This window comes from Miniopterus natalensis, chromosome 19 (assembly GCF_054644295.1).
Source record: "Miniopterus natalensis isolate mMinNat1 chromosome 19, mMinNat1.hap1, whole genome shotgun sequence".
NCBI lineage: Eukaryota > Metazoa > Chordata > Mammalia > Chiroptera > Miniopteridae > Miniopterus > Miniopterus natalensis.
The window spans coordinates 27,048,372-27,322,635 of record NC_142099.1 but is presented as its reverse complement, the minus strand read 5'-3'; the positions used below and the strand labels follow the sequence as shown (position 1 = coordinate 27,322,635).

Here is a 274,264-nt window from a genome sequence, read left to right as displayed (position 1 = left end):
CTCTATATAATTAAATGCCAAATAAATGAAGACAAATTATATAAGGATCTCAAAAATTTAATTAGTAAGAAGAAAAAATGAAGGCTTAGTTTCAGTCGGCATAAGGAACATATATCAAAAGGAAAACCTTCCAAACAATACTTTTTTAAAAAATTTATCATTATTGTTCAAAGTATTACAGATGTCCCTCTTTTTCCCCCATTGACCCCCTCCAAGCCCCGCCCCACCCCAGGTAAAAATCTAGGTTTTTCCCTATTTCTTGGTCATAGGCTAGCTTATATTTCTCAGCCCCCCCTTGAAGTTAGGTGTGGCCTTGTGACCGAGTTCTAGCCAGTGGAATCTGAGCAGATGTGACATGCATCAGTTTCAAAGAGGCTTTTTAAGAAACAAATACGCCTCCTCCAGGCCTCCTCTCACTTTCCACCGCAGGATACGGAGGAAAACTGAAGCCGAGGGAGTGGCAGAGCCACAGGCTGGAAAGGTCCTGGGTCTCTGGGTCACGGAGTCACCTCATAGGAAGAAACCACCGGGTATGATCTGCCCTGGAATGTTAACATAAATGAGAAGAAAAGCTTCTCTTTTAGCCATTACACATTTGAGACCCCATTGGTTACTGCAGACGGAACTAAGACCAGGGCTGGGCCCTTGCGCTGGGGCCCTGGGAGGAGGGGAGCCCACAGCGCGGTGCACGGGTTCGGGGGCTGAGAAACGAGCCCATGCGACGCGAAACATTTGATAGGATGGTGTCTGTCACACTTGAAAGGCCGTCACTGTGACCGCTGAGTCCTAGTTCAGGGGAAATGGATGGAAGGAGGCGGCAACAGTGTATTTGATACTTTTTTTGCTGAAAGATATTATAAGAAAGCAGTAAGCTCGGTCAAGAAGTAAATGATTCTCCAGCAGAAACTCCAGGGGATGGAGAGAGCCCAGAGACTCGGTGCCTCGGGGTTGAAGAGTTGACTGCTTCTGAAACTGTGCACCTGAAACCTGTGTGATTTTATTAACCAATGTCACCCCAATACATTCAATAAAAAATTTTTCAGAAAACTTAAAAAGAAAGAAAAGCCTCTGCTTCCGAACCCCAAATAGTAAGATTGAAGGCCAAAAAGGGTTTTGAGTCAGAAAGGCTGCTCAGACTAAACAGAGGGACAGCACCGTGTGGCAAAGCCCAGGACCCCTTGTGTTGCCTTGTTTCAGAGGCACTCCAGGTCCCCTTGATTCTTATGAAGCGCCCTGTGAATGTCATGTAGCCCCAAGAAGGAAATGTCTCAGCAGAGTGCAAATGAAAATGTGCAATACAATGGAAAAGGACTCCCCCCCAGTTAGAGCGGGGTGCCACTGAGAATAATAGACGAGGGAGTTGGTTCCTCTTAGAGGAAAGATCCGGAGTAAATCAAAACCAGCTCTACCCAGAGAGGTTGGGGTTCTCGCTGCTGTAAATAAACTGAGGCCTGCTGGAAGCTTCCCATTCTTCCCCTTTTCAAACGGGCGCAGCTCCCCCCTTCCTGCCCTACATTGTATATTTGGCGGGAGGTGGGGGGCAGGTGACCTGCCCTTAAATTCCCAGGCCAACCCCTGACGGGAAGGAGAGTGCAGCACTGGAGACGCGGGACTTTGAAAAGACTGCCGAAATTGGGTGGCACTTGAGGTGGCCTTTCTTAGGGAGACTGCCTAAGGGAGTTATTTAACGAGAACTTGGCTTTCCTCTCCCAGCCCCTCTCGCAAAGCTTGGTGGCCAGGGGCCCGCGTTCCAGCCAGCTGGCACGAGAGTGGAAGTGGTGAATGTCATTTCTGAGGCCATCCTTTGGTTTTGTTGGCTTCCTCTATTGATTTCCCATTTTTAAGTTTATTGATTTCAGTTTCATTTCTATTATTTCTTTTCTTCTGCTTGCTTCAGGCTTACGTTGGTCTTTTTTCTCTGGTTTCCCAATGTGGAAACATAAGTGACTGGTTTCAGATCTTCTTTGTTTTCTAATACATGCATTTAAAGCTGTAAATTTGCCTCCAAGCACTGCTTTTTCCGTATCCCACAAATTTGATAAGTTGTATTTTTCATTTTCATTTAGTTTAAATATTTTGAAATTCCTCTCTAGATGTCTCCTTTGGCCCATGTGTTATTTAGGAAGCATGTTGTTTAATTTCCAAATCCAGAAAACTAGTTGATTTTCGGTCTGTTCGGCCCATCCTTGCTTTAAGGATGAGAGGCAGAGGCCAAGCCCTGCATGTCGGGGTGGAACCAGAAGTCCTTCAGGAGCCCTTCAGTCACTTGGCTTATTCCCCCATCTGGAGATACGACTAACTCAGCACAGGGTTGTGAGTTTCAAGTGGCTTGACTGGGGCTTAGTTATCTTGTACTTACTTAACGAGTGTTTATGTAATTTTATTTATTTTCATCTCCAGCTTAATGAAAGGAAACTCATTGGCCTTAGCGTAGTAACTTCATGTGAGGGACGTTACTAAATCATCCATCTTTATTTTGAATGATACCAATAACTTCAGTAAATCCTATTTCCAGTCTTTCCATCATCCTCTAGTCCTTTTGAACTATCTTAACATCCTCTTAATCTGTGAAATCTGAGCCTCTAACCAATTGTCTGTCGAGCGGCAGAACCTAAGGGCTTACTTTATGTCTCTACATTTTATATCACTTATCTTTTCCTTTTATTTTTGAATCACAAAGTGACTGTGAGGATTCAATGTTCATTATTGACAGGCTTTTATGCAAAACATTTATTTAAACAAAACAAAAATTTTGAGAATCATTTTTTACCACTTGGCAGTATTTTGCTACTTAACCTATACAGTGCAGATGCTCACCCAAATTAGCTTCACATTTTGTTAACTGGAAGTTTCCATGTACTGCATACCACACATGCATATAGCTACCCAGAGTTTCAAAGCAACAGAAAATGTTAAACTTCAGTGGAGATACTTCTAAATGGATCAGAAACAGTACCCTGGAATATTTATTATGAATACCAGATTTACAAGTGATGGGATTTCAGACTAGATGTGAGAGTATGAAAGTGTGTGTGTAAAATTTTTTGTGTGGAAATCTTTATACTTTAGAGAAATTAACCATTTATAATCTGGATCTATACTATTTTGTGATACCAGTTTTTCTTATCTGCCCCTTTTATAAAAGTAAAGTATCAAAGAAAACCTTTTTTTTTTTTAATATATCTTTATTGATTTCAGAGAGAGGAAAGGAGAGGGAGAGAGAGACAGACAGAAACATCAATGATGAGAGAGTCATTGGGTATCAAGCCCACAACCCGGGCATGTGCCCTGACTGGGAATCGAACCCCGATCTCCTGGATCCTAGGTCGATGCTCAACCTCTGAGCCACGCCCGGCCGGGCAAGCCTTCTATTTGGGCTTTGATTTACTTACCAAGTACTTATCAAACACCTACTGTGTGTTAGGGCCTGTATTTAACTAAAGGGTAAAAACACAAATAAGATACATGTGGTCTGGTGGAGGGAGACAGACCTGAAAACAAAACAAGATGAAACATTGTTGAAAGTGCAATGATGGGAGCCTGTCACTGGTACCAAGGGCCCACACATGCCACCGTGGGTGGTGGTTCTTTGGGACGGGGGCACCTCAGAAAGAATTTACAAGGATCTGATCCATGAGTACAGTCTAGAAAGAGGAGTATATATTTTCCAGGGAGTTCGGAAGAGGGAGGTGGCAGATTGAACACAGGCATGAAGATAGGCCGCATGCTGCTTTAGGAGTGCCATGAGGCGCCCATCATGGCTGGGGCATGACGTGAGGACCGTAGGATGAAGGATAATGCTGGACAGAGAGGCAAGGAACGGCTCGTAGAGAGCTTTGTTAGCCTTGCTGTGAGTTTCCCATGTATCGGCAGGCGGTGAAGAATCCCTGAGGAGTTTCAAACTAGAGAGTACCACTGAGATTTTCATTTTATTAAGACCATTCTTGCAGCAGTTTGGAGGATGGGTTCAAAGCAAAGGGGGAGACGGGAAGCGGACCCCCCCCCCATACATAGGCCATTCCTGAAGTCTGGGTGAGAAATGCTGGGGGCTTGGGCTAAGGTGGTGGCAGAGGGAATACAGAAAAAGAGTGGAAATGCTCAAGAAGGCAGGCCTTGGCTGACTAGGTGTGCAGGGTTAGAGAGAGAAGTCTGGGAAGATCCTCAGTTTCAGGGTTGGGCGGTTGGGTAGAGGATGTTGCTGTCCACGAAGGGGGGGAGAACAGGGTGAGCCTCTCAGAAGAGCTCCCGAGCAAAGCTGTTTCTGATGCCCGTGGGGACATCCCAGAGCAGGTTTCCAGTAGGTGCTGCTTATGAAGATCTGAAGTTCAGATCTTTAGAGCTAAAGACATGGATTTGTGGTTCATTAAATTTAAGTAATTTGGAGTCTGGATTATGGGCTTTGTTATACACCCATAGTGTATATGGGTAAGTGGGGTTTGTTATATACCCATAGTATATAGTATAACCTCTGTGTGTTATGTAGGTGAACATTAAAGATCATTTAAGCAAACTAAACCCAATGGGAAGGTGGTGTAGTCGATAGCCAACACTCCTACCAGTCATTAAAAAGGACTATTATGAAATAATTACATGATATTTCAAATAAACGAAGCGGCACCTAAGAAGTTCTCTCTAGAATGTAAAGAGCTACCATGACTAATGTTACGCTCGCTTAAAGTTACTATTGTCCCTCTGCCAAATAGATCATTATTAGGAATTAGTTCTTTTGCTTTCTGTCTTTTTTGTTTTGTTTGTATTTTTAATTTTGTTTGGAATTAGTTTCTACCACTAATGTTCTATAAATGTTGGATGGGTGAACAATAACCACTAAATAAACAATGAAAGTTCTGTGAGCTGCTGAAAGTAAAAGATTGATGAACACTGGACTTGGATGGTCTTAAAATGTGGTCTGCTTCTCCTCTATCTAAGCAATACTGCCTTATTCTGGTATGATTTTCAGAGATCCTGTGTCAGCCGTATAAGAAAAACACTTTCATTGCTTTATAGCCAAGCCTCGTTTCTGACAAAAATCAGCACTGTTCTTTCTCTTTTTTTTTTAAACTTTTTTATTATGGGAAACTTAAAGCATATACTGAGTAATCAGACTAGAAAAATGAACTTTAATGTACTGCTCACCCAGATTTAATAGTTACCAACATTTTGTCATTCTTATATCACCTGTATCTTCACATACTCCCTACTTCCACTTAATTTTCATTTATTATTTTTTAGTTTATTATTTATTAAATTTTACATACATTGAAATGCACAAATGTTAGCTATACAATTCTGACACATAGATGTACCTTTGTAACCCACACCTCTATTATGACATAGACCATTTTCATTTACCAAGAATTTTTCCTAGTGTCCCTTCTTAGTCACACCCCAAAGCAGCCACTTACTATTCAGTGTATTTCTCATATATTAATTTGCCTGTTCTGGAATTTCAAATAAATGGGCTCTTAAAGTACGCACTCTTTATGTCCAGCTTCTTTAGCTCAGCATAAGATCTCTGAGATTCATTCATGTCGTTGCATGTATCAGCACATCATTTTTTTTTATGACTGGATAATAATCCATTGTATGGATATACCACAACTTGTTCAACCATTATTTGTTCAACTCATCCCAGTTTTCTCTTGGTCCATAACACATCATTCCAAATTAAGTGGCTGAAAAAAAACTGACGACAATTTATTCATGAACCTGCACTTTGTGCATGGCATGGGGGGGGGCAGCCTCTCATTGTTCTTTATGGCATCAACTGGGTGGCTCAAAAGTTGGAGGTCACTTGATGGCCAGTGGCCAGAATCATCTGAAGCCTCACTCATGCGCCTGATGGTTGATACTAGCTGTCAGCTGGGCCCTCAGCTGGGGCCTTGGCTTCCTCACAGCCTGGCAGCGGGGCTCCAAGAACAAGCGTCCCAAGAGAACAAAGCAGACCCGTGGTGCGTTTTTATGACCTGGCCTCAAGTCCCAGAGCATCACTTTCTTCATCCTGATTGGCCGTCACAGCCATAGGCTCTACCTAGGGTGAGAGGAACAGGCCACAGACTACGTGCCTGGGAAGGAGTTCCACTGCAAGAAATGTGGAATAGGACATGTTCTATGGACAATACTTTCCGCCACCGTCTCAATTCTGGCCGTAAGAGTTAAAATCCCTCCCACATACAAAATACAGTCAGCCCCTCTTCCAAGAGCCCTAAGTCTCCTACTGTTAATGACATTAACTTACAGCTCAAGATCTCATCATGTCAGTCAGGTCTGAGTGTGGATGAGGCTCCTGAGGAGCAGCTCCCCGAGCTCAGCGCCCTGGGTAGAGTTCTGAAGAACTAAACGGAGCAGACTAGTTACCTGCTCAGCATAACCCGTCGTGCGGGGCCGAGGGGGGGGGGGGTAACCGCTGGGAGCTCTGCCCTCTGGGTAGTCCTTCCTTTGTGTGAAGTGTAGCCCATGTTTGCAGCTGAGTGGTTTTATCAGACTTTCTGCCCATAGACGTTTAGGGGTCCAACGGCTCCTTTTCATCTTGTATTGTCTCTGTTTAAGGATAATTTTAGAGAAAAACTGACAGAAGATTTTCCTCTGTTTTACATTATGTGAGCCGTCCCTAAGAGGGTAACTACAGCCCCTCAGCTCTGTCTCCTGGCTTTAAACATAAACCTGTTTTTAAAGTTACAAGGTCTCTCTCCATTGATTCTTCAGTTGACTCAATTTGGTGATTGAATTTTCTAGATAATAAACCTTTAACACTGTATAGATTATAAGTATGTTATAGGAAACGTGAAAACTAATGTGTTATTCATATTATTCAGGGTTTTTTAGTCGTTATTTCTTGAAAACCACTAGTGATGGTCGTCATTACCTACTCATTGCCACTACAAATGCAGTCACTTTGCTCCCAATAAAGTTATTTCTGATTCTCTCTTGATTTTAATGGTTCTCTCTTTGACAGCCACAGAGTGAAATGTCTTGAAGGGGAAATTGCTTCATAAATAGTTTTGAAGTAAAATGTCTGCCAAAATGGATTGATTGGGGCTCTGAAAGCAGCAACGTTAATATTAAGAGAAGAAGACATCTTCCATGAAAGCCTTTGGGTGAAATAAAATACATGAGTCACAGGGATATGTTTCAAGGTGTCTAATGGGCACTCACAGTTTGAAAATGAAATGCTAAGTAAAATAATGCCAAATGTACTAGAAACTACAGAAATGTGCCTGGAGCTTGAGGCTTAAAAGAGGAAGAAAAATCATTTGGGTTACCCAAGGCTTTTTATTGTTTGTTTCTTGAAAACCATTAGTGGCTGGTCATCATTACCTACTCATGGACACTACAGACATCATCACTTTGTTCCTAATAAAGTTATTTCTGATTTTTGTCTTGATTGTGATTTTATTATAGATGGGTTTCTCTTTGACAGCAACTATCTTGAAGGGTATTTGAAAGGTTAGCCGGTGGTGAGAGCAGAGGGAAAAAACCTCAGGTTTCTCAGTTCTTCTCAAGCTTTCGTGTGCTTAAGATTTATCTGGATCTGAAGACCTGCAAAAAAAAAAAAAAAAGATACAAGTTCTCTGCCTCCCCCACACACCCAATATCCGATGGTGACACGAGAGTGGGGAACTGCAGTAAACACTGCCATTCAAAAAAACGGGAGGACAGAAGGAAAGGCTCAGAGTGGTCACTGGCCCATAACATTCATGAAACCCATCTAGACCCATATCAAGAGTTCCTTTGCTGTGAAGCTATTTCTTAAATTGAGATTTTTTTTTGCTGAAAGAGACTGGAGATAAGAGTTTTATTTTTTAATTTTCAAACGCCAAAAGTCCTGACTCCTTAATATGTTCTCTAGATTCTCAAAACTTGAACATTCCATTTTTAATGTTTTCCTTCTCATATTCTGTAATAGGCAACTAGAAAAAGCCAAGTAGCCCTTTCAGCATTCTGCCTGGAAATTCATGTAGCCGGATCCCCAAGATCTTTCTCTTCCCCACATTACCGCAGTCAACAGCTTGACTAACGGTTCTGCCAGGCCAGACCTCGCATGCCCCTTCCTCCGACCCCCGATAACATTCTTGCCATCCTGCAAGGCCTTACCAGGAGTTTCAGGAGGCTCCTCCAGCTTTCACAGTCTCGCCAGGGCCCTTCCAGCTTCCACCTGTAACCCAGTCCCAACCCAGTGTCATAGGTTTGTGAAGGCGGCACCCCACCCATGGCATCAAAATACGCTCCCAGTTACCTAGGCTGTGTAACTACTCAAAACAGTAATCATTTGTTTTGCTAAAGAAATCTATGGTCTGGAATTCAGACATTGCACTGTGGGGATGGTTCTTCTCTACTCCATGGTGTCTGGGGCCTCAGCTGGCAGGAGTTGAGGGCCTGGAAGCTAGAACAGGGTAGGGACTGGCTGGGTATCCTCACAGCATGGTGGCTTCAAGGTAGTCAGACTTTTAAAACTGGTAACTCAGAGCTCCAGCTGAGTATACCAAGGCCCAGGCAGAAGCCGCAAGGCTGCTTACGTCCTAACCTCAGAAGTCCTAGAATGTCACCTCTGCCGCAGTCCATTTATCAGGCAAGTAACTATAGCCAGCCCCGATTCAAGGGGAGTGAAATTAGGCTCCATCTCTTAATAGGAGGAGTAACAGAGTTTGCAGCCATTAAAAAGATCCAACTTTTATAATATGATTTCATTACTTAGAACATGAACAATTTTCTATATGGCAACACCAAACAGTAGTACATAGTTTGGGAGCAAATGGAAAGTAAAATGGGTGATTGAATAGAATCAGAAAAACATTTAAATCTTTGGAATGGTGAAAATAGCCACACATTAGGTTTCATATTTGGATTTCTTTAGCTTTGCAAAACTTTTCTCAAATATATTTAGACACAAGGTGTCAGCACAACCTTGACCTCCACTAACTCTCATCAAAATACCCAGATAATTGGATAAGGGAGATTTGGTCTAAAGATGCAATGTAGCTTGGTTTTTCCTATTTCATGATAGTCATTCTGCTCAGTTAGTATTGATGCTTTTTAAATGCTGTAATATAAACTCAAAGGGGTGCTCGAAAATAATAGTAAGACAAAGCACAAAGCCATAGGAAAGCAATAAAATTTACCCAATGGGAGAGCATAATAAGTCATATGGATTTTACAGAAACAGTTTATATGGTAGTAAACCCCTAATATGACCGTGAACAATGTGTAAAGTTTACTGTTGTTTGTTTGCTGCCTAATTAGAAGCCATGCATCTCAGACGGTTAATAAAAAACTGTTTCTACAGATAAATGTTAATATATCACTAACATGTACCTGCTCAGGCTCAAACAGAATCCAAGCAACTGTTTTTAATAGTAAGTTAAAGAACACATTTTTAAAGATTTCCACTTCTTATAATAGAAATTAATTTATTTGTGTATTTCGGTTGACTGACAGGATAACTGACTCTGCCCCAGTGCTTAGGAATAAAGGAGGACATTACCTTTTGATAAAAGGGTCAATTCACCACAAAGGGCTAATAATCCTAAATGTGTATGCACCAGTAGCTGAATCTTTGCATTCACCCTGTTATTTTCTTAGGATAAATTTGCTGGATCCAAGTGAGTACATTTTTGAAACTTCTGCTAGATCATGCCACGTTGCCTTCCAGAAAGGTCTTACCGATTTTTACCCCTAGCTGGAAGAATATGAAAAATGCCTGCCTCTCTCTATTTTCACCAAAACCAGATGACCATTCCATGTAAAATAGATTTTAAATATGGTTTTATTACTTTTAATTTCTCCTAATAGCAGATACAAAAACAAAGGATTTTTTTAAAAGTATGGATTCTTGTATCTCCAATCAAAAACAGTGAGACTGATGTTATTTGTATGTAAACCTAGTGCTTCAAAAATGATTAAGCGTGGTTCAAAGTTTTCTTTAAAATTTGATATGGAATGGTCATTTCAAATGAACGTGTGTGTGTGTGTGAGTGCCAAGGTCAGTAAATTCTCTCCTAGCCTATGCACATTTCTGTCTCAAAATTGTCACATTATTTTATATTGATCAAGTTGTATGTTTTTCCTGATAGATTGTGACCCTGCTTGTGTGAAGGGATTTTTGTTTTATGCGTTTCTGAGTTGCTTTGCAATGGCAGAGTCTGGTGTAGTAACCATTCAATGAATGTTTGGCAAGAGAGGGCTGGAATAGAGGGAGAAACTTGGCCTTATCCCCAGTATCACAAATTTCAGTTAGCATGATCCTGTTGAAAGGGGCTAACTGTATTCCTTTTTAAAAATTAATTTGTTGGCTTCTAAATCAGTCAACTCTAGCAAAATCCACGTAGACTGCATGGCAGATGACTACCTAGAGCCCACTGGAAAGTTCTGCCTTGTCTAAATTTTTTTATAAACAATAGCTGATAATCTTCATTTCACAGTAGTGAAAGAGTCTGGGCTGGTTAACAGTTGTCAGAATGCTACATATGAACTTTCTCAATCCATATATAATGGATTTACATGCCTTTCATTCCTGGTTAATTGCAGAATTAGGTTTTGTTTTATTAAAAAGAGGGTAAAATTTTTATAACAATTAAAATGTTATATTTGTGTAAAACACTTTAAAAGCTAATTTAATGAGGATTCCATTTGTCTTGAAACGTCTATTTAGCCAGCACTTTGTTAGGCATCCATAATGATGACTCTAAAGCATGCCCTGTTTTGAAATGCATTCTGAATTACAGAGGATTTAATTATATTCAATATAGGTTTATACATCATGTTCAAATAATTTGAAAATTGATGTTGCATGCAGAATCAGCAATGATTTTAGCACTATAATTGATTTTAGAGATTATCAAATTCAACCACATCATTGTACAGACAAGAAAGGTAAGGCCCTGGCCGGGAAGCTCGGTTGATTTTTTGAGTGTCACCCTGATACACCAAGGTTAGAGGTTCAGTTTCAGGTCAGGGCACAAAAGAGAAGCAACCAGCGAATGCATAAATAAGTGTAACAACGAATCAATGTCTCTCTGTCTCTCCCCCATCCCTTCTTCCCTCTCTAAAATCAATCAATAAAAATAAAAATAGGTTGAGTCACTTGTCCAAAGTCACACAGCTAGTTAATGTCACAGTAGAGCTGAATCCCAAGTCTATTGAACCCGAGCTGATTACCATATCCATCGATAGGCCAGATTGACCAACCATTTCTTTCTTACCTAGAAGGTAGATTTTTCTGTAATAATATATGAAAGAATGTAGAGGCCAACCACATAAAAGAAACCGGAGCTCCATGATGAAGACAAATTAAGTTCATAGCCTAAGGTCTGAATAATTTGAAATGGACTCTGTCGGAATGAACCCTTCAGCCCAAGGTTCTCCTATCTTCCTATGGCTCCAGCTCTGGCACAACACTGAGCACCCGGTACCGACTTGCCAGCTAACAAGGGGGAATGGTAAGAATTAACAGGAAGCACCTCCACCCTCATTGTTAACTTCACCTTGATCAAGCTGAGCATCTTCATCGCGTTACTCTCTGACTGTACGATCCCTTGACACCTGAAAGGCTGGCAATTTATTTACAAGGATACGGTACCTGACTGGGAAGCTTCCTGCCAGCAGAGATTTTTCAAAGAGTTTTCTTTCTCTCGGAGTAAATATCATGTTTTTAATTATTCATAATGTTGCTCCTGTTTTACCACGAGCTTCCTCAGAGGACAGAGTGCATTAGGCTCTTCTGTTGCTGTAAGAGTGTGGAGCGTGAGTAGAATATATACACACACATATATTTTAGCATTTCATTGTCATTCTGGGCCAACAAAATTAAACATGACTTGCAGATGCTGCCGTCAGAAACAACAAAAGGTATAAAGTGATGCGACAGGATTCATATTGCACGCACACCAGAACACCTAAATGGAAAATGCTCATAGTTGAAAACGGGAAAGATTTCACATTCCTAACAGCTATATTAGGGGGTTAAAAAAAAATGGGAGCATGCCTATAAATATGACCAGAAGAGCTTTATTTAGATTTATGCTAAAGAGATACACTACAATTGGGAGCATCTTCTATCCAAGCTAAGTTTGGTAACCTTTCTTTTCTCATATGCATTACTTGCTAGTTAAAAAAGAGATGCTTCCTCCGTATCACAAGGCTACCTGGAATCATTAGGTTACTATCTTACAATGCTAAAGATGAAAGTAGTCCTATAGGCTGTTCATTCAGGTTCGTTAAGGAATAATTTGCATGCAGGAGAATTCATTTTTAGCCAGCAGAGTAGAGCCTATGAGTTCCAACAAGCACCACCACTGTCATCAATATACACAGCATCTCTCCCTCCCCAGAACCTCCCCCACAGTCTGTATTTGTCTTTCCCCGCTTTCAGCTCTCCTGGGCCACCATCCTGTCCCCTGTGGTCTTGCCTTTGAGAAGGTCCTGTGAGTGGAATCCTACATGTGTCACCTTGCCAGGCTGGCTTCTCCCGCTTAGCAGAATGCCTGTGAGGTTCTCCCCGGCCCTGTGTGTCCCGGCCTGTTCCTCCCTCTTGCCCAGCAGCGCCCCCTCCTGTGGCTGTGCCGCTCACCACCTAATGGCCGTTTGTTTTGTTCCCAGTTTGGGGCGATTATAAATACAACCGCTCTAAGCATTTGCATACACTTTGTGTGTGTGTGAACATAACTTTTTATTTCTCTGGGGTAGATGTCTCAGCATGGGATATTTGGATCATCTGGTAAGTGTATGTTAACTTTATTAAAAACTCCTAAACTGTTTCCCAAAGGGTCTGCAACATTTTGCATTCCCACCAACAACGTATGAAAGGCTGAGTTGCTTTGCATCCTTGCCTGCACTTGATATTGAAAAATGTTGTTGTGGTTTTTTGTGTTTTTTTTTTATGTTAGCCACTCTAATAGGTGTGTCGTGGTAACTCGTTATGATTTTAATTTGCATTTCCCTAATGACTAATAATGTTGAGCGTCCTTTACTGGGCTTATTTCCCATTTGTATATCTTCTTTGGTGTGGTGTATGTTCAATCTTTTGCTTATTTTCTTAATGGGTTATTCATTTCTCTAGTTCTGGGGTTGGTTTCTTTTTTTAAGTTCTTTGTATATGTAATATAGTTACCAAGTGCGTTAGGAGATATGCGTTTTTCAAATTTTTTCTCCGAGTCTGTGGCTTTCTTTTCATTTTCTTCACACCGTGTTATTTAGTTTTGTTTTTGTGGGGTTTTTTTGTTTTGTTTTGCCTATGGGTGTCCAATTTCTAGCTCCATTTCTTGAAAAGACTGTCTTTTCTCCATTGAGTAGCCTTTACACCTCTGTCAAAAATCTCTGGCCCACGTAAGAGGGTCCATTCCTGCACTCTATTCTGTTCCATTGACTTACATGGCTTTTCCTTCACCAGCTACCACGCTGTCCTGATTACTAGGGCTTGATGGTAACTCTTGAAATCAGGTAGTGTGAGTCCTCCAACACTTCATATTTAGTCAATAAGGAGTAATGAGAAATGTGGGTAAAGGGAGAAGGCATAGCAACCTATAAATATTCCAGTTTAACGTGTGAAACTTTGTGTAGGCCCATACATTCTCGGCGGCTGAATTCCATCTGTAACGTCGAGTTTGTCTAGAGGGGAGACCCTGCTGGATCTCCTGGAGAGCACGAGCCCTTGCAGGGCCTTCTGCAGCTCTCCCAGCAGCCAGGGCTTGGCCTCGGGGCCACTGACCAATTCTCCCCAAGCAGAAGGAACCGTGTGGCACAAGGAGCGCACAGCAGTCACCAGCAAGGGCCTCGGGCACTCCACGGATTATCCTTAAAGAATGAACTCAGAGTCCCCATTGCTACTGATGTTTGAGTGCCTTTAACTGAGGAAGAAGACATTACATTCACATTCAGAGGTGAGGCTTCAGAAAGGCTGCGGGTTCAGGTGGAAGGGGTGAGGGACTCGGGAGAGGCACCGCTGCAGAGGGATTAAGAGCTTGGACGGCTAGATCTTGGTTCCTATCCTGCCTCCAACACTGACTAACCTTCGAAAAGGTCTTTGTCTTCTTTAAATGTCTATTACCTCTCCATGAATTAATGTGCATTATAGGACTGCATACTGTGGAAAAACAATGAGAAGATCCCTGTGAAGTAATTAGCATAGTGCCCAGCCCATGAAAGGAGCTTTTAAAATGACCTGTTATCATTTACAATAGTTTACCCAAGGGGAACTCAGCTAAAGCTTCTTTGATGTCTTAGAAAACTTACCTATGTTACAGAAGATGGTGGAACGTTCCAACCCCAGGAGATGTGGTCATTCTTCGATGTTAGAAGGTACTTGAGAATAAAAATTAAGAACTTTTGGGTGAGGTTACTTTAAGGATGGATAGAGATTTGATTCATTTAGCTGCTGAATTATATACATGGTTACAGTGTCATCAGAGCTTGTCTGGCCTCCTTTCAAGAAGTATTTGCCCCTATAGCTCTTTGCAGGCATATTACCTTTCAATACAGTGTGTCAAATATACTGTATATTGAACATTTAATATGTGTGTTAGGGGCTGACTTGTGTACCCCAAGAATTCATGTGAAATCTTAACCCCCAGTATCTCAGAATGTGACTTTATTTGGAAATCGGGTCGTTGCAGATATAATCAGTTAAGATGAGGTCATTAGGGTGGACCCTAATCCAAGATGGTAGGTGTCCCTATAAAAAAAAGGAAAATTTCGACATAGAGACACACACAGGGAGAACGGCTTTGTAAAGGCCAAGACAGAGATGGGGGCGGTGCTTCTACCAGCCAAATAATACCAGAGTGCTAGCCACCCACCTGCAGCTAAGGGCTTGGTATGGAACAGACTCTCTCTCAGGGCCCTCAGAAGGAACCAACCCTATCAGCACCTAGATCTCAGACTTCTAGGCTCCACAACTGTGAGGAAATAATTTTCTGTTGCTTAAGCCACCCAGTTGGTGGTCCTTCCTTATGGCAGCCCTGGCAAACTGATATCGTGTATAACGTGCTTTCTCTATAAGTGATGAGCTGTTCCCCAGATGATTTTTTTGCTGCAAATCTTTCCCAGGGCGTCCATTTAGTTATGGTATATCTTCTAACATAATTGCATCATCAATTGAATTAAATTCCTCTTGAGTTACGTTTGTATAGTTGTATACAAAAGTTATGGGGGGGTGGATAGCAGAGAAAGAAAATGTAATTACTAATTTCTTTGGGCCGAGTGCATAAATTTACTTTTGTATCAGAGAGTGGAAGGGCTCAGAGTCACTAAGATTTTCCAGTCACATGCTTTTTTTATTTTCTAACTAACTCAAGTCCTTTCCATTTACATTTGGTTTGTAAGTTTTCTTGAAAAATGGATGCACATAGTTGTGTATAGATCGCATAGGATCTATACACTGTAAGGCAAGAGTTGGCCTGCCTTTCCATTTAAAATGTTCCCTACTGCAAACTGCTGAGGTTCTAACTGGACAACATTGTCTTAAGACATATGTATTACATAGAAGTTCGGGTGGTTTAGGGATCTGTGAATACAAGTGGAATTGGAAAATGTTTATTTAACACAGAAGAAATTTTCAGTCAATGCTATGTATGTGTCTAGACGCACACAGTAAACCACGGGTGTCCCTAGAACACATGGGCTACTTCAATGTGCACATCTGGAGTATCTTTAAAACAGGGGGCAGAAAATAATTCTATTCCTCTTAGTATTAAGAACCTCAATCCTGGCACTTGAACGTATACATTCAAGGTAGAGTTGAGAACTTTGATATAGCTATGCTGATAATCCAAGTTAAAAACACATTTTCTATTATTATCTGGATGTTGCAGGCAAATGTAGGGCCTATTAACATGAATTATTGCCCAGAGAATTGATTCAATTTTCTATTTCATTTTGCTCATGTAAGCATGGCCTAAATCATTGGGTGAGAAATATTCTTAGCAGTGAACTGCATTTAAAACCTTGGTAAAAAGTCATTTTTGTCTAACAGCCAAACATAGCAAATAATAACAGTGATTCCTTAAACTTATGTGGCTTTGAATTCACAGGCATTTCCTTATGTGCTTTCTGATTTGATCTGCTCAGATTTTTATTTTTATTTTTTAGATGGGCACTGGTGAGAAAAATGAGAAAAGTAGATGTCAAGGAATTTGACAGAGATTACACAATTTAGGATTCGTGACTCCTGGTTCAGTGTTCTTTCCACTGCATCAAGGGCTCTTAAGCTTTTTGTGCCATGAGCTCACTCTTTGGTAATCTGCAGAAGCCTTTGGACCCCTTCTCAGAAAAATGCTTACAATTGTATTTTTTTAAAGCACCATAGCAGTACAAAGGAAACCAATTATATGAAAACACAAATATCAAAATACTTAATGTTTGATGCAGTATACATATGCTTTTTTATTAATGCCATTAAATATTAAGACACAGTAGCAAATCTATTAACTGCCACAATCCCAAAGTAGTGATGAATGTAAGTGATATTTTGAAATATCTACAACTGTAATGTGATATGCAAATATCTGTGATTTCTGTTGGTTACCAAGTCACTGGCACTGCAACATATAAGACATTGGGAGTTCCCAATAAACAGAAATCCAAACAGAAGGTGGCATTAGAGCTTTGAATTAAAGTAATTGTTTGATCAGTTTCTGGAGTGATTCAGAGACTCTTGCTGGGTCCTGAAGAACCAGACTGACCTTGAGGGGTTGATATTGGGCTGAGGCGCAGGGTGCCCTCACTGAGAGGCCTGGAACCCAAGCCGAGACATCCTAGAGCGAGAAAGCTCCGTAAGTGAATTTTGAATAAATGGCATTTATTCATTCAATAAGGACCATCTGCTGAGAACAGGAACTGAGTGCACCCTTCCTCAGCAGTTTGATCCTGTCCTTAGATATTCAAAAAGAGGTCAGAAAAACCCAGAGATCAACGGAAAACAAAATTGCGTTATTCTAGAAAACACTATTCATCTTGATTATTGGATTAGGCCTTCAAGACAGGGACATATATTCTACTTCTAGTCATGCCACTGATTCTCTCAGTAATCTTGGTCAATTCATGTGTGTGTATGTAAGTATTTTATAGACTTTATTTTTGAGAACAGTTTTAGATTTACAGAAAAATTGAGACGATAATACAGAGAGTTCCCATATATGCTGCACTTAGTTTCCCCTGTTATTAACATCTGATATTAGTCTGGTATGTTTGTTACAATTAGTGAACCAATGCTGATACATTATAATTAGCTAAAGTCATACTTTAGTAGGTTTTCCTTAGTTTCCACTTAATGTCCTTTTTCTGTTCCAGGCTCCCATATTACAATTAGCCCACCCCTTGGGCTCCTCTTAACTGTGACAGTTTCTCAGACTTTGCTTGTGTTTTATGACCTTGACAGTTTTTAGGAGTCTGGTGAGGTGTTTTGTAGAATGTTCCTCAATTGGGATTTAGCTGATGTCTTCCTCATGACTAGACTGAAGTTGTGGGTTTGGGGGAGGAAGGCCTCAGAGGTCAAGTGCCATTTTCAATACATCTCATCAAGAGTATATGGCACCCATGTGACTCAGTACTGTTGGTGTTGACCTGGTTCACCAGGCTGAGGTAGTGTCTGCAGGGTTCCTTCACAATAGTCACTCTTTTTTTTCCTCCTGCCAATTCACCTTTTACATTGCTGTAATTAATTACTGAAGAGAAAAATCATTCCCAGAAAGCAGGGTAATCTACCCTTAATAGAAGTGTGGATCTAGGAGAGATGTGGGGAGGTTAGTCCAGTCTCTGGGCCCAAGCCATCCTGCACAGATGGGTTTCTGGCTGACTTTTAAAGAGAAAAAAAAGCAAGGACTCCACAGTGAAATAGTTCTGAACTCTTGACAACTGATATTCTACAGCTCAGTCAACAAATTAGTAGAATGTCCTAAATGCTTTGCTATGTGCAGAGCTCCAAGGCATTTACCCCATCCTAAATAATTTCTGGAACAAGATGTATCCGTAAATAAATATATGAGTGGAGAGACAAACGGCTGAACAAAATATAAGGTGATATAACATGGTGGGAGTCAATATGAAAAAGACGTAGTGGCTGTGAACACAGTTTGTGGACTGATATGGCCCAAGTTTATGTGCCAGGTCCACCCAATTGAGGCATCCAACGTTAGACCAGCCACTTAGGCTTTCTAAGCCTCAATTTCCTTAACTGTAAAATGGGAATAATCGTACCCACTATTAAAAGTCATACAAAGGAACACACAGAAAGCATCTGGCCTGGGTACACTAGGTATTGTTACTATACAGGGACCAATGACGTGACCTCACTGCAGAGTCACTCTCATGGAGTCTGTTTTTACATGGATTTTTCTCTGCTGAAACCAAATTTAGGGAACGCACGCTTCCACCTTCCCACTTTCCTTCACTCTTTTGTTTTGTTTTTAAATTTCCTTACCGCCTTTCTCTTCCCCCAGCCTGCCTGCGCCTTCATATCCTACTCCCCTGGTGTTTCTGAAGCAGCAGAACTTCTTAGTGATTGGCAAGGACCCCCCCTTAGAGAGCAGCAGAGAGCTGGAGAGAGGAGGGAAATGTTTCTGCATTTGTTTGTTTGGTTTTAAGTGGTTGCTTTGCTGATCTTATTACTGTAAAGGGTAATGATATTTGGGGATAAAAGTCTATGAATAAGTAATGATAATAGAAGAAAGAACCAGAACTGTGGGATATAAAATAAAGCTTGTGTTAAAAATAGTCTGTCATTTTCAACTCTGCCTACTAAGCCTTTTCCTAGACTGAGAGGCGCAGACAGAGCTCCGCGAGAGGCGCAGACGGCTTGGGAGCCGGGGGGAACCACGCTCCGCACGCAGCAGCGTCTCTGTTGTGGTCAAGTTCTATCCCCAGCACCGCTGCTGGGCTTCTCCAGGGCAGGCAACGAAACTCTTTTTTCAAAGCCAAGTAACCAGAGTAATAAATGTTCCATTCTTAAATCAATAATTATTTGATTTAAGAATGGAAACTTCAAAATGAGAACATTTGGGTCTGGTTGGAGAACTTTACGTTTCTTGAGCCACGTCTTCTTCCTCGGATCATCCACTGTGTGCGCTGCACCAGGCCCGCCGCCCAGGGACCCAATTAAGGCACAGACACGAGCAGGGCTGAACGGGGTGGAAATATGCGGAGGAGAGGCTGCAGCTCAGAGGAGAATTCGGACCCTGCGCCTGATGCACTGTGCATTTCATTACCTAGGAGACTGGTCCAAGTGAAGTCCTGAAACCTCAGCACAAATGGCTGCCAAACCCCTGTTCCAGGGAACTAAGAAGAAACAGACAACTATGCAGCAAGGAGTCTGCTCAAAACAGCCAGCCTCTGGGCCAGGAAGACCAGATCCCGGGACTGCGAGCCAACACATTACAAGCGATGGGAGCAGCCGCGTCGGTGCCAACCGCGGCCTCAGATTTATTGCTTTAATGGCTAAGGTCACAGGCTAAGGCGTTCTCCAGATTTTGCTGGTGAAGGCAGACACGGCCGCCCCCTGCCTCCCCCGGCGCGCCCGGAGTCTGTCAGGGAGAGCTGCACAAATGGGGAACACCCATCAACTGAGCAGGAATATTAACTTCACCGGGAAGCCTTTATATGCCATTACTTCAGAAAGGATTCCTTGTTAGTCCTACCATTAAACAATTAAATTGTCAGAGATGAATTCTGCGCGTGTGTGTGCAGAGCGTGTGTGTGTGTGTGTGTGTGTGTGTGTGTGCGCGGGCTGTGTAATTTCCCGCTCAGGTGATGTCTGCTGCAGGTCTCTCTCTCTCTTTCTCTCTCTCTCTTTCTTTCCTCCCTCCCCCCTCCTTCCTTCCCTCCCCCCCAATTATAAGCGTTTCCACTTCATTGTTGAAAATAAATACATCTTCCTGAAGGCATAAGCAATTTTTGTTATGAGCTTCGCTTTGCCTACACATTCTACACCCCTCAGAAGATAGTAATACACAATGAAACGCTCCAGGATGAACTTGTCTTCGGGTGTCCCCGTCAAGCATGATCCCGTGTCCCCTTTGCCGACACGAGTCACTAGGGCAGCCCGTGTACTCGCTGGCGTTCCATGCGTGGCCGGTACACGGCACAGCTCGGCGTCAAGGCCAGTGCCCAGCGATGGAGAGGATGACCGCGCTGTGGTTCCCTGTTTCCATCCGCATCAGAGCTCTAGGCCTTCACAGTACGCACGTGCTTTCTAGGCCTCTAGTGGAAAACGTTTGACCTATGAGCCCTGGCCGGGTGGCGTGGTTATTTGGAGTGTCAACCTGTACACCAAAGGTTGCGAGTTCAAGTCCAGTCAAGGTACACACTCAGGTTTCAGGTTTCATCCCAGGCCTGGTCGAATACATCGGAGGCAACCCATCAATGTTTCTCTCAGATCAGTGCCTCCTCCCCACCTCTGTCTCTCTCAAAATAACATATCCGCAGGTGAAGATTAAAAAAAATATTTGACCCATGAACATCAAACATGCTTGTGTAAAGTACACACATTTTACTTAAACTCAATACTGATAATTTTAGTACAGAGAGAGTCTACTACTTAAATTGAATAGTATTTAATAAATATAATTACAATTGCATTTAAATCTCTATAATTTTATATAGCTTAAAATTTTTACTGATTCAGATTATATTCTTGCCTTTGTCAGCTATTCAAACTCTTCTTTGAGGCTTTAATCTTTTAAACAATTCAAAAAACAAAAAATAGAATAGCTATCCACTGAGATGAAAAGACTTGCAGAAATTACATATATATAAGGCAAAGGTTGAGGCCAAGAAAATACTGCCGAAGCCTACAAATATTCCAGCTTCTGCAAGAACCAGGTTGAATTAATTCTCTGTGTGCCAGTGCAACTATTAGTCATTTACTGAATGCTTCTTGATATAATGACATTAAAATTATTTCAATAGAAATTTTTAATTTCAAAAATTAAAACCAAGTATGTTAGGAGAACATCTCTTTATAAATAATTGGTTTACTGTAAACAGTTCTTATTCACTAATATAGGTCCTCCAAAATAGTAACCTGAGCAAGGGACCATATAGGTTGTGTGGTTTCCATTCAGAAAGAATACATATTGACTTGTATTACATCTAAAATCATGTCATTAATTATTAATTTCTTTGATTAAAATTTTGTGGCATTTAGGAGACTCTTACTAAAATACAAATATCCCAGAGAGAGATAACACTCCAAGCTCATTATCAATGATTTACATCTTTGTGGGGATTACTTCAGGATTCTCTGATGAAATATCAAATCCCTTTCCACCTGTGGTGCTAAATCAGTAGATTAAGCCACACAAGGAAGCACAGCACATAACCACTTCTGTTTTGTGATGCAGGATAGTTAAGAGAGACTGCCCGCTACCCCAAACCCACCACCCCATCCCAAATTTCTGCTTTCAAATTTAAGCCAAAAAGGTCTTTGTACACCATTAAATAGAAATATCCCTGAAAGAGGTCAGACATTGAGCCAAAAAGTTATTTTCACCTCTCAATAAGTGGATTAATCAGATTCTTCAAGGCCCTGGCCTAAGCCCTTCACTTTTAAATTCTCAGTAATGTCTTCACCTATTTCATTAAGGCCTAAGACTTCAATCTCGATAGTTATTGAAATAATCCTAAATTTTTATAATTTTCTTTTAAATTTATATTCAGTGAGCCCAGACTTCAGCCGTCTATTGGACATCTCCATCTGTCTGTTGTATGAACATCTCACCCTCAGCACAACCCGAACCGACAGAGTATGTTCCCTTCAGACTTGCCTCTTCTCATTTGCTGTGGGTTCACTCAGCCACACAGGAACTCAGGCGGGAACCCAAGTGGCCACCACTCGGACCCAGGCCAGCATCTCCCTCCGCCTAGCCTGCCGACAGACCTTCCCAGCACCGCTCTCCATTGCTCATTACTCTTCCCAAAGCTCGGCTTTGCTCGTGCCATTCTCCAGCTCAGAAACCTCTAATGCTCCCCATTGCTTAAATGAAAATCAAGCTCACCTTGTTTTTAAATGTGGATCATCATATGGCCTCCCCTCCCTTCTTTCACATACCTTAATTTAGCAAAGCTGGAACACTCACTGTTCTCTAAAGATGCCCTTTGCTTCCCAACCTATGTGCCTCAAATGGTTTCCTCTACCTCAAATACTCTTCACCCCATTTTCACCCGCTGAAAGCCTACCTATCCTTCAACTCAGATTCCACTTTCTTAGGTCAACCTTTCTGGCTCCCTTCAGTTTAATGTGATCTGTCCCACCCCCGAACTCCCAGGGCATCTACTATGCCCCGAATTCCTAAGGGGCACCATTAGTTCTATGCTTGTCTTTTCATGCTATTGACAACTCCATAAATCTTGGAAGAGGGTCTTACTCATCTCTCCTTCCCCTGCAGCGCCTAGCTCTATGCTTGCACATAAAATCCACACAATTCTTAAAGTGTTATTGAGTGAGTTTTGAAGGATGAGGCGATAGACAGTGGGGGAGTTCCTGGCTTCTGAAAGGGTGGCTTTGCCCAGAAGTGACATTCCTGGGTCCTGAAAAGCAGCTTTACACACGCTGTAATTTTAAGGCTATAGCTTCGGACAAGCAAATTGGCAATCCATGGAAACCTGCCTTGGGGAAAAGGGGAGTTGGTCCAGAGCACCAGCATCCACCTGGATGGAATTGTGGACTCTCCGGCCGGAAGGCAGCATGAAACCATCGGGTACCTGAGGATCTTGGGAAAGTCTTCAGGTCCTAGAATACCCCAGGTCAGGTCAAGAGCACTGGGCCAGAGAATTCTAGAAGAAACAAATGAGTTGATGATGAAATGAACTGCCTGTTTTACTACTCTACATATGCTAGACTAGCTAGAGGAGCTCCAGTAGCCTGTTCATGTTTATGTACATATGGGAAACTAACTGTTGTGGTCAATTGCTCGATCAATCAACCCATATTTGTTGAGTGCTTTCAGTGTGCCAGACACTGTGCTAGGTGCTGGAAATGTAGGAGTGGATATAAAGGACAAAAATCTCTGCCCTTATGGACCTTACTTTGTCCATGAAGTGGGAGGAGACAGTAATAAATAGAATAAATATGTAAAATATAGAGTTTATGAGGTGATAAATCCTTTGGATAAAAATAAGATATGTAGAGGAAGTGTTAGAATGTTAGGCACAGTGGTCAGGCCTTGTTAAAAGGGCGAGCGAAGACTTGGAAGAGGTGAAGTATCGGTATGTGCAGCTTTCTGGGAAAAGCATTCCAGGCAAAAGGAACAGCCAGTACAAGTGCCCTGAGGTAAGTACATGCCTGACACATTGAAGCCAGAGTAGCTGGAGACAGAGACAGGTCAGAGAAGTAAACGGAGACTGCCTGCCTGTGTAATCCATTGTAAGGATTTGGCTTTTACACTGAGTGAAATGGGAGCCTTAGAAGAATCTTAGCAAAAATGGACATCATCGGCTGTTGAGACTGAACTGTAATAAGGGCCAAAGACTAAAGCGGGAAGGCCAGCTTGGAGGCTACCGCAAACATCCCAGGCAAGAGATGATGGTGGCTTGAACAGGGCGGTGGCAGTAGGGATAAGTGATCAGAGTCTAGAAAAATGTTAAAAGTAGAGACTGAAGGATTTGCCGATGTGTTTGATATAGGACATAAAGGAGGAAAAAAAGAGTCAGGGATTACTCCAAAATTCTTTTGCATGAGCAACTGAAAAAAATAGTGTGGTTCATTAACTGGAATGGAGAATATTAAGAGTGGCACAGTTGGGGGAGAGCGAAAATCAGGGGGTAGGTTTGGATCTGTAAAGCTTGTGACATCTAAGAAACATCTGAGTGGAATCTGGGGGTTGGGAGAGAGGTCTGGGCTGGAGATCTCAATTTGGGAGTCAGAATAAAGACGGTATTTGAGCCGTGAAACTGCGTGAGATCCACAAGAGAGTGGCTAAACGGAAGAGACAGGTTCAAGGACTGAGCTGGAGGCACTCAAACATTCCAAGGTCATAGAGAAGGCAAGGGACCAGCAAAGGAGACAGAGAAGAAAGAACCAGTAAGGTAGGGGGCAAACCAGGTGAGTATGTTTTCCTGGAAGTAGAATAAAAGATGTTTCAAGGAAAGGGGAGTTATCAACCTGATCATGTGCTGCTTACAGGTCAAGGAAAACGCGAGCCAAGAAAAGACTTCCAACTTAGCAATGTGAAGGTCATTGGTGACAGTGACAGTAACAGTTTCAGTGGAGGATGGGATGAGAAAGTCTTGAGAACGGGGGAAGAGTTGTTTGAGCAATTAAATATAGATGCCTCTTTTGTTGTAAATAGGTTGTACTTTATTTTAAAAGCCAGTAACTCAGACGTTTTACTAATTTAAATGAGCCTTGTATCCACAGCAATCTGAATTAGTCCAATTCTACTTGAGAGATTCCCCCCTTTCAAATGACAGAAACTTTTTGTGAAATAGGTTTCAGCAGTTTTGAGTCTGACACTCTCTTTGTTAACTGAAGAAAAACAATCACTGCCTTCACTGAATTTGCAGCTCAAGGTATTTTCAGTTTCATAATCTAATTTCTATCTTGGAACTTCACACACACACACACACACACACACACACACACACACACACACACACCCAAAGTGATGACTTCATAGTTCTTGGGTTGAATATTCCAACTCATTATAAATTACATTAGCTCATTCCAAATATTTCATGATTGATTTATCATTAGGTCTTTTCTTTTAAGTTTTTAAATAATGTTTTTCACTCCATGGACGTTTGTTTGCCTGCCTTTTCTACTTGTAGACATTGGTTCACGTTGTCCGACAACTGGGCACTGAATCTCAGAAAACATTAAGCTTGAAATTAAAGGTAAGGCAGGAAAAGCTGTCAGTAAAACATACTAACACAACGTGTCTGCCTAGGACAGGATCAAGTTCATACTTAGAACCACAAGGGGTGCTGTGAAGTACAGTGATTTCATACTTGTGTTGTGGTGTCATTTGGTTGTATCATTAAAGCCAAGCGCCCTCCCCTCCCAAGGGCAATGCCAATTTCCCAGAAGGCTCATTTCTCAGAGCCAAAGCTCCAAAGATGCCAATGCAACCCATGCTGATACTTCGTCTCACGTTATTTCTCAATTTTATGCTTAATTTACTCCTTTTGGTTTTATGTATTTTGACACAGCCAAGTGTATGTGGGGATTTCCCCACAGTCCTTTAAATGCTATAAAACTTTAATATAGGGAGATAAAAACAATAATAAGCCATGCCTCCAAGCCCTCACATCTAGTTCTTCATTTGAGTTAAGCACTAACCACTTTTTGATAGATTTAGATTTTCAAGTCCTTGCACTGCTCTAAATGCCCTTGTGCATTTCCCTGCCCTCCTCCCCCAAGTGAAAATTATATTCTACCCGTAATCTGGGCATGCAACACCCATTGATTGCACAAAATGGCATCTTTACAAGTCTTAAATTATCATTAGAATGCCCTATATCATGCCTGAGCCAATGCAATTTAATATGATTCAGAAAAAAGCCAAGATGAATGCCCTTTCCCAATTTTAGGCATGCAACCCTGAAATGTCTTTTGGAAAAAATTAAATACTGCTCCTGGAAGTCTGTTGAGTTGGTCTGTTTTCAGCATAATTGCCTTCTCTCAGCTTCCTAATACCCTTGAAACCTCTGAGAGACTTTAATGTACAAAGTTCAACAAAAATACCTTCAAAGCAGATTAGTTCTAATTATGGTTAATATTTGTTTGCTGCTTTATTGAATAAACTACATTTGCTTTAAAAAAAAAAAAAAGAAATAAATTCACTTAACTGTATGTCAGTCACCCAAATTTTAAGTGTACAAATGAAATGGAAAACATTTATTACACAAATTTAATTACAATTCTAAGAAATAAACATGCAAATTAGATAGAGTTCAATTTGCAGATGCTAATCCTCATGCTCGATCTTGCTCCTTTCCTCCCTGATTTTCAAGTCTGTGCCTCTCCTTGATTCCTAGGGAGCCAGGCAGCCAGGGGTTTGGTTTTTCACAGTCGGAGGATCACTGTTTTAAAGAAGTGTTATATTTAGCACATCTGGCATAGTAGCAGTAAACAAACATTATAGTCTTTGTAACACTTTTGTGCAGGTGCTTTCCCCCTGATTTTATTAGGTCTATGCCTTCCAAGCCTCTGCGTTCATTACACCTGAAATGACCCATCTCCACTCCGGAGGGGTCCCTAGACAGAAGTTATGAATTAATGTTTCAAAAAAAACAAACTCCAATTGAGCCCAATATAGGGGAAAATTACTATTTGCAAAATAATGTGATTCCGGGGTGGTTTAAATTACATTCTCTTGACCAAGGACAACCTCCTTTACTACTTTTTTATTTCCTGGAGCTTTTCCCTGGAGGCTCCCCAGCCAGAAAGTGTTGCCAATTGGAGTTGCAGCAAGACCAAGGTTGCTTTTTTATACACATGCAGCTCGGGAGGGGACCGGGCGGGGGCGGCCGGCGAGGGGGGAAGAGCTGCGCGGTCCTGCAAAGACATCTGTTTCTCATCTCCGTTTGCTGTGGCAAAGGAGAAGAAAGTCTTTTGCAAAGGGTGGGAAAGCACAGATTTTTTTTTTTTTTAATCACACGCATACACAACAACAAAACTAAACCAAATAAAAAAAAAAAGGGGGGGGGAGACATCTCAGAAGGTTGCCCAGTGAATACATTATTCAGCTGGAACCGAGCCCCCAGGGCTAGGGCGGGAGCCGGGAGCGCGTGGGGTCTGGGCTGCGGGCTGGAGCTGGGCCCGCGTGTCCCCGGGCACCGGGAGGGGAGGGGAGGGAGGGAGGGGAGGGAGGGGGAGAGAGGGCGGGAAGGAGGCAGGGGGCGGGCTGGGGTGGGGGTGAGGGGAAGGCGCCCCGTGTGCTGCCGGAGGAGCGGCGGCGGCGGGAGCGGAGGGAGGGAGGGAGAGCGGGCGCGCTTGTCATGTTCCCTCTCTCGCCCTGGGGGCATCCTGCACAACCTCTCCTCGGAAATCCACGGGGAAATGGCAAACAGGATTGACGGGTTTCACACGCTCCTCGCTAGACAGAGCCGCTCATTACCATAACCGTCTGCAGCGACGGCGGCGCGGCGTCCCAGTCGCGGCGGCGGGACCTGCCCGGACCCTCGCCCGCCGCTCACCAGCGGCCACCGCCGACCGGGCCGCCGGGCGGGACCCGCGCGACTGTGCACCGGCCGCCGGGCTGGCGCCGAGCCCCGAGCGGACGAGCAGCGGCTGGAGCGCTGCGGCCGCCGCCGCCCGGCTGACCCCGCGGTAAGCGCCGGGCTGGGCGTGGGCGGCAGGGCCAAGGCCGAGCGCCCGGGCGGCGGCTCCCAAGGACGGGCGCCCACGCGGCCTCCGCGCGCCCTCCCCGCGCCCGGGCTGCGCCGGGGTCCCCGAGTGGTTTCGCTCAGGCCCGAGCGGGACCGGGGCGCAGCGGGGCGCGGAGGCGGCACGGGCTGCTGGCGGGGCTGGAGCGCGCCTTTCCCCGGGCGTGAGCCGCCGCCTCCCGGGCTGCTCCCGGGGCCGCCCGCGCGCGCCGAGCCGCGACCAGGGGCAGGGGGAGGCCGCAGCTCTGGCGAGACCTCGGGGTCCTGGGTGGCCGCTTAGTACCCTGATCCTAGGGGACCGGTCAGTAGGGGGGATGCCCCCAGGTCTGGACGCCGCGGCGCCTGGCAGGTGGGGAGGGCAGGGATGGTGGATGCCAGGAGCGCGCGTTTGCAAGAAAAAGGAATAGCTGCAGGAGCTGACACCTTCTGTCCCCCGCCACCTCCGCCCCCGCACTCTCCTCCCCGGCAGCCGAGCCGAGCCGAGCGGCGCTGCGGGCGGCGGCGCCCTGTCCTCAGCTCACCTCCCCGGCGGGCTCGGCTGCTGCCCGCCCGGTCCACGCCTCCGCCCCTCTCCGCCTTCCTCCCCTCCCGCCTCCTCGGCCCTCGCAACTTTCCCGAGTGTCCGGCTGGGGCGGCAGAGGCGGCCGTGTCCCCGCAGCCCGGGCGCGCCGGCAGCCGCGGGCTCCGAGTGGGCTCGGCCGGGGGCCGGGGGCCGGGGGCCGGGGGCCGGGGGCCGGGGGCCGGGCTGGGGCGCCCACCGGGCCAGCCTCGCCGGGGCCCAGCCAGCCGTCCTGAGTCATTTCCTTGGAATCCTACCTTTGGTGTTTATTTCCCTTAGAAGGAAACTTGATTTTTTTTTTAAAAAAAAAAAAGGGGGGGAGAAGAAAAGAAAGAATAATAATAGCTTTTATTCTTCAGGACGGGCGCAGGACTCGGGCACCGTGGAAAGACAACTTGCCTTTGTTCCCAGACACTTGGGGCGGTGTTTACTTTCTCCCGCGGCCGGTGGCGGGCAGGGCTGCGTGCTCGCGGCCCCGCGGGGGGCACCGAGGCTTAGGCACCGACCCCGGGGCGGGGGGGGGGGGGTCCTGTTTGGGAGCCGGGGCTTGATGGCTGCTGCCAGCCTGCTGGGATGGCTCCGACCCCAGGCTTGGGCCTGGGATGGGAAGACCTGGCGCCTGGCTTGGACACCCGGGCACCCTCGCTGTCCCCACCTCCCACCCCACCCCCTTCCTCAGGCCCAGGACCCGCGTCCCCAGCACCGGGACCTGACCTGAAGCTCTGGCTCTGGGAGCTACAGCTGAGACGTGCACTTCGCAGGGCAGACAGGTGTACTGCGAGGACTGGCAGGAGAGCGGCGTCTGTTTATGTAGAAGGCTTTTATTCCCCCACCGCCACCAAGGGCTGGTGGAACTGTTGAGATTTATTAGGGACAATGCCGGGGTCTGGGCTTGGTTCCACCTGGGCAGGGCGTTTAAGACTGGCAGTGCCAGGGCTTTGAAAATATCAGCCCTTTAATACCCTGCTTCTCAGTATTGGAATCAGACCGCTAACTGCTCTTAATGTTCCTAATGAAACGTTCTCTAATTTCTAATGACAGATGGGAGAGGGGTGGCAAAGAATGACCTGAGGCCTCAGTTAGATTCAAGGTGCCACTGAATCTGTAGCTACCCTGTTCTGCGTGCCAGCCACTCCTATTAGCATCATAATGGCTCCGAGGTGGGGGGGGGGGGGAAAGCCCAACTCATCTGGAAAAACCAAACTGTATAGAGATGCCTGGTAACTTTACTGTGAGCATTTGCTGGAAAAGCTTGACATTTTAGCCCTCAGCCTTCTGGGGATGCTTGAGGGGTCATTCCCTGCATCCACTTGGCTCCCAAAACAGATGTTCAGGAGCCTGAGGATAAAAGGTTAGAGCCTTTTAATTTTTTTTTAAACCCATGTACAGACAAAACACACTTGAACACCCTTCTTTTGTTTTGTTTTTGTTTTTTGAACACCTTTTTTTTTAAATCCACTCACCTCTCATGTTAAGCAGATTTTGCCATTAATGTACATCTGGGTGGCTATCTTTAATATTAACGGCACATAAATTTGTGGATTTAGACTTCTGAATTCGGCAGTAGAATTATATGTAAATGTCATCACACAGAGAATAATGACAGTTTGGATCTGTACATATAACACGAGTAAAGAGTCACGTGAAACGTTGGTGCTTAGCGCTGCACACTCCAGTTCTTCATGAGCCTTAAACTTGCCTTCTTCATTGTTAACATCCTCGACTGTAAATTCTAGATAGACTAGAAAGACTCAGTTGCTGTGGAACTCAGCCTCTCCAGGTTAGGATTTTGTGTGTAAAAGTTTTCAATTCAGAAAAGAAAAACTTGCTGAAATTAGGTATCATAAAGGGAAAAAAACCTCAACAGCCAATATAAAAACAATTCTGCTGAGTTTCAAGTTCATGTTTCAAGTTCAAATGCATAATGATAGAATTTTATGTACTGGAAACAATACCAACAAATAGAAACACTGAAATCCTTAACAACCCAAAAAGCTACAACAATAAGTCCTTAAAATATAAACAAACTCTAACTGACATAAAACAGCACAGGGCCCACATAATATCCTATTAAACAAAGGTAATTGCTGCTCAGGGCCTGCAAATACTTTCCTTTCTTAAGGGACATGGGTTTGTCAACCTGCTTTGGTTTAGATGTAATCAAAGTTCTTCCTAAGCACGAAGCTTGGATTTTATTCCCAGAATCCAGCACAAAAGGGAGGGTAAATTTCAAACTGGAAAATATTGTTGCAGTCACTAAGAGAGGACTACTGCGTCAGAAAAAGCTATGTAATTCATATGTGCATGGCAATAGCACTTCCTGATGCAATGGTCTGAAAATAGGTTAAGAATTTCAGTTTGGGCCATTTCATGAGAGTCTTCCAGGGAATAAATTATCATGAGGTTTGATAACTTGTTTGGATGCCGAGTTTGAGGTGGTGACAGACAGAATGGTGTAGTTTGTTAAGTCAATGTAGTCTAGATTTTTTTCGTTGATGACTCAAAGAGCAAAATTAATGACATGTCCCACCATTTCTTTTTAGAGAATCCATTGAGCTTCTTTTTTTCCTTTTGTAATAAGATTTTCTAATAAGCCCTAGCTGCTGCCTCTTTGGAGGGCATTTGGAAAGAGATGAGGTAGGTGGTTTAGAAGCCCAAGTCAGATGGGTCTCATTCCAGTCCCTGACCTGGACACCTCCCTTGTCTGTCAGGAGGCTTTGCTTCCTTCAGTGAGGTTGGGATGGGATTTAGGATTTCAAAGAGAAACCTGGCTGAATGATGGAGTCACTGCTGCCAAGAGCTGCTCTGCTAGCCAGAGGGACATTGTCACTTTAATGAAGCTATTTTCCCTGCCCCTGGTGTCTTTTTACCTGGAAGTGGACCCTTGTTACAACATGTAGGTAATAATAGTCTCCCAGGAGACAATGGGAGATTCACCCTTTCCCCCAAACACTGTAAGATGTGTAATTTGGAGAAGAGAGCAAGAACTAGACCCTTCATGCATGTTTGAAAGACAGTCAATGTGCAGAAAGCAGGCCTGACATCACTCTTTGTGACAGTTCTTTAAACTGCAAAGTGAGATTGTGGAGGTGTGGCTCTCCTAAAGGAACTGGCACTCAGTAAGCCACCGAGGAGGCTGCATTGCTGTCACCACTGATCTGTGGCCCCTGGGTCTTTTTACTTCAGTATCAGACCCTTTTCTTCCTTGAACTCACTCTTGACCCTACCTTGAGCCCTACTTGGGACCAAGTGAAGACACTGAGCCCCCGTGGAAATGACCCCCCCAACACACACACACCTGAGTTATGGAGGAACCCAGGGCTCATCACAGAGCAAAGAGGCTCGCTGTCTCCCTGGAGGCCCTGGGGAAGGACGTGAACTGCAGAGAAGGGCAGTGGTGTGTTGCCTCTTGGAAAGTTCCTGCCTTGTGTCTGGGCTTTGCAGTGTAAGGAGTCGTCGGCTGCCTCTGGCCCCGAAGCCCTGGCTCCTGTTTAATATTCTGCCTGCTCCGTTGATGTTGTGCTTGGCTCCTGTGGGACTGCAACTCACGGCTTGAAACTGGAGCCAATTTTCTGTCTTCATCTCTCAGTGTTTTGACTGGAGGCAGATCCAGTTCAGGCCGATCAGGGCTGGTGGAAACAACTACCAAGTGTGTCTCTGTCTGCTTCGCTTTGGGAGAAGAAAGTGGAGGGAGCCCCAGAATGTTGTAGAGGAACTGGCCCTGCGGAAACGAGAGGAGGAGGGGGCAGCGGAACAGCCGAGCCTGAGACCATCAGTAGGGATTCCGGTGGAGCTTGCTGCCTCCCCTGCCCTTTTCTTTTGATTGATTAGCGGATTTCATCAAAGGAGACTCTCGGGGGATTGGCTGGAAAATTGATTTTGCCTTATTAATAGGAAGGAAGCGCAAGGGTTTTGGCCTTGCCTCCTAGCGGTACATTTTCTGCGGTGAGGTCAGAAGGAAAATGTGTTTAGGGAGGCAAAGCAGCTGTCTTGAAGAGGGCTGAGGGGAATCTGAGAACAATATGAAATGGGATTTTAAAGATCCGCCCATGTAATGCAGATTGCAGAACGCAGAGGCTGAGAGTTTGCTGAGGTTCTCTTTGAAAAAAACAATAAAATGTTTCAGGGTAAAGGAGAGGACCATGAAGTAGAAGTTTCCCAAGGCCAAGGGATGAAGATGCCAAGGCTATCGCCTGGCTTCCTCTTGCTTAGGGCTGTTTTCTGTTTTTACAGATCTGAGGCTGTCAGAGATGACTCTGGTTCTGTCCATGAATAGATTCTGCGAGCCCATTGTCTCGGAAGGAGCTGCTGAAATTGCAGGGTACCAGACACTATGGGAGGCTGACAGCTACGGAGGCCCGAGCCCCCCAGGGCCAGCACAGGCTCCTCTGCAGGGAGACCGGGGAGCCGGCCCCCCGCTGGCAGGTACTGCTCTTGACCTTCCCCTGCTGCCCTCTGAGGCCAGACTGGTGGGAGGAGGTGGTGTCTGCGGCGCTTCGCCTCTCTGAGCTGAGCCCAGCTCCAGGGACTTTCCAGGCGGCCTGTGCACCTCCCGTAAGTGAGCCCAGGCCTCCAGGGACAAGACCAGAGGTGATATTTAAATTGCATTCAAATCTGAGTCCAGACATGTGCTGCTGCTTCATGTATAAGCCATGTGTCTATTTTTTTTCTTTTTTAAGAGAACCAAACCAGATTTTGAAACTCAGTTTGGGTTTTGGTTTTCTATGCTGTAGAACTGCATGGCTCTCTGAGAGCTAGACAAGCCCCCGTGGGCTTGACAATGAAATCCCCATCCCATGAGACAAAAAGGAATCTGCACTTTGGGCCAGCAGCTCTGTCTCTTCTTTTTATTAAGCATGCAGTTGGCTTTGGTATTGTAGGGGAAAAAAGTCCAAGCTCAGAAAATAGAAATGTTTTCTTTCTTATTCTTTATTCTAATATTTTAAGGTAAGTTCCTTTGGATTTTTGTGCGGCACTAGCAATTGGAAAAAACCCCCTACAATGTAAAACAAGTGTCCCTGAAGTCTGTTTTGCTAAAAAGGATGAACAGCTGTGGTGTTTAAAAATTAGACCCTACTTGAATTCATGGTTCACATGTTACATTTTTGAGAGCAAAGAGGACTTTAGGTACCCAAAATTTTAATTTAAAATTTTATATTTTGAAAGAAGAAATATTGTGACTCCAATGTACAGGTAATCATTTCTTTCCTTACTCAGAGCCAATAATACTTTAAAGTTTAATTATTAGTGCTTACAACTTAGTATGTATATGCAGGGTGTCCCCTGAAAATGTATACACACACTTTGAATAATTATAAAAGTCAGTATTTATTAAAATACATTTCATTTTCAAAATTGAGCTATCAGCTGTTAAAGTGTGTATACGTTTTTGGGACACCCTGTATTTGAACAGTGGTGTTATGGCACCATGGATTTAATTAAGCAATTTGAATAAATAGTAACATTATTTCAGAGTTGCTACACTCCTTCCTTTTTGAGCTTGCCTGTGCAAAGAATCTGAGTATTTAGTAAATGCTGAAATGTGTCATTTTCCTCTATGGTTGTCTAGAAAGCTTTGCCTGGCCCGGGTCACAGGATTCTGTATGATAGCAACTATTAAGACAAGCGTTTGTTTTTAATCACCACATGTACAGACAGATACGTAGCCAAGTTATCTTCTAGAAGGAAAGGAAAGAAAAGTATTTTGTTTGGAGAACCTCTGGCGAACCGCATGTCATTTGTCCTATCTGATTTATTACCACAGGATCACATTACAGGGGAATTTCAAATCCTATAACAACATCCAAGATCACATATTTTAAGAGGAAGTATGTGGAAGAAGAGGATTTTCACCCACCACTCAGCAGCTGTAGCCATAAAGTATGTTTTTTTAATAGTCATTATTTTTATTAAGAGTTTAAGATACTGAGTAACGGTTGCTTGATCCATGTCCAAAAATTAAATTGTTCCACCCAAAAGCAATGAAAAGGAGCTACTTCTCATCAGCGCCGTATCGATCGTTGTCACTTTTTTGGGTCTTGCATTATTTCTCACAAGGAGTTGAAAAAAGAGCCAGTAGAAGCTCCTCTTCCCAGAAATAACAAAAGTATATAATCCAAGGAACATCTTCTTTACAAATGATTTCATTTTTCTCAGGTTGTGTTCAGGGTTATGGTTGGTCCTGGGGATCCCATGTGCTGAAGGTCCCTGCCCTTCCCTGATGTGCTCCCCTGATGAGCTCTAGCTCCTGTGGCCAGCGCCCCCCTGTGTGTGCCTCCCCCAGGCTTTGCCCAACCCCGTAGGGGTGGACTCACACTCCCTTGAATGTGTGCATGAAAGTAGAAACATGCACATATGTTTAGCTTGTTAGAATATATCATCCATTCCCAAGAAAACACCAAAGCTAACTTTTTTGCACGTATTATAAGAAAATAACAGGATCAGGAAAGTGCGGAGACGTATGAAACTGGCCAGACTGAGCTTTTCAAACACCGGCTTCTTTTCCTTATGGGGACCTTCCTTCAAAAAACAGCTGCTGGTTTAATCAACCCAGACCCTCATGTCTGAGATGCGGAGAGGATTTTTAGTTGTTTGGTTTCATCTTTCTCTCTGTCTCTTCTTACTCCCCGACCCCCCATCACCACCCCTGTCCTTTAGATGCCACTTTGACCCTGCTCGTGAAGACATCAGCACACATTGGCAGGTGCTGGGCTTTTCCCTGCATGCGCTGTCCCTGCCTTTGGTCAGTCGGGGCTGGTTCAGTTCCCAGCTCCTCGGGTTATGCTACCACTTGGCTTTTTTATGAGCTGGAATAGCTGGCCCCCAGGACACACACGGTTTATTTGCTCTTTAGCTTGTGTTGTGGTTGTAGCAGTTTTCCAGTTGCCGCTGGATTTGTACCAACCGTCACACGGTGATGGTATCACCCTGCTCAGGGGTGAGTCCTCCCATTCCTTCTCTGCATCCCTCCCCCTGCCTGGCCCTTCAGATCCTTTCAGGTTCTGAGCATCATTCCTTATCATTACCCTCTTCTGAGCACAGATAATTGCAAGTGTCACCCCCAGAGGATTGAAAAGAGGGACAGCACAGAGAGTCAGGTCTCATGCCCCTTGATGGCTCTGCCAGGCTTTGAAGTGTACTCGTTATGAGTTGCATGCTGGCATCTTTTTAAAACCATGTATTGACATACAATATATGAGTATGTGTGTTTATGTGCATGTGTATCACACACATAAAAGCACAAGTACCATAAAAGTACAGCTTGAGGAATTTCACACAGTGAATGTACCTATGTCACCAGCATTCAGATCAAGAAGCAACATAATCAGAACCCAGAACCCCTCCGTGTGCCCCCTTCTAGTCACTACCTCTCTGCCCTCCGGAAAACTACTCCCTTGACTTCTTACAGCGCAGTTAAGTGTCTTTTCTGTCCCCCTCACTGTGCCATTAAAGAGCCAACAATCTGGCCTGTCCCTGCTGAGCTCTGCATTGTGACTGGATTCCCTGGTGAGTCAGGAAGGGGACCGGGGGCAACACCTCTGAATGAACCTGGGGAAACAAGGGCCACAACATTCCCGGGTCCAGGAACTGCCAAAAAAGAAAGCTGTTGTGATGACCTATTCATTCAGTCCATTTCCTAAGCTTTCTCTCCCTGTTTTGCTTTTCAGACCATCTCGATTTTTGAGGAACGAGCCCACATCCTTTACATGTCCTTAGAAAAGCTCAAGTTCATCGACGACCCCGAAGTGTACCTCCGAAGATCTGTCCTTATAAACAATCTGATGAAAAGGATCCATGGAGAAATTATCATGCAGAATAACTGGTGCTTTCCCGCCTGCTCTTTCAATGGTGCCCCTGCCCAGGAGTGGTTCATGGCTCAGGACTGTCCCTACCGAAAACGCCCGCGGGTGGCCAAAGAGGAGTGTGAGAAGATTCACGCCTGCTGCTTCTACCAAGATTGCGGTGGCCACTACCTGAATTTACCCCTCTCTGTCAACGCCAGCGTCGGAAGTGCCTCTTCCTCCTCTGCGGCCTCGGCTTCCTCGCCTCTGCCTTTACCGAGTTGCTCCCACCAGGTGGATTTTGATGTTGGCGGCGCACCGGGTTATAAGGGCGACGGCCAGATACCTGCCAACGAAATCTTTGTTACTAATGTCAGGTCACTTGGCGGTCAGGAAAAGGCCAAGTTAAATGATGAGGAAGCAGGTGATGACACCAACAGGGCTGGTGGCCCCCTAAGCCATGAACCTGTGGGAAGTGACCTTGCTTTTGAGTGCAAAGGCCAATTTTATGATTATTTTGAGACCGGCTGTAATGAAAAAAACAGTGTAAGCGAGTCCTGGAAAAAGTCCTTAAGGAAAAAGGAGCCTTCACCGAGTAACAAACTGTGCTGCAGCAAAAGGAAGTAAAAACCCGAGCCACCTTTCCACCTCGACTCTGACGCATGCACAGCATGATCGGTTAGCACCGTACGTTTTATTCCGAATGGATTTTCTAGTTTTGTACAACTGATGCGATTATGCCATGAACATGCCGTGTCGTTTTAATGCCTGGAGAGCAGATTGCATAAAACATCTGTACAGTAGGGCATCCGCGAGCTACTTAGAAATGTGGTAATTTTACCAAGAAAGCAGTTGACTTAATGCTTACAAGTCTGTCTTAGTTTTCTCACAGAAAAGACCAGTAGATTAGAACTGGGGGATAGTAGTGTGCCCTTGTGATATTTCCATTCCCCCCCCCCCCCCAAGGAGCCTGTCACTAGCTAAGAAACTTCAACGTTTGCCAATTAATTCGGTAGTTATTAACACATCAACATAACCAGCAAAGGATGTCTGCTTCGTCTATATGATGATACAGTATTTTTTTCTGAGTGAGAGACTGAAGACAGGGAGCTAGGTGAAATGGCTTCATGGTGCTGTTAAGTATTTGTGACAGATGAAGACAGGACGGGACGTAAGTGAAACACACCTGTGTTGGGGCGGCGGCCAGCACTGCGTGCGGGGGGGCTCCCTGCAAGGGCCCGCCTGCCTGCGAGGGGTGGTGAGGCTTTTAGCGAAGTGCGATACAGGGCGATTTTCGGTGCCTTACTTTATCTTAATTTTTGCCAATGTGAAAATTAAGGATAAATCAGAGTTACAGCAGGGATTTAACAAACAGGAAAAAACACACAGGGTGGATCAATATTGTTTGGAAACCGTTAACTTCGAGCTGTTGCGTTCAACTTTTGATTCCACATCTCTGTTCCTTTGTTTTTGATGCCCAATTGTTTCGGAATTTGGCATTTTTTAGAAAGGGATGGAGGAAACAATAGAGAGAGCTGTTGGAAACCAGCGCTAGCTGCTTGGGCTTTTCTACGGCAACGGTCTGTTGCTGGGGTTTGGGTTTTTTGGGTTTTGGGTCGTTTGGTTCGGTTTGGTTTTCTTGTCCAATGAAGTTCATGAACCAGTGGCATGCATTATATTTTAATCTGTTTTGCATCATTTCACTCGTTTAGATTATAAAAGCATGTGGTTTTTTCTATATAACTTTTGCTGTTGATTAAGAAGCACAATGTTAATAAATGATGTGGTGATCAATAAGGTTTTATCTTAAAGAATGTAAAGATTTTCGGTTTGGGAAAGTTATTTTGGAGAAATGGGACTCAGTGGGCGATAGCTACTATGTATTTGGTCAACATTTCTCTCGGTAATTTCTTTAATTTGTACATTTGTAAGAGGGTTCAGAGTGGCCCTCTGACCCTCCTTCCCTCTACTCCAGCCAACTCCTCCTGCGAAGCTGTGTTCCAATTTCCAAGGTTACTACTTGACTTGGGCCTCCTTAAACAGCACTGCACAGGAACCAAATGCCAAACGGAGGAAATAAGGAAGTCCTCCCAGTTTCTCCAAGATAAAGCTTTTTTATTATTGCTATTAATATTAAATATAGGTCTCATTCATACAGTGTATGAGTAGGATCATCATTTGGACAATGTCCACAAGGACCAATTTTTAAAACATGTTCTTGTGTTATGGCTAAATAGTCTAGTAAGGTTTGTCCTTTATTTTCAATATTTGATAAACATTTGATGTTGAAAACTTAGATGATAGACGCTTGTATATGACTGTGTTGTAATAAAGTGAGGTTTTCTTGATATATATTTATTAAAATGATCAAAATTCATTAAGATGTTCCTATTTTAATGATTACCGGCCATGTTTCTCTTTTCCATTGCTCTTTCACCTTTAAAAAAACCCAACTCAAAACGTCTAGAAACTGTAGTGGGCAGTGGTCACACAGGAGTTTTTACTCGAAGAGGTCAATATGACAGGTGTTTTAGAGTGGTCCTAGTCTGTAGGTTTAGATTTCTGTGGATTAAGAGCGCAATGTTAATAAATGATGTGATTGGTCATCAATAAGGTTTTATTTTAAAGAACCTAAAGATTTTAGCTCTTGCCAAGTTTCTGAAAAACATCGCATAAGATGAATCTATAAATACTGACCCCTAGTTAATTCCTTTAGGAAATGTCAAGTTGTCAAAAACATGACCCATACGTAAATGGTTAAACCGGCTACAGATTATTGCTAATAGTATTCCATACAATTCCGTATTAATGTTATTCTAAGAGGCTAATATTTTATTTGAAGAAAGGGGAACACTAGTTGGGACCTAATTAATTTGTCAAATGTAGCATTCTTATGAGTATAATACATGATGGAGATTTAAATATCCTCTTGCTTTTTCAAAGCCCCGCACCACCAGATGTTTTTCTTGATGGCAGATCTGGAAATGGCAAGCTGATGGATTTCACAGCACTCACCTGAGCTGTGGGCTCAGCCCCTGCTCAGTAGAACCCGCCAGAACTCCTTTGCAGGCAAGTGGTGCCTTTGAGCCGAGCAGCATTAACATTTGTGGTTTTTAGTCATCAGATTTTAGTTTCTAGGACATTTCCAACATGCTAAAAGGAATACTTTTTCATCACCAAAAAAAGAATCCTGAATCATCTACCTAAATAACAAAAACGTTCCTGTTGTTGGTATGAGAACATCAGGGCCTCCTATGTGGCCATGTTGTCATCTCCACTCAGGAGACACTAAGCTGGGTCTTTCCGGAAGGGCCATGGCACCCCTTAAGTAGTAAGTTAAACCTATTACCTGGGTTCTATATTATATCCTCAGAGACTGGAAAAGCTAAGACACCCCCTTTCACCTCATACTGCTTGTCTCCCCACTTGGAAGTAGCTTTTCTCATTGCTGCTCCGCTTTAAGGAAAATCTGTTGTGGCAGAATCCAGACTTTGAAAAGTTAAATGAGGGGAAATCTTCACTTAAGAAAATGGCCCAGCTCCCCAAGAGTGCCTTTAATTGCTACTCCCCTAGGCATCTAGGTGCATGTCATTAACCAAATCATTAACCTCTGTCTCTGGCCCTTCCTCTCTAGAAGTGGGTGATTGTGGAAGATGGTCTATAAAGGCCTCTTTAAAAGGGCAAAGGTAATCCTGATCATATGCTTTCACTCTTAAAATCCTACCATTCCATACTTCACCTTGAAAGGGGTCCTGGGAACAAGACGGCAGGGACAGGGACCCTGGAGGAAGGGAGAAATTACTCGAAACCTTTGGAATTATATTTGACAACCAGTTAACCATTAGAGTAAAGCATCTTGGTGTAATCTTTTAAGACAATAGAAATTAAACCATTTTACATGCTCCTTTGTTAAACACTGAAGCAAGTGAATGAAGGGATCTGCTTTTAGAGCTCATAGATAACTCGGTCAAAGTGTGGCTACCCAGCCCTCCAATCATGAGCTTGTGCTACAGCTCCACTCGACAACTTCCTTTCCCTGTATCGAGAGGAGAGCCCGGAACACCTTGCAGAAGACATGGGTGTTGCTAAAGAGATGTCATCCTCACAACAAATGTCAGACGGACGTAAGGATTCTTAGGCGATACAGCTAGATTTCTATATCCCTCAAATTGTGAGCAGCAAATGTCTTCGAAAATAATTAGCTGATCAAATCCATTTTTATAACAGTCCCTTAAGTTCGAAGTCACTTCATTCATAGTTAAGGTGATCACATCCCTGCCAATTTCAAAAACGAGGCTTCGGCATGGCATTAGCAGTGATGGTTTAAACTAGAGGCCGACTTGTCCCAGGACAAGAATGAAATCACTATTTAGATAATAAAAGAGACGATGTATGGTTGCTGGTCACTTATGTTAAGATGGCTGTGTTCTGATTCTGTGGATTAAAAGAAATGCATTAAGGGTCTTTGAAGTTACTACTGGATGCCTCCATCGCTTTCTTAGAGTTACCATGGGTGAGCGAAGTACACTCTCTTCCCATGGCTCAAACATCTCCATTTTATGTGATGTAGCTACATGACCCGGGGTCAAACAGTTACAGGTTTAGAGATTGTTTCCAGCCCTGTGTACAAGCCATATTTTAGCTGGGAGAACTCACTTAGGAGAAGCACTTGCAAAAATGTAAGTTATGAACACTTGAGTCTCGCATCCTGCCATAAAGTGCATCAGCAAGTGAGTTTAATAAAACACGCTGTTTAAAATAGTCTGTAATTTCCTGTTTCTGCATTTCCCTTCAGTATCTGTGACAGGCTGAAGAACGATGACTACATGAAGGGAATTTACACAAGCCAGTCTGCTGCTGTTTGCAAACCACCACCACGAGCTTCATCTTCTTCGGTAAACAGTTCTCTGGTGGGCTCTCTATGGTTGGTTTTTTTTCCCCTCAGTGTAGGTCGAATTTGTTAATTTTGAAAAATGCAGGCTACTTACTCAGAGACTGGAAACACCTGCTTTTGACCACAGTGAAACTGATAGAATGTATGGGGATGAGCCAGTCATTTCTCATGAAATGTCCCATGTTTCTGAACCACATTTTTATGGCTGTTCCCTTGCTTTAAAATGATAAAGTCTTATAAAATGCCCTCTCTTCGGGGGAGGGGAGAACATGCATAGGGAAGAACTTGCAGAGACGTACGTTGTGGTCTTGCTTCCTGCTGAGATCCCAGGACAGTGGGCAAATAGCAGAACTCTGGGGAGGAGGGACATGGCCTTCAGCGGGCACTGCCTCCATCCAGGTAATTCCATGGCAGTGGCTCAGTCCAGGCGTCAGCCTGTGATCCTCGCTGCCCCTTCTGATGGGTCAGCTCACACATGAACCCAGCCTGGACACTTCTAGGCAGGATGCTCTTTCTGCAGATGCCTTCTGAGCAATTGCAATGAGCTAAGCTCAGATGTGACAACTCTTGTGTTATGCCAATCAAGAAGTGAGCAGACATCTCTGAAATGCACCTGGTACAGCACTCAGGCATCTATACCATCCTCAAAACTCATGAAACCCCTCAGTGCATGGTAAGGAAAAGACAGAGAGTGATAGGCTACAAGGCAAGGGGTTTCAGCAAAAGGCTGCGAGTTGATCTCTGATGGAGCAGAGTGGAAGAAGTCAGAGAAATGCAGTCTTCCATTTGCTTTGCAGACCAATTCACTGTCCATAAGGGAAAGTCTAAAGATTAACAAGGAAGGAAGACCATTTTGGGTTTTGTTTTTTTTTTTTTGGTCAGACCTCTTCATGAACACAGGGACAACCATTTCAGGGACTAAAGGATTTCCTTTACGTTTTTGCAGACAGACATGCCTTGCCTGCCCTTTCTGGGAGCTGGGCGAATATCTCACTGTTACTTTCCAGTCCTTAGGTGCTGTTCTTTTCAATGAGCCCACCAAAATATCTTAGTGATTATGCATAGGCATTAGGCCAAGGCACTTCTCTCTTGCTCAGGTCGGGCACAGTGATTGTGGGTTTCTCGTGGATGCAGCAGAGGGTTAAGAGTGCGGGGTTTGGAGTTACACCAGCTGGACACAAATCCCAGCTCTGCCACTGTAGCTGTACAGCCTTGGCCTTGGCCAGCAAGCCACATTACTTCCTAGGGCCTGGGTTTTCTAGGCTGAGAAATGGGGTGGCATACTGTGCCCACCTCATGAATTATCAAGATTAATTATTTTTACTTTTTAATCTTCACCCAAAGGTAATTTTCCCATTGTTTTTCAGACAGAGTGGAAGGGGGAGAGAAAGAGAGAGAGCACGCGAAAGAGAGATAGAAACATCGATGTGAGAAACACATTGATTGGCTGCCTCCTGCTCTCAAGCAGACCGGGGCCAGGGACTGAGCCTGCAACCGAGGTACATGCCCTTGGCTGGAATCAAACCCAGGGCCCTTCAGTCCTCAGGCCTACCCTGTAACCACTGAGCCAAACCAGCTAGGGCGTGAGTTATCCAGATTAAACACTGGGGAGGTGACTCAACCTTGCCTGGGTGCACATTATGGATGTGCAGTGACAATGGGTTACTAGGACTTCTCTGCTGCTGTCCCTGGACACCCTGAAGGCCAGACCTGACGGTGCAGACCCGCCTCTTTGTGGAGAGTATTAAGCCTCCCGGGTTCTGTACAGAAAGCTTGAAATGAAACAAGGGGATGGGGTCAAACCTGGGGATGCAGGACCTTTAGACAGCTATGAAAGTAGTCATTGATATTTTTAATATTTCACAAAGCTTACTGGAAATCATAACGTTTCCTGAAAGCGGTTGCCCAGGCGAACCCATGTCAGATTTCTTTACCTTTGGCTGGAATTAAATCAGCTCTGGGTTAACACGGTTAGCACAGACTGAGAGGAACTCCGAGGGTGAAAATGAAGACACTACCCTTAATAAATACAATTTACTCTATAGGTAGAATCTTTCATCAGAACATTGGCTATGTGATGGGAATAAGAGGTGTCCCTTACAAGTGAAAAGATGAAAACCACTTACCTCTGACTTATCCCCAGGATTTGCCAAAGTTCAAACTTATTTAATTACTGTACTGAAGGATTCTCTTAGACCTAGTTTTTACTCAGAAAAAGTACAGAACTGAGTAAATAAATTTAGAGCAAACATTATTCTTAGTGTTCCCATATCTGATAAAGGAGGCCAAAGCAGAAATTTCTATCGTTATAGCTGAGACCGTGGCCTGTCATAAAACGGTTACCATACAGTTTCCACCTATAAGACCCAAGTTTAAAAGCAGATTGACTAGGGTGTGGTTGTCCCTACTTCAAAAGCTCACACTTTTCTGTGTTTTCTTTAGCCTCAAAGTCCAACTGATGGCTTCCAAATAGGATTCCAGTAAAAAAAAAGTACATTTTCATCTCTTTCCATTTTTCAAGAGTGTATATTTTTTGCCCTGGCCAGGTGGCTCAGTTTGATTAGAGCATCGTCCCATACACCGAAAGGTTCTGGGTTCAATTCCCTGTCAGGGCACATACCTAGGTTATGGGTTCGATTACTGGTTGAGGTGAGTATGGAAGGCAACTGACTGACAGTTCTCTCTCACCATCGATGTTTCACTCTCTTTCTACCCCTTCCTCTCTCTAAAATCAAAGGTATCTTTGGGTGAGGTTTAAAAGTTAATTAAAAAGGGAAAAAAAGTGTATATTTTTGCATAACCTGAGGTGCTAGCTGATCAGTGGGTCTGAAATGAAAACAAAACTGAGCCATATGGTTTCAGAATGAGAAATAGGCACCAGAGTGTAATAAAAGAAAATGCAGTGTTATGCCATGATGGTTCCAGGACTTCTCTGGCGCTGATTTTTCTCCTACCTTACGGGGCTCTAGTATCGCATGACTGGCACCAACAGTTGCATTTGGACCACCTGAGAGGCGCTGGGAAGCCAGGACACCTCAGCTTGCCCAGGGAGATTCCTGCTAGCCATCTCTTGACCCCTGTCCTTTCTGTGTTTAGAAACTCAACAGCTGGAGTAGATTTTTTATTTTCTGGCGGGTAGGATTCTAACAAGTAAGGACAATCAATTAGAATTCTCAACCAGTCCAACCTTAACCTAGCTGGTTTTAGCCAAGATGACTTACTTAATATACAAGGGATGCGAGGGATGGAGGACATCTCTGTCTGAAAACAGCATTAGTCTCTGCATAGAATGGACCCATAAAGAAATCCTGGGGCTGTCTGTCCATTTGGGTGTTATAATGGATGAATAAATAGAGACAGGCTAGGGAGAACCTTGGGGTGGCATTTATAAGAATTGATTTCCAACTCATTCTCAATATAGAGCAGACAAGATTTAACTCAATCATTCTAAAATTTTCTAACTTTACTTATTTCCTTAGTTTATTGCATTGGTTTTCTGTCAAATGACTGCTGTTTCTTAACCACACAATCAAAACCAAGTTAATATTGAGAGCACTAGATTCAGAGTTAGGAGACAGGCTCTTGCTGAGCTCTACCACCCACTTGCTGTCTAACCACTGACAAGCCCCTTTACTTCTTTGAGTCTTAATTTCCTACCTGTCAAATGATGAGGCTGCACTCACAGGGCCTCCAGATTGGTCTCTTCTGGCTCTAACATTTGTGATTCTAACAATGCTCTTTCTGAAGATTTTCACTTGAATTTTCTATGCTTCATCCCTTCCTTTCTTTCTCCAGAAAGCCTCCCCTCCCCCAAAAAAACAGTTGCTTCTGGATATTTCTTAAAGAATAAATCTCTGACTTTTTCCTTCCAGAATGATCGTTTTTCTGCATATGACTGCAAACCTATTGTCTGAAATGCATTCCTCCAGATAGGCCATGCTCCCGGTGGTGCCTGGGTACAGTTACCCGCCCCCCATCAGCCCATTAGCTCCACACATCCAGAGCCAGCCAGGCACAGCGCTGCTCCCCCTGGCACAAGATTGTCCTCCCCTTCAAGCTACCAGCTTGCCTGCCCCACGCAGGCAGGAGATCCGAGAACCCTCCTCTCTCTCATTTATGAGTAATAAAATAGCGGACTTTCCCCCTCTTTTTATGAAGACAGTCCTTGCAGCTGTGACTATAACTGTTGGGTTTTTTTTTGTTTTTTTTCATACGAGCCAAGATTATGGTCTCATAACCCAATTAGTGTCATTTGGTGGTGGTCCAAGTGCTTCCCCTGCACGAGTTTTAATTTGGGGATCCCCGGAGGCTGCGCTCCACATCTGTAGCCGGCCTGTTCTTCCTCTCCCTTATTTGCTCGAGGTTTATAGGAGGATTAGCTGTGTGGTCTGGGAGGCGGCTGCCTCGCTTTCATCCGCACTGCTCTCCAGCCGCCGAGGAGCCTTTTACTTTTCATCAAGCGCTGGCACCTGGAGGGCGGGCAGCCGGGGCGACTGGAAGGAATCAGAGGATGCCCCGCAGACCCCGGGGGGCGCGGCCCTGCGAGCGTGGGGGAGGGGAGCGCCGGAGGGAGGCTGCTTATTGGAGGGCTCGCTGCCCCGCCAGGCTGGGCCAGGCTGGGATCCCGGGCACCCGGGGCAGAGCCCCCGCCTCCCCCTGCCCCTGCCCCCGGCGCCCCGCCCCCACTCCCTGGCTGGCGAGGGCTGGCGAGAGCTGGCGAGGGCTCCGGGCGCAAATTGTGCAGGCAGCTGGCACCAGCTGGGAAGGGAATTAGCATAACAAAGAGCGGGAGCGAGCCCGCGCGGCCCGGCGGGGGCTCTGCAGAGCGCCGGGAGCTCGCGGGAGCCGCGCTGCCACCCGCAGCAGCGCGACCCAGGCCGTGGGCCAGAGGCCCTGGGAGAGGCCGGGCCCGGGCGTCCGCGCCCCCCCGGGGTCTGCAGAGGTCCGGGCCTCCAGCCTCCCCCCGACAAAACAGCGGGTGTGGGTGTGAGCGCATGGTGCGTGTCTGGGTGAGCGGGGGTCCCTCTGGAGGCGCGCGCGTGTGTGCGGAGGCGTGCATGTGCCCGAGCGTGGTGTGCAGGGGCCACCTGCAGACGCAAGGGGACCCACCAAGGTCCTTTCCGTGCCTCCCGGACAAGGCCTCTTTGTTTATTCCCGCCCCCAAATGCGGGAAGGCAGCACCGGTTCTCAAGTCTGGCCGCCCCGCGGAACCCCCTGGGCAGCTTTCACCCAGCACCCATGCGCCAACCCCACCCAGGCTCGCGAGTACGCGGCCGCCCACCCCGGGGTGCAGGGCCTTGAGGACTGCCCTTCGCCATCCCTGGCTGAGGTCAAGGGCAGATCCTCGGACGCTAGCGCTGGGTGCAAGGGGCTGCCCGCGCAGCTTCGCTTCTGTGGGTGCATTTGATCCTTACACCGCCCCGGGGGCGGGGGCGGGCGGGAGACCGGGGCTAAGAGTCTCAAAAGGTCACAAAGCCAGGAATTCAGCCGGCAGAATTGGAGCCCAGGGCCGTGGGACTCAAAGCCCACGTTCTTAACACTGTAATATTTTAAAATTTAAAAGCACTGCTTTTGAAGGCGCTGCGAGACCTCCTACTGAGCGAGTCCCTGGAAGGACCCTGGGAGGACCCAGGGAAGGGAGGTGGCAGCGGGGCGGGGCCCGGGGCCTGAGATGGCACAGGCGGCGACCCTGGAAACCAATGCCCAGGCCTCTCCGGCCCCGACTCCTGCACCCCCTTCAATCTGGGGCGCCCTCTCCTCTCCCCCGCCGCGGGGATTGCTAAGAGGTCCCGGTCCAGGCCCCCTCCAACGCCGGCTCCCGGCCCCCCCTTACAAGAAGGGAAGATGACAGCGCAAGCCGGTCGCTGTCCCCCGGGAGCTGTGGGCAGCTGCGCACCCGAGGGCGCAGCGGGGAGGGCGCAGGAGGAAGAGCCAGCCCGGCCGGGGACCCGAGGCTGCACCCCGCGCCTCGGGCCTGGCGCCCGGGTCTCGCCTCGCTGTGCGCGCCGCCTCTTCTTGGGGAACCCGGCGTCTCTGGGGCTCCCCACGCGTTCCGCGCCGGGACCCCTCGCCCTGGCTGCGTGCGCAGCTCTCCCGGGGAGGGGGGAGGGAACCAAATGAGCTGCGGGGCTCTGCCAGCCCCAAGCTCCCTCGTTCACCAGAGGGGTTCACCAGAGGGGTGTGATCCCCGGCGTGCCGGCTCCATCGGGCCTCAGCGTCACCGAGCTCGAGGGGGCAGGTGTCCGCGGCCACCCAGGCCCACGCGCCCCTCTCACGGTCTGGGAGACAGGCCCAGGGGGATGAAGTGAGTCTGGGGGTTGCACAGCCCTCTGCCTGCCTGGCTGCTCAGCTTTACTCTGCCTGCACCCGGCTCTTTCATAGACAAACCCCAACGCTTACTTAGGAGGGGCCCTATTCTACAGGGGAAAGGAGCAGCCCTGGGAATGCAGGGAGCATCTGGCCCTGGAGGTGCCCTGGAGAGGGAGAGGGTTGCAACCCTGGGCCCCAGCCTGAGTGCCACCCCATCTGTGTTCAGGAATGGGTTAGGTGAACTGATGGCCCCACGGGGCTGGTGGTGGCTGCTGTTATTATTATTAAGAGTTCAGACTTCTCCTAGGTTCTAGCCAACTGTGTTCATTCTCAGCAAATGGTTTCTTAATAATCATTTTAATTAGCAAAAAGGCTGTCTTATTAAAGCTAATTAAAGGCAATTTGGGAACCTTATTTTCATACAATCATAAAATTAGAGAAATAAGAGGCTGGAGAAATGGGGAGCTCTCAGCCTTTCTACATCTGCAGAGGGGGCAGGGAAGAGCTGGGGAAGGGAGACCATAGCCCTAAGCTAGGCCCAAGCCAGGCCTGTGGGGTAGGAGTGCCTGGTGGGTGGACTGAAGTCCTCAGACTTGGGTGCAGCTTTATTCCATGCTGGGGGGGCAGCTGAAGGGAGGGGTCCTCTGTCCACACTCTCCAACTGGAGTCTCAGAGTCCCCCAAACTTCTCCTTCCGCTCCCACAATTGGTCAGTTCTCTCTAGATTTCTTGAAATTAAAAATGCACTGCCATTGGAGCCTTGACTTGCCCCAGACCTCACTCCTTCCCAGAAGCTCTCCATCAGTGCCCAGGCATTCCCTCCCCACCCATTCTGTAGCTGATTGTCCTAAAGCACCAGCCTAATGTGTGTGTGTGTGTGTGTGTGTGTGTGTGTGTGTGTGTGCGTGTGCGTGTGTGTTTACCTCCCCACCTGACTTTCAGTGCCTTGCAGACCTCAGCCCAGGCTCTTGCCCAAGCCCACCTTCTGACCCCTGTAAGGAAGCTTCTGCTCCAGCCAAGAGAGGACACCCTCTCAACATCCTCTCCTGAGGACCAGCTCCTTCCCATTTCCCAGCCTTCACCCTGCTTTTCCCTCAGCCTGGGATAATCTCTGCCTATCTCCACTTAAGCAACTACCGACTTCCTCTCAAGGTCAATTCAAGGCCCTCATTTTGTAGGAAGCCTTCCTGGCTACTCCATACTGGTTTTATGATATATAAAATGTAACATAGCCCTCTCTATAATGACTTTTCAACTAGAATCATATATATATATACATATATATATATTTTTTTGGTTTTAGGTTCTTTTTTTAGAAAGGCATTATAAAGTAGGGTAAACATGGGTTTTGAATCAGAGGGCTTAGTTCAAGCCCAGTTTCACATAATTTTGTGACTATGTGCACATACTATAAATGTCTCAGTTCTAGCAAATGACTTGACTTCCTTAAACTCTGGTTTCCTCATGAGTAAAGTGAGACTCATGATAATACCTGCATCACTGGGTTATTGAGATGTGTAAGTAGATGGTGCATGTAAATCATTTTTTTTAAAAATGTTTTTATTGATTTCAGAGAGAGGAAGGGAGAGGGAGAGAGGAGATAGAAACATCAATGATGAGAGAGTCATTGATCAGCTGCCTCCTGCACGCCCCCAATTGGGGATCGAGCCTGCAACCCGGGCATGTGCCCTGACTGAGAATCAAACCACGATCTCCTGGATCCTAGGTCGAGGCTCAATAGCTGAGCCACGCCGGCCGGGTGCATATAAGTCACTTTATACAGTGTTGGCACAGAATACTAATAGCTCTGTGATCGTTGCCCTTGTTGACGTAGGGACAATTCAGCATGCATGAGCAAGTGCACCGGGAAGAGAGAGCCCACAGTCAAAGAGATTGCCTGGTTGCTGGAACTCCTGCCAGCCTCATCCCTAGGGTTTCAGTGTCTCAGTGCTTGCCTTCCCTCCCTCCTTTCCAGAGTCCCTTTCAACCCCAGGACCGGGCTCTTCTCTGGAGTTCGTGAAACAGTGGTTTATGGGCCCATAGTTACCCATTCTGGCAGGAATCTAACAGTTTAAAAGAGCTCTCCAGTAAGGCCTACCATGACACCAAGAACTCTTGCTTGTCCTTGCAAACACAGGCTGGGCTGTATGTAGATTTTGCACAGCAGGCTTTGTGTCCTCCCTATCTGTGGCCAAGGCCATGCAACAGTGAGTGGTTATGAATCAGCAGCTCCCCTCACCTTTTGGTCCACCCCTGAGCATCCTCTGGGTTAAGCTTTAACCACTGCAGAACTGACCGCAGAGGAAAGAAATGAACAGATCTGTGACATTCTAGTGTTTTGCTGTCTACTCTCGAAGTAATTGTTTAAGTGGGAGCTTCTGCCTTGATAATGACTATCATCACAAGACCTTATGTTTATTGGAGTCTCTTTGCCAGAAGGAAATGTAAGCCTTTGACATTCTCATTTGATGAGCAGCACACTTTCAGGGGCTAGAATCAAAGCGGAAGTGGCACGCAAATTAAGCAGCAGTCCCCCACATATCAGACACAGCGTACATTTTTTCATCTCAGCCAAGAAAGGGACCTATTTCCCACCCCTGAGCATCAGCGGCTGTGATAGCCCCGCCACAGCTTCCAGTGGGGCTGGGACGACCCCGACGCCTATAATTAAAGCTCCTGGTGACACAGCAGAGGCTGTGTTTTCAAGGAGACAGAGGAAACCTCACAGGACCCCTGGGGCAGGACACAACACTGTTCCTCAGAAAATTCCCTTTAAAAAAGTTGCCATGGAATCCAATTAACCAGCTGGAAGGCCAGCGTGGGCAGCCCTCCTCGGGGTTAATAAATAATAGAACATGCCCTGTGTTGGAAGGGGCATCTCTCTTCTCTGAGCTCTGAAGCTGTGACAAGCCCTCCTGGCAGGGAGAAGCATGTATCACCCCCACCCTTTCACCTCCTGTCCCTGAAACCTCACTGGGTCCAGCAGGGAAGGTCCCCTAGACAGATGCCCTAGAGTCTGGGGGGCACCTTCTCCCTCCCCTCCACTGAGAGCCAGGCAATCCACAGCCCAGCCCTGAGAGTGAAGGCTTGTCTTAAGGGAATGGATCACTGGGATGGGATTCAGTTCCAGGCCTGGCTCACCCTCAGGTAAGCTCTTCAGAGGCTCCTGTTACAGCTGAAGTGCATGGTGAGGACTGCAAGGTGGGCAGAGCAGGCCCTCTCTCCCTGGCCCTCCCTCTGCAGCTGACTGCCCCGGGTGGGCTCTTCCGTTACTCTACAGTAGAAATATGATACAAACCCCACATGTGATTGTAAATTTTCTAGTAGCCACATTAAAAAAATAAATTCAAATAAACAGGTGACATTAATTTTAATAATACATTGTATTTAACCCAATATATACAAAACAGTTATCATTCAACATGTAATCAACATAAAATTACGAATGAGGTATTTTTATATTCTTTTTTGTTTTGAATTAAGTGGATTCTGGTGTGGATTTTATACTTACAACACATATCACTTAGGGCAAGACACATTTCAACTGCTCAGTAGCCACAGTGTGTCTAGTGGCTACCATATTGGACAGTGTAGTCCTGGACCTAAGCCTGGATGCCCGTGATTCCCTGTGCAGGGGGCCCTGCAAGTCCCACCTGGCTCACAGCCACATCCGTGCCTCTCTCTGCTGTGTAGGCATCCTGTTCTTGTTTCTTGGGGACCTTCAGGCCCAGTCCTCTAGTTCAAGGCCATTGGACCTCAAAAAGGTACTGGAAGCTGCTGCCATTCCCAGCGATTATTATCATCTTGGGGGACTTTGGTCCACTCCTTCCCTCCTCATACCATCCCCACTCCCTAGAAGGGGGTGCTAGAGTGAGCAGAGCCGGGACTGGACAGGCAGGCGGGGAGGGGCTGCAGACTGTGGTGTTCCCCGGGTGGCAGGGCCTTTGTTAAGAACAGAGCCGTCTTTAATCCTCTCTGCTACCAGAGCGGGAGGATGTGGTTGGCATGTAGAGTCTTGTCTGGAGAATCCTGGCAGGAAGGTGAGCCACATGCCCGAGTAACCGCGGACTCCACCACTCCCCTCCTTTGATGTAGTGCCTGGGTGCCATGCAGGCCAGGTCAGGCCTGTGACAGACACAGCCTTCCCCGGGCGAGTGTGACTGGGTGTGTGTGAGAGTGTGTGTCCTGGACCCTAACCAGGAGGCACATGCATCCCCCCAGTCTGGGAGTACCCCCAGGGGGAAGAGGCCCTGGGTTCATAGGTTCTGATCCCTGAATTGAGACATGAGGTCTGAGACTGTGAAGGAGATGACCACAAGGCTGGGAGAGATGTCCTCCCTCCCTGACCGCCACCTCTTGAAATAGAAGTGAATGAATGGCCACGTGACGCTTCCCAAAGGGGCAAGGTCTGAGAGGTGCCCCCAGGCAGCCAGGCAGCTTGGGCAGTGGAGGGACACTTAGAAGGAAGTGATATTCGCAGGCCTCGACTGTGGAACACGATGCCGTCTCGGTGTGGCCCCATGAGTGAGTAGAACGTCACCTGTTGGTAAGAGGCCATCGGTGGGGTCCAGTTCTCATGCCTGCCGAGAACTCTGTGAACTCTGACTTGATGTCACCACTGTCCCCTAGAAGTTAGAAAACGGAAAGGTAAGTTAGCTAAATGGATCTCTCCCATTTATGAAATGTTTTATAGCTCACAGAACCTCGTACCTGTATTACGATATAATTCTCCTAACAATCTTATAAGATCAGCAAGGGCAGGCATTGTTTTCTTTATTTTACAGATGAGAAAACTGTGGCTTCACAAGGTGGTAAACTCCAAGGGGGCGGAGCCAAGGCTGGCAGGCAGACTGGCGTCTCCAGCATAGAATTCTTCACTCTCCAAGTCGTCACTCATGGAGACCTGAGAGCAGGCTTTTTATAAGTCAGAGGTTTTAGATCTCCTTGGGAGTCTAATTAAAACTTCGAATCCCTTCACCAAAGAAATGGACTTTAAACTGTCCACAACCCCCTTGAAATTGTATAGAAAATATAATGTGTGCAATTTTGGGGAGTGGGGTCAGGGAGAAAGAGGATCTGATTTTTAACAGAGCCTATGACATCGAAAAGGTTAAGAATTAGTGAGCTGGTCCAACTTCTTCATTTAACAGATAAAGAAACGGAAACCCAAAGAGGGTCAGTGATTTTCCCAGGGTTACTGTGCTTCCGTGTAGACGGGCCCGAAACCAGAGTCAGACTCTTTTCACTGTGCACCAAGCTAATGAGTTCCCAAGACGCCTGGGCTGCTCACGGCTCCAGGGAGTGCGGCTTGGGGGGCACCAGGCTCCCGAAAGCAGAGGTGAAGATGAGGGAGGGATGTGTTTTCCCTCCTCTACCCTCACTGGCTGCACAGGCCCGGCCAAGACCCTGTCCTCTCCGGACCTCATTACTGTCCCGAATGATAGAGGGAAGCACCTCCTGACTCCTTGCTTTGGAGGAGCCGTGTGCGGATGCAAGGATGGGGGTCGTGGTGGAGCTGCAGAGCCAGGGCTCGGGGTGGGCGTGGGGTGGCGAAGGACCCAGGAAAGCCAGTGGGTTAGGCCCAGGCTGAAAGAGGGGCCGGGCACTGGATAAATGGGATGGTTTCCTTGGATAGTCCCATTTCATTTCATCCCCCGGAGCTACATTTGCCTCAGGATGAGCCCATCCCTACACCCTTAGTTAAACAAGGCTCCTCAAACTTTGCCCCTGAATCCTCTGAATTGATAAGTCCCTCTTTGTAAAACAAACAGGACAAAATAGCTGCAATCTTCTCCACCTGGTTTAAGCATAAAGAGATTTAGTAAGAATATTGGGAGGACTGAGAAAATAGACTCCAGGCTGAGCGTCTAGGACGACTCCAGAGCCACACGGCAGCTCCAGCTGCCAGGGCAGCCGCGTGTCCGGAGCAGGAAGCTGCAAGCCCCAACCCACCCTGCGCCTGGGCCGCGGAAGGGACGCCCCTGCCACACCCCTGTCCCCAGGTAAGTCTCTTCTGAGCCAAAAATGCATTTGACTGGTGGAACTTAAAGCACCTACCTGTCCCCCCATCCCTACTCCCCAAGACAGGTAGGAAAACTGGAAAATGTGGGCAGTTTAATTCTGTTTGACTTTTCCTTGAGAAGGTGGGATGTATACTCTGAAGAATTATTAAAATATCGAGAAGGTGTCTAAAAGATTTGGGCAACCGTGAAAAACATAAAACTATGCTAGCACCCCTTGGGATGTTGGGGACATAGTCCCAAGAAGATTGCTACAAAAACTAAGTTTGTTGAGGTCTTTTTTAATTTAAATACTTTTTGAAGATTCATGAGACTTCTGTATTGTATGTATATAGCTTTCTACCTATATAGACATTGACACATGTGTATAGATCTCTAGCTACCTATATAGACACGGATGCACATATGCTATTCTATAAGTACACATCACACATACACATGTTTTATTTAGCATAGTAATCACGTTTCTCCAAAAACCTGGGAGTAGAATTGAGGCACTGAGGAGGGTACTTGAGGCTAATCCTCTGGTTTCTTAAAACCTCAGCTGCATACACACCTAGGCCCTTAAAGATTTTAAGAAGGGAGGGTGGCAAAATATCTTGGTTTACTTGGAACAGACCTGACTTATGCCTGTGGGCCCAGCATAATTATTAACAACATCCCCTTCTCTCTCTGAAGTGTCCCCTTGCAGATGATAAATTACATGGTCATCTTATCCTTGGGGGACACCTGACAGGCCTCTGGCCTCTGGGTTGTGCTGACAGAGATGTCATTGCAGCCTGACCCATCAGTGCCAGTGGCTGGGTTTGAATTCCATGGGGAAAGCTCGGCAGCCAGTTTATTTGCCTTTATTCTCACTCTGTCCGATGTTGGACATCCAGGCCCTGGTTCACCACCCTCAACCAGTCGCACTTGGACCTCTGGGGACCTGGGCTCCTAAGTTCTGTTCCCAGGAGTTAAGAATATGTAATACACAGAGTCTCCCACTCAGGCTTGTCCTGCTGTCCTGGCCAAGCCACGGCCATCCTGCTGCTCAGAACTGGCCTCCCCCAGGAACCATTTCTCATCCCATCCCACTGTAACTATATGTCCTTTATATACCGTGTCCTCACTGGGCATGAAATTCACTGGAGCCTGTTTTCACGCTAATTTTGTATGAATCTGATATCTGTTTCTTTCCTTTTTTTAAAAAATAAAAATGTTTTTATTGATTTTTAGATAGAGAGGAAAGGAGAGGGAGAGAGCGATAGAAACATGAATGATGAGAGAAAAACATCGACAGGCTGCCTCCTGCACGGCCCAGTGAGGACTGGGGATCGAGCTGGCAACTTGGGCGTGTGCCCTGACTAGGAATCGAACCGATGACCTCTTGGTACATGGGACGCTCAACCAACTGAGCCACACCAGCCGGGCTGATATCTGTTTCTTTTCCTACCATCCTGCCTCCTTCGTCAGACTAGAGACCCCAGGGTCAGGGGCTGTCTATTGAGTGCAGGGATTAGGTCTCCCCCATCAAACTGGAGTTCCCTAAGGACAGGGAACTGTCTCCCCTGTCAGAGAGGGGCCCCCAAGGATAGGAATTGATCAGCAAGACAAAGATTTCCTCTCCTCCTTGCTATACTGCCTTTGTCTTGAGTCCAAAGTCACCTTCAAGGTTCAAGGGAAGTGATGAGGCCCATTCTTCTAGTTCCCCACCCACCTGGACTGGGTAAAAGGGTGATCCTTGTCCCTGCTACTCCCCTCTACCCAGAGCAGCTCTGATTTTTTCCAGTCTGCCTGGGCCTCCAGGCTGCAGAGCGGACTCCTGCTTAATGAAGCGCTTTCTCCATCTGTGGTCTGGCCCTCCTGGCAGCTCCAGCTGCCTGGGGCCTGGCTTTGGGGAAAGCAGTAAAGAAGTTCCCTCATCCCTGCCTGGCCCCAGACCCCCCTCCCCCCACACACCAGGGGATCCACTCCCCCACTGCCAGCCCTACCCCACCCATTTTAGGCTAATGAGATCCAGACTCCACACCAGAGCTGCTCCGACTGGGTTGACCCATTTAATTAAAACAGCAGCTTCCAAAAATGGAGGTTCTGCTCCGAGGCTCTGCCCCTGGCCACAAAGACAGACTCCGGCTGTCTCTGGCCAGCTTGGACTTTGGCATCCTTCTCAGTCCCTGACTTTCTTCTCTCCCTCCCTCTTTCCCTCTCCTCCTTTTTCCAACATCTGTGTCCAGAAAGGAAGAAAAACCCTGTTTGGACTGGCCTCCTTCCATCTGTCATTTTTTTTCCCCTTTCAAACGTCTTGTCTAAAGCAGAGTCAGTTACATAAACATTCCACCTCTTTCCATAAATTGGCCACAGTTTCTGAACAATAGAGTTACTGTGAAGGGGAAGAGGGAGCCCAAGGCCACACCCCACAAGCGCTGGTCCCCCAGCCAAACAGAACCAGAGACTTATTCTTTGAAAGAACCAAAGAGGAAATCCAAAATCTTCAGGCGAGACCTTTCTGTTGTGCTTGGAACAGTTTCTTCGCCAACCCCCCTCCGGCCTTGCCCCTCTCACCGCTGTCCTTCCATTTCTTTAGCTGCAAGCTGTTTGAGCTGATGCCCAATTTCTGTTTTTTTCCTTAACTGCCTGACAGTGTGTGTCAGTGTGCGTCCCGGTCCCTGGGGCAGAGTGTGTGCGTGATGGAGTTGGTGGTGGTGGTGGTGTGTGTGTGCGTGTGTGTGTCTTCTGGCAAGAGTTTTGGAGGCACGCCCTGAAGATTTTGTTGCCTTTTTCTTTAAATAGAAACAGCTGGACCTCACTAATTCAGACCAGTTGGAGAAAAGTCCAGAGGGGAAGGGAAAAAACCGTCTAACCTAACAGAATATGTTTAAACTTAGGCTTTCTCTTTCTCCCAAGTTCATCCAGTTACTGGAACTGGGCTAACCATATTGGCAGATACGGTCCCACCAGACCTGCTTCATGTATAGACGAAGATCATCATTAGCATCCTCTCGAATACCTAATTAAATGCGAGGGCTACACAGGGTGTGAAAACACATTTGTTCTTTTTAAAAAATATATCTTTGTTGATTTCAGAGAGAGGGAGAGATAGAGAGAGAAACATCAATGATGAGAGAGAGTCACTGATCGGCTGCCTCCTAGCACAGCCCCTGCTGGGGATCGAGCCCACAACCCGGGCATGTGCCCTGACCAGGAATCGAACTGTGACCTCCTGGATCCTAGGTCGATGCTCAACCGCTGGGCCATGCCAGCTGGGCGAAAACACATTTGTTCTTAATAGGTCAGAGATCTTCAACCTTAGTAAGCACTTCTCGTTAACTTAGTGAACTGTCTTCATAGCGAGATTGTGTGTTCTTTAAGAACAAGTTCCATATCTTAATTTGCTATCCAGGGCCTCTTGTAGCTCCTAGCCCATATAAGTGTGAAAAATATATGCTGAATAGTGGGTGGATGGGTGAATTAAAGGATGGACAGGCAGACAGACAGATGGATAAAGAGAGTGGGTAGATGAGTGAATAGGATGATGAATGGGTGGATGAATGGATAGGTGGATGGATGGATGGATAGATGGATGATGGATGGATGATTAGATGGATTATGGATGGATGATTAGATGGATGATGGATGGATGGATGGATGGATGGATGGATGGATGGATGGATGATGGATGGATGATGGATGGATGGATGATAGATGGATGGATGGAAGGATGGAGGAATGGAAGGATGGGTGGATGGAAGGAAAGATAGATGGATGGATGGTTAGATGATGGAATGAATGAGGCGGAAATGGAAGGGTGGGAAAGAGCCTTGGTAGGGGAGGTTTAAAGGAAACTTCTAGTAGCCTCATGCTGATGAGTGGGAGAAGTAGCCGAGATCTGTGTCAGAGCAGGAGCTTGACACTGAGAACATTCCCATCAGCTCCGACAACAACTGGAGGGAATGATGACAGCAGAGAGGGTTGGGGATGCGGTGGCAGCAGTGAGTGAGTGTGGAGAGTTCATGTAAAGCAGAGTTAAGGAAGGCTAGGATTGAAGGGGGTTGATGGGAAGGTGTAACCATGTGAGTGATCCTGTGAGCTTACACCAGTGGTTCTTGACTGGGGGTGATTTTATTCCCTAGGTGACATTTGGAGATGTTTGGAGATATGTTTGGTTGTCACAACTGGAATCGGGGGCTGCTACTGGCTTTTAGAGGGTAGAGGCCAGGGATGCTGTTAAACATCCTACAATGCAAAGGACAGCTGCCAACAACAAAGAATTATGTGGCCCAACATGTCAGTAGTGATTTGTTGAGAAATCCTGGCTTAACCCAAGGAACAATTTATTGCTCCATCTCAAAAGTCATTCTGGGATTATTTTATTTGCTCATTGAAGGGCTGTGCTCTCTCCATCAGTAGGCTTTGCCTTGGCCATTTATGGGGCATGTGTTCCCTCAGATCCACAAGAGACTACAATGACTCCAAGTATCACATCTTCACCCAAGAGCATTCACCTGTCCCTTTTAAAACTCGATTTCCCTTCCTGTCTCACTAGCCTTGTGTCCCATGCTTATTCTTAAGTCAGTTCTGGGCAAGAGAATTACCATGATAGGTTTAAACTAACTGAGGTCCCTCACCCTCACCTACCCTGGTGCTGGGGTCTAAAACCTGAAGGGCCCTGGCCCGTGTGGCCCAGTGGTTAGAACACTGGCCTGGACACTGAAGGGTCTCAGATTCAATTCCCTGTCAAGGGAACGTACTTTGTTTTCGGGTTCACGGGCCCCACCCCTGCCGCCTCCGTTGGGGCATGTGAGGGAGGCAACCAGTGGATGTATCTCTCTCACATTGATGTTTCTCTCTCTCTCCCACCCTTCCTTCTATTCTCTCTAAAAGCAATGGAAAAAACATCCTCAAGTGAGGATTAACAAAAAAACAAACAAAAACCTGAAGGTGATTTATATTCTGCTAGAAAGAAAATATGTCTTCAGGAAAGAGCAAAGGGTGCTGTGAAGTTCATGACAAAATCTCCCTGGCTTACGGGGCTCATAAAACAGAAATGTGCTCCTGGCTCTCAAGGCTGGAGCTTGTTGCTATTATCCACTTTGGATCCACTCCCTAAGCCATTCACTCCACAAACAACAGGTACTTTGGATATTTGCCTTCTCACTGTGCTGGGGGTGAAATGAAATGGTTGCTGCTTGCCTGGAGCTTTTGGTCTTGAAGGGGAGATATTAATCAGAGAATCTCATGGAAGATACGCAATTATAGACAGAGATATGCTGTGGTTAAAAAGTGCCTGGAGCTATGACAACACATAACAGAAGACCTTCCACGGGGTGTGGGCAGAGCCAGGAGAGGCTTCCTTGATTGAGCTAAGATCTGAAGGATGAATGAAAATGAACAAGGTGAAAGATAGGGAACAGAGGAGATTTTCCCGAGATGGTGACCACATGAGTACTTCCCTCTGCTGGGAGGAACACAGTTGAACCCAGGAATCGACAAAGGGCAATGTGGGGTAGAGCAGAGATCCAGGGAAGAATGGCTTAGATTTTTAGAGGTTAAGCAAGGGCCAGGTCTCCTAGGGCCTTGTAGCACATGCTAAAGATTCTGACCTTGATCTCAAGAGCATGGAAAGTGTTCTACACAGGATCGCTTTGATGGAAGTGGGAAGAACAAATTGGGTAGAAGCAAGTGAGATTTGGGAAGATGGGGAATGGCTGCAGGGGCGGGGCAGGTGAGCAGTGATGGTGGTTTAGACCAGGCTGGCAGTGAGGATGAACAGAGGCTGTCAGGTCAGAGAGACATTTAAGAGGTGAAATGGGCAAAATTTGTGGTGGGCAGGGAAGAGAAGAAAGCGTTAAGAATGAGGCTTATAATTCTGGGTTGTATAAATGGTAGGAAGGTGGAGCCAGTTACTGAGGAAGAAAACACTTGAAAAAGGAGCAGACTTGTGGGAAAATTAGAGTTTAGTTTTGGGCATGGTGAGATTTCAATTCTTTTGGGACTTCCCAGTGGAATTGATGAGCAAGCATTTGGAAATATGGATCTAGAGATCAAAGGAGAAGACTGGGGTGGGAATATAAATGTAGGACATATCAGCATTCAGATGGTATCTCGGTTGTCTCTCGCTTAGTAACAAATTACCTCAACACTTAATGACTTCAAACAACAACAATCATTTATTATCTCTTACGGTTTTGGTGTTTGGGGACTTTGGACAGGGCACAGAAGGGATGACTTAGCTCTGCAATGTCTGAGGTCTCAGCTGGAAGACTCAATGGCTGGGAACTGGAATTATCTCATATTGATGTTGGCTGTTGGCTGAGACCTTCGCTTCGCTGCTTAGCTGTTGGCTGCAACACCCACATGTGGCCTCTCCTGTGGCCTGGGCTTCCTCACAACAGGATGGATTGGTTCCAAAAGTAAAAATCCCAAGAGAGAGAGCCAGGTGGAAACTGTATCCTTTACATGACCTAACCTCAGCGTCACTTCCACCATGTTTCACTGGCCCACGGTGTCATAAGCTGCCACTCAGATTCAAGGCGAGGAAACTCAGACCCCACTTTTTGGTGGGAGAGTGTCAGTTAGGTTGTAAAGACATATATATGGGATGGAATAAAAATACAGAGGAGACCATCTGCCATGGATGGTAATTAAAGGTAATGGATAAGATAGCTCAAGGAAAGCAAATATAGGTGGAAAGAAAAAAGAGCCCAGGAGAGGTTTGGAGTGACCTCATGTGGCAGGATAAACAAGATGAGTTTACAAAGGAGACAGAGAAGGAGTGACAAGGAGGCAGGAGGAAAACGAGAGTATAGTGTCACAGAAGCCACTGGAAGAAACTTCACTCATTCATTTATCAAGCACCTTCTGTGCCAGACTTTTCTAGGTTCTGGGGATATGGCAGTGAATGCAAAACTCCTTGACTTCACGATGATTACATTCTAGGAGAGAAATCGCCAAATAGTTGAGGACCGAGAAATGTGTTGCGGATGTACGGACGTGAAGGTAATTGGTGACTGTGGTGAAAATGGCTTTATTTAGAGTGCTGGGGCAGAAGCCAGATTAGGGTGGATTGAGTAACAAATGGACCAGATTAGGGAGTAAAAGATAGCTCTGGGTTTCTGAAGATAAAGCTGGTTGCCACAGAACCCCAGCCAGGGAGTTTCACCTTCTCTGTGGCATGACCTATATTCAGCTGGGTATCTGCGTTGGCCCTTAATGCCCAGGGGTTCAGAAGTTGAAAGGGGCTCAAGCCCTACTGTAACTGGCAAGGTACCTAGAAGCTTTTTTTCCTGGGCTCCACTCAGTGTTGTTTGGAAGGAAACTGAAAAAATGCGCTGCCTTATGCAGCTCCAGCCTCCAAACCCAGCCCTACTGATCTCCTCACAGGCTGTGCTGGTTTCTACCTTCCTGATGCCTGGCCTCCCTCCCTCCCTCCCTCCCTCCCTCCCTCCCTCCCTCCCTCCCTCCCTCCCTCCCTCCCTCCCTCCCTCCCTCCCTCCTTCTCTCCCTCCCTGTCTTCCCTCCATCTATACCACTCACCATTTGAGGCCTGCTTCAAGAGTCCTCTCCATGACGAAGCACCCGTGCTAGCCCTCATGGATCCCCTTATCCACTGAAGTTCTGCCCAAAGCTTGGGGTTGATTTTTCAAGGATCTGCTTGAATAAGCAGCAGGAGAGGCCCTCTCTACACTCATCAATATGGGGATGGGGGAAGGAAGGTATGGTTCCCCATCCCCAGAAGCATCCCCAAATCAGGTCAGCGGAACACACCAACTCATAGCAACAGCCAAACAAGTCCACTGAGGTACAGTGAACAGATTTTGACTAAAGATCGACTGAGGCAGGGTGGTCCTCTCTGGCAGTATTTTTCCAAGTCATGTGGGAGAAACACAAAGCATCACTTGTGAGCTGTATCAGCTTGTACACATCACATAGCCAGCCTCTCCAAGCCTCAGTTTTCCAATCTTTAAAATGGAAATCATAGTTATGTACAATGGGATTGTTAGAAAAAGTGGCTGAGATGATGTACAGTCAGTCCTTATTTGCGAAGCTCTGTATTTGCGGCCACACCTACTCACTGAAATGGGCTTGTAAACCCCAAACCAATATTTGCGGTGCTTTCGGGATCATTCTTGGACACACACAAAGAGGCAGAAAATGTGAGTCACGCGATATGCGTCCTTCCAGCTGAGGCCGAAGGAGGCACACTCGGCCTTCTCATTTCAGCTGTCACACTGTGGACAAGTGTCCTTTCTGTGGTCCATTTAGTGCTATGTCTTTGTCACTTTTGCGCTTTTGGTTGACGATTTTACTGTTTAAAATGCCCCCAAGCGTAGTGTTGATGAGCACAGTTAGGCTGAGACATGCCTCACAGAGGAAACCCCTGTGTTAGAGAAGCTTGGGGCAGGCGTGAGTTACGGCGCTGTCGGGGGAGTTCAGTGCTGTCAGCCGGGGTTCAGTATATATGACGTAAACAGAAGCACACATAAGACAGGGTTTGTACTGATCCGTTGACCGAAATGTTGGACCAGGGGCTCCCAGGCGCCCGCCCCTGTATTTCCCCAGGAGCGATGGTCCGTGCTTGCTAACTCAGGATTCGCAGCCACCCCGCAGAGCACAGCTACCGTGAATACTGAGAATGGACTGTCTGTAGGAGCATCTATACAGCGCCTGATGGGGACAGGCGTCCAGAAGGCGTTGACTCCGAATCCCAGTGAGAAGGCAGGAGGCGCTCCAGGCAGTTTAGTGCCATAGTTGTTCATGCTTTGCCAGGAACTGGGCTCCCAAGAGTCAAAAAGGAATTTCCGCGCGTCCCCACGCCACCCTCTCCTGTCAGAGGCAGTGTGACAGCGGGGACTGTGACCACCCTCGGGCTCTGTCCAGACGCTGCTTTCCCCTTCCATCCTGCGGGTGCCCCGCGCTGCGCCCCAGGGAGCTCCAAGCAGGCCGCGCGTCCTCACAGCCCGGGGTGCCGAGGGGACTGGGTCTCTTCCTCTCTCTGTTTTCTGACTTCCTTCCCTCTCTGTCCCAACTCTCTTGTATTTGTTGCTTCCGCTTTTGTTCATCCCGGAGGAAGGAAGAAGGGACTAAAGCCTTGTGTAAGGTCCAGGCTCCCTGGTAGGGTAGCAGAGAGGGCGTCTCTAAGCTCCAGGCGTGGGCAGGACTCGGGAGAGGGCAAGAGGAACGCTGCTGGCCACCAGGTTTCCCCCCTAGGACAGGCCCTCCGGGGTCCGGCCACTCTCGTCTCCTCCCAGGTGGGGGTGGAAGCTTGGAGAAGAAGGGGAAGGGAGGGGAGCTTTCCCTACACCTGGGCCTGATTAGACTCCATTCCCGGGGCTCTCTGGGTTTCAACACTTTTCCCCAGGCAGCCAGTGGAGGAAATCTGCAGACCTGTGCTGAGGCCTGGCTTAGGGAGGCAGTCCCCGTGGAAAGGGAGGGCTGTGGGTACATGATCTTTATCTGAGCCCGCTCTGCCTCCCGGCCTCCTGCCAGCTCCCAGTAGCCCCCAGCCAGGATCCTCTAGGAATTCAGAGCCTGGGGATTGAATTACCTTCTGAATTCTATTAGCAGAGGCTGGCTGGGGTGGGGATGTAGGGCTAAGGGGGGGAGCCACCCAGCAGCCTCTGGTGCCAGCAGCTGCTTTGGGTTGCTGGTCTCTGCTTTTCCAGCTTTGACTCCCCCTCCACCCCCTCTCTCCTGCTCTCTGCAGGGAAGGATGTGGATTACTTATATAAAAACTAAAAAAGACACGGGTTTTCAGATGCTCATAGGAGAACAGATGTTAACAATGATAGTAAAAATAGCAAAACTATGGGCCAGGCACTGATCTTATTGCTTTGCATATTTTATTTTAGCACATTTAAGCCTTAAAATGTCCCCATTTTGCAGGTGAGGAAACTGAGGCATAACTGAATGACTTTCAGGACGTCGACATCATAACTATGTAGAGGAGTTAGACTAGATGAATCTAAAGTGCATTTCATTTCCAAATTTTGTGTTGTTGGTCTTTATAAAAAGGAGGAAAAGGAAAGAGAAAGAAGAATTTACAGAGTCCTTACTACACTGGGCTCTATAACAGAACTGATAAATTTTTGTAAAGAGCCAATTAATAAATGTTTTAGGCTTTGAGGTCCATACAGTCTTTGTTCTCTGTTGTCACAACTACTTAATTCTACTTTTTATATAACGAAAGTGGCCACAGACAGTCTGTAAACCAATGAGCAAAAATTAACTTCAGTAAAACTTTATTTAACCAAATAAGCAGAGGGCTGGATCGGGCCCTCGGGCCAGGTTTGCTCTACAAGAAATCTGATTACCCAGCTAGGGGTCCTGTCCCCAGAGCACACTCTGCTCCAGGTTTTATAATGAGATGCATGTATGTGACTGACATATTCCATTTGTTAACATGCAAAGCTTCATACATGTGCATGTGCCCGCGAGCGCGCACGCGCGCACACACACACACACACACACACACACACTCACACACACAGTGTTCCCAGCTTGTGTCCATTTACACAAGCCTAAGGTCTCTTTGGCAATGGCAGTTTGCATTTCCAGAGGGAGTAGTATTAAGCTCCCATTTACAGGGCATTCACTATGTCCCAGGCACTGTGCTCAGTGCTTTTCATACATTCTCTCAATTCATCCTTCCAATAATTCCATCAATAGGAATTAAGATCCTTTAATAATTTGTTAAGGCTGCCATAACAAAGTACCCCAGACTGGGTGGCTTAAACAAGAGAAATTTATTTTCTCACCACTTTGGAGGCTGGAAGTCCAAGGTCAAGGTATCTGCAGGCTTGGTTTCTTTTGAGACCCCTCTCCTTGGCTTGCAGATGGTCTTCTCTGTGCCTTCACATGGCTGCCGCTCAGGGTCTGTCTCTGCCCCAGTCTCCTCGTCTTATAAGGACCCATCCATAGGGCCTCATTTACCTCTTTAGTTACCTTAATTACCTCCTTAAAAACTATCTCTAAATAGTCATATTCTGTGGTGCCTGGGACCAAGACTTCAACACGTGAATTTGGCGAGGGGGAGGGGCAGTTATAGCTCAGCCCACCACAATCCCCATGTTGTAGATAACGAAGACTCTGAAGGACCAGGTAATCTCTCCAAGGCAGCACAGTAATCTGACTGCCTTACTCGAAAGCCCCACTTTTTAATCTCTTGAAAGTAGTTTGCTTATCACAGAAAAATCACAGCATTTTTGAAAATCAGAGATTATAGTCAGAGAGCATTATAATTGAAGGCCTCTCTATGGAGAACCCTTAAAGAAACAATCAAACACCTATTTGGGGCCAACGCTAGAAATGTGATCACTTTAAAAAAAATGAAGTGATCTCCTCCAGTGAGTTCCCCAGCCTTTAGGAATTGTCCTTTAGCCCACTGAGATAACTATAGGTCTGAGGTGGCCACAGGACAGAGTCAGGGCAGTTGTAGTCACTGAGGGAAGTAAACAAGGGGTTGTTTGGGTTGAACATATTTCTCAGATGGGAATCTCTCACAACTGCTTGACTTCATTACGTTCTCCAGATGATTCTTTGGAGCTCTCTACACCCAGCCCAATCTTCAGATTTAACATAAACGGATATAAGCCACACCATTTAAAAGATACAGACCACTTCCATCACCCTAGGACATTCTTTCATGCCCCTTCCTAGTCAACCCCCTTTCTCATCCCCAACCCCATCCCAAGGCAACCACTGCCCCAATTTCTTTCACCATTGATTAGTTTTGTCTGTTCTAGAACTTTATAGAAAAGGAGTAGAGAGTACATATTTATGTTTGTTTGGTTTCCTTCACTCAGCGTAATGTTTCTGAGATGTATCCATGTTCGTGCGTGTATCAGTATTTCATTTCTATTCTTGAGTAGTATTTCACTGAATGTATATAATACTGTTTTCCTATTTTCTCTGGATCCATGGCTTGCGTGTTTGCTTTCTTAGCTATATTCTTTTATTAACAAACGTTTTCGATAGAACTAGCCAAGCTGATTCTAAAATTTCTATGACAATGCCAAGGACCTAGAGAAGCCAAAATAATCTTGAAAAAGGAGAACGCTTCATTTCTTTTTTTTGTTTTGCTGGGTCCCATTTGCTAATACTGCATTAAGGATTTTTGCATCTAGGTTTATGAGAGATATTGCTCTAGGTTTCTTTCCTTGTAATGTCCTTTTCTTTGTCCAATTTGGGTATTAGGTCTAAAGTGGCCTATTAATATCAGTTGGGAAATATTTACCTAGCTCCTGTTCTGTTTGGTTGGTTTTTTTAATGTCTTCATTGATTTCAGAGGGAGGAAGGAGGAGAGAGAGAGAGAGAAACATCAATGATGAAAGAGTGATTGATCGGCTGCCTCCTGCACGCCCCCAACTAGGGATCGAGCCCACAACCCAGGCATGTGCCCTGACCGGGAATCGAACTGTGATCTCCTGGTTCATAGTTTGATGCTCAACCACTGAGCCACGCCAGCTGGGGGCTGTTTCTTCTTGTATCTACTTTTGTAATTTGGGTATTTCAATGAATTTGTCGGTTTCACCTAAATTGTTGCAGAACCCTCGTTTTAACGAACACAAATTTATTTTCTCTTTTCTTTGACTTTGAACTGGATACGATTTAGTAACTGCCCCTGGCTTTAATGCAGTAGTTGCTTACAAGATATGTTTTCTTTTGCTTTTTTTTCTGATTACAATAGCAATAGAAGCTTACTGAAGATAATTTTGAAAATACAGACATACAGACGAAACTAAAAATCACCACCAATCACACTGTCCAGAAACATTAATCGCTATTAATGCTTTGCTCTAATTTTGTTTTATGGTAATTTATGACAATAATGAAGAAGAACAAATAGTATTTAACGGCACATGTAGTAAAATTTACTGCATGTGGTTAGTCCTATGAGAGCATGAGAACCACAACAAGAGAAGTTCCAGAAGCGTCACTCTCCTGAGATGAGTTCTCTCTCTTTTTGTGGGACAGGGTTTCTAGAAGTACGGAAACAGCAGCATGCTCCTAGGGAAGTGGCCCAAGCACTTTGAGGGCAGTAATCAAATGTAGGCGAAGTGCAGTCCAAGGGCGGAGTCTGGTATGGGGTTTAAATAGATCAGGGATTTTTTTTGGTTCCACCCACAATGCAAATAATTAAAATCACCCTATTGTGACTGGCAGTTCATAGGGTCTCTCAAATCTTTGGGTGGAATTTGTTGATGGCCCTTCCTCTATCAGAGTCCATCATGATAGGCAGGGGGAGCACCTGGGTTCTTAAGACTTTTATTGGCTGAGTCTCTCTTTGAACTAGTAAAATGGATCCATTCAGATGTGGGGCCTCAGTGAAGGCAACCTGGGGATTCCTGAGGACACATGATAAGGTACGGTGCTAGTTAGTAAGGTTTGGTGAGATGCTGGACTGACAGCCTTGTCTGGTATCATCTTTTCTCTCCCAAGCTTGTCTGCGTGGGGAAGCACCCAAAGACCAATGCCAAGGTGATATCTGGCCTGTGTAGGTCCCTCAGTCCAGATCTCTGGCTGAGAAAGAATTACCCAAGGCATGCGATAGTGATTCTCTCCCTATCTTTTCTCCATCAGCCTGTCTCACCTTTGCCTCTCTTTGCCAAACAAAGAATTTTTTCAAAGGCCAGGAGCTTCTACTACTATGAAAATAGCCTTTCTCCACAGATATTTCAAGAGGGGAACTTGTATGTTTAACATGAAGTTTTTACTTTTGAACAGTGGATCCCAATATTGAATCTTTGTGCTCAATGCTGTAAGACAGAAAGTGGCCACTGAGCAGATCTGTGCCTATGGGGCCAAGCTGACCTGTAGTAAGGATGCCTGTGCATTTGAGCTTCCTAGCAACAGCCTTCAAATCTAGGCACCTTTGTCCCCAAAACACAAGTGACTATGTGTCTGAGAAAGAGCCACATGTTTTGTAACAACTTCACAGGAGGGACTGTGTTGTCAAACTCTCAGCTAAGGCAGCCTGAAGAGTTGGTGCTTGGGGGTGGTTTTAAGGGAGTTGACCATCTGGGCATGGGAGGCAACCAAGAGCATTCTTCATCTGGGGTCCACAGACATCCAAAGGGTTCTGTGAGTAGAGCTCTATCTCACTAAAGTTGGTTTCCTAGGTAAACCTATGTATTTATTTTACGTATTTGGAACCACAGACTTCACTATTTGGAAATAGGCTTCACTAGTCTGTCAAAGTGGTCTGTGGTCCCAAAAGATCAAAAGGTTAAGAACCTAGTGCTTCTCTTCCTCTCTCTTTCTTTCCTCTTCTCTCCTCTCTATCTCCTTTCTCAGTTTTCATAGCAGGGCAATTGCAAGACAAAAAAAGCCCTCTGGTTCTAATACTGATCCCTTTTCAGAAATAGCATACTTTTGATATGTTTGTTAAAAAAAAATGATACATCCCTATCGGGAGAGGAATGGGAAAAACAAAGGACCCTATTCTTTTCCAGTTGGGGAGATATTTGTCCTGGGGTTTATTTGTATCCCAGTTCCCTCCAGAAAGGACTTGGGACAAATAAAAACATTTCACCATATGCAATCCTCTGTTTTAGGCATTAGGAGCAGGATGGAAAACAGGGAGTGATCCTGGAGTGCTTGCACAGATCTTGCTCAGCTGTTGAAATCAGCATTAGCATTTGGCTCCACTCCAAAAGCTCCTCCATCACCTTCAGAGCATATCTCAGAATCTAATAATAATCTAAGTGAGCATTTTTGTCAAACTTAAAAAGCCTGGCATATTCTGTCCTTTAATAATCCTTGCTCAGAAAAGGTAAGCTGCTTAATAAATCTCAGTGGTAATGGATGGAACCAGTCAAGGGGAAGAAAGTTTATTTAATAGTCATTTGACTTAATTAGTCTTCAAAATATTTTCTTGAAGAGGATTCAGACAATTCAAGTCTTTTTCTGTCAACAATAATAAGAGAAGTGGCTTTAATATTCAGCCCCTTTAACAAATTCAGCCACCTAGCTCCTGATAGTAAATAATATTTCTGTTTAACATGGGTATAATTGTTTGTTTCCTCCAACTCGACTTTTTTGAAATACGGGGCTTTGAAAGAAAAAAAAGCTGAGAACAATGGGAAAAATTTTTAGTGTTTGCCCACGGAGAGGGGCAGTCAACACTCTTCTTGCTGAAATGCCTATAAAAAGCTAGAAAGGTATTTCTTTATGCCAATATTTATCCCCATTTGGACAGAGGATTTAGATTTAAAGCTTGCCCTAAGAAAGTTTTTCATTCAGCAAGCATTTATTTTGTGCCAGGGATTGTACAAGGCACTGGGGGCAAGTGAGGAATAGACCTTGCCCTCTGGGCACTTGGAGCAAACATCCAAAGTAAAAATAAAATAAAATAAAATAAATAAAATAAAATAAAATAAAACAAAATAAAGGTAACTTGGAAGAAGCATTTTAATCAACATTTGGGAATAAGACCAAGCTTAAATTGTGATTGATGACAGTTAAAATTAACCAATTCTGTACAGTTGTTCCCTCAAATCCTTTTTGGAACTGACAGGAATCAGTAGATAGATAGTCTTGCCTATGTGTTTTATCAAAAAGCTCGTTTCCTAAAAATCTTCTCCAAATGGAGTGCTTGGGTTCATATGCTTTAGCAAAGAATTATATTTTTCATTTTTAAAATGTCTGAACATTTTTTCATTCCAAACTAGATCTTAGGTACAATGCGGCACTATGGTTTGGGATGTGATATCACAGCATCTACTACCAGCTGGGCAGGGCCTTCCAGTGCTGGGGAAAATAGAGCATCCTGAGGGCTGAAGTTGTAAAACTAGAGTTTTAAAGGGACAGCAATAAAGTGCCACTGGCTAATGCTGTACCCACATACCCGTTGATTTGATAATATCAATGAATTGAACTGACTGCTTATTTTAACACGTACGAAACTAAACTCCATCCCCTTGAAATCTTCCCTCCCGATGCTGAACCTCCAGCATCTAAAATAGACCCTAGCACATAGCACGGCCAAATAAATATTTTAAAATTGTTGCATAAATGTTTTAACAGGATCCTTCTGGCTACTGGGTGAAGAACAGGCTGTGAAGGGGGCGAGATGGGAGGCGAGGTGGCCGCTGAGAGGGCTGCTCCGGTAATCCGGGTGAGAGGTGACAATGACTCGGGTGGCTGATAGAGGTGATAATACGTAATCTGATTTGGGATCGCTTTAGAATGTAAACCTGCCGGGACTTGCTGACGGATTGGCTGTGGAGTGTGAGAAAAGAAAGGAGGCATGATTGACTCTGAAACCCATGGCTGGAGCAATTAGATGAATCACGGTCCAGTTACAGGAACTCCAGGCCGAGGCAGGTACGTGCCTGGCCCGTTCAAGGCAGAGCAAGGAGGCCAGTGAGTGTGCAAAGGGGTGAACGTGGTGAGCTGAGGTCAGAGAGGCAGCAGCAACCTGGCCCTGGGAGCTTGTGAGCCAAGGTAAGGACTCTGAGTGCTGTTCTAAGCGATGGCAAGCTCTTGGAGGGTTTTGCACGTGTTGTAACAGGATCTTATTTACGTTTTAAAAGGATCACGCCGGCTGCAAGTGTGGAAAATTGACCTTAGAACACGAGAAACAGAAACCAGGAGGCCAGCTAGAGCTTATAGTAGTGGGCCAGGTGGGAGACAGCGGTGGCCATGGTGGGGGTGAGACGGATCAGATTGTGTGTCCACCCTGCTTGAAAACGTGTTCCTTCTGAAACTCCCTTCCACCTCCTGGCCTGCTTCCTCCGCCTGGATTGTGCGCCATTCACCATCTTAGTGCATTCAGGTCTCTGCCTAAATATCACCTCCTGGGGAGGCCTTCTCTCAACACCTTCATGACCTTGGTGCCAGATTCCCTCTTCTCTCTTGCTCCGTTTCTCTCTCCATGGTCATTCGTAGTGTGCACCACTCCCTGTTCTGTATTTTATTTTCTTGTTTTTATCATTGGCTCCTCCACTAGAAGGTAGGCCCCATGAGGGCTCCATCTGCTCACCGCTACATCACCGGCCTCCGGGAAACACAAATAAAGTGCTTGGGTGAGAGCTGGAAAAGTTTTCTTTATATGAGAAGAGGACTTCCTGCAGGGGAAATATTCAAATTATATTAGGAAACTTTCTATTTTATTTTGTTTTTATTTATTTGCTTATTTATTTTACTTCTCAAACAAAATAGACTTAATTAATTAATTATTAAAGTATAGTTGACACACAATATTAGTTTCAGGGCACTTTCTATTTTAAATACCCATTGATACACAGCCCACTTGTGATGGAAGCACCATTAGGTTGGTACTTATACGTATGTGAGCAATCTCTGGCATCTAAAGAGAGTCTAAATGAAATTTTTACTTATTTATTTTACATAACTTATAAATGATTCATTTTCTAAAAAGTAGCACATATCTACACATACATATCTTTACACAAATGTTTATGTTGAGCATATACAGACTTTAAAAAAATTATTTTAATGCAATCACCTTTTCCATTTTTTACCTACCTTCCTGCCTTTAATATAGAGTATATTTTTCCATATTTTTCTCTGTGCTCATATAATTCTATGTAGAATACACACACACACACACACACACACACACACACACACTGGGGGGAGTGCTGTTCATTGTTTTGCAAATGTGGGATCATTTATTCACTTTCCCCCTACCTCTTACTTTTCCCCCTCAATACCACTTCATAGAAATTCCCATAAGTTATGTGGCATAGCTCTGATTTTTCATGTTCCTTGGCTACATACTATTCCATGGTGTGGATATGTAGTAATTTACCCAGCTCTACCTTCTTGGGAGGCATTCCCCGTATTTCCTGGCTTTTGCTCCTTTGAACTCGGCCACAACACTCATCCTTGAAATGTACAGCTTCAGAGCAGGAGAGGAAGTTGGATGTTCTTCATTCAATCCCATAATTTTACAGTTGAAACAATGAGGATCAGAAAGGGAAAGGAATGTACTCAAGATCACATAGCTATTTACTGAGTATTTGTCAAACATTTGAAGAGCCATTATTTCCCATAATCCTCACAAACAGGGCAAGTATTATCATGTCAATCTTAAGTGTCCAGAAACTAAACAGAGACTAATTATCTTGATCTCATGGCCAGTGAGGGCTAAACCAGGGAGTGTAGCCAGGACTCTGACTCCTGATCCCCAGTAGCTTCTTCTACTATCAGTTTTATCGGTGCCATTAGCACAAACATCTACAGGGCAGCCTTTTGTTAATTTATCCTGGACATTAACTGCTCACCCTGCCTGAAAAAAAGTTTTGCTAAAAGAATGACACAACTTGGATTTACCCATAATTCAGGACACACATTCCTTACCCATCAGGGTAAATCATGGTTGGGGTTGTTAAACCAGTCTTTGGAATTAGACAGATTTAATTTTGAGTGCCGGCTCTATCACTAACTCTGTGACTTTCAGCAGATGACCCAGCACCCCTAAAACCCAGATTTCTCATCTGTAAACAAGGGGTATAGTTACACTCCACCTACCTTATAGGGCATTGTTAGGGTTAGATGACACAAGGTTCGTGAGCAGATAGGAAGCGCCTGGCACATCGTGAGCTCTCAATAAATATTCGCTATTATTTTGGATGTTGTGACTTGTTGGTCCCACCCAACTGAGCTGGTAGATAAGCTCCCTCCTTAACTGTTCTTTCCTTGGGTTGGAAAAGCCTTTCTCACCTACAGGTCCAGGACAGTTAGGATGTCCTTGCTGGTTGCGGTGTTATTTCTTCATAGATAGAAAGCAAGGGGGGTGGGGAAGACCCTGAGAGCTTTCTCTTTTTGCACTGTACAGTGGCACAAAGTGGAGGGGAATCTGTCACTTAAATGAATGGAGTAGGAACATGCTGACCCTCCTGAGTGTGCTTGCCTGTGTGAGACATGGAGAGTGCAGACATTTTCCAGCAACAGAGCATAACTGTCAATGCATGTGTTACAGCTATTTTAGTGCCTTCTCCCCTTCTGGAGAAAAGCCATTTTCAAGCCAGTTGCTTATAATGCATCAAGCGATGAAATGCAGATAACAAATTGTGCATTTGTTTGGCTTCATGCTTATTACACCCCCGGTTCTGGAAAGCATTGCATTGAGCCCCTTAATAATCTCTCTCCTGAGATCAATTACTAGGATTTATCTGGTTCCTTGAGCATAAAAGTGTTTTATTGTTTTTACTTTTGCTCCAAGTGAAGTGTGAGGGGGTAGGCCAGGTTTAAAGGGACTGTCCCAGGCAAGAGTGTGAAGCTGGGATCATTGGCCCTGCTTTCCTGTCTACTGAGTCCTCGCAAACAGGAAAGTAGGAAACATTTGGGACTGTCTCCCCTGAGGAGTGACCCGGTCCAGCTGTTCTCATCTCTGGTTATTTGCTCATAGGATGTAGGTCTGCAGGTGCCTGGGAAGGTGGGTGCTGCTTGAGGGGAGAGGCTGGAAAACAGGGCTAAGTTACCATTTCAGACCCAATCATTTTTCCTCTAAAGTTTCACTGTAATCCAAACCAGTTGAGCATTTGAGAAGAAGTAGGTACCATGAAAAGGGGTAATGGAATTAGCTTTCATGTTTTTCCAGGACTCTAAACCATATTTCCTGTCACAACTGTACATTATTAATACAAGGCATCTGTTAGCACAGAACTGCCCGAAAATGTGCACCCAAAACCTTACATCTGGTTTCGATAATTTATTTCTGACATTTGTAGTTGCTGGCGGTGGGGGGGGGGGGGGAGGATGGGAAAAAAGGGGGGAATTAAACCAAGATGTAGCCTTTAACCCATCAGAAGCTCCTAGCTGGAGCCAAAAGCCCGGAGTTCTTAACGTGGTTTTTGCATTAGGTAATATAATTATATTAATTTAGCAGCAAATGCCATGACTCCAGGCCTGGTGGGTGTGGGTCCACGCTGCTTTTATCCTGCCTTCTCTGGCTGCAGCAATTAGCTTCCTCTCGAGAAGGGGATTAGCAGGACCACCCCCCCGCGGGGGTTGCGGGGCGCCCCCAGCCGTCAGGTGTCGCCCCGCCCCGCCCCTGCAATTAGCTCCCGCTCCCGCCGGCCGCAGACAAAGCGCGGCCCGAGGTGTCCGACCTCCGCCCCCTCGCGGCCCGGCGGGGTCCCTCCAGCAGGAATCGCCCCCGGCGCTGGGAGCCCGAGCCGGCCGGCCCGAGACCCGCCCCAGACTTTCCACGATCAGATTTCAGCTCCACTAACGAGGGGGAAAGAAACAAAAAGAAAGAAAGGACGCGCGGCTCCCCCAGCCCGAGCCACGCGGGCGGGCGGGAGGGGACCCAGGATGCTCGGGCTGGGCCTGGGTCTGTCGCAGGTGATCTGCGCCAGGTATGTCCCCTGAAACCCCCTGCCAGTCCTCAGGTATCCCCTGGAACTGAGGGCAGTGCCCAGATTGTCCTCAATAGGACCTTCATCAGTGGCCTTTGGGACATTGGGGAGTGCCTTTTTTTAAAAAAGATTTTTTAAAATTGATTTTTTTTTAAGAGAGAAAGAAAGGGAGAGGGAGAGAGAGAGAGACAAACATCTATATCAATCATGTCCCCCACTGGTATTGGAGCCCCAAACCTGGGGGCTTATGCCCCTACCCACTGGGAACAGACCAGCAACCCTTTGGCACAAGAGCACTCAACCAACCGAGATGCCAGCCTGGGCTGGGGACTGTTCTTTTGGTAGCAACAGAGGTAGCTTTCTAGACTCAGACTCGTCGGCTTAGAAACACAGATTCTCTGTTTAATTATTAGAACCTTAAAGATCATCAAGTCCAACAGCCTTCTCCTTTCCCAGACGAGGGAACTAACAGAAAATCAGATAGGTTTTGCATGTTGCTCTAGGACACACAGCTCAAGTTTGTGGTGGTTTGTAGACTAGAGGGACCAAGTCTATTGGGCCTCAGCTCAGCTCAGTGCTTTCTGCAGCTACAATATGAAAAAAAGAAAAAAAGCTTGGCTCTGGGGGGAGTTGCGGGGAGACATCCAGGCCTGGACAGCCTGGAGTGAGACTTAGTCCGGGGTTCAGATTTTCCTGGAGCCAGTCCACCCGCGGTCGGGCCACATGTGAGTAATAAAGGATTGAGTGTTGTATACTTTAGGCTGATCCCCCTCTTCTTGGCCCCCTTCTCCGGTCTTAACTTCCTTTTGGAGTCCCTACTGACTTCTGGGTGTCCACCATAAGCCCTGTTGGAAAAATTTCAGCTCTATCTCAGAATAAAAGGAATGAAAACCTGGGGAAAGAAGCCAAGGAGGAAAGCCACAAATACGCATCTGGCCGCAGTAGACGGAGCCGCTCCAAGAGTCTGTGGAGATGCACCCTGACGGCTGTTTGCAGATGTTTAGCTGCCAGAGGCTCTGGTGCCCTCCCTGGTCCCATTTCTGAGAAATGAGAGCAAACAAGAGAAAAGGCACATCTTCCCCATCAAACTTTTCCTCCCTGCCACCCACCCAAGTCCTGCAAGTTTATACAGACCGTAGGGAAGAACAAAAGCTATGGGAGTCAGACAGACAGGAACTGGAATCCTAACTGCACAACTCATTAGCTGGGGCCTTGACCAAGTCTTTACCTCTCTGGGCCTCAGTTTCTTTACTAGTCACATGAGGTAACAATAAAACTGTCTCCAGGGCCACACTGTGACTTTCACGGGTCCTAGGCATCCATGTAGGAGGCAGCCGATTGATATTTGATGCTCTCACAACCAGGCTCTCTCTCCTGCTCCTTTCCTCTCTTTAAAAATCAATTAAAAAATCTTAAAAAAAATGTTTTTAATAAAAATATATTTTATGACTGCATTGGTATAAAGATTACTATACTAATATTATGTGTTAAAGCATTGCTTATCTAAAATTTCATTTTTCCTCTGTTCCTACAAAGAAAACATTTTCATGAGCCCCCAAAAGTTCTGTAGGCCTTCAGCATGGATCACCTTAATGGATGTTGGCCCTGGTGTACCTCCCAGCTTAGAGTCAGCTTTGGGGGTAGCCCAAACCAAGACATAGGGGCCTGCTTACTGTGTCTGAGGAACCCCAGCAAAGAAATTGTGGAACGGAGAAGGTAATGAGTGGGGGGGGGGGGAGAAGGAGAGTAATAGCATTCACAGACTCTGCCCCCCCATCCAGTCTCCACCCTGTGGGGTTGCTGTGCTTGACTCCCCTGCAGGATCCTTCAGATGGTGCTTCCTTCGCCTTAGGTGTGCTCTCTGCACCACCGCGCCTGCCTTCTTGTCCACTCTCTCTGCTCACATCCAGGCCAGTGGGGTGAGGCCCACCCACCCCTACAGCCCCCTCTTCTCAATCCCTCTTCACAGGCAGGCATCTGTTGGGCCCTATGCCTTCCCCAGGGACTCGGCAGCCAGGCTCCTTCATTGTCCCAGCCTCCCAAAGCCCACATCTGGCCTTGCCCTCTCCACCCCCTTTCCTGCCCTTGGGGGGCACCCTTCAGCTTCAGAGAGCCTCAGGAAGAGCGTGGACAGGAAAGAAAAAGCAGCTCTTGCAGGACATTAGCTTTGCTCCTGTCCAAAGCCACAGGGCGGGATCCTGCACTCTCCCCAAGGGGGTGGGTGGTGGTTGGGACCCTCCGGATTCTCTCCGAGCTACTGGGCATCTGGCAGGGACTAAAGAGCTTATGTTTCTAAAGAGGGGGCTGCCGGCGTTTATCAGAGACTGATGTGGGCTTGGAGGCCTCTCCAGACGTGGCTGAGGCCTGTCCCAAGCCTTGTGGAAGCAGGAAGCTCCCGCCGGGCTGGGCTGGGGCTATGGCTTGGCAGGAGCACCGGCAGGACTGGAGGACGCATTCCTCACAAATTTTTCCTTCCGAGGGAGCCGGATTCCTCAACAGCTAATTAGGGAGAAGTGGCTACTGTGATGGGGACTGACAGGGGCCTTCCTCCACCTCCTTGTAGGGGTCAAAGCCCCGGGGTGGGGGGGCAGCCGTGCTCTCCTATGGCCCTGTTTTCTCCATGTCATCTGTTTCTTCAGGGGCCATCTCTCCAGCGTAGGCATTTTCTCAGAAACAAGCTTTACCCTGACAAGTCTGCAGCTCCAAAGGAACCGGCTCCGCTTCACTGTTGAAACCAGGCGCATCTGGAAGCAGTAAACTTTTCAACAGGCTGAGAGGAAGAGAAGACATATTGTAGGGGATGGGTTCACCTCTGGGACTAATTATTCTTTATATTTCACCCGTCACATTTACAATCTTCGTCAGAGCAAAGAGACAATAAATGATCTCATTAAAACCCGGAGAGATGCTTCTCCCATCAAGAAGAACCTCCTCTCAACACCTCGCTCTCTGACAGGGGCCATGTCAGCGAGGCTGGCACTGGGGCCCACAGCTGGGACAGGACGGAGGGGTGGGGCGCTGCCGAGTGCTGTTCCTTGTTGGAACACAGCACCTATTTCTTCCATCACTGGAAATATCCTCCTGCGTCTGAAATCAAAGTCTTCTCTGGCCACATTTTCCCCAGAGGCGGGCTCCCGTGAGGGAGACAGGAATCGGGAGCTAGTGCTGGGTTGTGGTTTAAACAATTATCTTGGGGGAACCCTGAATCAGCTCTGCTTCTCTCTTCTTCCCCTTATCAAAAACTCATTCACGTAAAAAGATTCCAGAAGCTACTGAGTCAGATCCTTCCAGGGCTGGGAAGACCCCACAAAACCTCGACTGTGGCTTCAGGGTCTGAGCAGGGTTCCAACCATATAAAGGGGTGACTGGCAGGGCCATGGCACCCTATCACCCTCCCTGTCCATATTTCTTCCTGCTCCACTGGACATAGTGACCTTTGGGCAACTTAGAAAGGACCCTCTACTCCTACCCCACCCCTCAGTTGTGGGATGTGTGCAGGAGGAGAAATTCTCTCTCTGCAATATTGTCAGGTGTTGGCTTGAGGTGTCCTTGCAGGGCAGGAACCCCTTCTGCCAAAGGGAGCCAGGTCTTCCAGGTTGTTGCTACCTAAAGTCTGACCAGCAGCATTAATATCACTCAGGAGCTCCTTTAAAAACACAGACTCTCCTCACCCCTCCCGCCCAGACATACCAGGCATTTTAACAAGACCTGCAGGCGATCTGTATGAACACTATAGCTTGAGAGGTAATGCCATAGACCAGTGGTTCTCAATCTTGCTTGGCTTAGAGTCACCTGGAGGGCTCATTAAAAAACCCGGATGCAGGTCCTCACCCTCAGAGTTGCTGATTTAGGAGGTTAGAGTGGCTGAAACTTTGCATTTCTAATATGTTCCCAGGTGGTGCAGCTGCTGCTGGTCCAGGGGTCACACCTACCTGGTTCCCAAGCCTAATGGCACAATGAATGTTTAAGGAATCATGTCTAAAAATAGAGATTCCTGTCTGGCTGGTGTTGCTCAGTGGTTGCTTCTTGACCCATTAACTGGGAGGTCATGGTTCGATTCTTGGTCAGTGTACATGCCCGGGTTGCGGGTTTCAGGCTTGTTCCCCAGTAGGGGGTGTGCTGGAGGCAGCTGATCAATGATTCTCATCAATGATGTTTCTTTCTCTCCCTCTCCCTTCCTCTCTCTGAAATCAGTTTAAAAAATAAATTCAAAAAACCTTTAAAAATGCAGATTCCTGAGCTCCACTGGAAGAAATCCAAAGATCTTATAATCTAGTAACAGGTTGGTTAGAGCAAAATGCATTTGTCCAGCACTTTACAAAACACTTTCACAATCTTTCGCTTATTCTTTGCAGATGAAAAACTTCTTACAAAGGAGGAGTCAGCTCAGGCTCTGAGAGGTTATGTGATTTTACCTAATATTTTTTAGACAGCGAGTAAGCCAGGATTTGAACCCAGGAATTCCAAAGCCACAACCCATGCTTTCTTGCCTTATTGCAACCTGCATTACAAATCATTTTAAAGATTGCTGAGTCCATTTCAAGTATTTTTAGCTTCATGATCGTAACTGAGTCAACTGTTCGTAGGGTTTCCCAGAGGTGGTTCCCCTGTTCTCTGGAGCCGGCTAATGAACAGATAAGACGGTTTTGTACTGAGCAGCATCCATTTCCACCCTGGCAGTATCCTGCAGTACTTAGAGGCATGCCAAACAGACCGAGCGTGCCTCCTCTGATCTCGCCTAGCCTTTCAATTTCCCTTTTTAAACAGGGTTTTTAAAAAAGTAAAAAGGCCCAACCTTTTCTTCAAAGGTCAAAATGATCAGATTTAGATTTAGCTGCGTCCGAATGAATGAGTTCACTGTGTGTACACATCCCCCGTCCCCATCCCTGCCATAATGCCCAGCAAAGTTTTTCCAGTCAAAGAAAAGGCATCTGCTTGCATTGTGATGGTGACAAAAAATCATACAACCCCCCCAAAACACAGTGTATGCCTCAGGCCATATCAATTTGAAAAAAACACCTTCCCCTGAATCTGTCCTCAGATCCTTTTAAAAGCGCACGTTGAGACAAGGTTTTCTGAGCTGGCTGGAACCTAGAACAATGCCCCGTGGTTATGGGTGTGGGAGTGGGTGTGGCCTGTCATCCGGCAGCTTTTGAACAGGTGTCAAAAAAAGGCCATTTTGAAATAAATGCTCCTGTTGCCTAAAGAGAGCAGTGCCAGAGTCAGAAATGCCCAGAGGTCTCTTTGAAAGAGTATAAGGTGAGAAAACCAACTCTCCAGCTCCCCCGCCCCTGTCTGGGGAGCGGAGCCAGGATCCTCCCACTGGCTGAGCCCTCTCTCCCAGAGGTGTTTCTGGAAGCGTGGAGATCAAATTACTAAGCCATTTTCTGCCTCGCAATTGCGTAGTTGGGTTTTTACCTTGTAAAACTTTCTTCTTTCAAAGTCTAGCGCTATATTTATTTTCCCTTTCCCCCCTCCCTGACAGGGGTGGGAATCGAGGTGTCACTAACCATGGCAGAAAGCGAGCCAAGGGTGCCTGTGCATTAGACCGCATGCCATAACCAGAAAATATTTTTAGAAATTAAAAAAAAAAAAAAAAAAAATCTCCCGGGCACATGGCGTGGATCTTGTGCTGTTTGGGGAAAGTGGCTCATCAGAGTAAATGCCTCTTTCTCTGATGCCTTAAGTACCCTCCCTGCCTCCGATGAGCGGGTTATTAAGGTAATGCTACCCTTTATTGCTGAAAAGCAGTGTAAGTAGACACCCAGACTACAGACATTACCTGCTTTCAAACTGCAGAAATGAGACACTTTCTCTCACCATTTCCTTTTCCACCAAATAGCACACCCTGTTTACTTGAGGGAATAGTCACCTTCTTATAATGACCACACCCATTTGCTCAGACAGAAAATGCTGGCAAAGTAAGTGTAGCTATTATGTGGGCCAGTTTTTGAGTTTCTTACTCCTCGTGTGTGTTCGGCTCCGTGCTCACTGCCCTCTGTTCATTCGGACACAGAAAGTACTGCTTCTTCCCTCCTGAGCCCTCCCTGACAGGGGTCAGGAAGCTCCCAGTCCTGGCAGAGCACCATCCCAGGAGCCGCCGAGACGGAGGGAGGAGACAGCCCTCTGGCCTTGTCGAGCAATTAGCTGATGGAGAAGGCACAGCTTTGACAATGAGGAAACTTCTAGATATATATACCTATGCACTGATGCACATATATGTGCACATACATACGTATATATATTTCAACTAAGTATTATATATATATATTTTTAAATATATCTTTATTGATTTCCGAGAGAGGAAAGGAGAGGGAGAGAGAGAGATAGAAACATCAATGACGAGAGAGTCATTGATCGAGCCCACAACTCGGGCATGTGCCCTGACCGGGAATCGAACCCCGATGGCCTGGATCCTAGGTCGACGCTCAACCGCTGAGCCACTCTCGGCCGGGCTAAGTATTATATATTAATAAGTAATTTTTTTTTCTTAGAACACATCGAAAAATGGCATGGATGAATAGTGCTGGGACTTGGAACTAAGGGCATAACTAGCATTAGTTGACCTAAACGATGGAGCTAGTGCTGGGGAAAGAGGCCTGGAAGGAAGAGGGGTGGTGGTGATAGGCCTGAGCGCTTACTATTAGTCTAGGAAAGCAAGGCACAAACTCCTATTGCTTCTTCCCCACAGAAGTGCCTTCATAACCAAAGCACAATTGCTTTACCCAGCCCACTGTAACAGGATAAACAAGTCTGATGCAACTTCCAAATCTATTTTCTATTGTAAGTTCCGTTTATTGAATAAAATAGCAATTCAACATGTTTGCAAATCCTGGTGCTGTTAGATGCCAGCGCTGGCAGAGAGTCATGTGTTTACTGTGTGGCTCGCCCCGTTCGGCTCCGCTCTCTGCAGAGCATCAGCGTGGAATTCCAAGCAGCTGCAAGTAGTAAGTTGAAAGCGGTCTTGGCTAATCTTCCAGGGGGCTATGTGGCATGGTGGAAACTGGTTCCAGACAGCGAAAGGTACTTACTTTTAGACTCAGGACTTGGAGCAGCTTCTGGATTCTTGCTGTTTGGACCGATAAAAATTCAGAGCGAGACCGGGATGTGATTTTGCACATGTACATTTAATATCATCTAAACGTGAACCTGAATTTGTTTTACATTAGGAAACCCTTTCTTTTCAACATTTGTTGGGCCTGGTTCCCAGCCTCTGGGTGAAATGTACAAAAGCAAAGATGGGGTCCACTTGTGGAGGAAAATGGGAAGTCCAGCCCTGCCTCCTCCAGCTTTTGCCGAGAATTCAGACGGTCTTCAGAGGATGGGTGGTTAGCTACGTCGAATGCAGAGATCACCTGCATGCATTCAGCCAGAGAAGAGCAGATCTTGGTTTTTCAACAAAAGTACATTTTCAAGATGTAGATGCAGAATTGAAGGCTATGGTGGTGGTCTACCAGGAAGTACATGTAGTTTGTGAATTGCCCTGCCCAAGTTTGGCCTATCTCTGTAATGACCCCAGTCCCGTCCCACCCTGTCCTGCTACAGCCCATGGAAGCCCAGCCTACAGGCTGCATTCCTCTCCCATCGAGACAGGGATGGGAAGACCCTTTGATGCAGCCTTTTGCCTGTGGCTGTGAGCACAGCCTTGAAGATGGCTGTAAAATAGAAAAAAAATAGAAGCATCTGAGTAGCCAGGCTGTCTGCTTGGTCCCTTCTGCCCTGGTCTTTGGCATTGAGCTAGGCCGAGCCTGTGTTCCAGCAGCCTAGCTGCTTGCTGCCAGTTCAGTTTCCCAGGACTTGGGTCTAATCCCAGTCTCACGCCTCACATGGGGCTGGCTGATTCCCGTTAGCATTTCAGTCTACCCCTCACAGTGAGCATAGCTGCTGCCAAGAACTCATGAAACTGGATTCCCATTTGGCCCCTTCCGATCAGACCCTGCTGTATCACTTCACCTGTCTGGCAGCAGACAGTGGTTGTGCCACGTCTCTTGGGCTGGTCTATTGCTGCGCAGGGAAGGCTGCGTCTGGTCCATGTATTCTGATTCAAGTTACCCCGTCCCCCCCGGTTTGTGGTGCAATTGCCTCTAATCAGGAAATCTAGGTAATGCTAACCCGCCGTCCCCTTCAAAATAGTTCCTTATAGTCGTGACCTGTGCCAGGCAAAATAGAGATAGATAGCAGGTGAGGAGACTTTCAAAGAATTTTATCTACCTTTCCAAGTCTTCCTAGTAAAGTTCCCAAGAACATTCTAGAAGATCATGTGGTTATATTTGCTCAGTGGCTTAGTTCAAATCAGTGGTGATTTGATAGATTTATGATGGCCTTTTTCAAATGTGTTGATCTAGCTAGCTTTGATCCTCAAAAGAAGTACCCTGGAGCAGGCCCCTCTGGCCAGACACAGTTGCACAAATGGGTAGGGTCTTGCAAATGGTTCACCAACTTACCATACAGAAAAGCAATCAGCCAAGGCTCTCGTTGGTCCTCAAAGCGTACTGCTATTTCAAAACTATTTTCATTGAGACCTTTTGCCTGAAGAAAAATACTTGTTCAATCTGTTGTGAAGTGTTAGGCTAGTGACATTCAAAACCCTTAACAGTCAGACACTTTTAATTTATTAATAGAGTTTTAATCTTTTCAAACCCTTTTGAAAAAAATCAGAAATAATCTCTGATAATCAGCATGTACACAGGAGCACAATTTATGAGTTGCTCATTAGACTTTCCTGGTACAGAAAATTAGCCAACAACTGTTCAGCAGACCCACACAACCAGCAGTAACTTTGAAATATAGTTAATAACAAATGTATTCATGATTTTTCACTCTCTTGTTTATTTCCAGTGAGAAGAATCAATATAAATTTCTCACATTAAGATTTGTGCTTGCTCATTTCTGGTCTGTGCAAAAGAAATAAAACAGTGTTTCCAACACTTAATATTTAAATTGCTTTGTTCTCTTCAATGTATTTTAGAAATAAATCACTGGTTCTGGTCTCATCTATTAATAAAAAGTTATTATCACTTCAAATCCTGTTTTGGCTAGATTGTGCATACAAATAAATATAGAGTTCCATGAAAATCTACTGTGTACAAGTCACCAGGCTTAGTCAAGAGAACTCTAAAGCAGGGCTGTTCAAGACCTTTCTCTTAATGATGAGAACTTTTTTGTTACATTAACAGACCTTTCTCACCATAGGAAAGTAGATGAACTAGTGACTGTGTGGCTGAGTTGCTGGTGGAAGGCCCAGAACTTGCCATGGGCTACTCCCTCAATCTCAAGGTCTCTCCCAAGGGTCACCTCAGAACACTAAGGCTACTATGGAGCACAGGAGAACCATAACCTGATAGGCAAGGTGTAATGTACTTCAACCCTGGTTTTCCTGGGATATAAAGGGGGTCACCTTAACAGTAGTAACTTGAGTTTTACCGACTCTTCTTGCCATGTGCTCAAAGAGAAACTTCTACCTATTTCAACAAGGTCCTATTCAGACTCCATAGAGATATCTCACATATTCTAGTGAACCATGATCATGTTATTATAGTCAACACACAGATTCCCCATGGTGTTTCCCCCTTTCTCTGTCCCCAACCCCATCCAATGCTCTCTGTCCACAAAGCCTCTTAAAGGTACTTCTCCGGTGCTCCAACTTCTAGCCCCAACAGAATTCCAACACCCAAGCCAAGGCAACTAAATATAGGGGCCAAAGCTGCTGATCCATGAGGGCCAGAGTGGTGCTATGTTCTGACCCATCTGTCCAGGTGCTTGTGTCATGTTGGTCCTTTGAAGATGTAAGAATGCTACTCTTGCCTCAGGCCTCACAGAGTCCTTCATGAAGACAATTACTACAGCTTCAGCTCACAGATCCTTTCCTGTAGGGCTCAAACACCAAGCTAGAGTACCAGGTAGGGAACAAATCTCATGCTGGCCTTTCATTTTCACTCTCACCAGTGGTTCCTAAATTTCCTCCCTTCTCCATCAGCCCCATACAACAAACTTGAAAATGGACTATTCTTGTCTACGCAGCAGTTTAGGCGTATTCTCTGATATGCATGAACCTCATTTTGGGCTCAAGGTGGAATTCATCAGACCCTGCTATTTCTAACCAAGTTTTAATATCCGCTGTCTTGCTTTCTTCAGAATGACACCATGGGCTTGTTCAAGCCGTGGCTCTGAGCCCAGCCCTGGGGGTGCCGTGAGCTCAGATGGAGAGATGTGCTCAGGATATATAAGACAGTTTCAGGAAACACATTAATCCCTTTGGCCCTTAGAATGAATGTGCTACCCAGAGGGCAGCTACTGTCTTGATTATATTTCCCGGAAAACTACGAAGGAAAACAAACAAACTAACAAACCACAAGAGCTATTTCCTGGCTCCTCCAGCAACTCTAACTAGTTTCGAGTGGTTGTTTTTTATTATCTCCTCTTTGGGGAACAAATTAAAGTTGTGTGTTTATTTCTGCAACGTTGAGCAACACAAAGAGAAAGCCTCCCAGAGGATGGTCCTGTTTCCCATCCAGATATTTGCCAACAACCACATGAAAAGGAAAAATAAATTAGAAGGCATTGTATTGTGCAATAGATTTGCCCTATAATATATAACTGCATTTCTATTTTAAATTCACTCAAGGTATAACCCTCCTCACCTCCCCCAGAAGCCACTCCCCCCCACAAAAAAAAAGACCTCGGTGCTAAAGTGAACAATCAATCACTGTTTACCTGTTGTGTAGAAGTTCCCATTTTGGGGTTTCTCAAAGTGGAGGCACATCTGTATTTTTTTCCTGATGTTTATGTGATTCAATCCAAATCTTAGGGACTTTCTGTGATAACTTGTACTTGACCAATGTCAAGGTTCCCCCTGTCTCTCTGAGAGTATAGATGATACAGACTGAGCTGAGATATTAACACACACACTAGACTGTTAGGGATAATACCCTGGCCATGGCCTCCTTGCTGGGTCTAGCCTAGCCCTGGTCTTCATGCCCTGATACCCGGGCCATTTATACTTAGATTCAGTCTATGAGGGTCTCCTCCTCAGCCCTGCTCCTGAGGTCTGGAGCAGGATTGCGTGAGGGGTAAGAAACAACAAGCCTGGGCTATCAATACCACTGGTCCTGGAGTACTTCCCTGAGCTACCCAGTTGCAGGTTCTTGCCCTACTTTTCCTGGTTGGTGGCCCCTGGGATTTCCAGGGGATTGTCTATAACCCGGATGGTAACAGAAACCACAGCCCACATGTTTCCCCAGAAGGAATCCTGCCCCTGATCAGTGTGCACAGGCCAATCTCAGCGCACAGGATAAGGTCTCCATGGGATGAAAGGAGTTTCTAAAGAGAGCAGCAGTGGAGCTCTGAAGGCAGCAAGCCCCACTGGGCAGGAAGGACTTCAGTGTCAGTTTCCCAGGGTGGGAGGAAAGCTGGAATGACCTTGAAAGTGCTTTTCAGCTCTACGACTCTGGTTTTAAGTGCTCACATTTGCCTTGGGAGCAGACCTCAGAGAGCTGGAGAAGAAACACAACTGTTCCTGGTCCCAAGTGAGAAAATCAAGGACAGGACAGGGAGAGACACCAAGCACCTGGCTGTACATCTTTCAGTGTCTCTGCTGAAGGGTGAGGCTGCTTGACTCCTGGGCAACTCTTGTCCTTCCTCCCTAGCCCCCCAGGGTCACTGCCACTGACTGTTGTCCCTCGCTAGTATTTTCATGCTCATAGTTGACTTGAGGCATTTGCTCCAAGGACCAAAGTTCCTTCCTGTCCCCATTCTGCTCACCAGACTGGACAGGCTGCTCTGTTGTTTCTCTAGACAATAACTGCTAAGACTGGCTTTTAAGTTTCTGGCCCTAATGTGTATCTGTAGAAAAGTGCTGATGGTACGAATAGCGTATCTCTCATCTGTCTTGTTAGCTTGGGCTGCGATAACAAAAGACTGAGGGGATTGAACAACAGACATTCATTTCTCACATATCTGGAGACTGAGGTCTGAGGTCAAGCTGCCAGCATGGCCAAGTTCTGGTGAGAACCCGGTTTCTGACTTGCAAACAGCTGCTTCCCTGCTGGGTCCTTAATGACACAGAGAGTGTGTGCTCTCTGGTCTCTTCCTCTTCTTATAAGGACAGTAGTCCATCATGGAGGTCTACCCTCATGAGCTCACCTAAACCTAATTAGCTCCCTAAAGGCCCCAGCTCCCAATGCCATTACGTTGGCAGTTAGGGTTTTAACATATGAGTTTGGACGGGCACAAACACTGCTCCATAACACTGGTCCATAAGCCAAGCTCCACCACGGCAGGAGAGAGACACGGATACAGGACAATAGCAGAGAGAACACATTCTAATAAAAGCCTGTTGTGACCACACTCAGCACCTAGGATGGGGGAAACCTATTGTTTTCTTTTCCTGTTGGCTCTCCTTTGGGTCATACTGGGGACAGCTTTGGGGCATTCTTTTTGAGGGCTTTCAAAGACTGGTTTCAGTTCCTTAGTCCGACATTTCCAGATTCTTCAGCAATATTTCTTCTGCCATTAGCGTTATTGTGTCATTGTGTTAAAGGGGTCCTTTCCAAGGCGAGGAAGGGATAAGACAAAGGCAGTGAAGGGAAATGAGAGATACACATGTGTTTGTTTCTTACAGCTGCTGTAACAAATCCCAAACTTAGTGGCTTACAACAATAGAAGTTTCTTCTTTCACAGGTGTGGAGGTCAGAAGTCCAAAATCAAGATGTTAGCAAAGTTGACTCCTTCTGGAAGCTCTGCAGGAAAATCCACCCCATGCTTCTCTCCCAGCTTCTGGTGGCTGCTGGCAATCCTTGGCTTATAGATGCATCACTCCAATCTCTGCCTCTGTCTTCATAGTACCATCTTCTCTGTATGTCTTTTCCTCTAAGATGCCTATTAAGACACTTATCATTGGATTCAGGGAGCACCCTAATTAAGGATAATCTCATCTCAAGATCCTTAACTTAATTACATCTGCAAAGACCCTTTTGCTAAATAATGTCACATTCACTGGTTCCAAGTAGTTCTTCAGGCCACCATTTAACTAATACATGTAAAGGAAAATCAAGTAAATCCAAATAAGGAAGGCAACCAACATCCTCATAACATTTGTAGAACAGACATAATAGACTGGAGTTGTGAGCTAGGAGTCAAGATATTAGTCTTAATTCTGTCAATAATAGTAATTCTGTGAACTTGGACAAGATCCTCCCTTTTGTAGGCCCGATTTCTGCATCTCTAAATTGAGAAGATGGATTAAATTACCTCTTCAGCACTGCTCATCTGATTCAGTATGAGTAGCCTTTCCTCTAGCTAGCTCTCCCATGTGCTCATGTGCGCGGACACACGCATGCAAAGCATACCCCACCCTGGGCAGATCAAGCCAGACAACTCCCAGACCCAATCGTGATTTCCACGCTGAGCCTAGAATTTATTCTTTCTCATGTGGGGAGTCTGGAAGCTAGCTTCCATTGTGTCATGTTTGACTTGGCTGGAGAAATAAATTTGGCAGTGCTTGAAAATGCCACACCTTTATAATTCTGAGTTTTTCCACAACCTTCTTGGGATCCTGAATTTTGGAACACCTTTCTCTCTTATTTTCCAAATGAGTATTTCAGTCTTGGTCTTCACATGCCCACTGCTCTTTCTGCCCGAGGAGCGGTCCACATCTCAGATGGTGTGTCCGGGCCCTGGTAGATCACTTAAAAAGGAAATGATGGATAAGGAAGAGAGGCTTGGAAATTCCACAGCATCATTCCTTCATGGAACTCCTGAAGGTGTAACAGCCAAGTACTGGAAAGTATATTACAACTCTACTCCAGAAAACATGTGTGCATCTAATTTTGGTGGATTACCTGACTATCCCCACACTTCTACATGTGAGGGCTGGGCAGAGGAAGGGTTTAGTCATGGAATCATAGAATGGAAGAGCTGGAGGAATTGCATGTAATCTTTTCTGTGTGTGCATTTTGGGAAAATGTACGTTCTGCAAGAGTACAGGGGTCTTGTCAGTCTTGTTCAGGGCTGCATCCTCAGCACCTAGTTCAGGGTAGGGCCCGCGGTAGGCACTCGTTAAATTTCTGATTATGATGGAAAATGAATGTATGTATCAGATTCTTAGAGGAGCGCAGATCTCACGCAGCATCCTCATTTCTGGTTCATTTTCAGTAGGCAGAAATGTTAGTAGGCCCACATTCTGCTAAATAGCTGATGATCTAAAAACGATTAAAGGTATTAAGGGAATTCTGCTCCTATTAGCTCTGAGCTCCTCCATTAATAAGCATTAAGTAAAAGAACGCTCTAGTGACCTGTTTTGTAAAACTCCTCTCACGCACACACACACACACACACACACACACACACACACACACACACACAGAGCAGCCAGGGAAGGTGTGGTCTCTTTTTTGTCCCCAGCGCCTCGCCTACAGAAACAAAGGTCTTGTGCTGCCATCCAGTGGAGCCTCTTCATGCTCGCAGCTCCTTCGGAAGCTCTGAGGAGCTGCGGGGAAACCAGCTGCAGACTTGAGGTCCTCCAAGATCGCCCACCTCCTGAAGGCCCGTGAAGGCCGCCTTGGAAAGTGAGCCAGAGGACAGAGGAAGGTGACCTTGAGGGACTGCCCACCGCTGGTCACTGCCCCATTTCCGCCAGGATAGGCGGCCAGCGTCTAACCCGGGCCCTTCTGAAGGAAGTGATGTCGCGGCCTCCTACTCAGACATGCCTTTGGCAGGGAGGGCAGGGTGGGGAGAGAGGACCGAGAGCCAGGCTGAGACAGACGGGCCTTGTTTCCCGGGCAAAGTCAGGCTTTGAGAAACTTGTTTAGCAGAGATTCCTTGCCTCACTTTTGAACTCTCCCTTTGAGAGCTGCTTCAGAGAACAGTCCCTTAGGACTGAGAAACTGGAATGATTGCTGAACGATCAGCAGAGTGGTGGGCAGAGAACAGGGCCCAGCAGAACTCAGCAGCCGCTGAGCAGCGCAGTTTAATGTGGAGTCTGGGCCACAGCCTTGAACGAGGCTCCCAGGAGGAGGCTCTCTGGAACCTTCCCACAGCCCCGATCTTTCTAGATCCCTAAGTTCTGGGCCCCAGGAAGCGGGTGGCGCTGGGAGACAGAAGTAAAAGGTCAGCATTGGCCAGGCACACACATCTTTCCCCAGTTTTATACACCATCTTGCAGGTACCCCAATGAATGGTACCATTGTGTGGCATTACCTTTCCTTTGCCAATTTTATCAGTTTTCACCCGAATAAAAATGTATCCAGTGTGCACCACATTAGAAATTACCTTTACCCCGGCTCTGAACTTTGCCAGGATAGCTCTCTGCAAGCCCTTTTCGGGTTCCTACAAATTCTGCCTCTAAATTTCTTAGGTTTCTCCACTTAAAACAAACAGAACTTCCCCTCAGGCCTGCTGTTCCTGCTCCTCCATACCCACTCGCCCTGCCAGTGTCGCCAATGGGCAGTTTATTCTGACCACTCTGTCCTTACCCCACTCCCACCTGGCTTCTGGCTTTACCTTTCCATGGAAACTGCCCTTGTAGAGATTTCTCATTGCCAAATCCAAAGGCCTTAATAATAAAACGTCCAGCTTGATATTTTATACAGCCACAGCCTTTGGTGTTCAAAGATGTTACCTTATTTTTCCAGAATTGACCTTGGACCAGCAACTCAGCCTCCAATGTCTGCTTGGCAGCAGAAAATGTAGCCTTCCTAATTCAAGATAAACTCAGCCAATTCTATTTTAAAAGCGGATTAAAATATGGTCTCTTTTTGGTAGTTACTCAGGAACTTCCTTCCTTCTGCCCTCTGCTTCTTTCTGCCTCTGGGGCTGCATAGGACACGTGTCTGGAAAGTGCTTATGCATCATCCCGGTTTGGGAGGGAAAGCAGTGTCCACACCAGCTTCCACTGATGGCGACTCTTCCCATGTGGTCCCATTGTCCTGAGCCACCATCACCTCCCCTGGCCTGCATCCTCATGGTCTGGACTCCAGCTCCTCCAGGTCTGTTTGGCTGGCTCAGCACCTCTTACATATCTCTTTTGGGGGTCACAGTGACTTTTCAGATCTTCCTCCACTTAGCCACCAAGGTGCCTGGGGTTCTGTGAGGCCACCCTAGACCATGGCTGCTCTGTTCTCCCAACACCATCTGGATGTGACATTCTCCCAGGAGCTGTCCTTCTCCCTGGGACATTCTGAGAGGAGAGACACACGTGCTCTCTGCTGTGGTGTCCCTGGTGATGTACACATTTCATTGACTGTGACTACAATAGGAAACACATTTTACACCATGGCTGAGTAGATGTGATCAATGCCAATGAAACAACAGCATCATGAAACAGTATTTACCATCACTCCTTGCAATGCACTTGGGTATTTTCTATTCTGTTCTATTTAATTTCTTTTAATGTTCGTTTTAACCCCCTACCCAAATCAATTTTATGACCCAAGAGTAAATAGGTCTCAACCCACAGTTTGAAAATCTCTGCCCTGATAGTGAGTTTCTACTCTCCACTTCCCCTGGCCTTGGTTCATGGGTGGGTTCTGGGCTCCCTACCAAAAATCAGACAACAGTTCCACACTTGTCTTGTTCTTTCCCAAAATGGGCAGCTTTCAGAATAAAAGGAAGTCCCGCCTTCCAAGATGTTGTCTCTACTATGAGTTTAAAATAAATCCAGACATTCAACAGACTTTCATTCTCAGCTTCATCTATTTTTTTTTTTTTTTTTTTTGTCTCAGAACAATGCATATAGCGTATGACAGAATCGTAGAGGAAAGAGTAGTGGGTATAAAGCAGCACAAAGAAATAAAATCTCACGTAATATTTCCAAACATTGCACACCCTGTTGGTAATAGTAATAATAATAGCTAACAATGATCGAGTGCTTATTATGGGTCAGGCACTGCGCTTAACATTTTCCATTGATTATTTCAGTTAATCTGCGTAACATCTCCAGGAGAGGTACAAATATTACCTCCATTTTATAAAAAGGAAACAAAGGCTAATATAAACTTGACTCTGTCCCCTCCCTCCACATCTAAAGACCATTTCTCCTGCGCATTTCCAGCTCTATAAACTGAGGGGTGGGACCAGACTGTCTCTTGAGCTCAGCAACCTTGTCAAAGGCACAGCTGCTTTCTACTGAGTTTGAAAAGGAATGGTCTTATTGCAAGGCTGCAATTCGACCTGCACATGGTCCCTGCTGCTGCTCTCAGTGACTCCCCAGCCAGGCTCCCTGCGCCCTGGAAGGTCACCCACAATCTTTTCCTGGCCTAGAGGCATTGGGATCCTTCCTGGTTCTTAGCGACCTGCAGGCCTGTATGGAAAATGCCTCTAGTAACTTCCCTTTATCTTTTCTAAATCCCACCTCTATAAAAGGGGAAAAGGTGCCTTGATAATGCAAACAAGAGGTAATTACACGCTATTGATTTTCCCCTCCAATATGATTCCTTCATTTATCCAGCAAATATTTATTGAATCTGTACTAAGCACCATTCTGCATGCTACTGGTGATTTGGTGGCAAATCAGACAGATGAAAACTCTGGCCCTTCTGGAGCTTATGTCCTATAGGGGCTGGTTTCACGGGAGGGCAGACACTGCTGGGTGCTTTTCAACCTTCTTTTAATCACACCTCCCAGTAGGAAATGTTTTCTGCACAACACTGAAGGGCATTCTTTCTCCCCCTCTCCGGCCCCACACAACCAAACCAAAAGTTTTGTAGAGCAACACTTTTATTATGTATAAGAAAACTAAAACCACAAAGTTATTAACTTACTAATTTATTCTTCCTATTAATTATTCATCTTATTAATACTTGAATGAAGCACAGGAAAATTCCCAAATAAGCAACACAAAAGCAAGAGTCAGGCGAGATATTATTTGATGTACTAGGTGTGCTTGTCTCCCTGTCAGCTTATTAGGGCCCAGAATACACAAACAATACTTCATGCATCGGCTATGAGACTGTTTCTCTCCTTTGTTTTAATCCCTTTTAAAGGTTGAAAATCCTGGTTCATACAAATAGGTTATTGTGAATGGTAATAATATCAATGTATTCTTTTTACCGAGCAATGGAAATTCTTTGTGACTCTTACCCTAAAACGATGCTGAATTTTACCGTTTCATGATCATTTTTTAGTGCAGGTGAACTAAGCTACAATAATTCATTTGCCTCTTTCGGACACCAAGTTTAGGTGAGTTATTGATTCAGAGTTTCAAACAGAAAACGTTTTTGATTAATCTTAAAAATGTGCCTAATATTTATAATTTCTCTTCTGGAAAACAGTGGTTAGAAGTCTGAAACTGAGAATTGAAATGTAACACTACCCTATCTTTAGTTCAGTCCCTGTCCTCACTAATGTCCTCTTCAGTTTGTTGCAACAATATCGGGGACAGATAGGAGCTAGGGTGATTGCTGTTAAGTCTTCACTTGCCATAACAAGATGCTCTCGGGGATCCTGGATATGTTGGACTTGCTGAATTATATCATTGTGTTCTCCCCTAAGTTATAAATTTAAGATCATTAAAAATATCAATACCAGTTAAATATAATAATTTTAAATCCCAACCATCATCGTTGAAAATGAGATTGCTTGCCAGATGATATTGCTAAGAAAAATGTGACTGTCGTTCCTGAATTTATTCACCCTGCCCCATATTTCCCTTAGGTGCCCTTAGGACAATCCATGAACTTCACTATGTTCAGCAGGAGGGCTGGTTAGTTCCAATCTGCACAAAACACATCAGCATTTTGGCTACTCAACGAGCTCTCTTCGGTAAATGTAACAACCTTCACCACATTTTTTAAAACACTTCCATGAGATACAGCAGAATTATTTCTAGAGATGCCAAGTAAAATTCTTATTGATGCTGGTTTCTAAGCACGAGTGTTGTTAGTCTCTTTTGACAATATTTCAATAGCTTTGCTGTGTTTTCTAGCCATATCTGCTGGCTCCAGTACTCTTAATGCCTTTATTATTTTTCCAGTTTAATGTATATTCACCAATGAGGCATATTTCTAGTTTTGTAAATATATCTGATCAAGTGCGTGCAAAGTTAAACACACACACACACACACACCTTGTCATCCTGGGTAAGCTAAAATTGTTGAATAACTTACAGGACCCATGCTCTTTCTGGGATGGACCTCAGGCTTTCTACTGGATTTTAACCACATGAGAAGCATGACTTGGGCAGGTCCTGCAGTGGTGCAGATTTGACTAGAACTAGCTGTAAATTGGAATATATCAGCTGATTTAGCCTTAAAAACCATATGCATGACATCTTTTTATGTTAGAAAAGTAATTTTTCAATGTCCATGTGAGCCATTTTCTCTTTTGCTAGACCATATGCAATTCAATTTCATTCACATTCTGCAGAGCAACTAAGAAATTGTGCCAGTGATTTTTTTGTCCTTTGTTTTCATTTAAAATTGTTTGCTGACAAGTCCAGCATGCTGTGGTTCTAAGTGTCCTATTAGTTTTGATGGTGTCATTACAAATAATGTATTGGAGTTTGTCACTTTGGTTGGATTTTACACACATAAAATATATTTTAGATAACCTGCCTTATGAAGTCAGGCATTCTCTTTTCTTTTTAGAACGTGCTTCATTCTAAACGAAGTTGAAGCTTACTCTTAGAGTCAATATTTTTCTCAGCATTGTCTCTATTTCTAAATATATGGAGCTTGAACTTTGGCATTTCTCTAACTTTTACTTCATCATTTCTAATAGTAAGGAGAAATCTCATCAAAGGAAAGTTAATGCTAATGTAATTAGATGTATATTTGATACAAACCTGAAATATATCCCACTTGATAAGGTCCTTTTAGAAAAAAGCTTGCCTGGCCAGGCGTGCTCAGTGGTTGAGCAGTGACCTAGGATCCAGGAGATCGAAGTTCGATTCCCGGTCAGGGCACATGCCCAGGTTTCAGGCTCGATCCCCAGTCGGGGGCATGCAGGAGGCAGCCGATCAATGACTCTCTCATCATTGGTGTTTCTCTCTCTCTCTCCCTTCCTCTCTCTAAAATCAATAAAGATATATTTTTTAAAAAATAGAAGAAGGCTTTACAATAAAATCTGAATAATGTTACTACAAAATATAGACTCTCTACTGTCCTGTAACGGCGACGGTCATATTCACATCATACATCAGAAAATCAAAGGAGATGCTTGTTAGCAGAGGAGAGAAGGGCCTGCATTAGTCGACCGATATTTATCACAGTTTTCCATTAGCTCTCTTAATCCCATTTCCAGCAGCTGCTGGATGCAGTATTTCCGACAACATTCACAATTCTCACTAAGACTCCTGTGACGTGTTCTCATATCTTCTGTTCTATTCTATTCTGTTTCCTCTACTTTACTTTTGGTTTCAAAAAGTCTGGCTGTGAGTCATTAGCTTTCTTTTGTAATGTATTATGTCTTACAAGTAGATTGAATAATGCTGGCATATGTAATAAATACGCAAACAAACACGAGCAGTTCAGAGAGTGGTAGTGCGGTAGAAAAATGTAAATGAACAATGGCATGGAAGAAAGAAGTGGCAGGGCAGGGTTCATTTTGCCAGGGTGGTTAGGGAAGGTTCTTGGAGGAAGTGACATTGAGTTGTGCTCTGCATAGCTTAGGCTGCTGATACGAATCTGTTCTGTAGTATTTATGGGTAGTTTGAATTATATTATTTGAAATGTGCCTAAGATTCGCTAGTTGTTTTGTGTACGGTTGGTGAATCCCCAGCTAGACTGCAATTTCCTACAGGGAAAATCCTTTTTTAACTTGAAAAAATAATCTCCTCCAGCATTCTGTTTTATGCTATGTGTAAAGTGGGTGCTGGTCAAACGCTAGTTCAATGTTGACGGTTGTGAATCACCATAAACCAGGGCCTACACCCTCATAGGTGGAGCAGATGAGAGCCTAGGCCAGGTGCTGAGGGTTGGGAAGGCCCTTGAATCATTCCGAATAGCTCCCCGTTATTGCCTGTGCCTGAAATTTCATAATTGGAAATTCACTCCTTTGTCTTTAAGTCTTTATCAATTAAGTCTTAACAACCATTTGTGCCTCGGTTGAATGACGATAATTTCTATGACTGAGTCATGGTTGAATTTACAAAGAAGAGTTAGCCTAGTTAATCCCTCCTAAGCACCAGTCCTGCACCCTGGAGGGTGGCTACCAGGTGCTCAGGGCCGCCTGTCTGGACAGGAGGCCCTGCTGGGATATTTAGGCCCCACTAACTGAGAGGGCCAGAGAAAAAAACATGCCCAGGGCAGGCACCTGATTAATGACTTGGGATTAAAATAATGGTATAAAGAGTGACTGGCCATTAATTACCCACATTTACATACTAATTTTCATTTTTTGCTTTTAAAGAAATACAATACCAAGGCACAAATTGGTTTCCTCTTTTAAACCTCAATTATCATCAATTTTGCTTAATTTCCTCTAAGCTTGGTTTGCTTCTCAACTCCACAGAGGATTCTCTCTGGTTTTACTTATAGGGTCAGAACAGAAGCTTTCCAACGCAAGGCAGCTCTGGCTACATGTGGCCCCGGGTGGCGCTCTGGGTCCAAGTCAGAAAGTCCCAGAGGCCTGATTGGTCTGTTCTAAGACAGGCACAGGTCTTTGAAAGCCAGACATTTCTGCCTATGTGTGAAGCATTGAGGAGAGGGGGGAATCCTCCCACTTTTCCTCCACCAGAAGAAACCCCCAACTTTTCTCCTGGTATTTAGACTGTGGCATTGGTTTTCTCCAATTATCTTACCTCTCATTTCCAACAGCAACTGAGTCTCCCACCATCTATTCCTTCCACTCCAAACCCTGGCCTTTAAAAGATGTCTATGCTTTTCAACAAATGGTTTTGGTAAAACTGAACATCCACATGCAGAAGGAATGAATTTGGACCCTTACCTTACACCATATACAAAATTATCACAAAGTGTATCAAACACCTAAAACCATAAAGCTCTTAGAAGACAGTATAGGGGAAAAGCTTCATGAGATTGGAGTTGGCAGCGATTTCTTGGATATAACATCAAAATACAAGCAACCCCCCCCCAAAAAACAGATAAATTGGACTTCATCAAAATTAAAAATTTCTGTGCATCAAACGGCAAAATCAACAGAGTGAAAGAGCAACCAAGCAAGGGGAAAATATTTTCGAATCCTATATCTGATAAGGGGTTAATATCCAGAATGTATAAAGAACTCTTACAACTCAACAACAAAAAGACAAACAACCTGATTAAAAATGGGCAAAGGATTTGAATAGGCGTTTCTCCAAAGAAGACAGGTAAATGGTCAATAAGCACATAAGAAGATGGTCAACATCACTAATCATTAAAGAAATGCAAATCAAAACCACAATAAGGTATTATTCATACCTTGTAGGATAGCTTCTATAAAAAAATAAACAAAATCCCAAATAGCAACTTTGGTAAGGATGATAACAAAATGAAATCCTTGCGCACTGTTGGAGGTAATTTAAAATGGTGCAGCTGCTATGGAAAATAGTATGATGGTTCCTTAAAAAACATTTTTAAAAATAGAATTACTATATGATCCAGCAATTCCACCTCTTGGTATATACCCCAAAGAATTGGAAGCAGAGTCTCAAAGAGATATTTGTATACCCAGGTTCATAGCAGAATTATTCATACAGCCACAAGGTAGCTGCAACCTGAGTGTCCATCGATGGCTAAATGCATTAAAAATGTAGTATATAGTCAGCCTTCTGTATTCATAGGTTCCCCACCCTCAGATTCAATCAACAGCAGATGAAAAATATTTTAAAAAACAAATTATGTTGTTGTTGACGTGTACTATATAGTTAGGCCTATTCGTTGTTCATCTGAAATTCAATTTTACTTGGGCATCTGGTATTTTTATTTGCCAAATCTAGCACCCCTACTTGAGGCTAGTTTATTAACATCTGCTTTCTGAGCATCATATTGTACTAGGCGTTGGGGCTGGAAACTGGGAGCTGAAAGAAAACATAGTTCCAGTTCTCAGAGAGTTTCTAGTCTGGTTTCCCAGAGAAATCTGCAATCACAAAAAGGATCTCCTGGACTATTTCAATGAGTCTAATTTAAACTTCTCAGAGCACAGCCTGTTATTCCTGCTGCCCCAGGCAGTTATGACATTGACCTGTCTGAGGCAGGTCACTTGAGCCACCCATCCCCGGGGAGTCCGATTTCTTTGGTCTGAAGAGAGATCCAGATGCCTGTGGTTTTAACAAGAGCCTACGTGATTTTCCTGCTCAGGTGAGTCTATGGAATTCTGCAGGTGTGGCGCTGGAGGCCTCTGCCCCTTGGCATCAAGTCCCTTTGCCAGCTACATCCCATTGAGGCAGCTTGGGACCTCCAGTCCTGCAGAAGCCATTCGAAACCGCCGGCGCACGTTCCGCGGCGGCGATCAGCTTTCCAAGCTGTCTCCCAGTTCCTCCAGGGCGTGCCGTTTGCTTGTCGCTCTAATTCTCCAGGAAAGCAGGGGAGCTTATTTCTGCTGTACTGAGGACAGGGAGGCGCACGGGCTGAGCTCACAGGGCCAGCTCGGGAGCACCCAGGGCGGCAAAGCCCCCCTTCCTTCCACGCCACCAGGCTGCCTCCTTGTGCCTACAAAACGCAACGGGGACCACGAGGGTGGGATGTACAAGTCGCCTCGAGTTCCAGGTGACTTCCGCTCCCAACCCCCCAGGCCTGCAATTGACACGCGGGTGGGGGAGAGGCCCGCGCGCAGCTCTGCACAGGACCCGGAGCCCGGAGCCCGGAGCCCGGAGCCCGGAGCCCGGAGCCCGGAGCCCGGAGCCCGGAGCCCAGGCGCGAGCGCAGTCGGGGCCCCGCCGGCCGACGCGGGGCGCAGGCAGGGCGGCGAGGCGGGCCGCCCCCCCCGCGGTGCCCTCCCGGAGCGCGCCCGCTCGCCCCCGCGCCGCAGCGCCGCCCCCCGCCGGCCGCCCGCCGGGCCCAGGGCGCGCCGCCCGGGGGCGGGACGTGCTCCGAGCGCGCGCGCGGGGCTGCTCCGGCAACGGCCGCGCCGGGAAGAGGGCGGCCTCCGGGAGCCCCTCCGCCAACGCCGCCGCCGCCGCCGCCGGGACTCGGAAGTGCGGACACGGGTGTTGGGAACCCGGGGCGCGCGTGGCCGCCGCCGCCGCCCGGGACAGCCCGGAGGTGGGTAGCTGGCGACCGCAGCGGGCCCCGGGGACGTTTTAGGTGACTTTTTTTTTTTTTTTTGCTTCGGGGACTCGGTTGACACAAAAAAGAAATGCACCGGATACTTTCCGTTTCCTACCCCGGCTCCCGCGTGCGCGCCCGAGGGCACCGAGGAAGCGCCTGGTCCTGCGGTGGAGACAAAGGCGCCGGGACCGTGGCCGTGCGCCCGCCGGCGGGGTCCACGCGCGGCCCTGCCAGCGGCCCCTCGCCCGGGCTGCGTCCCGCGTTTTCCTCCCTGTTGCGGGGAATTGCGGACGCTGGTCCCCTGGGCAGTAAGAGAAGTGCCCCTGCCTGATGGCTGCGCCTCCAGTGACCCCCAAAGTTAGAGATGCCTTTTGCTTTCTACTCTGTGTCCCTCTCTTCTTCCAAATCCAGCCTTTAGATGGCACTGGTCTTGGTGTGGAAAGGGCCTCCTCCGCGCGATCCCGGCCACGGTGGGCGCGACGGGCCCGAGGGGGGCATTGAGTTAGGATATGTGCTGTGTTTTTGGTTCGTGGCTCTTGGGTCCGGGCAGTCAGACTAGTGGCTGGGCACCCTCGCCGGTCCGCATTGTAGGGGGAGAGACTCATTGTTTACTTTCTGTTGTGTGTCATTCGTGCATTCATTCACTCAGTCACTCAGTCACTCAGTCACTCACTCACTCATTCATTCACTCATTCACTCATTCATTCATTCATTCGCAGAGCTGGGCGTTCGCTTCTGTGTTGTAAGTGCTGTGGGAACACAGGAGCACAGAGGGCAGGCCTCACGGAGGAGGGGTTGCTTTTTATACTGGAATTTGAAGAATAAGTATGATTTTTTCCCCCTTCCCTCCCATTCTTTTTTTTTTTTTTAAATCCTCACCCGAGAATATTTTTTCCATTGATTTTTAGAGAGAGTGGAAGGGAGAGAGAGAGAGCCATGGACGTGAGAGAGACACATGGATTGGTTGCCTCCTGCACCAGGCCCGACTGGGGTCAGGGATGGAGCCAGCAACCGAAGTAGCTGACCTTGATCAGGAATCGAACCCACGACCCTTCAGTCTGCAGGCCAACACCCACTGAGCCAAACCAGCCAGGGCTCCCTTCCATTCTTTATGTTCCATCTTTCCTATACTTCGCCCCCTCCTTTCCCTGTGGCAGTCCCTAACTGTGATTACGTGTCGGGTAAGGGCAGTCTTGACCTGAAAGATTCAACTAATATTCACAGAGACAATGTACTTGTCAGATGCTTTACATTCTTTCTTTCTAAACCTCCTGGCAACTGGAAAGGATAGGTAGTGTTGTCCATTTTTACAGGAGAATAAAGAAAGGCTCAGAGGAGATGCCAAAGCCACAAACTGGTAAATGTTGGGAGTGTTCCTCTTTTTGGATTAAAGCCTGTGCTTTCCCTCCTGTTTACTTTACTCCCTCCTTGGAAAGCAGGTTATACCAACTAACAGGGTGAAGGCCAAGTCTCCGGAGAGAGCAGTCATTTTTGTGGGTGGTTAGATGTTGGTGGGAACTCTGCAGATAACATCAGGCACCAGCCAGGGTGGGCCTTACCTGTGTGTCTCCTGCTTCCAGCCAGGGCCTGGCTAACGGGAAGCACTCCTGAGGTGTTGCATTGGAATTCCCTGGCTTGGATGAAGTCCTTGATTTCTTGTAGGGGTTCTTTGTCTTTTTTGTGTGCCGTGGACCTCTTTGGAGTCTGGGGCAGCGTATTTTTAAAAGGCATTAAAAAATATTCATAGGGAAACTTGAATGACAATAAGCCAGAGTCATAAGCCAAAAGTTTTAGTTTGCACTTCCAAGAGGAGACACAAATAATTATCAGCATAACCGTGGTAAAGTAAATTGTACTTAGGCATCATATTTATCAAGTACAATTGAGATGCAGACTACCAGCTTTGTGGTGAATGGGTAGAAAGAACCCATCTAACTTGTGCTATATTCGTTGGCATGTCCAGTTGTATATAAATGCATCCTGGGTTCTGAAATAAATGGCCCTACTTGCTTCTCCATGCATAGGTCCCAATTCATTCTTCAGAGTGTATGTTTACATCTCAAATAAGACTGGTCTAACTCATTGTATAAATGAGGCCTACTTGGTAAAGTACATTTAAACGATCTTCTTGGAAAGTAATATTTTACAAGGACTCTGTGTAAAATATCATCTTTTAAATGTACCCCTCTTTTCCTGTCATATACTCTAGTCACCAAAAGAAACATTATTTAAATTGTTCTAAGTTTCCACATATACCTCAGCCAACCTATCACAATAAAGTGTAATGTAGTATTAAAAAATAGCCTGATCGGAGTGGCTCAGTTGGTTGAATGTCATCCTATGCTCTGAAAGGTTGCCAGTTCGATTCCACATCAGGGTACACGTCTGGGTTGTGGGTTCTGTCCGATCGATGTTTCTCACATTGGTGCCTTTCTCTCTCTCCCTCCTTCCCTCTTTCTAAGTATGTCCTCAGGTGAGAATTTAAAAATTATATATATTCAGAGAGTTAAAATTATATTGAAACTAAGTTTTCAAAATTGTGTGAAAAAACCAAATCTGTAATAGAGTATTTGATGTTTCTTTCTTAAGGCATTAAGTAACAAAATTCAGTACTGTTTGAAATAACTGTCATAATTTAAGAGTAGTGATGCCCACGTAAATGATATTTTGCAATATTTGCAACAGCAGCGCTGTGATATGAAAATATCTGTGACTCTTACTGGTGACAATGTCACCAAAGTTGCTCTTACTGGTGTGGTTTGTTGTCCACATTTAGAACCAAATGAAATCCTGAATTTCAGTTAGAGGTTTATGAAAATAAAAATGTATGAGAAAAACATTTTTAAGTCCATTCTCCCTATGGATACCTGGGAGGGTGTCCTAAGTTACACACCCCGCCTAGCGGTTGTTTTTCTTCTGAGTTCTCGCTGGCCACCCGAGGTCATTACTAATAGCTGTTTCCTTCTCTAGTTAGTGCTCAGGTTCACAGTTGTTTCTGGTGATAAAAACTGTTTAGAGGGAGTTGCTGGATTGTTTATGTTCTCTGCCTGCTCTACTCCTTCAGTGGAACATGTTCGTGTGACAGTGGAGGAGTGTCATATAGTGCATGACAGCCTGTTTGTTTTTTGTTTTTTTTTTTGAGAGAACCTAAATGGTGTACGGTAGTCCCAGTGTATGGAAGAAAAAAGAGTTATCACTACATTTCCCACAGACATTTAAAAAAATAAGATCTTAGGTTGTTATTCTGAACAATTTTATGGTAATACATTTGGGAATTTATGTAAAATAGACAAGCTTTTTGAATAAAATGCCTCACCTAAGACATAAGAACTAGAATATTTGAATAATTCTCTGTCTATTCAAGAAATTAAATTATAGTTAAAATCCTTTCCATAGCAAAATTTCCAGGCCCCGATGGCTTCACTTGTGAAATATTACAAACATTAAAAAAAAGAGAGAGATAGAAGGGAACATTCCCTGGCTGCTGTTAGAAGGCCGGCATAACCTTGTTTCCAAAGCTTGATAAGGACATCACACTCTCACAAAAATATGCAAAAGTCTTAAAATGATGTATTGGTAAATGAAATCTAACAATGTATAAAAAGGATATTAAACCATGACCAAGTTGGACTTATTCCAGGAATGCAAATTAACATTAGAAAAACCAATAAATGTACTTTAACCACATACACAGAATAAAGGAGAAAAGTTATTTGCTAAAATTCAGCATCCATTCATGATAAAAATTCCTTGCAAGCTAAAACATTGAGAGAATTGAAAGATATAAAATAATGGAGGGTATGTCATTGCTCCACAAATAAATCTATAGATTCAGTACAGTCCCAATCAAAATCCCAGCAGATTTTTTTTTTTTTTTTTCAAAAAGAAGCATTGATGAGCCAATTTGAAAATTTATTTGGAAATTCTAGACAATCTAAGAAAAAGACCAAAGATGAATGAGTTAAGCTACTAGATCAATATATAGTATGTAAGGATGGTATTGGCACCAAGCTACACAGACAATGGGACTGAGTAGAGAATCCATAAGCAGGCTCACACATATGATAGGTGACACTGCAGTGCAGAGGAGAAAGGACAGCCTTTTCAGTAAACGGTGCTGGGCCAATTGGATGTCCATATGGACAAAAATGAATCTTGACCCACCTCATTCCATGTACAGAAATTAATCTAGATACACCATACAGCGAAATGTGAGCGCTAGCTCAAGAAAGCTTCTGGAAGAACGCGAAGTGAAGTATCTTTATGACCCAGGGACAAAGGTTTATTGAATGGGCCACAAAAAGCACTAATTATAAAGGGAAATATTGGTAAGAACCTGTGCTCATCTAAAGATCCCATAAAGAGAGTGAGAAGGCGTGCTACAGAATGGGATACATGGATCCAATAAAGAACTCATACCCAGAATGTGGAAAGAACGTCTACATTATCAAAAAGATGGACAGTCAAATAGAAACATGGCAGGTCACTTCAGAAAAGAGCATCTCCACATTCCCAAGAAATGTGAAAAGGTGGCTAACCTCATTAGTCATCAGGGAAAGGCTAATTAAAACTACAATGAGATACCAGTATATGCTCAGCAGAGAGGCTAAAATGAAAGAGGCTGTCGACGCTCAGTGCTGGTTAGGATGTGACAGACTGGAGCGCTCATTGCTCATGGGCATGGAAATCAGTATAACTGTTTTGGGAATTGTGCTGTCACTTACTGAAGCTGTACATACACATCTATGACCCAGCTCCTCCATTCTCAGGTAAACGCCCAACAGGAAGGCCTCCGGGAGTCATGTAAAACTATGCAGAACAGTGTTATTCATAGTGGCCCCAAGGTGGAGCAGCCCATGTGTTCATCAGTAGTAGGGTGGATAGAAGCCTAAATAAATTGTTTACACAATGCAACACTCTACAGTAACAGACTACTGCCTCACACCCAACGTGGATGAACTTCACAAACCCAGAGCTAAGCAAAAAGACACAACGGAGGAAGTTCTATGTGATTCCACTTACGTGAAGTTCAAAAATGGGCAAAAGTAAATAAACCAGGGGGATAAATGTCCGGCGAGTGGTCAGGACTTAAAGGAAAGGACAGAAGGGGCTTCAGGCATTTAATTTTTAATCTGAGCGGTGATTACTGGAGTGAGTCCGCTTTTTGAAAACCTTACACTTTTTTCTTTAAAGTATATTTTAATACAAACTTTACTTAAAATATTGTCAACTATTTGGTTCATTCAGATGCTCCTAATCTGGGGAGTCTAAGGTGATGGGCATAATTCTTGGTGATGCAAGAGGTTTAAAACAGGCTGAGAATTTTCAGGGGAAAGAATACAGTATCACATCCGTGGCTCTTCTGAGTGAGGGATTTGTAAAACCGACTCCTTATCGCCGATCTTCAGCAGCACACATCTGGCTTAAGGGCGGTTCATATAAAAAGACTTAGAGTTATGTTTGATGTTAAGATTAATATCAGTGTGAGGGAGAAGCCAAAAAAAAAAAAGCTAAGGTGAGAACTGAATACAACGTTTTGTTTTCAGATTTAATTTTCTTGCAATTGAACTTTATAACAATTGGATTAAAATAGTCTGATGTTTTATATAGATCCTTTCAGTTAAGGAGTTTCCTCACATGAGGCAGGGACGGTGCATTAGTTCCCTGTTGCTTCCTAACAAATGACCACAGACTTAGTGGCTTAAGCCGGCACAAACGTATTTACAGCTCTGGAGGTCAGAGTCCAAGTGGGTGTGCAGGGTGCATTCCTTCTGGAGGCGGGGGGTGGGGGTGAGAGGTCTGTTCTGTCGATGCTTTCCGATGCCTTCTGCATTCCTTCGTTCCTGGAAGCCCATCACTCTAACCTCTGCTCCCATCATGACCTCTTCTCTGTCTCCGACCCTTCTTCCTCCCTCTGAAGGATCCTTGTGACTACATTGGGCCCACGTGGATAATCAGGGATAATGTCTCTATCTCAAGATCTTTAACTTCATCCCATCTGCAAAGTCCCCTTGCCGTGTATGGTCATCTATTTACAGGTTCCGGGGATTAGCCCATGGACATTTCTGGGGAGTCATATTTGGGGGAAGCTCACAGATAAAATTTTTATACTTTATCTCCACAAAGAGCAGTTCTTGATTTTCAGTAAGAGCTCATTAATATTTGTTGAAGAAATGAGCATAAGATTTTATTATTGGAAGTATAGTTTCTGAAAAAAGAGAAGTGAGATCTTACCTTCCTCTCACTCTGCCACATCTGGAGTTCTGGGTTCAGCTCTAGGTACCTGTATGGTAAAGGGACAGCTGACGGAATGGTAAAGGGCCTGGGAACCAAGTCATTGAAAAAATGGTTGAAGGCATTGTGGATGTTTGTCCTGGAAGAGGGCTTGGGATGGAGTGGGTGGCACTAATTATCTTTAAATATTTGAGGGAGTATTATTAAGCCTTTTTAGAGTAATATCGATAATATTTAAAACAATAAGAATACACATTTCATAGCTTACTATGCCCAACACACTATATTTTGTAAACTCATTAGTTCTCACAGCAACCCTCTGAGAGTTGCTATTTTCCCTGCGTTACAGATGAGGAAATTGTGGCACAGAGAGGTTATGCAACTTGACCTAGGGCACACAGCTAGGAAGTAGCAAATCTGGGATTCAAACTTTGGCAGTCTGACTCCAGTGTCATCCTCCAAACCATCACATTATCCTGCCTCATGCCTTTAGTTCCAGAAGGTGCAATAGGACTAGTGGCAGAAGGTTTTTTAGAAACAGAGGGCCAGACTTGGACTTAGTTTAAGGAAAAAAACCAGGGCAAGAATCAGAACTGCTTAGAAGCATAGTTTCCCTTCCTTTTGAAGTTCCTGGAAATCGCCCAGCAGGTTATTGTCAATGGAATTCCCAGATCCGTTGGAGATTAGACGAGATGACAATAAGGTCCCTACTGATTTTGAAACTCTGATTTGGGAGCACAATTATTTTTTCATTTTCTCTCTCTCCCTCCCTCCCTCTCTGCTCCCCTTTTGACATTTTATATAATAAAGGCCCATTGTGAAATGTAGTTTTTCCACTAACTTTCCAGATTTGATTTATCAGGAACTCTGACGTTCTGGTGTGGTAGGCCATGTCCCCGCCCCCCTTTTAAGGGGCCACTGCTGCTCCTCCCCTAAAGAGACGGAATCTCTTCTCTCCTCCCTCTTGAATCTGGCCTGGCCTTTTGATTTGCTTTGACCAGCAGAATGTCCTGTGAATTCTGAAGCCTGTACCTCAGCGACCTTGCACCTCTTGCTTTTGTTCTTTTGAAACCCTGAAGCCACCGTGCTGTGAAGGCGCTAGACTCCTGGAGGATGAGTGTCCACATGGAGGAGTGACGCAGGTGGCACCAAATGCCAGACGTGTGGGCGAGGTCATCTTGCTGCCCCTCCCCCCTCCCGTCCCCTTTGAGCCATGGTGTGACTTAGTCATAAGTGATGCCAGGTGAGATCAGCAGAAGTGCCTAGATTGCCATCCCACAGAATAAAGAGGAAGGACAGGCCTATGTTTTAGCCACTGTGTTGGGATGGCTTCCTATGCAGTGACATGTAATATGACATTTCGGTGCATATATTGAAGCAGCAGTATGCTAAAATATTCTGTAATTCCACTTTTTGCCCAGTTCAGCAGACCTCCTCCGATCTGTCCAATCATTCTTCTGGGTTTGGAGAAGTGTTGCCCCTTAGTATTATGTGAGTAGAAGAATGAGACTCTTTCTAAGACTCTTTAATAGGGTTTGGAGAAAACCGAGATGTTAGAAGACATGATGTGTCTAGATTTGGGTTTTCTGGCAAAAGTCATGTAATTCACATTCTGTAGAATAGGTTTCAGTTTCATTAAATTGGACCCTGGAAAAGAGCAAAAGTCTCAGCAGTTTTTTTGAATGTGCTAGAAGATTGCCCTGCCATTTCATTTTCTCCAAAACCGCCGTCATTTCAGTGGGCATGAGCTCCTTTGCTTTTATTGCTTCGTGGTTTCCAGAATGCTCATTTGTTCCTAAATTTAGAACTATTTCAGTTTTACTCAGCCCTTATCTCTATGTAACTGCTGACTTTCCCCTCTTATATCTGAGCTCAGTTGGTTTGGTTTAATTGATCTTGAGTAAATCTTTTAAGGAATGTACGAGTTAGGCATTTCATGTGTATTTTTATTACATCTAGTTAATTTTCAGTTTTTCTTTGCTTCTTAAGGGGGTATCTAAATTATACATAACAAATTCTTTTGCATTTATGTAGCTTATATTACCTTCTAACTTTCCTGATGGATTGATTTCATCATAGATGTTGGGAAAAAATGAACCTGATGCCCTCTGTAAGAAGAGGGAGGTGGCTGAGGGAAGGCTCTGGAGTTACACTTGGTGGGTATGAACCTCAGCTCAGATGCTTACTAGCTGTGTGATTTGGGGCAGGTTTCTTGACCTTTCTGGGCCTGGGTTTTTTCTTGTGTTAAATGAGGATACCAGAATGACTAACCTCAAAGAATTGTCATGAAGATTAAATGAGGTGATGCTTGTGAAGTGCTTTCTTGGCATAGGTAATCTGTAAATAGTACTTATTACAGTAGAGGCTGGAGATGATTTGTGCTTTGCTTTTGCTCAGGCTTTTGAAGCTATTTTTAATTCATGGAGCAATTTGTACTCCCTTCTTGCTAGATCACATGCCCTGTGCTAGGTGCTGGTGACTCAGAGACCATGGTCCCTGCTTCCTAAAGGTCCACTCCATGGGGACAGATAGGTGTGTCAGGCAGTGAGGACAGAACTGTCTGGTGTACACTATGATGGGAGGCAGATGGGGCTGCAGGAGCTCAGATGGAAAGAACGGCCCACCTGGACTGCTGGGTGCGTGTAAGGTAACTGGCAGGAGGTCGTATCTGTATCACCCTGAATAGTGACGGGTCCCTGGGAGAACTATTAAAGTGACTGGTGGTAATGTTCTGTGTTCTAGTGTCATGTCCATGGCTTAATGTTTTTATTTCTGTTTCTCTGTCTAGAAACTCTCAACTTGGGCATCAGGACCTTTTGCCACAAGAAGCAATGCTACCCCGATGGGAACTGTCTTTTTACGTGCTTGCTTCACTAGGCTTCCACTTCTATTCTTTCTATGAAGTTTACAAAACCTCCAGAGGTAAGTCCCCACTTTTCTGAACTTGTATCCAGAAATGAAGGTAGGAGGGAGTGCTCAGAGGTGGAAGATTCAGGAAGATGGTCTCATGCTCTTGGGATGAGTTGGGCCCCACTTTGCTTTCCCCTTTTCTTGGACAGTTTGACTCAATGGCCTGAGTCAGTGGCGTTTTCCACCCTAATCCTGAATCTCTTAGGTGATCCTGTGGCTAGTCTTTTGTAATAGGAGGGTTTGATTCAATGGCTATTGAAGGCCATGAGGAGATTTCCATTCATAATTCGCAGTAACCTCTGACATTTCTCTCTCACCATCACTCCTTGCAGACATCTGTAGGCACCTCATGGTGTTGGAGGCCCAGACCCCTTTCCTCTTCTTGCTCCTCTGTCTTTAGTACTCTTGTGTGTATTTTGAAGAGGAGACATCACCAAGTCTACATTCCAGCCCACTGGAAGAAGGTTGGGAACCCTCCTTTCCTTTAAGGGCAGCTTGACTAGGTACCCTTATGACTTCTCACATCCAGTTGGCCAGAACTGAGTTTTGTGGCCACAACCGGGAGGCTGGGAAATACTGTCTTTAGTTTGGTGGCCATATGCTACTTAAGGAAGAACAGGAGTCAGCCAGATGAGAAGGGCAGAGGATCTGTGGACAGAGATGAGTTTGCAGGCAAGTGGATAAGTGTGTGCAGTGCCACTGGGTGTGAGAAAACATAGCATGATCTGGTTACTACAAACCACTCACTAGGACTGGAGTATAGAGTGCAAAGGGAGAGTGGCAAGAATTGAGCTTAGATAAAAAAGTAGGGATAGAGCGTGAAAGATCTTATATATTCAGCTGAGGAGCTAAGGCTTTCTCTTAAGGCAGGGGAATCTGTAGTTGTGGTCACTTAAAATGGCAAACGTAGGGTTTGGAAAGCACAGCTGAGAGTGCTTGGCCCTCAGCCCCCACCTCCTTATGCATTGCCAGGATTAACTTTTCTCCCACTCTACATATGTCTCTCTCAAAGCCATGGGTGTGGGTGCCGAGACTGATCATCTAAAGTAGATGAGGAGTGTTGTTGGGTCAAGGCATCATTCCCCGTCTGGAGCCTCTGAGCTCCCAGGGCCCATGTGGAAAGAGCTAACCTACTCTGTGTCTAAGCATTTTATGTAATCTACTCTATATCTAGGCATTTTATGTCTCCTTCAATCTTTAGAACAGCCCATTGAGATGGTATATTATTTAGAAGACAGGCTAGGCTGCAGAAACAACCTCCAAAAGAACTGTGGTCCAGGGCTGGTAATGAATAAAGATGCTATAAACATCTATGTGCGGTATCCTGTGTGGACTTAAGTTTTCAGTTCTTTTGAGTAAGTACCGAGGAGCAATGGTTGAGTTGTATGGTGACAGTATTTTTAATTTTATAAGAAACTGCCAAACTGTCTTCCGAAGTGGCTGTGTCATTTTGCATTCCCACCAGCAATGAATGAGTTCCTGTTGCTCCACATCCTTGTCAGCACTTGGTGTTGTCAGTGTTCTGTATTTTGGCCATTCTAATAGGTGTGTAATGGTACCTGATTATTTTAATTTGCATTTCCTGGTGACATATGGTGTGGAACATCTTTTCATAGGCTCATTTCCCATTAATATATCTTCTTTGGTCAGGTGTTTGTCAAGTTTTTGGCCAGTTTGTAATTGGGTTGTTCATTTTGTTATCCTTGAATTTTAATAGTTTTTTGTTGTTGCATGTTTTGGATAACAGCCCTTTATCAGATAAGTCTTTTGCATATATTTTCTTCAGGCTGTGGCTTGTCTTCTCATTCTCTTGACAGTGTCATTTATAAAACAGAAATTTTAATTTTAATAAGTCCAGCTTATCAATTTTTCCTTTCATGGATTGTGCCTTTGGTGCTGTATCTAAGAAGTCGTGATAGCCAAGGTTATCTAGAGTCTTTTCTATGTTATCTTCTAGGAGTTCTATAGTGTTGCATTTTATATTAAGATCTATGATACTCATTTTTGAGTTAATTTTTGTGAAGGGTATATAGACCATGTCTGGATTCATTTTTTGGTATGTGAATGAACAGCCATGGAATGGTGTTCCAGCACCATTCGTTGAAAAGATTGTCTTTCTCCATTGTATTACCTTTGCTCCTTTGTCAAAGGTTAGTTGATTATATTTATGTGGGTCTATTTCTGGGATTTCTGTTCTGTTTCATGGATCTGTTTGTCAATTCTTTCACCAATACCACATGCTTTTGAGTATTGAGGCTTTATATTAAGTCTCAAAGTTGAGTGGTATTAGTTTGCTGACTTTGTTCTTCTCCTTCAATATTGTGTTGGCTAGTGTGGATCTTTTGCCTCTTCATATAAACTTTAAAATCAATTTGTCAATATCCATAAGATAGCTTGCAGGGATTTTGATTGAAATTGCACTGAATCTGTAGATCAAGTTTGGAATAACTGACATCTTAACAGTAGTTCTTCTTTGATTTCTTTTATCAGAGTTTTCTAGTTTTCCTCATATAACTTGTACATATTTGCTAGATTTATACTTAAGTATTTCATTTTGGGGACAGCTAATATAAATGATACTGTGTTTTTAATTTCAAATTCCACTCGTTCATTGCTGATGCATAAGAAAACAATTGACTTTTGTATATTAATTTTGTATCATACAGCCTTGCTCTAATTTGTTATTCCAGAGATTTTTGGGGGGTCAGTTATTTGGATTTCCTTCATAATAGTCATGTTATCTGCATACAAAGACAGTTTTATTTCTTCCTTTCCATTCTGTGTATGATTTATTTTGTTTTCTTGTCTTATTGCATTAGTCAGTACTTGCAGCATGATATTGAAAAAGCGTGGTGAGAGGGACATGCTATCCTTTTTCCTTAGCGAGAAAGCTTCTAATTTCTCATTATTAAGTATAATGTTAGCTGTAGATTTTTGTAGATGTTCTGTATCTAGTTGAAGAAGTTTCCCTCTATTTCTAATTTGCTGAGAGTTTTAATCATAAATGAGTGTTGGATTTTGTCAACTGGTTTTTGTGCATATATTGATATGATCATATAATTTCTCTTTCTTAACCTATTGATGTGATTGATTTCACTGATTGATTTTTGTGTTTGGTGAGACTTTGTTTTTAATAAACCTGGACTTGACTTAGCTGGGCTGTTCTTTTGTTTCATGTGTTGTTACCTGGGGCTGTCATATGGTGACTCCACTAGGCTGAGATATCCACGACAGTTCACTCACATGGCTGGCTGTCAGCCAAAAGTTCAGCTGGGGCCTGTCAACTGGAGTGCTGTGGTTCTTTCTAAGTAACTCTCCACATGGCTTACATTTCTCATAACAGGACAGCTGAGTTCCAAGAGGGAGTGTTGCAAGTACACAAAACTAGGGGCTTCAGATCTCTTAAAGCCCAACCTGGGAAGTTGTGTGGGTCCCGTCTGCCTCATTTATTGGTTAAAGTAAATCACAGGGCCAGTCAGATTTAAGGGAAGGAAAGACTATACCTCTTTATGGCTGGAGTAGAGCGTATGTACAGGGGATTGGTAGTGGCTATCTTTGGAGTCTCTCTACCACAGTTGGTGTTATACTTTACCCAGAGGAGGATACCGAGGCTGAAAATATAACTTGTCCAAGTTCACACATCAAATAAATAATAGAACTGGGTTTAAACTCTAGTTCCAATATTTCATTCTATTCTGCCACTCTTGTATTTATGGATAATTTAATTTCCTAAAGTACCTTGCTTTAAAGGTGAAGCCCTTTTGTCTATTCTACTATTAAACTTTAAAATTTGCCCAGCCATTGTTGCTGAGTGGTTGAGCATCAACCCATGAACCAAGAGATCTGGGTTCGATTCCCGGTCAGGGCACATACGTGAGTTGCAGGCTCAGTCCCCAGTAGGGAGCGTGCAGAAGGCAGCTGATCAATGACTCTCATCATTGATGTTTCTATCTCTCTCTTCTCTCTTTGAAATCAATAAAAAATATATTTTAAAAAAACGTTAAAACTTATCCCACTGGAATTAAATTTTTCCTTTCTGAGTCACAGTAGCTACAGGGATGGGGTGGGAGGAGATCCTTCTGTGGCTAGTACAACATTTTTCTGGTCCTCAACTGATTCAGAGGCTCTCATGCTGTTTGACTTATTACTCTTCTCTCCAGAGCCTAAAGCTTCTTTATCTTTTATGCTTTTTCTTTTAATGTCCGTGCCAAAGTGTTTGGCCACATCCCAAGAAATGTCTTATTTCTAATGCTTTTGCCAGTTCAGCTCATGGAAGCCGGTCTCCCTGCCTGGCCAAAGTGTATGTGTAGCTGGTAATGTTGAATTCTGGTTCCATGTCTTACTTTCTAATTCAGGAAAAAGTGCTATTTTCTCGCATTACAGATGTAGGTCACTGGGAAATTACTCTTCTGTCAACTTTTTGGGGACATTTGTATCTGGAGCAAATACAGGGCCTAGAACATACTAGAGGCTCAAAACTTATTTGTTAAGTGAACTGCTGCTGGTGGGCGTCTGCATAGCTGCATTCTCAGGGCGTGGAGCTTGTTCACTGCTCCCTCCCATCAGCAATGGCATGGTGGTCGTCGGGCCCTTAGGGACAGCACACTGAAGTTAAGAGCCTTAGTCAAATGGAACCTCTTGGTAAATCCACAGCAGGGACTGAACAGAACAGCCCTTGTTCCTCCCAACTCTACCAAGCACAGAGCATCTCAAAGGCACATGGAAATACTTGGGGCAGCGGTGCTGCTGTGCCTGCTGGCCTCTCCTTGTGTGCCCTGCTTGCAGTATTGTGGCTGGTCCAGACCTACTGCTTTAAGCTTGTGCTTTATGATTTAGCAGAGGTAGAAACACTTCTCTTTCTCCCTGCTTACACTTAACCTGAGGAGAGGTATGGTATGCCATGCGGTGACCCGGAAAGAATTAATGCCTCTGCCTACAGGAGGGCCTTGTATTCTTGTGTTTCCATCCATTTAGTGCAGTTCTTGGAATGAAAGCAGTTGAGTTCTCATCAGTGAAAACCCGGAGAAGCATCTGCAAGGGGAAGCCTTAGACTGCTGTTTCTATTTACTGTCTATTGGCTTATACTGAGATTTTCTATTTTTTGCAGGCCCACCAGTAACTCTGGAAGGAGGGGGTGCAGTTCAGGGTGGGGAGACAAAGGCTGCTGGTCCTGGCCTTGAGTAGGTGACCTTGGCCTTGGAACCAGGTGAGCTGGCTGACTGTGGGCTGGGCCACCTGGGGCCCTTCAGTTTACTGTCCTTTGTGGAAGGGCCCAGTGCACAGCCCCTGCGGGAGTCCAGGGCTGGACAGACTGTCTTGATGGCCAGATTAAGAGGAGGTGCTGGGGCACAGCTGAGGCTCTGAGCGAGGGTGTGCTGGTATAACTTCATGCTATGTCTGACCCTGTTTCTCTTGTTGCCTGTGACCAGGGTCATAGGAGACAGCAGTGTTATTTACAGTAGCCTTCCTCCTGGGTTTCCAAGTCTCGCACCCCACCCTTCCTTTCGGGCTCTCCCTGGCAGTTTCCTCCTATGTCCACATGGTGCTCAGGGGAGGGGAGTGTCGGCTTTCAGGGAGTCGGCTTTCTCAATGCTTTCAATAAACTCTCACAATGACCTGGGCCAGGGCCCGGGCTGCAGGGCACTGGGAGGCAGCCCTAGTGTTAGACTTCGGAGCTCCTCACTCCCTGCTCCCCCAGCCAGTGCTCCACGTTCCATCAAATACAGGGACCGTGCACAGGGCTATGGCTTCCTCTTTGCTTAGTTTCCATCTCAGTCGGGGGCATCTTCCTGCCCCGGGCGCCCTCAGGGCTCTCATGCTAATGGCACTCCTGGCCGGCTGCCTCGACAGACCCAGAATCCCTCAGGTGAGTCGCAGAAGAGCAGCCCTATTAGGGAGGCTTGAGACCATTTCTGTCCTTTATTGCCTGGCATCCTGTTTACATATATAGTTTCCTTTTACTTGGGGGATTTCTAAATCGCTTTTTCATTCCCCGAGTGGCAGTTGGGAGACAGGAGGAGGGAAGCAGCCCCCACATCTCAAGAACCAGCCCCTTATCCCTCCCCTATGTGGTATTTTATAGGAATATTTGAGAGTTGCTCACCATTCCATTTTCTCTTCTTTAGAAGCCTCTTTTTCTGCTCCCTTTCTCTACTCTCATTTACTACCACAGTCTTCTGTACCCACAGGCTTTCTAGAAAACTAAAGAACCAGTTGGAGCTGATTAGAAGTTTTCAAATGCATAGAAGCAGCAGGACGCTTAAGCCCCGGTTGGGTTGCTACTCCCGGGCGGAGACTTGTATCACAGGAGGCCATCTGAGTGTGTAACGTCCTCTCTCACCGATCACTGCCCCCCAATTACCCTACCCCACCCCAGAACTGATTTCCCATGAAAATGTTGCGGGCGAAAGGGGTAGGTTAGTTAGAGCTTTTAAGTAAATGGTTTACCACCAGAGCCCATTGGCAGCGATTAAAATGCAAATTCTCTCACTCAGTAGGTAGAATGGGGTTTTGATGGATCCTTTTGTTGGGGGGTAGTTGGAGAGAGAATCAACAGTTGATTCAGTAACGAAGGCTCAACTGCAGAACCTGTTTCATTTCTACGCTCTCAGGCACTTCTGTGCAGCACTGAGTTTTGGGAAAATGGAACCAGGGCGCCTACAGTGAGGCCTCTGTGGTGGGGAGAAAATATCTCAGGCAGAGAGGGCTCCCCTGTCTCCGCAGCATCCTCTTGCTTAAGTGTAATATGTGAGTTACAATGAAAACTGGTCTTCCAAAGAGCGAGAGCATGAAATCCCTACTTAGAAGGTATAATCAGGGAACTTCTGAGGGCCTGGGCTCTTTGGGGAAGGAGCTCCTGCTGCAAGTCTCACCTTCTGTTCTCCTGTGTCAACCGAATTCCGTAGCAATGCATTTTTTGGCCAACTCAAGACATTGATTTCCTAAAGGGTTGTGAATGGATTTATATTGCAATTTAACATGTACGTTGTATAGCATTTGTTTGTGTCGAGAAATCAGACAAGGGTGATTTGTAAAAATTCTCCAAAACCCGAGGGGGAATTTTGGTCTAGAGCTATACTGTCCACTGCTGTAGTCATTAGACATGTGGCTAATGAGAACTTGAAATGTGGCCACTTCAAGTTGAGATGTGCTGTTAGGATAACATGCTCATTGGACTTTGAAGAATTAATTAGTAAGAAAAAGGAATGTAAAGTAACATTCCTTTACATCCACAATTGTTTAATATGGATTCCATGTTGAAATAATGTTTTGGATATATTGAGATCAATAAAATATACTAAAATTAATTTCATTTTTCAAAAACTTTAAAAAAATGTGACTACTGGAAACTTTAAAATTATAAATGTGTGGGAGATAGTCTTTCAGCTGGACAGCGCCTCCTGCTGGACAGGATTGCGTCATAATTCCCCTGTCTGCACAGAATTTCTTTTTCCCACTAGAGGGAGGTGTGCTCCAGCTTGGGGAAGTCTGGCCTTAGCATGTGAACTTCACTGCTTATGAATGTACTCTTTTTAAAAAGGAGGAAGAAAGAACTCAAGTTTCTGCCTTGTTTCAGTTCTTTATAATTCTGTGACGTCTGGAGGTTGCTCTGTGTATGAAAGTGAAGCCAAAACCGCAAAGTCAAGAAGCGGAAAGGTTTTCCACCCAGTTTGCATTAATGAATCCAGAGGTTCCTGTTACTTCTTTGTTGGATCGTAGTAGCTTGCTGATTGCTTGCAAGCTGTTCCCTAGGCTTGAGGCTGTGCACGTGCACACACACACACACACACACACACACGCACACGATGTGGCGTGTGTGCAGCTGTAACAGAAAGGACCAGGGGCCTGCTGCAACCACACACACCTCCACACACCTCCTGGGTCACGTGGAATGCAATGTGAGTGTGTGGCAGAGCTGTGCCATGCGGCCCCCTGGCACAGTGCTCAGGACCCCTCCCTTTTCTGTCGCTCCTGGGGCAGTGTTGCCTTTGGCTTGAGGTTGGGCTGCTGTTTGCATCTAGTGTGTGTGAATCTGCCCCTTGGTTCTACTCTAGATCAGCATCATTTGATGATTGAGTTTTAGTAACCCATTCTTTCTGGTTTTCCTTTGATCTTTCCGGGTAGCTCCTTTTGGTCTTCTGTGGTTTTTGTACTTCTGTTGGTCCAATAGCAGTGGTTTTTCCTTGTTCTGAGCACTTTTATGTACACTCTGTGCCTTTTTGGGTGATGTCAACATTTCTGGAGGCTTCATCACTACCCTTATACTGAGGACTCCTGAGTATCTTCAACTTAGGGCACTCTTGAACACCATGCATACCCACCTATATATCACAGCTTCCTCCTATATATCACATGCACACCCCAAACTCACCCTCCATAGCTTCCTTATTTCTGTATCATTGGCACCATCAGCACTATTGGAATTTTTTTATTTTTCACTTGTCTCTCTTACCTAGTTAGTGCTCAGTAAGCCCCAGGAGGGCAAGAGACATGCCAATCTTGTTCTGTAGCGTTCCTAGTATCTCACACCATGCCTGGTTATTGTACACCCTCAAAAAGTATTTGAATGATAAAGGGACATTTGTAATATTTAAAAAAAAAGTATTTGAAGAGTTTTACTATATCTTGTTTTAAACCAATTGTGTTGTTTGCCTTATAAACATACTTATTACTATGATATGATTCCATTTTATAATCTTGTTAGCATCATATCCTATCTTGAGGCTATGATCAGCATCACTGTGTGGAATGGCCTGTTTAAAAATAGTTTTGCCCTGGCTGGTGTGGCTCAGTTGGTTGGAGTGTTGTCTCATGCACTGAAGGGTCATGTGCTCTACTCCTGGTCAGGGCATATACGCAGGTTGTGGGTTTGATTCCCAGCTGGGGTGCATGTGGGAGACAACTGAGCAACGTTTCTTTCTCACATAGATCTCTCTCTCCCTCTCTCTCTAAAATCAATAAAAACGTATCCTTGGGTGCCGATTGAAAAATATATATATAAAATTTTTTTTATTACCTATATAAGTGGGGCATTTGCACTAATCCCTCCTGTGGGCCCCTGTGCTGGAAGCTCTCTCTCCTTGGTGAGCCTTGTTACAAGCGGGAGGGCCGGTTCCAGCAGCCCCACAGTGTATTTTCAGGAACTTAGCTCACAGAAAATTGGAGAGGAAGAGCAAGGAGTGTGACATGTTTCCATGCCCGGAGCTCAGTCCCCAGGCGGCTTTTCCAGGACATATTCCAGTTTCTTTTAGCGCCTCTGCTATTAAACCACCCAGTTTATTTAGACCTGTGACTAATGGATACTGTTTTTCTTGTCAGAACATGAAGAACAATTGGACCAAGAATTTGACCTGGCGATTGGCACTTTGTTTGGAGGATTAAAGAAGGTACGAAGTGGATAAATGATAAACCTGTTTTCAAACCTAGTTTCAGTGTTCCTCATCGCTTTGCGCTGGCGTTGACCCAGGTACAGCAGTCATCAGCAGTGGGTAGCAGTGTCCTTCCTGCTGCACCAGGTGTGAACGCTGTGTTGAGTAAGGCATTCCCCACGGTCTTCATCCTACGGTCCCCTGTTCTCTTCTCGAGATACCAGAAATCTGATTATCTAACCTGATCAGGTGACACAAATTTCACTCTCGTAAAGTTCAGGAACTTTCTTCCTGACCTTGCCATATCTATTAGAATTAAATGTGGCCCCTGACATCCCTAAACCGACTGTTGCCAACTATAAGAAACTTTTCCTCCCTGCCCCCAGGTGCCCTGCTGTCCACACTGCTGCAGGGCATCCTGGGAACCCACTCTCCCTCTCCCCCCCTGGTTCTTCGGTAGCCTACCACATCTCAGATTCCACTATGACATGAAGCTTCCCAGATTTCCTCATCTCTGAAGTGGGCACAATACCACCTACCTCGCAAGTCCTACTACTAAGGGCTTATTTAAATAACAGTAATAATTAAAAAAACCACTCACACGTGATTCAGTGAATGAAAATTCAATCTACATGCAAAGCTTCGTGGAAATACCTGGTGGGTAGAGGAACAAAAGCCAGGAACCCTTCCTAGTCTGATGACAGTCCTCCAACATTTGATGATGTTAGAGTTTGGAGAATGGTAGCCCAAGTCAGGAATGCCTTTGAGCCTGGGTAAGTCCCTGTTACAGAGAAATCAGAAGCAACTGCAGGGAAGGGTGAGATCACGGGCCCCTGGGGGATGAGAAGGGTGGGTGCTCTCTGTGTGGGGACCTGCCTGAACCCCCTTCCAGCATGACAGTAGCTGCTAGGACACAGGTGCCTAGTAGTTATCGATCCTAATCTTACACCCCAGTTCCAGGAGAGCAAGCGTCAGGCCAAATCTTGTCATCTACGGAGACATCTGTCAGACCAACAGAAAGCAGTTCAGAATAACCTGCTCTATGCCCTCTGCGGGGTGCACCCACACCATGGGGTTGCCAGGATTACCTGGTTTTACTAAAACTACCCCAAAACGGTTTTAAACATCTTTCTTTGGTGACTTTAAGGCTAGCCCTGCCAAAGCAAGGCCTCAAAAAATTGAGTATAAACTCAGAATTGTTCCTCTCCACGGAAATCTTTAGTAAAAGGCGAAAGATTTATGCGATCTGAAGAGAAACCAGAGTATGCCTTGCCCCTGGCAAAGTCCCTTCTCCAGTAACTGCAACTCCTGAAGCACTGATGGTGGCTCTTTAGCCCTGAGAGGTGCCTCCTGCCTTAAGTTTTCACAAGAAATTCTGGAAGTAAGTTTCTTGTACTTTGTACTTAGGAATGTCAAGTTAAAAAAAAAAGTCTTTTAAGCTTGAAAGGATTGTACTGTGTACAGGGTATTATGGGTATGCAAATGAGCCTGAGTCACCACCTTTGAGGTTCTATAAATACCTAGTCTTCCCCTAGTTCCCCTAGAGCCACCCTTAGGGGGCAGAGCAGAGGTCAGGCTGACTGGGCTCTAAATCCAACTCTGGTTTTACCCCTTCTGGGCACTGGGACTCTGGGCAGGGCTCCTCTCCCTCCCTGTTCCCTAACCACCAGCACAATTCAGATGCAGAACCACAGGGAGTTCCCTCTCCTCGCTTCTTTCTGGTCATCCCCACCCTCCCCTCCTGAACCCAGACCTGTGGAAGCCACTGTTTTGTTTTCCATCTCTTAATTTTGTTAGTTTGAGAATTGTTATAGAAATGGGGTCACAGGGCGTGTAAACTGGGGAGGCCGGCCCCGCCCCCAGCGTAATGCCCTCGAGAGCCATCCAAGTTCATTCCTTTTCATTGGGTAGCTGACCCTTGCTGTGGATGGGCCTCGATTTACCATTCGACCACCCACGAAAGGACATTTTGGTGGTTTCCAACTTTTGGCTATCATGAATAAACCTCCTGTGAATATCTGTGTGCAGGTTTTTGTGCGGACATAAGTTTCTAATTTCTCCGGGAGAAATGCCCAGGAGTCTGTTGGATTGCATAAGTATGTGTTTATTTCCATAAAAAATTGCCAAACCGTTTTCCAGAGTGGCTCTACCATTTCGCATTCCCACCAGCGACTCTGAGATACTCAGTTTTCCTATATACCGGCTGGCGTCTGGTGTTATCACCATTTTTAATTTTAGCTGTTCTGATCGGTGTGCAGTGATATCTCATCACGGTTCTAATTTGCATCTCCCTGATAGTTAATGATGTAAACATCTTTTCATGTGCTTTTTTGTTATCTGTGTATCCTCTTTGGTGAAACTCCATTCATGCCTTTTGCTCACTTTCTACTTGGATTGTTGGTGTGTGGGGTTTTTTGTTTGTTTGTTTGGCTTAGTTTGGTTTTTTACTGTTGAGGTTAGAGAGTTTTTAAAATTAGTGTAGGTACTACTTCTTTATCAAATAGGTGGTTTGCAAATATTAGCTTGACTTTTCGTCTTCTTAGGAAGGTGTTTCACAGAAGTCTAATTATTGATCCCCCGCCTTTATAGATTGTGCTTTTGCTGTCACATCTAAGAACTCTTGGCCTAGTTGTATACCCAACGATTTTCTCCTATTCTTTTCCCCAAAAGTTTCAGTTTTGCATTTTACAGTTAAGCTTATGATCTATTTTGAGTTAATTTTTGTGTTAACTTAGGTAGAGGTTTCTTTATTTTATATTTTTTTTGCTTTTTGGATGGCCACTTGCTACAGCACCTTCTGTTGAAAAGACTGTTCCTCTTCCATTGAACTGTTCTTGCTCCTTTGTCAAAAATCAGTTGACCAGACACGTGTGGTTCTGTGTTTGGGTCCTCGTTGCTTTCTTTTGATTGATGTTTGTAGAGTCAATCTTTTTCCGTCCTTTTGCTCTCAGCCTACCTACATTGTTGTATTTGAAGTGAATTTCTTGCAGACAGCATGGAGCTCCCAGGATCATTTCTTAAAAATCTGTTCTGCCAATCTGTCTTTTTTTTAATATATATATATGTGTCTTTATTGATTTCACAGAGAAGAAGGGAGAGGGAGAGAGAGAGAGAGAAACATCAGTGATGAGAGAGTCATTGATCGGCTGCCTGCTGCATGCCCCCAGCTGGGGATCAAACCCTCAACCCGAGCATGTGCCCTGACCGGGAATCAAACTAAGATCTCCTGGACCCTAGCACCCAGCAGGGCGCCAATCTGTCTTTTAATTGGTATCTTTAAGTTGATTTGGGTTCATTCGGCTTCTTGAATCTGTAGGTTTATGCCTTTTGCCAAATTTGCAAAATTGTTAGCCGTTATTTCTTTGAATATTTTTTTCAGCCCCACATTTTTTTTCTCCTTGCCTTCTAGGATTTCACAAATGGCATGGGTGTTAGAGCTTTTGTAATTATACCACAGGTTTCTGAGGTTCTGTTTATGTTTTCAGCCTATTTTTTTGTTATTCAGATTGTGTGGTTCCATTGACCTATCTTTAGGTTCAATGCTTCTTTCCTGTGTCATTTACCTCTGCTATTAAGCTGATCCAGTGACTTATTTTATTTTCATTGTCATTCCTCAAGTACCGGGGTCCCTAACTTATTGACCAGCCTTATTAACTGTGGTTAGTGTTTTTCCAGTTTGAGGCTGTGGGGAAAATAATACAGTTTTTTGTGCCTAGAATTAAGCATTTCTTTTTAAAAAGGTGATTCATTCTTTGTTAGCTCTAGGAAGAAAGGGAGGAATATGGAGGAGGGAAGGCAGGGAGACAGAATCTATATACTTGCTTGACCAAGTACATGCATAAGCCTGGCATAATCTGGAGCGACTTCTAGGAAGTAAGTAGGTAGTGGTGTAGCCAGAGAAGTTACTGAGTTTAGGTTGGCAGTCAGGTTGAAGAGATTCAAAGAGCTTACCCACATCAATTAGGTTCTCTTGATTTAACTAAGTCCTCGAGAGGTTTTCTCTTTCCTTCTTCTACAAAACACCTCCCTGCCCCTATTATACCCTGGATTGGTTTTCCTGGTTTAGATCATGAGGGCCATTTAAGAGACTGGGGTGGTACCTGGTAGAGCAGTGCAGTAGTGCTAGCCCTGCTGGTGGCACTCCCACCCCGTGAGCATCTTCTTCACCTGTACAGGATGGTGAAGACATTTAAGCAGAGACTTTGTTATTTACAGAAAAAGTTTGGTTAATGAAAACATTTTGTCTTTGAGGAAACATTGGCTGGGGAAAAGAGTGTTTGTCTCTGAAAACTGCAAGCAGTAAAATAATTTATCTCAAATTATTTTAGAAATAGCAAAGTATCTGTTAAAAGAAAACTCTTGCAATAATTGGTAAATGAATCATTAGGCTGAGTTCATCCAGAGAGCAGCACTGCTTCTGTGCATAATTCCTATAAATACATCCCCTTTTTTCCTCTCCCCTTTGGAGATTTATAGGCCATTAAAGTGAGCTGGCTGCCTTTGGACGTGCAGGGAAACATTTCTGGGTTCAAGTATCTTACAAAGGTTTTCTCAGAACCTTATAAAGGTTCACAGATTATTTTTGTTCAGTGTGATTGGGAATTAGGTGTGATCTCAAAGTAAATAATATGTACATAATGCTATTTAGGAAATAACACAAAAATGTCTAGCGTTTCTATTTCATCTTTTGAAAAATTCAAAGATACAAGGGTAAGGAAAACAGTAAATATATTCAGCTCTCCATTTATATATATGAACAGTAAATATATATTCAAAAATATATATATTTTCTCTATCTGAGGAGAAAAGAGGTATGCTAGTGAAAAATACTGGTAGGAAGGTAGATCATTTCTCATCTGGTTTCGAAATACATAAACATTCACTGGTGAGTATGTTCTAATGTAAACACTCATTGCCTCCGCTTTCCAGTTCTCGAACATTCCTTCGACTGACCTCGCTGGTGTTTTCCTCCATTTCATTTTCCTCCACCGAACAGTCTTGCTTCAGAATAGTTTTCCACAAAGTGAATGATTTCCATAATGTTTCTAAAGCTGGATTGCAATCACAAGAAAAATTCTTTCCAAAGTATGCTGATCAGAACATACCAACAAACCCCAAAGTATGTTGACCAAGTTTCCCTGGGACAACAGAATCCCCTCCAGTCAGCTTAAACAGAAGGGAATGCGTCGTGGGAATTTAAGGAGGTCTCACAGCAGCGAGAAGGGCCGCAGGGCCAGGCAGCCCGTGAGCCCCCAGGAGCAGGTCCCACGGTCGCCCTGCGGCACAGCTCCTGGGGTGCGCACTCGTCGGCACTGCCCCGCCAGGAAGCCGCTGCGCCTCCGACTGCCTGGACCTCGGAGTCTCCACCGGGGCTCCTGGGGAGCACCCTAAGGGCCTCTGCCACCGTTCTTCCAGGAGAGTCCGAAAGGAGAGCCCATCCTTCTGCCACCTTGGGAGTCTTCCCGTGTGTTCGCCGGAAGCAAGGTCCCAGGCAGATGTGCCGGCTGCGGGGAGTTCTGGGAAATGTAGTTTCCTGCCTCCCAACCTTAGTCGTATGGGGAGTCACTGCTGCAGGAGGAGGGAGGGGTGTTGACTGAGTCAGCTGGTGGCATCTGCCGTATAAAACAGACATTTTATTACGAGGGGAAGGTTAAGATGGTTGTTCCCCGTGGAACTTCAGATGTGGCAGTTTTTCTGAAAGCTGATGTGAGCCCACGGTTTCTAGAACCTCTCTCCGTTCCTTTCTTTTGACTGTGTTTGGAGGATCTTGAGTAGCTCAGCTCTCTCAGGTTTTATTCGCCGTGAGCACCTCTATCTGCGGGAAAAGAGACGGCGAAGAACACCAGGCCAGACCCTTCCTTTTGCTAAGAACAGAAAAAGCATTGTTTCACAGGCAGCTGGAGCCACTGTTTAAGAGGCCCAGAACTATGGCTGTCTTTCTATCAAATTATCCTCTTGCCTATCTGCAGCAGCAAGAGGTAACACGACTTTAAAGCGATTTTACTAGTGTCCAGTCTGCATTTCTTGTGTTCACTGAAGGTGCCTAGGTGACTAACCTGAGATGACCTCAGTTCATTACACTGTCTGTGTGACCCCGGGTAACTGAATTGAATTCTTTAACCCCCTTGTCATTTTTTAGAAAATGAGGACAATAGTTTCTATCTCGCAGAGTGTCCTGGGGAATCAGCTTTAACAAAGACACTTATTTGGAGAACGGCAATGGGACCAGCCAGCCTGGAGGGGAGAGTGTGTGTGGGTTGGGGTTTGGTGGGGGAAAGGCTGGGAGCATTGTGTAAATCCCATTGTGTAGAGTTTGGACTCCCATTGGCCTTCTTTCCAGTTGGTTTATGAACTGCAGTTTGTGTTCTGCCTTGGAGTATACTGGAATCCTTCTGATAAACTCCCCTTTGGCCCATTTAGGACCAGACCGACTTTGAGTGGAGCTTCTGGATGGAGTGGGGGAAGCAGCGGCTGGTGTGGCTTCTCCTTGGCCACCTGGCTGTGTCTCAGATGGCCAACCAGATCGCGAGGAAGGTACGACCACGCGCAGCATTTCCTTTTAAGCTTCTTTCGCCTTGATTTTTTTGTGAAGAAAGGGCCCCGAGCTGAGTGAGAGTCAGACGTGGATATTAGCCTTGGAAACCTGTTTGTGATCGATCAGACATTTAAGATACAGGGGTAACACATTCTTATCCCCCACGTCCTTCCTCTAAGTGATTTTTCAAACCAATGAATGCAAAGGTTTTAAAGTAAAACTATAGTTACCAGCATGCATGAATTTCTGGATTACGACATTGAGCCAATCAGGTAAGTGGCAGTGGAATCTATCACGTATGACCCCGTGTATACAAAGCTTCGAAGTGTGCAAACTAAATTCATACTTGCAAATTTACAAAGAGAGATAATGAAAAACGAATATAAAACTCAGGGAAATTACTATAAAACGCGGCTGGTTGGGGAGGGGCATAGATGGAATCGGGGTGGGGTGTGGGGTGTGTGTGGGGGGTGGATGCCCAGGGCCCTTTACCGCACTGAGAGCCTGGTCTTTCTTAAGCTGCTGGTGGGTGTGCGGTGCTATTTCATTGTTCTTCGTACACCTTGCAAACTTTACAAATATTCCTCTCTCTGTGTTTGATATTTGATATATTTTTAATTGATCATGTGGAAGAAGTGAGTGGCGGGTAGAGGGAAAGGTGAGGCTGTGCTGGGCACACTGAATTTTTCATGTCCTGTCTGCCCCACGACCCTGCCACGTGCATCAGGACCCACATGCCCGTCTCCTTGGTCTCCTTTGCTTCCCTCTCACTCTTGCCCCTTGTTTGCCTCTCGCAGATCAGTGTTTCATTATTGCCCCCACCCCGGCCCCACCCTCGGAGGCTTTTTAGCTGTTTTTTCCTAATTGCCTCTTCTCTGTGAAATTTTGACCACAGATACACTGAATATCAGTTGATGCGCTATGGGCATGCCTATGTTTTATGCATTAGGGGTACCTTTTTCTTGTCTCCAAGAACCCCTTCCCCCTCTGATGGTGGAGCTATAACCCCCATCGAGGATGCAGAGTGTAGATGAACTCTGTGTTCTTGGCTGGATGCTCCTCCCTCTTTCCAAACTTCCTCAATTTTCAGCTCCTATTTTGTACTTACCATCATCAGAAACCAGCCTGGGTTAGGGCGTCGATGTCCCTCCATTTAATTTGCCCTCCGCTTTGCGTTAAGGCTCTTTCCACCTGGGGAGTCAGTGTCGGGCGTGGATAGGAGCTTGGATGACTCTCAGCGTTGCGGGGTTTAAGCTGCACCATCTTCAGCAAGCTGGTTAGTACCTCTCTGAGTTCATGTCCTCATTTGTGGGGCAGGGATGGCAGCCCTCGCTTCTTGGGGTCGTGCCGAGGCTCTGATGTTTTTTAAGGTTATGCTTGCATATGATAGAAGCCAAGTAAGTGGCGGTTGCTGCTGTCATCTGCTGGCGATTAGCGTGTGCTGAGACTGTGGTCTGCGTGTGCTCCTGGGAGCAGCCGCCCCGTGCTGTCCAAGACAGGAGGTGACTGTCTTGAGATTCCAAACCTCCAAGGGCAGAGGCTGTCTGCAGTCATTGCCAACACTCCTCTCATGACTGTCTTTCTCTGACCCTGTTTCAAGTGTATGCTGGGTCCTGGGGAAGGGATTGGGAGACACGGCCCCTTGCTTTGGAGAGGTGAGAAGTCACATAGGAAATGGAACACTGGTCTCAGTCCTGGACCTGATGTGGTGGTGGGTTGGGTGCCTGGGGGAAGGAATAGGCCACATCTGCCTTGGGGTGACAGGGAAGGCCTTCCAAGGATGTGGCTCTGAGCTGTGGCTGGAAGGAAGGAGAGCTGTTTGCCTCTTTTAGCTTTGTGTCTCATACCCAGGCGTGGTGGACAGTGGGCCTGTCTGTTTATCTGCAGAGCATGTCTTATCCTAAGTCAGTAGGAGGCAGCTTTGCATTTTTCTTGGAATGGAGCAGAGTTCAGAGTCATCTGCGTGTGTGTGTGTGTGTGTGTGTCCCGTCCCCCTGGTGGCCACGGGTTTGATCTGTGCGACAGATGGGGCACAGGGTTCTGGCTGGGGCTGGGGCACAGTGCTTTCTTTGTGCGAGTCTGCCTGACTCTTATGTAAGAATGAACCACAACTTTGGCCCCGTGAGCTCTGTGCTTTCACCACCTGGACTAAGTGTTCCAGACGGCCTTGGTTCGGGTGGGCGTTTGGTACTTACTCAGGGTGGAAGGTTTGGGCTGGAGTTTTTCTATTTCCCCATCCTTGGAGGCATCGTGAACTCTGGACAATGCTGTGCAGGGCCAGATGTTACCCACTCTTCATGTGACAGCCCGTAAACCCTGAAGGATGCTTCCCGTCGCCATCTAATGTCTCATCTCATCTCTTCCTTTGCAAGCCTTGCCTCCTTCCAGAGACAGGCAGGTTGTTTTCAAGAGCGTGATTTTCTTTTTCTTTCTTTTTTTGCCATGACAAGTAATAAAACTTTCCACTGAGCTCCTTGGCCGAGGCTAAATGCCTTTCCTCTGGGTATGGGTAGGGCTCTCTGGGTTTTGGTGAGCCTGCGTCAGGGCCCGGTACCCTGGGAGGGACGGCTGGATGACGGCTCTGGGCCCTGGCCCTGGGTTTGTTATGATTGGATTGTGTGTTGGGCGGGTCACACAGTTCCTCCTTTCTTCAACACCCGCGTGGCCTCAGCACCACCTGAGGCATTGTGTTCTCTGCCCCCAGAACTGAAAATAACCCGCATGAACGTTTTGAGAAGGCCGCCCATTTGGGGGCTGCGGGTGGGGCCGTTGCTAACCGCAGAGGAGTTTTCACTGCACCCCTGACGGGCAGAAACCACACCATTAGCATCTGGGCCGGCTGCTGAGCTCACCCGCCACAGGACTGAGAAGCATGTGGGCTGAGACGAGTAAACTAACCTCTGGAGGGCTACAGGGAGCAGGCGCTCCCTTCCAGCCTGTTACCAAAACCGCACACCTAATAGGAATCTCAGGCACTAATGGTTTTCCTGGAACCAGATTCTTCCACCTCCGTCCCTGCAGAGCTAGGGGGGATGAAGTCTGCTTCCTAGGGGTCCCCCAGCCTTGCTCCCAGGGAAAGCAGGCTGGGGTGGAGTTGCTGGGACTCTGGGCTGGTTTTGTTTTCTCCCTGTTTGTTTGCGGAGATATATAGATATATTTTTCAGCAGCAGCTCCCCTTGATTATGTAGTGTGTAATAAATTATACCATGTGTAAGGATTATTGATCGACTCCTTTTATTTATTTCTCAAACAGTGCCCCACCGAGTGGTTTTGGGCAGATGTGAGGGATTAGCACACAGCAAAGCCTGGTACAGATGCCAGCAGGAGTCTTCACTGAGGCTTTGCATTTTCATTCCTCCCGACAGAGGCAAGATAGTGAGGGAAACCACTCAGGCGCATCCTATTACCAGTCCTTGCCGCCCACGGCCCAGAAAGGCTAGAGCAGATGAGAGCAGAGATGGCGTGAGGGGGCAGGGCCCGCCACCTCTCCCTGTGCCCGTGTCCTGACCCCCTGTGAAGACCTGGAGACCTTAGACCCGCCACAGGAGGGAGGGCCAGGCCCCGGCCTTTTCTCAGGTGCTGGTTTCAGCCTTGGGGATGTGCCCGCTCAGCTGGTTCGTGCCAGGAAGACTTCACTGGGCCAGGGGCAGCAGTGCCATCACAGAGGCCTGCTTTCATAGGGGGTGTCTGTGTCCTACCAGGTGTGAACTGTTTGAGATCCCCCCCCCCCCCCCCCCGACGTAAAAGGCCCTGTGAGTGGGAAACAGGCAGTAGGCAGTGAGATGTGAAAAGGCTCCCGTTCCAGATGCACTGGCAAAACAGCCTTTGTTCATAAGGGGTTAAGTGGTACAAGTAGAGACTTTGGAAAACAGCAGTATTTCACATTAGTGGACCAAAAAGCCCCAAATTTTAATGCGAATTTCTTGTCGTGTCTTAGTCATAACTACGAGATTAAATCCGAAGACTTGGGGAAGCATATCCATCCATCCACCCATCCAATATTTATGAAACACTTGCTATATGCTAGGTACCCTGTTGGATTCTGGGCTTACATTGTTGTCATATGAACAAGACAGGATATTAGCCTTCTAAGGGAGGCTTGTTTCCCCTCCCCTCTTTGAGAAATGATTCTGTGTAAACACAGGGGACAGTGGGAGCAGAGGGACGGTCACCCACCTAATTCATCCCGGGCAGTAAGCACTGCCCCCTCAGAAGGGCCATGGTATTCTTAGTCTGGCTTTATCTCTACTGCCACAAAACTGAGTACAGTTTTTTTCTTAATGTTAGATTTTTTTTTTTTTTTAAGTGTCTCCTCTTTCCCTGCCTTCCTTTTTATTCCAGACTCTTTCATTTCTAATAAAGATAAAGAGTTCAAGGGGGTTGGGATAGTTCTGATGAACTTCGCATCCAGCAAAGTTCAACCTGTCTTATCCTCAAGCTTCAGGTTGCTCATTCGTGGTTGATACCCTTTAAAAGAGCAGTGAGATACCCCTGCACAAGTACCAGAATGACTCAGCTGTAACACCAAACGCTGGTGGGGATCCCGATAAACTGGGTCACTCACACACTGCCGGTGGGGAGGTAAGCTGGCCACCCTGGAAGACCGTTGGGAATTTCTTACAGAACTAAACACATAACTACCATGCAACCCAGCAAGTTCATTCACACTCGGGCATTTATTCCAGAGAAATGAGTACTTATTTTCACACTAAACCCGAGCACAGATGTTCGTATCAGTTTTATTTATGATAGCCCCAAACTGGAAATAGCCCAGATGTCCTTCAACAGATGAACAGTTAAACAGATGGTGGTACGCCCACATCATGGAATACTACACAGCAAGAAGGGAGCAAAGCTTCGGCACCTGCAGCAACGTGGATGAGCCTCCAGGGAATTGTGCTGGGGAAAGAAGCTAATCCCATAGGTTCCGTGCTGTGTAATTTTTGAAATGAGGCTTGGAAGACTACTCATGCTCATTAGGATTTTAGCGGAGCTTTGAGGATGGGATTCCCATTGCATTTTTATAGACAAAGTATGAAAACCAGTATTTCATAGGCGTTCTCCTGCATCGTGCGTATCTTTTCGTTTCCATCACCCGTTCGTGAGGAATGCATGGAGAGTTGCCTTTACCCGCTGGGGTGGACGGGTGGGCAGCACCCGGGTTTGCAGGGAACACGGTGTGAATGAGAGCATTTCCTCTGACGTCCTAGAGAGAAAGACATCACATGTCGTCTGCCTGGACTCTGGCTGGAGGAAGACAGTGGGAGGTGAGGCTGTGGGACAAGCTCCTGTGCCCCCAAGGTAGCCGTTGTGAGCACGGTTGAACTCATCAGAGAATCTCTCAAGCAGACGGGGTCTGCACAGGACTATGAAGTATTTCCTGAAGGTTCGTTCAGCTTTTCCAAGCTGAAGCAGCTTACGTCTGTGGTTAAATTCCCAAATGAATCCCAGAAAACAGGCTTTTAAAAAAATGGATCAAATAGCACTTAATAAAAATGTGGCTGTGTACATGTGTATGTCTGTAGCGTGAAAAAATTCCAGGTGCTAAATGCTGTAGGTCATGTTGAAAAAGGACCTTTTTTTTTTTTTTCCATTCGTTGTAACTACTTCTTAAAATAGTCTCTGGCGACTTTGTTCCTTATACTTGAACTCTGCCCAGAGGTGAGCGTTTGGGGGAAAGTTTGAAGCAAATTTATGTGGCTGTTTTCTGTGGGTAGTAGGATGGAAAAATAGTAAAAACAAGCTGCAGATTTCTCTGATTTTCTTGGAACTTAAAAGTGGCTGACGTAGCCGCTCAGTTACAGTGTTCTCTCTCCAGCCGGGGTATAGGTTTGGGAAAAATTGTACTTCAGCAATATTTTGGAAGAGCCAGCATCTGAGAATGGGATTTGCAATTTACAGCCCACATCTGCCTTCCCCTTAGAGAAGTCTTTTTGTTTTTACAAGAAGACATTCCTGGAAACCATATTTTAAAATGCACCCTGAGAAGACACATCATATTTCCCTGTAGGATAACAACTAGAATTTTCTACTGTACTTGCTGTGTCTGCAGACACTGTAGTAAGCATTTCACATGCATTTACTTACTACATCCTCACAGCCTTCTGAAGAAGATACCGACTTTATCCCAATTTTATATATGAAAAAAACTGAGAGGCACAGAGACATGAAGCAACTTGACTAGAGTCACACAGCTAGTTAAAGGGGACACTAGGATTTATTTAGGCAGTTGGACTTCAAAGCCTGAGTAATTAAACCACTATGATATGTCGCCTCTCAAACAATGTTAAAACATATTGTGTTTTTTCAGTAACCAGATATGATAAAGAGAATATCATAAAAGCAAAGGGATGTTAATTTATTTAGTTAAGCAATGTCAATCACTATAAAACTTGATAATTAAATAGAAAGATTTATCTATTAAAACATTTTCTCCTAAAATGAGACTAAATGTTTTCATCGGGTTGACTATGCCAAGGCCTCAATGTCACAGAAAGCAGGGAAGACACACTTTTCCTGTGACATAAACTTGCCTGTAAATAATATCCTAATAAAGCGAAAATGTAATTAGATATTTAATTTTAAATCTGTAGTTTAGACTTGAAAAGCCTTTCGTGGTTTGGACGGCCCAGGTTTCTCAATAAAACGCCTGAGAGATGTTCACCAACACTCTTTCACCTTCACTTTAGCAGGAGAGTGTGTACAGGAGGTCATGAAGCATTGGCCTCCCATATGTCGAACCTTCAGCGACAGTGCCCCTTAGCTCACCCTTCTGTCTTTCCTTCCTGCCCCGTCCCTCTTTGTCTCGCACCGGGCCCCCTGCCCACAGCACAGACCCTGGATCCTCGCCGCCTACGGGATGGGGGCCTGCTGGTGCGCACTGGGGGCCCCGGGAACAGCCATGGTCTTCCTCCACACCGTCGTCTCCTTCTGCGTAGCCCAGTTCCGCTCGCTGTTCCTGTCATGGCTCTGCTCCCTCCTCCTGCTCTCCACGCTGAGGCTGCAAGGCGTGGAGGAGATTAAGGTAGGTGCCTCCATTCACCCGTGGGAAGGCGAGTGTCCCTTTGATGGGGGCCCCCTCTGGTGGCTCCCTTAGTTTTCAGGCAGCAGCCAGTTGGGGAACTGTGGTGGGGCTCCTCCTGGTGGCCCGGTGGCTGTGTCTTAACCCTCTGAGGTTGCACAGGGCTAAGCTTTTCTCCCAGTTTGGGAAGGCACGGATGGTGACACATATCACAGGAACAGAGGGGCAGGAATACAGAGAAAAGAAAGCAACAGTTCCCTACCCGTTTAATAAAAAATCATCTGTAGAGTACGGTGCAATTTATAGGAAGCTCTCACATCCCTTATCTCATCTGGCGCCCACGATAGCCCCCGAGACAGACAAGGCAGGTATTTCTTTGCACAGAAAATGTATATTTTTTTCCTTGAGTCACTGTGGAATGGAACTCTTGCGGTGTCTTTATTTTTACTCATTCGTTCACTCATTCATTGATTCAAGGGATGGCACTTAGAGTTGATGTGCCCCGGGCTGGCAGTCATGGGAAAGAACGAGATGGGAAAGATGAACTAGTGGACAACCCGTGTGGCATTTGTAAGCCTCTCGTTGCCTTCAGATTTGCTGGAGGAGCTGTGGAGGTATCCGCTGGGCATGGCCAACCTCCAGGTTACCCACTGGATGTATCCGACGGGTGCCCGTGGGGAAAATCTTCATCGTGTTGCATCAGGCTCAATGCTGAGCCGATGCTTGATGACAGAGACTCTCTCCTGCCCGCTGCTCATTAACCGCTTGTTTAGACTTACCTGCCGTCCATTGGTTCTCAGCCCCCTTCGTGGTAGAAGAAACCTCCTTCCCCGGGGACTGGACAAGGCCCCTCCTCGCTGCTCACGGGCTGTTCTCTCCTGGTGGCTTTCAGAGAGGGTGGTACAGGACAGAACGCGAGTACTACCTGCTGCAGTTCACGCTGACCGTCCGCTGCTTGTCCTACACCAGCTTCAGCCTCGAGTTCTGCTGGCAGCAGCTGCCCTGCGGGCGCGCCGTCTACTCCTTGCCCTGGATGGTGGCCTACGTCTTCTATTACCCAGTCTTCCACAACGGGCCCGTCCTCAGCTTCCCGGAGTTCATCGGGCAGGTGGGTCCCTGGGGTTGGGTCGCTGTGCTGTGGATTAAGCCCCTGTCCTTGTCCCCATGCTCACGCACGTGACCCCTGAGTGTTTTCATTCAGGGGTGCCCATAAGTTTAAAACACATACTATTGTCTTGATTTTTTTTTTTTTTTTTTTTTTTTTACGCAAGAAATACTTCAGGAAAATCAGTCCTCAAAATAAAGCTCGGCTTGTCCCGATTCTCGGTGGACTGTGGCAACCAGGATTAATAACTGGGCGCAGCGAGGAACTCGAGGGGAACCCTGCAGGGCAGTCCCAGGGAAGGAAGAAATTGGATTTTCATGGCATTGCTTGAAAAGTAGAAAGAGAAACTGTGTAGGCTGTTGGATGGCAAGTAGTATGCTCGCTTTTATTTTTACAAACCGACATAGCCTGGGAATTGTTCAGGGCGATTGTGATGGGGAGATGGGGGGAGTCGAAGGGAGCTGGACAGCAGGATGTGTTTTCACGTCTGGTGCCTGTTTCTGCCCAGGACCCTGCCAGCCTGTCTGAAGCTCATGTCGAGCTACCTTCGATCATTCCCACCTCACTTTTCCTCCCACTTAGATTTTTTTTCTTGATGCCACAGCTAGCCTCATGGAACATGGTAATGCAATTAATCCACCTACAGTGTTAGTAACTGAAAATACCTAAAATGATGTTTCTCAGGGACAGTCCTACCTCCCACCAGCAAAGTAAAATCCTGATGGAGGTGAGAAAAATAACATGTATGCACACACACAGTATATATATGCACACATCGAACACGTGCACACAGTACATACTCGTGCGAGCTCACACACACATACTCTCACTTGCACACACACACACAGACACACACACACAGAGGTCTAGAAGTGCAGAGCCACTGTGGAGCATTTTTGGAGGACAACTTGAAATGAAATGTGCCCCTGGAAAAGTCAGAGGGTTCTTAGAAATCCCTTAATTCCGTCTTAAAAATTCCACTCAGTTGTGCATTGTACTCAAAAGTACAATTTCTGCATTCGAACAATAATGCCATGTTTTAAAATTGCGAGTTAAGTGACTTCATTTTCCCCCTCTGCAAATCTTCAAGTGACATTGGTGTTCTAGGCAGATGCGAGTTTAGCGTATGGTTTTGAGTGGCTCAGTTTGGGTTACAGAGGATCATTCTTTTGTCCTGAAGTAATTTTAAATCTGTGATTGAAAATTATGTTTAAAATTATCCTGTAAAAGTCAGAGGCGGATAGTGATGGCAGCTGATCTAACTGTGGTTCTCCAGGCGTGGTCCCTGGACCCGCGCATCTGGATCCCCCGGGGAACTCACTGGACTCGGATCCTCAGGCCCCACCCCAGACCTGCTGAATCAGCTCCGGGGTAGGGCCCAGACATCCTTTTCACAGGCCTCCAGGTGATTGTGGTGCATCTAGAGGTTAGAACCATGCTCCTGAGCTCCTCAGAAGGCAGGAAGGTGGGGTGTGGGCGCAGTGGAGGGTGGGCTCAGGCCCTCCGAGTTGTCTTTTTTACAATTTCCTCATCATGGTGAGCTTTCACTTCTTCCCAACATTGCAGCCAGTAACTTTTGGACTAACTCCCCTTCTCCCCCCCATCCCCCTCTCTGAAGCCAGATAGTAATTCTCAGGGAAACATGGACTAAATTCATGAAGAGGAAACATGATTCTCCTGACTGGCTCTTGCCCATTGAGGAGCTTTGCCCTGGGGATGCGCACTTTGTTATTATGAAGATCGTAATTCTTTTCCTTTCTTATCTCCTCCTCTGAAGTTGCCCCTGTAAGGTCTAGCAGGACCATGGGAGGCCACTGCGGGTCCTATGTCTGTAGGTGGAGGTGAGCTTTGAGATTACTGCTCACCTATACTCTCATCCAAGGGCGCCCATTCTCTTGAGTTTCAGTCTGGGGAAGAGAAGGGCTGGTGTCTTCCTGCAAGGACTCAGGTATGGAGCCTGGGTGGTATTTGTGTCCTAGCTGTTTCTTTTTTACCCCTTTCAAATTGGTAGTAATTTCTGAAAGCAGACAACTCAGAAAAACAAGTTTCGAAACCTTTATGGTCTAGGAAGATTCCTAGAAAAGTTGGTCTAGAAAAGGCAAAATGTTCAGTAAGCTACAGGGCACATGGAAACACAGAAAGCAGTTTCCGCAGTTGCCAAAGGTGACTGTGGGGCACCAACCTCCTATGAGAAAGGTGGGTCGAAGGAGGGCAGTTGAACTAGGAAGCTAATCTAGTGGTGGAAGGGGTCTTTCCGAGAGGCCGAGAAGGGGAAGGTGGGATGGTGAGGAAGGAAGCTAACTGGAAGGACTTGTAAGCAAGGTTTGCTCCGAACGAGTGCTTGAGTGGATGAATAAGTGCCTTCAGATAGAAGGACTCCTAATACTGAAATTCCCAGTTCTTAGATTCTCGGCTCAACGCTTACAAACTTCTGAGAGCAGGAGAATGAGGCTGTGCCACCAGGGGGCAGCAGAGCCTCACGTGGAAACCAACCCAGGACAGAAAAGGTGGCCAAGAGGACCCTGTTAGGCACGCCCCTGGGAGAATGTCTCCTTCCATCCATTTTTTCAGCCCGTAAATTTCCACAAACACAAGAAGAGGGAAGTAAAGAAGAGGTGTCGCCTGTAACGTAAGGCATGTGGAATCTGCACACATCGATCATGAGCAGGTAAAATGTGCCTGTTGAAAGGCCTCAGTGCCCTAACTTGAGTCATCTCTGATGGCATTTGGAGTTTCAGGAACATGGGGCCTGTTTATATTTCTCCCTTGGTCTGTGGACTTTAGATACTGAACTAGGGGTGTGGGGGGCCAGGGGCCGAGGAAAAGGCAGGAGATGCTGTTTGTGGAGCCTGGCCCACCGCATCTTACTCTGAGCAGGTGGATCCTTCTGTGGGGGCTGGTGTGGAGCAGGATGGTGGGCCCGAGGGTGGTAGGACCTGGGCCTTTTCCTGGCTGAGCTCGTGCTCCTAGTCCGAGAAGAGCCAGTGTGCAGATGGGGAACTAACTGCATGTGTTGAAGAGCAGAGACTCTGGAACCCAACCCTGTTAAAGGATTTGAATCCCTGCTCTGCTTTGGCTTGAGAGCATTTGGTGAGTTACTTACCTTATTTTTGACTCAGTTTCCTTATCAGTGAAATGGGAAGAATATTAATGTCTCTGTCACAGGACTGTTATGGGGATTAAATGAGTTTGTACAAGTAATGTGGCTTGACACCTGAACACTATGAGGTGTTAACCATTACTGTTGTTGCTGTTGTTAGCTAAAAGTGTGGCAATTCTGGGGTAAGTTTAGGCTGGAACATGGACCCTGGGTGTCCAGTCTGGTGGGTGGGTGCAGCAGCAGGGGATGCTGGGCAGTGGCCAATCTGGCCTCAGAAGAGGCCAGTGTGCTGGTTCCATCTCTGTGGAAGAGAGACCCAGGCAGTTGCTGCAGGTACAGGGGAAAGCCCGGCCCCCGAGTGGCCAGGGCTGGCAAGAGCTGGGTAGGCAGTCAGTGTCCCGGACAAACTGCTCAGGGTTTGGAATGGTCTCTGGTTCTAGCATCTACCTGGAATAATTCGAGTTCTAATAAATAACCTTAGATGAGCACTTGCTCCGAGCCAGGCTCTGCATGTTCTAACTCATGCCATCCTCGCAGCAGCCCTAGGAGAGAGAGATACTGTTGCTGTTACCACTTTACAGACGGTAACATGGAGGCAGAGAGAGGCTAATGGAATGCAGATCGGGGTGGAAGGAATAAAGAGGTGAGCCTGGTCATGCCCACTTGGCGAGTGCCCAGGAGTCAGAGAGAAGGTGCGGCGAGGCTTGTGGACATGCGGGTCTGGAGGCTCAGGCCGGCCAGACCAGTCCTAGTCCCGTGGGAGCAACACCCACTGCAGCCCCCCTCGCCGCTCTGGCAGGACCACTGCCTGCCCACCTGGGGAGGGGCAGTGAGGCGCTGATTAGGGACTGGCTTGTTGGGAGTAGGGGTGTGGCCTGTGACCACTGACTGGACGGAAGCTCGCCCACCACAAAGGGTTAAGCCACTGATTCCAGTGCCCTTGATCCAAACACAGAGGCTGGGGCCGAGGGGGCACAAGTGAGCGGTTGGCTCCGGGGAGGGCTTTCGTTTGTGCTCTCAAACATTATTATTATTACCGTGTGAAGGAAAAGAACTTTTCCTCTTTGAAAACTGTCATCTTTAATCATCGGAATATCTTTAAAAGCCTTTGATATTCCTTTTTATGCAATTTGCATGAAATGAGGCTTTAAAATATAATCTGCTTTCAAATGCACTTTGCAGATGAGTTATGTGTAATTTTTTAGTGGCGCCTTAAATTCCCACTGATGGCAGTTTCCAGTGGTCTGAAGGTTGGCGCTCCCCCCAGGTTGGAAATATCTCGAATGAACCGCTTTGCACGGAGACGGGACAGCATCCTGCTCCTTAGGTGAACTATGCAGGGCACCTCCTTTCTTCCTACTGGATGGACAGGGACCCCCATGCCTTGGTGTTACGGGAGAGTGGAGCTTAAGAGGTTCCTTGGGTCACCTTCCCCCAGGAACGGCCTTTCTCGGGGATGCGGTGTCTTGGGCCCTTGCTGCTGAGTGCTGAGCCCAGCCGGTTGCCTCCGCCGGTGGGTGTTTGCAGACCCGCTTCATCCCTCATGAATCCTCTCACCTGCTCGTCACAAGGCGGCCTTGAGTCACACGAAATCTTATCAGTGTCACACCCAGAAACGTCCACGCGCCCTCCTGCTTTTCTGCCCATCTAGTTCGGATTCGTAGCACCCTTATGCGTTTCCGAATCTCTGCGTTTTAAATTTTGGTGCATCCCTGAACAGCAGGCCGTGAGGTGAGACCACAGCACCAGGCTACCTGGGCAGGACTTGGATTTTTTTTGGTTTGTATTGTCCACAGGTATTGAGTCTATATCTATGAATAACGAAAACATCCCTGTCACTGTTGACACCTGGCTCTGAATCGCCTCCTAACTGTGCCCTGTGGCTAGTAGCCCCGGATGCCAGGAGGGTGAAGGTGCAGCGTGTGCGATACAAGGCACGAAATGATCGGACATTAACGATAATCGTCCGGCGCTTGTTATGTGCCAGGTGCTGTGCTTAGTACTTTGTTTATTATATTCAATCATCACAACAATCTTTTTTTCATTTTATGTGTGAGAAAACCAAGCCTCAGAGAGAGTAAGTAACTTGCTCAGCTCACACAGCTGTGTGGTTTGTGCTAGAAGCTGATCCCGTGTTCTTAACTGTGACACTGTGCCACCTGCTCAGCGGGAGACAGTGCCATGAGCTGCCCCCGTTTGTGTTCACTCTGCCTTGTTTCAAGACCAACTCAAGCTGAGATGACACACCGGCACCTAGCTGTTGCTGGTTCTCAGGCTCCGTCCCATTCTGCCTTTCTCTTACCAGTCCTGGGCCCCTTCTTGACTTGGGCCTACTTTTACCCGCCTTAGATGTGAGTGGGTGATGGATGGAGACAAGCAGGGCGACGCTGAACCCGAAGAGAGCCCAGAGCCCCAGGGTTTTGCAGGGTTGTTGCTGGCGTGAAGGTCCGCGGAGGCCGCCTTGGCTCCTGGCCCTAGGCTAGCTTGTCGACCCCACCCTGTTCTCACTCAGGGACAGCTTTCAGGCTCAGGCATGAATTTTTTTTTTACCCAAGAACATGGAGTGTTCCCAAAGCAAACTAAACCAACCCTCTTTTAGTAGATACAGCAATAATGTTTGTGGGCCGTTTATGAAAACCACTGTCCTGGGGACTGTTTGGCAGATTTGAAGGATGGATGCAATCTGATGGCTTCCTCTGTCTCCACCTTAGATGCAGCAGCAGGAGCAGTGCTCACCGCGGCCCCGCCTCTCCGTGCTGGCCCGGGCGCTGGGCCGCCTCTGCGGCTGCTGGTGCTTGGCCGAGCTGATGGTGCACCTCATGTACATGCATGCCTTCTACGGCAGCCCCCCCCTCCTGAGGGCCGTCTCCTGCTGGACCTTAGGTAACTGCGGAAACCAGACGGACGTCAAGAGCTAGCTTCGGAGGGAAGCTGGACTGGGGACTGGTGGGGGCGCAGTCGTCTCGAGCAAGCTCTCTCTTTTTTTAACCTAGTTTTTCTATGGCCAAGATGACACACGTGTGAGGTGCCTGGTGGAGGTGAGGGCCGAGCTTTGTGGTCTGGGGACGGAGGATGGTTACAATCCCCTTTCATGATAGAATCTGACTAAGTTTAATTGGGGCTACCCCCTTCCTGGTGTGGGGAGCACAGCACTTGGCAGGAGAGGCAAGAGACGCTGAGGGCAGCCCCTGAGTCCCTGCTAAGAGGCAGTGCTCCCAGGCTGAGCTGTTCTGCAATATAATATAAAGGAAAGGACATGAATGTGAGCTCTCGAGTCAGACAGCGTAGGCTGGCATCTCACCTACTGCCGGGGGCAGCCTTTGGCCTCTCTGCATCTCCATCTGCGCAGAGAACAAGGTTTGTGGGTTGGTTGAGGATCCGTTGAAGCCGTGCACGTGAAGGGCTTGCCTCCTCGAGTGGCCGGTAGGTAAAATAAATGGTGTGTGAGCGCGTGTAGGTCCTTGGCCTGGCCCCTTTTCCTTGCCACTCGTTTCTTTAGATCGGCAAGTAGGTGGGACGGAAGCCACTTCCTCAGCAGGATTCATTTTCCAGCCTAGGACTTGTCTTCGGAGAAGCCCCTGCTCTTTATTCCTCCGGCCAAAAAAGCGGTGGCTGTGCCCTATTCTGACCTAAATCCCCTCCTTTCCCTGCTTGCTCTCCTTTCGAGAACTCCCCGTGGTCACCGAATTCACCCTTGTGGTCTGACCTCCGGCCTGTCGCTCCGATGGGACACCCGTGATCTTCCGGCCAGATTAGGCGGCTCCCTGCCGAGGGCAAGAGTACAAGCCTCACTCCTTATCTGTTTGGTGATTTATAGGTGTTTTGTGTTTTGTTTTTGTTTTTTTAAAAACCAATCCTGATTGTCCTTGGAGTCACACGCGCTTAACCAGAGTGTTTTCAAGGAAGGGGCCTTTTCAGGTTGCAAAATTGCTGGGCTGTTTTGATTGTAGTCTTTCTTTTCAAACAAATATCGTAAGGTTTTAACCATTCGGTCAGACTGAACAGAGTGGGGGCAAATGATGATTTAGACCAAAGCGAACCCCAGTTATGCTGCGTTCAGATTAAGAGGCCATATCAGTTGGGGTGATTTGAACGGTGAGTAACGAAGACACAGCTCAAAGAGAGGCTGAGGCCATAAGGCAGAGCTGTCGCCTCAGCAGCCATCCCTTCTAACGTCAGCACAGGCGGCCTTCCGGGGACTCGGAGAGTCCTCAGTGACTCGTCGGAGCGTCTCGCGTTCAGATTAACAACCAACCAGAACCCTAGGAGCCCCTTGTTAGCACCTTAATCCCATCACCTCTCACCTCTCCTCAAACATATGTTTATGATTCCCTTTTTAAAACTTTTTTTTTTTAAATAAACTTACTTTTAGAGCAGTTCTAGGTTTATAGCAATATTAAGAAGCAGGCACAGAGATTTCCCATATATCCCCTGAACACCCAGCTTCTCCCACTCTCAACACCCCCCCCCCTCAGGGCGGTACATCTGTTACAGCTGATGAACCTCCACTGACACACCATTATCACTCACAGTCCCCAGTTTGTGTTAGGATGTACCCTAGTGTTGTACAGCCTGTTTGACAGACGTGTCATGACAAGTATCTGCTTTTATACGCAGAACAGTTTCACAGCCTCAAAAAATCTCCTGCTTTGCCTCTTCCTCCCCACAAACCCTTGTCCATCTCTGATCTTTCTTCCGTCTCCATCGCCTCACCTTTCCTAGAATGTCATGCAGTTGGAGTCATACGGTATGTAGCTTTTTCAGATTGAATTCTTTCATTTAGTCATATGCATTTAAAGTGTATCCATGTCTTTTAATGGCTTTGTAGCTCATTTCTTCTTAGTGCTGAGTAGTAATATTCCATGGTATGGGTGCACCACAGTTTATTTCTCCCCTCACCCACTGAAGGACGTTTTAGTTGATTCTGAGTTTTGCAGTTATGAGTAATGATGCCACAAGTATCTGTGTGCAGGTTTTTGGGTGGACATAAAGTTTTCAACTCCTTTGAGTAAATACCAAGGAGTGCGATTTCTGGATTGTACGGCGAGAGAATGTTTATTTTTGTAAGAAACTGACAAGTGCTTTTCCAAAGTGGCTGCACCATTTTGTGTTTCCACCGTTAATGAGCCCCTGTGGCTCCACGTCCTTGCCAACATTTGGTGTTGTCAATGTTTTGGACTTAGGCCATTCTAATAGATGCGTAGTAGTATCTTGTTTTAATTTGCAATTCCCTATTGATATATGATGTGGAACATCTTATACCTATTTTTAGTAGTTGCCCTAGAGTTCGCAGTATATTTACAACTAATCCAAGTCCACTTTTTAGATAGCACTATATACGACTTCAACGTAGCACAACTACCTTGAAATGATATATTCCCAAATTCTCCTTATAACAAAATATTCTTAATTCCTCCCTCGTCACTTGTATGATGGTTGTCATTCATTTCACTTATATATAAGCTAATCATCAATACATTGTTGCTTTTATTTTGAAAAGACTTATCGGTTAGATCAATTACAAATAAGTTTTTATTTTACCTCCACTTATTCCTTTCCCTATGCTCTTGGTAACCCTTTTTTTGTTTTTAAATGTTGATTTGAGTTTCTGATCTGTATTATTTTCCTTCTCTCTGAAAACCATTTGCCGTTTTCGTTTGTCTGAGGAAGTATTTCTCATTCACTTTTTTTTTTATTGTTGAAAGTATTAGATGCCCTGCCCCCACTGACTCACTTTTTAAAAAAAAAAAGTCTTTATTTCAGAGAGAGGAAGGGAGAGGGAGAGAGAGAAACAGTAATGATGAGAGTCACTGATCGGCTGCCTCGTGCACGCCCCCTGCTGGGCATCGAGCCCGCAACCCGGGCATGTGCCCTGACCGGGAATCGAACCTCAACCTCCTGGATCCCAGGTAGATGCTCAACCACTGACCCAGGCCGGGGGGCCACTCATTCACTTCTGAAGGATAACTTCATAGGGTACCGAATTAATTCTAGGTTAGTATTTTTTTTTCTTTAAACACTATAAATATTTCACTCTCTTCTTGCTTGCATGGTTTCTGAGGGAAAGTTCAGTGTCATTCTTCTTTATTTCTCTGTAGGTTAGGTGTTTTCCCCTTCTGGCTTCTTTTAGTATTTTTTTTTCATCTCTGATTTTCTGCTGTTTGAGTAGGATATGCATAGGGGTAGCTTGGGGAGCATTTATTCTGCTTGGTGTTCTCTGAGCTTCCTGGATCTTTGGTTTTGTGTCTTGACATTACTTTGGGAAAATTTTTAGTCATTATTGCTTTAAATATTGCTTCCCTTCCTTCCTTCCTTCCTTCCTTCCTTCCTTCCTTCCTTCCTTCCTTCCTTCCTTCCTTCCTTCCTCTCTCCCTCTCCCTCTCTCTCTCTCTCTCTCTCTCTCTCTCTCTCTCTCTCTCTCTCTCTCTCTTTCTAATGTCTGCATTACACATAGGTCCATTGTCAGGCTATGGCTGGGGGCCTTTTTCTTTGGATAGATGCTGTGGACAGCACCTGAGAATTTTCCCTCAGCAGCAAACACTTCTGTGCACGTATCTGTCAGATGTCGATGCCTCTGCAGCCAGGGCAAAATGCAAAGATTCGGGCACCTTGTTCTGTAAAAAGTTACTGTGCGGCCTGGAGGATAGGCAGGTAGAGCCACTCGAACCAACAGGCCCCTAACATCTGTGACCACGATCACTTCTAGCCTTTGCAGCCACACTTGCCTCTCTGACCGTCCCACCTCCCTTGCCGTTCTCTCCGGATTCTCGGTCACTCTCCCTCGGCAAGAGTCCTGTGTGGCTAAAGCCTGAACCTAGGCTCATGTCCACAAGGGAAAGTGACAAGTCAAGGGTTGTTAACGTTTCTCCTCCACTGCACTATTGATTTGTGGGAAGTGAGACCTCACTTTTGGATATTTCTGGGTAGTTCTAACTTCACTAAGAAAACCTGCTTGGCCTTGAGAAACGTGTGATGGATTATTTCCTTCCAGCGTCTCTCAGGAGCTCAGGCTCACCCTGTGTCATAACAAATAACAAGAAAAATCAAGGCGCAGGATCTGTTTATGCCAACAGATCTCTCTCCTTTTCTGTAGAGCTACAGACAAGCCCATCTGTGCCATTTGCTCTCTGCTCATTATTTTTGGTTCCGTCTCCAGCCACATTAGTGTAAGCTCTGTAGCAAATGCTATGGACCGTGGAATCTTAGGGACGGAAGCTAGAAACTTCATAGAGCACTCAGTCCAAGTCCTTGACTTTTCTTACATCATCCATGGATAGAGTTATAGCTCCAGGGCTGTTTGCCAGGAGCGTGGGCCAGAAGCATGGATTGGACTGATCGAGCCAGTGCCCCAACCTGTCGTCCAAGACAAGGGAGTAAAGGCTAGAGCTTGAAAGTCCAGTGAGATTTGAGGTGGATAACCGGGGCCGTGAGAGCTAGGAGACTGTTCTGAATTGCTGGAATAGAATTCTGCAGGCGAAGGTTAGGTTTAGAGGTAATACTAAGTCAGTTGATAAATGGAAAGTGAGGGTTACAAGGCAGATTAGAAGTTATCAGACTGAGACTACATAGAAATTATAAGCATGCGGACTTCCCCAGATTTCGGCCTGTAGGGGTTGGAGGGATTCCAGGGCTGATCAAGGAAAAAGACATGAGCGTGAGGTGGCACTTGCACACACAAGCTTTATATGGGTGATGCTCTGACGGGTGTGCGTTCGGGGAAAGTCCCTCACAATAGGAGTCCCTCCAGAGGCTACATTGTGGGGCCCCCACTCACAAGGAGAGGAGAGAAAAGGCACTCTGGGGGAAGTGAGATCAGAGGGGAGGGGGGACGCAGAGGTGACATCACTGGACAGCATGGTCGGGAGTCTCTGGGTCACAGAACTCCTAAGGGCAGCAGTGGCTTGGGAGGTTTGTCTTGTCCGTTTCTAGCAGATGTTGGGCAGTTTCACAGGATATGCAAAGGAGGCAGGCTCTAGGTGGCAAACAGTCCATTTATTTGGGCTATGTTCAAAACAATTGGATGTATAAAAGTTTGCGTTTGGCACTGGCAGGCTTTTGAACTAATGGGCCTCAGCCTGGAGTGAAGAAATAAATAACCTAGGAGCCAACGCGCAGAGGCCATCTTTGGTTCACTTGTAGAACACTGCCTCCTCTCAGCACAGTGCCTGTCAGTGCATTGGTTTTCTGGACAGATCCAGCTTGGGAGACGGACAGAAATCAGGTCACAGCCTTCCTTGGTTCAGAGAGTCTGGCTGGTCTAGTGGCAAAGTGGGAGGTCCAGACAGACAGCAGCAGTTAGGAACTATGCTCTACTCATTCGTGAGTGAACTGATTGATTTAAATAAACCGATTTGGTTTAGATGACAAGGATACATAGGTAAACAAGGCAGGTCCAGCCTCTGTTCTTGCAGAATGCATGATCTAAAGAGTCGCTTAGGGGGAAAAAAAACCCAAATCAGAACCTATTCCAACGCAGGGAGACAGGCCCTGTGAGGGTGGAAGTCCAGGGTGCTGTGGGAGCGTGGAGGAGAAGTGCCTGGCTCAGTCTAAGGGAGCTTGGAAAGGCTCCTCGGAGGAAGTAATGTCTAAGAGGAAGCCTGGAGGGTGCTTAGGAATGAAAAAGTAATAGATGAGGGTTGGGGGGGCGGGTGCTCTAGGAGGAGGGACCAGCATATCCAAGAGTCCAAAGATGAGAGCTCTAAGAGCATTTGGGGAGATGAAAGAAGTTAGCATGGTTAGAAGCTCCTGTGATGTGGGGGTGTGTGTGTGTGTGTGTGTGTGTGTGTGTGTGTGTGTGTTTCGAGATCTATGGTAACTGACGGAAAAACACATTTGGGACATCCGTGAGGGAGAGTTGACTGCCGTTACTACATGGTTGACCATGGGGATGGGGAGAGGGGGGAGCCAGAGACGAAGGCTGAGATTCTGCCATGGGCACCTGGTGGGTGAGGTGCGTCAGCCTTCTAATTCACACTTACTGCCGCTCCCTGCCCAGGCGTTCTTGCAACAGAGCATGTCTTCCCAACGCTCCTGTGACCAGTTGGTGATTGGAAATGACTGTCAACTTCTCCCAAGCCGCTGCACTACATAACGCACGTGCTGGTTTCTAAAGACGTGTGCCCGAGATTAAACCAGCCACAATCCTGTGCCAGCCTCTCTCTCTCACGTATGCTGAGAACGTCTGAAAACCGAATACAGGGCACTTCCTTTCCTTTGCTCCAAGTTCTGAGATTTCTCTGCAGCTGATATTGGATGTGAACTTAGAATGGCACGCGGGTTCTCAGGACGACGGGGACAGCTCGTTAGTTACACGCAGTGCCACAGCTTCCTTTCTGTCTTCTTGCGTCAAACATTCTCCGTTTTCGCTCTTTGACGTCTCTTTTCAAAATTTTCTGGTCAACTTCATAAGTGGTGTTAGATCCTCTGAAGGATTACCAAAAAAAAAAAAAAAAAAAAGACTCAATGTCTGTCTTCCATGAATATGCAATGTTTTAGGAGAGATAGATGTTGATATTCTTATTTTTCTGTGATCTCAAGGGTGAAATAGTTAATATTTTAACTTTTATTAGAGGTAACCAGAATGGAGCCAGTGTTCGTGAAATGCTTTGATTAATACCCATTAATGGTTAGCAGACATGGAGACTGTAAACTCCACGTGATTGTGTTTCTCTTGCATGATTGTTCGCCCGGCACAGAATAAGTGCTCCGTACAGACTTGTCCACAGAGTCAGCGGGTGAACGAATGGATTCTTTAGTTGTCTCTTCGGTTGTCAGCCTTGTCTTTTCTTTGTTTTTTAGTTGCTGTCTTCTTTAGGCACTAACAATGTGGTGAATGAATGTTTGGCGATGGTTCAGTGCAAAAATAAGGGTTTTCATATTCCTATGGCTTTTGCGGCTTACAAAAACTTCTTTGCATGTGTTTTTTTTTCTTTTATTGATTATAAAAAGCCTTGCCAGTCCTAGAGCACCCAGTGGGATGTGGCGAGTGAAGGCACGCTTACCTGAGGACAGAAGCATCCTTGAGGCACCCCAAGGTGCATTGCTGATGGTCTGTGATGGTACTGATTCGAGCAGCAACATATGTACAGGTCCAAAAGGGGTGTTTATTTTGTTTTGATGAGGAGCGTAGAGGGTGTTTTGGGAGCAGCAAACCAAACTCAGAGATATATTGAGAGAGAGAGTGACCAACTGACCTGGTTTGCCAAGGACCCTCTTGGGTTTGGCAAAGCAAGTCTCATCAGGAGGGTAGGGGGTACTCCTCAGTCCTGGACAAACTGGGATGATTGGTCCTGCATGTGAGAACTCTGAGCTGAGCACAGAGCAAATGTACGTGGTGCTTTTGCAGGATCAAACACGTGCTTTAGGAGAGCCTTTATAAAGAACAGCTTCCCCAACAGGCCCATAGAGGAGGCACCTACATTGTTTTGCAGGGTCCAGACTTGTACAGTGAGAGTTACTGTAAAATGGAAATGGTTTGGGAAGGTCCTCTGGGCTCCAGGTACATTGGGCCGTCTCCTCCCCCTGGTCCAGGTATTTCTTTGGAGGAGAGACACTGAGGGGATTATGAACTCTGGAGTTTTAGAGCCAGATTAGACCTCATAGATTCTCTCACATGCTCATTTTATAGATTAGGAAGTGGAAGCTCAGAGGTCAATGGCCCTTCCAAGGTGACAGCTGGTGGGTGGCCACGCGCAGGTGTGAGCGCACTGTGTTGATTTCCAGGCCCCGGCTCCTTCTGCGGCCCTCCCGCCCTCCCGTTTGGTTCTGGTGCATCCCTGCGTGGGTGGCACTGTCACACTGAGTGTTACCAGTGAGGACTGGTGTGGGCTTCTCCTGTGAAATGTGTAAAAATGAAAACCATCGATATCCCTGCCTCAGGGAGCAGGGTGTGTGTGTGAGATGCCCGGGACGGTGGGACTGAGGTCAGGGAGGACAGCAGTCAAGTCTTAAAGTGCAGTTGATTTTAGATTACAGCAGTTTGTGGTTGAATGGCCTGAGAATCTAAGAATTGCAAATGAGGACTCCTGGAGGGAAATCTGCGGGCAGGATGCTCAGTAATTGTTTTTACAGAGGTGCAGGTCCAAATGTCTTTCCCCAAAAGGACCTTGCTCCCTTTTCTGATCATTTTTCTCTGCACCCTCCTGATGCCCAGCTGTTACCCAAATGAGTTTTTAATAATAGTCACTTGCTCACCAGTGAGCACAGGAGCAGTGCGCTCTCCCGGTGCAAGTCTCCCCAGGCGCCCCCCACCCCCGCCTTCCCATTTTTCTTTTGTCTCTTGTCTGGGTTATTTACAAGGATTCGCTCATTGCCCTTTTTTCTCTACTACCTACTTTTAAAGCTTAATATATTCTGCATTTTTCCCTTACAAGATGAAATATTCTCTTAGATTCTATGCCTTGGGGTATGATTTTACCAGTTGCATGGTGTTCCTTCCTATGGCTTTATTGTTTAGTTAACTGATTCTCTGTTGCTCATCACTGTTATAAACAATACTTCAGTGGACACATTTGCATCAGCCTTTTTGCTTACGTGCCTGATGGTTTCCTGAGGGCCATTTCCCAGGTCAGAGGCTTTGGCTACTTATTGCCAAGCCAGACTTTAGGCCATTTTCATTCCTCGTGGTGGCAGCGCTGGAGAGTGGGTGTGGAGGACTGCGTTTTTATGCAATGAATTCCTATTTAGAAGGCCTGGGTCTCCCACCCCCGGCCCATCATTCTCTGTTCCCGATTCTCCTTCGCCGCTCCCTGCCTTGTGGGGTTTTTGAACATCCCCTTGCTAGGGGACAGTTGTGGGTTTTTATGTCTGTTCAGAGAAGGCAGCTGTCAGCTGCCATCTGAGCAGTGAACTGTGGGGAGCAGGATGGGCCTGAGGGAGAAGCTGCTGTCGGGTGGGTGTGGAGGGGAGCCTGGCCCGTCCTCCCAGCGTTTTTCAACTGAGCTCTTCTCAGAGACAGCCAGTGCCTCCTGGGAGCCTCGCTGGGCTTCCTGGAGTTTGATTTGCACGACTGTTGAGGTTATAAACCTACCTCTTAGGAATATGGGTTTTCAGACGTGCCAAACCTTTCTCCTTCCTGCAAGATAAATTGTGTTCTGAGTTTTTCAGGTACCTCTTACCAGATTATGGAAAGACTGTATGTATATTCGTAAAGTACTTGAATTCTGGTGCACCAGCCATAGTGGGCGGGTTGATTGAGACTCGGGGACCCGGGGGTGTAGGACCTGGTCTGGATGCTGGGACTTATGGAAAGCAGCTCATTTCTGGAGCAGTGTGACTGGTGGCTGCCCACTGTACCCGAATAAAACCAGACTGTCCCTCCACAAAAAAAACGCCACGAGGTTTGGCTCCCGCCCACCTCCCCAGCTCGTCTCATGCCACCTGCCCTTTGCCCTCTGACCTCTGCTCTTACTCGCTGCCCCTTCCAGCAGGAGTGCTTTTCCTCTTCACCACTGTGCGGCTTCTTGCTGTCCCATCTCAGCTTAAACGACTTTGCCTGAGAGAAGTTTCCCCTGGTGACTGGAACAGAAACAGCCAATGAGCACTTTATGACGCCCTGTCTCATCCTCTGCATGGGCTCGTCACCATCTGAAACGGGCCTCCTTTGTCGTTCACAATGTAATATATGTTCCACGGAGGTAGGAACCTTCTTTAAATTGGTCGTCACGGTGTCCCGGTGCCTACAAGAATGCACAGCTGAGGACTGCCACTCCGTGAATATTTGTTATAGATGAACAATGCAGGTGGTCGGGCAAAGTCCTTTATGTTCCCTGTGAAGAGCAGGTGTCCTCCACAGACTCACGTGGGGTCTGAAGATCTGAGTTTTAGTCTTAACCCTCTATCCACTAATTCTGGGACCTTGGAAAAGCCACCTGCCATATCTGAATTCAGTGTCCTTCTCTGTAAAATAAGAACCACAGTATTTGTCCGAAGAATGCTCGAGAGGAATAGTTGTGATAGGGGTGTTTGAGCTCTTTGGAAACTTCTGCTCATTCAACAAATGGACATTGTTATGACCTGCTTATTGGAAGTGCCTGAAATGACCACGGGGTGCCCCCAAAAGCTTGGGAATAGGGAAAATACAGCCCGTTCCTGAGAGCAGACTGTTAGGTCGGTGCACCGCGGGTCAGAGCTGTGGGCCTGGGTCGGCCTGGACCGAGACGGCTGCACTGGAGGCTTTCATCACACGCAGGCAAAGCTTCTGCTGACCAGGCGGGGAGGTGGTTCGGTCAGAACTAGACGGGGAAACATCCACAAGGCAGCTCCTGACAATTCCCGTTAGAGCCATGCCTGGGGAGGGACACTGTGTTCTAGCAATTCGCTTTGTCATGCCCGGTGGCAGAATGTCCCTGTTGTGGGGACGACGCCTCCATCTCTCAGAGCCGAATGCCATAAATATTTGTGTTCTCTGGCCAATGCCCTGGCCCTGATTTCTTCCTCACTAAGCAACTCTCTGAGTAATTTGATTTTCTATGTGGCTGACCTAGAGAGAAAAAGGGTTCTTGTCTGAAAATATCAGGCCCAAGTTACCTCCGAGGGGTTACTTCTCACTCTAAGTTGGGGAATTGGCATATAGGTCTGCCTCCGTGGGCTTGGTTAATGGGCATCTGCCCCAGACACAGATCTCCCCTCAGGGTGCTGGCAGGTGAGCCTGGGGGAGAGTGGCCTGGCTGGGGACCTCCATCAGCTGTCTCATCCAGGGGCTCCCACTTGGAGCCACAGCTTTCCATTTATAATATGGTCATGGTTGGTCTTGATGCTCTTTCCGGCTGAAGACCATTTTTACTTAAAATTCCCATTGCCCACCCCCCCTGCCTTTGGTAACCACCAGCCTGTTCTGTATCTACATGAGTCTGTATCTATTTTGTTTATTCATTTATTCATTTATTTATTTTTAGATCTCATATGTGAGTGATACATGGTATTTGTCTGACTTATTTCATTTAGCATGACACCCTGTAGGGCCATCCATGCTGTCACAAATGGCAAGACTTCACTCTTTTTTGTTGCTGAATAATATTCCATTGTACATATAGATGTCACATTTTTTTACCCATCCGGTTAGTGATGGACACTTAGGCCGCTTCCATTTTGTGGTTACTGTAAGTAATGCTGCAGTGAAGAGATCTTTTTGAATTAGTGTTTTTGTTTTCTTTGGATAAATACCCAGAAATGGAATTGCTGGATCATATGGCGGCTCTATTTTTAATTTTTTTTTTGGGAACCTCCATACTGTTTTCCACAGTGTCTGCACCAATCCACATTCCCACCAAAAGTGCATGAGGGTTCCCTCTTCTCCACATCCTCTCCAGCACTTATTTGTTGATTTATTGATGACAGTTACTCTGACAGGTGTGAGGTGGTATCTCATTGTGGTCTTAATTTGCATTTCTCTGATGATTAGTGGATGTTGAGCATCTTTTCATATGTCTGTTGGCCATCTGTATGTCCTCTTTGGAGAAATGTCTATTCAGGCCTTCTTCTGCCCATGTTTTAATTGGATTTTTTTGGTGTTAAGTTGTATGAGTTCTGTTATACACCTTGGATATTAACCTCTTATCATTGACAAGTATCTTCTCCCATTCAAGAGGTTGTTCTTTCATTTTGTTGATGGTTTCCTTCGCTGTGCAAAACCTTTTTGGTTTGAGGTAGTTGCATTTGTTTATTTTTTTGTTTGTTTTTCTTGCTTGAGGAGATATAACCAAAAAGATATTGCTAAGAGCAATGTCAAAGAGTTTACTGCCTATGTTTTTTTCCAGGAGTTTTGTAGTTTTAGATCTTTAATCCATTTTGAGGTTTTTAAAATATGGTGTAAGAAAGTGGTCCAGTTTCATTTTTTGCATGTATCTGTCCAGTTTTGCCAACACCACTTATTGAAGAGACTGTCTTTACCCCACTGTATATCCTTGTCTCCTTTGCTGTAAATTAATTGACCATATAAACAGGCTCTCTATTCTATTCCATTGATCTATGTGTCTGTTTTTATGCCAGTACCATGCTATTTTGATTATTATAGCTTTGTAGTATAGTTTGACATCGTGGGACATGGTACCTCCCACTTTGTTTTTTCTCAAGACTTCCTTGCCTATTTGGAGTCTTTTGTGGTTCCATATAAATTTTAGGATTAGTTGTTCTAATTGAGAAGAATATTGTACCTATATATTACTTTAGGTAGTAAGGATATTTTAACAATATTAATCCTTCCAACCCATGAGCAAGGTATATCCTTCCATTTATTTGTATCTTGTTCAATTTATTTTTTAATGTCTTACAGTTTTAAGAGTACAGGTCTTTCACCTCTTTGGTTAAATTTATTCCTAGGTATTCTATACTTTTTCATGCAATTGTAAGTGGGATTGTTTTCTTTCTTCTGATTGTTCATTATTGGTGAATAGAAACACAACAGATTTCAGTATATTGATTCTGAATCTTGCAACTTTACTGATGTCATTTATTAGTTCTAATTTTTTTATGGAGTCTTCAGAGTTTTCTATATATAGTATCATGTCATCTGCAAATAATAGTTTTATTCCTTCCTTGTCAATTTGGATGTCTTATATTTCTTTGTCTTGTATGATTGCTGTGGCTAGGACTTCCAATACTACGTTCAATAGAAGTGCTGATAGTGGGCATCCTTGTCTTGTTCCTGATCTTAGAGGAAAGCCTTTCAGCTTTTCACTGTTGAGTGTGACATCAGCTGTGGGTTCATCATACATGGCCTTTGTTATGTTGATATGCTTCTGTGCCCACGTTGCTGAGAGTTTTTATCAAAAGGGTGTTGAATTTTGTCAAATACTTCTTCTGTATCTATTGAGATGATAATGTGGATTTTGTCCTTTATGTTGATAATGTGATGTATTTCTTTGATTTGCAGATGTTGAACCATCCTTGCATTCCTGGGATGCATCTCACTTAGTCATGGCATATAATCCTTTTAATGTGTTGTTGAATCTGGTTTGCTAATATTTTGTTGAGAATTTTTGCATTGGCCAGAGATTTCTTGAATGTAATAATTGATTTGGTGTGTGTTTGTGTGGCCATTAATATCAGTAGTTCAGGGTAGACATACCAGAAAGGGCCAGGAGATGGCAGTAAAAGCTAGGTAGTCATTTGAGAAATTTAAATTGGACAACATGCATTTAGCCTAATATTCAGCCTCTCCTGGTGAGTTTACAGAGTACCAAGGTGGGGGTGGAGTGGCGGTGGTGTTTCTTGAGCAGAGAGGTGGTCTACCAAAGTGGCCCTTCGTATTCCAGTTTTCATGATATCCCTGAGTTTTATCACTGTAAGTTCTTTTCACGAAATTCTCCTGCAAAATTAAAAAAAATTATTTACTTGTTTTCAGAATTTATGTAGAACATGTTTTTGTATATAAGCTATAGATGAGATTGTCACTGGATTTTAGCAGTGAGTTATCTACTAGAGCCTTAATTTCTAGATAAAGTGGATTCGACCTCTTGTTCCCTAGACTGAGCAGAGCCCAGTGTTCTCCTGAGACTTCCAATCCATGGCCTCCTCTGTTTCTCATCTCTTGCTTCTCTGGAATTCATTCTGTTTAGGAGTCATGTTGAATTGCCCTTATTACCACATGGTACTTGGTTCTTTTATTTGATTTGTACACACACACACACACACACACACACACACGCACACATCCCCATGCACCAAACAAAAATCTGTTCAGATGAAGCATTTGTGTGTGTTTGAGGACTTGTGTTGGGAAGAGAGCCACACAGGTGACTTGAAATTGACAATTGGAGCTCCCTGGCCCCTCTGCCACGTCTGAAAGTCAGGCCCTGGTACTTGGCCTCGCTGCTCTGCCCTTTTCTCTGTCCCCTCCTTTTCCCATCTGTCTTCTCTTGGGAACAAAATCCATCACCTGTGTTCTTACAGACTGATCTTTTAGAAACACAAAACAAATCACCTCCCTTTCTTGCTTGGTTTCTTAGGTCTTTTACTCTAAAGTTGTACTGCTTAGCTGCCCCCCCCCCCCCCCGGGTTGATTTATATACTTGTGCCTTGTATATGTCATTGCTTGAAGTTCCCTGTATCTAGCTAACTCTTGCTTCAAAACAGCCCACTTCCAGGCCAGTTCCCCTGAACTCTCAGATTGAGATGATGCCTACCTCCACCCCCCACTGCTTGCGATAATGAATTACTTTTGATTAGGAGAGAGAAGTTGAGTGTTCTAATTCTGAACTGTCATCAACTTTGCAGCACCGGGCATATTAAGGGAATTTAGATGGGCTCAATGATTGTCGAGTGTTATTTAAGTGCGAACTGTCCTCAAATCAAATTGTGATCAATGAGAAAATGGTGGTCATTTAATTCAAATCAATTCAACAAGCTTCATTAAGCCTCCAGAGGAAATCACTACCCACTGGTTCATTCTTCAGACCCTCATGAGGCACTTGGGGGCCAGAGGCACAAGGTGAAGTGGAGAGGTCCATGGGTGATCCCATCCACGGTTTTGGAATTTAGGAGAGATATTGGTATTAGCGATAGGTATTTGGGATTCATAGTGAATGGGTGGCCAATAAAGATCCACCTAGATCGCTGGGGCCTTAGACACATCCCGCTTTTCAAACCCTTCTCCTGTTTTCAAAACTCTCATATTCTGAAAGATTAAAATAAGTAATTTTATATCTTTTATAATTGCCACATTTAAAATCGTATTTACATACCTCAAGCACTATCACAATAGCTGAGGGAACATACTGTAACGGTTCTACAAGATCAAATAAATACATAGATAAAGTCTATAAACATAGATGAACAGACTTTGACTTTTCCCCCCTGAAAGACTAGCAGATTTGGGCATTACCTGAGGATTTACTCTTTGAGGGGGCTTTGATAACTGGCTGTGACTTTAGTTTTTGCTCTTATACCACACCTTTCCTTAGGAATAGAGTGGTGGTGAAGTTTTGTGGACAGTCTGTAGCACGGCTTTTTGTGGAGGTGTTGTATTTGAGCAGGACTCTTGGCAGGGAAGCTTGGGGGTTCGTTTCTCCAACAGAGAGCATGACATTCGCCTGGGAGACCGACCACTGGTCTGCCCTCCCAAGCTCCCAGAGCATCGTTTCTTCACAATGAAGTTGTGGTTGTCAGAATTAGAGCCCTCTTTAGCTAATAGAATTAAGGGTCAGACCTATGGCACAGGATTTATTTATTTATTTTTTTAATTCTGTGCGTGTGATCTTTTTGGCTAACTCAGTGATGAGTGTCAGAATGAGTGTGGAAAATCGCCTTTGAAGCTCTGTCACATAACCTGCAGACTGAGCAAGGGAGGTGATTCTTTTCTGTACATGAAAATTAGAAAATAGGAGTGAACGGAGACATGAAGGTAACCTCACCAACCCCCCAAATTGCCATTTACACTTTGATGTATGTTTTTAAACCTGGGGAAAGGGTGTGGATCTTCTAACTCGGAATGACTGAACATAGCTTCCCAAAAAACTTGTTTCGCATCCAGATTTCAGGACTCTGGCCCAAGCCTACTAAATCGATGTGTCAAGGAGAGGTCCAGGAATCTGTAATTAGCTGTTATCCCTAGTGATTCTCAGGACCAGACAGATTATATATATATACACACATATATATGTGTGAGTGTATATATGTGTATATATAAAATATAACATAATATAAGATAATATAGCATAATATAATGTTTTTATTGACTTTTAGAGAGAGAGGAAGGAAGAGGGATAGAGAGACAGAAACATCGATGAGAGAGAAACATCATCGACAGGCTGCTTCCTACACATCCCCTACTGGGGATGGAGCCTGCAACCCGGGCATGTGCCCTGACCGGGAATCGAACCTCAATCTCCTGGATCCTAGGTCGATGCTCAACCGCTGAGCCACGCCCGGCCGGGCTCTCCTAAATTGTTTTGAAGCAAATCCCAAACATCATACCATTATCATTGATACTTTAGTAGTATCTCAAAAAGATAATAACTCTCATTTTTTCTTCTTTTGTGTTTTAAAAGACTAATTTTTTTGAGAGCAGTTTAAGAGATTCACAGCAAAACTGAGAGGAAGGCACAAAGATCACCCATGCCATCCCTGCGCCCACACCATCCACATCCCTCCTCAGAGATGAAGGGGCACTGACGCATCGTGATAGTTTACATTAGGGCTCCTTCTTGGTATTGTGCATTCTATGGGTTTAGACAAATGTATAACATGTATTCACTCATTTTCTGAACTTCAGAGTCTTATAAAAAGAAAAAAATATGGCAGATTCTAACTATATCCCAACTTGACAGAGCCAACGATTAAGGTGGTAATTCGTAGTTTTTCTTTGAAACAGCTCAAAAAGATCACATTTTTAGTTCATTATAAAAAAGATCACATTTTTGAGTTCATTCTTGAGTGGTGTCTCCAGGTAAATCCAGGTATATGAGGTTGTGGGGATAAAAGAGAGCTTTGGCAGGGGACCTGAGAGTGAGCGAAGAGGTGGGAGGTGGAAATGATTGAAAGTTGGCTCTTCTTACAGGGCAAAGATATAACAGAGCTCTGTGGACCTGCCAGAGAGTTAAGTTTAGAGACCTGTCTCCTAAGTGGGTGTGGTCAGGGGCTTTTCAGCTCAGTGTTTAAACACCAGCTGTTGTTGAGATGATGTCTGTGCCCCTATCTGAAGGGTAATGACATGCTAAAAAAGCCAACCATTTCCTTCCCCCCCCCCCCTTTACATCACAATGAGGGGAGAGGCTGTTTATTTTGAAAACTGGGGACACAAACAAGTGTCAGATAGCAGGAGCTTCTCTTCTTTTCCTATTCTTTGGCCGCATTAAACATGCTAGCATTCGTTGAGATGCAGTAGAAAAAAATAATTTTTATAAATTTTCTCCTTGGATTAGAATCCTGAGATTATATAAAATTAATGCATGATGAAGCCGAAGCTCCTCTGAGGTTTCCCACTGCGAACTTGACTGTTCAATTACAGATACTCCATGTGGCGTGAGGACAATTTCATGGTGCATGCTTACAGAATGGGAGGGATGCCGGCTCGACATCGTGGCATTATAAAGGGTGGCTAGTTGCACCAGTTATTTAAAGCACCAACTGTTCCCTGCCCCCCACCCTCCAACCCCAGTATCCCCTTAGAGCACGATGCTGTCTGTTAATGTCTGACCCATTATAGCGCCCAGGTAACTTAGTGTACAGATAACTTCTTAGACGACGTAAGATAGGCGTGTCTTTCTTTTAGGCAAAGTGGACGTATGGAACCCTGAATTTGCTGGCTACGTTAGGGAGGCAATTATTCGCTTTCTAAAGTGATTCTTTGCTTGCCTGAAGGATTTGCAATAGAATACCTTAATCAGTGGTTAATTTCCAATTCTTTTGGACATAGGTTTTACAGAGCACTTCTATTGGGCCCAGTGAAGCATCAAAATTCAAACAAATATACACCTGATCGCTGCCGGAAAATGTGCTTTTCGGAATTTCCAGGTCATTTGGTCCTGTGTAAAATCCCCCTCCCTTCCCCGCATCACGTCGTTAAGTCTCATATAGCTGCACGTGTAGCAAGTCTTCACGTCTGACGCGTGGGGCCCTCTTCCCCCACTGGTTTTGGTTGGGAAGGGCCGTCGTAGACATAAATAAACTCTACGTGTAGCATGTCTATTCTGTTACACTACTGCAGTTATTTATTCTTAATTTAAATTTATTTTGCAATATAAAAAAGCGCCTGCAACGCCAGTGCGGGAGGCTTTGTAAATGTGGGTGCTGAAGGGGAGGAGAGTGGGTGGGGAAGTGCGAGCAGGTGGCGCGTCGCTGGAATGTCGCGTCTTTGCCAGGAGACGGCTCCACTTGCTGTCGCGTGTCTAACGGGCCCTCTGTCTTCCAGGAGGACTGGCGCTGGCCCAAGTGCTCTTTTTCTACGTGAAGTACCTGGTGCTCTTTGGCATCCCGGCCCTGCTCATGCGCCTGGACGGACTCACGCCGCCCCCCCTGCCTCGCTGTGTCAGCACCATGTTCAGTTTCACCGGCATGTGGAGGTCAGTGGCTTTTTTAAGCCCTCAAGGGTGTCCCGTGGAGGAGCCATGGCTTGGTCAGCTTCAGAGGGCCTGGGCCACCGTCCTATCTCTGTCCCTCACTCAAGCTGCCATCGGCACTTCAGTTTTTTCATCTGACAGGACGACAGTCGATACTTTCTGCCTCTCGGGTGTTGCCAGGCTGTGATGATATTCGAGATGGGGAAGGATGTCACCAAGACTGTGCAGACGCATAAAGGGTTATGTCCAAAGTGCTTTCTTACTAACTTGGGACATGCTGTTAGACAGTGATTATTTTATTGCTGTCTTTTCTTGAGAATGGCGTCTGTATATGTGGGACTGTCAAAGGAGAGGATAGACTTAGGATAATAGTGTGGGCCAGTGTCAGCATTCACTAGCTCTAAGACCTGGGGCAATTCACTAAGTCTCTCAGTTTCCGTTTCTTATCTCTTAAATGATAATAATGAAATGCCCGTCTCCCAGAGTTGTTGCGAAGATTAAATAAGCTAATGCATTTAAAGCATCTGGCACATAGTAGGTGTTAACCAATGTTAGCTTTTACCTTTATGTTAATCCTGTACTTGGTGCACATGAGCAGATAGATGCTTATTCTAAGTTTCCTTACTCATCTTGATTTTGCTCCACAACTCCAGGTTGGCCTGGACTCTTTGTTCCAAAAGGTCCCCCACCCCTGCTGTTTCTGATTTTTGCCCTCCAGGTGGGCTTGCTTGGCCACTTGTTTTTCTTTTCCCTTCCAGTATGTAACTAGCAACAGGCTTGCTTTTGTAATTGCAAACCTAATATAAGAATCTCAGGGTAGGGATTGCACATCCACGGGAGTGAGTGCCCACTTCAGTTTTGCTCTCTAGGCGCCTCCATTCGCCTCACCCTAGTCTTGGCCCTGCTCAGAACTGCCCCTGTGGCTCATTCATGTGGCTCATTCAGTCCTATGGTTCATTCCAAAGGGAAGAGCTCAGTGACTATTCCCATATCTAATGTTGCTATTAAAAAAGGGGTGGATAGTACACAATACCCTGGTTTCCCATAGTAACCTATTATAGATGCTGAATTTATCCAAGCCTCTGAAAAAACATTTTGTTTTTGGTCCAGTTTGCTTTTTGGGATCAGAAATGTCATCTGGCTATTGCAAGGAATGCCAAGTAATTGCTTTGATTTGTCCTTAATTACTTTATCGGATATCATAGGTTGCCCAGTGTTAATGGCAAGGTTAGCAAAGGGGCTCTCTCTAGCCGGGGGCAGGGAAAGCTCTGTTAACTTTTGACCTCCTCATAAAAGTAATTTACTGAATAAGTGGGTCAGGACTCAGCATGATTTGGGGGACATGTCACAAGTGCCTGGTATGCGCCCAGCCCCTTCCTCTGCCTCCTTGGTGTGAGTGCTTGCACTAATGCCTTTCTCCGGAAGCACAGTCTTCTAATGGGCTCCCCCAGTGTTAGTTGGCATCATAAGAAACCATGGCTTCCGGGCAGGCATGCTGGCTCCAGGCCCCTGACTCCTGGTCCATAAATACCAATGCACTGATTGGCACAAGAGGCAGTTTAGACAGTTGACTGTATTTCATGTTAAGATTGGTTATCTTTTTGTCCAACCTTCAGTTTTATACAAACCACAGAGGTGAGAGAGCATGTCATTTTAAAAAATATATATATTTTTATTGATTTCAGAGAGAGAGAGAGATAGAGATAGAAACATCAGTGATGAGAGAATCATTGATCGGCTGCCTCCTGCACGCCTCCTGCAGAGATCGAGCCCACAACCCAGGCATGTGCCCCGACCGGGAATCAAACCTTGATCTCCTGGATCATAGCTCAACCGATGAGTGACACTGGCTGGGCAAGACCTTTGTCATTCTTAATTAGCACTAGACTCAAATAGTGTAGACCTCAGGTTGTTGAAACACTCTCTCCTCCCTCTCAGTTACATGTGGGCAAGGAAGCAATGATGAAAAGCTACTCTGAGGGGGAGGTTCCAGGGTGACCCTGGGAGTGATTTGGTTCTAAAGGGGGAGGCCCACAAGGACATATATGATGAAGTAACACGCATGGTCTTTCCAGGGAGGGACCTAGACTTTGGGCCTGGCTTCCTTTACCATTCATGGCTGCAGACACCCCTTCACATTTGTGTGAGGTTTTTGAAGGGCTTTCTGGTCTACCAATTATACTTAGAAACACCTAGGTCTTCATTGTTTGTACACAGTGGCCATTCCACACTAAGGAGCTGGATTAAGGAAGGGATTTTAAGTCTCTCTGAGCTGTAGTGCACATTTTAAGGCTCAGAAGAAGTGGTTCTTTAATTGATAAAAGAATAAAACTTATAGTTTATCTTTTGTGCTGTTTGCAAATGCTCCTTGACCCGTAGGAGGGGGTGTGCCACGTTCACATTCAGGGGCCGGTAGCACCACCCTACACTGCCCCTGGCCGCCTTTCTCTGACTTTCCTCGGTGAGAATGCAGGTCAAGGGAAATGAAGTTTTGAGCTTTTAGTTTCTCTTTACACCTCACTCCAGTGATATTTCTGGGGCATCTGTTGAGGCCTCGCTGCAGACAGAGAATTGCTCCCGTTTCCTGGATTCAGGTCTAGAAGAATGGAGTCGGGGCAAATGTGAAAGCTGGGAATGCTAATCTTTTTGCTGGGCCTGGGCAGCCGCTCCTGCGGTGACACAAAGGGCAGGGAGGATGGGGAGGTGGAGGGAAGAGATTTAAAAACAATCTCCGGAGATTGTTTAATGGTTACTCGAACTTCTAGAAAATCCACATTGAGTGGGGTTTAGAAGTGATGATGGGAGATGAATATTTAGCATCCTGTTTTAAAGGAGCCTTACCCACCCGGACAGGGTGCTGGCTGACTGTGCTGTCTGTCAGTCCACTTAGCCATGAGAGAGGACTTGAGGCCAGCAGCCTGCCGTGTCAGGGGAATCGGAGCTCTACATGCTAGAACAGGTGAACCTGGCCATCAGCAGAGAGATAATGTTGCCTGACATGGTAATTCACGTTGATCACGAAACATTGCTGTTCACCCAGATGGCCCCAAACCGGAAAGTTAGGATCTCTGATGGGCTTGTTTACTTTTTTCTCTAGCTCTTCTCTTTCGTATAATTCCTGCTCAGATATTTGCAGGCATAACAAAACCCTAAAGACTGTGTCTATTCCCACTTGCATGATTTTTCTGTGGCCTTATGGACCTGAGAAATTGAAAATTTTCTGCTTAATTTTTAGGTTTTGTGTTTTAATTTCAGTAGGCTGAGATCTATAATGAGTATCTTTTGCCAGGAGTCATTAAAGATGATGTAGCGTGTCCAAGGTTCCAAATTAGAAATCTGATCATGTTCCCCTGATTTGATTTCGAGCTAGGGAAGCAAAGTGTGCAAAGTGATAGAATTTCCCCCCGTGGCTAGTGAATTATGGGTCCATTTCGGTGATCTCAGGGACCTCGCACAGCCTGTCCTCCACATTTCTTGAATTATGATGCTATCAGGTCTTCATGGGCAAACTCATGCATCACTGCTTATCCCAGAGGTATCTGAGCACTGTTGGTGGCTGCTGGACCTTAAGATATGGGAACATGTTTGGGTTGGGGGTGGGAGGAGCCTGAGCCCCTTCTTTCGATTGCATGAACTATTAGGTCACAGAATTTAAGTCCCTAGGTAGAGAGTTGGTCCAGGCCCACGGTAGACGATGAAAACCTGCTGGCTCTGCGTGAGTCCTGCCTTTGAATCACGTCTTACCTAAGGCTGCAGGGCAGGATAGCAGGACAGAGCTGCTGAAATATATGCCAAGCCTACCAGCATTGCTGGGTGGAAATGGATAGCATGAACATAAAGGAAGAGATGGAAAAGGTGCTGTTAGTAAGAGCTCAGTTTTTTGGGAGGCAGCCTGGTAACTAAGAGTTTGCTGCTTACTAGCTATGTGAGTCGGGCAAATAATTAAAATGCTCTGGGCCAATCTTTTCATCTCTAAAATGGAGATAATAACACTTGCCTCATGGGGTGATGGGAGGGCTGATTGAGCCTGGCGGATAGTAGGTCCTCAGGAAGTGATAGCTTCTTATGTTTTGCTCTTGAAAGTCTAACAAAGCCAGAGGTGACAGAGGTCAGGCTGCGGGCGGGCAGGGGAGAGGCAGTGGGCAGTGATGGGAGTGGCTGAGTAAAGGCTGTGGTCCAGCCCTGAGCCTCTGGTGGGGACGATGGTGGAGAGGTCGCAGGCTCTGCCCTCAGAGGAGAGAGCTTGACCAAGTTACTTTTGCTCCAGTTTCCTTACCTGTTGAATGAAAGGCAGACTCTTGTCATGAGATGTCTTTGTTCCCTTTCAATTCTATCGCTGTATGAGGCCCAGGCACGTCGGATGGGGATGGCCAGTGTCCTGGTGCTAAAGTGCTCCCCCCACCAACCCATGTGATTGGGCAAGTTATTTAATCTCTTTATGCCTCAGTTTTCTGAGGTATTAAAATAGGGCTAATCAAGCCCTGGTCTGGTAGCTTAGTTGGCTAGAGCGTAGTCCCGATAAGCCAAGGTTGCAGGTTCCATCTCTCGTCAGGGCACATATGAGAATCAACCAATGAATGCATAAATAACTGGAACAATAAATCAATGTTTCTCTCCCTCTCTCTCTCTCTCTCTCTTATAAATAAAAAAATAAAAAAATAGGGATCATCATAGTATTTGTCTCTCAGGGTTGTTGCGAGGGTTAAGTGAGGCCATCTCCTAAGGCAGTGTATACAGAGCAGACATACTGTAGACACCAAAGTGTTAGCTATAAATCACAATTACAGATATGAAAGTACACTTTACACTTGTTTGTTTTTCAATTCCCCAGAAAAGAAAGGCCTGATAGGGAGGGTGGTTGAAGGGGTGGAAGGTGGTTGGGGTGGTGCTAATATGTGGAAGGCATGGATTTCAAAATGGGAATGGGGGGGGTCCCTGTAAGCTGTCCCAGTGTGGCCTCTCCTCACGCCTGCGGAGTTCTTTCCGCCAATAGTTTGTAGCTGCTGGATATTTGCATTACCTCACAACCCTTCTCTCTTATGAACCCCTCTCAGTGGACTCAGAAATCATAGTTCTCCTTCTCACATTCATATTTAAAAAGCCCCTTACCTTTTCCTCCAAACACAGACTAGCGTTTATCAAAGCGGGCAGGGACTAGCAGGTCGAGGCATATTTTATGAGCCATCATCATGTTTGGCTTCCTGGATTTATTTTTACTTCAAAGACAGTTACTCTGGCCTCTTCCCCATTTTCTCTCTGTGTGGAAGATGTTTTCAGCTCACGTATCACCGAGTGAACTCTCGGAATGGAGGCTTTCAGAGTGAGGAGTCTGATGGAGGAAACACTAGGGCCTCTTCAAGTGGAGGGCCCACATCTGGAGGCTGACTGCCTGGGTCCGAATCCTGGCCCCACGGATTATTATCGGGTGATCTCTCTGTACCCAGTTCCTTTTTCTGGAAAAGGGAGATTTTATATAAATACCTCTTGCAACCAACACTCTGTACTTTTCATGGCAATAGTCACACTGCACAAGAATCGCTTCTTTCCATACTCACACCCCATCAGACTAGAAGTTCTTTGAGGGCAATGATCAGATATTCTTATTTAGTGCTGTGTCCCCTGCACCTTCCTTGGTGCCCAGCATTTAGTGTGCACTCAGGGTATCTTTGCCGAATGAATGGATGGTCACTCTTCTCTGAAATTGTGATCGCCAGGTCTCAACGGCACAGTCTTCAAGTATTTTGATCTGGCAGCCGAGCGGTGCCACACACAGGTGTGCCCACCATCGATACCCACTTCTTTATCTCCCCAGTTTTCTCATTAAGTGTTATTACGTGGCGTGCCAAAATATTGTGTCTGCTAGCAGTTTTCTTGAGAATGAATCTGCCTTGGAAGGAATGAGGAATGCACGCCTTTCTTAATTACTATCATTATTTTATCAGACATTGTGCCACGTCTTTGATACCAGATGAGGGAGAAAGTTGCAAACATAAAGGAAGAAGAGAGATCTAATTCAGACTTTGATGCGAGAGAGGAGTTTGACAGCTTTGTGTCTTTAGGGATGGGATTTTCCTGAAAGATGACATCCCAGTCCCTCACCATGGAAGCTGAGCCTGGACGCAGGGCTGAGAGAGAGGGACCCCTAAGATGTTCCCGCAGCCATAGTAGTAAGAGTGATACAGCGATACCAGTAACAGCAGCTCTGGCAGCCGCAGTCGCAAACGCTTAGAGCTTCCCTCATGACAGGCTTCATGGTACTTTGTTCGTTCGTGGATTTTAATACTTAGATGCGAGAATGCAGTCGTGTCTAGCTCACTGAGCTTCTGTAGGCCAGGGACTACTATACCCATACTTATTTTCTATTTGGTGTTTTGCTTTAAAAGAACACATGCCTGTTTTTAGTAAGAGCCTTGCTATCCTAAGTGTGGTCTGAGGAACAGCAACATCAGCCTGTCCTGGGAGTGTGGGAGAAATGCAGGAGCCTGGGTCCCACCGAGACCTATTGAGTCAGAATCCGCTCGATCACAAACTCTGCTGCACATGAAAATCCGAGAGGCATTGGACTGGGCTAGATGATCCTCAGGACTTCTTCCTAACATGCCCAAATCAACTTAAAGATACCAACTGAAAGACAGATTGGCGCCCTGCAGGGCATGGCTCAGAGGTTGAGCATCGATCTATGATCCAGGAGATCTTGGTTTGATTCCCGGTCAGGGCACACGTCCAGGTTGTGGGCTCGATCCCCAGCAGGGGGTGTGCAGGAGGCAGCCGATCACTGACTCTCTCATCACTCATGTCTCTATCTCTCTCTCTCTGTCTCCCTTCCTCTCTCTGAAATCAATAAAGATATATTTTTTAAAAAAAGATGTGATACATATATACAGTGGAATACTAGTCAGCCATAAAAAGGTGAAATATTGCCATTTGCAACAATATGGATGGACCTTGAGGCAACCTATGCTAAGCGAAATAAGTCAGATGGAAAAGTACAGGAACTGTATGATTTCACTCCTAAGTGGGGTATTTGAAAAAGTAAAAAAATGAACAAAGAAAAGAACAAGAAACTCATAGATACAAACAAAAGCTTGGTGGTTACCAAGGGAAAGTGGGAGCAGGAGAACCGGTAAAGGGGGCCAGATGCATGGTGATGGATGAAACTAGACTTTAGGTGGTGATCACGCAATAGAGCATACAGATAGCAGATTGTAAGATTGTGCACATGAAACTTAGATAATGTTCTTACCGAATGTTACCTCAATTAAAAAAGAAGGAACTTTCCAGCACACTAAGCCACTCCCACTTTGCAAGTGGAACACAGCTCCTGGAACTTGCCTGCTTTGTGCGCAGCTTCTACAGGAGAGCCGAACCCAGGGCCACGGACCCAGTGCTGCCGGTGCCTATCTGACCACGTGCTCCAGCTTGAAACTGGGCTAACTGAAGCTTCAGTTTCTATAAAGCACTTGCTGTTCTGAATTATTAGTCTTGCACATTTAAATTATTTTAAATATAGGGTGCCAGTAATTAAATAGAAAAAAAACTTAGTTGTTTTTCTGAATAAAAGGCACGCATATTTTCTTACTAAGTTTTTTTTGAGTTTCCTTTTTTATAACCCTGATCACAGCCCTTGAAAACCACATGTCATTCACCTTGACTGGACAGGGGAATGTGACTGTGCAGATCGCCCGCTTGGAGATGTTTGTATATGAAGCTGAGAGTAGAAATAATTCACATCACGTTGCCGCACTGCTCTAATGAACAGGGAAAAAACCTTCAGGTAGCTCATTATTAAAGGCACGCACTGCAGAGCTTCCTTGTATATACAATTTGAGCGTGAACTTATTAGCATTTCAGGTTGATACCGCTTTTAGATTTAATTAGATTTCAGGCTCCAATCAATTTATTAAATGAATTTCTCACTGCATAAAAGGTGTAATATGCCCATGACAGTCGCTTTTCATCACTCTCTTCTCATTTCCTCACGCGCCCAAGCAGATCTCCGCTTCTGTCTTGGATTCAAAGCCAGAGGTGATTTTGCAAAGACACTGCGCTGTATAAACGTAGCCTGTTTTGTGCTTAGAGACACTAGGGCCATGGGGAGGGTTATTTTTTATCCACATTGTCTGACACGAATACGTCTCTTGTAGATTTGCCACCAGTAAAGTTAACTGATGCGCAGTAATAACACCATCTTCTGTTTCGATGGCCCTTTGTCACTGTGTCTTCCTTCTGTTATTTTGTCATGAAGTCCACAAACCTCTGTTTCGACTATGATGAGAGCATTGGGACTATTCAAACGGTGGGAAATTAAATGTAATGAATCAAGCCATATTAGAGATTCTCGGGATGAGCTGGAGAGCTAGACCTTAGGTGCAGGAACTTACTGATGTTCCACGTTTGTTTAGAGGAATGCTCCTCTGAGCCACAGGGGGACCCCAACGCTGAGTTACTGTTTCCTGCATGAACTGAAGTCAGCTGTGGGCCACTGGGCCATGATCGCCTCATCTGTGAAGCGGGGCTCCTGTGTTTGTGGGGTCAGGGGAAGTGGTGTGAAAATAGGTCGCTTTCTGATTATGTTCAATAACCAGGATCCAGATAGACAATGTCTATAACACAAAGTGGAAGAATGGTATTATCTGATGCATTTTTAACTTCTAAGTGAACTAGGACCTCAGATGAAAGTCAGCTGTGGCCAGCTCACTGAAGGAAGTTTAATTTTTACTCTATGTACTTTATGTCTCTAAATGCATTGCATTCCGAAAGTTCAGTTGGAAAGGGGATTAGAGACACAGAAAGCAAAGCAGAATACTGTAAGTATAATCCATTTCTATAATATAAGTCTATTTCAATAATATAGGGATAAACCTTTTTTTTTTTTTTTTTGCCACAGAGCAAAAGCTGTGTTCAGAATGCTATGAATTCACAATTCAGGGAGAAAATTTTAGTTAAGCAGCAAAGCCCAGAGACAAAATGTCATTGTGGCTGATTTGCAGGCTCATCTCCAAGGACAGGGCTAAGTTTTTACTTTTTATTTTTGTAAGACTCAGCATGGGCTAGGTTATGTAAGAGGTCTGTGAATTAAAAGAAAACACCTTCTGATTTCCCACCTGTGCTTTGTTCCTATAAGGAATGATAAACCCTGTTATTAACCCCAGGCCTGACTTCTTACAAAGGAGTGAATGGAAAGGTGCTAACCTGCCATGGAATTATAGTCCCAGGGTCTTCTTTAATCTGGAACATCCCCAGAGTCTTCCTTCATGATGTTGAAAAGTACAATTCTCCCTGATTTAATAGAACAGTCCCCGTTCTGACTTTGCATGATGTTTCCTCAGGATTAGATTCAGGTTATGCATTCTGAGCAGGGATGCTGCATAAGACCTGTGTCCTTTTTAGGATATCACCTCTGGAGACACAAATGTGTCCACCTGTTCTCATTGGTGATGTTAATTTTCATCAACCTGAAGACTAGACCGAACACCCTTCCGTATAGTCTCATTTATCCATTGCATAGTTACTTTTTTTTTTTTGGCTTTGCAACTGATCAGCTATCTGTGGGAGACACTTTAAGACCATACAAATATCCTGTTCTTTGTCAAAATTTCCCCCTAGAACAGGATGAATGATCCTCGCCTGAGCCAGTCTTTACTCTGAAGGTTGCAAAATGATGAATTTACCACTTTTTACGTACCAGCTGGCATTCTACTGTAAAAAAGAGCTTCTCCCTCCATTTGTCTATTTATTATCTATATGGGCGTAACAATTTCTGTTTTCCAGCAGCTCATAACTCATTACTGTACCTAATACTTTAGGGCTCAGAGTGTCCCGTCTTAGCCAGTGGGAGCCCCATCAGCCTGAGTTGGACATGCTGAGATTCATTTGGGAAGGATACCTCGTCTGCGGCAACCCTGCCCTGCCAGCCACCCTCCTGCGGTCCCTGACGTGTCTGTAAATAAGTTCAGGGTCATGGCTGGCCAAGTGCAGAGTACCAGCAAGATGAGCTTCTGGGGCATCTCTGCTCCTAAGTAAGCCTGCACCAGTATCTGGAACATCCCCAGAGTCTTTCTTCATGATGTTGAAAAGTACAATTCTCCCTGATTTAAAAGAACAGTCCCCGTTCTGACTTTGCATGATGTTTCCTCAGGATTAGATTCAGGTTATGCATTAGATTCAGGTGAACCCCAGTATCTTGCCTCGTGTCAAGTGGCGAGCAGAACACTGGAGGGAAGAGGGAGCATGAGAATGTGGGTGGGGAAGGAGCCCCCTACCGTACGGGAGTGGGCCCAGGACCTAGGTGGGAGGGAGAATGAAGGACGCTCCTGTGTGGGTGACTTTTTAGCAAAGAACCCTTTCCTCTAGGACATGTAGCACAGTCCAAGTCCCAGAATCTGGCCACCCTGAGGCAGGTCTTTCTGTGGGCTCGCGTCAGGCTCCATAGACTGTTCTTCAGCCTGCTCTGGTCAGGGCTATGGCCTCATTCTTGACTTCACAGATGCTTAAGAACAGGGCCCATCCTGTCCTGTCCCCCCTTGGTGCTCCAAGCAGAACCGACGTGTTGACCTTTTCGATCAGCAGCCCTTCATGTTCTGGGGCCCCTTGGACCACAGGATCCCAGACCTCATGCCCTAAATTGTCTTGTGGCCATCTGATAAACCACAGTATTGGGCCTCGGTTTCCTTTCATGCTCAGAAAGGAAGTAGAATTAGAATCTTTAAGACCCTCTTCAGCTTTAAAATTCTCTGATTCTGAAAACTGAGGTAGGAATTTTATGCGATTGGATTAGGAGTCTCACATATTCCTCCCACCCATCAGCCCTACGAATTCTGTTCTTGTGAAACGGGCACTTTGCATAGGTTATCTTTTAAAATAATTTCTTATCCTTCCAAATTATCCCTAATGATAGAAGTATAATCAGGATGTTAATTAATACATTTGTTATCTGTATCATAGAGACACGTAGACACAGAGTATTCTCACAGTAAGGGAAACGGATATCTGTAACAGCCTGTTAAAGGGCATGTTTCTGAATCTTCCTAAGACTACACTAAGCGCTTACCCATAGTGAAGCCACTCCAATCAGCTGCTCATTTCTTCGTCACTCATTTTGAAGGATTGTTCTGGAGATGCTGAAAGTGCTGTTCACATTATTAATAATTAGAGCTTTTATCTGGAGACTGGGTGCTTGTCTAAGTACTCCGACTGTCTTCTGCCCTATGTCCTTGGCTGCTGGACAAGGGTGGGACTGACCGGGCGTGTGCCCGTGTGAGTGGACTGTCAGGGCCCACACACAGACCTTCAGTGTAGGGAAAGGACAGTGTTTCCTCTATACCAAGCCGACTTCCGAGGTGGTTAATTACAGGGGATTTGCCACCAGCATTCACAGTTCATACCTCCCAGTACCTTTCCTGTAGTTTGCATTCCTCGAGAGTTAGGGGCTCCTGCAAACTCAAGAGTCAAGAGCATTCAGCGCTGTCATCTGAGGGCAAGCCTCTTGGTTCGCCTCTTGTTGGCCTCAGTGATAGGCAGGCAAGTGTCCCTGCCCCGTCGTTGAATCCCACCCAGGTTGCTAGCCTAAGGGAAAGCTTGATTTGCTGATTATACTGTGGCTTTGAAAGCCCCTTCAGCTTTCTTCCACAAGGAGGGGCAAATCTGCCCGTGAAGAATCCGAAAAGGAGAGAGAATGCAGCTCCCAGGCCCTCTCAGCCTAAAGCCATGTAATGATTTTAAATAGTTTCCATTGGATAGTCTTTATTCCTACGATGATGTGATTGTTCAGGTGACTCCTAAGAAGCCCGGATCTTGGTGCAGAGGGTGGGAGAAGACACAAGAGAATGGGGGGCTGCCAGGCCAGGCACCTGCGTGGCTGGGGAATAGCTCGAGAGCCAGCTCAGGTGGCAAGACAGCAGGTCTGTGGGCAGAGGGAGGGGTTCGGGATCAAGGGGGAGAACAAAGCGCGTTACAGGACTGTGAGGATGTGGCAAGGAGGCTATGCCCAGAATTGGACACGACTTCAAAAAAACGAAAAGCAACCGGGAGGGGTTTTAGCAATGGAGGATTAACAGTGTGTCCTCTGGAGACACACAAGAGAACATCCTGTAGAGATTTCAAGGGAATGGCCCTGAGGGGTGTCCAGTTGAAAGACAGGGACCAGGTAGGTTCCAAGGGAGGTTAATCGAAGTCACCGCAGGGCACCATCCTCTCACACGCTCGTTTTGACAACCACAAAGGACAGGCGTCTTCTGTGATGGGACACGAGGGCTGTATAGTGAGTGGATAGTGATCAGCTTGGAAGAGAGGCCCAGAGCCTCTGAGAACTCGATGGATCAGCATAGTCGTTCATGTTCCAGCGGGGACCCCTGTAAATGTCACCCACTCTTCCCCAGCTTACCTGTACCACAAATTCCCTCATCTCTTTCAAGCCTTGACTCAGCGTCACCTTCAAAATGGGACTTATCCTGACTATTCTGTTTAAAATTGCAACGCCCCACCCCAGCCAACCCCCTTACTCTGCTCCACTTTTTCTGAGTGTGTGTGTGTGTGTGTGCTCACCACCCCCTCACGCACTGTGTGCTCTGCTTACCTGGAATGCAACGCTTCTCTCTCCTGCTGTTGGCGCGGAAGCTCCATGTTCGTCTGTTTTGCTCACTGATGTGTTCCAAGAGCCAGCGCAATGCCTGGCACCTAGTAGGTGTTCAGTTACTCTTGGTTCAGCGCATGAATAAAATGAGGTGAGAGGCAAAATTCTCACACACAGCAAAGAAGCCAAAATGGGGAGGAATCCCATGCTCAAGTTTGGTGTGAGAGAAAAAGGAATTTTCCATACGGAAAGGTGGGCAGCAGAAGCTGTGTCTTCCTGAGAGGTTTATAAGTCCTGCCAATCAAAAAATCCCAGGTAATGGGCTTTCTATCAGTACTTGTTCATTCAAGATTCAACCTCTTTGATAAGAAAATCATTATTCTGATATATTATTCATTTCTGGTGCAATTGAATTTGAATGCAGTGTGGCTTATATCGCTAAAATGTGAGGGTTTTGCAAAAGGTTGTGTTAAATAGGTTCCTGCTGGCCCTGAAGAGCTAAAGTGAGAAGTCAGGGCATTAGCCAAGGGGAGGGAGAGGAGTTCAGGAGAAGCAGATAAACCCGGGGCCAGGGCTAAACTGGGATTCTTTGGGAGAAATGGCTGAAAAGTCACTCTGAGGCCCTGTTGGTTTAACTGTGTAATTGCTCTGCGTTAATTAAATACATAAATGTTGAGTAAACACCAATTAAAGCCTCCATGAGAGAGAAGCGGGCCTAATTTGAGAGTCTTACTTTGTGCTCCTTGACTAGTGTTTGCAGTGGCACCCATGTCATTATTTTGTATGTTGTCAGCCTCCCCCAAGTATTTGGTCAGTTCCCCTTGACCAGTCCCCCCCTTCCCAGAGCCTCTTTTTGTAATGTCCTTTCTACTCTGTAGCAAGTGGTGTTCAGTGTGTCTTGGTAACTATCAACTCCCGGGTTCTGATTTCCGATCTGGAGCTTGGAGAGCTGACGTCACAGGTCAGGCTGCCTACATGCTGATTATTGAGAAAACCCAGGAAAACTGCCCACGACCATACCCACCAGAGTACACTCCCCTCGAATGCATGCCTTCCGTTAAAGAGGGCTCAGCAGAAAGTTCTGCATGCTCATCTCATGTCACTTCCAGGCCTTTGTCGTCAGCAGTCTACAGAGCCACAGTCCCTTGGGAAGGGCAGTACATCACTCACTGTTATTTCAGATTAGCCCAGTGGGCTTATCCGTAGGAGGCATAGTCCTTAAAAACTTTTCCACGTCCCAACATAGAGCCTCTACTAACCACTGAGATGCAGAAGGAAGCCAAGAATCTTATGAGCCCATTTTAGCAAGAACAGTAACCCTACAAAAGTCCGCAATGCATCTGAAACACACAGCTTTGAGATCTGGTCGCGGGTACCCTGGCTCCCCAATCAGCCAGGGTTTGGCATCTGAGCTTTGCTCCCTGATGTCTGATAAAGGGGTCAGGACCCTAGGTTTGTGGGTTGCTCAGACCTTCAAGTTACATTGGGCTGGAATCGACCAAATGTTTTAGAAGAAGGAAGAAAAAGAGACCTGTTAAAGTCAGGAGGAAACTCCTGGCCTTAAGCATTTACTAAAGAAAGGAAAGGTTTGTCTGAGCATTTTGGCCCCGAGGGTACTCTGCCAGGAATAATGACCGCAGATTTAAATGAGGAGAGACATGTCTCTGCTGGTTTTCTGGGGCATCTCCATGTGGAGTTGAAACGCCCTTCCTTAGACCTGGTTTCCAGGAGAATTCCCTAGGGGAGAGCCCCACTGGACATGAAAACTGAGGCTCACATACTAAACAGGAGAATGTTCACGTTCACCTAAGCGTTGCTATTCTGGCTCAATGAAACACCCAGAGGACTTCCCAGGCTTGACATTACTGCGTGTCCTCAGGCAAAACTCCTTAATGAGAATATTAGTCAAAACGAATGTTTTCACCGAGGGAGTGAAACAGGGACCCGCTGACCTGGTGGTGGATTATGCTGGAAATTTTAATTGAGGTCCTTGACATTTAACCTGGGGGTCACGTCTTCATTTCAGTCAGGTGTAAACTCGGTAATAGGGAAAGATTGTGGAGACTTTATATACTAAAAATAATGTTCCACGGTGGAGATTTTTACTTTCGGTTTAGAAAAAGACTTAAAATATGGAATTACAAAGCCAACATTTTCACCCCGGAAGACAAAAATAGCACATTGTAAGGCGCACCAGGCAAAAACAAAACAAACTAACAATCCCTAACAAGACAACCAAAAAACCAGCCACTATGTGTTTAAGCTTCTTCATTGTGGAGTCATTTCACATACCCTGCCAAAGAGGTCACATACCATTTTTAAGAGGTTAAAGAAAGTCTTTGATTGGAAGAGGGAAGAAACAGGAGGTCCGCTGTGACCTTCATCCACGCTGGCTCAAGCCGGCTCAGGTCCCTCGTGTCCATCTCGGCAGGACTACCGCCGTCACTCAGACCTGGCCTTCCCACCTCTCCTGGCCTCCTCCACTGCTTCTCCGAAGCCAGGTGGGATCTTTCTAGAAGGCAGACCTCTGTCCAGTCATTCCTTTGCTTAAATGTGTTTGATGGCTCTGTAGCACCCTTAGGAAAAACTGCAAACTCTGATACGCGAGCATGCGCGGAGAGGCAGTGTGAAGGCAGCGCTGAGCCCCGTGGGCTCTGAGCCGCACTTGCTGGTTTAGGACGGTGCCTCGGCCACTTTCCAGCTGAGAACCCAAAGGCGAGTTATTTACCTCTCTGGGTTCCGCTGCCTCCACTGTGAGATGGAGACAAGAGTAATGGTACAATCCTGAGGATTAAATGGGGTCTGGCACATACTGAACACCCCATACACATGCACTATTACTATGATGATTTCTCTCCTGCCTCTGCCCCATACCTTGCCCTCAGTCATACCAAACTGTTGAGTTACCTTCCCCACCCCCGTTCACCTGAGACACATTTCCTCTTGTCTCCATTTCTGGAAGCTGCTTCCTTTGTCTGCAGTGTCATCTCCCTCCCTCCCTCTCTCTCTCTCTCTCTGTCTCTCTCTCTCTGTCTCTCTCTCTCTCTCTCACACACACACACTCACATACTCTCATCTCTCTGCATCCTCTATATGCACCAACTATAGCCTTGGGCTAACTCTTCCGTAACCTTCAAAGCTCAGCTCAGGCCAAGGTCGTTTACTCTGAAAAGGCTACCTGGTTATTTCTCTCTCCGTCTTACAGGTTCCCACTGCTCCATGTCTCCCTTCTGTCCCACTGTTTGTCACGCAGTGCAGTAACGGCCTGCTTATTGTAGGTCTTTCCTCGCTCCCTGATTATCCCCCATGAAAGAGGGATTGTAACTTGGTCTTTTCTACGTACGTACTGCCTATGTGTAGTGTGCTCATAAATGCTGGATGCATGGATGGATGGGTGGGTGGGTGGGTGGGTGGGTGGATGGGTGGGTGGATGGATGGGTGGGTGGATGGATGGATGGATGGGTGGGTGGGTGGATGGGTGGGTGGATGGATGGGTAGGTGGATGGGTGGGTGGATGGGTGGGTGGATGGGTGGATAGATGGGTGGATGGATGGGTGGGTGGGTGGATGGGTGGGTGGGTGGATGGATGGATGGGTGGGTGGGTGGATGGATGGATGGATGGGTGGGTGGGTGGATGGATGGGTGGGTGGGTGGGTGGGTGGATGGATGGATGGGTGGATGGGTGGGTGGGTGGGTGGGTGGATGGATGGATGGATGGATGGATGGATGGGTGGGTGGGTGGATGAATGGATGGGTGGATGGATGGGTGGGTGGATGGGTGGGTGGATGGGTGGATAGATGGGTGGATGGGTGGATAGATGTTATTAAGGGAATCTGATCTAGTGACAGGAAACTTCCCAAGGCTGCCCATTCAGTTATAATCACAATTGCACTAAATCTACCTGAAAATACAATTACTCCATCGTGTTTTCTGATTCATTTCTTGTCCATATGAAACTTACCTGGTTCCCTGTGTCATCCCCTCAAATAGTGCTTTCAGATCCCTTCCTTATCTTGGTCGGTACCCTTTAAACATGCTCCTCTTTGTCAGTCTCTCTTTGAAGTAGGCACTTGAAATCGAGAGCGACCCTCCAGGTGTGAGATGTAGTGAGCACAAAATGCTTGATCGATTCTTTTTGTAATTCTACTAGTGTGAACAAATGCTAGCATTTTTTTAAATGCCTCAAACACTGCTGATTTGTTCAGCTCACTATTAGCTAAAAACCCCCAAACCTTAACATGCTGTGTGATACCACCTTGCCTCCATCCTCCACATGCAGGTCTTTGTGGGCTGGCGTAAAGACTTTGGCTGCTCCTCTGACTGAAATGGGGAGTCACTGTAGGATTTAAGTAGAGGAGTGATATGTCTTGGGCTTTTAAAGAATAATTCTCATTGCTCTGTTGAGAATGGCCTTTAGGAGAGCAAGTGAGTCCATGAGAGGTTGCTGAAGTGGAGGTGGTAGGAAGTCATTCAATTCTGGATATATTTTTGAAAGTAGAGCTAACAGGGTTTGCTGATGGATTGGATGTGGGGATTAGAGAGGCAAGGATGACTGCAGGGTTTATGGCCTGAGCAGCTGGAAGGATGGAGTTGCCATCCACTGAGATGGGGAAGGCTGCAAGAGGAAGAGATGCGAGGGGTTAATTAAGAGTTTAGTTTGGATGTGCCAAGTTTAAATTTTTGTAGACATTCAAGAGAGATGTTTAATAATTAGGGCGACACATGGGTCTGGAATACAAGAGAGAGGTTTGAGTTGGAAATATCATCCTGGGAGTTTTTAGCATATAGCTAGCTTTTAAAGCCCTGAGGCTGGGTGGTGAGACTATCGGGGGAGTGAGTATATAAAAAAGAAGACCAAAGACTAATGAGCCCGGGCTCTCTCGTATATAAGTGTATACATATATGTATATATGGGATTCTGGATACTTGGTATATTATTGAATCAGTCAGGTTATAACCTACTGGTAGGTCATAATTGTTTTAGTGGGTTACAGATGCATTTTGAAAAAATGGAATAGAATAGAAATGTCACTATGCATTGTTCAGAGTAAAGGTAAGTTTTTTTGAAACTTTTTGTTTCAGCTATATACCTGTATTAGTTATCTATTGCCGTGTAACAAATTACCCCCACACTTAGCAATTTAAAACAAGCTTCCTAGCTGGATGGTTTGACTCAGGCTGACACAAGCGGTTGGCCAGGGCTATAGTCTTGACTGAGCTCCTGTTTCAGCTCTTGGTCGTGTGGGCTTTCCTTAGGGCTACCCATAATACTATAGCTGGCTTCTACCAGAGCACATGGCCTGAGAGAGAGAACCAGAGAGCATCTGCAAGACAGAGGCCACAGTCTCTTTTATAACCGACTCTCAGAAGTAACACATCATCACTTTAGCCACGATTCTCTTCTCTTCTGTTAGTCACACAGACCAATACAGGTACAGTGGCACTGCACAAGGGTGTGAATGCCAGGAGGTGGGGACCATTGAGGGCCGTCTTAAAGCCTGGTTACCACAGCCTCTCTATATACTTGTGATTATTGGGTTGAGATATATCATATATTTTTTAAATGTGGGTCATATGAAAAAGCCCTGCTCTATAGTGTCTAATACTGTGCACCATTGGACAGAGCTGTAAGTGAGCTGGCAGAAGCCCATTTAAGAGCCTCTACTATTGATACTCTTATACACTCATGGTTAATTACCAGTGACTTCCAGATCTTGAATATGTACACTAGTGATTTTTATAGTGAGGCAATACAATTGAAGTCTAAATAGGCTGTGTGGGACTTTGCACCCCTAAATAAAGTGAGCCTGGTGTCTGTAGCTTGTATCTTTTACCTATCTGGTCATCTGCTAAGTGTATCTGTTTGTGAGTTTCTCACTTCAAATCTGTGGCCCGACCTTATGCACAGCTGTGTGTCTGGATTCAAGTTTCTTGTAGAATGTAACATGTGGGCTTGTGACAGGAGTTACACTCCCTGCCTTTTTTCCTGCTTGCTTATTGGCCTGGGAGTGTGGTCTAAGCAGTGAGCTTGTGGGAAATTCTCCCTGTAGATGAATGGGGTATAATTAAACTTTTATATTTTGTGCAGCGGGGTTATTCCGTACACAGAGGTGTGCCCTACTTAGAGGAATCTTATAGGGAAAGTGTAGACATGACCTTAAATATAATTTGATACACCCTGCTGTGAAAAGCAAATCTGTTTTAGCAACCCTAGCTGATATTTTTTTGTTTTTACTGGCGTTCCTGAAAAATGACAAATTATCTTTAAAGCGCTATTTGACTCTAAGCAGGCCAGATGTCTCTAGTTAAACAGTTTAGAAGCCAGTCGAAAACACACCACTAAGTAAAAACATACGGCCGCTGGGGTCTTACTGACCTAAGTTCACTTTCACTTTTCCCTGTTTTCCCAGCATCCCTTTTTATTCTTGACTGTCAGCAGGCTCTGAATCTCAGACTGATATGCAGGTTAGATCCAGCCTTGGCCAGACTGTGGAAGGAACCTAAGGAAGTGAGGGAGCGGCATCCCGCAGACTCTGTACTCACATGACATTTACGGATGGAGGTGGAGATGGCATGATGTGATGCCAGTTACTGTATGGTGCCATCAGGAAGCCTGTTCCAAGCAGTGTGTCTGGGGCATTCTCAGAAAACAAAGATGTGGACCGAGACTGAGCGGTGGGCAGTGGTGTGACTCTTTGAATAAAGAACTGGGCCTGGCGGGCCTGGTCTGTTAGCCTCGGCTCTGCCACTATTACATATTTATGTTTTACACTATTCCATCTTCCTTACCCTCTGTTTCCTGATCTTTCTAGCGAGGAGGTTAGAGCAGACACACTTTAAGATCTTTACCACTCTCTGAAACTAAGTTGGGTAGCCCAGCTAGTACTAATCAAGGCTTCCTGAGTCTAGGTATATACTTCCTTCTCGTGGTGATTTGATTTGGTTTTTACTTCCAGTTCTCTAAGTCAGTTTTCAAATGTCCTAGGCAGGAATGTGAGAGTTTTGCAACCCACTGATGAGATAGACAGTCTGGAGATGAAAACCTGTGAGGGCTGTAAATTGCAGCTGAGACAAGGATTGAGATCTGAATGTGGTCGTTCATGTAAATACCACCCTGCATGGGCCATGCTAAGTGGCCATAACAACTGTGCTTTGAAAACTTAGCTCACTGGTTGTGTGGCAGGTGCAGGTTCTGGCCCCAGTTCATTGCTTTTTCTAACCCCAGCTCCCCAACAACCAAGATCAGCCTGAGCAGAAGGACCAGGACCTGAGAGGCAGGCCGTCTGGAAGAGCAGGACAAATCCTAGAGCCTACTGTGGGTTCTGGCCTGAGTCCTGCCACAGACATGCTGAGTGGGCCTGACACTCCTCTGTCAAAGGGGGTTGCTGAACGCGAGGATATTTAAGTCTCTGGCTCAGTGAGTAAACATATGCTCAGCACCATCTAGTCAGGCGCCAGGAGCCTAATTCTGATGCACTGTGAAGCCCTAACAAGAATAGAAGTCATCATCATAATAAATAAACCATCAGGCTGCATCAGCCCAGGCACAGTCCACTCATTTGCGGATGGTTATCAGACAAGAGCTGCCGCTGTGGGAGTTAGGATTCACTCTTAGAGATGCTTCCTGAAAGTGACTACGACAGGAAGCCTGAGGCCAGATGGAGCCTGTAAGGTCATCCATTCCAGTTTTCTATCTGATGGCTTGGTCTCCTATAAATACCCTTTTAACTCAGGCTCGCACCCATCCCTGATGGGAAATTTACTGCCTTGTTAGGGCCTTACAACTTGTTAGAAAGTCCCCTTCTGTACGTATATCAAGCTGAAAGCCACTTCCCATTGCTGCTGACAATTGATTGTTCAGATGACATTTTCATATCATGTACGCATAGAAAAGATTCTCTCTTTTTAATTTCTGGAAGGAGCCAGAATGAAGTGAATAGGATTGAGTATGGGTCCTCATGAGGAAACCTGGCTACTGTGTGCGCTGGTGGCATGAGAGATTGTTTTTTTAAAGGTGAGAATGGTTGTGCTACACTTTGTCAGATGTCTTAGTTCAGAAGAAAAGCCCCGTTTCTATCTCTGGGTGTTTATCTTACATACTTACATGTAATGGTTGATGTGTTAAATAACTACTTTTGAGCGTCTTCAATCTGCAGTGTATGGTGAGAAGGGCCAGAGCAGACAGAGGCATTGGTGCCTTGTTACCACGTATCATTCACACGTTGATTCACTCACTAGGTATCTCTTTTACTTTTTTATTTTGAGAGAGAGATTGGAAGGGAGAGGAGGAGGGAGAGAGAAACACCGATGTGAGAGCGAAACATCAATTGGCTGCCTCCTGCACGCCCCTTACCAGGGATCGAGCCTACAACCCTGGCATATGCCCTGACCGGGAATCCCACCCGTAACCTTTCAGTGCCCATGATAGCGCCCAACCAACTGAGCCACACCAGCCAGGGCAACAGATAGTTCTTGAGAATCTGCTTGGTGCCCTCAAGGAGTTTGCAATCCATGAAGGGAGAGAATGTTTGATACTGATCTCATTGTATGGAAATTAGTGTTGGCTTTGCCATTGCTTTGCCGGGGGTTATGTGCTCTGCACTGCTGACTTCCTGCTACCTGGCACATTGGAAGCACGTGGTAAATATTGCTTAAGTGCGACAGTGGCTGAATACATGAAGGCAATAAGCACAGACTTGCAGCTGGTACCCTGAGCTAGATCCCGACTCCTCAATTTACTAGCTTTGTGGCTAGGGATAAGTACATGTGGCTTTATAAAACAGGGACCGATTTTAAACAGGATTAGAAGAGATAATGTACAGAGTGCCTCTGTATGCAGTGCCTGGTATACAATTCTAAAGAAAGAGAAAGAAAAAGAAAGGGAGGGAGGGAAGGAGGGAGGGAGGGAGGGAGGGAGGAAGGAAAGGAAGGAAGGGCTTTTTCCATCCCTGACCTAGCTCCATCTGTCTGTACAGGATAGCTAATGAGAACATATTTCTAGAAATTTCCTTGGTTTGCTTGTGTTTTGAAACGAAAGACACAGCCCCACAGAGGAGGCCCCACCCCCGAGCCCTTTGGAAGGAGCCGAAATCAGCTTCACCTTGGTAAAAAGGAAACCCAGAGTTTCATTTGAGGAGATGGGAAAAATTCTGGAGATGGATGGTGGTGATGGTTGCACAGCACTGTGAATGCACTTGAATGCCATTGAACCGAATATCTAAAAATGGTTCAAGTGGTAACTATTATGTTTGCCTTTGTTTCTCTGTTCTCACCTACCCCATGTCCATGATCTGCAAATAGATGCTCCAGTACATAAAAGAGCCTTGCCATTTAAAGCTACCCCACAAGGAATCCTGTTTTAATGTCAGTCGTCGCCTGCCATATGTCCGGTGGGCTGAGGTGCTGGGCATGCTGGGTGCTCCTGGGACACATGCAGGGGTGGAGCTGGGAGCTAGGGAGAGTCAGGGCCTGGGCAGTCAAACCCCACTCGAGGGTGAATTTCTGTGTCTACTGCTCATTGTCCTTAGAGGCAGAATGAACTCAGGCTTTACTCAGGCAGATCACTAACCCTGGAGGCCAGCCTGGCGGGGGAGGGGGGGAGGACACAGTCACTATCTAGATGTTAGAAGTAGTCATAATGCCTGGTGGGCAGCAGCTTCATGATTCTGGCCAGGCAGTCTTTTTACTCCACCCCCAGCCCAGGGCTTACTGGATGCCTCCTGGTGTGAGGCCCCGCTCAGTGGTAGACTCACCAGCAAGTACGTGGAGCTGCTCTGCTCTCTTCCTTTGGACAGACCCAGGTGGGGACAGGGCTGCTCTCCCTGGGGAAAGCTGTGGGGACTTTGGCTGGGAGGGGCAGGAAGGATCAGAGCTCAGCCTTCCCCTCTCCTATTCTTCCCTTTGGCCAGTGTAGTTTTAAATATATTTAAGTATTTTTTACTTATTTTTGAACATCTGAGACAACTAGTGTTACGAAAGGACTCACCTTTTGGAAAAATGGAAGGTACCCGGTCCATCCACCCTCAGGGCCTTAATTTCTGGAGAGATCTTAGGCTTCCCCAAGCGCTTTTGCCATCACAGAGTGGTGGTTCTATATGAGAATCACTCGGAGCACTGTTCAATCTCATTGTTGGGTCTGAGGTGGGGCCTGGGAATTTGCATGTGCAGCAAGTTCCCAGGTGATGCTGCTGCGGCTGCTCCAGAGGCCGGACAGTCATAGAGTAATCCATTTATTCACCATGCTCTGAATGTAAATTATATATATTTGGTCAAGTTCACCATTTCTGTAAATATCTTCTATTGATAGGCTTGTCTATGTCTCCTCTGAACAGGTATTTTGACGTTGGACTTCATGATTTCTTAATCAGGTAAGCCAGTAATTTTTATTTTCAATATTATTGAGTAGCTTGCCTATTAGGGAAGAAAGATGAAAATAAAATTCTTGTTCAATATCTTGATAAATGTGGGCAGTTGTATACTTGTCAAGGAAACACCATTAGCACTCTGTTTTTTGGTGCATCCCAGAATCACACGAGATTAAACAGTCCTTCTTAAATAATCAAAAGAAATTTATGTTTAAAGGGGTTTATATCTGAAGTGATAGTTAACGAAGAACTTGAACAAACTTAATTCTAACCTTTGGGCATCTGGAAAGACAAACAGAAGAGTGCCAACTTGTATTCATGCATTAAATGACCCACGTCACCAGTTTTCCCACTGAATTTAAGCTTTTTAAACTGAATCTATTGGTTGTTTTATAGTCATAAAGATATGGCGTGTTCATAATTGAAAGAGATTACAGATGGCAGTTTATATCCTATTTATTGGTGATTTTTAGCAGAGTTGGCTTATTAATTCCAAGTAGCTATTAAATCAGAGGTTAAATGGAAATATACCAGAATATTAGCAATGCTGATAAAAATATGCATGAGATTTTTTTTCTATCAACTTTGCTGTATTTTCTAGATTTTTTTTTTTATATTGAGCATGCATTAGTCTAACAGAGGTGAAAAATTTTCACTAAAACGCCTGTCAAAAATATATGTGGGAAGCAATAATGGTTGTTCACTGTAAGCTGAAGATTACAGGGAAACCAGAAGTCATGTAGAGTGATGAGCTTTCTGCAAGCTCCTGGCTCTAAATGCAAATTAATTCTGACCGAGAGTCTGCTCTTCAGCAGTCTGTAAGTCAGGTGACTTCTGGGAAAGGCGGTTCAGTTCTCCATAGGCATGACCACCTCCCTGTGGGCAGGATGCTCCCGAGGGGAACTGGACATGATCGGCATTACCTTTGTCCTAAACCAACCGCGATTCCTCCGAGCCGGATTACACATGGTGGAGTTCCACGGAAGGCCATACGTACCTTGTCCTTTCTCCAGGGCCTCATCCTGGGCTGTGCATTGAAATCCGCTCAGTATACCCCAGACCCGAGGACGAGGGATTGTCCTGGCTTTCTCCAGGATGTTGCACATAGCGTGTACACTGCTACCCTTGGCACATCAAGGGTAAGTGCATTTTCGCAGGAGGGATAAAGCACCAGAAGTCATGGGAAGGGCAGGCATGGGAATTCCATATCGAAACCGATGAGGAAAGGCTGCCTGGGTCTATACTTCAGGGAGTGGTCTGGATTTCTGAGCCCCTGTCTTTGGTGCTTAGTATGACCGCCGTGCTGCTGTTCACATCACCCCTCGCTGTGGATGCAAGTTTGTACTTTTCTTATGTTCTCCAGTAACTTTCTCGAGGGCAGGGAACATGTCTTGGTCGCCTTTCTATGACTACACTGTATGGTATCAACCTTCAACAGACATTTCTGGTAGGAGGGAATGAATGAAATGAGGCAAAAAGGGCAAGGAAGGTGAGGGTTAGTAAGAAGCTACTTGATCATTTATTCAACAAGTAATTATTAAGCCTTCCGTGTGCCACTCACTTGGATATATCGGGCAATACCATCATGAGAAAAAAAGACATTCGACTTAGAGCTTTTTCTGAGATTATCACTTGCCAGGCTGCCGTGTGTGACTCAAAGTGGGGAGGAGGGGTGGTCTGGCCCTGGGGCCCCTCCTCTCTTTCCTTCCTGTGGGTGTCAGCCCTGTCTCCTGTGCTGGGTGGGGAGGGGAGAGGCATGGTTAAGTCCCTCTAATAAACTGGTGCTGGGATCTTCTTGCCCTTTTTCATGGGTACTGGGAGGATGCTCTGCCTAAGTAGTCACCTAAGTCTGTGTTTGGTGAACCAAGCGGTGGGGAGAGCAGCTTCTTTCTGCCCTGCCATCTCTTGGCAGTTTTCTCTCCCCTGGTCTGGTAGGCACAGAGCAAATAACATGTCCCTTGCTTATCCAGTTGGCGAGTGAGAGGTCAGTCTCCCCTTCTTGCAGCCATGCCCGGTGTCTGTGATGAGGCCTCTTCTTTCCCCTCCCATGACAGCACTGCCCACTAAGCCGGGAGCTTAGGGACACCAAGGAGCCCCTTCCTCTGTATCTGCCCAGCTTAGAGGAAGTGTGTGGGGTGGAGATGGTTCCTAGGAGCTGTCAGACCTCCATCTCTGAGAAGTCCCAGGGTGAGGTGGGGGTGTCACCTATTTATTTTCAGCCCTCGTTAGAAAATGGGTCTTTTCTGCTTCTAGTCTGGGAGATCGAGCCGGCTGGGGACTGAGCGTGGTGTGTCACTGGGCACCTCAGTGAGAACTGTTTCGCTGGAACGTGACCCCGAGGCCAGGTGCAAGAGGGTGGGGTGAGTGACAACACTTTGAAGAAGTTAAGCTGTGAATGGGGAGGAAAGAAAGCCCTTGGCAGCTGGTGGAGAGGGACGTTTGAGTGGGATTTTCCCCTTTTTTAAATTGGAGCAACGCTTTGCTGTTTAGCCACCAGCAGGTCTTAAGTGTCCTTTAGATTTAGGAAAAGTGGTTTCTGTTGGCTGGAGAGAAGCAGAGTGTGATTGCCAGGGGCCGAGGAGGCAGAGGCGGCGAGAGGTGCCCTTGTACCCCAGAGAGCAAAGGCGTCTTCCCGTAAATGTATCCCGGGGCACTGGAGAGGGTTGGAAGAGCGAAGAGCCACGGGGTGGTACTTGAAGAACCCTTCTCTCCCAGTGATGGCCAAGAGAAGAAAATCATTTTCCCCTCGTAAAAGAGGAGATGGTGGAGAAATTGGCATAGGTTTTTGGAAAAATAAAATTAAGTCCATTCGTTGGCTCCAACAAGCTCTGAACAAGAATTCTGGTTCGTGGGACTATCCTGCGTGCTTAGCGTTTGGCACAGTAGCAAGGGGAGCACCCCTGAAATGAATCAGCTGCGTCGCTCACGCTGATGGAAGTAACGCCGACTTCTCTGGAATGAACGGCAAATTTCTACAAAGCCAAGAGCCCTATCTGTGATCTCAGCCTAGACAACGGCGAGGAGGGACTTGTTTCCTTTTAAGTGGATGGAGTGCTTGGCATATTGTAAGAGATGTGATTACACATGTGGACATGAACTGGGAGGCAGTCAAACGGTTGTGGGACATGGTCACAGGCTCTGCGCAAGACAGAGATGTCACGTTGAACGAAGTGGGAGCACTTCTGATACTGGCGTTTTATGATGATGGAAAATTCGGTGAGCTCAGTTCTTCCGCATGTTCCAGAAATCAAAGGAAAGACAGTAATCGCAGCTCACTTACGAAGAGCCTCGGAAGAAGGCTGTTGGCTGGAGTTGTTAATGTCACGCTACAGAAGGAAAAGGGAGACAGTGACCAACCTGGGAGAAGAGATGGTAGGAGAAAGCAGCTCTGTTTCATTTGCGATAATAAGGTGGCTTGTTTAAATTGAGCTTAGCTTAGTTTGGGCAAGAACATAAGAATGATTAGTGAGGTTTGGTTCGATTCTTGCTGACTGAGGCATTTTCCATTTTACCCAGAACTGTAGCGGCGCCAGCCCTTTCAGGAAGGTGTATTGTGACTGCTCTACCTGTCCATCTAACCCCTCTAAGTTGCTCAGGTTGGGGAATGTTTTAAGCGATTCAGGCTGCTATCGTGATTTTTAAAAGAAGACCTGGAGCCATCCCTCTTCCATCTTGTTGGAAAGATTAAACTTGTCATTTCCCCTTTTTAAATTTTCATTGCTTATGCATTTTAAAAATCAGAAAAATATTCACCGTGTTTTCTATATTGTTTATATTTGGCTTTTAAACCCATTTCAAATACATATGCAAGAACCCTTACAGAGTTCTTTCTGGGCATGTCCTACATCCCTCCTGGACAGGGAGCTCTTGGAGGTCAGGGTCTGACTTGTCCATGTATTCCCCACAGTACCATAGTGTCTAATGTCTAGAGGGCCCTTAAAAATGTTTGAATGAATACATTTTAATTTTCAAAAATGTGAAAGGACCTAGTAACCATCTCCTTTCCTTTTCGTTTAATCCGGTTATTTATGATACCGATTAAGTGGTCTAAGCGCTATTCCAAGAGCCAAGCTAAAAGCAATCCTGAGGTAGACAGCGTCCCTGCCCTCACTTGGCTTGCGTTCCAGGGGTGAAAGCGGAGCGTAAACAAGCAAACAAGTAAGCGAGCAATGGAGGCCAAGGTGTGAGAGCCACTGTGGGTCGGATGGGCAGGACTGGCCTCTTTGAGGCTGCAGGTGACACTCAGCTGAGAGATGGGTGGGAGGGGGCAGCCAGGGGAAGACCTGGGGCTAGGTGGAGACAGGCAGAGGGAAGGGCTAGCAGCAGGGCCCTGAGATGGGAAGTAGCAGGTTTGAGGCATAGAAGGGAAGGGAGCCTCTGGGGCTGGAAAGCGTGTGGCAAGGAGTCCCCATGAGTCTGGAGGAAGAGGTGACAGCCAGACTACGAAGAGGGTTGGGTTCTCTTTTAAGGACAGTTGGAGCCATTGGAGGGTTTTAAGTAGGGGAGTAACATGATCTGATTTATTTTTTCCAAAACTCACTGTGACAGGCTGAGCTGGGAATTTGGCAAAGCTGGGATTTTGGAACCTCAGCCATAACCCCTCGCTCTACCGCAGGCTGGCGCTCGGTGACACAGGCCTGTCCTTGCTCCTCAGGGAGGCTTCTTTGACAGCCAGCCACTATGACAGCTACTCTGTTCAGGAATAATAGCCCTCAATGATCCTTTAATTTCCTTCTTTTTATGTCTGCTTGGCATATTGTAAGAGATGTAATTATACATGTGGACATGAACTGAGAGGCAGTCAGACGGTTGTGGGACATGGTCACAGGCTCTCTCCAGAAGCGAGGGCAGCTGGAAGCAGTGGGGTTGGTGCTGGGCAGTCACTTGGGACGGAGGTTTTGCAGCTTTCTTGTGGGGGTCACATAACCACCGTGTCCTGTGAGCTCTCAGCAAGCCCAGGCTCTCACTCCTTCACTGGCACTTTATCTGTGGGGTCTCCAAAGACCTAGTTTATGGCCCTCAATGCTCCTGTCTTGGTGCCACTTCAGGTGGGTGTCAACCACCCTTAGGACAGGGTCTCCTGAATCTACAAAGCCAGTTCCCTCTCTGGGGCTGCCTGGAGTGAACTCCATCAGGTTCACTCATGAAAGCTATTGTGTTATGTGGTGGTGTGTTCTCCCTTTTCTTGTCAAAAACAAACCCCTTCCTAGCTTCTCCCATCACTGTCACTGTAGAAGATAGCACTTCTGTGCCCCCCTAGATTCTAACACGTGCGAGTGATTTGGGGACCTTTTCTTGGCTTTGTAGATGTTTAGGATGGAAGGGCCTTGGTGATTGTGCCCACATTACACTAATTTTCAGTTCTTAGACAATTTCTCAGATCCACGCTCACTTTGATCCTACTGCTCCACTTTTGAGGAAAAACTTGTTAGAATTATTTATCTTCATGGCTGTGCTATATTGGGTTTGTTAATGAGAAAAATCCAGATTAAAAACAACAAGACACGAAATGAAACCCTTTATGCTCTGAGAGATGATATTTCTAATTCACTGCCTACCATATACGGCATCTATCAATACAGATGTTCCAGCAAATAAATATACCTTTTAAAAAAAATTAAAAGAGCCACTGTTGAATTAAATTGAGAAAACTTCCAAGATAGAGACATAATTTTAAGTGTAAAAAGCTCTGAGTCAGGGATGTTGCTGAGCAGGGTGGGCTGTAAGATCCATGGTCTAAACCAGTGCCGATAAGTGATTTACTTGGTAGGACATTGGTTCAGTAGTGATGATTGTCATCTTTTTAGAATGCTCTTTCTTACGTCTGGAGTAGTTTTCTGCCTGTGGGGCTGCCATACAAGGCAGAAGCAAGAAACTTGCGTTATTTCCTTGCAGCAAGGGTCTCAGGTCCCCCTCCCTCGATTTAGATCCCACTGAGAATAACATGGGCAGAGGTGGGACCTGGAGTGAATTCTGATGAGCCTAGAAGCAGTGATGTCCAGCTTTGACCGCAGTCCTGGGATGGAGCCCTGGCCCAGCACTGGTGACTGGCAGGCACAGTAGGGCCCCATCTGAGCAGTGGTGGCGTAACTTGTCAACAGCTCCTGACTGCATAGCCTCCAAGCCTGGCTTTGAGACTCTCTCTCAGAGATTGTGCAAACTGCTGGAACTTCTTTAATAAGTTCCTTTCAGAGTAAAACTAACTAGAGTCGGTTCTGTTATTTGCAACTACAATACCCGAGATAGTCACTTATCCAGTGATGTTTGGGATGTCTAGCTCTGCAGGGGGAGTACTTGACCTTTTGTGGGCTTGGCCCATGAGCTGCATTCACTCCACACACTAGAACTAAACAGAACTGCAGCTGTTTTTGCATCAGTGACAGAAGCAGCCTGTGAAATGGAAAGGGATTGGGTCAGGTGCAGAAGACCATGGCTCTGTTCTGCCTTACGGCTCTCTTGCTGCAACGATTTTGTGTAGGTCACTTCTGTTAGGGCCTTTGTTTTCTTATTTGTGAAATGAGACAATTATGCCTGATGAGCTCTAAGGTCTCTCTCAATTCAACAGCCTCTGATGAGCAGCGTTAGTGTTTTTAGCATTAGAAAGCAGCATCTGCTGTCCAGATGTGCACTATTCAGTACAGTAGCTACTAGCCACATGTAGCTATTTAAATTTAAATTGGTTAAAATTCAAGGAAATTACAAATTCAGTTCCTTAGGTGCAGTAGCCACATTTTAAGTGCTCAATAGCAAATGTAGATCCTGGTTACCATATTGGACAGTGCAGATATGGAACATTCCCGTCATAGCCAGAACATTCTCTCGGCTAACACTGGTCTGGATGGCAGTGCCATTTCCCCACATGCCTTTTAGAGATGCTGAGTGTTCTACTGTATTTCTGTCTCCTACTTGAACCATCAGCAGCCACCTTATTAGCTACTCAGCTTGCCCCAAATGGAACTTTTATCTACCCTTTTTAACTCCCTATGTGTCAACTCTACTCTTCCCCTCTAAGGGAGTTAAATCAAATAAATACATATTAAATGGTGAGATCCATCATTCTGAGTGCATGAATCCATTCATGTATTCATCAGATGGTTTTAATATCTACTATAGGCTGGAAACCCTACTCAGCAACCTACACGGTCCCTTTCCTCCTTCAAATTCGGTGTGGAACCTGCTTAGTGGCAAAGGTGGAATGATCTTTACTGAGAGGACAGATTCAGGAGCATGCTCTGGACCAGCAGGATACTCTGGAGTAACATGAAATCCCAAGGGAAGGTCACACCTTCAACATGGACCATGAGTAGAAAAAGCAGTGGACCTTCAGCCTGGTTTCGGCTGTGACCAGGCCATTTAAAATAAAAACACTAGAATCCGAAAGCCCACAGCATCTGTTTCTAATTGAGAGGTCATTTGCAGACAACGTGTTTTTCATAGAGTGACATTTGTATGTGTTTAAATCATGGAGTCCATTGCACTGAAATCCACTTTGGAAATGGAAATAGATAATTATTTTTGAATCTTCTAATCATTTTTAAAGCTAAATAATGAACTGGAAAGCATTTAGCTGAGGACGTGCATCTGGTTACGCAAACAAAGTATTCAGTTGGGATGAGATGCAAATATATATCGTCCCAGAGGCCCAGGATTCTAGTCCTGGCTTTTCGGTTCATTTCATGGCCTTGGGAAAACCATTTTAAGTTTCTGAGCATCCGTGACTCATCTGTAAAATATCTTCTGACTTAAAAGGTCTCTTCTAACTCGGACTTTACGTAACTATAGCATTCTGTGGCTTGATGGAAGTAGACAAATTCCTGTAAGCACGTGAGCAATCCAAGAACTCTGGTCGTCTTGAGGCCCCCGACAGAGTTTAAAACACGAGATTTTCTGTGTCATTCAGGATCACGCACAGAATTCCTACTCTCTGCAGGTTACGGTAAGGCCAATGAGGGGACAGAAACGTGAGCCACTGCTTAATTTCTCTGTAGTCTAATTGGAGAGGGAAAGCAGGTATTTATGACATGACCAGAAGGATTAAGCCCCCGGGAAGTGCCAGAGCTCCTGCTTTCTCTACCTGTCGTGGAATAAGGAAGGAAGGAGGAGGCTGACTGGGGAATGTTTAGAGGGGGACAAATCCTGGGGACAGTATTTATAATTGAATAATGGCACTTGGATGTGTACTCAATCTGCTGAGCCAAGACTGGACTGTTTCTTTTCTTCCCACCCTACTTTTTGGAATATGGCCGGGCAGTTCTTTCTCCCTCATTCTGTGCATGAGCGCCTTGGACGCTTACCTTTTCTCTTCGTATTTGAAAATCCCATGACATCTAGCACAGCACTTTGTTTAGTATAAGGCCACTGAAAATAAAAACACTGTGGAATCTGCAAGCCAATAGCCTGACCCCCTTGGTTCTGAATCTCAGAGCCTGGAAGAGCAGTGTGGGGGTGCTCAGGGCGATTCCAGCAAGTGCCCAGCCTGGAGCCAGCTCCCTCACTCAGCCCCTCCGGAGGGGCAGGGAGCGGATGCATTTCTGGTTCAGCATTGCCTGTCCCTGGTCATCAGACTGCCGATGACAGACTGGTTCCACTGTCTTAAAGTGATGGAATTCCTTTAAATGTTTTTTAAATTGGAGATCGTACCTTTAGAGCTTTAGTAAGCTGATCTCTGCAGCCGCCGCTATGAAATATGTAAATAACCATAAGATGTTTGCTCTGAGACATTTGTGTGAGTTTAGCCCATTTCAGCCCACAGACCCTCACCATCCCCACCCACCAACCCAGATCTCTGACTCCCGACGTTTCCTGGTGGTTCACAGCTACTGCTTGTCTTTGGAAATGAGTTTCACAGCTGATTGGAGAGAAGCAGAGAAATCATGAAAGGAGACACAGTAACTGTCTCAATTCCTTTCTTCTTCCCATGAAGCCTTTGTCCTTTGTCCTGTGTCCTTACAAGAAATCTTCCTGGACATGAGCACATCTCTGTTCCGTTCAGTCAAGAAGAGTTCCTGCTACAAGGGCATTTTTAGATAATCAGGGACTTATTAAGTAGACTGCCTTGCAACCTTTAATCAAAAAAGTTTCCTAAAGCAGAATAAAAATGATAAATCAATGAAGAAGTATGAAAAGATTGGATTGCTCTGTGTGATTCTCATCAGGCTTAATGCTCAATTTATCACTGAAACCTCAAGGCGACTCGCCATCTAGTGAACCACCCTGATGTCCTAGCCGCTCTCACAACACAGAAGGTGGCAGGGGGCTTGGTGCTTCTGCTCACAGTGGCACCTGAATGAAACTTAAAAGAATGCTGTTAGGGATCATCATTCCATTTAGGCAATAATCCTGTAATGTGACATAAAGGATGGTCCAGAACAGCCTCTCTCCCAGGTAGCATTCATCATCAGAATTATAACTGAATTTAAATATAACTCCAACGATGTAGCAAACATGTCGTCACCCACAATGCAGCCCAGGAAGAAAATTGGGAGAAAATACACTGAGATATTACACTGGTGTTGTTTTCTTTGATGGTGAGGGGAGAGGTGATTTTTCTTTCCTCTCCCCTCTCCCTTTTCCCCTCTCCTTCCCTCCCTCCCTCCCTCTCAGTCCCTCCCACAGTACGTGTATGTGTGTGTTTGCTTCAATGAGTATCGATTTTTAAATGGATAGATAAATTATATTTAAAGTTTTAGAGACAACACTGAGCAACTTTTACTCCATTCCAGAAACCACGGTAATTACTGACTGCGAACCTACTATGTGTCGGGCACTGTGCTCGGGCTCTTTACAGGCGCTGTCTCCCCAGATCCTTTGTGAATCCAGTAAAGAGAGTGGGTTATTGCCTTTTCCTAAATGAGGAAACGAGAGCTCTGTGAGGCCTCACAGGAAGATCCGGGGATTTGAATCCAGATCCATTCCACTCTCGAGTCTTCTCTCTACCCCAGTGTTGCCTCCTTTCAATAAGCTGGGGCTTGAGATGGGACCTGGCAAGATTGTGTCACAGCACTGGGATTAAGCACTATGAAGTAGACATTAGGGAGAATCCATGGATTTCATTTATGTGTTTAAAGAAAGATTATTTAGTAAAAAACCCAGTTGTATGACATGGAGCAAATTACCCCTCTCCGCCTTTTAAGCTTCAGTTTCTTTGTGAACCTAGGGGCTTTGGCGACCCCAGTCCCCACATCTTGTCACTCTTGTGTTCTTGGGCTCATCTAAACAAGCAAGCCAATGGGAAGTGGGTTGTTGTTGTTGTTTTGGGGTTTTGCTTTAGCAGGGATTTGAGTTGGGCATGAGAAACCTATGGGCATAGTTGTAACGCAGAGTAAAGCCCACTTAGAGGGAGTTGTGCTTCAGGTCCCAGAGAGTGGCAATAAATATGCAGTACATAGTGTGGATTGAACAGGGATTTGAAAAGAGGAGATTACTTTTCCATCAAGGTTGTACATTTTCATGGAAAATTCTAATATTTTTATTTTAATCTGTTATCACATGCACTTTAGTACTTTCCTTAGTGACACAGTTGCAGATATAGTCACACTATAATTGTGAAGAGTCCATTGACCCTGACTGCAAGTATATCTTCATTTCTTTCTGTTTTGGTACCTAAGCACATCATGTTCTTTGTGTGGCTTAGAAGAAACAGTGGCCTAGGAGCCAGCACATTGCCCCTACCTGTCTGTGAAAAGCTGGCCTAGTTACTCCAGCCCTTGGACCAACCTCAGTTTTAACATCTATAAAATGAGTTGGACTATGTTCATTCCAGCACTCGATGCCCTAGTCTGCAAAAATTATTTTCCTCACTTTTTAAGAGTTCTTGACTCCTCGCGATTGACAAAATACACAGAAAAGATGTCAATAAGAGCCAGCCTTTATTGAGTACTCATTAAGCTTCAGGTACTTTTTAAGTGTTTTGTATGTATTATTTCAGTTAAATAGTAGACCAACCTTTTGAAGTTGGAAAGTACCTTTATTACTCTACCTAAAGTTAGAAAGCTCCGAGAATTTAAGTGACTTCCCAAGGAGCCAAATGTTTCCTCAGGCAGTTCAGCTCCAGGACCTGGGCTTTGGCCTCTGTGATGACGGTGAGTCCACACGGGGGGCGCAGAGGGCCCCTGGCAGCAGTGCGTACATGGTTGGGGGTGAAGAGCTGCAGGGAGGTCTGCGCCTCTGTAGATGCTCAGGGTGGTCCCTGAAAATTGGTAATTGAGCAAAATCAGTGAAGCCACCCTTTGAAAAAATGTGCATTATGCGTAAAGGTTGACTGTCCTAGAGAAGAACTCCCACTCCCACAGGGGACTTTAGAGAGCTTCGGTGGGGCTGTCTGTCTGTCCTAGGGAACGGCCCAGCCTGGGGTCCACCCAGCCTTCCAGGCCAGCCACGTGACCCTCCTCGGGGAACATCCCCTGGGTTGGCAGGGGGGCCCGTCGGGATTTATTCCAGCAGCTGCCCTGGGAGTCCCCGTGTCTAAACGGGGGCCAGCTGGTGGATTCATCTCCCTCCTCCCCCTGCTCCCTCTCCCTTCTCCTCCTTGGTATCCTCTTGGCTGTTCTGTCTGCCTCCAGCCCCCCTTTTTGGGAGGCAAAGAAGATGAAATTCAAACTGTTTCCGGACGGGTAAGAAAGGAAGTTGTCACAATGGGCAGAAATGATACCTTTGCATCCTTGATTATTTAGGGTCCCCGCCTGTCAGCCTCACCCCACCCCCAGGGGGGAAATAAGCAGACGGGGGCCCGAGATTGGCCTCCAGCTGCTTAGGCTTGTTGCTGTCACTAACCTGCTACCCCTGGGCTCCCAGAGTCAGGGTTATCCCACCGGCGGCATTGATCTGAGGAACACATCCTGATCTTCTCCAATCCAGCGAATGCATTAGTTTCTTTTCCATTCTTTGCTGTTTCAATAGTAGGTTTAGGAAACTAATAACATCCTGAAACTGTTTTTGCTGCCTCAGTGATTTGTTTAAAAGAATATTATCCTGAACCATATTGAATGTGCATGTTGTATCTGTAGCGCATATTTATGTTTATGTACACGTGTATGTACCTATTGTTTGATGGTTTTGTTTTACATTTGCCTAAAGCGTAGGGGCTGTTCTCAGAGCTGGTTGCCCACAGGGCGGGGGTTAATATGGCACTGCTGCTCACAGGCAAGCATCCTGGGGGAAATTGCATTTATTTCACTGTAAGGACCAGAGTTAAGCAAAAGTTTTAATATTCTAAGCGCATGTATGGTCCCCATTAAGAAAACTGATCCCTGCCCTGGCTGGGTGGCTCAGTTGGTTGGAGCGTCATCCTGTACACCCAAAGGCTGTGGGTTCAATTCCCGATCAGGGCACATACCTAGATTGTGGGATCGTTCCCCGGTCTGGGTGGGTACGGGAGGCAACTGATTGATATTTCTCTCACCTCGATGTTTCTCTCACTTGCTCACTCTCTCTTTCCCTTACTCTCTCTCTCAAATAAATAAAAACATATCCTTGGGTGAAGATTAAAAAAACCCAAAAAAGAAACTATATCCCTGACCCCTAAGTGGCCCTTTCGCTAGCTGTGATAAGGGCACCTGGTTCCTATCCAGTCATTAAGGCAGGTCTCGAAGGGTCTCTATTTGGGGACACTCCAATCATCTAATTGCTATTTTGATTGTTTAAAACTTTCTGGACACCAGCTGTGTGAGTGACGTTGAGTCGGGAGCTGTGAGGAATATGACCGAATTGTGAAAATCTCATTTTTTCTAAAGCAGCTTGTGACTCAGACGCCCATGTCTCCCCCCAAATAGTGGCCTTCGTTGGTATCCTGGAGATGGATGCTGCGGGAGACCGGGAGGCCCAGTGCTTCACGGGGTCTCTGTTCAAGGGGATGCAAGGGTTAACAGAGACAGTAGGCAGAGCCTACAGCAGGCCTAGAAGATAGTAAATCCCTAATATAATTTTTGTAAGTTGAATGAATGAGTGAATGAAGAACAAATGGGTGAATCAGGGTCCAAGCTAAGGACCTAGAGTAGGAACCAGGGGACTTGCTGGAACTAGTGAGGCAGGGGGGCAGAGAAGGTGGAGGGCAGGCGTCCAGCCACACCTTGGTGCTCACGCCGTATCCAGGGCCCCGGTTCTTCTTGGTGTGTGAGGGATCAGGCAACAGACGATTCGTGACCTCACTCACCAGTGGGAAGGTTTAGAACTTTACCGCCAGGCTTTCTCTCATTGAGCCATTGGCAGTGAGGCCTTTTAGGGAATGCATTTTATTGATTGTATACTAATGGGGCATTTATTCAGAGCCCATGGGTCTCTAGGAAGTCCAGGGTAACTTGGCAGGGCTCCCTGTACTTCTGAAATTGTATGAAGACTAGTGTGAACAGGGGCAAAAATCCGTAGCTCTCGACAGTTCTCCAAGGCCAGTAATGGGCAGACATCTATCCCCTGAAGGGTCTGGCAGCCAGAAAACCTGAGTTTCAGGTTCACCATTAACTTGGGGAAGTAGTGGGCAAGTTAGGCCTCATTTTTTCCTCTCTTTAAAGTGAATAGAATAATACACGCCTGTTTACCACATGGAATTATTACAGGATGAAAATGAAGAAGAGTTTGAAAACAATTAAGATATCCATAAATGCAATAATTATAATTGTGAAATTGGACCCCACTACTCACTTGCATTCTGCCTTTTAAAATAACATAACGAGTCATCATTTGTCCTGGGACACATGTACCAAAGGCCCATCATGGCCAACGATAAGGAAATTTACTGTCTGCTCCCACACCTCGTCTGACACCCTTCCCAGGCACCCAGCTGCAGGCCTCTGTGCTGGTTCCTGCAGTGTTTGCTCCCCCTGTCTCCCATCATCTAAATGTCACTCGCCCTTCAGGCCCTGCTGATTTCTCACTTCTTCCCCAAGGCTGCTTGATAATTCCAGCCGCAGGGAGTTCCTTCTATTCTGAAATACCCAAGTCAGCATTGGCTGATTTTTCAGCTGGCTTGAGTTTCTAACTGCCTCACAGGCCACTTGAATATGAGAGTCATGGCTAATATGTGTGCATTCAAAAGTACATTGGAGGAAAGGGATCTAGCCACTCAGTAGAAAAAGTGAAATCATTTGGTCTGGCCCTGCCAAGGCCTCACCGAAGAGAAGCAGTTCCAGCCATCACATTAGGGGTGAGTTAATTAAATGTTTGACCAAACGTAGCAAGCTAAGTTTTAAGTTGATAATTTTGTATGGCCCGAGAATGATGTTATAAATATCCAAATGGCCCTTAGCAGAAAAAAGGTTCCCCACCCCTGTAAATCTAAAGACTGACACAGAGCTAGTACACATAGGTGGTGGTGAGAATCCCGACATTAGACAGAGTTTAGGTTTCAGCAGAAATGTCCCAGCTTTTTTTGGAGCTGGAAGTCTTAGATTCCTTGTAGGATGCGATTCGAACTCCAGCAACCAAATTTCAGTGCTTGCTGAGGTTCTCAGTGCTGCCCCAGGACACCCAGTGGAGGTGTCACCTCCGTCTACACTGTCCATCCATGAGCAGTGGGAAGGAGGGACCCAGTGCTACTGGTGATTCTCATGATTCTGCCTCATTTTAGAGAAAGCTCAGATTTAGGGGTTATTCTGAAAATTCTAACCCTTCTAGAAGATTGGTAGTTGGGATCTTGTTGTTTTTTTAAAAGTGTGTTTCCAACTAGTCCCCTGAGAGGCAGCTGAGCTGCTGCTCCCAGGACCAGCCACCAGTGACTTTAAAGTGATTAATGCTTTCCCCCATCATTGTTCAAGATAAAACTTTGTCGTCACAAGGAGCCACTTAATCAAAGTGCCAGGAATCCTCTCAGTAATAAGAAATTTATTGGAACAATTCTTTTTAAATCTCAAGTCATAAAACCATTTTAAACTTTAAATGTCATAGCAACATTAATGAACGATTTATTGAGAGGAAAACAAATTGGTTTATAGGTCCCAGGCTGCTCGGGTAACAAAGGCACTTTGGCGAGGATCTTGCCTTTGTAAATAGACGTGCAAGCTTTGCAGAAACGAAACGCCCCTAAGGATTTTGTCATGGTGGAGTTTTGGAAAGTGAGCCGAATATTTTTACTCGCTCCCAAGGCCGTTTCAGCTATGCCTGAGCTATGATTTTCCATGAAGTGGCTGAAAGAGACTCTTCTAGGGAAACAAGCTGTGCTTAGTGAAGTGACAGCCAGCTATAGTGCAGTGAGTGAATTCCCTTCATCATCCATGACCAGCAATTAAAAAAATATTAAAAGTTTGCAGGTACATCGTTCCCGCAGCATTATTGACGGCCCTGAGAGTGACTTTCTCCCCATTAGTATCCTGATGACAGCTCTAACATTTTGTTTCCCTGGATAAACTGAGTTCTGAACAGTGAGGATGATCCCTAGGGACACAGGTGGCAAGAATAAGTTTCAAGAGAACTCGGGCACTTAGCGTGGAACTTTCCATGGGGATTCCTCCAGGCCTCGCCTAAGTTTCCGAGTGCTTTGGGAGAGCGCTTGCATCTTTGGCACAATCAGCGCCTTGCTTGCTTACATTGGAAGTACCTTTCGTATGAGACTTACCTCCTCGGAGATGTCATTCTTGAATACCTGTGCCTTGCCCTGTGCTTCGACAGTAGATTATCTGGGAGCAGACTCTGAGATGGAGGTTTCAGAGCACACTCCCTACTGGGAAGTGCTCTGGGACAAACACATTTGAAGGAGTGGGGAAAGTAGGGTTAAGCAAAGGGAAGACTGAACTGCTCTCAGCTCAAACAGACCACGCTTCACGGGCCCTGCAGGTAACTCCGGAGCTGGGATGCCCTTCACAGTTTTCCCCCCTTGAGTTGAGGAGGCTGGACCTCAATAGCCATCTCCCTTGCCCCTGGCCGGGCAGCTCAGTTGTTTAGAGTGTTGTCCTGATGTGCCAAGGTTGTGGGTTCAATCCCCGGTCAGGGTACATACGAGAATCAACCAAGGAATGAATAAATAAGTGGAACAACAAATCAGTGTTTCTCTCTCTCTCTCAAATCAATAAAAAAAAGTAACTGTCAAATCAATAAAAAATAATGATAACTAGTCAATGGATGCAGCTGCCTCCTGGGAGAGGCTGGGCCCCTGGGTGAGGCGTCTGTCCTTGACTGAGGGCAGTTCCTGGGGAGGGACTCTGCCTCCTGCTCTCAACCAGGAAAGTAAGCGGATGTGGTCGTCAAATACTTATCACCCTCATCATTCCCTTTGAGAAGCCTTCCTTGACTTTCTCTCCTCACAGGACGATTCTTACTGTCCTCTGTGCTCGCCCTCTATTAATGTTTCTCTCTCTCTCTGCTGGATGGTGAACTGGAGGGCAGGGAGCAGGGCTCCTTCGCCTGGCGTCCCCAGCACTGAGTGCAGCGCCTGGGCTCACATGCACGGGAGTGAAGGATTGGGAGTGGCTCCTCCCTCACTGCTTGCTCCGCAGCACCCCTCTGTCCGAGGCTTCTGCATCTTGCCCCAAGTGGCTCCAGAAGGAAGGGGCCAGGTCCTGTGATGCTGGACCCCACGCTGAACTTTCAGAGTGTGGCAGCCCCCGCCGCTTGTCCTTCCCCTCTCAGCTTGGGCTCCTCTTCCTACTCTGCGTAGAGGCTCCCAGAGAGGTTGGGGCCGATAGAGGCCACACAGCTTCCCTTTCCTCAGGAATCTTCCAGAAGGAAGGGAGACATTATTTCTTCTGTTGAGGACCTTCCAGGTTAATGGAGATAGACACGCACCTGTGAGGGCAGAAGAGAGGAAATCGAAGCATGAGCACGTGTGGAGGAGTGAGCCCAAACCATCTGCGTTTTGGCATCACAGCTCACTTAGCTTAGCGACGGGCTTTCAGAGTCAGGTTTCATCCCTGCCCCTGCTAAATGCTCCCAGCTCATCACACAGTACTCTCCCCTGAGCCCAAAGTTCACTGCCTTGGGGTTGAGGACTGGCTTTGTCCCCTGTGGTGTGACCTCCCCAGATCACTTCCCTGTGAGCCTTGGTTTCTTCTGCAAACAGGGCTGGGCTCAGAGCTGTTCAGTCCACATTCCACCTCCTCTCTGTCTGTCTGTCTCTGACTCTGCCCCCCTCTCTCTCTCTTTCTCTCTCTCTCTAGTTCGCTGGAGCCCTGGCTCCTCCGAGCTTATCCGCCTCGTTACTCTCCAGCTCCCGCCCACTCCTGTCTGAGGTTGACATGTTATTAGAAATGGCCCTGAAGTTGTTTTCTTCCCCAGATAAAATATTCATCACTTAGATCTGTATTTTTATTGAAAATTTCAAGTGGAGCAGGCTTGGTTTCTGTTGTCATACATCACGGGCATGCGAAGCCTTGCAGTGAGCGAGCCGCGCAGAGGGCCCACAGGGTCTGTAACCACCAAGTGGGGGAGCAGGGAGGGGGTGGTGAGTGCCCCTGGCCCCGGGATTTTCCCAGCAGGCGCTTTCTGAAACAGAGCCTAGTAGTAGTAGTAGTAGTAGTAGTAGTAGTAGTAGTAGTAGTAAGAAGAGATGGGTTAATAATTTTAGGATGAGGCACCCACTGTTAAAATTGTGTAATCAGAGTTTTTTATTCATTGCTATATCCTTAGAGCCCTCTAGAGTGTCTGTGATAATGTAGGGGATCAAAAATACTTGTTCAGTTAATTACTTCCAGGAAAACTGTAGCTCCCTATCCTAATTCAGTAGGGGCATAGTCTCGGTTGGCTTTGTCTTCTTGGCCTTGGCAGGTGAGCTTTGGTGTTGTGCTTTGATGTGCTTTGATGGCCTCTTCTGACATGTCCCTAAGTGCCCCAGCTATTTGTTTGTTTACCTGTTTAGGTCTCCACTAGAATGCTTCAAGAAAGCAGAGACCTTGTATATTCTGTTCACAATTTGAAATAAACAGTTTGCTCTGTGTCTGCTTGGCTCATGTTAGGTGCTCAGTAAGTAGCCATTGAATCAATGGAGTGGATTCTGAGTGCTAGAGGAGAGGGTTTGTCAGTAAAGGTTAATGTAAGTCAGGATTTAATAATAGGTCTAATTTTTAACTCCATTCAGCATATATTATTCAGCACGCATTATGTATAGATTTCAGCTCACTTTACAGAGTCACACTGACAATTTAAGAAGTGGAGCTTGGGTTTCAACCCAGGCCTGTCTGGCTCCTAAACCCACACCTTTTCACTACACAAGTCCTGGGGACCACAGGTCAGAGACAGAGATCCAGGTCTGGTCTGCATGTGCTTGGCCAGGGTTGGATTTGATTGTGACACTGTGTGGGCAGCTCTACAATGACTTACCAAGATGTGTCAATGTAGTCCCTTCTTTTAGCCATCCGATCATTGTGGTACCCAGGAAAATGAAGGTTATTTTTGTATGACATTAGTGAAATGTGTACCAGATCCCATAATTTGTCTGAAAAATTATAGCATTTCCACTCGGAAACATTTCTAGTGAGGCCATGAACCTGATTAGTCTGAAATCATAGTGACCCTGCCTCCTGTGGTGGTCAGGGGAGGGAGGGCTTTGTTCCACTGTGACATTAAATCCACTATAAGAGCTATCTGGTGTCATGAAAATTTCATAGAGACAAAATTGAGCCCAGTGGTCGGTGCATTGTAGGCACCCATAGTTGGTATTGAATGAATGAATGAATGAATGAATGAATGAATGATTATGACAGAAATTAACTGAATGTGATATAAACTTCATCATATTATATCACCCATTACAGAGCCCTGCCATTATAAAGACTAATGAAGCCCTAATTACAGGATTACAACTCACAAGTATCATGCAATAAACCAGTTCAATTTTAGGTTATCTGTTGAGCACTTAGGGAATTGGCTGCTATATTTAAAACGCTCTTTAGTGTAAAATATATTAGCTGTACAAACCATACAAATGCTAATTAGATAAGGCATTCAAGAGTAGTGTGTATTTTTCTAATCTGAAGTGTCGCCATTGGGACATCACTTATCTAGCTTATTAAGGACTGTGACGCTCAGAAAGAAAGGAGTGTTTTTAATCCGGTCACCAGGGTCGAGAGGTAGGGGTGGGGGTAGATCTCTGAACATGCTGTGGATGTGAGGACATTAATGCTTTGGCCAGAGGAGCAGGATCCTTGATTTCTTTTCACTTGGCTTCTACTCAGGCGTGTTTTCTTAGTCACAGTTGATACCTGACCTCTATTGGGTGCTTGCTGTATGCCAGGCACTGTTCTGAGCTCCTTATATTCAGTATCTCAGTTAATCTTTATACCATCTCTGTGAGGTGGGTTTTATTACCTCCATTCTACTGATTAGGAACCTGAGGCTCAGAGCCTCACTACTAGTAAGTAAGGGTGTGATTAGGACCCAGGGGAGAGCTTGTGTTCTTAACTACTGCACTTTAAGCCTCTCCTTGTTTTACTGCTCCTGGAACAGGTCTGTAGCAAGCACCCAGAGGGAATACGAAAGTGTATTGGGCATATGGGGGTATAGATTTAAGTAACAGACTAGGTCTCAGCCCATATGGTGTTCAAGTATAGTCAAGAAAATGAAGCAATTGAAAACTTGTCTACAGTTGTCCCTCAGTGTCTGCAGGACGTTGCTTCCAGTGCCCCCATTGCTGCAGATACCCAGATGCACAGATGTTCAAGTTTCTTATATAAAATGGTATAGAACAGTGCATACAGCCGGCCCTCCACATCCGAGGATTCTCAACCTTGGATCGGAAATACTTTTGCCCATGGATTATTGAGGACCAAATGTAGTTATAAAAACTGCAAGAATTTAAGATAGCAGAAAAGATTGTGTTAGAGCTCAGGGGTTTCCACTTGCCTTTGGCAGATGAATGATGTTAATTTGGGGAGGGACTGAAAGGCAGTTTATGAGATGGTGGGTAGGAAGCGTGGTGGGGAGGGTTGTTCAACTCTGCAGTGGAATGAAGTCCAGGGGGAGCGTCTGCAGGGCCACCTCACGGGGTCCCCGTGCACAGTGACTCTGGAGGTGACTGCCAGAGGGGGCAGCTGGAGCTGCTTCTTGCCCCCCTGCAGTGCATTTCAGCGACTGCGTGGCTGGTCCAGCTCTCAGCAGAGGTGTGAAGGGGAGGGTTCGGTTCGGATGCTTCTCTGTCCTGTTTCCGTCACCCCTTCCTTCTCTTGTCCCTTGCCCTCACATTACCCTCGCTAGGGCAGAGTCATGTCCCTAGCAGTTCCCTCTCACAGAGCTCTTCTCCCCCCCTTCTCTTGCCGTCGGATTAGTTTCGCAGATGTTCCTTGAGCATGTCCTGTACGTTAGCGCCGCCGTTTGCCTGCTCTGTGTGCTTGACCACCTGGCTAGTGTGACAGATGAGCCCGCGCTCCAGCGATGGCTTTGTTAACGTGCCAGCGAGGCCTCGCAGTGGGAGCACGTGGGGGTCCAGGGACAGAGCCCTGCGGAGCCGCCCGCAGGTTTAGGATGCGGCAGAGAGCGAGCGGCCTGTGATGGAGACGGAGAAGTGACAGCTCTGCGTGCAAAAAGGAAACAGGGGAGCGGTGTCACCAGTGCCAGGGGAGAAAGAACGTAAGCGAAGAAGGCAGAGAAACAGAAGGAAGCTCAAGACAGATTAGGGGAACAGAGCAATTTCCTAGGGGTTCATTCCTGATCCTGTTCTTGTAAGAAGTATGTATCTCTGCATATTTATAAATATCAAAGCGGACATACGCGAAAGAGGTCATTGGTAGTTATTTCTGGACTTCTTATGTCTATTTGTAAACTTTCTATAATGAATGGAAGTAGTACTGTAGTGGTAAGATATAAACCAGAAATTATCCGGAGAGGAAGATGGGAGACATAGTCAGTGTCAAATATAACAGACGAGATAAATAACAGAAAGATGTAAACTTATCTATTCGCTTGGGCAACCTGGAGGCCACTAGGTGACCTTGAGAAACGCTGTTGAAAGGGAATGGGCAGGAGCAGAAGTCAGATTGCAGCAGGTTAAGGAGTGAATGGGAGGGGAGGGCTTAGGGACAAGGTATAGACCGCTCTTTCAAGGCTCTTGCAAACCTTGGCCATGAAGAGAAGTAGTTAGGACTGAAGCTGAGCAAGTAGAAGGTGTGATCGAAAAGAAGGTGTTTATAAAATGGGAGGGGCTGAAGATGTCACTGTGCTAAGGAGGGCACCAGCTTGGATAAGCTGGATTAAGGATACGGGGTGAGAGGGAGATCACTGATGGAGCATGGTCCCTCCAGAGACAGAAGGGCATAGAACCAAAGAGAAGAGTTGGCCTCAGTCGTGGAGAGGACATCTCTTCCACGATGGGAACGTAAGTGAATGAGTGTGTAGGTGCCAATGAAGATAAAGATGCTGTGATTAGGAAAGAAGGTGAGGGGAGTCTTATATAGAGGTGTTGACTTTCTCAGAAAAGCAGGAGGAGCAGACTTTCATATGAGATTAGGCTGCCCGGCGACAAATGTCACCACAGGCTTCATCAATATACCAGGTTGGATGGAAGCAGCTCTGTGAGGGCAATTTTACATGGTACCTTCTTGAATGTCTCCAGTGGTTTAGCATAGAGCCTGGCACACTGTAGGTACTTGAAAATATTTGTTGATATGAATATATGGTTAGAACAGGAATGTCGAAATTCTAGTCTGTTCTTCATTATTCATGTCAGTCCATAAATATTTAAGTCTTTTGTTAGGTACCACAATCTCAGAGAAACACCGAGAAATGAGGAAGTATCTGGAAAAAGGGGAAACTGCGATCGGAGATTTGGAACCAGGTGTAGCAGAATGGATAAAGAAACAGGACATTGTGCCTGCAAAATTAAGCCTTTGCAGAGAGGCGAGAACCTTCACCAGATGTCTCGCAGGCTGCCGGGTGACCTGGTACACTTGGCTCTGTCTTGCTTCAGAGAGGACGCCCAGGGTCAGCTGGCGAAAAGTAGAGAAAAGCACATTCTCTCCCATCTAAATTGTCTCAAAAGAGGTAGAAAAGACTGCTTCCAAAAGTCGAGAAGTCTTGGTCCCTGAGAGTGTTGAGGTATAGCTGGAAGATTGCTGGTGTGGGTACAGTCTAGGGCATCCATACACAAGATGGCCCTCCACATCCCCTCTATCTCTGGGGTCCTTTGTGCCAACAATGGGGGATTGTTTTTGTCCTTAGGACTTTGAGATGTTATAATAAGTTTCCACCAGATTTATTTGAGTGAAAATGCACTGGATTTTTTTGTCATCTCATAATGGTTTGGACACTGTGTTATCTAGAACTGTCATGCTTTGCTGCTACAGTGATAATTTAGGTTCACAAAAATGACTCTCAGGCACTAAAAAGTGCTAAAGTACCATCTAAATCAAATGAAACATGGCATAAAGCACTGCACATGGTGACTGTCACCTCCTAGGGACTCAATAGATATTTTAAAAGCTAAAAAATATTCGATTAAATATTAACTATCTTGAAAATGCAGCACTCCCATCCTCCCACAGCCACATCAGAATTACAACTAACTACAGAACCGCCTGAAATCTAGCTAGACAGAAGTCCTACAAAGAAGGATTTAAAGGAGAAGTCACGTTGAGAATGGTAGAAGGGGGGAGAAGAGAATGGGCTGGGCCCACGCCCATGTGTGATGGACATCTTGGCTTGGAGGTGCCCCTGGGGAACGCGGGGTCCCAGCAGCACACCAGGCCCCCCGGCCTAGAGTGCCAGGGCCTGGAAGAGAAGTCTGCATAACTTCTGGCTGTCAAAACCAGCATGGGCTGAGGCTGGGGGAGGCTGAGGCTGCTGGAGTCCCAGGCAGTGCCTCGTAAAGGGCCCACACACAGACTTGCCGGGACTCACTCTCTCTGAGCGCCAGCGCTGCGGCTCAAAAGGCACCAGTGACATCCCAGGAGGAACTGAATTGTCTGGCATCAGGGCAAGAGCTGAAGGGGCAGCTTTCTGATAGGACAGAGTGCTGGCAGAGGCCATTGTTCCTTTTCTGAGACCCCTCACCCTGCGCCTTGCACAGAGACAGCAGGTGGGTGCCATGTATGAGTCTACGTCAACCTATCACTGCTTTCCTGAGACCCTGCCCCAGCCAACTTACAGGCCCAACTAAGCTGCTTTCAGTGGCTTTTCCATACGAATGGCCTGTCTTGGCTCATGCTTCAGACTTTTTCCAAAAATTTCTCAAACAAGCAGTATCTGGCCTCAGAATGCCCTGTACCTCTCCCTAAATGACCCCAGGCCTGGCACTAGCAGCAGCTGGCCTTGGTTCATAGCTTGGCCTCTCCTGGGAACCTCCAAGCCCAGCACAAGTAGCAGCCACCTGCGGATCGCTTTTTAGCTCATGCTGTGTGGCCCCAGGCAGAACACAGGTGGTGGCTGACCTTGGCCTGCACCTCCCAGGAGGCCCCAGAGTCAGCGTACCCAGTGGACAGCTTCAGACCATGTCCAAGCACCACCCAACCACCTCCACAAGCACATACTCAAGGGGCAGACTCAGCGGGCACCAGAGCTCCATTGAAATAAGTCCTGTGCTGAGAGTATTACAGATGTCCCCCATTTAACTACCTTTACTCTCCTCCAGCCATCTCCCACCCCACCCCAGGCCTTCACCTGCCTATTGTTTGTGCCCATGGGCTATGCATATATGCTTATAAGTTCTTTGGTTAATCTCGTCCCACCCTCCTTCCCGCCTTCCCTCTGAGATCTGTCAGTCTCTTTCATGCTTCCAGGTCTATGGTCCTATCTTGTTCGTCAATTTATTTTATTCCTTAGATTCCACATATAAGTGAGATCATGTGGTACTTGTCTTTCTCTGCCTGGCTTATTTCGCTTAGCACAGCCCTCTCCAGGTCCCTCCATGCTGTCTCAAAGGGTAAGAGATCCTTCTTTTTTATAGCTGTATAGTATTCTATGGTGTAAATGTGCCACAGCTTTTTTATCCACTCATTTACTGATGGGCACTTGGGCTGTTTCCAGATCTTAGCTATTGTAAATTGCACTGCTATGAACATAGGGGTGCATAAGTTCTTTCTAATTGGTGTTTCAAGATTCTTAGGATATATTCCTAGAGGTGGGATCACTGGGTCAAATGGCAGGTCCATTTTTAATTTTTTGAGGAACCTCCATGCTGTTTCCCATAGTGGCTGCACCAGTCTGCATCCCCACCAGCAGTGTGCTAGGTTCCCCTTTCTCCACACCCTCACCAGCACTTGATGTTTGTTGATTTATTGATGGGAGCCATTCTCACAGGTGTGAAGTGATATTTCATTGTGGTTTTAATTTGCATTTCTCTGATGATTAGTGACTTTGAGCATTTTTTCAAATGTCTCTTGGCCATCTGTATGTCCTCTTTGGAGCAGTGTCTATTGAGGTCCTTTGCCAGTTTTTAAATTGGATTGTTTGTCTTCCTTTTGTTGAGTTGTATAGTACTTTATATATTTTGGAGATTAACCCATTATCAGATGTATGGCAAATGTGTTCTCCCAAATAGTGGATTCCCTTTGCATTCTGATGATGATGTCTTTTGCTGTGCAGAAGCTTTTTAGTTTGATACAGTCCCATTTGTTAATTTTTTTTGCTTTGTTTCTCTTGCCTTAGGAGATGTATGGGTGAAAATTGATTGTGCTACATGTGATGTCTGAGATTTTACTGCCTATGTTTTCTTCTAGGATTTTTATGGTTTCACAACTAAGCGGTGGCATTTTTAATCTATGGAAGACTGCCTTTTATGGCACACATTGAATGTCATCCTTAGACTGTCTCTGTAAAATACCACCTCTTAAAATATTAATCTCTAATGCACACTCAAGAGTCCATCAAATTACCATGGGATCTATTGAGTAAGCAGCGCCATCCGGGCGGCTCTCACTGCATTAAGGGGAAAATGCTTGCTGGGCATTGTTTCCATGCACGGGATGATGCTCTTGCTTTGTCTGTAAATGTTGTGCTGGCCCGGTTGTGTTGGATGCTGCTGTGGATTTATTGTCGTTCATGCCCAAACCCAAGCATCATCAGTTTTCCCTTCCAGCGTCCAGCCTTTGAAGGTATCATGTCTGAGAGGGACTGCGGATCATAATTGTGATGAGTGAGAGGCAATTGAAACAGTTCTATCAAAGCTGATTTGTCTGGGTGCTCATTTCCGTCCAGACAGGGAGCAGCCTCATCATTACCACCAGCAACCATTTTGCTTTGATTATTTTTGGGAAATCACTTTGGTGCCTGAGAGCTTTGTTTCCTTCCTCCTGAAAATAGGTTTGAATGGCAGTGTTTTAAAAGGGGTGCCCGCATAACACCCACTGTCATTTTTTCCCATTTTTCTCCTTTTTTGGGCGTTGAACCCCATCTACGGGCACCCCAGATGAGCATGTTTATTACCGATGGGCTGTCACTATAAGAAAGTTCGGAATACAAATGTCTGCATTGACAAAACAGATGGATTGAAGGGTGGAAATTTGCTGCTAGGAAAGGAATCGTCACCTTGAGTCAAGATTCACCTTGGGCTTCCTTCAGATAACCCTTTTCTTGTGCATTTCACATTCATTCATGAGTTAGCTTCATGGCAGCAGAGCGGTGGGTGGAAATGGGGAATTCGGGAGCGTAAGCTAATGTCTCAGGAGCTTCATGCCCTGCAGATCCAGTAGAGAAGACAAATCCTCTCTGCTTTTGCAGAAACCAGTAACCAAACAGCGCACCCTTGGAATTGGTTATAACCCTTCAAGAACACTCTTCTTATATCCCAAATGTTCCAAACCAAAGAGACCTCAGCCCCTGGTTCTCGCCTAGCCCTGGCACTCTTCCCAGTTTAAACCAAGGCCCAGAGAAGGGAGCATCGCTGAAACCTGTGGCCCTTGTTACCCATCTGCACTCCCACCCCCTGTGCTCTAAGATTCTCTCTCTCTCTCTTGCTCTCTCTGTGTGAACATTCATTTATGTCCAACAGTGGTCCTGATTCCTCACCACTTCTCTTGTGGCTAAAATACATGTAGGAATTAGAAGTGACATTTGTGGCAGAGGAAGAGATTCTGGCAGAAACGTTAAGCCAGCAAAGGGTCAAAGTCACACGCACTCCTGTTGGCCTCATGAATACCCTCCCCTCACACGTATCCAATGTTGATGGGCACGTCCATGGTTTCTTTTGAGGCTGTTAAAGTTAGCATCACAAGTCTTAAACCTCCCAACTTGGGTGCTTTGGTTTTTTTAACCATCTGCTATTGAACTTTTGCTCTTGGTTACGTCTCTTTTCTCTCGGGTAGCTCTGGCAGCTTCCCGGGGAAGTTGGAGTGGGCACGTGGCCCACCTCTCTGCACCTGCCAGCTCAGGGCACCTCCCATCCGTTGCCTGTGACTCACTTTGACTTGCGAATATTGCCCCCCACACCCCACAGCACTTCAGAGAGCGTGGCGGTGGCCGACATGAAGGATGATGACATTGACTTATGAAGCCACATTTGTAGCTGGAGACATCTTTTGTTTACAGAGAGTGACACTCAGGGAAGAGCAGAGAGGAAAATGAATCATGGAAATGGGGATGAGGGAAAGAACCGCTGAGGAAGGGAGTCGATCAGGATTTACTGCGCACCCCCTGGACCTGGTCTAAGTTAGACTCCGGGGGAAATCAAAAGAGAAATGTTACAACTCTCTGTTCCACGTCTTGACCGTGAGCTGTGGAATCCTACCGACCCTTAGACCTGACGGAACAGCTCAGAAATGCTGAGGAGCAGCACGTCAAAATCTGAAGAAATAACCTTGGCCGAGGTGAATGCATGAATTCTGAAGAGATGAAAAACTCACGGGCCTTTGACACGCAGTGAGATCCCCTGGGGAAATTTCCCTTGAAATGAGTGTTGAACTCATTTTGAAAGATCAAAGGGTGGAAAAGAGGGTGGCGTGAGGAAGGGGGGGTCTTCCGTGGTTAGGGGGTTGGGGGGGTCATAATTGTAGGGCCCAGGCTTGTGCAAGTATGAAGTTCATTTACTGGAGTAGAGATTCCATTGTGGAGACTCATGAGCTGGAGTTGGGGCATAGGAGGGAGCCAGCTGGAAAATGACTGACAAAGCCGGGCTGATGGGTTTTAACTTTGGACTTCATGCAATAGGAATCCACTTTCAGTAGGACCTCCTGAGGCTAAGGACTTGGCTACTACTGTCCTTGGCTACTACTAGATGCTTCCTGAGGACAAAGGAACTGCCTCCTCTTTTCTTCAGCTGTTTATATTTGGTTTTGCCTGAACGACCAACCAGTTGGCCTTTATACGTGAGATACTGTGTCTCCATGAGAATATAGAAGATACACCTGTCCAGGGCATGGGCCCTGCCTTTGCGGGCCCCGTCCAGCATGACTGTCTCAGAGCCATCGCACAATAACCCAGATGGGGAGTGAAATGCCACAGCAGTCAGTTAGGCATTTATTTCTTTATCTCCTTGAATTCAGAGCACTTTCTCCTGGAGACCCCCAAGGCGTCGGACCAGCACAGTAACGTTTGAGTTGCACAAGTGCATCCCATAGTGAACGTTTTCCTAACAGCCCTGATAAATGAGTAAGAAGATTAGCACCAGCAGGGTGGCACCGAACCGACGTGGGTGAGAGGCAGAGATCAAAGGAGAGTGTCCAGGAGGAACAAGCAGTACAACTGCTAACGAGAGGAGGGATGTGCCCAGGATGGTCGTAATTTTGATCTCGCTTTGGGATCTGCTGATGGAGCAAAGGTGGAGAAATGTGTCAGGAGCAGGGGAGGGTCGGATCTTTCCCCCAACCCTCTCCCTCTGGCAACGAGATGGGGGATCGCACACACGGACATCATACATACGCCCGGTTTGCCCCCTTATGTCTGGCTTTTCATACGCTCCCCCTTTCCATCCGGCCTCGGGCAGCTCACAGATGCTTTTAGCATGCATCCTCTCGGGAGGCAGGTGGGAAGACAGGCAGGCAGCCAGGAAATCTTGGTGGTTATTAAACTGAGGCTTCGAGGACATTTTATTAGCGATTAGACTCAGTTCCACAGCACTAAAGAGTATAAACTCCTGCTCTGTCTCCCCTCAAAAATCTGTTTTATGTGGTGTTTATTTATAACCCCAAATAGCCATGGGCCCAGGAGCCCGGGGATTGCGAGGCTTCAGTGTGCTCTCAAGCAGAAGTGGGTTAGCAACCCCATGGAGGGCAATAGTGGGCACTCCTTTCTGGTGTCCCCCCCGCCGGGCCTTCCCATCCTGCTTTGTGACTGGAAGCTAGTTTTGAAGTCTGGTGCCTTAAGGAGATGTCTGCCCGGTTTTTGTTTTGGGGGCTTTTGCTTTTTCAGTCTGTAATGGGGAAGACTCAGGTATTGTCAAGATGCGACCCTTCTGGAACATCATCAGGCTGGTTGAATGGGTAAACACTGTGTAAGCACTTTCTCTGGGCCCTGCCCACACTCAGTCACCCATTACAAGGAAAGGGCTTGGCAAGGTGACTTTTGTACTCCACAGAGAAGGGGACACCTGAGTGGAAGGGCTGCAGTTACTTGAAGGGGAATTGTTGGTGATGAGCCCCACTGTGGTAGGGGCTGCTTCCCCAACCCACCCGCACGCCCTCGCAGGCCCCTCATAGCCAATATCAGATGTTTGGAGAACAGCTGGCCGCCTTCTGGGTTAAGCATAGTCAACAGGCCTGCGTGGGTGTTGAATCCATAGCTTGGACCGCTAAGCAACTTGCTTCTGATGGTGGCACACTTAAAGCTGATGGTTTTAAGTAAAGAACATCCCTGAGCAAGCAGCCCAGAAGTCTTGGTGCTTTGAAATGCTTATGACAGACATAGGGATACTAATCATTATGATAATGGCATTGTGTTTTTTCCTGAATGCAAGCTTCCCGCTGCTGGCCCATTATTAGTAAGTATTCGAGTGTTAAAATCTCCAAGCCCCTTACACATGTGTTGTCTCATCTGATCTTCACAGCAAGTCAAACCCAAGAAAGCTTTAGTGCTCCCAGAATCAACTCAGTGTGCACGATTAAGTGGACCAGGCTTAATGGACAAGCTCAAGGTTCTAGAGGTTGGTAAGTGGCAGAGCAAGACCAAGGACACATCTTCTCTGTCTCTCGGGCAGGGCACTGCCCTCCTTGGGCCGGTCCTAGCGATGAGGACACCCGGGCTGAGCCGTTCTGTTCTGCAGTGAGGAGGACCGAGCTTTCGAGGAGCTAGAGTTCGGCCTATGAAGGCAGAGGTGACTCTTCCTCTAGGATGGATGTTTGAGGCTTCAGTTCATCAGCCCAGCACTTCGACCCACTGAGCCACTGGCTTTGTGGAATGAAGAGATTAATTTTGTTTGTTTGTTGGAATCTAATTACGGGAACCTAGAACTTTAAATGTAGACTAACTGTAGCTGGAGTTTAATCGGTTTTCTAATTTACACAATGTTATGTTGCCAAATAGGGCTTGGCGTTTTTAACTGGTAATTTTTCAGAATCGCGTATGAACTTCCAGCCAGCCCCTTTTGGTAAAAGAGCCAAGAGTTACCCCCTCAGCGTGTGCCCTCTGCTTTGAAAGTCTTAGCCCCTCCAAGACGATCAAGTTCGTAGTTGCCCATTAACCAACTGCTGCTTTTTTACTTATTAAAATTCCATTATGATCTATACCGAACAGAGAGATATTAAAAGTAAATTATATTCTTTTCTTGGTGCATCTCCCTTTGAAAACTGTCCGTAAGTTAGATCTATAGCTTCCGTGGTGAGAGCTAGACAGCAGGCCCTTGCCCACTACCTAGACAGGGAGGATTCGGCTGGTGGGCCGTTGCTGGGCTGTGAGAGAGGGAACTCAGATACGGGCCAAGGCCAAGGCCAAGGCCAGAGCCAGGGGAGCCGCTGCCCGCGAGAGCTGGGTGTAGGACAGCCTGGCCAGCTTTATAAAGCCCTCCAAGCAGGAGCTCATCTCTGAGCCCAGGTCAGGCCCAGGTAAGGCTACTTCACCAGCAGCGTGGTACAGCTGGAAGGCTCGCCCCCCCCAGCTACTAAAGACTCTAGTCTGTAAAAGGTAGTACTTTTCAGTTTGGGAATCTCTTGAGGTCGGGGTAGTTCTAGAGGTTTGGGGCCAAATGCTTTTGACTTTGCTAGGGTAGGTAGGATTACAAAGGGTGGAGAGGTTTCAGGGTCCCTCAAGCACCTGTATTCTTTGAGAATGGATGTCTCCTGAAGTCTCTCCCAGTATCTGGGGCAGGACCTTGCAATCATCCCTTAGTTTCTAACTGCTCCTAATGGGCCTGCGAGACAGTGGTGACATTTATCACAAGTTTAAAAGCTGCTGGAGGCCATGGAAAGTAAATGGAAATTATGTTGTTAGATATATAAATGCTGTTGACTAGTAACTAGCATGTGTACATGAGCATGCGTGCATGCACACACGCACGCACACACACACACACATCTAGTACTGCCCGAAGGAGTTTTACCACTCAGTTAAAGTGACAAGCATAATAGAAAAGACATCTTTTGGTGAATAACTGTTCGATCAGTGGTATAGACAGTAGTTTCTCTGGCTTAAATAGAGAGTCGGAATATTCAAAGGAGACTTCCCGGAGGAGGCGGGAAGTCAACTGGGTTTTGTAGACTGAATAGGAATTGGAAAATCAGAGAGGATAGAGGTGCGAGGACCCCATTTATACAAGACTTTAGATTTTGTCAGGAGAACTGCTGGGAAGTATGGCTGGGCCGATCGGGCAGAGCCGGAATAGTATGCCAGCCATTGTCGGCCTAAGGCCCGCCAAGCAGTAGGCACTTGACTGGGAACCTGCAAGCCCACCTTGACTTAATCCACGGGGCAGCCAAACCCAAGAACCATAGGTGCCGCATCCCCTTATCTTGAGGAGGTCTGGGATTAGTCCTTGGCAAAGAGTTAGAAGGTAATGAAGCAGCCAGGGAGCTGTTGCGTAGACCCTGGAGAAAGGGAGTGTGTGGTTTTCAGATTAACGTGTTTACCACACGGATTCTCACCAACCCTGTCCCAACTGTAAGGCATTGTTCCCGAGTTTGTCGTAGTGGATATGAGGGGAAAAAATACTTTCTTTTCCGTCCATATACACCTACTCAGCAACCACCCCAACCACCCATTTCTCGTCCCCTCTCCTTACACCCTCAGACAGCTGCAGGGTGCCAGCCGGGTCAGGATGGCAGGTGTGAGCTCTGCTCGTGGCACAGAAGGAAACTAGTTTGTTTAAAAACTGAACTTACACCTCTGGCCTCTGAAACAGAGCTTTTTGGCCTAAATGCCTTTGAAATAATGAGTGTCTTTCTCCCGAGCAAGATTCCTTTCCTAAAACGACATTTCTTTAGTTTGTAAAATGCTAGTGGATGTTTCTGGGGTGACTGCTTTGAAGAGTTGGTTAAATAAGAGGAAAACATCACCAAGAAATTGCTCCCATGATGATCAATGGCATAATAGCACACAGGCCTGGGGGTTCTGAAGCCAGAACACTCTAGGCTCAGATCTCATCTCTCCTGGTCAGTGGTTCCTTGCAAGGTTGTTTTAATGATTAGAAATGATGTATATAAAGCACCTGGCTCATGGATATTCATAAAGGGCAGACGTTATTAATGACGTCCACATTTTGCACAGGCTACTCCTCTGTTGGGGTTTGCAGTGCTGCACTGATCCTGCGAGATGGTTTGAGATGAAGAGTGTCTGCAGCTGGGGCCAGCTGCCTCAAGCAGCATCTCCGCAGGCAGTGGCCACGAGAAGCTGGCCTGGCGGGGGCGACCGTGGGTCAGCCCAAGCTCAACAATCACTGACATGAAGAGATATTTTATTTTTGTTTGGTTGGGAAGGTGGTGCTTTCTTCCACCGGGAAATCAATTTCACCGTGCAGTGGATCTCAGTAAGTGGGGTCATATTACTGCTTTTCTAAAAGAGAGATATTCCTGTCATTACTAATCATGGAACTGACACAAGATTGGTAGACTTTGTCAAAGGAAGTAACCTGTTTACTCTCCTCCTGCCATACCTACTGCCTTCTAGAAACTAAGATTGAAGAAGGGATGCTTATCTTCCAGTCTGGAAACCATACCTACTCTTCTGGTTTGAAACAAGCAGACTCATGTCCTTGGAGACCTGCCATATATGAATTTCTACAATAAAAGGAATTTCTGTCGGCTGTCATTTAGAAGGCAAAGTAACACAGCCATACTGCCAAGAGATGCCTAAAATAGCTGAGCATGTAATTATGGGCTCGACGCTTCCTTGTCACAAGCCTGAACGCGCGTCCCTTCTGGAGTTGCATCCAATATTAAGGTCCACTGGTGCGGGTGATGAGAGGTACTGGGTTTTCTGACATATACAGTGTAGCTCACTTTAATATAGTGAGATACAATGAAAATCTCAACGTGAAACAGTTATGTTAGGCGAGAAGGGTGTTGGCATTACTATGAACTTGTTTTTATAAAACAGTTACCTGCAGTTTCTATAAAGAGTAGTCATTCCTCATATTTTTGAAATTTGACCACCCCGTAGTTTTTACATACGACCCTCCTTACACACAAGGCTGATTGTATCAGTCCAGCCAAATGGAGCTCAGTGATGGGCCGCGGCTATGCCCAGGCCACGCAGAGAACTGTGGTCCTTTTAGGCTTCTGCTGAGAACTCTGTACCAGTAACCAAGTAGCCTCTAGGGGGCAGCAGAACACCGCTAAAACCTCTGTGCCTAGGGCTGGCTGGCAGGCTTTTCTGGCCCCTTGCCCAGCCCTTCCAAGTCCAAGGTGCAGCTCCCTTCTCCCCTTTGCCTAGCAAAACTCATCCTGCAGGCCCTGCCAAGGTGGGGACCTTCGCTGCTCAGCTTCCCCTATCCCAGTCGCCTCCACTCACCCCTTCTGGGTGCCCTTAAACCCTCCTGGTCTACCTTGTATGGTGCCATCTAGCTTCGCTGTGGGACGCGTTTGCAATTGTTTCACAATCAGCTATCCCGGTCCTTGGGAGGAACAATGTCTTAAGTCTCTGTGTTTCCCATAACGCCAGGCCTGCCCTGCAGGCCTAAAATAAATACTTGGCAGCAGATGGAGGACCTCTTAACCTGTAGTGAGCGCTTGATACATATTTGCTAACTTGATTGTCAAGTTGGTCTTGTTTTTGCACAGGAGAAAGTATTTTTCTTTTCTTCACTTATTTCTGAAATGGCCACATCCCCCCATTTTTCTGGTTTGTTTCACACTGGGGTGTAAAATATAGGGTTTTCAAAATAAGTGCGGAGGTGTAATGGAAAACATTACCTTTGGTGCCCAAGATGCAGGTTTGCTCTTCCCCTTCTTGGCCGTCTGCCTTGGTCAAGTTAGCTTCTCAGCCTCAGTTTTCTCACCCATAAAATGGGGCTATCCAAGCTGATCATATAATTTCTTATCTAAACTGGAGCATATTTGAGAGTAAAGAAAGACATTTAAAAATAACTGTAATCATATAGCTTTTTGAAATATTTTTTTATTGGCTGAGGAGTGGTTTTAATTTGTATATTTTGGCTTACCTATAGGATTGTTCTATTAAAAAGTAATTTTCAAAATGAAATTTGCCACAAAAATTAATATATAGACAGGACAAATTGTAAAGGGCACATACCAGCTCTTCAGATCTTACCAACCCGAGGTGTGAATTTTGTCCAGCTCTAGCAGGAAGATCCTGATTGAAGAGCATGGATCCCACTTACATGCACTCAGACAGCTGTGTCAGCAGCAGAGAATGTACCCAGGGGAAGGCTGTGAATTTGGGGTGAAAATTTGGCTACCTCTGAGCACAGAGCTTTTCTCTTCACTTGTAAACTCACTCCTGCTTCTGGGCATTGTGCCTGGCAGGCTCAGGAACCAGCCTTGGCATCCCTCTTCTGCACTCAGCTCCTACCACTTCAGCAATTGTGCTTAAATACTGGGTTTACCATAAACTTAATAGTTTGAGCTGTAAAATACATGCCTGTCTTGAATGTTGGTGTCCCCACGTAGCCAGAGCTTAATTGCCATCCTGTGACTGGCTTTCTAGGGTTGGACACATCCCTTTTAGAAGCTAAATCCATTCCTCCTCACCCGGCCTCTTGTAAGTGCTGTTTGCTCTGGTAACAAGTCTTTAGCCGTGTGTTCATTTAACCTAAGGCCCTGCAGGGCTGAAGCTTGTGTTTTTGCCAACTCCTTATGTGATGGAGAATTCAGGGAGTGCTCTGTGGAGTCCTGGAGGTAGGGAGGGGGCTGCTCATGGTAAGTAGCAACGTGTGGTAGAGGAGTCAAGTCTGGGGACCGGTTGTGTTGCAGGGACAGCCCTTTGCACGGCTCCTAACAGCCTCCTTTTTCCCTAGGTATGTGTACATTCCAGTGGGCGGGTCCCAACACGGCCTGCTGGGGACACTGTTTTCCACTGCGATGACTTTTGCATTTGTGAGCTACTGGCACGGTGGGGACGACTACCTCTGGTGCTGGGCAGCACTCAACTGGCTGGGAGTCACCGTGGAGAATGGAGCCCGGAGGCTGGTGGAGACCCCATGCATCCGGGACAGCCTGGTGAGCAGGAGCCTCGCTCGAATGCTGGGGACAGCTGGGCCAGGGGGCCAGGGTTGGGAGGGAAGGCCGTCACCAGATTCAGTGCGTCGACAGCCATTCTCACTAGATGAGTTCAAAGCCCCTGTGCCTAGAGGTAGGACAGTTAAAAAATAGTCTCATTTAACTATTTAAAAAAATTAATGTTTTATCTATAAAAGCAATACATGTTTATTATATAAAAATTAGAAACATTGAGGCAAGAATAGAAGAGACAAATGCCTCAACAGAAACCACTGTTAATCTCCCATTCTTCCAGATATTTTCTGTACGCACACATTTAAAAAAAATGCTGTTATTCCAGAGATACGGTTATATCAGGGCCACCTTTCTATGTCATCAAATCCATTTCTAACAGCGATTAAAAAAAAAAATCTTTATTGATTTCAGAGGGAGGAAGGGAGAGGGAGAGAGAGTTGAAACATCAAGGATGAGAGAGTCATTGATCGGCTGCCTCCTGCCTGCCGCCTGCAGGGGATAGAGCCCTAAACCCGGGCATATGCCCTGACCGGAAATCGAACCTCAGTCTCCTGGATCACAGGTCAATGCTCAGCCACTGAGCCACGCCCAGCTGGGCTCTAACAATGATTTTTAATGGCTACATAAAATTCCATTATTGGATGTGCTATAATTAATTTAGTCTTCTGTTATCGTATTATTCTGATTTTTTGCACTTATCAGTTGCACTGAGATGAATATTATAACCAGGATGAATTCCTGTGTGTAAAGTTGCTACATTAATGGCTTTCTCACCTTTAAGATTTGCCACACATTCCGTTTAACTCTTCCTTGGCTGACCTGTAGACAGAGCGTGCTGATTTATAGCCCTACCAATAGTGCTCTAGAACACCCTCGCAGGTGCTGAGTAGGACTGGTATTTTCATCTTTGCTAATTTGATAGTTACTGTTATAATAGCAAAAAAAGGTAAGGATTTAAGACACATTCCAACTCCACAGGAAATTAATTAATCACTTTGCTTTGCACATTTTAAGTGATTTTAAACTGTGAGCATGTTTTATAGTGTAAATCAGGTAGATGATGCATTAGGAGCTTGTAGGAAATCATCAGCTCCGCATATGCAGCAATATTCTGATAGCCTTGAAAAAGGTAGCTAAGAAGAAAAATGCTGGCATTAGGGTTCACAGTAGGCAACAAAACACAAGAAATTTAGTGGGAAATGATTAATGTGCCTAAATTCCATCAGTATATGCAACTAAAGCAAATATATTTTTTAAAAACCAACACTACCAAATAGAATCCATTCGAGTGTTTTTCTATTAAGCTGGCCATAGTACAAGTGGACAGTTATTCCAATAAAAACTGATACAAAGTACATAGCAAAATAACACATCTGAAGGAATTGAAATATGTTCGTGCATGTTTAAAGGTAAATATTTTATTTGGTAGTATCACCCAGCAATCAGCAGAAAAGAAACGTCATTAGTTTATTCTAATAGAAAATGAAATTTCATTGCAAGTCGTGGCTATGCAACACAAAACCATAAAAGGTGGTATCATACAGGTTTCAATCTTCATCTTGAGATCTGAGCCGTTTTCCCCAAAGCCTGAAACCCAGTCATCACCTGTGGAAGCCAGAGGATTCTTTCCAGCCCAGGCTGAAGCCTGTAACAGTCTCATGTTCCTTCACGGGAGGTCTGACATGAACTTTGGACTTAATGTTTAGCAGTGCTCTGTAGACTTTGAACATGGCTTATGTTATTAATAAATTTTTAAAATCCAAAATGCTAAAGAGGCCCTAGCTGGTTTGGCTCAGTGGCTAGAGCGTTGGCCTGTGGACTGAAGGGTCCTGGTTTCGATTCTGGCCGGGGACACATACCTTGGTTGCAGGCTCCATCCCCACCCCGGTCAGGGCTCATGCAGGAGGTGGCCAGTTGATGTGTCTCTCTCACATTGATGTCTCTCTCTCTCTCTTTCTCCCTCCCTTCCACTCTCTCTGAAAAGCAATGGAAAAAAATATCCTTGAGTGACGATTAAAAAATAATAATAAATAAATAAAATGCTAAAGAGTAACCCAAGCTGTGCTATGTAGCCTATGGCTTGTTAAATTTGGTTAAAAATGAATGAAGTCAGTGAAAACACTCAGGAGAAGCACGTGAATGTTTGCTCTGTCCCAACACAGATCATTCAATGACCCTCGTGCCTACCTCACTTGAATTTCTATCCATAGTTCAGGCACCTAGGAATATAGTACTTTTTGAATATGCATTTTTGGTGAGATATATGCCTCGCATATTGCAAATATGGTGTTTAACTTCCATATTTGTTAGCAAGAACATAATTCATGAGGCCTGTTTTTATCAGTTGCTTTTTATCCTGACAGCCTGGTGGTGGCTATGGCCGTTTAGACTGGGATCTCCTTGAGTACAAGGTCAGGATACCATTACTATTTATATCCCCAATGGTCCGCTCGGATCTGAGTTAGCCTTGGTGTTAAGTCAATGCACAATTAATGCTCCTGCTAGTCCCCCAAAGACTCTCCCTCCATCACTCTGTTTCTTATGCAGCTCAGCACAGGTTCTGTGTTCCTCCAGGAAAACACGGCTGCCATTCCAAAGGTACACAACCGTTTGTAAAAACTGTTTTCTCATGAGTTATCTTCCTGCTCTCTCTTTTCATGAATCCATTTCCTATTCTTTTGTCAAAATCTAAATAAAGACTTAATGCCTCCTTGGTACCTGCTTTCATTGGACTGTAGTTGCCCCAACTGATCTGATGATATTTTTACAATGTGAGTTCACTCTCCGTGTCCCTTTTACGCTCTCTCCATGGCGTCCATCCTTCAAATGTTTTTTAAGGATAGATTGAAAGATATCTGAATAACAAGGGTTATCGTCTCTTTTCCCCCATATCTTCTGCGTCTCCACCCTCAAAGCCTTGTCTGGGGCACACAGCACAGTAGGATTCTGTTTCTTGGTGTTGATAGAATGACAGTTGACCACCCACCGAGAGACTGGTCAGAGCTGAGTCTTGTAAATAGCAAGCCCTCTGATGTTCTAGGCAGGGCCCTCTGATCGAACTTTCTGCTATAATGGAAATGCCCAGTGCACTGTCCAACGCAGTAGTCACTAGCCATGTTGAGCAGCTGAGAAACTAATTTTTAAATATATTTAATTTTCATTAATTTAAATCTCAGTAGCCCACATGTGGCCAGCGACTTCCATTTTGAGCAATGAAGTTCTAGAACATACTCCTTTTCCAGAAAAAAAATTAAAAGAATGTATAAAGTGTTTGAGTGTTTGGCTCTGCTATAATTTAGAATGATCCTCATTAATGTGTGGTACCTCATATATCCAACTGAATCTCTCCCCTCGAGTATCTCACAGATATCTCTGACCTAGCTTGTGTAATACTGAACTCATGTGCCCTTATCTCTCAACATCCCAACCAGCTCCTTTCCCTGTTTCTACAAATGGCACCATCGTCTATCTAGTTACTCAAGTCCAAAACCATCAAGGTATCCTTTCTAGGCCCCACTGCCTCAGTTCTTCCTGTGTGTACTGTACATTTTACCTCCTAAGTAAATATTATTATTATTTGCTTGTTCCCATTTCCACCAAGTCATCCTAATCCATCTGTTCTATTTCTTGCCTAGCAGCTTCTCACTAGTCTCCCTGCTCCCACTCTTGTCTTCATCAATCCATTATCTTAGTGCTGAGCCATGCCTCTCAATAAAATCCTCAGCGTGTTGTCGTTCTTAAAACCCTTAGGGGCACCCTTTTCTTAGGACTAAGTCCACAATGTTGAAGGTGTCCTGTGTGAGGCCTTGCCTGATCTTGAACTTGCTGCCTCTCATTCTCTCTGCTCCCCCCCCCACTCTCTTCTCCTGTCTGTTCATTTACGCACCCGGCCCCCAGCCTCAGCCCCCACAGACAGGCTCTTCCATCTGCTAGGTGCTCGCTCGCCGTTGCTCCGGCCCTGCTCACCCTCTAGACTTCAGCTCGCACGGTGCCTTGCACGCGTCCTGTTCATTGACGCTCCTACGCCAGTCAGGTCTCTTTTAATAACTCACGATGGGCACCTTGTACGTAGTCTCTTCTGCTATACTTACCACAGTGGCAATGAAATATTTTTATACAGTGACCTGTTGAGTCCTTAGCTCCATGACTGAACTGTACGCCTCATGAGGTCAGAGATCTGTATTCTTGACACTTATCTCACTACCTGGCAAAGAGGAAGCAGGCAGTAAATATCGGTCGAATGAAGGAGTGATATTTTCTGACTTCACTGCGGGGAGCACCAGAGGAAATCGGCTTATGCAGCACCATGAAGAGTGTAGACTGAGGACTGGGACAACTTATGAGCTGGGGCATTACACAGGGAGTTTTAAAATTTTTTTAATTTTGTAGCAGGGTAGATACTAATTGGTCTAGTAATGGCAAAACGCTATTTTAATGCTCAGTGCACAAAATATATACAGGAAAGAAAGGGGTAGGGAGGAATGAGCCTTCCTAGTAGCCTGCTGCTTTGTGAGAGGGGGGATGATTGCTCGTGACTCACCGAGGCAGAGGTGTAGGAAGCTGACAAAAGGCATTTCCATAAAGCACCAAGCTGGTGGACAGGGTTACTGGGGAGGCGGCATGCTTTTTCTCTATACAAGTGCTCTCCCAGGGAGCCAGAATTTGTGTTCAGTACTGAAATATTTTAATAAGTGGAAATATTTTGAAACATCAGTGGAGTGACTGTCCTTCTTGCCAATTCTCGATTTGATCTCTCCTTTGAAGGAAGACACCTTCAGGCTGCTTGTCAGTTATTCCAGCACCAAGGAGAATCTACATCTCAAGCTGCTCACCCACCCCACCCCTGATTTCCATTTCATTGAATAACATGTCTTCCTCTCCCTCCCTTCCTCCCGTCTTTGGCCCAAGAGCGTCCTGCTAAGCTGATTTATTTTCTCTCCAAAGCAGTAAAATTCCTATTTATAGACTTAATTGAGGAAACGAGCCTCCAGTGAAAATCACGGCGGGTCAGTCTAATGGTTCTGGGAGGGATCGGATGCCTGGTGTGTCAGAAGGAACCCAAAGACCATGGCTCTGTGCTGATGTCCTTTTAGTTTATCAGCTGTGTGGAACAGTTTGATGTAGGTACAGAAATCCCAAGAGTTTGAGAGAGCAGCCCATTTAAAAGGATAACTGATTGTAAAATTACCCATGCGATCCAACCAATGGTTACTTATTTCTGTGGAATGCAAACTCACCAGCTGGTAAAGATGTACACGTTCATCAGCCTGATTAGAAAATCCTTTCACTAGAGCTCAGTGATCACAGCCCCAACTCACTCGAGGAAGAAATAGGAAGCCAGCTGCTCCGAGAGGGGTTGTTCTGTGTGGCAGTGGCTCCTGATCTTCTGTTCCTCCGCTACTTAGATTCACTTCAGCAGAGGGAGATCAGGTGCTCACTGTAGATAAGCCATTTTCTCCAGACTGGAACCCTTCCTAGACTGGGCTCACTTAGGCCATCAACCTGGCCTTCATTTCTTTATTTGGTCGTTCATGGGGGAAAAAAAAAAAAAATCCAGTGCCCTATGCGGGAGACAATTTGCAGAGCCCTGGAGAGCTCCAAGTGAAAGACAGGATCCCTCCCTCCTAGTTCCTTCTCTGCTTCCTCCCTCAGCGCTTCGGTGCAGGCAGTGTACTGGGCTGTGGAGTCTGTTATTGATACATTTCCGACATGAATAAAGTATCCTGCCTGGCCTCCTATCAGGATGGTCATCTTTACAGTGGCTGCTTTGGATTAAAGAGGTAATAAAACCATGGGCTACAAGCTTTTTTTTCTATGAAGACCTGAAAGATCTATATAAAAAATGGACTTGTCTCCATAAACGTCAAAAATAATGGCTGGCCTCGCCTTCCCAGCTATCGCTCCGAAGAAAGATCCAGGCGAGAGACAGACATCTGGCAGAATGTCGATGATGCTTGGAGCATGGGGCTGTCTGAGGCTTTCTCTAGAGAGAACGCGCAGGAAGAGGCGATGAGGCGGTGGCCTGGGACTGAACCAACATTCAGAAGCTGGATGGAGGGAGAGGGGCCGAGAAGTGGGAGGGAATTCTAGAGGGTGACTTCGCAGAAACCAAGCAGAGGGGTGTTTCAGGGAGAGAGCGGTCAGTGGTATTGATGCTGTTAAGGGGGTCAAGAAAGGAAGGTCAAAGAAGGCTGGTGTCGCCGTGTCAGAGTGCCCATCGTGGGAGATGGAACTCGAGTCGTGCGCAGCTCAGGCGAGGACCTGGGTGAGGCGTGACGCTCAGAGGCCAGAATGAGTCACAGGCAGCTGGTGTTCAGGAGGGGGGCGGCCAGGGTGAGCTAAACTTTTAGGAAAGGCTTAGTTAAAGAGCTGGGGCTCGAGTGGGACTCTGGAGAACTAAGAGTGGGATCTGGGTAGGTCAATAGAGAGGAGAAGACAGGCCTTCCAGGCCAGGAGAGCACCGCACGCAGTCTGAGACCAGGATAGAAAAGCCAGGTGTAGGCGAGGGAATGGAGGAAAGGAGATTAGAGAGGCCGAATGGTCCCCCACGGAAAGGGATTTGAATGCCAAATTTAGAAATGTAGAAATGCCAACCCTTTAACCAAACAGGAGAGTGTTAAATTAAGGTATTAATCCCACACCTCAAATTAGCCTGCTGTGCCAGGGCGTTTACACTTACTGGGCCTCTGGGCCTCTGAGCCTGGAAAAGCAATGCCCGTTGTGCACCGTGTGTTCCCTGGTGGGTGACCACCCGCTGGCGCCCCCTCTGGTGTCTCCCACTCAGAAGGGTCATTAATGATGCAGGAAACACTGCGATATTTACTGGTTATACACTTTCTTCTCTGTGGGGATCTGAACCCGAGCCTTAACCCCCCTGATCTGAGAGGTAGAATTCTGCAAATAATTCCATCTTTTAGTTAAATATATTTAATATGGCAAAAGTATTTTCAAAGGTTCTTTTTAACTTTCCATTGCGGAGTCTGCTTTGAAAAAGTCCATTTTCAGTTATTCATGGACTGACCAGCCCGGGGCTGGTGACCCTTGGACTTCTGCTGCCTTTCCGGCCCTCCCAGCATAGCCTGGAGCAAGGCAGGGTCAGGCTTTAGACGTTTGCTGTCTGCTCACTCTCCCTGATAAGTGCACAGCACACACTCCTCGCCCTGGGGCATGGAAGAGAGCCAGGGCTTGGACATAAATGGTTAAACTGGCTTTTCCAGGTGGCTGGTGGGATTCGATTTTTACCGGGGAGTCCCTGATTTCTGCTTCTACAGCCCAGATAGGCGGTGGTTACTCTAACCACAGTCTAGCACCAAGCAGTTTTTCATACCTGAACTTAGGAAAGGGCAAAATCGTATTATATCCACATTGACGATTTTGATGTGTGTTTCCAAATCTGGGTCTCTTTCTGCCCAGAAAAAATCTAAGTTGCCCATCGAAAGTAGCAGAGCTTGGGTTTCCAGTGTTTCTATTATGAACGGAAAGATGACATAGCCCCTTCTTCCCAAAATAATGTATACATACTTAGTGCAAAGCATTTTTACATGTGTTTATTTGCAACATTTATTTATGTGTATTATATATGTAAGAAGTAGTGTATGTGTATGTGTGTGTATACGTATGTGTGTATGCATATGTGTGTCTGTATATACGTGTGTGTGTGTGTGTATTCATGTTTTTTAAAGCTCTAAGAAGTGAGAAATGTGCAGGACTTCCAAAATATCTCACAGTCCTCCCAAGATCCAGAAATAAATGCAGCTTAAAAAAGCATATTGAGCAGCTGCTGGCCTGCTTTGCGATGAGCCGCGTTGGTATCAATGCACTTGTGATCACCAACATTTATTGAAAACATGCAGCTTAAGGTGGCTTTTGCTTTTTTTCCCTCTGGTGTCAACCCTGTAGTCCGTCCAATAAGCTAGAGTAAGTGCTACAACAGTCACTGTCTGTCACCTGAGGAAAGAATCCACTATAAAAGGGTCAGGACTCTGCTGCTATTCAAAGTGATGACGTTGAAATAATTTCACTTTGAGGAAAGATGAAGATGAAGAATAAAGAATATTAGGTATAGTGAAATTTCATTTTTATTTCAAAATATACACAAGTGCAGAAAAGCGTACGGAAGGTTATGCACTGAAATGTTAATGGTGCTTCACTCTTACTGCTGGGATTACTTGTGATACGTATTTTCTTGTCTTTGCCCATTTATATTTTCAACCTTCCCTTCGTTGAATATGTATTGTTGTCTAATGAAAGGCTCTTGAGAGAAAAGAGGACAGGACTGGATGGACTGTCTCACCCTCAGGAGGCTTAGCTCAGCTGACCCTGGGTGCTTGACTGATGTTAGAACTGAAGGTTAGAGTTGTTCTCAGGAGCAAACTCGTGTGGGGTATGGTAGCTGCCATCCTTTGCCAAGGGAGAAACTGTACCAGCTGCTGCACCAAGGGCCTTTCACATGGAATCATTACAGCAGCCCTCAGGGCAGGTGTTACCTCTACGTTTACAGACAGGGAAGCTAGAGACTGGAGAGAGTAAGGACACGTGCTCAGTTCCGTTAGGACAGTTACACCATCTGCTCTAAGCGCCCTTGGTTTCAGACTGCAGAGGTCATCCCTGAGAAGCCCTGTGCACTTAGGCCACACACTCTCCTCTCGTCCCCTTGCTGCTCCTGCATACCCGGCATTGTAGTAATCCACATTCCCCACCTCGGCTCTTGGGTAATTGTATGCCTCGATGGTGGCTCCTCTCAACCTGTCTGAGGAATGGCTCTTCTGAAAAAGTGGTCCACGTGAAGTGGGAATGTTCACAAATGCATTGTTACCCCATTATCTTATGTGCTTTTTAACTTTATTTTAAAAATATGTTTTTATTGACTTCAGAGAGAGGAAGGGAGAGGGAGAAATAGAAACATCAATGGTGAGAATCATTGATCATCTGCCTTCTGCATGCCCCCTACTAAGGATTGAGCCCGAAACCTGGGCATGTGCCCTGACTGGGAATCGAACCCTGACCTCTTGGGTTCATGGGTCGATGCTCAACCGCTGAGCCACGCCGGCTGGGCTTCATGTGTTTCCCATAAGAGCTTTATCATGATCCCTGTTTTACAGCAGAAAAAACTGAAACCCAGAAAGCTTAAGAAACATATGTTCATGGGTCAAAAGCCAGATCTTAGCACAAGGCTTCCTTTGGATGAGTAACTAGGAGAGCAGTCTCCATCCCTCCCACTCCTGTGTTCTTTCATCAGTAACAACTTTCAGTTCTCTTCGCTGTTTCTGATATTTACCTCTGTCTTTCTAAATATAGTCTATAATTTATTTATGAATTATAAACATTAGCTGCTTTCTACATGAGGTTTTAATATCTTAGCTACTTGTCCCCCCAATGTAATAAAACCTCTATTTTTGGTTAAATCGACATTCAGTGTTTACATTATTATCGCTGTGAAGTGTGGCTCACTGCCAACCCTGTTAATATACTGTAATTGCATTTCCTTTCTTAGTCAACTGTTTTATCTCCCTCAGATTAAGGATGTGCCTTGCCTTTTTTGTTTGATTAGTAGTTACTGTCACCACTTCTTTCCAATCTCTACAACAGAATTGAGAAATCCTTAGAATAGTGTTTTCCATGTTGTCAGACTTAGCTGGTAATCTGTCAGCTCTTTTCTTTTCCTGGAGAATCTCACTTGAAGCCCTCCCATTGCCCTTCCCATCTGGTTCATTTGTCTTTGGATCTGCTGTACAGCTGTGGTCCTGACACATCTCCTCTCTCCTATGCTGAATCCCTGTGTCTTGGGCCCCTGAGCTTCTTGTTTTTCCCCTCCCTTTGACTTGGTGGAACACATCCTTTAGTAGCTTCTTTAGAAAAGGACCATGATGATAAAATTTTATTCCATCCTCACATTTGGTTGATTATCTGAGCACTGAATTTTAGGTTAAAAAGTAATTTCTCCTGAAAATTTGTCTTCTAGTTTTTAGCATTACTGTTGAGAAATTCCATTTTGAGTCTCGATTCTTTGTATGTAATCTGTTTTTCTTTCTGAAGCTCAATGCAAATATCTTTGGTATTCTGAAATGTCACTGTACCTGTTGCCCCTCAGTTTAGAGTCTCTCTGATGCAATTATAAAAAAACGCTTCATCATGGGGTTAGAGAAAGAGAGAAACCCAGGATCTATATGCTTATTACCTGGATTTTTATCTCACCTCACTGTTTTTTTCCTATATGGTTTGCTGTTGCCACCTGTGGTATGTGGTTCTTCTAATGGTTGGGCCTTCTGGGAATTTGGTGTGTGAATGACTTTCTTCTTTGGCATCTAGTGTTCAGGCATCTCAGCTCTTCTAATTCCTCCATCTGCCTTCTATCTTATAAAAATGGATTGGCTTTGCTCACCTGCTATTTGCTTCTCTCCGATTTCATGTCTGAGGATTTCTACCATTTCGATTCTTTACTTTCATTTTAACGGGGTTTGTGAAGGGAGCAGAGATGTCTCATCTGCTCTATTTAACTCAATGTTACTAGAAGAGTTTTCTGTGCTCTTTCTTGGTGAATTATTTTGCAATGCTTTACCTGTTTGTCAGTTTTAGATTTTTAAATATCAAGTTTGCTCAAAAAGCAGGCCTTGCCCTAAGCTGTTGTTTTTATTTTTGAACAGCATATAGCCGAGGCCACAGCTGTCACACCCTTGGTTTATTTAATGGTCCCAAGAGACCTCAATGCTGCCTGAAGAGGGAGACCCCAGTGCCAGGAGCAGCCATAACTTGGGCACGATAGTCATCTGACTTCCATCTTCCCACCCATTTGCCTTGACTCTTTATACTCAGGGGAGGTGGCCAGGGTCTAAGGTCATTTAGTGGAAAGTTTCCTAGATTTCCTTTTTTTATTATTTTATTCCTTTTTAATTGATGAAATAATTCATGACCATATGTTTCTGAAAAAATAAAAAACAAAAACCAGAGCCTGGCCAGAGTGGCTCAGTTGTTTGACCATTGTCCTGTGCACCTAAAGGTTGCTGGTTCCATCCCCGGTCGGGGTAAGTACCGAAGGCAACCAACCGATGTATCTCTCTCCCCCCACCCCTCTCCTTCCTCTCTCTAAACATGTCCTCAGGTGAGGAATAGAAAAAAAATACAGAGACTCCCAGTCATGCTAAAGATTAAGTAGCACTGCTTTAGAAAACTAAATGAATCAAATATCATGCAAACACTGCTTTCCACCAATTCATTATTATTAAGTTAATCACCTACAATGGAAAGGTAGCCACCCAGACTGGAAGGCAGGAAACAATCAGTGTTCTAATTCTGGAAAAATTTCCTCCACTTTTTTTTTGAATTTATTTTATTGTTGAGAGTATTACAGATGTCCTCCATTTCCCCCCCTTCCCCTCCTCCAGCCATCTCCCACCCCACCCCAGACCTGCACCTGTCTATTGTCTGTGTCCCTGGGCTACCCGTGTATGCTTATAAGTTCTTTGGTTGATCTCTTCCTGCCCTCCTTCCCGCCTTCCCTCTGAGACCTGCCAGTCTGTTTCACGCTTCCAGGCCTATGGTCCTATATTGTTCGTCAATTTATTTTGTTCCTTGGATTCCAAATATAAGTGTCTTTCTCTGCCTGACTTATTTTGCTTAGCATAATGCTCTCCAGGTCCCTCCATGCTGTCCCAAATGGTACAAGATCCATCTTTTTTATAGCTGCATAGTATTCCATGGTGTGAATTTCCCACAGTTTTTTTAATCCACTCACCTACTGATGGGCACTTGGGCTGTTTCCAGATCTTAGCTGTTGTAAATAGTGCTGCTATGAATACGGGAGTCCCTGGGAGACGTGAAAACACGGATTGCTAGGCTCCACCCTCAGATACTCTCATCCCGGAGGACTGGCTTGAAGCCTGAAGTTTTGCATTCCTAATAAGCTCCAGGTGCTGCCAACACTGCTGGTCCATGGACCACACTTTGAGGAGCAAGGCTCTAAAAACCCTGTGAAGTGATTCTAATGACCTAATTTTCCATATGTGGAATCTTGAGAGTCAGATCAACCCCAGCTGGCTCAACAGAGTAGGATTCTGAAGGCAGATCTGTAGACTCCAGGTAGTTTGTGTGCCATTATATCCTGATGCCACTCCACACGTGTGCCAGAATAGCATGCTTATCCCATCTCCACCTCATAGTCCTCATGGGATTCTTCTTCAGGACATATGACTACAAAGTCATTAAGCTCTTAATTTGTTTTGCTATATAAACACTGTTATAACTGTGTTAATCAAAATTTTCAGGAAAAAAAAATCTCCTTTAATTCTTCCATTTTATTGAAAGTTCCTTTTTGCATTTCTGTGTGATCATGCTAATTTTTAAATAGCTGTAATTATGATGAATGTGAAATGTGTTCACTTTTTACTTACCATATACAGCATTTTTCATTAAGTTGCATTGGCTTTATTATTTTAACGATGATTAAATGACTAGATGAAAGTGTAAAACACAAACAAAACAGAGAAAACCGAAGTCCTGTAAGACACCCATCCCCCCAAACAAACTACACCTTGCTCAGTTTTCTCCCACAAGAGGTAACCATTGTTATCAGATGGATCAGATGGGAGTATAGCTTTTTTCATGCCTTTACTACTCTGTGTGTGGGTGGGTGTGTTTTAAGAAATGTATAAATATTGCAGCATTTGTACTCTTTTACTCCCCATGGTATGCTTTGAAGACATTTCTATATTAGTGTATGTAGATCTGCGTAATTGGACGTGGTACGGATATATCTTGAGCTGTGTGGCTGTTCTACTGTCGAAAATTTAGGTGGCTTTTAATTTTTTTCTTCTTCTGCAAATGCAGCGGCAGTGAGATGTCTGCTGCTGCCTCCTTGTCTATATGTGTAAGTGTTCCTTCAGGGCAGATACCAAAAATAGAAGAGAGCAGGAGCTGGTGAACTGGGAACTAAATCTGGTCTATTGCCTGTTTTTCTATGGCCTGCAACTAAGAGTGATTTGTACATTTTAAAATTGTTCTGTTCAATGGCCCGTACTTTCCCCAGCTAATTGAAAGGTAACCTTTAATTTATAGTAAATATCCAAGGATACATGGGTGCATTCGGGGGCTCTGGTCTGCTGCATTGTTCTGTCTGACTACTCCTGTTTTAGGTACTGCTTTCTGTTGGCAAGATGGTATCATCTGCATGTCTTAAGTCACTGATATTTCTTCCAGCAATTTTTGCTACTCCTTTCTGAGTCTAGCTCGGTTCTTTGAGTGATATGCTCTGTGTACAGATTAAACAAACAGGGAAATAGAACGCACCCCTGCCTGACACCTTTGCCTGTGGGAAACCATCGCGTCTCTCCGTCTTCGGTCCTGACTGTGGGCTCCCTGCCCACGGTACGGCCTCTGCTGTTTTTAACAAGCTGGGCATCTGTGCTACAGAGCAGGTGACTTGTCCATTTAAGTAAAACTGGCTTTGCCTTCATCCAGAGTCTCTCTCAGGAGCACGCATTGCTTAGATCTCAGTAGCAACCAGAGACTGGAAACTTGAACTTCATTGGCCAGATATTTTTTTCAAAGCCCCGTATACTTAGAACAAGGAAGGAAGCATTGTACTCTGAGCGCCTTCATGTGTTCACTTGGCTTGGATGTAGGGTGAGATGAAACATGAAGGAAGCCAGGAGACTGTGTCACTTATTCAGGGCAAGGAGGGAGGCAGGTGTTAGGTAATAATTGAGCACACATGGAGCGTGCGTCGGTCTTGGTGATGCAGAGGAAAGAAGAAGCCGTCCCATCCCTCAGGGGTTTACCAGATTGGTAGGAACATGGGAGAGATGGGTAACTGGTGAAACAGACACTTCTAAAGGGAAATGACAAAGTGCCTTGAGAAAGGGGTCAAGGGCATCAGTGGCCTGGCAGATTGGCCCAGAGATGGGACGGGGGCCCTGGAGTGACTTCCAGAGTTTGAGTCCTCTTGACCTGAGGGCCTCCCTCTGGCCGCCCTTGAGAGCTAGAATTGTTCATTTTCTGTCTTTGATTTCATCTTTATGGCCTGCGAGGTATCTCCCCACCAGTCTCCCCCGCTTGCCATTTCCTCGCTCTTCATCTCTTACCCTCTGGTTAGCATTTTTATTAGAAAATGAAAAACTTCAGTGATTATTTGGAAGAACTGTCCAGCTGCTCAAACCCACCCAGTTTCTGTTTTTAGCTTCTCCCCCACTTAAAAATAAACAGCATCAGGACCCACTTGCCAAGCCTTTGTCACCATCTCCAGCAGCCATTTCTCCGGCCCATCTGCTCCCCCAGATGCTCAGCCCGGCCCCTCCTCCCAGCTCGGCCCCACGTGCAGCCCCTCCGTGGAAAGTGTGGCGCCCACCGAGCTCAGCAGCCAGCAGCCCCATAGCAGCATCTGCCTCCCACCCCGGGCTGTGCCGAGCATCGCTTCTGACCCAGATGCTGCAGATCACACCCCCAGGCCCAGCTCCTTGGCCCCATCCAGTCCTGTGATTTCCAGGGACAGGATGTTGACTGGAAAAGATAGAAGAGTTGCCATGGAGATGTGAATAAACACACGAGCCACGGACACCTCGCAGCAGGGAATTCAAACTGGTTTGACAGAAGTTTAGTTCAGCCCTAAGGTCTACTTTGTTTGGGTTACATGGCTCACTTTTGGAATCCATGTCTTGGAGGGAAGCTTAAATTCATTGCTAAACTATTGATCAAACATTCCCACTCCCCAGCTCTTATCTCTTCTGACCCAGGCAGCATGCTTGCACTGCAGAATTAGAGGTTGGCTCCTGCATTTCTGGATGTTCTGAGGGCCTTGCTGTACCCAGGCCTGAAGCCCAGTCAGCACCTTCCCTTGGGCCTGGAGAGGGGGTTATAGCGACATTAACATGGAGAGAAACTGCCCCAATCTGTCGTCCATGCCGGAGAACTGGTCACCCTGCCCGGGCATACTGATGCTCTCTGACCTTCCCTACCTCCCATTCTTCTTCGTTCCTTGGTTTCAGGGGTGTGGGGTGCCCTGTCTTTAACCATAAATAAATAGGTCGCATAATAGGGTTGCCTCTTGTTGGTCACATCGCGTAATAAGGTTGCGTCTGATTGGTTCATTCTTGGTACCAGAAATCCTTATATACGTGTACAGACACCTGATTAAAAAAAATAAAAAAATCACTTTGGAACAAAAAGGGTAGGTGATTACTATTATTATTATTATTTTTGTAAATCAAGCAAAATTATACCTATTTTTTTGGTCAGATGGGCAAAAAAATAGATCTTTTGGTGTGCCACAGAATTTTGGTAGTTGGTGTGTGCCATGAGATGACAAAGGTTGAAAATCGCTGCTCTAAAGTTGTTTTTTTAATAGGTTTAATTTTTATTGTTGAAAGTATTACAGATGATCCCCCCCTTTAGCCCCCCACCCTGCTCCCACCCCCTCCCCAGGCCTTCCCCACACCGTTTGTCCGTGGGCAATGCATCCGAGGCCAGATGGTTCCCAAGACAGAGCTGAAGAGATCCCCAGTGTCAAAACGGTTCCCTTCTACTGTGTTCCAGGAAATCTGGAGAGAAGAGATGGTTGCAGCCTAGACTTTAAGTCCCCTTGGCTGCTAATTATCACCCTCCTGTGGACTCCCCAGACAGGCCCTCCCTCCTTCCTTGTGGTCAGTCCATCCTTCTGCTCTTGCACTGGCTCACAGCGAAGGGAAGCGATGCTCTGTGAGCGCGCTGCTCATTGGAAAGGCTAATTTTTTCAGTTCAGAGGATAGGGCTATTAGTTAAAATTAGGTTTTTGGATTTTTGTTTTCATCATCTATTTTGTCTCCCTCCCACTCTCCCCTGGGGGATAATTAAGAACTGCCTATGAGCATCTTGATTTCTCCTTTAAGTCTTTCTAGCTTATTGATTCCATCAGCCTGTGCCTTTAACATTCTTGCTTATTTTTAAAAAAATTAACTCTCTAAAAATTGTAGTCAATTGTTTCAGATTTTAGATGTCTTCTCTCTTGTTTCTGAGACTAGAGGCTCCTTCATATTTTCTATTATTTTGACTATTTTTTTCTCTGAGCAGAAGTAGGAATTTATTGACTCATGGAGTTGAGAGAGATACTGGGGTACTCAGAGAATTAAGGGAAGATCCATAGGAACCAGGCCTGGGGTGCTGGAGAGGAGCCCTGCGCCTCCAGCAACCCCTCTTCTTCGCTTCCTGCCTTGCACCACCCTTGCCCCTCAGCTCTGCCTCCTACAGAACCTGCCTTTGCCCGGTACCAGGTAACCCAGCACCACAGCCCTGCTTAGCAACCCAATGCAAAGAGCGTTTCTTTCAGTACCCCTCTATTGATTATTTAATAATTGTAATAATTTCCCATGAAAGGAGAACCACTCTGAGCTTAACCAAGCTGTGTCCGCTCTCCGTAATCGACATTAATGAGAGAGAGATCACACGGGGCCTTGGACTTCCCCAAACAGGAAATAGGGATGGGGACACTAATGGGGTTGAAACAGAAGCGGCAGAGTATCTGACTCACTGGTCCCTTAGAAATCAAATGTGTTAGAATGTCCTGCTACCTGGAGAGAATTATTTGGACACAGTTATGCCAATTAAGACAATTCATGTTTTCTTGGTTTATTATTCTGGATTTTTCCCCCCCGCTGTCTCCCTGCCTCCTCTCATCCTGCCTCCCCAGTTATTGCTAATTGAGTCAGTAATACCCAGAAAGTACCTTCCTCTGCTCTAAAATGCAGAAACTGGCAGATCCATGTCTCCTGATCCTCAGAGGTGAAGAGCTCAGAGTTACAAGCCTGCTTCGTCCCCATTTCTTTCATTACCAGGTTTTATACTGTGTAATTATCTCTCATCTGGTCTTGTTTGACAGCATCGCCTGTGCATGCCTGTGGCTTCTTAGAGCAGGGAAAGAGACCAGAGGTCATCTTGTGTGGCGGCCTCTAACCAGGGACATATCAGCATCGCTGGAGAGCAGACAGCTCAGTCAGTGCCCACTGCTCAGCTCACGCATGAGAAGGCCCCGCTCTCACCTGCGGTGGCAGTAAAGCCATGCTCCCAGGTGACACAGGAGGAGACAGCCATGGATGGGGAGGTATATGGTAGCAGCTATAGCTGAGCGTGCAGAACAGGTGCTGGGACTGGCAGGAGAGAAGAGGGGAGGTGTTGGGAATTCATTTCTCTGGACTTTCAGAGGATCCTGACCGAGGCTGACACAATAGCCACCGGTGATCCACAGCAGGGTCCCCAGAAGCCAGTAAGCCTCCTGCTGGAGAGTCGCCCGCCCTCCAGCTCAGACCTGTTTGCCCTCCAGGAATCCGGCTAATTCAGAATTCTAGGTGTACCTGGAGCACAGCTGGAACTAGATGCAGGCGACCACCCCAGAGACGTGCAGCTTTCAGAAGTGTCTCCAGACCCTTTGCTTCCTCTCTTTTCTGTGTCTTTGGGTTAGGCTGGGGTGTTTGTCAGAACCCCAGGGGCTCCGTGTGCCCGGCTGTCGCACTATACCTGGTTCTCCTTCTGAATACACAGTCCCAAAGCACAGTCCCTGCGATGTGCTCACGGTGGCTCACACCCTCCAGCCCCAGCACTGTGACCTCACGCCAGAGGGCCACCAGAACGGTCGGTCAGTGCCGAGAAGTAAAGGCTTCGCTGACTTGGCGAAATCCTCAAGAAGGTATTAAAAGGGGAGGGAAAAGTGCGGCGAAGACCTCGGATGGCTGCGCAGAACCCTTTATCATCAGTGAGGGGAACCTCTCTCCAGCCCCCGAGCGTTTCAGGCGCTGTGAGGAGCCGCCGTTTTCTGTCGCTGCTGCAAGCTCGCTACTGGTGGGACCTGTGCCTTGAGCTCTGACTCCAGGAATGGAGTCAGGTTGTACCGATCTCCTGCGCCCTCTTAGTGGGACTCCCCCTAATAGTGGGTCAGGGTTACGAGGTGGCTTCCCAGGGTCAAGTACGCTGGCCCCGAAGACCGCCCCGATCTTGACCTCAGTCACGTGGAGCTGTGCTTGTCATGGAGAACAGTTTGAACAGCTCTTGTACCTGTAGATTTACATGCAGAAAATGCATGGGGACATGCCAGCCCCATCTCATCCAGCGTCAGAACTTGTTCCACGCGTCCGAGGGAAGCCCATTTTGGTCGTAGGGAGCGACAACGTGGGGGGCGCCGCACTTCTTTCCTTAGACCAGAATGAGCGTGTTGCAGGAGCAGAAGTGTTGAGACCTGTTTAAGTGACGGTTTTAATTTGAATAACAGCTCAGGGTCTGGGGGAGGCGCCCTGGGCTGGTGACGTCTCAGTCTTATGTTTCCACCCTTGCGATGAGGTGCTCTTGCCTCCCCCCAGGTCCAGTTCCTCTCCCCACGGGCTCGCCGCCGGTTCCACGCTGCCTTCGCTTCCTGTTCTACCTCCATGCTGATCCTGTCCAACCTCGTGTTTCTTGGGGGCAACCAAGTTGGGAAAATCTACTGGTTTAGGATCTTCGTTCAAGGTAAGCTGCCGGGCAATGCTATTTTCACTTAATTTATTGTTTTCCACATATGTACTTGGTATCTTGGATGGGGGGACATTCACTGTTCTATTCATGGTATGTGACCTACAAAAATACCAGCCAAGAACAGTCCCCTGTGACTTGATGTACCTCTTATCTACGACATGTGACACTTAACATCAAAATATACTGTCCCATCTCCCGCCCCATTGTCTGTGTCCATGGGCTGTGCATATATGCTTATAAGTTCTTTGGTTAATCTCTCCCCCCTGCCCTTCCCACCTTCCCTCTGAGACCTGTCCGTCTGTTCCATGCTTCCATGTCTGTGGTCCTGTCTTGTTCGTCAGTCTCTTGTGTTCCTTAGATTCCACATATGAGTGAGATCATGTGGTACTTGGGAGATGGTTGGATGGGGGTAAAGGGGGGGAAATGGGGGACATTTGTAATACTCACAACAATAAAAAATAAATAATAAAATAAAAAGTAAAAATGTACTGTCCCAATGTTCCCAAGCTCTACCATTCCATTCTGCTATGTTAAGCCTCCAATTTTTTCATGTTTTCTAATCTTACTGATTGTCTATAGATCCCAGCATTACTGCAGAGTCTAACCTTGTTCTATTCACTGCTCTGAAAGTCCTAGAAGCCCCACTGTGCTCTCCTGCGCTGTGGGTATGGCACTAGGGTTTGCCACAGCTCTTTGATGGGGACATTTTTGTCTGAACACTGGGATGCCAACACTGCCAGCCAGTCTCATGGTTAATGTACATTAAGTGGCTCATCTCAGTGTCCACAGCAAAGCCACACTTGCAGCAGGTAAAATGTTAGTTTGTGGGAATTATTGTGCAAACACTGCATTAATATTGTCATCATTTATTTAAGGTCACCATTTCCCTGGGGCTGAAACTAAGGGTTGCATCACATCCTTAAGAGAATCGGGAGAAAGGGAAGTACTTCCAGTACACGTTACTCTAGCTGGTTCCCTGTGTTCTGTTTCCCTGACCAGTGACAGGGTTTTGTGCCTTTGGTGTGGGAAGCTTTGCCAAGCAGTGATGACGTGTCTGCACGGCGAGGCTGTCATCTCCACACGGTGGCAGGCTTGGCTGAGGCAGGCTCTCAGGGGCCAAGAGAGAGCCCTGTTCGGCTTTCATCTCCTCACTACAATACCCTCTTTGATCTTGCTTTCTGAGAAGTGGCTTGGCTGATAATTCCTGAAAAGACCAGGTAATTCTAAGTGGAGGCTATCCTTTAATAAAGATGGGAGATAATGGGGTACAGAGGATCTAAAGATAAAAAAATAGTCCTAGAGCCCTGCCCGTCGTGGCTCAGTGGTTAGAGCATCAGCCAGTGCACCGAAGGGTCGAGGGTTCAGTTCCCAGTCAAGGGCACTTACCTGGGTTGCAGGTACCAGCCCTGGCCCAGTTGGGGCATATGGGGGAGGCAACCAGTTGATATGTCTCTCTCACATTGGTATTTCTCTCTCTCTCCTCCCTTCTTCTTTCCCTCCCTTGCACTCTCTCTACAAATCAATGGAAAAAATATTCTCAAGTGAGGATTAACAAAAAAAATACTCCTAGAGGGGGTGACAGTGTTTTACTTACCTTGCCTCCTGCCAACCACAGTACCTAGCACATGCTGAGAATGGAAGGCCCGGGGGAAAATGCTGACTTGTGGTTTGCCGGTCACCTGAGCAACAAGGCTCCGATTTTCCCTTCAGCAAGTCAAACGTATTGAGTGTCTGCAACTTGCAGGGCACTGAGGGTACAGGGCTGGAAGCGGCAGCACCCAGATGTGGGGCCTCAACTCGCAAACTGAAATGTGTCCGTAGATTCAGGTAATTGCTTGCCAGACGCGGGGGTAAACTGCCAGAGGTCGCGGGACTGAGCGACCGCCCTTCCCGTGGAAGCTGGACTGCGCAGAGCAGGCGGCATTTGAATCGGAGCCTTGAGCACAGCGAGCAGGAACTTGCCGGATGGCGAAGGCAGGCGGATGGGGGCATTTAACACTCGCTGCTGTGTCGGGTCATCCCCAACTCTCAGTAATTTCCCCCCACGTAAGTTTCTTCTTCTCATAGTTCAGTGCACAAGCAGCGGCTGTTTCTAAGTGGCGACTCCGGAACCTAGAAGGTTTCTGTTTTGGTTCTTCGCCACCCTGTCCTGGCATCTCGGAGGGGAGGCGAGGTGGGGCGGGCGCATCGGTGCTGAACACCCCCGCCGAAGGGACGCGTGGCATTTCTACTCACGTCCCTCTGGCCAGAACCCGTCACATGTAACCTAGGTGCACGGCAGGGCGATGCGGGGAAAGGACACAGGCATTAGTAGGCCGTGACTCAGCGCGAGGGGTACATGAGGCAGCCAGGGGAGGTGCCTGAAATGTAAGCTGGAGTGAAGGTGGCAGGCAAGGCCATGCGAGTGGACACAGCTAGTCTGGGAGCGCAGAGGGAGAAGAGAGCAGGTGGGAGTGGGAGGTGGCCCCCGGGGGTGCTGGCATTTCAAGGGGCAGAGAGGAAGACAGCAGCTGCGTAATGCCCTTCGTGCGTCTCAAGGCCCGAAAGAGCCAGGTGTGGTTAGCCCTGCACCCCATGCGGCCAGCTGAGGTCACACAAGGTCGGGCTCTGAGAACTCTGGCTGCGGCCCGCACTGCCGTGGCCTGTGGCTGGGTGTGTGCCGTGTCCTCCTTGGAGCCAGGTGCCCGAGTCCCGGGGACTGATTCCCGGAATACAGAAAGCTCTGTGGAATATTTCCCTCTGGGTTCTTGGGCCGGGGAGGCTCAAACTTAGAAGGCATCCTCTGTGTCGGAGATTCTCCGGATCAGCCCGGCCCTGTCTCAGCTGGTCTGCCCCACGGCCTCCCGAGTCAGGGAATGTCTACTGGGGTCTTGGCAGTTGCCCCGCCTGTCTGGCCCTTGTCTTTGTCCCCCCAGGGATCGGGTTTTTATGGCTCCTGGAGGAAAGTAAACCAGATGGTGCCAAATTCCCCCACTTGAGAACTCTGGAATTTTTATTCATAACTAGAAGATTAGTATGAATATTCATGTTTTGACACAAAAATGTATTAATGATTTCATCGGATGCTTCCTCAGACTCTGCTGGGGCATTTTATTAGCTTTCTAAAATTTAAAAAAATAACAAATCTGAATTCTGAAAGTCCTCTGGCCCAAAGGTTTCAGATAAGGGACTGTTGACCTGAACATGTCACTGCTGATGAATGAGCGAGGAGTCTGGCATGCTGGTTGCCTCTGGTCTTGTCCCTTAGCCACCTGAGCAGGACCTGTTGTTCTAAGACCCACCTCTACATACTGAGGAAAGTGTGATGAAGTGAGCCTATCTGCAGGGATGGAGAGCAGTTAAGCTCAGTGTCTAGATTTCCAGGTTTAATGGGAAAGCGACCCTTCCTTGGGGGTAACCACCATTGTCCCTCTGCGCCTTGATGGACCAGACCTGCCGCAGTGACAGGGAGGAGCTGGTGGCACTGTGTTCCTCTCACGGATTTCACCTCTGGGTCCTGGAGGAGCAGGAAGGGGACAGACAGGTGTCTGGAGGACAGGGCTTAATGAGGAGATGGAAGACACAGCCTCACTAATTCTCAGTGAGTCTTTCCCCAGCATCGCTGATGTCCCTGGAAGGGTCTCATGATTCTCCTGGAGGAGTTGTCTTAAGGTCAGTCTCTCTCTCTCGCCTCCAGTTCACTGAATCTAGACATGGATTTGTTTGCTTTAGGCTGAAAGGTTATTTTAGTAGCTTATGTAAAAACCTCTCCTGGTCTCAGGGGGGCTGGTGATATGAAGCTGTAAAACCAGAGCCTTCCCTTTCTGCTGTGCACACAGCCCTGCTGTCCAGAAGAGTGGACAGTGCCAGCCATGAGGTGGAAACGCGGACCTCTGGTACACACCACACACAAACCGTTTTTATTGAGTGTTATCTCTGCGGCAGAGGTTGGAGACATAATGTTCAATTAATGCAACTGAGAAAAAATAATTTATATCTTTGCCTTCAAAAAAAATCCCCAAACTTTCACAATTGAAGTTTACTTCAAGTAGCTTGAGGAATGTGAATGTTTAGATAAAAACGCCTGTGTGTGTGTATGTGTGTGTGTAGAAGGAACCTAGCTGGGGCCAGGGACTGGGAAGGATATGGCTGGGGATTTGGTCCCCAGCTTGCTGTGTCATCTCTGCAGAGGCAAATGCAAGTTGCTTCTTACATAACTCTGGCTCTCAGAAGCACTTGTTGATGGAAGGAGCGTTCTCACGTCTGCCTTAAATCCTTGGCATTGAAGTGTAAGTTGATTCTTGGATAAGCACCTGATGACTGCTCTGTAACTCAAAAATATCGCTGTGTTATACTCCAAATCTGCAGGACCAGTCTCCATAAACCACTGTGTCTTCAGCCTCCTGGTGGTGCTCTGTAGCCCTGGGACAGCCGGAGAAAAGCGGACAGTGGGGATGGGTATACAGTGGACATGTATCTGGCCTTGAGGGGGCTGAGAGCTTTATGTTTGTCTGGGTGGAGGGTGGTGCTCCTTCTGAAAAGTCCAGAGACTTCCATCAGCGGAAGGCCTGGGCTTTGTACAAAGGGGAACCACATTTCCCAGGAAGTGGGGCACTGGATTCTGCAGCTAGGGTTTTGCAGGGATGGGAGCTTGGTAGAAATGTGGATCTACCAGATCTTCTCCAGCCTGCCTTCTCATCACACACACACACAGACACACACACACAGACACACAGACACACACACACACACACTCTGTTTTCCCTCCTGCTGCCTGATCTAATTTGGCAAACTGTGTTTCAACATTTAGCTCCCGGAGTGGCCCCATGTCAAGGCGAGAACTGGGTCCTTTCCCCTCCACATCGCAGTGAGAGAGGAACTCATAATTCTCTTATGCGGGTCAGAACCTTTACACTCCACTATTGGCTTATCATTTCATTTCTAGCTGAGAGAGAAGAAAGTGTATTTTCTCCCTGGTTCTAGCCTTGTCCAGGCCATTTATTCGCCTCTTGACTCAGATGGCTCTGGACAGGCGTTTCATTTAAAGCTGAACTGGGTGTTGCACTGTACATTCGTTCTGGAAGGCTGTGGTTAAATAGAAACTCGGTTCCTCACATCTGGTTAAATTCCCTCACATCTGCTTAAATTCTTGGGATTAAAATTTCATTCTGATGAGAGAAGATAGAGGGCAGATGTCGGCGTCTTGGGGGCCTTCCTCTGTGACTGCCTTGTCTCACCACCTTCCCAAGCCCCTACCTGTACATGGAGTTTTCATGGCTACACATCGGTCCATTTATGGCCATCCTTGGAATCTGAATTTCAAGACTTTCTGAAGCCTTAGTTTCTTCTTCACTCTGTGCCACGTGGTCACCCAGAGCAGTATTTCAGTCCAAGTCACTAGGTGTGGGACAAGAGGAATAGTGAGTGGAAGTTTTTTGTTGTTGTTAATCCCCACCAGAGAGTATTTTTTCCATTGATTTTTTTTTGGTTTTGTTTTAGACAGAGTGGAAGAGAGGGAGATAAGGAGAGAGAGAGAGAAAAACATCGATGTGAGAGAGAGAGACATCCATTGGTTGCTTCCCCATCTCAAGATCCTTAATGTGATCACATCTGCAGAGTCCCGTCTGGGGATTAGGATGTGGTCATCTTTGGAGGAGCCATTACTGAGCCCATCACAGCACAGTAAGGTAACAATTGCTATTTCACAGAACATCCCTTCTGTGGCATCACTTGAATAGCTTCTTTCTCAGGAGATTTGATTATAAAAGCAATTTGGATAGGCCACCAGCCTTATTAAAATGAGAATCTGCCTGTAAAAAGAATAATACTTGAATTTCACAGAAGAAACGTGGGATTCATTATCCCGAGGGTAGGGAGTAATACAACGGAAGGCTGTAGTTCTCCTCGCTCAGCACGGGCTCCCATTCTTTGGGAACAAACCTCTCCTATCCAGCTCTGGATCTGTGTCGTTCCGGTGGGACACACCTGACATACAAGATACAGAGTCAACATGTGAGCACGACCAGTGTGGTCTGTCTGCTCATGCGATGCAATTCCAGAGTTTTTTGGGGGGACTGCCAGGAAGGAGAACTTCTCCTTCCTTTGTTGTTGCGGAGGTATCAGCATATTGGGCCAGAGCTGCTGGCAGCCCTCTTGCCACCAGCGTGGAGAGCCAAGTAGAGAGGGGCACCGACGCCAAGGGAAGCAGAGCTGCACGTTGGACACTATATTTTTTGAGACAATATTTTGAGACAACCCACTGCCATATGTTTTAAGCTCCTAGATTCTGTGTACAATTCTCCAGGGCTCTCTTGTGTTTCTGTATGTCTTTTAAGCAGAGACTCTCACTGCCTTTGTTCCACACTGTCTTTCCAAGAATATTTGTACAGGAAACATCTTTGGAAGCTGGAGATAGTGTTTTGCTGCAAAATAAAAGGTATTTGTTTACTGTCCGGTGTAATAAATATCTCTTGCTGGAGGCAAAACCCAGGCAGGTTTATTGCCCATTATAAAATACCTGTATTTCCCTGGGGTTTATCTCCCACGACATAACCCACCGCATGTGCAGGCATCACCTGTCCCTTTTCACATTGCATTGTGGGATTTGGCACAAACGCTCTGGCTGCTGTTACTGCTGCGAGTAAGGAAGTCCCGTGTCTCTGACCCAAAAGTCTCATGTCTTCTTCCAGCATCCATGAAGCTGAGGCTAATTTATTGCTTCCAAGTAGGGTAAAAATCTCAGAGCCTTCACTCATTGACAGTCCAATTTGGTTGGGTTTCTGTCACTTGTAACTAAAAGCATTCTGTCTAATGTAGGTGGGATACATACCACTGTGACAGGTTCTTAAGGGAAGGATATTTCGTGAGATTTTTTTGTACTGAGTCATTTTTTTTTTTTTTGTATAACTTTTTTTTTTTTTTTTTTTTTGCTTTTGTGCCTCAAACAAAGTAACTTTGACAAATTATGTACCCTGTTATGCTTTCTAAGGTAGACATCAAAATTCTTCTATTCTAAATTTAAATAATTATAACAGATCTGAATTTTGCCATATTAAAAATATTGACATTTGAAAGTAAAACTGACACCTTTAAATGTGTAATTTACAAATAACAGTGATTTGATATACATGTACCATTACCCTTTCAAAAATATATACGAGCAAGATCTTCTTTCATAGTAATATTTCCTTAGTCACATATTTCTGTTTCATTGAACCCACAGAATTTTGTCTTGTCTAGAAGTTTTTTCCTTTATTAGCTCCCATACTTCTCTGCAGCGCTGTTTTTTGTTTGTTTGTTTCCTTTTCGATCACTATAAGGCTAGAAACCAGTTTTTCTCCTGGATCAAATTATCATTACAATTATTAATAACATAGAGCTCAAAATAACACAAAGATGACGCCATTTGATAACCGATTAGTAACACAAAATAAGTAAAATTTTATTGGAAATACATTTCTCTTGTGAATGCATTAGGAATTTATGGTTATTTGATTGTCCCTTTATTTTGCCCCCTGACTGTTTTAAAGATTTTTATTGAAATATAATATAGCCTCAAAAAGCACATATATCATAAGAATTTTCTTTTAGTGAACACACATGTATAACGAACACCTAGAGGCCCCTTCTCATGACCCCTACCACTTACGCCTGCCCTTAAGAGTAACCATTATTCTGGCTCCTAAATGCATAGCTCTTTGTGGGGAGCTTGTTTGTTTTATAATATGTGTAAATAGAATAGCATAGTATGTATTTTTTTTGTCCAGTTTCTTTCACTCAATTTCATGTTGAGAGATTCATCTATGTATGATTATGGTTATTGATTTTTCCTGCTTATTACTGTAAAGTGCTCCCTTGTGTGAACATGCCACAATCTATCCATTCTCCTGTTGGTGAACATAACAGCTATTAGCCCCTATGAGCAGTCATATATATGTCCTGTGGTGAAGATATGCATGCATTTTTGTTGGGTATATACCTGGGAGGGACTGCTGCACCACAGGGTATACATACAGGCAGCTTTTGTAGACATAATCAGGCAGTTTCTCAAGGTGTTATGCCAATTTCCTTGAGGGTTTTACATCCTGAGGTAAGATAAGGATGGTGGGAGACTTGACTTTCCTTTATAAAGTGGGACAAAGGATATTTTATGAGATAAACCTTTAGAGAAGGATATGTAGGTACATATGGAAGTTGAGGACCTGGACATCAATTCTTCTAAAGTTATCCATGCCGTTTATGTACTTTGGAAAGTCCCTTTATAACCCTCATGGTAATGCATAGCACAGTTTGAAGACTGATGCTCTATAGGGGAAAGAAGCTCACTCTGTCCTTTGTGTCCCACCTCATTTATTTACTCTAGCCCAAAAGAAAAGAAATATTAATCGGGACTGGACAGTGGTTGGGGTTACGCAGCAGGGGTCAGCTAGCCCCTGCTGCGTAACAAACTACTCCAAACTTAACGGCTTAAAAGAACACACATTGTTTAGCTAGTAAGCAGTGAAATCAGGTGAGATTTCAAGCTTTTTGACTCTAAATCCCATATCCTTTACATTCTACTGCTCTGCCCTCTCTGCTCTGTGAGTCCTAAATCATCACCAGCAATCAGTTTTCACCAGGAAACTTTCCTAGTGTCACAATTGGAGACCAAGTCTAAGGCACCTGGTTTATTGTTCTGTTTCTGGTACTAACTGGTAGGGGGTTGGGTGGTGACAGGAATCAGACCTCCCAGGTTCTGGGGTTGGTAGGCCAGCCCTCAGCTGCTGGCTGGATTTGCTGCTGGATAGTCTGTACACCTACAATTGTTTTTATTCTGAGCCTGCTCAGGTGATGAAGGGCCCTTGCTCACCAGGCAAATCAATACCCAAGGTGTTGGATTTCCTGCTTTTAGGCTTACTCAGACATTGCATTAGCTTGCTCACAGCGTTTTCTCTTACTCAGACCAAGAAAGCAGTGGAAGGTGATCGTTTTGCTGGGGCATGCTAGCCGAATTACAGAGAAACCAAATGGTCTCAGGATGGCTGTTGGAGGGCTGCAGGCTGTGGTTACAGTGCGTCACGTTGCTCAGTGCTGGAAATGAAGTGGAAGCCTCAGCGTGGGCTGGGCGGTTGTAGCTCTTTGCTTTGTAGTAAAGATCAGAGAGTGGCGTCCAGGGAACTATTCAGGAATTTTATCCAGCACTGTGGTCACCTCTTTGTAATTAAGGCCGGCAAGCATTTTGGTGAATGTTCAGTACATGAGATTAAAAACCACGGGGCAAAACTGGTCATTGTCTTGAAATAAAGGCAGAAACAAACAATCCTGTTTGGGGAGCACCTGTTTAGTACCACACAAGATTGTTCCAGGGGCCAGAGCTTTGTGTCCGCAGGCATTGGAGCCTCGTCCAGATCATTTTTCTCTGCACTGATTTGTGATTCCTGCAGCCTGCCAGCTGCCCCCCTGGTCACCTTACCCACTGCTGTGCAGTGTTCTTTGCAAGGAGAACCTCCTAAGAGCCTGTGGCAGAGGGGGTGTTACGGATTGAATTGTGTCCCCTCAAAATGCGTGGATGATCTAACCCCATCATCTCAAAATGTGACCTTCTTTGGAAATAGGGTCTGTATATAGAGGAAATGGAGTTAAAATGAGGTCATTAGGGTGTGCCCTAATCCAAATGACAGGTGTCCTTATGAAAACGAGGAAATCTGGAAACAGACAGATGTGCACAGAGGGAAGATATGAAGCCACAGGGAGAAGGTGACAGAGGCCTGAGCCACCAGAAGCTGGTAGTAGCAAGGGAGGAACCTCCTGTAGAGGCTTCGGAGGGAGCACGGCCCTGCTGGCACCCTGATCCAGCTTTCTCACCTCTGGAACTGAGACACTAAGTGTCTGTTGTAGAGCTTTGCTGTGATGGGCTTAGGAAACTCACACAGGCTGTGTGGTGTGGGAAGGCTGGGTGGTGGCACAGAGTACTGAGATGGGCCAGTGGTTCACGCAGGAGTCCAGTTCAGCCCCCTTTCCAAGTGCTGAAGTCGGCACCTTAGCTGGACTTTGCTGTCTGGGCGTGGACCATAGGACAGATATCCCAACACTGTAAAATGAGGTGGGAACAGTCACTCGCCCACCACGACAGTGTCCCAGGTGAATGTAGTCATCCAGAGCAGGGCATTCTGAGCCAGAGGCCTGGCGAAGGCCCTGTAAAGGTGGCGAACCTTCTAGTTGCCGGTGAGCCTTGTATTTCTTGGGCGATCCAGTTCGAAGTGCTGTGATATGGTCAGTGAAGATGGGCGAGCAGAAGCAGGAACCCACAGTGACCTCCAGAGGTGCACTAATTAGCGGATTTTAAAACAAAGCTATACTTCCAGCTCCCACCGGCCTTAATATTCATCTTCTCCTCAAGTGTCTTCTTCCAGCTCATGACACTGATTGTACAGAAAGCAACAGACAGAAATAGCTGGTCTGGAAGTGTGTGGTGCCCATGGCAGGCTGACAGATTGAGGCTCCCTGAGAAGGCAGGCGGGGCTGGTCCTCCTCTTGGGAGCTGCCCAGCATGCAGCTTGCCCGAGGCTGAAAGCCTGTCCCCTGGTGCCAGGTCAGCAGCGTGCCCGCAGCGCCTCTCTGCTCCCCTCTGCTCTCCTCTGGGGATTGTCACGCTCCAGCTGCTGCAAGCTCTTGCCCAGAGAAGGAGGCAGCTGCTAATTTTAGCCCTATTTAGGTCTCTAGGAAGCACGTCTCAGGACTTTTCTTATTTTTCTGGTGGCATTTTCATGTGACCTTGGGGAAATAAAACTGAAAAGACTCACCTGCTATTAGTAAAATGAAAGGGGAAGTCTAATATTTTGTTTTAAAAGATGATTGCATTCCTTAGAAGTCTTCCAGGGGCCAAGGGTATGTACCACAGGGATTTATCTGTGGCTATCACCTGTGGCTTTTGGGGGACGAAGAAGACAGATAACCGAGGGGTCAGCCAAGGGATGTAACACTGTGCCGCAGAGCATTGGAAAGATGTCTCTGGTTTGCCTGGTGAGCACGCTCGTTGTAATATTCAAGAGTGGATCATTTGCGTTCTGAGGGTTGTCAATCACTCAAAATCTAAAAATTGCCAGACAACATAATGGATGCTGTTATTCGCTGACTTTTAAATGACAAATAACCAAATGATGGCCACACAGGCTTGTCTTGGGAGCCAGGCCCTTTCTTAGAAAGCCACTGTTCCTTTTGACTAAACTGGAAGAAACCAGATAAGTTTTAACACAAAATTGTTTCTGGTCCTGTTTTAACATTCGATTTGTGTCCACTGCAACCTATCACTCACTTTTTCATGTTTGAAGCTTGCCTCGTGGTTACTTTTCTCATTACATTTCGTGGCTGCCCCAACAAAATTGCTGGAGGGTTGGATCATACCTTTTGCATTGCTGTAAAAAATTGCTACCATCGGCAAGGACTTTACTAAAAGAAGCCAAAGTACACTGTAGGGAAATAAGAAATCTGGGAAGCATCCCAACCTGTATGACTCAGGAAAAAGAGGCACAGTGGTCAGGTGAGTCTGGATGAGGCTCAGATCGTTTTTTACAGACAGGGTTGCTCGAAGGAGAAGGCCTCCCAGTGTTCCTGCTGGTCATTATAGTGGGTGCTTGCAATGCAGCCATATCAAACGTGGTAAAACCTGCTACAGGGCTTTGAGAAAAAGAAACGAATGGGGGGGGGGGGGAACCAAGAGCTACAGTATGCAATGTGGTATGCTAGATTGGAATCCAGGACAGAAAAAACTGGTGAAATTAGAATAAAGTAGAGAGTCTAGTTAATAGCAATGGCCCAGTGTTGGCTTCTTTGTTTTGACAAATGTACTGTTAGGAGAAATTGGGTGAAGACTATATGGGAACTCACGGCAGTATCTTTGCAACTTTTCTGTAAATCTGAAATCATTCCCAAATTAAACGTTTACTAAAAGAGAAAAAAGAGAAATGAGTGGCTGGCTTTGTCTTCTGGGTGAGAAAGTCGTCGTGGAGGAGGCGACATCAGAGGTGGGCATGGGCATGAGGAAGCAGCAGGCTCGGGGGTGGGCGCAGCGTGCACAAGGCGGGGGCATCAAGTGGCGTGTTCAGGCGACTGCAGGCACCTCGGGATCCTAGCGCAGAGGGTGCGAGCTGTGATGTGAGCGGGCACGGGGGACGCGCAGAGGCGGCTTGAAGACTAGGTGACGGAGGCCGCACAGGCCACGCTACGGAGTGTGGACGTGTCCCCAAACAGGCTGGGGAGGGGTGGGTCCCAGCAAGACTTTTGCAGGAGAGCGACACGATTCTCATCTTTGAGAGATTCCTGCAGAGTAACGCGGAGGCTGATTCAGAGGGGAGGCCAGTCAGGAGGGAACATGAGGAATGACAGGGCCGCGGAGAGTCAAAGACCAGGAGGGTGGAGCAAGACACCTTCGGAGTTCTCCCAGGGCCGGGCTGGGCGCCACCTGGGTCTGCAGAATCCTTACTGGTTCATGGTTTTGGCACCTGAGACGGGGGCAGAGAAACCTGAGGTCGATCTACTGTGGTTTTTGTAGCTCACGTAGACTGATTTCTGAATTCTGGAGAAAGAACGGTCACTACGGATTTCTCCTCTGTTTCCTGACCTCTGCCTCTGGCATCTGAGGGGATATGCAAATGCCAAGGAAAATGCCCAGATGAAAGGGGGTCTTTGTGGAGATAAGCAGTTTGCTCAATAACCTGCCTGAATTAGTACTTTTTTTCCAGGGCCAGATTCACTCTGGAAGGGGCATGTTTTGTAGTTTCTTGATCTTTATATATATTTTAAAGATATTTTTAGATTTGCCTTTTGTTTCTTAAGTATGGTGAGTGTAGTTGCTTTACAGTCTAATGTTTGATACTTTCAATATCTTAAATCTGTTTTTTTTTCCTACTGATTTTTTAATGCTGAGTCTTACCCTTAGCACCTCTTTCCTTTTATACTCGGTCATCTTTGACTATGTGCTGCTCATTGTCTTATGTAATTATATTGGGGCTTTCCTGGGGGCTAGTATGAAGGTACCTTCCTCCAGGCAAAATTCACATTTATAACTGACATACCTAGGACTGGCCCATGTTATATCCTCTGGGAGCGATTCACTGTCTTCTCCCTTTTCTCTGGAAGAGGGGGTCTGCGTTTACTTCTGGCTCACACTTACCCTGATGGTGATTTGATTCCTTTCTGGGCCCCAGCTTAATGTGCTTTTGTGGGTCACCTGTTAGACTCGCTGCTTTTAGCAGGCTATGGGATTTTATTCCTATTATCTTACCCCAAATATTGTAGCACAGTCTAGACAAGTGTTCTCATAACAAAAACATTGTTGAGAACTTCCTTTGTCTCCCTTGGTTCTCATTTCCTCTTAGATTTTGGCCTAGCAATTCCTTAGTGTCATTGCCAGCTTTTTGAAAAAATTTAAAATATTTATCTAGTAACTTAATTTTTTTCCAGTGGGAGAATTGGCCAAAATCACTTACCTGCTATTGCCAAAAACAGAAGTCTTTCTTGGATTCTGAAGAAATGCTGATTTTTCTTTGAGTGAAACATAGCATTTGAAGCATCCAAGAAATGATAAAATGGTTCAAGTAGAAATAGGAGGCTCAAGGTAAATTGTTGATCAGTGAATTCATACTGGATAGCTAAGAGAAGTCAGGTGTATTTGAGGAATTCCCTTATTTCTGAGAGCTGTGTTTCAGTGATGTGCAGAATGGTGGTAAAGGACTCTGAAGTCATCCATTAGTGATGGGACCATGGACAAGGTACTTCACCCATCTAACATCCAGTTTCAACCCTATAAATTGAGACAAATACCTACTTCATAAATGACTATGGAAATTAAATAAGGTAATGCACAGTCCCTGGTACATGGTAAGCCCTTACTAATGGTAGCTTATTATTGGTAATGTTATTATATTAACATTATTCCACCCACACGGCCCCTTTTTCTTCTGTCGGAAATAGTTTCGTAGATATCTACATGCGAAAGAATTGAAGTTTGACACCTCCTCACACCAGACTCAAATATTAACTTAAAATGCATCAAAGACCTAACATGTAGGGGTAATTCTTTTTTAAAATTTTTTATTAATTTCAGAGAGAGGAAGAGAGAGAGAGAGAAACATCAATGATGATAGAGTATTATTGATATGCTGCCTCCTGCACGCCCCTTACTGAGGATGGAGCCTGCAACCCAGGCATGTGCCCTGACCGGGAGTCAAACTGTGACCTCCTGGTTCATAGGTCGACGCTCAACCACTGAGCCACATCAGTCGGATGGGGTAAATCTTTATGACCTTGTTTAGCCAATGGTTTCTTGTATGTGACACCAAAAACTCAAGCAACGAAAGGAAAAAATCAAAATTATTTTTTTTATGATTCAAAGGACATCATCCAGAAAGTGGAAATGTAATTGGAATGTAACTAGAAAAATTTTGCAAACCATATATCTGATAAGGAATTTTTATCTAGAATGTATAAAGAATTATTACAATTCAATAATAAAATGACACATGACTCAACTGAAAATGGGCAAAGGATCTGTATAGACATTTACCCAAAGAAGATAAACAAATGACCAATAAGCACATGAAAAGGATATTCAACATTCATTATTAGCCATCCGGAAAATGCAAATAAAAGCCGCAATGAGATATTTCACAAACGCTAATGTTACTATAATAAGGAACAAGCTCAAAATGGAAAATAAGTGTTGGTGAGGATGTGGAAAATTTGAACCCTCATAGAAATAGAAAACAGACACTTTGGAATATAGTCTGGCCGTTCTCCAAAAAGTTAAATGTAGAGTTACCGCATGACCTAGCAATCCCACTCGGAGGTGTAAATGACTGGTACACAGATGTTCATAGCAGCATTATTTATAATAGTGAAAAAAATGGGAACAGCCCACATGTCATCACTTGGTGAGTCGATAAAGATGTGGTATATCTGTACAATGGAATATTATTCAGCAATAAAAAGTATGAAGCACTGACACATGCTATAACGCAGGCGAACCTTGACAACATTAGTGTAAGTGAAAGAAGCCAGTGACAAAGGACCACATACTATATGATTCCACTTCTGTGAAATGTGCAGAATAGGCAAATCTATAGAGATAAAAAGTATATTAGTGGTTGCTTAGGGCTGGAAGGGATGGGAGTTTAGGGGGCAATGACTACTAAGCATGGGCTTCTTTTGGGGGAGTGATAAAATGTTTTAAAATGGATTGTCTTGATGGTGGCAGGACTCTGTAAATATATGAAAAGCCATTGAATTATACACTTTACATGGGTTAATTCTATGGTGTGTTTTTTCTTTTATTTATTTTTTTAATCCTCACCTGAGGATGCTTTTCCCATTGCTTTTCCGAGAGGGTGAAGGGAGGGAGGGAGGGGGGAGAGAGAGAGAGAGAGAGAGAAACAGCGATGTGAGAGAGACACATTGATTGGTCCCCTCCTGCGCCTGCGCTGACCAGGGCCAGGCATCGAGCCTGCAACTGATGTACGTGCCCTTGGCCAGAATCGAACCCGGGACCTTTCAGTCCGCGGGCTGATGCTCTAACCGCTGAGCAAAACTGGCTAGGGCAATTGTGTGGTGTTTTAATTCTGTCTCAATACACCTGTTAAAAATTAGTTTGGGATCTGACATGGTGGTTCTCTTTGTTCCTCAGTCCACCTGTCCGTCCCTCCGTCCATCCATCCATCCATCCATCCATCCATCCATCCATCCATCCATCCATCCATCCATCCGCCCTTTCCTCTATCAGTTTATGCTTCCTCCCATCTTCCCATCTCATCCCATTCCATTTTCTCCTTCCTTCCTCACTCTGTAAATCTAGAAATCATTCCCTGGTCATCTGCTAAGGTCCAGGACCATGCTAGCCTCCGCCTTTCATCACGCTGACTTGGCACTGCTGTGCCTCATCCTTCGCAATTGCCCCGGTCAGGTGGCTTTTTCAGGCTCTCCAGAGGAAGCGGTCTTTACCGATCTGTCCAGGAAACAGATGGATGCGCAGGTTTGGGGAGAGCGGGAGTTTGATTCATAGCCAGGGGCATGCTGAAGACCTGGGCCACGTCTCACTGATGACTCTTCAGAATGGTGTGTAGAGGATTCTCTGATTTTGTTTATTTGCTGTGGCAGCTTAATGTTAAATATGTATGACACTCTCTCCTGCCTCCTGTGTGTGTGGCTCAGTGCAGGTTTGATGCCTAGTAGCTACATTTCTCACTGTGAACACGCCGCCGAGTGATTTCAAGGTTGGCCTGGTCTAACACAGCTTTCGTAATGGATATGCTCCCCTTGTGTCATCATAAATCAGTCTGATGTCACTTATTCTCCTGCCCAATTTCACGTACAGTTATTTCCTAACTTTATTGCCCGTTAAAATCACCTGAAATGCTTATTTTAAAATGCATAATCCTAAGCCCTCACCTCTAAGAGACTCTGGCTCAGTAGCTCTAGGGTAGCGCCCAGGAATCTGTATTTTAGTGAACACTCCTAGTGGTTCTGATTGAAGTGCGCCTTGTATCGCCTTTGAGAGACTCTACAATAATTGATCTGTTAATGCCAGCGTCAGTTAACAATATGAGAAACTTCCAGTTTCCCTTCTAGTGCCCTTCCGGAGCCCATCACTTCAACCCTGGAAGAGCTGCTCCGTGGCTGGCATCATTCTGGGTGTGAACCTCTCCCGCTGAGTGCAGTGGGTGGACCCCATAACCGGCTTTGACATTTTGGAGGGAGAAGAGAGCCTAACAGCTCCAGGCAACTTTCACATGCCCAGTGATTTAGATCCAGACTATAACATATCCAAATAATCAGCATCTGGGTTTAGAGGCATGTTGTTAGATATCAGATTTAAAAAAATATATATGTTTTCATTGATTTTAGAGAGAGAGGAAGGGAGAGAGAGAAACACTGATGAGAGAAACATCCATAAACTGCCTCCTGCACCGCCCTACTGGGGATCGAGCCCACAGCCAGGGCATGTGCCCTGATCAGGAATCGAACCAATGACCTCTTGGTGGGTGGGACGCCACCCAACCACTGAGCCTCACCGGCCAGGGCAGATATCAGATTTGTGCACCATCTTCAGTTTGCTTGATTTGATAGTAAAAACAAGCTGGAATTTTAGGAGACAAGGTGGAGGAGCCTTAGGAAGAGGAAGCCCGGAGCCTGGGGAGTGGAGTGGGGGTGATGTAGGCTGTAATGAAAACTCCTCTCTGAACACTGATAACTGAGTGCTGACTCCAGTAAGAAGGGTAGGACATTTAAAAATCCCTCCAGATCTGCAAATACCCCAAGATGCTGTGTGGACACACATTTTCCTCATGAAAACATAAACCCATCAGAGTACCAAACCTCTCACCTCCATCACCATTATAAGAGGCCTTTGTGGACCCCTAATTACACGCGGGGCTGTGTTAAAACAACAACAACAACAAAATCTTTAGGCTAACTCCAGCCATCTTTTTTATTTGTGATCTTGATGTCCAAGACACCACTGATGGATACCAACAGGAAAGATGGGGCTTCAACTAGATTTCAGTGGAACATGAGAGAGGAAATACTATAAAAGCATCTGATACATATCTCTCTTTTCGACATTTTTCAAAGCACTGTCATTGGCTCTACAGTTCTGTAATATAGATCTAACAGAATTATTATTCTTATTTAGTGGGAGAGGAAGTTAGAGCTTAGTTAAATGACTTGCCACATCCACTTGGTAAGTGGCAGGGCTGAGACTTGAAATCATGTCATCTGGTTCCTTCTTTAGTGCCATTTTCACTACATCGCTTTGCTGAGAAAATGCTTTGGTTTCTGCTGAGTATCTGTCTGGAGTTGATCATTTAGGAATCCTACCTGGTTATTGTTTAAGGCGTGAGTAGTGAACACTGCACAGAAGGAGCTACGTAAATGTTTATGACATGAGTATCAGTGATTGGTGTGTGTTTTGGGGAGGAACTGAATGTCCATCTAGCTGGGCAGGAAAATCTCAGTGTTTATCGTAAAAGCCCAGGAAGCCTTCCATAAAGAGGTAGGTTTTATTTTCAAAGATAACATTTAGCCCTACCCCGTTTGGCTCAGTAGTTAGAGCATCAGCCCCAGGGGCTGAAGGGCCTCAGGTTCGATTCCGGTCAAGGGCACGTACCTCGGTTGCAGGCTGGATGCCCAGCTCTGGTTGGGGCGTGTGCGGTGTGCAGGAGGCGACCAGTTGATGTGTCTCTCTCACATCGATGTTTCTCCCTCTCACTCTCTCTCCCCCTTTCACTGTCTCTGAAAAGCAATGGAAAAAACATCCTCAGGTGAAGATCAAATAAAAAATAATATATATATTATTATATATGTATTATTTTATGTTATATATATATAAAACATAAATTACAGTACACAGATGTAAAGTGTGCAGCATGATGAATTTTCAGACTGAACATACCTATTTAACCACTACCCAGCACTCTAGAAGTTTCTCCGTGTCATCCCTTCTAGTCACAACCCCCTCTAGGGTAACCAGCATCCTCCTATCTAATGTCATAGATTAGTTTTGCCTGTGTTTGAACTTCATTTAAATATAACAAGGTTCTGTCAGTTCTGCTATAATGCTTGTTTTGAAAATGCAAATTTCCTTCGTGATTGAAACATTAGGGAACAATTTAAGCATAATGCAATTTAGTGTTTGCTTGTTTGCAATTTTGCCCTCAAGAAAACACTAGGTGAATGCAGAAAGCTATACCCAGCTGCACCGAGGCCAGTAGGAATACGCAATACGCACACCTGCGTACACCTCAAACATCCACCGGCTGCCTCAGTTCATCCAGCGTGTCAGGAGTGAAACCCAACCACTTCCAACGTCGCTGTCAGATCTGCTGTAGCACTCCATCCGATTTCAGGTTACCCTCCTGCCATCACCTCACAATCACTTGCAAGCTGCAACCCTCTGACACCCACTTCCGTAAGCAAACCAGATCTTTGTAAACATAAAGTACTGTTTTAGTATTTATTTCTTAACCATTTTAGATGTCTAAGAACATGCTACCGCTCTTATTAGATTTCTCTCTTTTTAAAAAATGTGTGGCTGGCAAAGTTTTTGGATGTTATGCCTCTAATTCTGTTTTTGTTTTTTAATATGTTTTTATTGTGTTGTGTGTGTTTTTGTTTTTTTTTAGAGAGAGATGAAGGGGGAGGGATAGAGAGATAGAAACACCTATGGGAGAGAAACATCTATCGGCTGCCTCCTGCACGCCCCCTACTGGGGATCGAGCCCGGAACCCGGGCAAGTGCTCTGACCAGGAATCGAACTGGTGACCTCTAGGTTCATGGGTTGATGCTCAACCACTGAGCCACACAAGCTGGGCCAAGCCCTATGGTTTTAATGGTATGATTTTACATAGTGTGGTGATTTTTTAGGAACAGTTGCATCACATTATAGAAGCTCTGACTATGTTTCTTTCACACCTTGCTTCTTTCAAAGTTATGTTTGAAAGATTCATCAGTGTCTTTATGTATAGCAATAGTTTACTCATTTTTGTTACTGTATAAGCATTTTTTTATATGAATATATGACAGTTCATATATCTATTCAACTGTTGATGGACTTTTTAGGTTGTTTTTAGATCGAGGCTATTACAAATAGTGCTTCTTTGAAAAGTCTTGTCCATGTCTTTTCGTGAACATAAGTATACACTTCTATTGGGTATGAATCCAAGAATGGAATTGTGGGGTCTCAGGATATGTGTATGATCAGTTTCAGTAGACATCAGCAATTTTCTAAGGTAGTGGCACCGATTTATTCTCTAACCTGTATGCAGGAGGATTCCAGTGGTTCTGAATCCTCTCCAAAACATGGAATTGTCAATCTTCTTAATTTTAGCTCTTCTGGCTTGAGTATGTATATGGTATTTCATCATGATTTTAATTTGCATTTTCCCGATGACTAAAGTTTAAGTGTCCTTGCATAAAGTTTAAGTGTCTCTAGAAGTTTTTTGGCCATTTAAAAAATTGAGTCAATTGCTTTTTTCTTCTTGATTTATGAGTGTTCTTTCTATATTGTGAGTAAGAGTCTTTCGTTGAATCTGTGTATTGCAAATATGTTCTCTCACTCTGTGGCTTCCATATTTTACTCTTTTAATGATGTTTTCTGATGAACAGAAGTTTCTCGTTTTTGTTGAGTCCCGTTTACCAATCTTTTCCATCATTTTTAATGTTTTCTGTTTCCTCATTAAGAAATGTTGTTTATGCCAAGGTTATTAAGGTATCACTCTACATTATCTTCTAGAAGCTTCACTTTTTTACCTTTCCCATTTAGATCTACACTCCATTAATTTTGTGCATGAGATGAGATAAAGATTGAGATTTTGTTTTTGGTCTGTGTGAATATCTAATTGATCTGGCAACATTCATTGAAAAGGCTGTCATTTCTCCACTGATGTACAGTGCAATCTTTGCCATAAATCAGATGTCCAATGGTGTACTTGTGTCTTGGGCCAAAATTGTATTGTCTTTTTAAAATAATTTTTACTTTTCAATTATAGTTGACGTACAGTATTATATTAGTTTCAGGTGTACGACCCAGGAATGAGACATTTATATTACTTACGGAGTTATTACCCCAATAAATCTACTACCCATTTGATACCTTACATAGCGAATACAATATTACTGACTATATTCCCTATGCTGTACTTTAAATCCCCATGACTATTATATAATTCTTGTGCTCCACCTTCATTCTCCAAGATCACTTGACTTTTCATACAAAATTTAGAAACATCTCGCCAATTTCTACAAAGTAAATAAATTGGTTGACATTTGACTGGAGTTGTGTTGAATATGTTTATGTATTTGGTGAGATGCGACATCTCTTCAATATTGATATATCCCTTGATTTAGCACTGGGAAACGAATCACTTAAGGCTTTTGTGCGAACCGACAGCCTGCAGAGCACAGCTTTCCTGTTGTCCCTTGTTACTCCATTATTTTTGCCATTAGACAGCTTTGTTGGAAGAGAAGAGGGAACATCTTATTCAATTTAGTGGACAGAATTTAAATACAACAGAGCTAATTGCAGAAGCATCTGGAAACATTACACAGATGAGCCAGTGGTGTTTAAAGCTAGTGGAAAATGATATATTTATATGCCAAGAATTGAGTTGTAATACTTCTGGAAATTTTCATGCCATGGAAAAATTAATGTTTTTTTTTTGAGATTTGGAGCTGAAAATATGGACATTTTTGAAGAATTATTTGCAAATTTGGAGATCCTCTAGTTCACCCTTAGGTCTAGAGCAAGACAATCTAGTATACTTTGCAGAAGCATAGAACTGTGAAAAGTTAGATCCAAAAATATTTTGGAAGACAGATTCTGGCCTAAGCCTCCCATTTTGGAGAAAGGGACACTGAGGCCCAGAGAAGTCAAGTTACTTGTGTAGGATCAGAACTGGAGGCCAGGTCTCCTGACTCTCAGGCCTGTGCTCATTTCAGGAGGTCAGCATTTTCCAAACTTCCCTAAATTTAATCCTTGAAATAATACTCTTGGGAGAGTGAAACGTTCCTTCTACAAAGGGATCTTTGGCAAAATTGTTGGGAAATTTTTACATAACGCGTCTTCTTTAGAAAATTTACCATATATGCCCTGGCCAGGTGGCTCAGTTGGTTGTAGCATTACCCTGTACACCAAAAGGCTGTGGGTTCGATTCCCTGCCAAGGCACATACCTACGTTGTGGGTTCAATCCTTGGCCCATTTTTTAATCTGATTTTTCCCCCTATTGAGTTGTATGGGTTCATTTTTGGATATTATATAATATTTTGATTATTAGCTCCATTATCAGATATATGATTTGCAAGTATTTTCTCCCATTCAGTAGATTGTGTTTTAATTTTGTTGGTGGTTTTCTTTGCTGTGCAGAGGTGTTTTAGTTTGGCGTCATCTGACTCGTTTAGTTTTTGCTTTTGTTGCTTTTGCATTTAGTGTCGGAGTCAAAAAGTCATCCCCAAGACCTGTATCAAGGGGCTTCCGACCGATGTTTTCTTCAAGGAGTTTTATGGCTTCAGTTCTTACGTTCAAGTCTCTAATTCATTCTGAGTTAATTTTTGTGGTCCAGTTTCATTCTTTTGCACGTGGCTGTCCAATTTTCACAACACGATTGGTTGAAGAGACTGTCCTTTTCTCACTGGTTATTCTTAGCTCCTTTGTTATAAGTTAACTATAAATGCATGGGCTTATTTCTGGGCTCTCTTGCTTTTATTTTTAAATCAACTTTATTTAGGTATAACTTACATACCATAAAATGCAGCAGTTTTAAGAAGCATATAGTAGTCGATGAATTTTGACAAATGTATACACCTGTGTAGTCACTGCCACCACAAGATATAGAAAATTCACTTGAATGGGTTCAAACTGTGAGTTCTGCACTTGCATTCACAGTTCATTCTTGCTCTTCTCCAGGATTTGCCCTACACTCTTGAGCCTGCAAGGGTCTCTTTTTTGGTTTCTCTGGGCAGAAAGACAAGATTTCTATCAGAGTTTTATGCTCTCCCTCCGGTCCCCCCATATGGCTGCTGCTCCCTGCAACTCCATTGTCCAGACCCACTCTCTGGGCACAGCTGAGAGATAAAAGAGAAAACCAAAAAAACCCACAATGGGGATCTTACCCCTGTGCTTCACCAGATTTTGACTTCTCCAAAAGCTGCTGCTTTTGTTTATTTTTTTGAGCCCTCAGGTAGTTACTTTGTGTATTTTTGCAGTTTTTAGTTATAAGTAGTAGGAGACTAGGTTGTATTGGGTGTGTGCAGTCATAGCAGAACCAGAACTGTTTGCTTTTAAATATGTTTGATTTGTGTTACAAATAAATTTATGAGGAGCTAGATTTTAGGCCTATTTGCGAAAACTCCTGAGAGTAGGAGGACTATCTATATTGTTACACTAAATCAGAAAATAATTACCCATAAGCTCCCTGGCCTGAGTCTCTCATCCTGGCAGGATAAGTTCATCTTTTCCCAATATCTAAAGGAACAAATGGATATTTCTGCCACTTCTTGCCCTATTCTAATACTTCTAGGCCTAATCAGGAGGCTAGGAACAGATCTCTGAGCCCCAGGATCAAAAGTCACGACAAAAGCCTATAAGACAAGGCATTAAATACTACTTGTTGCTTTTGTGAAAATGATAATGTCTCTTGGAAAGTAAAAATGTGCTCCTTTAAAGAATATTTCTTATTAGAATGAGGACAATTTGAAAGTTATTTAAAAAAAATGAATTGTGTATAATCCCATAACCCAGAGGTAATCACTGTCAACATTTTGTCATTCTTACAGATCTTGCAGAAATGTGTCTCTATCTTCTGTTTGCAAATTTGTCACAATATTAACCATGTGGTATTAAAGTTATTAGCCAAAACTCTAGATATTTTATATAAAATATGTCCTTATTGTATATTTAAAATAATATTGATGAATTAAAGGCTAATTGGCAGTATATGAAAATCTGTGATTGTTCATCATTCTAAAACAAAAAACTTTAGCATCCCGTTATTCCAGTTCTGAGTAAAATTATACACTCAAATCATCAAAAAAGAAAGGAAATGAAAGTAATGGATGATCTCTTCTCTACTGTGTTAGTTTCCTGAAGCTGCTGTAACAGAGCACCATAGACAGGGTGGCTTAAACATAGAATTTACTCTCTCCCGGTCTGGAGGCTGGAAGTCTGAAATCAAGGTGTTAGCAGGACCGTGCTCCTCTGAGCCTCTGGGGAGTCCCTCCTTGCCTCTCCCAGCTTCTGGGTGGCCAGCGGCCCTTGGCGCTCCTGGGCTTGTGGCTGGATCACTAATCTCTGCCCCTGTCATCACAGGGCATGCTCCTGGCTCCCTGGCTGTCTGCCTCTGTGTCTCTCTTTCCTCATTTTCTAGGGACACCAGTCATGTGGGATTGAGGGCCTACTCTAATGGACTCTAAACTCATTTTAACTTGATTACATCTGCACAGACCATATTTCTAAATAAGGTCACATTCTAAGGAATTGGGGGTTAAGACAAACATATCTTTTGGGGGATGCAATTCAACCCATAGCGCTTACCATCTCCTGTCCTTTAACCCTCCCTACTGGGACCATCCTTTCGCTAGCCAGGCCACCTACCTGTCCACTGTTACCAACAGCGATGCCTCAAACAGGCATGTTCTGTGACACCTTGGGGAGTTGCCCTCTGCAGTGCCCGGACCACCACCCTCCTACCAGCCCCCTCTGCCACCAGCCTTATAACCCCTTCTGCTCTCCCTTTCCCTCCCCTTATCCCAATATCTCTGGTAAATAGTTTCAGGGGTCTTACTAGAGCTGGTGGCCTCTCTCTGGTTCTCATAAGAACGCAAACTAAGGTTAAAAGTGAAACTATGTGGAGGAAACAAACATCCCTCCCCCCCTTAACTTCCAGATTGAGATTCAGAAGCAATTATCCGGCAACTGGTATGTACAGGCGCTGGGCCAGTTTCCTTTGATTTGTATGACATCATTTATTGGAAATGTTATACAGCTTTTGCTGATGAGGAGAGATATCTAGGTTGAGTCACATGGTAGGCAAATTTTAGAGTAGTGCTTCAAATCCCTAAATGGCAGCTTCAAGGTAGGAACATTGTAATGAGGAGCCTGGCTCTATTTTTGATATTTCACTGCCGACAGCATTCAGGCCCCACCCGTTCATCTCCTGTGGCCCATTGCCCGGCAAGCAAGCCAACAAGAAAATGGGCTCGCTCCTTTCCTGGGTGCCAGAGGAAAGGCCCGACCAGGCAGACCCAGCCACTGCTCCCCCCGGCCTCCCCCCAGCCACGATCAAACCCAGAGCCACTTGCCCCTCCCATTGCTCAAGCCGTTTCCCAATGGCTTGGGGACCCGCTCTCCCCAGAGAGCCTCCTGATGTGAGTAATAACATTTTCCACACCCTCCCGGCACATGTGCGGTATCATCAGTCTCAACTTCTGAACCACTTCTGCATGGCGAAGGGGAGGGGTCCGCAGGAGAACCAGGGAAAAAAACGTTCGGGTAGATTGACTGCTGCTGAGCCGGTGATCAGAAGGCTGCTGTGAACATGAAGTCAGCGTAGGTTTGGCTGAAGGAGGCCTGAGGCCACGCACTCATTAGCCAGGCCCTTCCTCCCCTGGCAGTGAACTTGGTGGGGCCGGTGGTGGGGAGAAGCCCCCCCCGATCTTGGCAGCATTTTTTTCCTTCTGCTGTTGCACTGCTCTGGGTTTATTGTTTATCGAAGAGCTTTCGGTCCTGCCCTCAACATCCATCTGCTTATCCAGTGCTATTCGGTTATTAGCCCAGGACCCTGAATCCATATACGCTTTAAGTCCCAGGAGCTGTCTGAGTATGGCCCACGCCTGTGCCTTCCCCAGCGCTCTTTCCTCCAAGCGAGGATTCATTTGTTCTGTAGAGAAATTAGTGGCCGTGTGTGTCGCACATGTGTTAATCCAAAATACAGGATTAATTGTAAAATCTCACAGAGGTCTGAACGTGCATTATGCAAATGCAAAAACTGGTTGTAGTACCAGCATTTGAATTAACATGCCCACATACAGCGGTGTTCGGGGAATTTGTGGTTCAGTTAAAGTGACACCAGCATCGAGCCTTTTAAAAACAGACCATCCCCGGCATAATGATTCTGTAATTTATTCAGACTCAGACATCCAACGCCGCCGTTGAGTTTTGTGTCAAATAACCCAATTGGTGTATAATGAAAGCATCTTCCAGTAATTCAGATCCTTGGAATCAGCCCAACTGTCAAATACTTGGGGAAGGTGGAAGGGATATTTAGCATATATTTGGGTATATATTCAACTCTAGTATGTATATGTGGGGATTATCCTAAGATACATGGCTGTCTTTACATGGAGTTTGGGATCACGTTTCGGGTCCCTTTTTCTCCCCATGTCTAAGTGAGCTCAGGAATGTAGACTCATTTTCAGGAGTCTAAGCATAACATCGTTGCAGAGGGACCCACAAAGCAGACCATGGAGCCGCACCAGCTCTCAAAGAGTAACTGGATAGGCCTGAGTGGGGCAGGTGGGGTAGCTCCAGCACAGTGCTAGTCACACTAAATAAAGCAACAATTGGGAGTGCTGGAGGCCAGCCTCGCCATGGCCACGGCAGACCTTGTACAAATACAACCCTCAGATAGTGGGATACAGGTAGCACAGTGTTTTCCCACTTGTGAGGATGGAACCAGCCACACGGCCCACACTGTGTCTGAGAGGTGGCTGCTTCAAGTTCTGTGTTGTCTCACAGGGATCACGTGGGGATCAGAGTCATGAACAACCTTGACCTGTCATCTGTGGTGTCAACCAGCTTGTCTAGCATGTGGGGAATGGGAAAGCAGAGAGTTAGAATGTTGGGTGTGAGAATCCAAATTGGTGTTGTAGATAACCAGCTGCTGATAACCAGCAGTACTGAGGGATATGGATTTTAAAAGCAGCGGCAAGTTTGGGGTGGAAACAACAGAATAGTGGGGTGTTTGTGCAGCCAGAGTATGCTCAGAAATGGGCTCGTTCAATGGCAGGTTTTGGGCATAGGAAACCTTTTTGGACTCAAAGTTGTGAGATGCCTAAGTACGTCCTTGCCAGAGTTTTGCCCCATTTGGGGATCCTGCTGAATGAATGAAGAATCCAATGGGCCCACTTCTCATAATGGTTTTGTGAGTTGGGATTGATAATCCTAGTTTTAAAGAAAACAAGAGGTTCCTAGATGCTAGTGTACATAGTATGTAGCTGACAAGCAGTGGAACTCGGACCTCCTGAGGCCAAAGGCAGGGCTCTGTTCTGGGTCTTAGGGTTCTGGCTCCTGAAACTGGCCCCAACCACGAAGGCAAGTGCTGGTATTCCTTTCTGTTTTATAGTTCCTCGTACTAGAGAGAGTGCTGGGGCAGAGGGAATTTCTAAAAAAGTATTTTTAAAGGTTCCATTAGAAGTGTTGTTCTACAGCTACGTTCTTGGGTTTAGCAAAGAGGAGCATAGTCTGATTGTTTCTTTTTATTAAAAGGGCAAATGTAATTTAGAATTTAGCCAACTGTAAACACACTTAAGGGCCTCCAGCTAGGACCCAAACTCTTCAGAACCTTTGGGAGCTCTGCATAGAAGACATGCTTATCTCTTTCTAGATCAGCTGTATATTTCTGTACAGCTACTAATTTCCACGAGGTGAGCTCTTGAACTTTCCCTTCCCTGTACAGTGATGGGAAGGAAGGGAATGAGCTACAGGTGTGTGGACACTGTGCAGTCCTACCCTTTATTAACTTCCTTGCTTCACGGCACACTCCTTCCCTGTTGATCCAGGAGAACCAAATGGATCCTCATTCTATAAATTCAGAAGAAGACAGAGGAGGTCATTCACTATATGCAGCGCTACTGGTTGAATGTCAGGTTGGGAAGCCCTGGGTCACTGTCTCCTGGGAGCTATGCAATCTCACCCCTGGGGGAGAGGAGCCTGGAGTAATTGTATAAAAACAGATCATGACTCTGACCTTGGGAGAAAGAGAACACTTTGATGAGAACCCCTCCAGGTGATTCTCTGTAAAGGGTGAACCCCAAAGTCCTCGGCCGCTCCTCTGTGCATGACTGCCCCCTCCCCCACTCAGCTCTCCAGACTCATATGATTCCTGCCTCTCCTTCCCTAATTCTCCCCACACCACCGGGGCACTCAGCAGGCGCTGAGCTCCAGCTGGGAGGTTAAGTGGTGCATCCATCAAGGTCTCATCAGGAAGCAGAGGCCATGCCAGGTCTTTTAAACAGAACTCTCACTCCTATAAATCTGTAGAAAAATGGGGACAGGACATGGATAGACAGTTCATAGAAGAAGGAAATACACATGTCTCCGAAAGAAATGAAAAGATGCTCAACCTCACCCTGAATGAGATAAATGCAACTTAAAAGTTCAACAAAGTACTGCCCCAGATTGTGTAGATCCAAGTTTAGCCTCACACATTTGCCCAGGAGTATGCAGTGGTGACTCCTCTGTAGGGAGCGGTTTGACCGTATCAACACTGACCCAGAAACCCCACTTCTGGGAATTCATCATTCAGATATACTTTTGTACACGTGAAATGCAATATGTACAAGGATCTTCATTGTGACACTGTTACAGTATCAAAAGATTGGAATGGACACAAATGCCCATCAGAGGGGGCCAGGTAAATAAATTAAGGTACATACTTCAGTGGAAATGTTCACAGCCATGAGATAGGACAAAGCAGCATTATATGTACTTAATGGAACAATCCCGAAGATAGTCAACCTTAAAAAATCAGGAAATGAATGGTGTGTATAGTATTTGTGTTCGAACAATACGTATTCCAAAATGTAAAGTTGCAAGCCATTTAAAACATATATGCATATATATGTATGTGAATGTATGTATGTGTGTTATATATATTACATATATATATATTATATACATAAAATGTTTATGCTGCTGTGTGCCTAGAATAGCTCTGGGAGTATAAACAAGGAACTGGGAACAGATGCCTGTAGGGAGAGAAATTGGCTTGGTTGGAAATGGGGTTGGGAAGATGGAGATTTACTTTTCCCTGCTTACCCTTTAATACATTTGAATTTTATATTGTGCATTACCTGGTCAAAATAAACAGATTAAATTTTTGAAAAAAAAATTCCTTCTAAGCCTTGTTGGAGGGCACAAGAGATGGACAGTCTTCCTGGAGGACAGACCTTTTTCTAATGAGGGGGGTTTATCCAGAGGATGGAAACTCCTAGGAGGTAGGTGCTTAGGAGAGTGGAATAGTAGCCATGGGTGTCCCTTCGGCCCGCGCACTCGTCATGGTCAGAGTCAAGGCAGCCCTAGCCCGTGTCTCCTTAGCCCCGCCTGCTCCTTCCCAGGCAGGGCCAGGCTCCCAGTGCTCGGGGCCCCCACCACGAATGCCTCCCTCTTCTCCAGAATGGAGCTCCTTGAGGGCAGAGCCCGTCCTTTCTATCCCATTTCCCCCAGCCCTTGACATTATGCACAGAAAAAGCTTCACAGGTGTCGAATGCTGACTCATTTATTTGTTCTTGGAAAACATCCTAAGGTTGTGTTATATCTTTTTACATCTAATTTCTGCCTCCCTAAGCGCAAGTCAGCCTTTTTACCTCTTTGGTATCCCCAGCACTTAGTCCAGTGTCCTGTATGTGGTAGGAGCGCAATACATGTTGAAGGATGAGAGTCGCAAGGATGACCAGTGTTTCTTCAGTTCAGACCCTTCCCCGCCCTTACAGCGAGAACAGAGCCAGGTCTTCCCAGATGGAGCACACAGCAGCTGGGCAAGGGGGTGAAAGGTGCCAATAGCCCAGCCGGTACTCCACCCAAGGGTGTCGGAGAGATGGCACCGGCAGGCACGGGGAGAAGGATTGTCACAGTTCCTTCTTTCGCCAGCATGTCTAGCTCTGTTGCTGGAACACAAGTTAGGAAGAACTGGACAGATGTGACTGGTAGGATGGGGAGAAGTCCAGGTCCACGTCATGGAGCTGACTCTTGAAGACTCGGCTGTCACTTCAGCAGAATATAAGAGAGCACACAGAGGCCGGCCCCACAGCCCCAGCTGACCCACCCTGGGGAGTAGCTGCGAACTCCGCAAGGAGTCCACATGTCAATACTGTGCTCTGAGGTCACAAACAAAACCCAGCCAGAAACTGCGCAGCTGAGATCTTTTCCCTGGAGGCCAACAATTAACCCCATGTAGACCCCCAGGAAGGGAGTAAATGGGGATACGTTTCCCAAAGGACCCAGCCTCCCTGCCAGTCCCACTGGCTGAACAGGAAGCCCAGAGGAGGCTGGGGAGGGTGCTGACACCTCACTAGTAACTACAGCTACTGTTCATCAACTCCCCACACCCTGAGAGAGCCAGGCTGCCTCTGATTTCTCCTCCTGGGCTCCACATCAGCAGGGCCTGCCCCGTGTGTCCTCTCTGCCCTGTAGAGAACTCGTTTGAGGTGTGTGATTCTGAACAGACTGGCAGGCGAGGAAGAGAGCGACCCTGGGAGACTGGAACGTGTGCTCCCCGCGAAGGCCCGCACAGGTCCATCCAGGCTGCCCAAGCGAGCAGGGTTGCCAGGAGGGACCCTGGGCGGCGGGGACACACCCCAGCCTGGGCTCAGGGCATCCGGCCTGCAGCCCCAGGTGGAGGCTCCCCCCCCCCCCCCCCCGGCCCCAGGGCCATCGGCCAGAGGCGGGATCCTGAGGGGAACAGTGCTCCCTCAGGTTGGGATATTTAAGGCACAAAAATGTCTTTCTCTGTAACCCGAGTCCAAAACTGTGTCTGAGTCACTTTATACGTCAGATGAATATCCTCATAAGCACTTCACTAAAACCTCCCTGTGTCTGTGACGTTCCCACAGCTGCTGGGACGTGGACTTCTGTTCCCAGTAGACAGGACGCCGTCCCTCTCCCTGCTCCACATGGGGGGTGTCTCTGTGGAACCCCAGTCTGAGTTCTTCCCTTTCCCGGGGCAGGGGGAGGGGAGGAGGGTTCCAGGACTTGAGTGGTGTGGACTGTCATCTCTAGGAGCTGGGTGGGGCCTCGTGGGTGATCTGGTCCCACCTCCCGCAGGAGGCAGCCACTCTCCCTAGCTGTCTTCCAGAACTCCGCCTGAATGCTGCCGGATGGGAACAGGATGCCTCCACCTTGAGGGGAGGCTGTTGATGGTACAGTAGTAGCCAAATCCGCCTCCTCTAACCTTCATCTGTTGGCCCAGTTCTGTCTTCGTAGCCTTTTCCAGGCTAAACTTGGACTTCTCAGTGCTCCCACGCCGTGGAGCCCTGGTAGCCCTTGAAATGGCCTCCCTGTGACGGTGTCTCTTGTCAAACACGGTGTCTGGAATTGGTCAGCCTCGCTGAGTTTATGCCAGCGGGCTTTCTCTCACTCAGGCAGAACACGCAGCCCCTTCCCTAGGCCCCTGCTTGCCATGTGGCCTGAGACAACAACAGCAGTGGTCGTGGCTACCGTCCAGGGCCAGGTGGCCGTGCACGCCCGGGCACCCAGGTGGCCCCATAGCCTTATGCTCCTGCAGGACACGAGCACCTGTGCTGTGGGACAGCTCTGTGCCTCTCTGCAGAGCCCTGGTCCCAGTGTGCGTGGGTTTGCTAGAAAGGCCCTGGGGGGTTGTCTTCTGCATTCCTTTCCCTCCTCAGAATAGTGATCTAAGAACCCTTACCCCATTTCAGGGAGATGCTGATGCTTCTTTTTTTAAATTATTATTTTATTTATTTATTTTTTTAAATATGTTTTTATTGATTTCAGAGAGAGGAAGGGAGAGGGAGAGATAGAAACATCAATGATGAGAGAAAGTCATTGATCAGCTGCCTCATGCACACCCCCACTGGGGATCAAGCCTGGGCTTGTGCCCTGACTGGGAATCGAAACATCACGTCCTGGTTTATAAGTTGATGCTCAACCATAGAGCCACGCTGGCTGGGCTATTATTATTTTACATTTTGATTACAACTTGCATGTAACACTATTTAGTATTATTTTACAGCACAGCTGAAAGACACTCATATCGGTTACAAAGCATTCCCTCGGAGAAGATGCTTCTTTAGCAGAGAAGGGCCCGGGCTTCCTGAGGCTGCCGTCGGCAGCTCCCTGTGCTGCTTCTCCTGGCGCCCAGGACCACCTGGGTGCTCTGAGCTGCTGTGGGGCCAGCAAGCTGCTTCCCCCTCATCGCAGCAGGCTGGAGGGGGGCATGGGGACCCTGCTGTCCCCAGAGCATCCCCTAAGCTTGGAGGTTCTTCTTCACCTCTGCTTCCACACCCCTCCTTATGTTGCCGATGAAAATGGGGTCCTTTTACAGAGTCTCGAGAAAAGCATTTCGGGAGACCCGTGCGTGGGAGGATGAGATGTAGTGGTGAGGTTCATTGAAACGGGAGCCAACGCAAAGGACTGCCCCAGGGTTAGCTCTGCCTGCTGTGGAAGAAATCCGGCCAAGGTCCAGAAATTCTGTGCCGTCGGTTTAGTCCATACCAAAGCTTAGTCCAGTTCAGCCTTTGGTGGCTGCTAGCCCTGCATGGCTGCTATGGAGAGAGAACGTGTGAGCATGAGAACACATGAACCCCTTGTTAGAGAGGGGGAGGGAGGGAGGGAAGGGGGAGGGAGGGTGCTTGCCTTTGTTAGCTTGGATTATATTATCTTGGGAAGGACCAGGCGCTCTTTCAAACTAACCAGTCAGTTTCCCAGTCCGTGGTGGCTGGTGTTTGGCCCTCCCCCTGACGAGCCCATCTCCTAGGTCTTCTGGGGTTTCATGCTCTCAGCCAGTCCGAGCCTTTTCCCAGGCCGGCTCCCCCCGTTACGGTTGCCATCTTGGCTTCTCCTGCACGTGGCCCAGCAGAGAAATTCCCCCCCACGGTGCGGGTGAGTAGACCGTTGTGCCCTGGGGAGGTTGTAAAGCCAGTCCCTCCTCCTTACGCAGGGGAGGGAGGGGTGTTAATCCCCTTGGCTGGTCAATGCTGGGATTCCCCTGGGGTGTCTGAAGCTGTCACTTCCAGACTTAATCAGGCTTCTTGTCTGATTCAGCTCCCTAGCTGATTAAGCTTCTTAACGTCGGATTCCCTTTCCTCCCTTCCCTTATTAATACTAACTAGCTACCTACGCTAACACTTACACCAGTGCCTAGGAAGTGAGATGCCTAGGACCAAATGCCATTTGTTCGGTGTTGGAACCACATTTTTCTGCACTAATCTCAGAGCTCTTGTGTGTGTCTTTCTGTCAGTGTCCTTTTTGGGGCAGGCGGCAGGCGACTCAGGTGCTTAAAGTCAGCACTAATGAGACCACCCCATGGGCTCAGTCCCCTTAGAGAGAAACTGCGCCCGCGGCACAGCTGGCCTGCCTTTGAGCAGGTGGCAAGGGCAGGGGGACAGTGGGGATGGCCCCTGGACTGGGGGCGGGGGAGATGGTGCGCAGGCAGCCCCTGGCTCCACGGTACCCCCCCCCTCCCAGCCCGTCCACCCCTCAGCGTGGAGATGAGCAGGCCAGACTGCAGACACAGTAAGTGGGAGCAGCCGGGTGACAGGCGGGAACATTTCCTCCTCTCCCCGAGGGGTGGCTGGTGTTCACAGCCCACTGTCGATTCTGAGAGCTCTGGGAGGAGCTTCCGCGGCCCCTGTCGCTGCTGCCGGGAGCTTGGGCCCATCATTCTGTTCTTTGCTGAGAAATTTAAGTCAAGTAACGTGGAGTCCTCTGTCTAACAACTGCTTTAGGAAAAGAGCACGTCAGCCGCATCTGCTGACATCACCTTTTCAGATGTCCGCATGGCTTAGGCATGGCTCCCTTTCTCTCCCTTTCCAGCTCTCTCTGGTTTATTCACTTGGGGGTGATAGGAAGGGGGTGACTGGTGTGGAAGGCCGGCACACACCAGGTGCCTCCTCTCCCAGGCACACCCACACGTGTGGATGAGCCTAGGCTGTGGGCACTCCTGTCAGTTGGCTTCCTGTCCCACGGGCTGGGGACATGGAGGCCAAATAGACATCCTTGTGGCTTCTCGCTCAGGGATTTTGCGGCAGCTGTTGTTTGTGACGGCCTGGAGCAGGGCTTAGGAAGTCCTGTGCGTGAATGACTCACGAGTCAGTAGCCTGGCCCCGTGTTCCTCCAGCCTCACCCTTGTCTATTCATTGACCGTTTTACCGTGTGCGCCGTGGTCCCACGACCCGGGTAGAAGCAGATTCGATTCTCAGACCTGGTCTGGAAGCAGACCCTCCTCCACTGAGTTCTGGCCACCGCTTGTCCCACCTCTGTTCATCCCAGACAAGGGAAGCTCTGTGTCCCTCGAGCCTGTCCCAGTGTTGGTGCTGCAGGTGCCAGTGTCCCTCAGCCTCCCAGGAGGGGTGGCAGATGTCTTCTCATCCTTCCTCCGAAAGGATCAACTTTTCTATACCTGCAGGCAGCGACTTTCTCTTCTCCAGAGTCTTCTCTTTTTCAGGTAACCATGGCAAGGTCTGTCAACCGCCCCTCCGTGACACGGTTCCCAGACCTCCGCCATCCCAATTAGTGCAGGGGGATTAGAAGACAAACAAAAACCAGTAAAGCTCAGCTGTTTATATCACACTGAAGTTTGAACTTATTAGTGTCAGCCCGTCAGCCCAGCCTAGGCAGCAGGCTGAGAATCTTGTCTCTGTCACCTGTGTTTTCCCTGAGCCTCCTGTCACCTGCATGCTTGGGTAATGGAGCTGAAACCATAGGTGCAGGTGCAGGTGAAGCCTCGGGCCCCAGGGTGTGCTCCTAGCCCTCAGTGCACGTACTCGCCTCAGAGGAGCCCACAGACTGTATGACAAGTGTCCAGGCCGCCTGTCTAAGTGCTGGACATGCAGTGGGTGCTTCAGAAATGCCAGCGTGAGTGAGTGGTTGTCAGGGCCAGCGTCAGGGATCCTGGTTCACACTGTGCACATCCCTTTGCCTGAGGGAAGTGGTTTTCATGAGCTCGTTCGCTGGGCAGCATCCGCTGTGTTATATAGTGTGGTCGTGGTTTCACAGTGAACAACAGCCCTGTTTCGGCTGTATTAAGATACAGGTTATGGAAGAGAAACAGCTGTGGAAGCAGGTTCTGACCGTGCAGTGCAGCCTCTGGCCCCAGGGCCAGAGTTGGGGCCGTGGTACTAGCTGCAGGGACATTTTCTGGGAAGTGGGCCCCCCACCCATTTGCCCCGAGAGAGAGAAAAATCTGTGTTTTCTCAGCACCGCCTTCTACTTGCGCTGTCAGAATAAATTTTTAAAAGTGTCAACAATAAAAAATTTAAATAAAAATAAAGCAGCTCTGGCCTGTTCTCGCCGCTTCCCCAATTTCACGTGCAATTATTTTACTTTATGGCAGCGAGTGCTTCAGCGAGCATCTGCCTGCGGGGCCTGCACCGGGCGCCGGGAAGAATGAAAAATGCAGCGTAGGTTGGCTTCATCAGGATGTGAAATTGACTGTGAACAACATGATTCATTAAAGGCCACTGTCTGTGCCAGTTTGAAAGTGTGCGAGTAGCGCCCAGCAAGTGACTCTTGCCCGGGATGGCAGGAAGCTCCCTGAGGGCACGGAGCCACCCCTTCCTCTGCTGGACGTCCTGGTCCTCAGCTCGTGGCAGAGGCCAACTAACCGCGGCTCTGCCCGTCTAAATAAAAGATCACCCAGGCACTGGGAGCAGGCTCTTCGATGCTGAGTCTAGATTAGGCACTAAGACCAGGGATATGAACGTGCTCAATGGTTTTTTTGCCCCCTTTTGCAGAGATGGAGAAACGCCTCTGGAGGTGGGGCAACCTAGTGAGTTAATTATGGGTGACTCCTTGAAAGAACCTGCTGCTTCCCCTCCCTGTTACCTTTGGCACCATGAGTAAAAGGAAGCAAGGAGATGTGGAGGCAGAGGGGCGAAAGGAGAGGGACAGGCCTGGAGGCAGGGGCCTGGTTCCAGCCTTTCCCGCATGTGGCCCGAGGGCATTTGGAGTCACACAGCCCCGAGGTCCAAGTGTGGCCTGGTCACCAGTTAGCTGTTAGACCTTGGGAAAGTTACTGCACTTCTCTGAGCCTTAGTTTCCTTTTCTACCAAATGGGGCTAATAATAGCTCCCTAATCAGGTGGTTGAGCATGTAGAAGGTGCCCAGTAAAGTACCTGGCACCTTGTAAAGCTCAGTAACTGTCTGTCTCTTCCGTTCCATGAAAGAGTCCTGTCAGTTCACGAATGACTGTTAGTAGAGAGCTCTTTCTGCAGAGTTCCCCATGAACCGTGGCTCCCAAAGGGTGGTTTTCTGGAGAGGTGTTAGAAATGCGAGTCTTAGGCCCACCCAGACCCCCTGTGGGATGGGAACCCAGCCTTCTGGTTTAACATGCCCTCCAGTAATTCTGATGTGGGCTCACGTTTGAGAGCGAGTGCCTTAGGATCTCACCTGAGAGCCATCTAAGCCTTCTTTCCCGTGAAAGGATGTAAAAGAGGCAGCTGAGCTTTCTTTTAAAAAGAAAACACTGAGGCCTCAAAACCTGGGTTTGAGGCCCAGATGTGTAAACTATATGAGGGTAAGAAATGGTTCTTATAACCCTGAAGCAACAAGAGCCTGTTTCCTAGACCTTCTGTCCGCATCCCCACGTGTTTGAAAATAGCCCAGCATTCTCTGGGCATCGAGGCTGGGCAGCTGTGCTCTTGCTGTGCCTCCTTTCACGAGGTAGCCCTCTGACAGGAAAAGGCTCCTGCCCTAGAGCTTTCCTAGGTGAAAGCTGTGAATTTAGCTGTGAAAGGAGGTCTGCAGGCTGAGGACCGCCTGATGCATGGTTCCACAACAGCGCCAGGCTGGGACCACTGTCCTTCTGAATAATTAATGAGAAGACTGTGGTGAAGCTGCCAGGGTGGTGCAGAGAGTGCCAGGGGTGGTGCTGTTTCTCAGGTCCGGAGCCAGCGCCCCAGGACTTGGGTCTGATGCCCAAGCTAGTTCTCTAAGGAAAGACACACTCAACCTCCACTGGCCTCAGAGTAGAAAAAGCCACCAATGCAGAGCAGTATGTGCATAGGGTCAGGGGGTGGCATTCAAAATATATAACGAACGGTAAGGCCCAGGCACAGACCAGGCGATCTGAAAAGATGGCAGCCGAGTGCTGGAGCAGGTCCCGGAGGCCCCTGCAGAACTGGCTGTTACCCCTTTCGTGCTTGTATCAGGGGACAGGAACGAGGGAATGTCTGGGGACTGTGGCTTTTGCTAACTAGTAGGTAAGCATATCAGTCTTCTAATATCAGGTATAGTCTCTCTGATGTGCACCAGCTGAATGTGAGCTCTGAGGGCACTGTACCAGGCAAGGCTTAGGGTCAGTGAGAGGAAATATATTTGTTGGTCCCCAAATCCTATAACTCTCTTCTGCAGCATCTCCTCAAGTCATCTTTTCATGCCATTTCCCCACTGGCTATCCTTCTCTAAGCCCGCCCGTTTGCAGAGGCCCTCGGTGGAGGTTGAAACACATCAGTCTTACATTGGTCTCCACTAGGATGTTGCACCTGCATCCCCAGGGCTGCGAATGGATATGTGGGTGGCATTTATTGATCATAGTTCATCCTTCACATTCATTCCTTCTTAGAATGGCTTTGAGTCACTGGGCAACATTGCCGCTCCTTGGACCAGAAAGTGAGAGTCCGTCTGTCCAGCTGTAGGGACCCAAGAGCCAAGCTGGGAGGGTCATGGTATTTCTCATCCCTCAGGAGCTGTGGGACCCAGCAAGGTGATAACTGAGCAGTGGATGAGCAGCAACAACAGGCAACAGGGTGCCAGAGCCTCCGGCTAGAGAACTTGCCTGGGTGGGTGGAGGGAGGGAGCTAGGGCATTGCTAATGATAGATAAATGATAGATAATTGTCTGTAAAGACTAAAGGACAGACTGAAGTCCTTCCATCTGTTCTCCAAAAAGAATCCAACCGGACACCCAGGATTTGGGATGCGGACTCTGAGCCCCTTTGAGGCAGTGTGCCTTCAAGCAGGGACAGTGGTGTGGGTTAGTGAGTCCTGTCTTGGTGTTGTGAGGACTTGCGGAGATTGTGTAGAATATAGCAGATGGCATATTCTTCCTACACGACACACATGCAGACAGAGACTGTGGTGCTGGCTGCCTGGGAGCAAGGGGGGGGGGAGAAGGCTTCCCTGCAGAGTTTGTTCATGTGCTGGTCACCAGCTATTTTCTTCTAAAAATGGTCAACAATAGGATGTGGCCTTTGAAAAACCATTAGAGCCGAGATGGAGGCCATAGGCTCAGGAGTGCTGCCCACCTGCCGGCCAGGGGAGCCTGCGATGGGTCCTTGATGACACACACACGGTTCAGCAGCTCAGCCAGCTCCTGTCCGTTAGGAAGGACAGACGTCTTCCCCGGGAAAGGAATTTGTGCTGATTCAGCTGCTCAAGGTATCTTCCTGGTTAAGAATCACCACTCTCCTCCTCCTCGGCGGCCCCAGGGAAAGAAAGCATGGTTGGGGGAGCCCGGTGTTTAGCCCTACACACTGCAAGTCCCCCTGACCCAAGGGAGAGGACGGACGGAAGCCCCATCATCATTTAAAAATGAATTGCATCACCGTGGCTGGTGTAGCTCAGTGGTTAGAGCATCTGCCTGCGCACCGAAGGGTCATGGGTTTGATTCCTGGTCAAGGGCACATACATGGGTTGCAGGTTCGAGCCTGGCCCTGGTCGGGGCATGTGTGGGAGGCAACCAATAGATCTGCCTGTCTAACATTGATGTCTCTCTCTCTCTCTCCCCCCCCCCCCCCGCACTCTCTCTCAAAAAAAAAAAAATCAATGGAAAAAATATCCTTGGGTGAGCATTAACAACAACAAGAATTGTTGCTGCATCTTTTGTTTGAATATCTTGGGGCATATATATCCTAGGACATTGCAGCATACCGTGAACCTGTGATTTGCTAGTGTTCTGTTACCCTTAACATTTTTTTTACAACTTTATTGAGAAATAATTTATGTACAATGAAATACATTCATTTAAGGTATTTTCCAGATGTCGATACCCTTGAAAACATTCCCATAATCAAGATACAAACCATTTCCATCATCTCCAACGATTCCTAGGGGCCCTTTGTCATCTATCCCCCCCTCTGCTCCAGCCCCTGGCAACCCCTGACGTGCTTTTTGTTACTATAAATCAATTTGAATTTTACACAAATGGAGTAATACAGTGTGTATTATTTTGTCAATGGCTTTCAGTCAGCATAAAATTTTTTTATTGGGGTAAATTACATGTAACATAAAGCTTACCATCTTAACCATTTTAAGTGAACATGTCACCGGTATTAAGTGTATTCCTATTGTTGTGCAGCTGACACCACCATCCATCACAAAACTGAAACTCTGTACCCATTAAACAATAACTCCCCTCTCTCCCCAGCCCCTGGCAACCACCATTCTACTTTCGGTGTCTATGAATTTGGCAACTCTAGGTACCTCATGTAAGTGGAAATCATACAGTATTTGCCCTTTGTGGCTGGCTTATGTCATTCGGCCCGATGTTTTCAAAGTTCACCTGGGCTGTCGCATGCGTCAGAATTTCCTTTCTCAGGCTGAAGATATTCCGTGGAATCCCATTTTGTTGATTCGTCTGTCTGTGGACACGTGGGTGGGCTGCTTCCACCTTCGGCTGTCGTAAGTAATGCTGCTGTGAACATGGGCGTACAAATATCTCTTCTAGGCATCCTTTTCAATCTTTTGGGTATATTTGTAGTAAATCTATGTTGAATTTTTTTTGAGAAGCCCCCATAGTGTTTTCCACTGTGGCTGTGCCATTTTACAACGTTACATTTTAAACAAAGGTTTTCATTAGACCCGCTTCTTGCTCCGAGTATCCCTTCACTTTCTGGAAAACCAATTCGACGTGTCCTTGGACTTCTCACGGCCCTGTCTGACGGTCACCTTTCCCTTCACCGTCCCGAGCCTCTGCCGCTCCAGTCCTTTCAGACTGAAGGGATTGCTCGGAGAATTGCTTAGCCATAGCAACCCCACGTAAAATTCCACTGCTCACTCAGTTAGCTGTAGCCTCTTTCCCATCAGCTGTAGCTGTTATGCACCTCACCAATATCTTATTAACAATACCGTGGTTCCACCACCTATATCCTGTTAGTCCTTTATTATGCCATCTGCCTCAGTCCTCTTCATCGAATCTGTTGTACTACAGATCCTACTACATGCATTTAGCTATATCTGTCAATCTGTCCCGTTAACTGTGTTACCTAATTTTTCTCAGCTGTTGCCTGAGTTGCTAGCATCCTGTTCATAATACCTTCAATGCTGTTAAAACTCTTCATCTGTTTAGCTCTTGTTAGGTCCGGGTATCAGAAACCCACCGGGAAGCTACACACCTCATTTACCCTGGCGGCCCAGCCATGAATGTGCAGAGTGTGCAGAGCGCTTTGTCCCTAAAGTACCCTCTTAGGAAGGACCTTTTCCTTTGACCAAGACCACGCTGCCCACCAGGCTCTATGAGCCACATTAATGGAGTGCGCGTGTGCGTGTGCGTGTGCACGTGCATGCTCGGGGAGCAGGGGCGCGGGGACACCGGAGTTGACTGGATGGGGAACATTGGTAATCCTGGCGAGAGGGGAGAGCACAGGAGAGTGGGGAAGGCCATGGGGAGGGAGGACTGCAGGATGAGGTCAGTGGCCACTTGTCAGGACAGAGCTTTCCGATGCCATCTCTTCTGTTAATGCCTGGCAAGCCTGGATGACTTGCATCGCAGCAGCCCTCAGAGTGTTGCCAGAATGACAGCCCACCTCAGTTTCTTTTCAGTCTTATGATCCTGGGCTTGTACGAGCCCTGATACAGAGGAGGCTCTGCCCCCGGCAGCCCTCCACGTCCACCCACACACTTGAACTGCAACAGGGCTTGGTTAGCAGCCACCACAAAGACCTTGTACCTGTGGGCCACCTACAGATGGTGATGTTGATGTTCAGAACAGCAGATGCTCATAAAGGTTTGGCTGAATGTTGTGGAAGGGTGACTTGCGGAATCTGTCTTTTCTTTGCCATCACCTATATTACACTTTAGGTCATGAAGGGATAAGGGGTCCTTGGCCGCCACCTGGCACCCACCGGGGTTGCTGTCTGTAGGAACCCACATGCATTAAAAAGGCCAACTGTCTGTGTGTATGTAAAAGAATTCTCAGGTGGTCCTAGAGCAACCTTTGCTTTTCTGAAACACTTTTTAAAGGCACTACCAAAGCTGTGATCTTGTTTTATTTCACATGCTTTTGTTTATTTTTGTCTTTCCATTGTATAGATGGAGAAACTGAGACCCTACTAGGGCCTCTTAGTAGAGTCAGGATTGCAAGTCTCCTAACTGCTCTGTAGCTGCCTCTCTGAATGGCACACAGTAACAGTGGGGCGAAATGTCAGGGCCCAGCTGTGGTCCTGACGGAACATGTATATGCCTCGCCTCTGGGCAGTGTTGGGGACGTTCCTCCTTATAATTCTGTGTGCTGGACAGAAGCTTTCACGGGGACGTCCAAGTGCGGCTGTGCAAACAGCCCAGGCCCAGCTTTGTGTGAGTGAAACGCCCCCACCCCCAGCTCCACAGCAGCCTCTGGATTCTGTGTTTACCAAACACCTGCTGATGCCTCATCCCAAACACAGCTGAAGTCTGGGAGCGCTTCCTGTACCAGAAGCTCCCCCTTCCTGCTCCCTGAGCCCCTGAGGAGCAGGTGTTGACAGGTCCCCTGGCATCTGTCTGAGCCACAGCCGTGAGAGATCTGATGGCCTCGAGGCAGGATGGGTCCATCTTGAGTCTTGAAAAAGTATCTGACTGTGCTCCCACCTCTACTCCCGCCCCACCCCTTCCCTGCCTGCCCCCTCCTGTGTGGCAGCCACACCACGGGATCCCTGTTCGTTGGAGGGCCTGTGATGTTCACACCTCAGCTGGTCTGTCAGGAGCTTGTCCCTGTCCCTTTCCATCTGACACATTTTTGCTCATCCCACATCATGCAGTTTAACTGTGCTCTGTAGAAATCATTATCCAGTACGTATTACGTGGCCTGTAAATCCCAGTGGCGTGTGTCTTTTCCAAGCTGGAGTAGGAGCACCTTTGACGTAGGGCTAGATCTTTCTGTTTTGGCATCTGGAATCTTCCATAGCACCTCTGGCTCTCCAGAGCCCTCAGTAAATGTTTGAGTAAGTGAAGCACGTACAAGACACGAAGATCATTAAGCAACAAACATTCAGCAGAAAGGGCTGTTAATTAAGAGAAGAAAGACAAGAACATCAGATATTCTAAGATAAGTACCGGTAGAAGGAACCACTAAAAGGTGTGAGTTTTGAGAGCAAATGTTTGATTTAGGCTCTCCGATGACACTCCATTCAATACAATGGCCAATCTCCATTCTGAGATTTACTATGGGTCTCACGGACTGTTGTTCTTTTTTGATTATTAACTGGGTCAGGCTTCTAAATATGTATTATTTAAAAGCGTGTCCTATTTCTAAGCACTGTTTGCATTTGTGATAGCACACCCCTCATTTCACGGTGACCCCAATGGGAATGGGAGGGTCAACTTACTGGCATTCCAGTTGGCGCAGACTTTGCAGGAGGCTTGTGCCTTAACACATAAACCGAGGCCCATGTTGTTTCTTGGGTTGAGGGGACAGTTTGCCCCCGTGGGAGGGCTCGCCCCAGGCCTTTCTAACTGCTCTTCCACCTCTGTCTTCCCCCTGCAGGCTGGCCGTGGGTGACCCTCTCTGTCCTGGGATTCCTGTACTGCTACTCCCACGTGGGCATTGCCTGGGCCCAGACATACTCCACGAACTAATGTCGCCGGTCCTAGGCGAGCTCTCGCTGTTGGCCTCCAAGGCAAATGGTGCTTCTCCCTGACCTCGTGGGACCTCCAAAGGACCAGTGCTTGATCTGCTCTTTTGTTGAAATTACCTCACTCCAAGAGTGGAAGCTTGAGCTCTCATAGAAAATCGACAACCAGAGTGTCTTCTAACTTCAGAATTTAGAGATTGCCCCCCCCCCATCATTTTCCCGTTCAGTAGGCTGGGGTCCAGAGCAGCAGAGTGCCTCGCCCAGCTGCACACGGCGACACTGTGGTCTGGGACCCAGTCCCAAGTCCCTCTGGGTTCTTTCTCCTTCCCCAAGAATTAAATGTAACGGACATTTCTCGATTGAGGCACAGAAATCCTGACTAGTGACTGCCCCTGTCCTCTGCGGGGCAATATTTCTGAAACATTTTGGTGACATTGACGTGACCCCCTTCCCCATGTCCTGCAGTGCGGTCTCTGGAACCAGCACCGGGGTTTGAGCTACACATTTCACCTCCTCTGCGGGGAGGTGACAGTCACAGCTGTGTTTCTAATTACCCAGTAAAGAAAGAATATGTTCTGTCACATTCCAAGAAGTCGGTACCCAGGGAGACCTGTTATTTGAACTTCTTCAGGGCTATCTCCACTTGGCTGCTTACTTGGCTGCTCGTTCCCTAGATTTGCAGAGAAGTATAAACATGCAGTGCCTCTACCCAACAGTTCATCATTTCCACACGGAGAAGCAGAATTTAAAAGCCAGGGAATAGGGTATCCACAGACCAGTGCTACCAGGCAAGTTACAAAGGGTAGGGATGGCTTCCTGTGGTCTTCTCTCCCCACGCAAGTCCCACTGTCATCTTCCCACTCAGTGGTTTACATTCAGTGGTTTATGCTGTTTTGTTTCATTTCCAATAAAATGGAGCCTTTCCTATCACACAGATAAGTCACTTGTTTTTTGTAGAATTGTTTTGAATATTTTTTGAGGAAAATGTTTAAAATCTAAACACTTATATAACTCTCAATTCTTCATTCCTCTGGAAAGACGCTGACAGGCTACTAATGGCCCCAAGTGGTAGATAATTGAGAATCCTTCTGTCTGGCTTTGGATTGCTTTTGAGAGAGCGGTGGGGGCGGAGGTAAGTGAACAAGCTTTTAAAATTTGGATCCATAGTGTACCCAATTGTGGGAGAACTTAAAAACATCTCGAGCACAGGCATTAAATCCTCGTGAGGTTCATGTGCTCCTGGTCTGTATCACACAGTCTCAAATTAATTATTTGTTACTGTCCCTGCATCCTGGCTATGGTATCAATTCAGTGAGATTTATTAAACTCCTAGAGTGCAGGACCAGTCATTTTGGGACGCCCTGTCTTCCTAGCCGCTCTGCTTGGGGGGGGGGGGGCAGATGTGGATGCCCTGAGTAGTGGGGAGCAGCAAAGGGCAAAGGCTGGCGGGGGGGGGGGGGGGCGGGGGGTGCAGATCAGGGCAGCGGTGGCCTCAGCAGCCGGCTTGGTAAAGGAGACACAGGCAGGCGATTCCAAGGTGCTGGGCGCGTTTAAGGCGGGCACGAGGCTGGAAAGAGTGAGCACTCCAGTGAATACAGTAAAACTTCACGGGCTAACACTGGTTCGGGACTGTGGGCAGACAAAGGGAGTTTGGC

General features: G+C 46.1%; 2 protein-coding genes and 1 non-coding gene across 11 annotated transcripts; 2 read left to right on the top strand and 1 right to left on the bottom strand.

Moving 5' to 3' along the window:
- Window positions 1-27,136: 27,136 nt before the first annotated feature.
- Window positions 27,137-38,026, top strand: SERTAD4 (SERTA domain containing 4). 2 transcript variants are annotated; one of them, XM_087827865.1, is made up of 4 exons: window positions 27,137-27,253; window positions 32,102-32,293; window positions 33,633-33,748; window positions 35,536-38,026. In XM_087827865.1, exons 2-4 carry the CDS (start codon window positions 32,119-32,121, stop codon window positions 36,274-36,276), a joined length of 1,032 nt encoding a protein of 343 aa, XP_087683991.1. In that variant the 5' UTR covers window positions 27,137-27,253; window positions 32,102-32,118; the 3' UTR covers window positions 36,277-38,026. The 2 variants fall into 2 exon arrangements, with proteins under 2 accessions (XP_087683991.1, XP_016075029.1); XM_016219543.2 differs by lacking the exon at window positions 27,137-27,253 and having other exon boundaries at window positions 31,834-32,293.
- A 59,195-nt stretch (window positions 38,027-97,221) lies between these two features.
- On the top strand, window positions 97,222-273,963 carry HHAT (hedgehog acyltransferase). Of its 8 annotated transcripts, none has more exons than XM_087827877.1 (12): window positions 97,222-97,314; window positions 106,343-106,476; window positions 115,783-115,850; window positions 122,253-122,366; window positions 129,197-129,391; window positions 130,281-130,496; window positions 136,305-136,476; window positions 154,442-154,592; window positions 177,493-177,528; window positions 211,709-211,910; window positions 230,237-230,381; window positions 272,522-273,961. In XM_087827877.1, exons 2-12 carry the CDS (start codon window positions 106,386-106,388, stop codon window positions 272,611-272,613), a joined length of 1,482 nt encoding a protein of 493 aa, XP_087684003.1. In that variant the 5' UTR covers window positions 97,222-97,314; window positions 106,343-106,385; the 3' UTR covers window positions 272,614-273,961. The 8 variants fall into 8 exon arrangements, with proteins under 8 accessions (XP_087684003.1, XP_087684007.1, XP_087684008.1 ...); XM_087827878.1 differs by having other exon boundaries at window positions 97,250-97,356; XM_087827879.1 differs by lacking the exon at window positions 97,222-97,314 and adding an exon at window positions 105,687-105,710.
- LOC148090929 (U5 spliceosomal RNA) lies at window positions 116,983-117,098 on the bottom strand. Its single transcript, XR_015716180.1, has one exon. It is a non-coding gene; the product is annotated as a U5 spliceosomal RNA (small nuclear RNA).
- Window positions 273,964-274,264: the final 301 nt, after the last annotated feature.

Excerpts from the sequence above, each read along its gene's own strand:
- SERTAD4 (XM_087827865.1), top strand. The coding sequence starts at position 32,119 with ATGACTCTGGTTCTGTCCATGAATAGATTCTGCGAGCCCATTGTCTCG. Across the intron at positions 32,294-33,632 it reads AGCCGGCCCCCCGCTGGCAG|GATCACATTACAGGGGAATT; the intron begins GTACTGCTCTTG and ends TTATTACCACAG. Across the intron at positions 33,749-35,535 it reads TCAGCAGCTGTAGCCATAAA|ACCATCTCGATTTTTGAGGA; the intron begins GTATGTTTTTTT and ends TTTGCTTTTCAG.
- HHAT (XM_087827877.1), top strand. The coding sequence starts at position 106,386 with ATGCTACCCCGATGGGAACTGTCTTTTTACGTGCTTGCTTCACTAGGC. Across the intron at positions 115,851-122,252 it reads TGTTTGGAGGATTAAAGAAG|GACCAGACCGACTTTGAGTG; the intron begins GTACGAAGTGGA and ends TGGCCCATTTAG. Across the intron at positions 230,382-272,521 it reads GTTTAGGATCTTCGTTCAAG|GCTGGCCGTGGGTGACCCTC; the intron begins GTAAGCTGCCGG and ends TTCCCCCTGCAG.